A 288,358-nucleotide genomic window follows, 5' to 3' on the forward strand; every position below is an offset into this window, starting at 1 on the left:
TTTTGGGTGAACTTCCAGAAGGGAATGAAGGGAAGTGGATGATTGTAGACAACACACCCCCTTCAACATGCATACTATACACAGACCAAAATCATCTGGTCTCCTCTTATTATCTTTGGTCGATGCAAAAACTAAACATTCCGGCTCGCACAAACTACCCATTGTCGGATTACTTTCAATTTCTAGAAGGTGTATTACTCAATTATTTTGATCAACATTGAGCTCACCCGTGATATGATTAATTATAAATAGTAATTGCTATTAGCTAATTCATATTGTAGTTTCTGTCAGCCGAGAGTTATACAAAATATGACTGCTTGTGTTACTTCAATCTTTCCTCAGTTAGCGCTCGGACAAATGTAGCCTACATTTTCTGGTTTGGATGATTGCGTTGTGCTGTAGCAACTTGTCTGAACATTACATTAAAAAATAAACTGGTCACACTCTGGACATAAAACTGTGTTTGTGCAAAATGTTTCTGTGAAAAAAGATGCGGCCAGCTCAAATGCTGATTCTTGTGTCAATCGAAAATGGATGTTCTAAATAAGCTTTCTAATCACACCGGTTTGATCGCATGCAACAGGGACCACTATAGAACAATCACACCCGTTTGTTGGTACTTGTGAAAAGGCTAAGCTAAAGTGTACATCATGCTTTGAAAATTGCCAGTGTCAGTAAACCTCTGGAAAGAAGTGGTTATGAAATTGTTGCCAGCAGAGCTGGTTAGGCTGTTTCATGTTATCCATAGGTAAACAAATCATTGGCCAGAGCCTCAAGTGTCCGCTCTGAATGATCCGATTGCGAAACAAGAGGGGTGGGTCTAAAGCTTAAAAGGGTGTGAACAATGCTGAATGGGTGTAGACAAAGCAGAGCTCTTCACTAGATACAAAAGCAACAAAAAAGGCCATTATCTCAAAAGTGAGTTTACAAGTTTATCAAGCAAAATTACTTTCCCGTTGTTCCTCAACAATGCAGTTTAAAACCTCTTGCGACGATCCGGGAGCGTAATCATAGCCTCAAATGCATTAGCATAACGCAGCGGACATAAACTTTTCCTATTCATGAAAATGCAAATGAAATGAAATAAATATATTCAAACACAAGCTTAGCCTTTTGTTAACAACAAATCTCAGATTTTCAAAATATGCGTTACAGCCAACGCTAGACAAGCATTTGTGTAAGTTTATCATGGCATAATGCTATGCTAGGCTCTGCTGGCAGCAGGCAACATTTTCACGAAAATAAGAAGAGCAACCAAATTAAATAATTTACCTTTGAAGAACTTCAGATGCTTTCACTCAGGAGACTCCCAGTTAGATAGCAAATGTTCCTTTTTTCCCAAAATATTATTTTTGTACGCGAAATAGCTCCCGTTTGTTCATCATGCTTGGCTGAGAACCAATGTGTGGGATTATAGGCAAAGACACGAGCAAACCCATACTGGAAAACAGAAGCCATATGTTTGTGCAGAATGTGGGTTAGCTTTCGCTCAAAGAAAGCGCTTGACTGAACACCAATGCACTCACTCCTTGAATTAAATTCCTTGAATTAAAACGGTGCTGCAGGAATAATGACAAGCAAACCTGGGGAGCTTTGGGTTCACATTGTCCTAAAAAAGGGAACCGGACTAAAGAATTCAGGGGAACCAAACTCAGACCACCTCTCCAGATGGTCTCAGTTTGGTTTGCTTCAGGGGCTCTTTTGAGGGGTCTGAGTAAATTTGGAGTGTTCACACTGCACGAAAACATTATGCGAACTGCACTGAGTTCACAAAAATTGTCTGAAAGGGACTAAGTGTGAGAACAATGCTATATCGCCCTTAAAGCATTGAAATGAGATGGCATGGATGACATGCTCATTGTCACATGACACAGCACTTTTTAAATGTTACCTTCCCCCTTCTGTTTGATGACATGAGAAAAACAGCTCTTTCGAAGTCCAACCTCATTATTACGAGCCGCCTGCCAAGCTCTGCATTATGGCCATTAATTATTTTTCAGTTAATTTTGCGAGCAGCCCCAATTACTGGTCATTTCTACTTCCTGCTCAGCTAGTTGGTAAGACTGTATATGAGATTCCTGGGTGGCTCTTTGATCAGACTAAACAGAGCAGGGTTACGCTTGTCCTGCTGCCTGACATTAATGCTAATCACGCTTTAAATTTGGGTCCAGGAGATCCAAAACATACTGTAGTATAACAAGCATTACATGAACCAAAGAAGCTTCCTAAGCAGCCGTCACTATATAGAATCAAAGAACTAGGGTAGTTTTATTCAGCTCAAATGGCGGAGAAAAATATGTACTTGCAATATGCATTGCAAATATAATTTTTTACAGTTACAGTACGCAATGTATAGGCAGCATTAAATATTTGGGGATAATGGAAACATTTCATTTGGCAGATTATAGCGTGAGTTTGCGGACATGTACCTTGTTTTTGCTTCTGCATTTACCTCAGTCCAAGTGTGGAGGAAGATTACTGTAGAACACATGGAATAAATTGAAAACAGAAAATTACTTGGCGAAGGCAATTATTGTATGCTAAACTCAGTGCATCTATTATAATGGGAACAGCAAGCACCCTGTTTATATTTATCTTTTAAATTTTGCCTGTAAACTAATTCCATCTGTGACCTATGTTGAATGCTTCCTTGAAGAAAATGTTTTATTACAGCACTATCATGGGGAGAGGGTGACATTTCTCATTTCTCATCCATTCGTTTCAAAGCTCACCTTCCCCTGAATGAGGGGACTAATAATGCATGTTCTTCTTTTACATAATTTCAAGGCAGTAGCATCATTACAGGGGGATTGTGTGTGATAGCCAATAGATACTTTTTAAACTCTGATTAGAAAGATGTCTGAGGATTCTTCTGACCACTGAGAGAGTCCATTATGTCTTCGTGACATTTGGAAAGACCTGCGTAAAATGCTCACATCGGTACCATCTCTGTTCATTGGGATAAGGCTATGGAGGTGGGAATCTCACCATTATAGATTACCTTAAATCCCTAGATAGTATCACACCTGTTTTCCAGGTACCATGGACAGCTCCCATGCAGTTTTCAAGGTACATGTTAATAAAGAAATTAATCCTTTATGTTGGCTAGTGGACTTTGTGATAGGAAATAAAAAATATAATAAAGTTTGTAGGTCCACCATAAGCATTATTCCTAGTAGTTCCGTCCAAGTATAACTTTTCTCAGGGAGAGGTTATTTCAATCTGGAATATCTATAAAAACGTATGTCACTGTGGGCATAAACCAGTGGGATGCTGGAATGTATTTCTGCATCAATTAAGAGCAGAAACAATAAATAAAACAATCTTAAAATTATATTCTGCAGTGGGATGGGTTAGTGATTACAGCTTCAGAGTGTGAGGCTCCATGATGGAGAAACGTGTGGCTTTTTGTCCCCCTTCACATTGCCGCACACACATCACACACCATCTGTACAGTGGTTGCTCCACAAAAAGTTTTGTGATTATGCTGAGGTACTTGGAGGTAATTTGTGGTTTTATATGGTTCACTACTTCATTGCTCCAGACCAGCACAAGGGGGAGTTAGACCACTGATTATACTTTTGGGTTCCAGGGCACTACTGTGTTTCTAACTGACAATGAAGGGGAGACATAAACCTAAATTGTGCACAGCGTCAGTATTACTTACTAAAACTATTGTTACACCAAGGTTAATATTAGGATTATTTTGCTCTTACTACAGTACTGTAGCCCATTCCTGATCAGTCACAGCGGAGCAACGGTCACAGTGGAGCAACAGTCTAAGACACTGCATAACAGTGCAAGCTGTGTTGTTACATATGCTGTTTCAATGCCTGTCCCGCCCTTAACTGGGCGACCCATAAGATGACTGTAGGTTTTTACTTTCTCTCCCTGTAAAAACAGAAATAAATAATTCTAAATAACAGACTGCCTTTATTTACAAATCAGTAACAATGTCTCACCCCATGTTCAAGAATGGACTTTTTGTCACTCTTTACGTTATTTGAAAAGAAAATAATTTCCAAAATATTGTTATTTTTTAAACAAAGCGATTATTATTTTTATTAATAATTTAGAATGATATAAAAGCCCCTTGGATATTCTCACAGATATATTATTAACCATGTTATTAGCAGGACAAAATATATTGGTCATGGCTCTTGAGTGGCGCACAATTAGATTGCCTTGCAGTTCTACAGCTGTATCCATTGAAACAGAGGTGGGCACACAAGATTCAAAGCACGAGGGCAGGGGGCACGGGATGGGCCTCAGAGTCGTGCACAGAAGACCGACCTAGCCCATGGGAAGGGAGGAGGAGGGGGGGTGGACCCCGCCCGACTGGGTAGCACAGAGCAACACATTAAGGGGCATTGCACTAATAATGGCGTCACTCAAAAGTTATACTTAAATCCAAACTGGATTCAACAAAAACTTTTATGAAAAACTTGTATTTCAATTCCCAAATTCTAATAGTAATTGGAAAGGTAGATACAAATTATTTGTGAAATTGTGGTTACGATAAATAATGTTAACAAGATGGTGTGTTTTTGTTTACAGTAGTGATGGACAACTGGTGGCATTTTGAAAACAGGTTTTCAAACACTTGTAGCCAGATTAACAGAACAGTAGACTCTTTATTGCCCAGCTACTGTAGGTGTGAACATCCCCCCACCTGCAATGTATTAGATGCTTAAATTCAATTTCAGTTCAATCCACCAGAAAAGACTAAACAAATAATACACCAAAAAGTATTATTATTATTATGTATCACATCTGACTGTGATTGGTAGTCCCATCGGGTGGCGCACAAATGGTCCAGCGTTTCTCTCCCTGTAAAAACATAAATAAATATTTTGGTCTTCACAGAAATTATTTTGGCCTTTATTGAAATTACAATTGCTCAGTTTAATTTTTTTAAAAATGAAATCGCCTACAAAATATTGCTATATATTCTGAAGTTGATGCCACAGTCATATAGCCAGGCACCTACAGTACATAAAGCTGAGTGACTCACTCATTCATGGCTTTGGATCAAAATAAATAAGTACCAACATTCATTCTGATAGTCTTTAATGAATAAATGTTTTTATTATCCTGACCTGGACACCATGTACAGTATTATAATAGCCAATTATGGGCTATTGTTACGGTTTTCTAATGGTGAAGGAGAGTCGGACCAAACTGCAGCGTGTCGATTTCGATCCATGTTTATTTAAACAAACGTAAAACACGACTAAACACGAACACTACAACACTACAAAACAATAAACGAAACGACAAGGATATCAAGACACTCAGGACAATCACCCACAATACAACCAAAGAATATGGCTGCCTAAATATGGTTCCCAATCAGAGACAACGATAACCACCTGTCTCTGATTGAGAACCACTTCAGACAGCCATAGACTTTCCTAGAACACCCCACTAAGCTACAACCCCACTAAGCTACACACCACATACAAAAACCCATGTCACACCCTGGCCTGACCCAATACATGAAGAAAAACGCAAAATACTTCGACCAGGGCGAGACAGCTATTAGCAGGACAATATACCTTTATGAACACCTCTCTGTATGTTGATACTTTGTGGATGGGGGCTCCTGCAGTGCAAAATGCATTGCTACAGATGCAGCTTTGATACCCGTGCCAGCCGCCACCATGAGACGGCTTTTGGTTTTCATTTAGAATCCTCCAGTCCTCTATATGTAATTATTGGCTGAGAGTCATGTCATATTTTTCGATACACTGTAGGCCTACCATAGGCGAGATGAGTGTCAGTAGTGTTGAGTAATGTGCTGTTAAAAGTGTTGTAGGTCTTATTTATTTAAAAAGCATATTGAAGTTAGAAGCAATAGGATCTAAAGCAATAGCCTACAACTATTTTAGCACTGTTTCACACAAATCAAATCAAATCAAATCAAATCAAATCAAATCAAATCAAAATAGGAGAAAGCCCTGCCTCCAGCTGTTTGCTTAGAAATTCTAGGGACAATTAGGAGGCCTGAATCTTTGTTTGGGCATTGGACTACGATTATACAATGGGGTGTAGAAATGTTATGCTCTTAGTTGAACCTTTATTTAACTTGGCAAGTCAGTTAAGAATACATTCTCATCTACAAGCACAGCCTACTCCTTCCTCCCCATCGGGGAATTGAACCCCAGTCTCCCGAGTGCCTGCACGACACAGGGATTCTTGAGCTAAATTGTCAAGTACAGTAGCCTACTCCCAACCGTCATGTTGTACAGCGCCATATTTTCAGTTCCATCCTAATGGAAACCCAGAGGGTTTTTTATTTTTCTTGGAATAGAAACACCATAATATTAATCAAATTAATTCAGCAATGTCATGACTTCTGCCGAAGTCGGTTCCTCTCCGGTGTTCGGCGGTCGATGTCACAGGTCATCCATTTTCCATTTGTTTTGTCTTGTTTTTCCACAAACCTGGTTTTCATTCCCTCATTACGTGTTGTGTATTTAACCCTCTTTTTCCCCCCATGTCTTTGTGTGGTATTATTTGTTGGAAGTGCTTGTGCACATTGTTATCTGGTGCGCGACGGGTTTTGTACCCATTCTTTATTATTCTGTATGCCGGTGGTTATACAGTGGGGCAAAAAGTATTTAGTCAGCCACTAATTGTGCAAGTTCTCCCACTTAAAAAGATGAGAGAGGCCTGTAATTTCCATCATAAGTACACTTCAACTTTGACAGACAAAATGAGAAAAAAAATCCAGAACATCACATTGTAGGATTTTTAATGAATTGATTTGCAAATTATGGTGGAAAATGTACTATGTATTTCATAAGTAAGATACACTTCTTGTTAATCCCACCAAAGTGTCCGATTTTCAATAGGCTTTACGGCGAAAGCACCACAAACGGTTATATTAGGTCAGAGCAAAGTCACATAAAAACAGCCGTTTAATTAATCACTAACCTTTGATGATCTTCATAAGATGACACTCATAGGACTTTATGTTACACAATACATGTATATTTTGTTCGATAAAGTTCATATTTATTTCCAAAAATCTCAGTATACATTGGCGCGTTATGTACAATAGTTACAAAAATATCCGGTGATTTTGCTGAGAGCCACATCAATTTACAGAAATTCTCATCATAAATGTTGATGAAAATACAAGTGTTATGCATGGAACTTTAGATACACTTCTCCTTAATGCAACTGCTGTGTCAGATTTCAAAAAAAGCTTTACGGAAAAAGCAAACCATGCAATAATCAAAAAAGAGACCAAAAAAGCCAAAAAGATATCCGCCATATTGTGCAGTCAACAGAAGTCAGAAATAACATTATAAATATTCACTTACCTTTGATGATATTCATCATGATCCACTCCCAGGAATCCCAGTTCCACAATAAATGTTTGTTTTGTTCGATAATGTCCACCATTTATGTCCAAATAGCTACTTTTGTTAGCGCGTTTTGTAAACAAGTCCAAACTCACGAAGAGCGTTCACTTGGAGCAGACGAAATGTAAAAAAGTCCAAATACATTCCGTAGTAACATGTCAAACGATGTATAGAATCAATCTTTAGGGTGTTTTTAACATAAATCTTCAATAATGTTCCAACCGGAGAATTCCTTTGTCTGTAGAATTGCGATGGAACAGAGTTCGCTCTCACGTGAACGAGCGTCACAAGCTCGTGGCAATCTGCCAGATATCTGGCTCAAACCCCTCTCATTTGGCCCCACTTCACAGTAGAAGCATCGAACAAGGTTCTAAAGACTGCTGACATATAGTGGATGCCTTAGGAAGTGCAACATGACCAATATCCCACTGTACCGGTTTTCCCCATTAAGCAGCGGGTCGGTGTCAGAGGCCGAGTCTTCTCTGGTCTCTACTCCTCCCGTTACGGGGTCTGAGACGCCGAAGCTTCCCACCATTAGCTCTGACAAATTGAAAACTCTAGTCATTGGCGACTCCATTACCCGCAGTATTAGACTTAAAGCGAATCATCCAGCGATCATACACTGTTTACCCGGGGGCAGGGCTACCGACGTTAAGGCTAATCTGAAGATGGTGCTGGCTAAAGCTAAAACTGGCGAGTGTAGAGAGTATAGAGATATTGTTATCCACGTCGGCACCAACGATGTTAGGATGAAACAGTCAGAGATCACCAAGCGCAACATAGCTTCTGCGTGCATATCAGCTAGAAAGATGTGTCGGCATCGAGTAATTGTCTCTGGCCCCCTCCCAGTTAGGGGGAGTGATGAGCTCTACAGCAGAGTCTCACAACTCAATCGCTGGTTGAAAACTGTTTTCTGCCCCTCCCAAAAGATAGAATTTGTAGATAATTGGCCCTCTTTCTGGGACTCACCCACAAACAGGACCAAGCCTGACCTGCTGAGGAGTGACGGACTCCATCCTAGCTGGAGGGGTGCTCTCATCTTATCTGCCAACATAGACAGGGCTCTAACTCCTCTAGCTCCACAATGAAATAGGGTGCAGGCCAGGCAGCAGGCTATTAGCCAGCCTGCCAGCATAGTGGAGTCTGCCACTAGCATAGTTAGTGTAGTCAGCTCAGCTATCACCATTGAGACCGTGTCTGTGCCTCGACCTAGGTTGGGCAAAACTAAACATGGCGGTGTTCGCCTTAGCAATCTCACTAGGATAATGACCACCTCCATTCCTGTCATTACTGAAAGAGATCATGATATCTCACATCTCAAAATAGGGCTACTTAATGTTAGATCCCTTACTTCAAAGGCAATTATAGTCAATGAACTAATCACTGATCATAATCTTGATGTGATTGGCCTGACTGAAACATGGCTTAAGCCTGATGAATTTACTGTGTTAAATGAGGCCTCACCTCCTGGCTACACTAGTGACCATATCCCCCGTGCATCCCGCAAAGGCGGAGGTGTTGCTAACATTTACGATAGCAAATTTCAATTTACAAAAAAAAAAAAAAAAAAAAAAAAAATGACGTTTTCGTCTTTTGAGCTTCTAGTCATGAAATCTATGCAGCCTACTCAATCACTTTTTATAGCTACTGTTTACAGGCCTCCTGGGCCATATACAGCGTTTCTCACTGAGTTCCCTGAATTCCTATCAGACCTTGTAGTCATTGCAGATAATATTCTAATCTTTGGTGACTTTAATATTCACATGGAAAAGTCCACAGACCCACTCCAAAAGGCTTTTGGAGCCATCATCGACTCAGTGGGTTTTGTCCAACATGTCTCTGGACCCACTCACTCTCACAGTCATACGCTGGACCTAGTTTTGTCCCATGGAATAAATGTTGTGGATCTTAATGTTTTTCCTCATAATCCTGGACTATCGGACCACCATTTTATTACGTTTACAATTGCAACAAATAATCTGCTCAGACCCCAACCAAGGAACATCAAAAGTCGTGCTATAAATTCACAGACAACACAAAGATTCCTTGATGCCCTTCCAGACTCCCTCTGCCTACCCAAGGACGCCAGAGGACAAAAATCCGTTAACCACCTAACTGAGGATCTCAATTTAACCTTGCGCAATACCCTAGATGCAGTTGCACCCCTAAAAACTAAAAAAATGTCTCAAAAGAAACTAGCTCCCTGGTACACAGAAAATACCCGAGCTCTGAAGCAAGCTTCCAGAAAATTGGAACGGAAATGGCGCCACACCAAACTGGAAGTCTTCCGACTAGCTTGGAAGGACGGTACCGTGCAGTACCGAAGAGCCCTTACTGCTGCTCGATCGTCCTATTTTTCTAACTTAATTGAGGAAAAAAAGAACTATCCGAAATTCCTTTTTGATACTGTGGCAAAGCTAACTAAAAAGCAGCATTCCCCAAGAGAGGATGACTTGCACTTTAGCAGTGATAAATTCATGAACTTCTTTGAGGAAAAGATTATGATTATTAGAAAGCAAATTACGGACTCCTCTTTAAACCTGCGTATTCCTCCAAACCTCAGTTGTCCTGAGTCTGCACAACTCTGCCAGGACCTAGGATCAAGAGAGACGCTCAAGTGTTTTAGTACTATATCTCTTGACACAATGATGAAAATAATCATGGCCTCTAAACCTTCAAGCTGTATACTGGACCCTATTCCAACTAAACTACTGAAAGAGCTGCTTCCTGTGCTTGGCCCTCCTATGTTGAACATAATAAACGGCTCTCTATCCACTGGATGTGTACCAAACTCACTAAAAGTGGCAGTAATAAAGCCTCTCTTGAAAAAGCCAAACCTTGACCCAGAAAATATAAAAAACTATCGGCCTATATCGAATCTTCCATTCCTCTCAAAGATTTTAGAGAAGGCTGTTGCGCAGCAACTCACTGCCTTCCTGAAGACAAACAATGTATACGAAATGCTTCAGTCTGGTTTTAGACCCCATCATAGCACTGAGACGGCACTTGTGAAGGTGGTAAATGACATTTTGATGGCATCGGACCGAGGCTCTGCATCTGTCCTCGTGCTCCTAGACCTTAGTGCTGCTTTTGATACCATCGATCACCACATTCTTTTGGAGAGATTGGAAACCCAAATTGGTCTACACGGACATGTTCTGGCCGGGTTTAGGTCTTATCTGTCGGAAAGATATCAGTTTGTCTCTGTGAATGGTTTGTCCTCTGACAAATCAACTGTACATTTCGGCGTTCCTCAAGGTTCTGTTTTAGGACCACTATTGTTTTCACTATATATTTTACCTCTTGGGGATGTTATTCGAAAACATAATGTTAACTTTCACTGCTATGCGGATGACACACAGCTGTACATTTCAATGAAACATGGTGAAGCCCCAAAATTGCCCTCGCTAGAAGCATGTGTTTCAGACATAAGGAAGTGGATGGCTGCAAACTTTCTACTATTAAACTCGGACAAAACAGAGATGCTTGTTCTAGGTCCCAAGAAACAAAGAGATCTTCTGTTGAATCTGACAATTAATCTTAATGGTTGTACAGTCGTCTCAAATAAAACTGTGAAGGACCTCGGCGTTACTCTGGACCCTGATCTCTCTTTTGAAGAACATATCAAGACCATTTCGAGGACAGCTTTTTTCCATCTACGTAACATTGCAAAAATCAGAAACTTTCTGTCCAAAAATGATGCAGAAAAATTAATCCATGCTTTTGTCACTTCTAGGTTAGACTACTGCAATGCTCTATTTTCCGGCTACCCGGATAAAGCACTAAATAAACTTCAGTTAGTGCTAAATACGGCTGCTAGAATCCTGACTAGAACCAAAAAATTTGATCATATTACTCCAGTGCTAGCCTCTCTACACTGGCTTCCTGTCAAAGCAAGGGCTGATTTCAAGGTTTTACTGCTAACCTACAAAGCATTACATGGGCTTGCTCCTACCTACCTCTCTGATTTGGTCCTGCCGTACATACCTACACGTACGCTACGGTCATAAGACGCAGGCCTCCTAATTGTCCCTAGAATTTCTAAGCAAACAGCTGGAGGCAGGGCTTTCTCCTATAGAGCTCCATTTTTATGGAACGGTCTGCCTACCCATGTCAGAGACGCAAACTCGGTCTCAACCTTTAAGTCTTTACTGAAGACTCATCTCTTCAGTGGGTCATATGATTGAGTGTAGTCTGGCCCAGGAGTGGGAAGGTGAACGGAAAGGCTCTGGAGCAACGAACCGCCCTTGCTGTCTCTGCCTGGCCGGTTCCCCTCTTTTCACTGGGATTCTTTGCCTCTAACCCTGTTACGGGGCTGAGTCACTGGCTTGCTGGGGCTCTCTCGTGCCGTCCCTGGGGGGGTGCGCCACCTGGGTGGGTTGATTCACTGTTGTGGTCGGCCTGTCTGGGTCCCCCCTTGGGTTGTACCGTGTCGGAGATCTTTGTGGGCTATACTCGGCCTTGTCTCAGGATGGTAAGTTGGTGGTTGAAGTTTTCCCTCTAGTGGTGTGGGGGCTGTGCTTTGGCAAAGTGGGTGGGGTTATATCCTTCCTGTTTGGCCCTGTCCGGGGTGTCCTCGGATGGGGCCACAGTGTCTCCTGACCCCTCCTGTCTCAGCCTCCAGTATTTATGCTGCAGTAGTTTGTGTCGGGGGGCTAGGGTCAGTTTGTTTATCTGGAGTACTTCTCCTGTCCTATTCAGGTGTCCTGTGTGAATCTAAGTGTGCGTTCTCTAATTCTCTCCTTCTCTCTTTCTTTCTCTCTCTCGGAGGACCTGAGCCCTAGGACCATGCCCCAGGACTACCTGACATGATGACTCCTTGCTGTCCCCAGTCCACCTGGCCATGCTGCTGCTCCAGTTTCAACTGGCCTGGGCCCTAGGACCATGTCCCAGGACTACCTGACATGAGGACTCCTTGCTGTCCCCAGTCCACCTGGCCATGCTCCTGCTCCAGTTTCAACTGTTCTGCCTTACTATTATTCAACCATGCTGGTCATTTATGAACATTTGAACATCTTGGCCACGTTCTGTTATAATCTCCACCCGGCACAGCCAGAAGAGGACTGGCCACCCCACATATGCTCTCTCTAATTCTCTCTTTCTTTCTCTCTCTCGGAGGACCTGAGCCCTAGGACCGTGCCCCAGGACTACCTGACATGATGGCTCCTTGCTGTCCCCAGTCCACCTGACTGTGCTGCTGCTCCAGTTTCAACTGTTCTGCCTTATTGTTATTTGACCATGCTGGTCATTTATGAACATTTGAACATCTTGGTCATGTTCTGTTATAATCTCTACCCGGCACAGCCAGAAGAGGACTGGCCACCCCACATAGCCCGGTTCCTCTCTAGGTTTCTTCCTAGGTTTTGGCCTTTCTAGGGAGTTTTTCCTAGCCACCGTGCTTTTACACCTGCATTGTTTGCTGTTTGGGGTTTTAGGCTGGGTTTCTGTACAGCACTTTGAGATATCAGCTGATGTACGAAGGGCTATATAAATAAATTTGATTTGATTTGTATCTTCAATAGGGAATGAGTTGAAAAATGACCAACCTCAGATTTCACACTTCCTGGTTGGATTTTTTTCTCAGGTTTATGCCTGCCATATGAGTTATGTTATACTCACAGACATCATTCAAACAGTTTTAGAAACTTCAGAGTGCTTTATATCCAAATATACCACTAATATGCATATATTAGCAACTGGGACTGAGTAGCAGGCAGTTTACTCTGGGCACCTTATTCTTCCAAGCTACTCAATACTGCCCCCAGCCATAAGTTGTTAAATTCTAGTACAGCCACTGTTGAAGGCTATCAAATGCTTCTCAAAGATACCCTCTGGTGGTTAAACTAGCACTTAAATAACACGCCATAGAATTCTGCGAAGCAGTAAGCTGCAACTTTTAAAGGACGAACCACTGTTTGTGTATGTGACTGCTGCATGCAGTACAATCCCCAATGGTGGGCGTAGAAGAAATTCTGCTTAAAATTCATATGATGGTCTCTTTACGGCAAGACTTTCAGGAATCTCTTAAATATGTTTATTTATTTGTCCAAGAAAGGACATGTAAATGGACAGTTTTGCGCCACACATTTTAGCTCTACACTGTAAAAAAGAAAGAAAAAAGAACGAAGACAAGCTAAGTCTATTTTCCTGAACCGAGAGGTTGAGAGAGAGAGAGAGAGAGAGCTCCTGCAGCTCGCCCATCAGGTTGTGCTCAGAAATGACAAGGTATTGAGTTTGGGATTAGGGGAGCTTTTTGCAGGGTTAGAGCTGCTGACCCTACACAGCCCCTGCACGGATAGCTACAATGGCATTTGCAGCACCGGTGCCAAGGGTGCTGCCATTCAGTAATGAGATGTGGAGCCATCTGCTGTGCCATCTATGGGACACTGAAGACACCGTATGCTATCCTGGGTGATTAACACTCAAGGCACAACCTCAAAACGTGATTGCCAGTTTGTACCCGTATTCTACAATTTCGCCTCTTTCGGTTTAACTGTCATAGTAAATGTTTCTGTCTGTGTTCTATAACCAAACTGAAGAAAGTATTTTTTCCCAGGAGAATAGAATAACATTTTGTTTTTACAAATTAAGGCAATTTGTGTTAAGTTATTAGCATAATGACGCAGCAATATTCTCCATATGTATCTTTGCTTCTCTTGAATATAGATATGCACTGGAATAATTAGTGGACATTTCATTAAGCATGGCATATCTTATTAAGAGCAATCTTCAAATAGCATAGATGTAATGAGCAAGGAAAATGCCCTATATTCATAGAAACACAGGCAAAGATCCTCATACTTAAGCGTGACTCACCATTATGCAACATTTAATGAACTCAAATCAATAAATCACCCTTTTCCTGTGGGACTTTCCAAACATAGTGCAGCTGTCAACTTAAAACCAGGCTATAACTCACAGAATAAGTCCAATATAACCAGAGGCTCCTCTGCATTGCTAGGCGGATGCTCTTAGTACAGGCATGAGTTGGTGAAGGCAAATACCATAAACTAAATGGCTTACCGGGCAAATAGATTTTACACTTGTAAAGTTTTGATAGCCTTAGATACTGTATTGGCTGTTAGGTAGAGAACTGCTGAATCATAATTTGTGTTTAATAGACATTAATAGACACACGTTTGACAAATGCCAACCAAATTGAACACATAAGTAGCTGATTCACAGCATATACAGCATTCAGGAATTTATGGTCACACACACATACACAACAACATTGTAATATCCACATGAGTCTGTGTGTACAGTATATTCCACAGACTGCTAAATGAGAGCTAATTACAGTGGTTAATCCTCCCTGGCTGTATAGGTATGTGTATATATACAGTACCAGTTAAAAGATTGCAAACACCGACTCATTCAAGAGTTTTTGTACATTTTTACTATTTTCTACATCGTAGAACAATAGTGAAGACATCAAAACTATGACATAACACACATGGAATCATGTAGTAATCAAAAAAAAAAAGTGTTAAACAAATCAAAATGTATATTATATTTGAGATTCTTCAAAGTAGCTTCCCTTTGCCTTGATGATAGCTTTGCACACTCTTGGCATTCTCTCAACCAGCATCACCTGTAAGGTTTTTCCAACAGTCTTCCAAGGAGTTCCCACACATACTGAGCACTTAGTGGCTACTTTTCCTTCACTCTGGGGTCCAACTCATCCCAAACCATCTCAATTGGGTTAAAGTCAGGTGATTTTGGAGGCCAGGTCATCTGATGCAGCACTCCATTACTCTCCTTCTTCTTCAAATAGTCCTTACACAGCCTGGAGGTGTGTTGGGTCATTGTCCTGTTGAAAAACAAATGATAGTCCTACTAAGCGAGAACCAGATGGGATGGTGTATCGCTGCAGAACGCTGTGGTAGCCATGCTGGTTAAGTGTGCCTTGAATTCTAAATAAATCACAGACAGTGTCACCACCCCCACACCATCCCACCTCCTCTGTGTTTCACAGTGGGAACCACACATGCATAGATCATCCATTCACCTACTCCGCATCTCACAAAGACACTATGTTTGGAACCAAAAATACGAAATTGTCACGCCTTGGTCATTGTATCTTGTGTTTTTGTTACATGTTTGGGTAGGCCAGGGTGTGACATGGGTTTATATGTTGTGTTTCGTATTGGGGTTTGTATTAATTGGGATTGTGTATTACTAGGGGTGTGTCTAGTTAGGCTTGGCTGCCTGAGGCGATTCCCAATTGGAGTCAGCTGATTTTCGTTGTCTCGGATTGGGAACCGTATTTAGGTAGCCTGAGTGCGCGTTGTGTTTCGTGGGTGATTGTACTCTGTGTTAGTCACCAGATAGGCTGTAATTAGTTCACGTTCCGTTTATTGTTTTCTTCTTCAGTTATTTCATGTACCGCATTTATCTTCATTAAAAGTCATGAGTAACCTACACGCTGCATTTCGGTCTGACTCTCTTCAAACAACAGACGAACAACGTTACAGAATCACCCACCACCATTCACAGACCGAGCAGCGTGTGAACTGGCAGGATCTAAAGGAGGACGTTATGGACGGCAGAAGCAGGGATTATACGACGTGGGAAGAAATCGACAGGTGGGCGGCCGACCCAGAGCGAGTGCAGGAGCCCGCATGGGATTCCCTACAGCAGTGCGAAGAACAGTTGCAGTGGGAGAGACTGCATCATTTGGAGATTTGGACATGGGAGGAGGAATTAGACGGTAAAGGACCCTGGGCGCAGCCGGGAGAATATCGCCGCCCCAAGGAGGAAATATAGAAGCAGCTAAAGCGGAGAGGCGCAGGTATGAGGACGCAGCACGGCGACACGGTTGGAAACCGGAAAGTCACCCCAAAAAATGTATTGGGGGAGGCTAAAAGGGAGAGTAGTTATGCCAGGTAGGAGACCTGCGCATACTCCCTGTGCTCACCGTTGGGCTAGAGAGACCGGGCAGGCACCGTGTTATGCTATGGAGCGCACGGTGTTTCGAGTGCGGGTGCATAGCCAGCTGCGACACATACCAGCCCTTCCTATTGGCCGGGCTAGAGTGGGCATCGAGCCAGGTAAACTTGGGCAGGCTCGGTGCTCAAGAGCTCCAGTGCACCTGCACGGTCCGGTCTATCCAGAGCCACCTCTACACACCAGTCCTCCGGTAGCAGCTCCACGCACCAGGCTTCCTGTGCGTGTCCTCGCGCCAGTACCACCAGTTCCAGCACCACGCACCAGGCCTCCAGTGCGCGTCGCCTGTTCAGCGCAGCCAGTGCTTTTCTCCCCTCCTGCGCTGCCGGAGTCTCCCGCTTGTTTAGCGCAACCAGAGCTGTTCTTCTCTCCTGCGCTATCGGAGTCTCCCGCTTGTTTAGCGCAGCCAGAGCCTTTCTCCTCTCCTGCGCTGCCGGAGTCTCCTGTCTGTCCAGCGCCACCAGTGCTCCCAGTCGGCCCAGCGCGTCCAGTGCGCCTTGCCTGTTTAGCGCAGCCAGAGCTTTTCTCCTCTCCTGCGCTGTTGGAGTCTCCCGCCTGTTCAGCGCAGCCAGAGCCTTTCTCCTCTCCTGCGCTGCCGGAGTCTCCTGTCTGTCCAGCGCCGCCAGTGCTCCCAGTCTGCCCAGCGCCGCCAGTCGGCCCAGCGTCACCAGTCTGCCAGGATCCGCCAGAAGTGCCAGTCTGCCAGGATCTGCCAGAAGTGCCAGTCTGCCAAGATCTTCTAGATCGGCCAGACAACCTGAATCATCCAGTTCCACCAGCCAGCCAGGATTTACCGGAGCCTACTACCAGCCTGAGCTTCCTCTCAGTACTGAGCTTCCTCTTAGTACTAGGCTTCCTCTCTGTACTGGGCTGCCTCTCAGTACTAGGCTTCCTCTCTGTACTGGGCTGCCTCTCAGTACCAGGCTTCCCCTCAGTACCGTGCTGCTTCGGTCCCGGGCTGCCCCTCTGTCCCGAGCTGCCCCTCTGTCCCGAGCTGCCCCTCTGTCCCGAGCTGCCCCTCTGTCCTGAGATGCCCCTCTGTCCTGAGATGCCCCTCTGTCCCGAGCTGCCCCTCTGTCCCGAGCTGCCCCTCTGTCCCGAGCTGCCCCTCTGTCCCGAGCTGCCCCTCTGTCCCGAGCTGCCCCTCGGTCCCGAGCTGCCCCTCGGTCCCGAGCTGCCCCTCAGTTATGTGGGGATCAGGGTGAGGACAATTAGGCCATGGCGGCGGAGAAGGTGGATTATCCTAGGACGCGAAGGGGAGGAACTAGGACATTTATGGAGTGGGGTCCACGTCCCGAGCCAGAACCGCCACCATGGACAGACGCCCACCCGGACCCTCCCTATGCTCTTGAGGTGCGGCCCGGATTCCGCACCTTAAGGGGGGGTTCTGTCACACCTTGGTCATTGTATCTTGTGTTTTTGTTATATGTTTGGGTAGGCCAGGGTGTGACATGGGTTTATATGTTGTGTTTCGTATTGGGGTTTGTATTAATTGGGATTGTGTATTATTAGGGGTGTGTCTAGTTAGGCTTGGCTGCCTGAGGCGATTCCCAATTGGAGTCAGCTGATTCTCGTTGTCTCGGATTGGGAACCGTATTTAGGTAGCCTGAGTGCGCGTTGTATTTCGTGGGTGATTGTACCTGTCTCTGTGTTAGTCACCAGATAGGCTGTAATTAGTTCACGTTCCGTTTGTTGTTTTCTTCTTCAGTTATTTCATGTACCGCATTTATCTTCATTAAAAGTCATGAGTAACCTACACGCTGCATTTCGGTCTGACTCTCTTCAAACAACAGACGAACGACGTTACAGAAATTGGGACTCATCAGACCAAAGGACAGATTTCCATCAGTCTAATGCCCATTGCTCGTGTTTCTTCGCCCAAGCAAATATCTTCTTCTTATTGGTGTCCTTTAGTAATGGTTTCTTTGAAGCAATTCGACCATGAAGGCCTGATTCTAGCATTCTCCTCTGAACAGTTGATGTTGAGGTGTATCTGTTAATGGAACTCTATGAAGCATTTATTTGGACTGCAATTTCTGAGGCTGGTAACTCTAATGAACTTATCCTCTGCAGCAGAGGTAACTGTGGGTCTTCCTTTCCTGTGGTGATCCTCATGAGAGCCAGTTTCATCATAGTGCTTGATAGTTTTTTGCGACTGCACTTGAAGAAACTTTAAAAGTTCTTGACATTTTCTGGAATGACTGAACCTCATGTCTCCAAGTAATGATGGACTGTTGTTTCCCTTTGCTTGTTTGAGCTGTTCTTGCCGTAATATGGACTTGGTATATTACCAAGGGCTATCTTCTGTTTACCACCCCTACCTTGTCACAACACAACTGATTGGCTCAAACGCATTAAGGAAAGAAATTCCTCAAATTAACTTTTAACAAAGGCACACCTGTTAATTGAAATGCATTCCAGGTGACTTCCTCATGAAGCTGGTTGAGAGAATGCCAAGTGTGTGCATAGCTGTCATCAAGGCAAAGTGTGGCTATTTCGAGGAATCTGAAATAAAATATATTTTAATTTTAGGAAGCTCTTTGCCACCTTCTCCTCCCTCCTGAATCCTCCTCCCCCTCCCCCCCCCTCCTCCCTCTCTGCAGATGACTTCGTCAACCATTTTGAAAAGAAGGTCGACGACATCCGATCCTCGTTTGCTAAGTCAAACGACACCGCTGGTTCTGCTCACAGTGCCCTACCCTGTGCTCTGACCTCTTTCTCCCCTCTCTCTCCAGATGAAATCTCGCGTCTTGTGACGGCCGGCCGCCCAACAACCTGCCCGCTTGACCCTATCCCCTCCTCTCTTCTCCAGACCATTTCCGGAGACCTTCTCCCTTACCTCACCTCGCTCATCAACTTATCCCTGACCGCTGGCTACGTCCCTTCCGTCTTCAAGAGAGCGAGAGTTGCACCCCTTCTGAAAAAACCTACACTCGATCCCTCCGATGTCAACAACTACAGACCAGTATCCCTTCTTTCTTTTCTCTCCAAAACTCTTGAACGTGCCGTCCTTGGTCAGCTCTCCCGCGATCTCTCTCAGAATGACCTTCTTGATCCAAATCAGTCAGGTTTCAAGACTAGTCATTCAACTGAGACTGCTCTTCTCTGTATCACGGAGGCGCTCCGCACCGCTAAAGCTAACTCTCTCTCCTCTGCTCTCATCCTTCTAGACCTATCGGCTGCCTTCGATACTGTGAACCATCAGATACTCCTCTCCACCCTCTCCGAGTTGGGCATCTCCGGCGTGGCCCACGCTTGGATTGCGTCCTACCTGACAGGTCGCTCCTACCAGGTGGCGTGGCGCGAATCTGTCTCCTCACCATGCGCTCTCACCACTGGTGTCCCCCAGGGCTCTGTTCTAGGCCCTCTCCTATTCTCGCTATACACCAAGTCACTTGGCTCTGTCATAACCTCACATGGTCTCTCCTATCATTGCTATGCAGACGACACACAATTAATCTTCTCCTTTCCCCCTTCTGATGACCAGGTGGCGAATCGCATCTCTGTATGTCTGGCAGGCATATCAGTGTGGATGACGGATCACCACCTCAAGCTGAACTTCGGCAAGACGGAGCTGCTCTTCCTCCCGGGGAAGGACTGCCCGTTCCATGATCTCGCCATCACGGTTGACAACTCCATTGTGTCCTCCTCCCAGAGCGCTAAGAACCTTGGCGTGATCCTGGACAACACCCTGTCGTTCTCAACTAACATCAAGGCGGTGGCCCGTTCCTGTAGGTTCATGCTCTACAACATCCGCAGAGTACGACCCTGCCTCACACAGGAAGCGGCACAGGTCCTAATCCAGGCACTTGTCATCTCCCGTCTGGATTACTGCAACTCGCTGTTGGCTGGGCTCCCTGCCTGTGCCATTAAACCCCTACAACTCATCCAGAACGCCGCAGCCCGTCTGGTGTTCAACCTTCCCAAGTTCTCTCACGTCACCCCGCTCCTCCGCTCTCTCCACTGGCTTCCAGTTGAAGCTCGCATCCGCTACAAGACCATGGTGCTTGCCTACGGAGCTGTGAGGGGAACGGCACCTCAGTACCTCCAGGCTCTGATCAGGCCCTACACCCAAATAAGGGCACTGCGTTCATCCACCTCTGGCCTGCTCGCCTCCCTACCACTGAGGAAGTACAGTTCCCGCTCAGCCCAGTCAAAACTGTTCGCTGCTCTGGCTCCCCAATGGTGGAACAAACTCCCTCACGACGCCAGGACAGCGGAGTCAATCACCACCTTCCGGAGACACCTGAAACCCCACCTCTTTAAGGAATACCTAGGATAGGATAAAGTAATCCTTCTCACCCCCCTTAAAATATGTAGATGCACTATTGTAAAGTGGCTGTTCCACTGGATGTCATAAGGTGAATGCACCAATTTGTAAGTCGCTCTGGATAAGAGCGTCTGCTAAATGACTTAAATGTAAATGTTAAATGTAATTTCTTTAACACTTTTTTTGTTTACTACATGATTCCATATGTGTTATTTCATAGTTTTGATGTCTTCACTATTATTCTACAATGTAGAAAATGGTCAAAATAAAGAAAAACCCTTGAATGAGTAGGCGTGTCAACTTTTGACTGGTATTGTATGTTAATATAAAGTGTTATCATAATATGTGTACATACTGTACAAATAACATAATTACTTAGTAGCCCATTTATCACTGACCCCTGATCCTTTAATCAATTGGGAAATTGATGGCCGTGCCGATAAGACCTTTGCAATCTGAACCTGGATCAATACAAACAGGGAAATAGTTTTGCCCCAAGGTTCATGAACCTTAAAACACACCAACACTGCGATGTGCTTTTTCTAATTAAACCTAATGCAGCTGAAATAAATTCATCTGGGTACTCCGCTACCATGAGCCAAATTACACATTAATTGGTGATGAAGCATGAACATAAATAGCTGGATGGATGGTAAGCTATTTACATCAACCATGAATGCTTTGATATGCAAAGACATAAACTGAACATATATTGTGAGCTAAATCAAAGACTTCTAGCCCCATTTGTTTATGTGTTGCGGTGGTACCTTTTATCAGCTTAAGGTAGCCGTGTTAACAGCTCATTTGACAAAATATTGATATAAACCTGTTATTACAACCTGTGAGTAATCAAGTTAATATAAAAGCACGAGAGGAGTCTTTTGGTTGTCGTAATGGGTCCCCAGTGGAGTGCTCTTGCAGAGACTCACTGTGTATTGAGATATGTTGCTGCACTTAGGTGATTCCCTGTGAGTTAAAAACATTTTATTCAAGAAATTAGGAGCAGATTAGCGATTACAATCATACTTTATGCAAACTCAAACATTTACTTAAAACGCTCATTAATGAAATTCAGCATCTAGAAAATCATTAATGTAGAAAATCTTAAAGTAGCCTATAATTAGACACCTGCAAATACAAAAGTACATGAGGCTTCTGGCTATACAGTCATTAATTCCTCCCCCAGTTCCCTAGTGGCACTGGTGCACATTTTAAACTGATTAAAAACACCACGTTCCTTTCAGGGCTGCAGGCTTAGGATGAGCGTTTGTAAACAGTAAGAGTTCGTCGTAAGGAATCTGCTGTTAGAGGACAAAAATGTATACCAATGCACTAAGGAACTGGTATGTATTGGAATAAGGCAAAGACTAATCAAAAGATAAACATCAACAATTATAAACAATATACACAGTAACTTTGAGTCAGAAAAAGGAAAGAATGAAATTGTAGTTGTTTTCTCCCCCATGTTCGTTGGGTTGTGTAAGGTTATGCATTATAGCATTTGTCATAACAGAGAGGGGTCTCTTAATGTATGGAGGGGTTTTAATTTCAGTAACATGGTTCAAATCAAATCAACATTTATTTGTCACATGCGCCGAATATAACAAGTGTAGACCTTACTGTGAAATGCTTACTTACCAGCCCTTAAGCAAGAGTGCAGAAGAGTTAAGAAAATATTTACCAAATAAACTAAAGTAAAAAATTTAAAAAAATAACACAATAACGAGGCTATACAGGGGGTACCGGTACCGAATCAATATGTGGGGGTACAGGTTAGTCAAGGTAATTTGTACATATTAGGTAGGGGTGAAGTGACTATGCATATTTGCCACCGACATATCAGATGGCAAATATTCTTAGATACATATGGCCTGACCTGAACAGACCAAATATCTGAATATGGTACATGCAAAATTGTATAATTTTTCTGGTGAAATGGAAATCTAAAGCTGTAAGCCTCTTACCAGCCAGTATAGATAACATATTTACGACAGAGGATAATTCAATTGGAATTTTAATTGCAGGGACTGCTTGTACAAATGTGTTTTTTGCTTGTGTGACTGCATTTTTCTAATTACAACGTCAGATATTCAATACAAAGGCCAAGTCAAGCTGGAAAAAACAAGTGTTGCTCCTTAATAAACTTCTATTCTGTTACAACTGTGATTTCCCCTCCCCTCAGTACCTTGAAAAAACACAGAACATTGAGGCAGATAGTCACGCATTCTTAACAATGCAAAACACATCCAACATTTCTTTATTAATGTATTGCATTGTGTCTAAAGGAAAGTGAATAAATGAGAACCTTGCAGGGCTCCACAATTGGGCTACTTATTACGAATTCATTACAGAATGTTACAACTGTCTTTATATACCTATCTGTCTGACGTACTTACAACGTCCCCACTGGCAGAACGTTTCCATCGTTATTGTTCCATTGCAGATATGTTGTGTACAGTAAAAGCAAAGCATGCCCCTTTCTGCAAATACATCACACTCATGATAGGTGATAATACAGCAAGTGACTTCAATAAAGGTACATGTAGAATAGGCATAGCAATGATTCTTATATACAGTATGTGCAGTATAGTGCTGCGTGATTAGTGAGTTTTGAGGTTGGTTTGGTTTCAGTTCAATTATTAAAAAAAATATTAAAATTACGTTTTTCAACACTTAAGAAAAATGAATCATGCATAATGAAATAATGACATTAACATTATTTTAGAGCTATCCTCAGCCATCACCTGCCTTTTTCCTGACTCTGACATTGGGTTGAATGCTGTAATAAGAACCCCATGATGGTAGAGAATGCCCATTACTGCTTATCACCTATTAACCATAATTTACCTTATACACATTACTTACAAATATTTCAGTTGTGTATATTATTCGTTTTTATTTTATTACTTTATTATTTTTCATTCCTTAAAGTCATCATCTCATCTCTGCTCAGGTAGTAGCAGCCAGGCAGCCAGACAACCATCTAACGTTATCTCAGTGCTCCCCATTGAAAGCATTCACTCCAGCACACTGTGTGTATGCGCTTCTGTCAATGGCTGGAAAGAACAGGTCCAATGGATTATGGCAGTGGTATTCAAAGTCTGTGGGGGGGAGGTACAGATTATTGTTGGGACAATCTACACATGTTTTTGAGAAAGATAATAAAAAAATAAAAAAATGTATTGGTTTCTTTTCATTTTGATAATAGCTAAATATGTAATGAATTGAAAGTTATTTGTTCATGTAAAAATCAAAATGTAGAGGTTTTAAGGTTGTGCCATTATATTTGGGGTAAAGTGGGATCGCAATAAATTCTTGAGGAAAAAATGGGGTCCCAAAAATTCTGCTGAAAAAGTTAGAATACCACTGGTGTAACGTCGTTCTTCGTTTGTAGAAAGAGAGTCGGACCGAAATGCAGCGTGGTGGTTACCTAGGTCTTTAATGAAGAAAAACAAAAGCGATCCATGAAATAACTTATAGAAACAAAAACAACAAATGGAACGTGAAACCTAATTACAGCCTATCTGGTGAAACTACACAGAGACAGGAACAATCACCCAGGAAATACACAGTGAAACCCAGGCTACCTAAATACGGTTCCCCATCAGAGACAACAAGAATCACCTGACTCTGATTGAGAACCGCCCCAGGCAGCCAAGCCTATACTAGACACACCCCTAATCAACCACAATCCCAATGCCTACAAAAACCCCAATAAGACAATACAATAACCCCATGTCACACCCTGGCCTGAACAAATAATAAAGAAAACACAATACTAAGACCAAGGCGTGACAGAACCCCCCCTAAGGTGCGGACTCCCGGACGCACCTCAAAACCATAGGGAGGGTCCGGGTGGGCGTCTGTCCATGGTGGCGGTTCCGGCTCGGGACGTGGACCCCACTCCATTAATGTCCTAGTTCCTCCCCTTCGCGTCCTGGGATAATCCACCCTCGCCGCCGACCATGGCCTAATAGTCCTCACCCAGAACCCCACTGAACTGAGGGACAGCTCGGGACTGAGGGACAGCTCGGGACTGAGGGGCAGCTCGGGACTGAGGGGCAGCCCGGAACTGAGGGGAAGCCCAGTACTGAGAGAAAGCCCAGTACTGAGAGGAAGCCCAGTACTGAGATGAAGCTCAGGCAGGTAGTAGGCTCCGGTAGATCCTGGCTGGCTGGCGGATCTGGAAGATTCAGGTTGACTAGCAGATCTGGAAGATTCTGGTTGACTGGCAGATCTGGTAGAATCTGGTTGACTGGCAGATCTAGAAGATCATGGCTGACTGGCAGATCTAGCTGCTCTATGCAGACTGGCAGATCTGGAAGAGACTGGTTGACTGGCAGATCTGGAAGAATCTGGTTGACTGGCAGATCTAGAAGATCATGGCTGACTGGCGGATCTAGCTGCTCTATGCAGGCTGACAGCTCCTTGCAGACTGACAACTCTTTGCAGACTGGCAGCTCTGGCTGCTTTATGCAGACTGACAGCTCTGGCTGCTTCATACAGACTGACAGCTCTGACTGCTCCATGTAGGCTGACAGCACCCTGCAGACTGGCAGCTCCTTGCAGACTGACAGCTCCCTGCAGACTGGCAGATCAGGCTGCTCCAAACAGGCAGGAGGCTCCGGCAGCGCTGTATAGGAGGAAGGCTCTGATAGCGCTGAACAGGCGGGAGACTCCGACAGCACAGGAGGGAAGGAAGGCTCTGATAGCGCTGAACAGACAGGAGACTCCGACAGCGCAGGAGGGAGGAAGGCTCTGGCTGTGCTGAACAGGCGAGGCGCACTGACGGCCTGGTGCGTGGTGCTGGAACTGGTGCTACAGGATCGAGGACACGCACAGGAAGCCTGGTGCGGGGAGCTGCCCATGTCCATTCTCCGAATAATTCATCCTCCTTTTGCTGCTCCAGCTGTCGCTGCCTGTTTATACTAGCACCTCTCCGCTTTAGCCGCCGTGTCTTTCTTTTCGATTCCATTCGCCTATAGCCCTCTTCGCACTGCTCCAGCGAATCCCAGGCGGGCTCCGGCATTCTCTCTGGGTCGGTCGCCCACCTGTCTATTTCTTCCCACGTCGTATACTCCATGCCTCTGCTGTCCATAACGTCCTCCCTCCGCTGTTCCATCTGCCTGTTACCACGCCACTCGGTCCGTGTGTGGTGGGTGATTCTGTAACGTCGTTCTTCGTTTGTAGAAAGAGAGTCGGACCGAAATGCAGCGTGGTGGTTACTCATGTCTTTAATGAAGAAAAACAAAAGCGATACATGAAATAACTTATAGAAACAAAAACAACAAACGGAACGTGAAACCTAATTACAGGCTGTCTGGTGAAACTACACAGAGACAGGAACAATCACCCACGAAATACACAGGCTACCTAAATACGGTTCCCCATCAGAGACAACAAGAATCACCTGACTCTGATTGAGAACCGCCTCAGGCAGCCAAGCCTATACTAGACACACCCCTAATCAACCACAATCCCAATGCCTACAAAAACCCCAATAAGACAATACAATAACCCCATGTCACACCCTGGCCTGAACAAATAATAAAGAAAACACAAAATACTAAGACCAAGGCGTGACAACTGGATTATGGACATTGTAGTTAGTTACCACGTTTCTGAATATTTGCATAATGAAAACTAGAACTCCCAATCAGCCCAGCATCCCACATCGACTTCACTTCTCTCGTGAATGATTTGACTTCTTTAGAGAAACGGCACGTTGAGCTCACAAAAATATAAACTTAATGAAATTCACGTAATAACCAACATCAGTCAATTAGTTGTGTAATAACCCCAAAATATATACATCATTTCTGTTAAATGCTCAGGACTACACATGTAATACGAAACAGTGCCATTTTGTAACTTCCAAAACTTCTAACTTGGCATTTTGCATTTCTGTTTGGTAGATAACTGCTGAATCATAACTTAAACTTTTTTATCCCTGGGGACAGTTCTGATCTATGCTCCTGACCTTAAACGTGTTTTTATGACAATTGCAAATCCCTCTTATGAGATACATGTAACTCTACCCTCAGGATACATGGCCTTACACTAGTTAGCCAGGCTACTATTCTACAGGCAGTACCAGGCTCTATATTAGTAGCTGTCAGAGGTGGTAGCCCTTCCTTGACTTCCTCCTGTGCCGATAGCAAATGGTGTGTGCAAAAGCAATTTCAGATCTCATCTGAGCTTCTGTTTTGAATGTATAGCCATAATATTGCATTTACATTCCGTACAGAAAAACAAGGAACAGACACTATACTTTCTTGGAGAAAAGGATAGGCTGGATATGTACATGGTTGAATTAATGAAAACTAAATCAATCTTAAACTATTCTCAGCCTGGATGCTTTAGATGTGGCATAACTTGTCAGGTTTCTGTGGCATTTCCCCTTCATAATTTAATTTCACATTCCTTACATCATGTATTAATGATTAAAGGATATGAGATTGTTACACAATAATAATTTTGATGAAGAAGAATGGCAATACTGTAGGGAAAGCCTCTGCCCCCAATACTTTGGTAGCGGATGGTTCCACTCCGAGACAGTGGTGGAAAACGTATCTATTTATCAGAATTGATTAAAAGTAAAGATACCATAATAAACATTTTTTATTTTATTTTATTTCATCTATTTAACTAGGCAAGTCAGTTAACAACAATGAATATGTATGCCCATTTTATGTATATACATTTTCTTGTTTTTATTTTATTTACGATAGCCAGGGGCACACTTCAACATTCAGACATAATTTACAAATGAAGCACGTGTGTTTAGTGAGTCCGTCAGATCAGAGAGAGTACGGATGACCAGGGATGTTCTGTTGATAAGTGTGTGAATTGATCTTGCTCAGCATTCAAAATGTAATGAGTACTTTTGGGTGTCAAGGAAAATGTATGGAGTAAAAAGTACATTATTTTCTTAACGACTGTAGTGAAGTAAAAGTAAAAGTAGTTAAACATATCAATAGTAAAGTACACATACACCAAAGTACTTTACTCCACTGCTCCCAGATGACCTCTTTTTAACCTTCTCAGGCTAAGAATCTTGATGCCCTTTTCTATTCAGAATGAAGATGCTACCTCTCGCTCCAATCTCAAACATATATGCCCCAGTTAATTAAATACATTCACAGAGAAACTGAATTGGCAGAATAAGGATTTGTGATATTGGCAGGATTTGTGGTCTTATACATACAGTAAGAGTGCTATATGAACTCTGTGTTTTGGAAGGGCTCAATCACTCACTGCTCGGCCCAGCATGATACGTGGCACAATCGAATATTTTCAAGTGAAATCGACAAATACAATTTTGAATCCCTAAAGCACCAACTGTATCTGTTTAAAAAGAAGATCAAAGCCAATGTGTCAGGTTTACAGATGCAATTTGAAGATCGTCTTTCATCCAACACAGAACATTTTGTTTACTTTGCCTGAGGGGGTTAATTGGTAAGGAAACAATGGGATATATTTTTTCCCCACTTTATTCTCTCTCACTCAGATATTCTTACAAATGAACAATGGTAAACAATGTGTTTGCTGCCAGATCCAATTTAAAGCTCTTTTGCTTAATCGCTTGAATTTCTATAAAGGAACGTTTATTATGTGGTGGATATATGGATATGGATAAGCCATCTTCAGTAAAATGAGGTATCAATTAATATAATTAGCTAATAGTTTCTCAAACAGAAGAGTTCTAAGTTGATGGGTGATGAATGAAACAATAGAGAAGCCCCTATCTCATGTTTGTAAAATCTCATAGCAGAGTTCATCTTTGAATATACAAACAATTATATTGTTTTTTTAATCAAATGTTCTAAATACACATAAATTGTTTAGTATGAAGGGATCACCTACAATTTGTCATTATGCCTGTGGCATAACCACTGTTACTTTTTCTGTGCAACAGCCAATGATGGTGGGAGTCTATACACACATAATACTATTGTTCACCTATAATGCATCCAACACATACAGTGCATTCAGAAATTATTCAGACCCCTTGACTTTTTTCACATTGTTATTACGTTACAGCCATATTCTAAAATGTATTCAATCATTTTTTCCCTCATCAATTTACAGACAATACCCCATAATGAAAAAGTGAAAACAGTTTTTTTGAAAAAATTGAAATACCTTATTTACATAAGTATTCAGACCCTTTGCTATGGGACTCAAAATTGAGCTAAGGTGCATCCTGTTTCCATTGATCATCCTTGAGATGTTTCTACAACTTGATTGAAGTCCACCTGTGGTAAATTTAATTGATGGATATGATTTGGAAAGGCAAACACCTGTCTATATAAGGTCCTACAGTTGACAGTGCATGTCAGAGGAATATCCAAGACATGAGGTCGAAGGTATTGTCCGTAGAGCTCCGAGACAGGACTGTGTCAAGGGACAGATCTGGGGAAGGGTACAAAAATATTTCTACAACATTGAAGGCCCCCAAGAACACAGTGGCCTCCATCATTCTTAAATGGAAGAATTGTGGAACCACCAAGACTCTTCCTAGAGCTGGCCTCCCAGCCAAACTGTGCAATCGGGAGAAGGGCCATGGTCAGTGAGGTGACCAAGAAATCGAGCTTCACAGCTCCTCTGTGGAGATGGGAGGAACTTCCAGAAGGACAACCATCTCTGCAGCACCAATCAGGCCTTTATGTTAGAGTGGCCAGACAGAAGCCACTCCTCAGTAAAAGGCACATGACAGCCCACTTAGAGTATTCCAAAAGGCACCTAGAGGACTGTCAGACCATGAGAAACAAGATTCTCTGATCTGATGAAACCAACATTGAACTCTTTGGCCTGAATACCTAGTTCTAGTTCTAGTTTCTCTATCACAAATCAAATTGAAGTCAATCTTGTTTTATATGCCATACAGTCTCAATAGACCTAACAATTAAAATCCTGCGACCTGATGGGGATGCATAGGGTGTAAAATATAGTCTGGAAGGTGGTTTATAATTTTGAATTTTAGTATGAAAGTAAATTCACCTTGAGTGCACTTTACTGAAGAAATTCACAATGTGTATTGTTTTATGAAAGTCATTGATGCCATAAATAATATATCTCTGGTGTAAGTCATTATTGATGTATATTTTCCAAACATCACTGAACATGTCCGTAGAAGTCTAGCTTAAGAATCCTCAATAACCAGTTACCATTTTTCATGAAATATCATCTTAAAAACATTAAAATAAAATAAAAAGAATGCCAGGGCTACTAGAGCTTGATTTAATTTGTAGAATAGTTCTTAACATTATGCACAGTGTATCTGACATCATTAACACTAATTTTGTTATTATTTTACCTTTCATATATTATCTATACTTCAATATTATCCCCATTCCAATAATGTTTTTTTTCTTTTGAAAACACATTAGGTACAGATTGCAATCACATTTAAGTGATAATGCCCGAGAAGCTGGTGTTTGGAGGATATATTGGTTTGGGTGTTGTTAGCAAACCGTGCCAATATATCCTCCAAACACTGGCTTCGAGGGCATTATCACTTTTATACATCGGTTACCAACATATTCAAATAATTATTTAAATATTTTAATTAAAAACATTATTTGATGATTTTATTCATACTATTTCATGCTTACACAAGATATAGTCCCGTCCCAGGGACGCAACCCCGTCGCTCGTTTTAAATGTTCCATTGCCATACTGGCTTGCAACATTCTTATCCCTTGCCTGCTAGCTAGCCAACTATGGCAAACTTACAGTATCGTCAAACAGTGCAGCCAGAATAACAACAGTAGCTGCATTTGCATTTGTTTAAGCTGTTTTCTAGTGACATTTATTTGGAGACATACATAACAATGAGCTTTTGAGGCATGATTTTGCCTGGCATAGAAAATGTGATCTCTCATCAGGACACTGTTGTTCAGAGGAGCTAGACAACAACACAGCTAACACAATCATTTCAAACTGAAACTGAAAAGACTGCAAACTAGCTGCACTTCATTTAGTTGGATTTTATTTCAATACATTTCTTTGTATACATCCATACATATTATACTAGCTGATTCATGATTTTGACTGGCTGAGAAACGCTGCCTACCTGTCTATCTTTCTCATCCCGACACATTCATTATTATTTGAATATTGAATCAATGTTGCAAATGTTGGAGACCCAGACAGCAAGGTTTATACAAATCTCCGCTGTTGAAAACTACATGTTAGTCTAAAAGAAATGTGAGATAATGTCTGTTTAACCTTTATTTAACTAGGCAAGTCAGTTACGAACAAATTATTACTTTACAATGACGGCCTACCCCGGCCAAACCCGGACAACGCTGGCCCAATTGTGTGCCGCTCTATGGGACTCCTGATCACGGCCAGTTGTGATACAGCCCGGGATCGACCCAGGGTCTGTAGTGACACCTCTAGAATTGAGATGCAGTGCCTTAGACTGCTGCGCCAGTCAGGATCCCATGATGCTTTTTATAGATGCTTTTTAAATTAGAGTTTAAGTTTATAAATTGACTGGCTGGGCTGATGATACAGGAATTTTGTGGAACGTGGAATAGACTCCAGATGGAATGAGGTTTAAACCAATCAGCATTCAGGATTAGACCCACCCGTTGTATAAATGGTCATTATTTAACATATCAAATATGTTTAATAGCTTTTAAATTAATACTTTCAGAGCACAATAGTATGTCTGAATATCTGTTAATTTCTATATAACTTTATCTTGGGTCCATTCTCCATAATGGACTTTAAGACCACTTTCATTGTTCCATGGTTCCTTGAGATTTGTGTAGATGGATTGGTTGTTTAGCAACAAAAACCGACGCGTGCACAACTATGAGGCAAAACAGACGGGGAAACTATATTTCCTCCCGAAATGTCTATTGAAAACATAAATACATTTGCACAATGAGCACTTGTTGCCTCTCAAATACATCAGTTATTTTTTTAGCTAGCTAGCGAACTTTACACATATTAGCATTGACATGACATCAGTCAAAACACCTCAAAACAAAGACATAGTATCAATAACAAGATGCAACGATATGAAATGAGCCACTTACTATTTCCCACATGGCAGCTTCTTGTCATTGTTGTTAGCTATTTGACCGTTTAGAATCATAATAACAAACACCTTCTGGCCACATTAATACCCGTGCATCATTTTCGTGCCAACCCATCTATAGGCTGTGGGCTCCCTGTCACTCCCTAGCCACACCCATAGTCACTTCCTGGTTTGAGTAAAAGCGGAAGTGCGAGTATCAGGAAGGTGGAAGCATATATTTAGTTAGACGAATCATCATGGATATAACCCCTTTATGCATGGACATTGCCATTGAGGGCTTACACTATTTAAAAGTACCAACCTGGGTGGAGATTCCTATGAGCAATCGACCAATGATGAGACCATTTCCTTCTTCAAATATGGTTGCATGGTTTGTAAATGGCTTTAAGCTGTATCAATACCATCTACTTGTCACAATAAATGACACACAATATTTGGTTCAGTATTTCACCAATATTAGCTTTATGCTTTTTTCAAACACAAAAAAAATGGACTACTTCAAAATGGAGAAAGACTCAATGTCGCTGCATGTGCTCTCACACAGATACACAGATGGGACAGATATAAAGCTGAGTACTCAAACTAACTCCATGGGGGGGTCACAGCTGTTTGTGGTCAGAAATATTTGATAACTTTTAAAAAAGCCTATCTTTTTTCAATCACTCTGTGGACTTTTGCTTCTAAGGACCAATGTTTGGAAGGTTATATTTCCAATTTCTATGAATAAGTCCTATTTATTTGCAGTTCCAATAAAAAGTTTGTACACAGCTAATCATTCAAGGGTTTTTCTTTATTTTTACTATTTTCTACATTGTAAAATGTAGAAACAAATTGAAATATATTTTATATTCTTCAAAGTAGCCACCCTTTGCCTTGACGGCAGCTTTTCACACACTTGGCATTCTCTCAACCAGCTTCAATGGAATGATTTTCCAGCAGTTTTGAAGGAGTTCCCACATATGCTGAACACTTGTTGGCTGATTTTCCTTCACTCTGGGGTCCAACTCATCCCAAACCATCTCATGGTTTCAACTGACCTGAGCCCTAGGACCATGTCCCAGGACTACCTGACATGATGACTCCTTGCTGTCCCCAGTCCACCTGGCCATGCTGCTGCTCCAGTTTCAACTGTTCTGCCTTACTATTATTCGACCATGCTGGTCATTTATGAACATTTGAACATCTTGGCCATGTTCTGTTATAATCTCCACCCGGCACAGCCAGAAGAGGACTGGCCACCCGACATATGCTCTCTCTAATTCTAGGTTTCTTCCTAGGTTTTGGCCTTTCTAGGGAGTTTTTCCTAGCCACCGTGCTTCTACACCTGCATTGCTTGCTGTTTGGGGTTTTAGGCTGGGTTTCTGTACAGCACTTTGAGATATCAGCTGATGTACGAAGGGCTATATAAATACATTTGATTTGATTTGATTTGGATTTAAGGTCCGATGATTGTGGAGGCCATGTCATTTGATGCAGGACTCCATCACTCTCCTTCTTGGTCAAGTAGACCTTACACAGCCTGGAGGTGTGTTTGGTCATTGTCCTATTGAAAAACAAATGATAGTCCCACTAAGCACAAACAAGATGGGATGGTGTATCGCTGCAGAATTCTGTGGAAGCTATGCTGGTTAAGTGTGCCTTGAATTCTAAATAAATCACAGACAGTGTCAACAGCAAAGCACCCCCACACCATCACCCTTCCTTTATGCTTTACGGTGGGAACCACACATGCGTAGATCATCCGTTCACCTTCTCTGCGTCTCACAAAGACATGGTGCTTGGAGCCATACATCTCAAACCTGGACTCATCAGACCAAAGGACAGATTGCCACCGGTCTAATGTCCATTGCTTGTGTTTCTTGGCCCAAGCAAGTCTCTTCTTATTATTGGTGTCCTTTAGTAGTGGTTTCCTTGCAGCAATTCAACCATGAGGGCCTGATTCATGCAGTCTACCTGGACAGTTGATGTTGAGATGTCTCTGTTACCAGAACTCTTTGAAGCTTTTATTTGGGTCGCAATTTCTGAGGCTGGTAACTCCAATGAACTTATCCTCTGAAGCAGAGGTAACTGTGAGTCTCCTTTCCTGTGGTGATCCTCATGAGAGCCAGTGGTTTTTGTAACTGCACTTAAAGAAACTTTCAATGTTCTTTTTTATTTTCTGGATTGTCGGACCTTCATGTCTTAAAGTGATGATGGACTGTAATTTATTTTTGCTTATTTGAGCTGTTCTTGCCATAATATGGATTTACCAAATGTGGCTCTCTTTTTATATACCACACATACCTTGTCACAACACAACTGATTGGCTCAAATGCATTATGGCAAGGAGTACCCTAAAGGGAATACCCCCTCCCATTCAGCTGAAAAGGTGGCGCGGGAAATTCAAAAAATATTATTTAGAAATATTTAACTTTCACACATTAACAAGTCCAATACAGCAAATGAAAGATTAACATCTTGTTAATCTACCCATCATGCTGATTTTTTGTTTTACAGCAAAAACACAACATATATTTATGTTAGATCAACACCAAATTCAAAAACACACAGTCATTTTTCACAGCCAAGGATAGTCACAAAGGCAGAAATATAGATAAAATGAATCACTAACCTTTGATTATCTCCATCAGATGACACTCATGGGACAACATGTTATACATGTATTGTGTGTTTTGTTCGATAATGTGCACGTATATATATAAAAAATCTCAGTTTACATTGGCGGGTTGATTCCAAAACATCTGGTGATTTTGCAGAAATACTCACAATAAACATTGATAAAAGATGCAAGTGTTATTCACAGAATTAAATATGCAACCGCTGTCAGTCAGATTTTTAAAAAACTTTACGGAAAAATCATAATCTGAGAACGGCACGCAGAACCAAAAGAAATAGCCGCCATTTTGGCGTCAACAGAACCTACAAAAAAACTCTATAAATGTTCACTTACCCTTGAATATCTTCATCAGAAGGCAGTTCCAGGAATCCAAGTTTTACAATAAATGACTGATTTGTTCCATAAAGCCCATCATTTAGCCACTTGTTGATAGCTTGTTCAGCCCAGCATTCAAACCTCAAAACGCACAAGCAATTCCTCCAGACAAAAACTCAAAAGGTTCCATTACAGGTCGTAGAAACAAGTCAAATGATGTATGCAATCCATATTTAGGATGTTTTAAACATTAATCAGCAATAAGGTTCCAACCGGAGAATTGCTCTGATTTCAAAATCGAACTCTCACTTCCTGTTTGGATGTCTTCTCAGGTTTTTGTCTGCCATATGAGTTCTGTTACACTCACAGACATAGTTCAAACAGTTTTAGAAACTTCAGAGGGTTTTCTATCCACCAGTAATACTACTATGCATATATTCCCATCTGGGAAAGAGTAGGAGGCAGTTTACTCTGGGCACACCTTCCATCCAAAAGTGAAAATGCTGCCCCCTAGCCCCAACAGGTTTTAAGAAGGAAAGAAATTCCACAAATGACCTTTTAACAAGGCACCTGTTAATTGAAATTCATTCTGCATTCTAGGTGACTACCTCATGAAGCTGATTGAGAGAATGCCAAGAGTGTGCAAAGCTGTCATCAAAGCAAAGAGTGGCTACTTTGATGATTCTATGTGTTATTTCATAGTTGTGATGTCTTCACTATTATTCTGCAATGTATAAAATAGTAAAAATAAAGAAAAACTCTTGAATGAGTAGGTGTGTCCAAACTTTTGACTGGTACTGTATTTTGGAGTTTTCTTCTGGACACTACAATAGCAGGACTTTCCCGAAAGCATCGTACAAAGATGATCTTAGTTCAACAATGCTTTTGGAAAATCCAGCCCTGCTATTGCTGCATTACATTTAATTTATTATGTGGCTGGATTCTTTGGGATCTTATTTTGGGATTTCTTGCTGGATTTTTGACTGAAATAAATGTAACATTTAATTGTATTTGAGGACAAACACAGTGTTGCTAAACTAAAACAGAGACATGATTTGCATTTTAATATGTGATTCTGACACTGAGCCTAAACCGTTGAGTGTATTTTGGGGAGTGTTGGTTTAATTCTGTATGCCAGTCGATTCATTTGTGAATAAACGTTATTATGTTCATGGCATTCATGCCTTTCTTGAGCATTGGAGGTTGAGAATTGCTCATTGGATGTTACCATTGAGGTAATAGATGTGGAGGTCTTGATCTTACTGGATCTGTCGAGTTCCGTCATATTCTCCACAGCCAGAGACATACAGTATGTTGCAAGTAGAATTTATTTTAAAGTAATGTCAAGATGAAGTGAAGCACATTTGAAATTCATCCCAATGACCTCAAACTAGATCAGATATCTATTCTGTGCCACAAAGGCAAAGCGTAGTAACTACACTTTTGTGAGAAAGTGTCCTAGTTCAATTATCTTCAGTTTCAGAGAAAATGGAGTGTGAAGTTTGCAGTAACTACAAAATCCAAGTAAAAAGCAAACAGCAGTAATTTAAGTTAATTCACTTTGGCTTTGCTCCACCGTGTTTTGACTGCAGTTACTCGCTCTGCAATACATAGGCAAAGAGCAGTAACTATGTGAACAGTGTAAATGATAAAATTGCCTTAAATTTGATTTTCTGTCTAGCCAAATACTGTATGTTGTAAGTAGATAAGTGTTAATGCACTGATGTACACTGAGTGTACAAAACATTAAGGACACCTTCCTCATATTTAGTTGCACCCCTCCTCCCCCTTCGTTGGGACATTGATTCTACAAGGTGTCAAACTCGTTCCACAGGACCATATTGACTCCAATGTTTCCGGAGTTGCATCAAGTTGGCTGGATATCCTTTGGGTGGTGGACAATTCTTGATATACACAAACCCCAGCAGCGTTAGAGTTCTTGACATAAACCAGTGCGCCTAGCACCTACTACCATACCCTGTTCAAAGGCACTTAAATATTTTGTCTTTCCCATTCACCCTCTGAATGGCAAACATACACAATCCATGTTTCAATTGTCTCAAGGCTTAACAAATATTATTTAACCTGTCTCATCGCCTTCATCTACTCTGATTGAAGTGGATTTAACAAGTGACATCAATAAGGGATTACAGCTTTCAGATGGATTCACCTGTTGAGTCTATGTCATGAAAAGAGCAGGTGTCTTAAAATGTTGTACACACATTATATTTAGTATCTAATTATGAAGTAATTTCTTATGCATATCAACCATTAACACTTATTTGACATATGACCCCCTACGTCAAATAAATGAACATACACTGTTAAATACTGCAAAATTAGATACTGCAAAAAGTCAAACAAGTTTTTACGTTTAAACATTCTGCCTGATAAAATAGTCCTGACCTTAAATGAGGGTTACTACAATACAATATTCAAAACATGAAAACAAAACTACATAACCCCATTAAATAGAGTTGGAATGTAGTTAAAACATTCAAATTGTTTCCATCAAACAGAAAAAACAACAAGTTTGATGTAGATACTGCACTTTGCCTTTACATTACCCATTTAGTTGTTTATTATGGTCATACAAAGGCAGAGTGCAGTGTCTGCATTTTAGGGGTCATAGGTCAAATCAGGGGTTATGGTTGATATGCATAAACATTACTTGGCTGGATAACAAAAAACTTCAAGTCATTTTTCTCATTTCCACTATTGGCGTAGCTTCTGTGTGTTTCCATTGTGGTGCAGTATTGCTTCTGTGGGAATCTTGAATTGTGGTGGCATTTGTAAGTCGCTCTGGATAAGAGCGTCTGCTAAATGACTTAAATGTAATGTAAATGTAATTTGCCTCCCTGCCCTTTAAACCACGAAAAACACTTTAAAATGACAAATACATTGAACATAAATATAAAAGCAACATGTAAAGTGTTGGTCCCGTGTTTCACGGGGTGAAATAAATATCAGAGACATTTTCCACATGCACAAAAAGCTTATTTCTCTCAAATGTTGTGCACAAATGTGTTTACATCCCTTTAACTTCTCTAGGGTAGGGGGCAGCATTCGGAATTTTGGATGAAAAGCATGCCCAAATTAAACAGCCTGCTACTCGGGCCCAGAAGATATGATATGCATATAACTGGTAGATTTAGATAGAAAACACTCTAAAACTTCCCAAACTGTTGAAATAGTGTCTGTGAGTATAACATAACTGATCTGGCAGGCGAAAACCTGAGAAAAATCCATTCAGGAAGTATTTTTTGTTTGTTGGTTTTCTAGTTTTCTATTCAATGCCATTACAGTTTCCATTGACTTAGACCTCAATTTGCAGTTCCTATGCCTTACACTAGATGTCAACAGTCTTTAGAAATTGTTTCAGGCTTGTATTATTATAAATGAGGGAGTAAGACCAGTCTGAATGAGTGGACCCTACCATGTCGCAGAGCTTTTTCATGCGCAATCCCGGGAGGTTGCATTTCTTGTGTACCTTTTATATTGACGACGTTATTGTCCTGTTGAAATATTATAGATAATTTAGGCTAAAAACAACCTGAGGATTGAATATGAACATTGTTTGACATGTTGCTTTACGGATACAATTTCGATTTTTTTTGTCTGCCTGTTTTGATTGCGTTTGAGCCTGTGGATTACTGAAGTAAACGCGCCAACAAAACTGGGGTCTTTGGATATAAAGAGACTTTATCGAACAAAATGACCTGAATGGACGGGAGATTCCGGCAGCGCCGGACAGGCGGGAGCCTCCGGTGGCTCCTGGCTGACTGACAGCTCCTGGCTGACTGATGACTCCTAGCTGACTGACGGCTCTGGAGGCTCCTGGCTGGCTGACAGCTCTGGCGGCTCTTGGTTGACTGGCGGCTCTGGCGGCTCAGGACAGACGGGAGACTCTGACGGCGCTGGGCAGGAGGAAGACTCTGATAGCACTGGACAGGCGGGAGCACCTGTAGGAAGAAGATGGAGAGACAGTCTGGTGTGGGGGGATGCCACTGGAAGGCTGGTGCGTGGAGGTGCACCGGATAGACCGGACCTTGCAGGCGCACTGGAGCTCTTGAGCACCGAGCCTGCGCAACCTTACCTGGTTGATTGCTCCCCATAGCCAGGCCAGTGCGGCGAGGTGGAATAGCACGCACTGGGCTGTGCTGGCGAACCGGGGACACCATGCGTAAGGCTGGTGAAAGTACGCCGGACGGAGGAGACGCACTGGAGACCAGATGCGTAGAGCTGGCTTCATGGCACCTGGCTCGATGCCCACTCTAGCCCGGCCGATACGAGGAGATGAAATGTACTGCACCGGGCTTGGCACACACACCGGGGACACCGTGCGCTCCATCGCATAACACGGTGCCTGCCCGGTCCCTCTCGCTGCTGCTGCTGCCAGTTACCACGCTGCTTGGTCCTCTTGTGATGGGTGTTTCTGTAACGGATTTCCTCCTTTTCGTCTGAGGAGGAGTAAGGATCGGACCAAAGCGCAGCGTGATAAGTGTTCATGATGATTTTAATTAAAGAAAGCACTGAACACTGAATCAAAACAATAAATGATTACATGAATTTACAAAACCGAAACAGTACCGTGTGGCCCAAACACTCACGCGAAAACAAACACCCACAAACCAAAAGTGAAACCCAGGCTACCTAAGTATGATTTTCGATCAGAGACAACTAACGACACCTGCCTCTGATTGAGAACCATACTAGGCTGAACACAAAAACCAACATAGAAAAACAAACAGACTGCCCACCCCAACTCACGCCCTGACCACACTAAAACAAAGAATAAAATAACAGAACTAGGGTTAGAATGTGACAGTTTTCTGAATTTGTAAAATGAGCATTCCTGTATTTCAATTTGGCGCTCTGCAATCTCACTGGATGTTGGCCAGATGGGATGCTAGTGTCCCACATACCCTAGAGACATTAAATCCAGAGCTGCCTCTTGTTGACAACCATTAGTAACAATGAAGTGGCCGGCACTTCGGTCCTGTGCTGGTTTAATTCCCTTTGACTGACCATCAGGTATACAGGGAAAATAGAGAGTGGCATTTCTCAGGAGGGTTTAATCTTCCCTTTGACTACTCCGGCCTATGACCCAAAAGGCACCCTACTCCCTATATGGGGTACTACGTTTGACCAGGGCCCATATGGTTCTGGTCAAAAGTTGTCCACTATATAGGGAATAGGGTGCCATTTGGGATGCTGTGAGATTATAACTGGTTTGCCTTCATTTTTTAACACCTTCCTGACAATTGTATCCTTGCTGTCACGACTTCCGCCAAAATCGGTCCCTCTCCTTGTTCGTGCGGCGTATGGCGTCGCTGGCCTTCTAGCCATCGCCGATCTAACATTTCATTTTCCTTTTATTTTGTCGTCCGACACACCTGGCTTCTCTGCCGCCAGTACGCACTCATTACACTTGCGTCGGAATGCAATACAGTAAGACACACCACTGTGACCGTAGTCTTTGGCATCCCAAGACCCCCTCTCAAAAACATCACAGAAAAGTCGTATTTTATCAGTAACACCCGATTGAGCATCAACTTTTGATTCCAGTCTCAATCATTGGGAAATAATTTCCTTAATACTGTGCTTAAAAACATGGTACAGTATTTGCATGATAGCTACAATGTTTAGGTCAACAATGTGTGTAGATCTAAATGTTGTACGCAAACATTACACTTGCAGGTTCTGAATGGTAGGAGGTAGAATTTGGACTGCAGTGGAAAGTTACATTGATCCAAGATCCAATATGTTTGGTTGTGTGGGAACAGGTCACACATACTATGTGACCCGTTTCAGGAAACTAGGCATATGTCACAGCACAGTTAGTCACCAAAGCTCTGGATAACATGAGAACAGACTAACCAGCTCTGCTAGGGCGAGTAAAATGGTCAGAGTTTGGGTGGGGGCTAAAGCTTAAGAGGGTGTGAACGATGTTGAATAGGTGTAGACAAAGAAGAGCTCTCCAGTACTGTAGGTACCAAAACATTCATAGGCCATTTTCTCAAAAGTGAGGTTCCAAGTTTAGCAACTTTCAAAGCAGAATTAACTTCCTCATTGTTCCTCAAATGCAGTGTATGATATAACATTTTGTAGGGCTGTGTCTCAATTTCAAATGTTGCTACATAAGACCGAATCAAGGCAGGTCTGTCACATATTGCACCAGTAATTTCCACCATGATCATCATATTTACATAAGTATTACACTTTTATTGTATAATTCATATACTCAAATGGGATTTCTTTATTGTGGGGGAGAAGGAAATGTCATATTGCATAAGCTTAGGTATTCATATATGCGGGTAAAGCCTGGACATTATCATATCCCCTGAGGCAGGACAGAGCAGCGAGAAGAGTAAATATTGGCCAACATGTGTAGATTATTGATGAGAGTCAGGTATGATGTAGTCAACAGCAAAATCCCCCTCCAAACCCCTATGCCATATGTTGACGAAAGATAGTCTTAGCTGGGACTAGCATAACGACAGGGGTCCCATACACCATGAGAAGCCCAGCATCAAGGCATCACGACTCATGATTATGCACACACAGCCTCCAGGACTTAGTGAGCTGTGAATTCAGTTGATGTACCTACTGACAAGGCCCCTTAACCTCTTGCTCCTACCTGGCACGCAGGCGTCCCATCTAGAGCTCTGGAAATGCAAATGCGCTACGCTAAATGCTAATAGTATTAGTTAAAACTCAAACGTTCATTAAAATACACATGCAGGGTATTGAATTAAAGCTACACTAGTTGTGAATCCAGGCAACAAGTCAGATTTTTAAAATGCTTTTCGGCGAAATCATGAGAAGCTATTATCTGATAGCATGTAACACCCCAAAAGACCCGCAGGGGACGTAAACAAAATAATTAGCATAGTCGGCGCTACACAAACCGCACAAATAAAATATAAAACATTCATTACCTTTGACCATCTTCTTTGTTGGCACTCCTAGATGTCCCATAATCACTATTGGGTCTTTTTTTTCGATTAAATCGGTTCATATATAGCCTAGATATCGATCTATGAAGACTGTGTGATAAACGGAAAAAAATATATATAATATAAAAAAAATTGCGTTTCATAACGTAACGTCATTTGTTTAAATTCAAAAAGTCGACGATAAACTTTCACAAAACACTTCGAAATACTTTTGTAATGCAACTTTAGGTATTAGTAAACGTTAATAAGCGATCAAATTAATCACGAGACAAAGTGTTTTCTATAGGGGTCCGTCTTGAAATACTGTCCGTGTATTTCTCAACCAAAATATCCGGTCGGAGACCGGAAGAAATGGGCTGTCTCTTGTTCGTTTGACCAAGAAACAAATCCTAGGCAAATGACAAGACTGTTGACATCGTGTGGAAGCTGTAGGTACTGCAACCTCAGCCATATTTAATGCCTTTCGCCCATAACAATGGGTTGAAGCGGCGGATGGATATATTTTTCCACTTTCAGTGATCAGATTTTCCTGCACTTTTCAATGAAACTGTTCTGTTCTGTTAAAGCCACAGCCGTGATTTAACCAGTTTTATAAACGTCTGAGTGTTTTCTATCCACACATACTAATCATATGCATATACTATATTCCTGGCATGAGTAGCAGGGCGCTGAAATGTTGCGCGATTTTTAACAGAATGTTCGAAAAAGTAGAGGGTAGACTGAAGAGGTTTAATGTGAAGCAGAGTCACCAGGAGCCACCGGTGGCATACGTGTGACGAGGTGACAGAGAAGTTTTAGTAGTAAAGTACCCCATGTATAGTAAAGCGGCAGTGGTGTCACTAATTCCTCTTAGGTCTCTTGAGCTGTGTCTTTTGTTTGAAGAGGAGCTCCGCTAACTAACGAGGCTGAACAACATATATCCAACCTTTCGCATAACACCTATCCTGTCTCTATCATCTCACTCCTTCTTAGGTTTTTAATTGCAAGCCCCTTCATAGTCTGATTATGTGGTACGATTGGTTGCGGGAAAGATAAGGCAGGGCATAATTGAAATAAAACCAATATCCATCTTATCCTCTGCAGATTTTCAAGGTGACTGGTGAGTAGATCAACCTTGTTCTACTGATTACATAGTGAACTCCATAGCAATGATGCTATCCGCAGCAGGAGGTTATTTTCAAACTCATTCACTACACTCAATCTGTTCTGCAGATCCGTTTAGGAATTGATTGAGGCTCGGCCCCTTTTTATAAATGTTTGTCTAAAATGACCCAAATCTAACTGCCTGTAGCAAGGATATGCATTATCTTTGTACCATTAGAGAGGAAAAACAGCTACACTCATCGTCAATACGTCGATTGTGTGTGTATGCATCTTTCTGTCTGTCGGTTTCTGTGTGAGTGTTGTCATATGCCAGTTAAATTTATGGGGGCATTGCTGGATCTCTAGAATGGTGGAACAAGCTGTGTTGAAATTACACCAATTATTTTATTTAATTTAGCAAATTCCATATTTAAAATGGCTATAGTATTTTGCTTGAACTCGTGGAATATTGGGTATCTGAGTCTGAGAGTTCCTCACACCACCAGCACGTTCCTCATACATTAACGTTCAAACATGACTCATTTAATGTTTTCCAATTATACTTCTCGTTCTTACTCAGGTTTCATCAATTAGTCCTATTACTGAGATAAAAGGTAAATGGGCAGTTAACCCTATAATTATGGCATTCCCCATAATTAGTTTAAATGTTTTTGATTAAGAAACAAGCAATTCAAAGTGTATTATATAATCTTCATTTGCACCGACTGGCCCAAGGCTGGTATGATATATGGTGTAAGTGCTCCATCATTTTCATTTAAAAAATCAGCATTGTCTTGAAACTATTTTTTAGTATCAGTCTGAGCAAACCCCTGGACTGGGGAATTACTGTAGCTCCTTGTAAATGAAGCATGAAGGTCGGATCATCTCACTCCTTCTTAGGTTTTTAATTGCAAGCCCCTTCATAGTCTGATTATGTGGTACGATTGGTTGCAGGAAAGATAAGGCAGGGCATAATTGAAATAAAACCAATATCCATCTTATCCTCTGCAGATTTTCAAGGTGACTGGTGAGTAGATCAACCTTGTTCTACTGATTACATAGTGCTCTCCAAAGCAATGTTGCTATCCGCAGCAGGAGGTCATTTTCAAACTCATTCACTACACTCAATCTGTTCTGCAGATCCGTTTAGGAAATGATTGAGGCTTGGCCCCTTTTTATAAATTTTTGTCTAAAATGACCCAAATCTAACTGCCTGTAGCAAGGATATGCATTATCTTGGTACCATTAGAGAGGAAAAACAGTTTGTGGAAATGTGAGCGAATATTTTTATTTTTTATTTTACTAGGCAAGTCAGTTAAGAACAAATTCTTATTTTCAATGACGGCCTAGGAACAGTGGGTTAACTGCCTGTTCAGTGGCAGAACGACAGATTTGTACCTTGTCAGCTCAGGGCTTTGAACCTTACAACCTTTCGGTTACTAGTCCAATGCTCTAACCACTAGGCTACCCTGCCGCCCCATCTTACACTAATTAGCATAACGCAACGGACATAAATCTTCCTACAAAAATATTACTATTCATAAAAATCACAATTGAAATATATTGGAACACAGCTTAGCCTTTTGTTAATCACCTTGTCATCTCAGATTTTCAAAATATGCTTTACAGCCAACGCTAGACAAGCATTTGTGTAAGTTTATAATTGCCCATTAAACAGATAGCATTAAATAGCATTATGCCTTGCTAGCAGCAAGCAACCTTGTCACGGAAATCAGAAAAGCAATCAAATTAAATCGTTTACCTTTGACGAACTTCGGATGTTTTCACTCACGAGACTCCCTGGTAGATAGCCAAAGTTCATTTTTGTAGGTGAAACAGCTCCGTTTGTTCTTCACGTTTGGCCGAGAAATCGGTCACCCCAACGCCAAATTGTTTTCCAAATTAGCTCCATAATATCAACAGAAACATGGCAAACGTTGTTTAGAATCCATCCTCGAGGTGTTTTTCTAATATATATTCGATAATATATCCGTCGGGACAATTCCTTTCTATCTAGGACTGATTGGAGTAATGGCTACCTCTGCACTTTACGAGAGAATCTCTCTCGGAGCCACCATGTGACCACCGCTTTCAAAACCTAGGGCACTTCCGGATTGTATTCTTCTCAGGCTTTCGCCTGCAACATCAGTTCTGTTATACTCACAGACAATATCTTTACAGTTTTGAAAACGTTAGAGTGTTTTCTATCCAAAGCTGTCAATTATACGCATATTCTAGCATCTTTTCCTGACAAAATATCCCGTTTAAAACGGGAACGTTTTTTTCCAAAAATGAAAATACTGCCCCCTAACACCAACAGGTTAACAAGAATTTAAGCTTTCTGCCAATATCAGATATGTCTATGTCCTGGGAAATGTTCTTATTACTTACAACCTCATGCTAATCAAATTAGCCTACGTTATCTCAACCGTTCTGCAGGGGACCCACCAATCCTTAAGAAGTTTAAAAGATTCACCAAACTACTCAAACCTTATAACGCCCTCTCCTATTTGAGGTAAGCTCGGTCTGAAGTGGAAAAACCCAGGTGGGGGTTTTATTCGGAACATAGAAAAGGGCTGTCCCATGATGCCCGGTCCTGCCTGTGCTCAGGGGCTGGTCCTCTGATTTAGTTAAACTCCAAAGGGAATTGGAGTTTCCTTCATTAAACAGTCTAAAATCACATTACATAATTTCACAAATAGTTTCATCTTTACTCATTCATTTTAAACAATTAGATGTAAAGCCTCATAACTGAGACTGTTGTATAAATAGGATTATGGTAATGTGACTGTATTGTCTCTCATGAGTTTCACAAAATTGTACTAAACGGACCAGTTCGTAGTTCGTTACTTCACCAATCTTTATTACCTTCTCCAGAACATGAATGTCGTTTGGTTCTCCAGTTCTAGGCTGTGGAAGAAATTCCTTTGTTCTCTCCTGAAACTCACTCTCTCTATACTGTCTGGCCATGAGGCAGGATTCTCCTCCAGAATTTACGAACTGAGGTCGCAGCAGCCTGGGTGTAGGAGAGAAGGAGAGAAGGGGATGGTGCAGAGGGAGGGGGAATAGTGCTCACTGTACCCATAGAGGCCAACGTCATGACAGTGGTGTGGTAGTAGCATTTTTTACGTTATAAGTGTTGCACTGCCATCATTTCTAATGTCAAGTACCATTTGTTATTTCCAACAGAAGCATTTGTCATGATGCCACATTTACCAACCAAGATGAGGAATGCAGCCTCATACGGATGTGTTGAGAGCATGACACATTTTAATACATCACAATAAGTAGACTAAGATGAAACATGTTTGTACACCAAAGCTTTGTCTGTGTTTTGTGTTTTTTTTCAAGTAGAGAGAAGACTGGTTTTCCAGTGAACTGGCTATTATCAAAATGTAATTAGATCCCATGTCGTTATCTACTATTACACCTATCCTATATAACCAGGAGGGACAAGTCTGGATTTTAGCACCTAGATGAAACCTAGCTAATTGCATTAATGTGAGGCAGATTGTTCAACATGTTCCTACAGAGATCACAGAAGCCAGGACAGTGGGATGCTGTTTAACAAATGTTTTAACCACAGTGAACTTCTCCAATTATATAAAATATCATACTACCACTGTGCTCACCTTGTGGGGTCAATAAATTAAAAGCAATCGGATATTACGAGATCATTCATGAGGTATTGTCTGATTCTAATATGGATATTCTATATTAGCTACTTCCTGCACTTACGTAGGCATACTGTATGTGGCTCATTTCTTTGAACTTCACATTCGGTTCTGTACCTGGATGTATATTCCCAAGATAACCATGTGGTTAAACTCTTAGACTATCGATTCAGACAGAATAAAAGCAATTATTTGATACTAGTTTGCAGCTAGAAATTCGATATCATTGAACATGAAGACCGACAACCACCGAAACATCTATTCTATAACGACATCAATGAATTTTACTCTGAACTATCCATTCTAACGGCAGAGAGAGAGAGAGGGTGGACAAACTCTCCAACAGAAACAAACTTTTCAACAGAGATCCCGATGACACACTGAGCCTATATATATATTTACATTTAAGTCATTTAGCAGATGCTCTTATCCAGAGCGACTTACAAATTGGTGCATTCACCTTATGACATCCAGTGGAACAGCCACTTTACAATAGTGCATCTAAATATTTTAAGGGGGGGAGGGGGGGTGAGAAGGATTACTTTATCCTATCCTAGGTATTCCTTAAAGAGGTGGGGTTTCAGGTGTCTCCGGAAGGTGGTGATTGACTCCGCTGTCCTGGCGTCGTGAGGGAGTTTGTTCCACCATTGGGGAGCCAGAGTAGCAAACAGTTTTGACTGGGCTGAGCGGGAACTGTACTTCCTCAGTGGTAGGGAGGCGAGCAGGCCAGAGGTGGATGAACGCAGTGCCCTTATTTGGGTGTAGGGCCTGATCAGAGCCTGGAGGTACTGAGGTGCCGTTCCCCTCACAGCTCCGTAGGCAAGCACCATGGTCTTGTAGCGGATGCGAGCTTCAACTGGAAGCCAGTGGAGAGAGCGGAGGAGCGAGCGGGGTGACGTGAGAGAACTTGGGAAGGTTGAACACTAGACGGGCTGCGGCGTTCTGGATGAGTTGTAGGGGTTTAATGGCACAGGCAGGGAGCCCAGCCAACAGCGAGTTGCAGTAATCCAGACGGGAGATGACAAATGCCTGGAATAGGACCTGCGCCGCTTCCTATGTGAGGCAGGGTCGTACTCTGCGGATGTTGTAGAGCATGAACCTACAGGAACGGGCCACCGCCTTGATGTTAGTTGAGAACGACAGGGTGTTGTCCAGGATCACGCCAAGGTTCTTAGCGCTCTGGGAGGAGGACACAATGGAGTTGTCAACCGTGATGGTGAGATCATGGAACGGGCAGTCCTTCCCCGGGAGGAAGAGCAGCTCCGTCTTGCCGAGGTTCAGCTTGAGGTGGTGATCCGTCATCCACACTGATATGTCTGCCAGACATGCAGAGATGCGATTCGCCACCTGGTCATCAGAAGGGGGAAAGGAGAAGATTAATTGTGTGTCGTCTGCATAGCAATGATAGGAGAGACCATGTGAGGTTATGACAGAGCCAAGTGACTTGGTGTATAGCAAGAATAGGAGAGGGCCTAGAACAGAGCCCTGGGGGACACCAGTGGTGAGAGCGCGTGGTGAGGAGACAGATTCTCGCCACGCCACCTGGTAGGAGCGACCTGTCAGGTAGGACGCAATCCAAGCGTGGGCCGCGCCGGAGATGCCCAACTCGGAGAGGGTGGAGAGGAGGATCTGATGGTTCACAGTATCGAAGGCAGCCGATAGGTCTAGAAGGATGAGATCAGAGGAGAGAGAGTTAGCTTTAGCGGTGCGGAGCGCCTCCGTGATACAGAGAAGAGCAGTCTCAGTTGAATGACTAGTCTTGAAACCTGACTGATTTGGATCAAGAAGGTCATTCTGAGAGAGATAGCGGGAGAGCTGACCAAGGACGGCACGTTCAAGAGTTTTGGAGAGAAAAGAAAGAAGGGATACTGGTCTGTAGTTGTTGACATCGGAGGGATCAAGTGTAGGTTTTTTCAGAAGGGGTGCAACTCTCGCTCTCTTGAAGACGGAACAGACGTAGCCAGCGGTCAGGGATAAGTTGATGAGCGAGGTGAGGTAAGGGAGAAGGTCTCCGGAAATGGTCTGGAGAAGAGAGGAGGGGATAGGGTCGGGCGGGCAGGTTGTTGGGCGGCCGGCCGTCACAAGATGCGAGATTTCATCTGGAGAGAGAGGGGAGAAAGAGGTCAGAGCACAGGGTAGGGCAGTGTGAGCAGAACCAGCGGTGTTGTTTGACTTAGCAAACGAGGATCGGATGTCGTCGACCTTCTTTTCAAAATGGTTAACGAAGTCATCTGCAGAGAGGGAGGAGGAGGGGGGGGAGGAGGATTCAGGAGGGAGGAGAAGGTGGCAAAGAGCTTCCTAGGGTTAGAGGCAGATGCTTGGAATTTAGAGTGGTAGAAAGTGGCTTTAGCAGCAGAGACAGAGGAGGAAAATGTAGAGAGGAGGGATTGAAAGGATGCCAGGTCCGCAGGGAGGCGAGTTTTCCTCCATTTCCGCTCGGCTGCCCGGAGCCCTGTTCTGTGAGCTCGCAATGAGTCGTCAAGCCACGGAGCGGGAGGGGAGGACCGAGCCGGCCTGGAAGATAGGGGACATAGAGAGTCAAAGGATGCAGAAAGGGAGGAGAGAAGGGTTGAGGAGGCAGAATCAGAAGATAGGTTGGAGAAGGTTTGAGCAGAGGGAAGAGATGATAGGATGGAAGAGGAGAGAGTAGCGGGGGAGAGAGAGCGAAGGTTGGGACGGCGCGATACCATCTGAGTAGGGGCAGTGTGGGAATTGTTGGATGAGAGCGAGAGGGAAAAGGATACAAGGTAGTGGTCGGAGACTTGGAGGGGAGTTGCAATGAGGGGGGGTTAGTGGAGGGGGGGTTAGTGGAAGAACAGCATCTAGTAAAGATGAGGTCGAGCGTATTGCCTGCCTTGTGAGTAGGGGGGGAAGGTGAGAGGGTGAGGTCAAAAGAGGAGAGGAGTGGAAAGAAGGAGGCAGAGAGGAATGAGTCAAAGGTAGACGTGGGGAGGTTAAAGTCGCCCAGAACTGTGAGAGGTCAGCCGTCCTCAGGAAAGGAGCTTATCAAGGCATCAAGCTCATTGATGAACTCTCCGAGGGGACCTGGAGGGCGATAGATGATAAGGATGTTAAGCTTGAAAGGGCTGGTAACTGTGACAGCATGAAATTCAAAGGAGGCGATAGACAGATGGGTAAGGGGAGAAAGAGAGAATGACCACTTGGGAGAGATAAGGATCCCGATGCCACCACCCCGCTGACCAGAAGCTCTCGGGGTGTGCGAGAACACGTGGGCGGACGAAGAGAGAGCAGTAGGAGTAGCATTGTTATCTGTGGTGATCCATGTTTCTGTCAGTGCCAAGAAGTCGAGGGACTGGAGAGAGGCATAGGCTGAGATGAACTCTGCCTTGTTGGCTGCAGATCGGCAGTTCCAGAGGCTACCGGAGACCTGGAACTCCACGTGGGTCGTGCGCGCTGGGACCACCAGATTAGGGTGGCAGCGGCCACGCGGTGTGGAGCGTTTGTATGGTCTGTGCAGAGAGGAGAGAACAGGGATAGACAGACACATAGTTGACAGGCTACAGAAGAGGCTACGCTAATGCAAGGAGATTGGAATGACAAGTGGACTACACGTCTCGAATGTTCAGAAAGTTAAGCTTACGTAGCAAGAATCTTATTGACTAAAATTATTAAAATGATACAGTACTGCTGAAGTAGGCTAGCTGGCAGTGGCTGCGTTGTTGACTTTGTAGGCTAGCTGGCAGTGGCTGCGTTGTTGACACTACACTAATCAAGTCGTTCCGTTGAGTGTAATAGTTTCTACAGTGCTGCTATTCGGGGGCTAGCTGGCTAGCTAGCAGTGTTGATTACGTTACGTTGCGTTAAAAGAACGACAATAGCTGGCTAGCTAACCTAGAAAATCGCTCTAGACTACACAATTATCTTTGATACACAGACGGCTATGTAGCTAGCTATGTAGCTAGCTACGGTCAAACAAATCAAACCGTTATATATATAAGTATATATATATATATATATATATTGATTGCAATTATTCCTGAATGATTAAGCGTTCATGTGCAAAATATTAGCATTTCAATTGTTATAATCACCCTTTACACTGGCACTCTTGTCTAGTTTGGGATTATTTATTATAAACACAGTTAATGGTTGACTCTATTGTTGTTCTAGCTTCTCCTATTTTGTTGGAGAGTGGAAATTTGATTGGACTGTTACATTTATGGCCATCATTATTTATCTCTATTTTATCTTCTATCTTTAATTCATACTGAGAGAGACTTAGTAATTTCATTAATTAAAAAATCATATTTATTTCATATTGATTAATTATTACAATAATGAGACCAGTCAACACAACAGTCTTGACTGTTGCGCCGAGGAGCCTAACCTTTACACAAATGCAAAGTATTATATATAGCTGACACAAAAAATACTTAGTCATGGTTGGTTACACCCCTCCCATGCAGATTGGGGCATCATAAGTCACCATGGGTTCATCCGGTCGTTATCTGCCCATTGGTTGTTGTTTTAACCCCACCCTGGCTTAGTCTCCCAGATGCAAGGATGATTTTGAGACAATGAGTGATTGTTCTAAACTCTTCCAGGCTCTCTCTATCTCAGTTACACCCACCGCATCTTGTCTATGTAATGCAGTCTTTAACTTATTTGTCAGCTCAAGCCATCTCTAGTGACCATACGCCCAGATTAGCGGCAGGGAACTAGAGTGGAGACCATAAAAACACAGCATTAGTAGGACAGAAATGTCTTACTATTAGTTAAATGTTAGTTGCTAACTGTTAATATCAAATAAATCGGGGAAATACGTAATTTTTGGGAGCTACAGGAGCTACTTGTTTTCTAAATATTGTGCTGAAACAGGGTGCGTCGTACTGATGAGAGTTAGAATAGTAGAATACACAAGGTGCAAATTTCAAATTTGGTTATGCGTCAGCAGTTCCTCTTGTTATGTCTGTCAGTCACTGACAGTAACTCAATTAGACCATGTCAGCTAAAATGTTTTAGATTGGTAAGTTAGTTTAGCCAGCTATCTAAACTTATAGTAATCATGGCTGAATTACCGACCGGGCACACAGTGCACTTGCCCAGAGGCCCTGACCTCCAGAGGGCCCCCATTGATTTTGTTAGTCTTACTCAGATATCATATTAACATGGCATGAGTCAGGCAAAATGTGTAGAATTGCAGGAAATTCACTTCAAAACTGCAAACATTTCTCTCCACACTATGGCAAAATGTGTAGAATTGCTTCAAATTTGCTTTAAAAACGGCAACATCTTCTCTCTTCCCCACGACAAAATGTGTATAATTTCATGATGTAAAATGTTACTTAGGGCCCCCAAAAGGCTAGCCTCGCAAGCATATCACAGAATGTGATTACAGAAGTGAAGAAAATTGTGCAATCTGGCCTGGTTGATATCAAGATAGAAATGTGGTCACGTCGCACAATGTGATGTAATAATTATAAAAGACTGAATCTGACATACAATGCATTCAAAAAGTATTCAGAAAACACATTTTGTTACATTACACCCTTACTCTAAAATTTATTAAATTGTTGCTGTTTTTCCTCATTTGCTATACCCCATAATGACAAAGCAGAAACAGGTTTAGATTTTGTTTTTTTACATATGTATTCAGCCTCGAATCTGCTTGGGTATGATGCCACAAGCTTGGCACACCTGTATTTGGAGAGTTTCTTCCATTTCTCTCTGCGGATCCTCTCAAGCTTTGTCAGGTTGGATGGTGAGCGTTGCTGCACAGCTATTTTCAGGTCTCTCCAGAGATGTTAGATCGGGATGAAGTCTGGGCTCTGGCTGGGCCACTCAAGGACATTCAGAGACTTGTCCCGAAGCCACTCCTGCATTATCTTGGCTGTGTGCTTAGGGTTGTTGTCCTGTTGGAAGGTGAACCTTTACCTACCCCCAGTCTGAGGTCCTGAGTGATCTGGTGCAGGTTTTCATACTTTGCTCCGTTCATCTTTGCCTCGATCCTGACTAGTCTCCCAGTCCCTGCCACTGAAAAACATCCCCATAGCATGATTTTGCCACCACCATGCTTCACTGTAGGGATGGTGCCAGGTTTCCTCCAGACATGCCGCTTGGCATTCAGGCCAAAAAGTTAAATCTTGGTTTCATTAGAAAAGGGAATCTTGTTTCTCATGGTCTGAGAGTCTTTAGGTGCCTTTTGGGTAAACTCCCAGTGGCTATTCACTGAGGAGTGGCTTCCGTCGGCACTCTACCATAAAGGTCTTGGTGGTTCCAAACCTCTTTCATGTAAGGCCTCTGTGTTATTGCACCTTCAATGCTACAGAAATGTTTTGGTACCCTTCTGCCATCTGTAAATACGAATACAATTGTTGAATTACAAACCTAGTTAGTTTAGCCACTGAAACAGACCGCAACCTTCCTGCTAGCCATGATTGGCTGAGATAATGAATGGGCTGGACATGCCGAGAAATGAGTGTAGCATCGTGTAAAAGGAGCTGCTCGTAATGCATAGATAGTCCTTTCTACTGCAGTTTTTTAAAATATATAATGTTAGCCATGGAGAACTGTAAATATGTTGCTACTGCTCTCAATAACATTGCTGCCCTGAATTGTTCAGGCACTATCGACAAAGGTCAGCGGCAAAATGTTGTGATGGACTACTTTCTGGAGGACGATCGTGCCTTGCTGACTCTGACTCTGAAAATGAATCAGATGATGAGGAAATCCTGTTGTAGGTTAAAACATTGTCATTGAAGGAGAAATTGTAGAGTCTTCAGATGACAGTGATGGAGAAGAAACGGTGACAATCAACAGTATTGTTGTCACGGAAGAATGCATAGGCAGTCGAAAGAGAACAGAGGAAGGCTGTTGTAATCCGGAGACATGTGTTTTATACATCTTCAAACTAAGGGCAACCATGGCATGGCGGTGACAGAAAAGGAGAAAGATCTGATGATTCTTATGGTATTGCACACGGTCAGTATGAACCAGAGTGACTTGACACAATGGGATAAACAAGCTGTTTAAACTAAATGGAAACAGCAGACGACGTCTTGCAGTTTGCCGTGAAGTTTTCATCCATGTAACGTTAACTAATTTACTTTTGTACATCGCGCTGGTCCGTACAACTGATCTTATTTTAGTGCCCAAAAAACATAATACTTCCATATCAACTGTAATATCAATACCATTGTAAAGCACAATTTCTCCCCCATCAATGACGAGGCCTTCATGATGCCCATCTCTGCATGATTCAAGAAGGCAATGAGACCCGTCAAGTCATTTTTTAAAGTGGCGGGTGGGGAAGCGAAACCTATTGAGTGATAGGGAATAGGACAGATATATCTTGTGGGGAAACACCACCTTTTTTCTGTCCAACTTATTACCTCTAAAATGTAAATAAAACTTTATAAAGAGTTTATATATGTCACGCTCGTTGTATGAAGGAGACCACCGAATAAACTAACAGAATAACAAACTAAAAGTGAAGCTATACAATATAGTGCTGACAGGCAACTACACATAGACAAGATCCCACACCAGAAAGTGGGAAAAAGGCCTAAATCAGAGACAACGATAAACAGCTGTCTCTGATTGGGAACATAGATATACAAAATACTCCTAGACCTACATAAACCCTTGACATACAAAAACCATACATTTACCCACCCTAGTCACACCCTGACCTAACCAAAATGTATAGAAAACAGAGATATCTAAGGTCAGCGCGTGACAATATAATGTGTCATTACATACCAATTTGAAGGTTTGTGTCGAATTTGAATCTGTAACGATGGGTGAGGAGTCAAACGCAGAGAGCAAAGTAAATGGGAAAAAACGCTTTAATGTCTTTAACAAAGCGAAAACCCAAAACCGACGATACACCACAAACGTAACAAACACAACAAGCTCGCACAAACACCAGCAAACTTAAATAACACCCATCCCAAAACCCCAACAAGAAACAGGTGAAAACAATAACAAACGAAAAGGAAAAATGGATCGGTGGCAGCTAGTAGACCGGCGACGACCGCCGAGCGCCACCCGAGCAGGAAGGGGAGCCACCTTCGGTGGTATTCGTGACAGAATCAGGTTTTTAGGGCGGCGCTAACGTTAACTTCAGAAGTAAACAGCGGCTTTTGCGAGTTATGACGGCTTGCAGTGATGACGCAAAAAATGACTAGGTATCCCCCTTACCCTGTCCCTTTATTGTTTTTAATGTTGAGAGAAGCGCTACACCTGGTGGAGAGAGGCTGTAAGACAGAATTAGTTGCTTTATGCGTGCTGTATGTTACGTCATGACACGTCACAATTTAACATACAGTGTCAGAGGGGTCAGTTTTTCAACTTTTCTCCAATACTATTGAGCCATTACCATGTCAATGAACGCTTGAATAGAAAAGTAGTTCACACCTCAGATTTTGATGCCAACACAGTCGCTACAGTCCCATTAGTTTTCATTCATTTCATCATCCTCGCTTGAATGTCGCGGTTGCCCAAATTTGTACGGAATGGGGTTAGTCACTGTTATACGGGTAAGAATCTAACATTGAACATATTTTGGTTAACTTTAGCTAGCTATGACAATCGGTTTGTATTGCTAGTTAACTTCTTGGCGCACCCATCCCGTTAGCGGGATCATTTTCGTCAACAAGTGCAATATAGGAAAACACAGTTTAGCTTGTTGTTAATTCTTGTTTTTAATTCACCTGGCATGTCAGATTTTTTTTGAAATAAGTTTTTCGGCGAAAGCTATCCAAGCGTTTATGTAAGAACATCTCTCCCAGCAGACAAAACATTACAAACAGCAAAGTAGATTGGTCACGAAAGTCAGAAAAGCAATAAAATGAATCGCATACCTTTGATGATCTTCGGATGTTTGCACTAACGAGACTCCCAGTTACACAATAAATGTTCCTTTTGCTCCATAAAGATTATTTTTAAATCCAAAAACCTCCATTTGGTTGGCCCGTTATGTTCAGAAATCCACAGGCTCAAGCGGGCAGATGAAAATTCCAAATAGTATCCGTGAAGTTTGTAGAAACATGTAAAAAATTGTAATCAATTCTCAGGTTTTTTCTACAATAAATAATTGATAATATTTCATCCGGACCGTAGCTTTTTCAATGGGAGTGAGAGAAAAAATGTCTGCTCCAAGCTGCTCACTCATGCAAAACTCTGCTGGCACTCAGCCATCCAATAACACGATGTGATCTTTCTCGCTCATTTTTTCAAAATAAAAGCCTGAAACTATGTCTAAAGACTGTTCACACCATGTGGTAGCCATAGGAAAAGGAATCTGGTTGACATCCCTTTAAATGGAGGGAACGCATGCAATGGAACAGAGAGGTTTCAGGAAAAACAGCACTTCCTGGTTGGGTTACCTCAGGTTACCTCAGGTTTTCGCCTGCAATATCAGTTCTGTTAAACTCATAGACAATATTTTGACAGTTTTGGAAACTTTAGTGTTTTCTATCCTAATCTGACAATCATATGCTGATTCTGGGCCTGAGAAATAGGCAATTTAATTTGGGTACGTTTTTCTTCCAAACATCAAAATACTGCCCCCTACATTCAAGAGGTTAAATCTTGCTGTTAGCTAGCCAGCTGGAGTTCGATGGCTGGCTTGCTAACGTTACTCTATGCATTGTGATTTTAGTTCATTTTTTAGCTAGTTAACGTTACATGTCTAAACAAAATGCCCCAAGTTAAAGCATCTGTTAGCTATCTAATGTTAGCGGAGGCTAGATGGCTGGCTTGGTAGCTAACAAACATATTTAGGTTAACTTTAGCTAGCTATGACAATTGGTTTGCATTGCTAGTTAAAGCTTGCTGGCTGGCTTGTTAACATTACTCTATGGATTGGGATTTTAGTTCATTTTTTAACTAGCTAGCTTACGTTAATGTTACAAGTCTAAACAAAAGACCCCAAGTTAAAGCTTGCTGTTAGAAAGGAAGCTCTTTGCCACATTCTCCTCCCTCCTGAATCCTCCTCCCCCTCCCCCCCCCTCCTCCCTCTCTGCAGATGACTTCGTCAACCATTTTGAAAAGAAGATCGACGACATCCGATCCTCGTTTGCTAAGTCAAACAACACCGCTGGTTCTGCTCACACTGCCCTACCCTGTGCTCTGACCTCTTTCTCCCCTCTCTCTCCAGATGAAATCTCGCGTCTTGTGACGGCCGGCCGCCCAACAACCTGCCCGCTCGACCCTATCCCCTCCTCTCTTCTCCAGACCATTTCCGGAGACCTTCTCCCTTACCTCACCTCGCTCATCAACTTATCCCTGACCGCTGGCTACGTCCCTTCCGTCTTCAAGAGAGCGAGAGTTGCACCCCTTCTGAAAAAACCTACACTCGATCCCTCCGATGTCAACAACTACAGACCAGTATCCCTTCTTTCTTTTCTCTCCAAAACTCTTGAACGTGCCGTCCTTGGTCAGCTCTCCCGCTATCTCTCTCAGAATGACCTTCTTGATCCAAATCAGTCAGGTTTCAAGACTAGTCATTCAACTGAGACTGCTCTTCTCTGTATCACGGAGGCGCTCCGCACCGCTAAAGCTAACTCTCTCTCCTCTGCTCTCATCCTTCTAGACCTATCGGCTGCCTTCGATACTGTGAACCATCAGATCCTCCTCTCCACCCTCTCCGAGTTGGGCATCTCCGGCGCGGCCCACGCTTGGATTGCGTCCTACCTGACAGGTCGCTCCTACCAGGTGGCGTGGCGAGAATCTGTCTCCTCACCACGCGCTCTCACCACTGGTGTCCCCCAGGGCTCTGTTCTAGGCCCTGTCCTATTCTCACTATACACCAAGTCACTTGGCTCTGTCATAACCTCACATGGTCTCTCCTATCATTGCTATGCAGACGACACACAATTAATCTTCTCCTTTCCCCCTTCTGATGACCAGGTGGCGAATCGCATCTCTGCATGTCTGGCAGACATATCAGTGTGGATGACGGATCACCACCTCAAGCTGAACTTCGGCAAGACGGAGCTGCTCTTCCTCCCGGGGAAGGACTGCCCGTTCCATGATCTCGCCATCACGGTTGACAACTCCATTGTGTCCTCCTCCCAGAGCGCTAAGAACCTTGGCGTGATCCTGGACAACAAACTGTCGTTCTCAACTAACATCAAGGCGGTGGCCCGTTCCTGTAGGTTCATGCTCTACAACATCCGCAGAGTACGACCCTGCCTCACACAGGAAGCGGCGCAGGTCCTAATCCAGGCACTTGTCATCTCCCGTCTGGATTACTGCAACTCGCTGTTGGCTGGGCTCCCTGCCTGTGCCATTAAACCCCTACAACTCATCCAGAACGCCGCAGCCCGTCTAGTGTTCAACCTTCCCAAGTTCTCTCACGTCACCCCGCTCCTCCGCTCTCTCCACTGGCTTCCAGTTGAAGCTCGCATCCGCTACAAGACCATGGTGCTTGCCTACGGAGCTGTGAGGGGAACGGCACCTCAGTACCTCCAGGCTCTGATCAGGCCCTACACCCAAATAAGGGCACTGCGTTCATCCACCTCTGGCCTGCTCGCCTCCCTACCACTGAGGAAGTACAGTTCCCGCTCAGCTCAGTCAAAACTGTTCGCTGCTCTGGCTCCCCAATGGTGGAACAAACTCCCTCACAACGCCAGGACAGCGGAGTCAATCACCACCTTCCGGAGACACCTGAAACCCCACCTCTTTAAGGAATACCTAGGATAGGATAAAGTAATCCTTCTCACCCCCCCCCCCCTTAAAATATTTAGATGCACTATTGTAAAGTGGTTGTTCCACTGGATGTCATAAGGTGAATGCACCAATTTGTAAGTCGCTCTGGATAAGAGCGTCTGCTAAATGACTTAAATGTAAAATGTAAATGTTAGCTAGCTAATGTTAGCAGAGGTTAGATGCCTGACTTGCTAAATAACATGAACTTACATGTATGAAGTGTGTGTAACGTTAGTATCTGGAATTTGTCTTTCAGCATCAGTAGAACACACCTGACTCTCCTCCACCAGTCATACAAGGAGAATGGTCTAATGCCTAGCATTAAAAAGAGAGTGAGTCTAAACTAGCACAGGTTACACCTGAAGCATGAGGACAGTGAATGGTAAACTTCATCAAAAAATATGCAGAGAATTAGGTTATAGTATTACCAGGAAGCCACACAGGAAACAGACACTTTGGTGGAAAGCTGCTCGCATCGCATGTGACAAAAACAGCAGTGTGGCGTCTCTACAAGGAATCGATGACAACACTTGGTATGTAAAGCTTAAAGAGATTTTGATTATTTAATTGACCTCCAACATGATTGGCAAAACCTTTATTGATCTCACATTTTTTCTGTATTTTCCAGAGGTATGTGTATTTGGGCTGTCTTCCTTAAGGAATCTGTGGAGAAAATTGCTGCCCAACATCTCAAGCACCAAGCTGAGGACAGACCTGTGCTGTCAGTGCCAGAGGAACAAATATCAGGTTTTCAGATCTGCCAATCTGCCAGAAGCTGTTAAGTCAGCCAAGCTGAAGAAGCAAGAGCAGCATCTCCTGCTTGTTCAGAGTGTGCGGTCTGTCTACCTGAAGATGGTTGCTGACTGCAAGACCACCGGTCAAGACCTGTTGTTGTCTCTTGGGGCACCTACTGATCCAGCAGGCAAATACATCAATCAGGATGCATTACAGCTTTGATTTTGCTCAACAAGTAAGCAACATTTCTTCCTTTATACTGATTGAGGACATAGATGGATAGATAGATGGAAGCTAACCAGAAGCTAGCCAGAAGCTAGTTAGCTTCTTTACTAGCTAATAGTTAGTATTCAGCTAACCACGGTTTGTGGTCATCAGCCATCCTTTAGCTCAAAAATTTATCGGCAGTTGTGTACGGCGCGGCTTGGTCCGGAACATACCGGACCTATTTTTCTCTCCATGTCCCCAGATTTCAACCGCAAGCTCTGGACATTTATAACTGGACCTCGCAGCTAGCTAGCTGCTATATCCGTGTGACTATTGACTTACATCGATCCCGGAGCAAACATAAATTATTCTGGAGCTAGCGAGCTGAAGAGTTCCATCAGCCACTCCTGGGCTACAATCACCTATCCGGACCCGTTTTACTGCCAACGCAGAGCCCCACTGGGACTTCACAACTGGACTACCGACGTACGTACATACATACATACATACATACATACATACATACATACATACATACATACATACATACATACATACATACATACATACATACATACATACATACATACATACATACATACATACATACATACATACATACATACATACATACATACATACATACATACATACATACATACATACATACATACATACATACAGTTGAAGTCAGAAGTTTACATACACTTAGGTTGGAGTCATTAGAACTTGTTTTTCAACCACTCCAAAGATTTCTTGTTAACAAACCATAGTTTTGACAAGTCGGTTAGGACATCTACTTTGTGCATGACACAAGTAATTGTTCCAACAATTGTTTACAGACAGATTATTTCACTTATATTTCACTGTATCACAATTCCAGTTTACATTCACTAAATTGACATTGCCTTTAACCTGTTAATCTTACCCCCTACTTTTTCGAACATTCTGTTAAAAATCTCGCAACATTTCAGCACCCTGCTACTCATGCCAGGAATATAGTATATGCATGTGATTAGTATGTGTGGATAGAAAACACTCAGACGTTTATAAAACTGGTTAAATCACGGCTGTGGCTTTAACATAACGTGCGTTTCATTGAAAAGTGCAGGAAAATCTGATCACTGAAAGTGGAAAAATATATCCATCCGCCGCTTCAACCCATTGTTATGGGTGAAAGACATTAAATAGGGCTGAGGTTGCAGTACCTACAGCTTCCACACGATGTCAACAGTCTTGTCAGTTGCCTAGGATTTGTTTCTTGGTCAAACGAACAAGAGACAGCCCATTTCTTCCGGTCTCCGACCGGATATTTTGGTTGAGAGATAGACGGACAGTATTTCAAGATGGATCCCTATAGAAAACATTACATCTCGTGATTAATTTGATCGCTTATTAACGTTTACGAATACCTAAAGTTGCATTACAAAAGTATTTCAAAGTGTTTTGTGAAAGTTTATCGTCGACTTTTGGAATTAAAAAAAATGACGTTACGTTATGAAACGCTATTTTTTTCCATTCATTTATCACACAGTCTACATAGAACGATATCTAGGCTATATATGGACTGATTTAATCGAAAAAAAGACCCAATAGTGATTATGGGACATCTAGGAGTGCCAACAAAGAAGATGGTCAAAGGTAATGAATGTTTTATATTTTATTGTGCGGTTTGTGTAGCGCCGAATATGCTAATTATTTTGTTTACGTCCCCTGCGGGTCTTTTGTGGTGTTACATGCTATCAGATAATAGTTTCTCATGCTTTCGCCGAAAAGCATTTTAAAAATCTGACTTGTTGCCTGGATTCACAACGAGTGTAGCTTTAATTCAATACCCTGCATGTGTATTTTAATGAATGTTTGAGTTTTAACTAATACTATTAGCATTTAGCGTAGCACATTTGCATTTCCAGAGCTCTAGATGGGACGCCTGCGTGCCAGGTAGAAGCAAGAGGCTTGGAAAATTCAAGAAAATTATGCTTCTGATAGGCTAATCTGCCCGAGGGAGTTATCCAGCTGGCTCCTCCGTCGCGACGTTACCTGAACGCCCATCTGTGGTCCGCTAATCGTTAGCTGTCTTATCGGCTGCTATCTGAATAGAAATATCGGACAATTGTTTTCTTTTTTCTTGGGTCTCTATAACTATATATATTTTTTTTGCGAACTGGATTGATCCCCTCTACCACACCGAACCCCACTAATCCTACCGACAGAAACGCACAAGGTGGAACTGTTGACACACTCCAGCCATATGAGGTCTAGCATTGTCTTGCATTAGGAGGAACCCAGGGCCAACCGCACCAGCATATGGTCTCACAAGGAGTCTGAGGATCTCATCTCGGTACCTAATGGCAGTCAGGCTACCTCTGGCGAGCATATTGAGGGCTGTGCGGCCCCCCAAAGACATACCACCCCACACCATGACTGACCCACCGCCAAACCGGTCATGCTGGAGGATGTTGCAAGCAGCAAAATGTTCTCCACGGCGTCTCCAGACTCTGTCACATCTGTCACATGTGCTCAGTGTGAACCTGCTTTCATCTGTGAAGAGCACAGGGCGCCAGTGGAGAATTTGCCAATCTTGGTGTTCTCTGGCAAATGCCAAACATCCTGCACGATGTTGGGCTGTAAGCACAACCCCCAACTGTGGACGTCGGGTCCTCATACCACCCTCATGGAGTCTGTTTCTGACCATTTGAGCAGACACATGCACATTTGTGGACTGCTGGAGGTCATTTTGCAGGGCTCGGGCAGTGCTCCTCCTGCTCCTCCTTGCACAAAGGCGGAGGTAGCGGTCCTGCTGCTGGGTTGTTGCCCTCCTACGGCCTCCTCCACGTCTCCTGATGTACTGGCCTGTCTCCTGGTAGCGCTTCCATGCTCTGTACACTACGCTGACAGACACAGCAAACCTTCTTGCCACAGATCGCATTGATGTGCCATCCTGGATGAGCTGCACTACCTGACCCACTTGTGTGGGTTGTAGACTCCGTCTCATGCTACCACTAGAGTGAAAGCACCGCCAGCATTCAAAAGTGACCAACACATCAGCCAGGAAGCATAGGAACTGAGAAGTGGTCTGTGGTCACCACCTGCAGAACCACTCCTTTATTGGGGGTGTCTTGCTAATTCCCTATAATTTCCACCTGTTGTCTTTTCCAATTGCACAACAGCATGTGAAAATTGTCAATCAGTGTTTCTTCCTACGTGGACAGTTTGATTTCACAGATGTGTGATTCACTTGGAGTTACATTGTGTTGTTTAAGTGTTCCCTTTATTTTTTTGAGCAGTGTATATATATTTATATATTTATATGGGTGTCAGGCAAATACATTTCACTGAGAGGTGTCAAGACATATTGTCAGGGGTGAGAGAATGAATTGTAATTTATCTTAATGTTATTTTGATGTTTACAGGTGCACGATCCTGCTGACCCTATGCAGCCAGGTCCAATCTATTTTTTAAGTAAGTCTGGCTTGTTTGGTGTCTGCTTTGAAGGAATATCACAACAAGTAAACTATTTCATTGATGAAGGCATGTCATCCAGCAAAGGCAGTAGCGCAGTCATCAACTACATGCACCATTTCTTCACCAACCATGAAGTTGGGGTGTTGGAGTGTGCCCCAGGCTATCATCAATAAAAATAAAACCAAAAATTGGACTGTGTGGTTTAAGGAATTTAAAATTATTTAGAACTTTTACTTTCGATATTTAAGTACATTTTAGCAATGATATTTACTTTTGATACTTATGTATTTTTAAAACTAAATACTTTTAGACTTTTACTTCAGTCATTTTCGATGAAGGTATCTTTACTTCTGGACACTTTCTGTTTACCTGTTATTTTTCCTTATTGTAGATCACCACTTTTAGTCTTAATATTTACTACACTACTCGCTGTTTAGCATATGACTTCACATGTGAATCCTTAAAGAGATGGGTGGGGCTGGCTTAAGAGGGTGTGAACAATGCTGAATTGGTATAGACAAAGGAGAGCTCTCCAGTAGGTACCAAAACATTCAAAGGCCATTTTCTCAAAAGTGAGTTTACAAGTGTATACACTTACAAAGCAGCATTACTTTCCCATTGTTCCTCAAAAATGCAGTATGATATACCATTTTCTAGCTATCTCAAATTTTACTACTATTTTACCGAATCCAGGTGGTGAGTCACATATAGACAGGTTTGTGCCTTTCCAAATAATGTTGAACCAATCAAATTTACCGCAGGTCCATGTCAAAGTTGCAGAAACATCTCATGGATGATCAATGGAAACAGGATGCAGCTGAGATTATTTATTGCAGACAAAGTTTTAGGCAGCCTGAAAAATAAGCTTTTCCAGGAATACTATTAGTCTCAAAAACCTTTTTTACTAGGTTCTCAAATATAGATAAGAAAACATTTTCCTATTGAACATTGAATGCTGCTGCACTGTCAGTTCCCTTACAAGTCTTGTCTTGGTTAGAGAAGAAACCCAATAAACGTTACTTTGTAAGCCCCTCTGGAAGGAAGCAGATCCCAGATGTACATATGCGAATTTCACTCCTCTGAAAAACATGTTATATCAGCTTGTGGTCAATGAAAGCAGCATGCCTGAAAGAGATCCTCTGATATATTTCTTTATAATGGGAATCCCTTTGGTGTGTGCATTGGTGCAGTGAGACTTACATAGACCTATAACAATGAGTCACTACACCACATGCAATAGAACATTGTTTTTTATAAACAACTTTAATGGGAAGTACTGCTTTCATCTATGAACTTTGAAGAATGTAGAACAAGAGATTTGAGGATTGTTGAAGACTAGAATATTATGTTGTACATCAATGAAGCTGTGTATATTTGTATTGCACTGTATCTTCTTAATACAAGTCTTTTGTTGGTTAAGTAACTTTGGGGTAGAGAGAAACCTATGGTATCAAAAGTGAATGTCCTAATGCAATCGACATTCTGTGCTCTTTTACCCTCTGTGTAGATAGCAATGGATGTCATTGTTTTAGTATAGGAGAATCAACAAATAATAGATTAAAGTCCTAACCCCTTCTGTGAATAAGCAGTAAAGACTCAATACAGATCTTTAGCCTCTCCTCTTTCACATTGACATTTGACTGTTGTCAGGCCACTGAATAAGAGCAGAAGAGAACATGAGCAAAATTGGGGAAAAAAACAGACAATAGTATATGTGAAATACTTAACATAATAAAGAAATAAGACGGTGATGAGATTAATGCAAGGTTATGTTTCCTCTACAATAACCCTTTTAAAGGTTGTGTGTGTATTGAGCCTGGATACACTAGGCCTATGTAGTTCTGTCTCAACTCTTCATATTTGGTTTGTCTTACTATATTTGTATGGTAGCATCTGCAACAATGAGATCACACCAAGTTATAGCTTTAAACAAGGTGTCTTACGACTGTCACATAATATACTTATACCAACCTAATCTGTATATTTCAGAAGAATGTAACTTATTCAGGATTGCTTATGTCTTTGGCCAGCTTCTCCATGAACTCCTGGCAGAGGAGGTTGAAGTTTTGTCTTGTAACGATTCTCGTTGGTGGGAAGAAGGAGTAGACCAAAGGGCAGGGTGGTACGTGTTCATGATGCCTTTAATAAACTGAACATTGAATACAAACAAACAAAAAAATAAAGGAAAACAGAAACAGTCCTGTATGGTGAAAACACTGAAACAGAAAATAACCACCCACAAATCATACTAGGAACACAGGCTACCTAAGTATGGTTCTCAATCAGAGACAATGATTGACAGCTGCCTCTGATTGGGAACCATTCCAGGCCAAAAGCAGAAATACAAAACATAGAATGGCCACTCCAACTCACGCCCTGACCAAACTAAAATAGAGACATAAAAAAAGGAACTAAGGTCAGGACATGACAGTAACCCCCCCCCTCCAAAGGTGCGGACTCCGGACGCAAAACCTAAACCCATAGGGGGGGGTCTGGGTGGGCATCTGTCTGCGGTGGAGGCTCTGGTGGACCCCACTACACCATAGTCTTAGCCCACTTAAGTGGCACCTTTGGAGCGGCGACCCTCGCCGCCAACCTCGGACTGGGGACCTTTGCAGCGGGCCCTGAATAGACGGGAGACTCCGGCAGCGCCGGAGTGAAGGGCAACTCCACTCCTAACTGATGAGCGGATTTGACAGTTCCTGACTGACGGGCGGCTCCGGCAGCTCCTGACTGACGGGCGGCTCTGGCAGCTCCTGACTGACGGGCGGCTCTGGCAGCTCCTGACATGAGGGAGACTCTGGAAGCGCTGGACAGGCGGGAGCACCTGGATGGAGGAGACGGACAGACAGCCTGGTGTGTGGGGCTGTCCCAGGAGGCCTGGTGCGTGGAGGGGGCACCGGATGGACTGGAAGTCTCGAGCACCAAGCCTGCACAACCTGTCCTGGCTGGATACCCCCTGTAGCCCAAGTGTGGCGGGGTGGAACAGACCGCACTGGGCTGTGCTGGCGAACCGGGGACATATGGCTGGTGCCATATAACCCGGGCTGAGGAGACGCACTGGAGACCAGATGCGCTGAGCTGGCTTCATTCCTCCTGGCTCGTTGCCCACACTAGCCCGGCTGATACGAGGAGCTACGATGTAGCACACCGGGCTATGCCTGCGCACTGGGGACACAGTGCGCCTCACGGCATAACACGGTGCCTGCCAGGTCAACCTCTCTCCACGGTAAGCAGATGGAATTGGCTCAGGTCTCCTACCTGACTTAGCCATCCTCCCCATGTGCCTCTCGTCCCTGTTGCGCTCCTCATATCGCCTCACACTGAAAATAACTACCCACAAATCATAGTGGGAACACAGGCTACCTAAGTATGGTTCTCATAGACAACGATTGACAGCTGCCTCTGATTGGGAACATTACATTACATTTAAGTCATTTAGCAGACGCTCATACCAAGCCAAAAGCAGAAATACAAAACATAGAACAAAAACATAGAATGCCCACCCCAACTCACGCCCTGACCAAACTAAAACAGAGACATAAAAAAGGAACTAAGGTCAGGACATGACATGTCTTCACAATAAGCATGGCCTTGATGGTAGGAACAGTGAACCCTTATTCTTGCTGCTGTCCATAGATCATTCATTTGGGAGAACACTTTCTCGAATGGCACACTACTTCCAGGTAAGCACATGACGACGCTAATCTAGCCAGGTTATGTTTTCCCTTCTTCAAGCGATCCTCCCTTTATGAACTTTTGCTGGCCAGTAACCTCGTCAAACAATGCATCCTCATTGATGGTCACATAGGGGCATTTTTCCTGCAGTGTGGCTGCTGCCTTCTGGATCTCTTCATGCTAAGGTTGCCTTTTTAAAAAGGAGACGCTGTAAATCTTTTATATTATCTGTGTGCTTTCCCCATGCTTGCAAGTAGTTCTCAGCCATAGTGAAGAATGATTGGGATGTTTTGAGAAATTGCTCCTTTTTCTTCTAGCTCTCTCAGAAGTCCTCTGACCAAAACTGGAATGAAGTTGTCATCATGTCTTGCAGTCAATTTTGCTTCAATGTTTCTCAGAATTGCAGATGACTCCACAGCACAGCGGTCCTGGCCTTCAAGCATCTTGATTGTGTCACTGAATACGGTCAGGTTTCCATGGACAAAGGCCAGCCAAATTTCAGTCAGTCGATCTTTGAACATTGTTCGCAGGACAACAGGGCATTTGTCTTCAGAAAGAAAAAAGGATTTAAATGGCACATACATTTTCAGCACTCTTTCTAGAGCAGGGAACATGGACAGCCAGCGAACATTTCTGTGTCCTAAAAAAAGCTCTTTAGTCTTTATACTCCAACAGTGAAAATATCCAAATATCTTTGTGAGCAGGTACTCAACATCAAGGGGAATCATATCCAAAGCTGTTCTGGCCGTGTTATGAATAATGTGGGCAGGACAACCTAAGCTAATCACCTCCCACTGCAGAGCATTTTTAACTTTGGTATGGACATTGACCCTCCCTATTCAGTCCTCCAAAGTTGGTATTTGTGTTGTCGGCAGAGAATGCCACGACTTTGTTTTCCAGGTTACATTTTTGGATGACCACCAGGACAGCTGCAAGTTTCTCTGCTGTATCTCCTTTCAAATCAACAAAACCAAGCAGGTGTGTTTCCACAGATGTGTTACCATCATATATCTTACAATATCTGACTAGTTTTGGCAGCAGCTTTTACATGTCCATGATTTGGATGCATCAATGGACAGGGACACAAATTCAACCTGGTCTAGGTCCTGTGTTACCAAAGAAGGTACCCGTGGTGTAAATACGTTACTCACTATGGCTTCACATTTTGTCCTAGCACATGTAAACTTCGGCTCATAAAGTTTCCGTGTCAGTTGTGCTGTGCAGCCCAGAGATCTGTAACTATGATTGTGTTTTATAGTGTGGTATGCAAAGACATCCCTCATGCACAGCTAAATCATATTCTTCTTGGGAAGGCTCCACCTTGAAGAATGTGGTGACAGAGGGCATACCAACACGGGTAATCAGACAGGCTTTATGCTTTTTTGTCTATTGATGTTCTACCACTGCCGTTCTTCCCCCGCTGCCAATTGAAAAAGAGGAATGAAATACCCAAATCTAACTGCCTGAAGCAAGGATATGCATATTCTTGGTACCATTTGAAAGCAATCTAGGATAATATAACACATTAGATCTGGTAAAAAATAATAGAAAGAAAAAAACAATCGTTTTTTGTATCATCTTTGAAATGCAAGAGAAAGGCCTTAATGTATTATTCCAGCCCAGGTGGATTTTGGCCACTAGATAGGAGCAGTGTATGTGCAAAGTTTTAGACTGATCCAATAAACCATTGCATTTATGTTCAAAATATTGTATCAAGACTGCCCAAATGTGCCTAATTTGTTTATTGTAATAACTTCATGTTCAAAACTTTGCACTCTCCTCAAACAACAGCATGGTACTATTTCACTGTAATAGCTATTGTACATTGGACCGTTCAGTTAGATTAACAAGAGTCTATACCCTGGGAAATGTTCTTGTTACTTATAACCTCATACAAATCGCATTAGCCTACGTTAGCTCAACCGTGCCCCTAACCCACCGATCCTGAAGAAGTTTTAATGAATACCATTTCAGACTGCTATGTTAGGATAAACCATCTCAAGCATTTGCTAGCTACATTTAAAATGTACCTCCAGCTCAAGCAAGTTTACTCTGTGAACATTCTTTGGATTTTGGCAATGAAGCGCTTTACTTCAGATGAACTCATGGATACCATTTTTTATGTCACTGCAACCAGTATGAAGTATATTAGACATATGTACAAAAGTATGTTGACACCCATTCAAATGAGTGGATTTCGGCCACACCTGTTGCTGACAGGTGTATAAATTCGAGCACACAGCCATCTCCATAGACAAACATTGGCAGTAGAATGGCCTTACAGAAGAGCTCAGTGACATTCAGCATGGCACCGTTATAGGTTGACACCTTTCCAACATGTCAGTTCATAACATTTCGGCCGTGCTAGAGCTGCCCCAGTCAACTGTGCTGTTATTGTGGAGTGGAAATGTCAAGGTCCAACAATGTCTTCGCTGCTAAGTGGTAGGCCACACACGCTCACAGAATGGGACCGGAGTGTTGAAGCGCATACAAATCGTCTATCCGCGGTTGCAACACTCACTACCGAGTTCCAACTTGCCTCTGGAAGCAATGTCAGCACAATAACTGTTTTTCAGTAGCTTCATGAAATGGGTTTCCATGGCCAAACAACTGCACACAAGCCTAAGATCACCATGTGCAATGCCAAGCGTCGGCTGGAGTATTGTAAAGCTTGCTGCCATTGGACTCTGGAGCAGTGAAAACCCATTCTCTGGAGTGATGAATCACTCTTCACCATCTGGCAGTCTGATGGATGACTCTGGCTTTGGCGGATGCCAAGAGAACGCTACCTGCCCAAATGCATAGTGCCAATTGTAAAGTTTGGTAGAGGAGGAATAATTATCTGAGTTTATTTATCATGGTTCGGGCTAGGCCACTTAGTTCCAGTGAAGGGACATTTTACGCTACAATATACAATGACATTCTAGACGATTCCGTGCTTCCAACTTTATGGCAACAGTGTTGGGAAGGCACGTCGTTGTTTCAGCATAACAATGCCCCCGTGCACAAAGCGAGATCGGTGTGGAAGAACTTGACAAACCTGCACAGAGCCCTGGCCTCAACCCATTCGAAAACCTTTGGGATGAATTGGAACTCGGACTGCGGGCCAGGCTTAATTGCCCAATGTCAGTGGACAATTCTCATTTTGCTGAATAGAAGCAAGTCCCCACAGCAATGTTCTAACTTCTTGTGGAAAGCCTTCCCAGAAGAATGGAGGCTGTTGTCACAGCACAGGGGGGGGATCAACTCCATATTAATGTTCATAATTTTGGAAGGAGATGTTCGACGAAGAGTGGTCATGTAGTGTAGTTTTGCGAGCCAATGCTAACTAGGGTTAACGCAATGACTGCAAGTCTATGGTATCTACTAGCATGCTAGCAGTTACCATAGACTTTGTCATTGCATTAGCACTATTTAGCAATGGCGCTAATTGACGTTTGCAACTTCTTTCAAACTGCACACAGAGACATAAAAATGTTATCCACAAGTTCATTAAACCTCTGAATTAGTATTTATGTCTTAAGCCATCCACCCTTATCAGCAAGACAATAGACTCTTACCCAGTCCACCAAATGCATTGTTTTCTAACCTCATCTGGATGGATTCATAATAAATGTGAATTAATATAACTGAATGACAGAAATATTGGAATAAAGTAGGCTACTGAAGAAAACAAATGGTTGCTTACTGGAAGTAATCCAATTGTTATCATAGGGTTTGAAGCAATAGCCTACCTGCATGTGGTAAACTATTTCAGTACCGTTTCATGCTCCTCTGAGACAAGCAATGAGATTTTAATTTTCACCGAATCTCCGTTTGGTTTTTAGTTAGCCTACAATTAGGGGGTGGAAATGTTAGGATTATTTTGCTCTTCACTCGCAGTCACTTGGTAGCCAACTCCCAACCGGTCACGTTGTACAGCGCCATAATTTCCTAACAGAGACCCGGAGGGTTTTGTTTTTTGATTTTTTGGGAATTGAAACACCATAATATTAATCAAATCAATTAAGCTACTTTTCTTAACCTTTTGTGACTATGGGGCAGTATTTTCATTTTTTTTAAACGTTCCCATAGTAAACAGGATATTTTGTCAGGACAAGATGCTAGAATATGCATATAATTGACAGCCTAGGATAGAAAACACTCTAAAGTTTCCAAAACTGTAAAAATATTGTCTGTGAGTATGACAGAACTGATGTTGCAGGCTAAATCCTGAGAAAAATCCAACCCAGAAGTGCCTCATATTTTGAAAGTGCTGCGTTCCAATGTGTCCCTATTCAAATCAAATTTATTTATATAGCCCTTCGTACATCAGCTGATATCTCAAAGTGCTGTACAGAAACCCAGCCTAAAACCCCAAACAGCAAGCAATGCAGGTGTAGAAGCACGGTGGCTAGGAAAAACTCCCTAGAAAGGCCAAAACCTAGGAAGAAACCTAGAGAGGAACCAGTCTATGTGGGGTGGCCAGTCCTCTTCTGGCTGTGCCGGGTGGAGATTATAACAGAACATGGCCAAGATGTTCAAATGTTCATAAATGACCAGCATGGTCGAATAATAACAAGGCAGAACAGTTGAAACTGGAGCAACAGCACAGTCAGGTGGACCGGGGACAGCAAGGAGTCATCATGTCAGGCAGTCCTGGGGCACGGTCCTAGGGCTCAGGTCCTCCGAGAGAGAGAAAGAAAGAGAGAATTAGAGAGAGCATATGTGGGGTGGCCCGTCGTCTTCTGGCTGTGCCGGGTGGAGATTATAACAGAACATGGCCAAGATGTTCAAATGTTCATAAATGACCAGCATGGTCGAATAATAGTAAGGCAGAACAGTTGAAACTGGAGCAGCAGCATGGCCAGGTGGACTGGGGACAGCAAGGAGTCATCATGTCAGGTAGTCCTGGCGCATGGTCCTAGGGCTCAGGTCAGTTGAAACTGTAGCAGCAGCATGGCCAGGTGGACTGGGGACAGCAAGGAGTCATCATGTCAGGTAGTCCTGGGGCATGGTCCTAGGGCTCAGGTCCTCCGAGAGAGAGAAAGAAAGAAGGAGAGAATTAGAGAACGCACACTTAGATTCACACAGGACACCGAATAGGACAGGAGAAGTACTCCAGATATAACAAACTGACCCTAGCCCCCCGACACAAACTACTGCAGCATTAATACTGGAGGCTGAGACAGGAGGGGACAGGAGACACTGTGGCCCCATCCGTGGACACCCCCGGACAGGGCCAAACAGGAAGGATATAACCCCACCCACTTTGCCAAAGCACAGCCCCCACACCACTAGAGGGATATCTTCAACCACCAACTTACCATCCTGAGACAAGGCTGAGTATAGCCCACAAAGATCTCCGCCACGGCACAGCCCAAGTGGGGGGGGGGCGCCAACCCAGACAGGATGACCACAACAGTGAATCAACCCACTCAGGTGACGCACCCCCTGCAGGGACGGCATTAGAGAGCCCCAGTAAGCCAGTGACTCAGCCCCTGTAATAGGGTTAGAGGCAGAGAATCCCAGTGGAAAGAGGGGAACCGGCCAGGCAGAGACAGCAAGGGCGGTTCGTTGCTCCAGAGCCTTTCCATTCACCTTCCCACTCCTGGGCCAGACTACACTCAATCATATGACCCACTGAAGAGATGAGTCTTCAGTAAAGACTTAAAGGTTGAGACCGAGTTTGCTTCTCTGACATGGGTAGGCAGACCGTTCCATAAAAATGGAGCTCTATAGGAGAAAGCCCTGCCTCCAGCTGTTTGCTTACAAATTCTAGGGACAATTAGGAGGCCTGCGTCTTGTGACCGTAGCGTACGTGTAGGTATGTACGGCAGGACCAAATCAGAGAGATAGGTAGGAGCAAGCCCATGTAATGCTTTGTAGGTTAGCAGTAAAACCTTAAAATCAGCCCTTGCTTTGACAGGAAGCCAGTGTAGAGAGGCTAGCACTGGAGTAATATGATCAATTTTTTTGGTTCTAGTCAGGATTCTAGCAGCCGTATTTAGCACTAACTGAAGTTTATTTAGTGCTTTATCCGGGTAGCCGGAAAGTAGAGCATTGCAGTAGTCTAACCTAGAAGTGACAAAAGCATGGATTAAATTTTCTGCATCATTTTTGGACAGAAAGTTTCTGATTTTTGCAATATTACGTAGATGGAAAAAAGCTGTCCTCGAAATGGTCTTGATATGTCCTTCAAAAGAGAGATCAGGGTCCAGAGTAACGCCGAGGTCCTTCACAGTTTTATTTGAGACGACTGTACAACCATTAAGATTAATTGTCAGATTCAACAGAAGATCTCTTTGTTTCTTGGGACCTAGAACAAGCATCTCTGTTTTGTACGAGTTTAATAGTAGAAAGTTTGCAGCCATCCACTTCCTTATGTCTGAAACACATGCTTCTAGCGAGGGCAATTTTGGGGCTTCACCATGTTTCATTGAAATGTACAGCTGTGTGTCATCCGCATAGCAGTGAAAGTTAACATTATGTTTTCGAATAACATACCCAAGAGGTAAAATGTATAGTGAAAACAATAGTGGTCCTAAAACGGAACCTTGAGGAACACCGAAATTTACAGTTGATTTGTCAGAGGACAAACCATTCACAGAGACAAACTGATATCTTTCCGACAGATAAGATCTAAACCAGGCCAGAACATGTCCGTGTAGACCAATTTGGGTTTCCAATCTCTCCAAAAGAATGTGGTGATCGATGGTATCAAAAGCAGCACTAAGGTCTAGGAGCACGAGGACAGATGCAGAGCCTCGGTCCGATGCCATTAAAATGTCATTTACCACCATCACAAGTGCCGTCTCAGTGCTATGATGGGGTCTAAAACCAGACTGAAGCATTTCGTATACATTGTTTGTCTTCAGGAAAGCAGTGAGTTGCTGCGCAACAGCCTTCTCTAAAATTTTTGAGAGGAATGGAAGATTCGAGATAGGCCGATAGTTTTTTATATTTTCTGGGTCAAGGTTTGGCTTTTTCAAGAGAGGCTTTATTACTGCCACTTTTAGTGAGTTTGGTACACATCCGGTGGATAGAGAGCCATTTATTATGTTCAACATAGGAGGGCCAAGCACAGGAAGCAACTCTTTCAGTAGTTTAGTTGGAATAGGGTCCAGTATGCAGCTTGAAGGTTTAGAGGCCATGATTATTTTCATCATTGTGTCAAGAGATATAGTACTAAAACACTTGAGCGTCTCTCTTGATCCTAGGTCCTGGCAGAGTTGTGCAGACTCAGGACAACTGAGGTTTGGAGGAATACGCAGGTTTAAAGAGGAGTCCGTAATTTGCTTTCTAATAATCATCCTCAAAGAAGTTAATGAATTTATCACTGATAAAGTGAAAGTCATCCTCTCTTGGGGAATGCTGCTTTTTAGTTAGCTTTGCGACAGTATCAAAAAGGAATTTTGGATTGTTCTTATTTTCCTTAATTAAGTTAGAAAAATAGGATGATTGAGCAGCAGTAAGGGCTCTTCGGTACTGCACGGTACCGTCTTTTCCAGTTTGGTGTGGCACCATTTCCGTTCCAATTTTCTGGAAGCTTGCTTCAGAGCTCGGGTATTTTCTGTGTACCAGGGAGCTAGTTTCTTTTGAGAAATGTTTTTAGTTTTTAGGGGTGCAACTGCATCTAGGGTATTGCGCAAGATTAAATTGAGATCCTCAGTTAGGTGGTTAACTGATTTTTGTCCTCTGGCGTCCTTGGGTAGGCAGAGGGAGTCTGGAAGGGCATCAAGGAATCTTTGTGTTGTCTGTGAATTTATAGCACAACTTTTGATGGTCCTTGGTTGGGGTCTGAGCAGATTATTTGTTGCAATTGCAAACGTAATAAAATGGTGGTCCGATAGTCCAGGATTATGAGGAAAAACATTAAGATCCACAACATTTATTCCATGGGACAAAACTAGGTCCAGCGTATGACTGTGACAGTGAGTGGGTCCAGAGACATGTTGGACAAAACCCACTGAGTCGATGATGGCTCCGAAAGCATTTTGGAGTGGGTCTGTGGACTTTTCCATGTGAATATTAAAGTCACCGTGAATATTAAAGTCAGCAGTGAATGGGCTATCAACCAAATTACTCTTTCTCCGTATTCCCAAAGGTGTCTACAGCATTGTGACGTAGTTTTACACATTTATGTTGAAGAATACCCATAGGCGGCTACATAATACAAGTGGTCACCTGATGCTCCCAGAGAGATTCTTGCGTAAAATAAAATAAAATGAAATAAAGAGGTAGCCATTGCTCCAATCGGTCCTACTGAAAAACAAATTGTCCTTGAGGATTGATTATAAACAACGTTTGCCATGTTTCTGTCGATATTATGGAGCTAATTTGGAATCTTGTTCTTCATTTTCGTGAATGCAATTTCCGGGCGATTTCTCAGACAAACGTGAAGAACAAACGGAGCTATTTCGCCTACAAAAATAATATTTTTGGAAAAAAGGAACATTTGCTATCTAACTGAGAGTCTCGTGAGTGAAAACATCCGAAGCTCATCAAAGGTAAATGATTTAATTTGATTGCTTTTCTGATTTCCGTGATCAAGTTACCTGCTGCTAGCTAGACAAAATGCCATGCTAGGCTATCGATAAACTTACACAAATGCTTGTCTAGCTTTGGCTGTAAAGCATATTTGGAAAATCTGAGATGACAGGGTGATTAACAAAAGGCTAAGCTGTGTCTCAATATATTTCACTTGTGATTTTCATAAATAGGAATATTTTCTAGTAATATTTATGTCCGTTGCATTATGCTAATTAGTGTAAGATGATGACAACGGTCCCGCTCACGGGAGGTTAAAATCAATCCCATGTACTATGTTCTTACAAAAAAAAGGTTTTAAATTCTCTAGTATAGCCAATATTATAAACAGTCAAATGCTTCTCAAATATGCCTTCTGTTGGTCAAACTAGTACTAACCAGTATTAATGACAACAATGGCTGACACTTAAATAATGTGCCATAGAATTCTGTGGCAGCCCGCATGCTATGCTGCAGTACGATGCAACTTTTAAAAGAAGGACCACTGTACGTTCTTGTAGTTAGTCTAGTTTATTATCTAATTATTGGACGTTGGCTAACAGGACCAATGGTAAAGTCAAATTACCCACTTGCCACCAAATCCTTACAAGGCACCCCGACCTTCGTCCCTGATATCTCCGCCTCTTTCTCCGACGAATGACGGGGATGAGGGCCTTGTCGGCTGACTGGAGTAAATCCCTCTTATCCGACTTGTTAAAGAAAAATGTCTTTTAATATGAGGTGAGTGATCACTGTCCTGATTTCTAGAAGCTCTTTTCGGTCACAAGATGGTGGCAGAAGCATTATGCACAAAATAAGTTACAAATAACGTGAAAAAAGCCCACACACGTTTAGGAGACCGTAAAACGACAGCCATTATCTCTGACGGCATCATCGTTTGTGTTTACAATAATTTATCCTTTTTACTGTTCACCAATTTAAAAATTTAAAAATGTCATTTGTATCATTCTTTACTACTTATTTCATTACCATTACTGGAGATAGTTTAGCAGAATTTCTCTCTAACTTTTCAACTGTTCACCAAGATTTTGTATTTCTAAGGTAGCAGCTCAGGTTCAGAGGATCACTCCAGGTTCACTCTGTGTTATGGGATGTGTTTGGGGATTTTAGGATTACAACTGTAAGGGTATTTTCACTAGCACAGTGCATTATTCAATTAGCAAGATTTTCATTCATGATCTGTAACTTTAATGGTGGCGCATACCGTGTCTGTGTGCTTGCCTCCTATCCAATTACAATGGCATACTTTCTGACAGCCTATCTGGAGGAGATGAAGCCCTTAAACAAGCTTGGGTGGTCATCATCTACATATAGCAAAGTGAGCATTGTGCAAAGTGAGCAGTATTCATATCTAGTGATTCACAGGTCTGCTGAGAGCGAATACACATAATATTTCAAGACAGTCGCTAACTCCTCAAGGTATGTATGGTGCATTTCTTTCCATCTGTATTGGAATGACATTTGAAATAATCTGTTACATTCAGTTCTGAAGGTATTCCATGTATTTTTCTTCATTATATCCTCACATATTTCTCCTTTGGAGTGCCATAAACAATTAAAGTAACTGAATTAAATTAAAATGGGTTCCTGTCAATATGAAGTGAATTTATATTGGTCCTCTCAAATATTACTGGAAGTATTCTGCATCAGAACTTATAAATGCAGAGATGCTTTGCTGTTTTATTTGAGACATTTTCTTTCAAATTGTGGTAAGAAAATTGGAAGTTGGCCTTCCTGACCCCAGACACTGCTATTCCCGTTTTGCATGACGAGATACACAAAGTGGAGATCTAGAGCAGAGCAAAAACAGAAAAAACATAACTAGCTTATTTGTTCTCAGCTAGACAATAGAAAGTCTTGATATTTGAGGATATCAATGGTAAGATACTAATAAGCAGGGCTGGCATTATGGGCGTGCCTTAGAGGGCCTCACCATGCCCTACCATACCTTCTTGTATGCAAAAATAAAATATTGAGATAATTTATTAGTCTCCAGATAAAGCATCCATGCGAGTGCCCCTCTGTCTCATTATGTTTAGACCATGAAATGATGATAGTTAATGATGTTGAGAAAATAAAACATTATTGTTGAAATGAAACTGTTCCACTAAAAATACGCACATGAAAATCATAGCTGGCATGCAGATCGGTAGAAATGGTAGGATACATTGTACGTTTCCCCAAACTTGAATCTCACGGTCTTTACTTATTATAACACCCATTCAAAAATTGTGTGCCCCCATGGAAATCAAATGCCTGTCCAACTGATTTGTTCTGGCCGTGCTTATAAGATACTGGCATGGAAAAAATAAAGTAAAGGGAGAAAATAGTCAGAGAGGGCAGTGGGCTCTCTGAGGACCCTCTTCATGTAAAAGTGTTCTGTTCACACTGACTCAACAAGTGAACCATTGGCGACTCTAAGCTTGCACTAGATCTGTGTTGTCATGGTAACTCCTCTGTTGAAGCACAGCACGCTCAAATGATGATATACTGTTTAGAGTAGGGTGACCAGACGTCCCCATTTTTGGGGGCCTGTCCCCGGCTGGAGCTGTCCCCAGAAATGTCCCCGTTTTTAACTGTGCGTTAAAAACAGACTGCAAAGTGAAATAATATTTTACGTGGCAAGAAAGACCGGACAGCAGAATCTGCCAGTTGATGTCTCAATCGCGTTGTGCTTATTTTGTCCAACAAAGGGGGCTGCTCACTATATCATCTTCATTCACTCTTCTTCTACTAACTATTTGCTCGTGCTCATTTTAGAGAAAATTGCTGTGGAAAACTCAGCCAGAAGCTAGCAAGTGCCAAGTGAATCCACAACATCACACCAAACGTCTTTTCAACCCAGGTAAGTTACAATTATTTGAGATACTAGCTAATGATGTTATGATGTCACAATGCATTATATAGTTAGATGATCTGCTTTATAAGGTTTTAAATAGGTTATGCTAGCTAACATTAGCTATATCGACTAAGTTATCTAGTTAGGTTAGCTAGCTACTGTCATGGTAGCTTGGTTAAAAACCTTCACACAGTGGACAGGCTATTTTGAAAATATGATTGAGAATATTTATTTGTAGATTACAATTTTAATGGTTTGGCATTTTAATAAGTAGTGTGAACAAATATTTTGAAATTTTCATGGATAACATTAGCATAATATTTACTGGTAGAGAGTGGAGAAGAAGGAGAGGATGGAAAGGTAAAGTTATGATTACAGACTGACAATTTATTTTTCCAACCAATGTTTTTGAGATAAAACACAAAGATCAGGCAAGCAATTAGGAATCTGTTATTAAAACTTGTTAGGGCTGCAATCCCGTTAACAGGATCGATATGACAACCACCAGTGAAAGTGCTGGGCGCCAAATTCAAAACAACAGAAATCTCATAATTAAATTTCCTCAAACATACATGTATTTTATACCGTTTTAAAGGTAAACTTGTTGTTTATCCCACCACAGTGTCCAATTTCAAATAGGCTTTAGTGCGAAAGCACCACAAATGATTATGTTAGGTCACCACCAACTCAGAAAAATTCAGCAATTTTTTCCAGCCAAAGAGAGTTCTCACAAAAAGCACAAATACAGATAAAACTTAATCACTAACCTTTGATGATCTTCATCAGATGACACCTTATCAGATGATAGGACTTCATGTTACACAATACATGTATGTTTTGTTTGATAAAGTTCATATTTATATAAAAAAAATCTTAGTATACATTGGCGCATTACGTTCAATAGTTCCAAAAACATCCGGTGATATTGCAGAGAGCCACATCATTTTACAGAAATATTCATTATAAATGTTGATAAATACAATTGTTAGACATGGAAATATAGAAACATGGAAATATTTCCTCTCCTTAACCTTCTGAATTAATGGTTATATTGAAGATAGATGCAGCATCAATGAGTTCCGATCTGTTAAAACCTCTTAGAGCAAGGTGAGACGCTAGCGCACCTTGGAAATGCGCAACGCCAAATGCTAAAAGTACTGGCTAAAACTCAAACATTCATTAAAACACACATGCAGGTTACTCAATTAAAGCTACACTCGTTGTGAATATAGCCAACATGTCAGATTTTTAAAATGCTTTTCGGCGAAAGCATGAGAAGCTATTATTTGATAGCTTGCAACCCCCCGAAATACCTGAAGGGGACGTAAACAAAATAATTAGCATAGCCGGCGCTACACAAAACGCAGAAATAAAATATAAAACATTCATTACCTTTGATGAGCTTCTTCGTTGGCACTCCAATATGTCCCATAAACATCACAATTGGGTCTTTTTTTCGATTAAATCCATCCATGTATACGGAAAATGTCCATTTATGAAGCACGTCTGATCCAGGAAAAAACAGCTTTCCAAAATGCAACGTCATTTTTTTAATTAAAAAAGTTGCCTATAAACTTTGCCAAAACCCTTCAAACTACTTTTGTAATCCAACGTTAGGTATTAGTAAACGTTAATAATCGATCAAATAGATCTGTATTCAATAGCAGCAGGTCTTGAAGTCATGGTCGATATTCTCTCTTTCATAACTTCCCCCGGTGTACCCGATGACAGGAAGTGCCTATTATTCATTTCACCAAGGATTAACTTCAACCCAATTGCCAAGACTGGCGACATCGCGTGAAAGCTGTAGGAATTGTAAACTGGGCGCTATGTATTTCCCTTGCCATAGACAATACAGAGAACTGGCGGAGGGATATATATATTTTTTTTGGTGAACAGTTTTCCTTGGGGTTTTGCCTGCTACACACGTTCTGTTATAGTCACAGACATGATTTAACCAGTTTTAGAAACTTCAGAGTGTTTTCTATCCACACATACTAATCATATGCATATACTATATTCCTGGCATGAGTAGCAGGACGTTGAAATGTTGCACGATTTTTAACAAAAAGTTGAAAAAAATTCATCCGATCTTTAAGAGGATTATTATTATTATTAACCCTGCATTATAATTATATAAACGCCCCTTAGATATCTGATAACATGTTTTCAAACACTTGTTTTTCACAGGGGCTATTAGCAGGACAATAGACACAATGTGGTCCCAAAAACACCTCTCTGACATAGGGTCCAGTATATCTCTTGGTGATGCCATTGAATGTCTCGCCAGCTTTGATCCATGCCTGGGCCCATGCAAAGGCCTTTGTTTGTCAGATGAATATTTGGGTTGAAACTACAGAACAGTTCAAAACAAGAGAACACACATGGTTAATGTTCTGAATGAAATAAAACAAATATAGAGAGAAATAAAATGTCTTACAGAGCCTTTCCATGAGTCCATTCAAGTTTCTTCAACTGTCTTCTGACTGTGATTAGAGCGATGTTGATGTTGTGCTGTGATACCAGCAGATTCTAGATTGCCTTTGCTGATCGCTCATCAGCTTCAACCATCAGTGAGTCGATGGCTTGAATAGTCTCGCTTGAAATGGAATACAATGTAAAAATGTGTAGCATACAGTAAAGACCAGCAGTCGATTTGAGTAAGCATTATTTTTTGCATTATTAGGTCTACTTTACAGTATTGCAGCCTACTGTATCTGTTCATTTTCCTAGGCTTTCACGTTCAGCATAACACAGGCGAATAGCACTGTCCGTGACCATAATCCCCAGGTCTAACAGTATTTTACCAACATGTTTAATTATTCAAGGCTACTTTCTCTTCCCTGTGCTGGAGTTAATTTAAAAACTTTTTGGGATAGGGGGCAGCATTTTCACATTCGGATGAAAAGCGTGCCCAGAGTAAACAACCTGCTACTCAAGCCCAGAAGCTAATATATGCATATTATTAGTAGATATGGATAGAAACACTCTGAAGTATCTAAAACTGTTTGAATGATGTCTGTGAGTTTAACAGAACTCATATGGTAGTTGAAAACCTGAGAAAAATCCAACCAGGAAGTGGGAAATCTGAGGTTTGTAGTTTTTCAACTCATTGCCTATCCAATATACAGTGTCTATGGGGTTATATTGTTCTTCCTGAGGCTTCCACTAGATGCCAACAGTCTTTAGAACCTTGTTTCAGGCTTCTACTGTGAAGGGGGAGCTACTGAGAGCTGTTTCAATCAGGTGTCTCGCAGAAGGCCATGAGCTGGTCACGAGCGTGGCCGTGAGAGCGACCTGCATTCCATTGCATTTCTAAAGACAAAGGAATTGTCCGGTTGAAACATTATTGAAGATTTATAATTAAAACATCCTAAAGATTGATTCTATACATCGTTTATCATGTTTCTACGAACTGTACTATAACTTTTTGGACCTTTCACCTGAACTTTTGCCTGGACTTGCTCGCGCCTCGTGAGTTTGTATTTGTGAACTAAACGTGCTAACAAAAGGTATTTGGACATAAATTACAGACTTTATCAAAAAAACAACAACATTTATTGTGGAAATGGGATTCCTGGGAGTGCATTCTGATGAAGATCATCAAAGGTAAGTGTCACGAATATTACCGAAGGTGACTCCCCTTCTTGTTCGGGTGGCGCTCGGCGGTCGTCGTCGCCGGTCTACTAGCTATCGCCGATCCGTTGTTCTGTGTTTCTTTAGTTCTGTCTAATTGGTAGCACCTGTTTCTTGTTTGGTTGTTAGGGTAGGGTTTTATATAGTCTGTTCAGCCCGCTTCTGTTTCGTGCGGGCTTGTTCGTCTGTTTTGTTGGTTGAGTGTATTTTGTTTGCATTTGGGTTTCACGCTGTCCGTTTATATTTCTGTTAATTTTGTGTTTCCACTTTTGTTCATGTTATGTTTCCGGGACATTAAAGCGTGTTTTTTTCCCACATCTTTTGCTCTCTGCGCCTGACTCCACACCTCATCACTCATTTACCATTACAGTAAGTGAATATTTATAACGCTATTTCTGACTTTTACTGACTCCATAACATGGCGCATATCTGTATGGCTTGTTTTTGTGTTTGAGCGCTGTACTCAGATTATTGCATGGAGTGATTTTTCCGTAAAGCTTTTTTGAAATCCTGGGATTTTGCAGAAATACTCATAATAAACATTGATAAAAGATGTAAGTGTTATTCACGCAATTAAAGATAGACTTATCCTCTATGCAACTGCAGTGTCAGATTTCAAAAACACTTTACGGAAAAAGCATAATCTGATAAAGTTTCATAAAGTGTAACGGCGTTCGTCTGTTGAAGAAAGAGAGTCGGACCGAAATGCAGCGTGTAGGTTACTCATGACTTTAATGAAATACATCGCGGAACATGAAATAACTGAATACTAAATACAAAAACAACAGAACGGAACGTGAAACTAATTACAGCCTATCTGGTGACTACAACACAGAAACAGGAACAAACACCCACGAAATACAAAGCGAACTCAGGCTACCTAAATACGGTTCCCAATCAGAGACAACGAAAAGCACCTGACTCTAATTGAGAATCGCCTCAGGCAGCCAAGCCTATACCACACCCCTAATCAGCCGCGATCCCAAATAATACAAACCCCAATACGAAACACAACATATAAACCCATGTCACACCCTGGCCTACCCAAACATATAACAAAAACACAAAATACAATGACCAAGGCGTGACAGAACCCCCCTCTAAGGTGCGGACTCCCGGACGCACCTCAAGAGCATAGGGAGGGTCCGGGTGGGCGTCAGTCCATGGTGGCGGTTCTGGCTCGGGACGTGAACCCCACTCCATTAATGTCCTAGTTCCTCCCCTTCGCATCCTGGGATAATCCACCCTCTCCGCCGACCATGGCCTAATAGTCCTCACCCAGATCCCCACATAACTGAGGAGCAGCTCGTGACAGAGGGGCAGCTCGGGACAGAGGGGCAGCTCGGGACAGAGGGGCAGCTCGGGACAGAGGGGCATCTCAGGACAGAGGGGCATCTCAGGACAGAGGGGCAGCTCAGGACAGAAGCAGCCTGGGACTGAGGGGAAGCCCGGTACTGAGGGGAAGCCCGGTACTGAGAGGAAGCCCAGTACTGAGAGGAAGCTCAGTACTGAGATGAAGCTCAGGCAGGTAGTAGGCTCCGGTAAATCCTGGCTGGCTGGCGGAACTGGAAGATTCAGGTTGTCTGGCCGATCTAGAAGATCATGGCTGACTGGCACTTCTGAAGGATCTTGGCAGACTGGCACTTCTGGCGGATCCTGGCAGACTGGCGGCGCTGGGCAGACTGGCGGTGCTGGGCAGACTGGCGGCGCTGGGCAGACTGGCGGCGCTGGCGGCGCTGGGCAGACTGGCGGCACTGGCGGCGCTGGACAGACGGGAGACTCCGGCAGCGCAGGAGAGGAGAAAGGCTCTGGCTGCGCTAAACAGGCGGGAGACTCCGGCAGCGCAGGAGAGGAGAAAAGCGCTGGCTGCGCTGAACAGGCGAGGCGCACTGGAGGCCTGGTGCGTGGTGCTGGAACTGGTGGTACTGGATCGAGGACACGCACAGGAAGCCTGGTGCGGGGAGCTGCTACCGAAGGACTGGTGTGTGGAGGTGGCACAGGATAGACTGGACCGTGCAGGCGCACTGGAGCTCTTGAGCACCGAGCCTGCCCAAGCTTACCTGGCTCGATGCCCACTCTAGCCCGGCCAATAGGAAGGGCTGGTATGTGCCGCACCGGGCTATGTTCCCGCACTGAAAAGACTGTGCGCTCCATAGCATAACACAGTGCCTGCCCGGTCTCTCTAGCCCAACGGTGAGCACAGGGAGTTTGCGCAGGTCTCCTACCTGGCATAACTATTCTCGCTTCTAGCCCCCCCTAATAATTTTTTTTGGGGCTGCTTTTCAGGTTTCCTTGCCAACCGTGTTCCCTCGTATCATCGGCTCCTATCTCCGGCTGCCTCTGCTCTCCTTAGTGCCTCCACCTGTTCCCATGGGAGGCGATCTCTTCCGGCCAATATCTCCTCCCAAGTGTAACAACCTTTACCATCCAACACGTCTTCCCATGTCCATTCTCTGAATAATTCATCCTCCCTTTGCTGCTCCAGCTGTCGCTGCCTGTTTATACCAGCGCCTCTCCGTTTTAGTCGGCGTGTCTTTTTCTTTGACTCGATTCGCCTGTAGCCCTCTTCGCACTGCTGAAGTGAATCCCAGGCGGGCGCCTGCACTCTCTCTGGGTCGGCCGCCCACCTGTCGATTTCTTCCCACGTCGTATACTCCATGCCTTTACCTTCCATAACGTCCTCCTTTAGCTCCTGCCAGTTATCTACGTCGTTGCCAGTTACACGCTGGTCGGTCCGTGAGAGGTGGGTGTATCTGTAACGGAGATCGTCTGTTGAAGAAAGAGAGTCGGACCGAAATGCAGCGTGTAGGTTACTCATGACTTTAATGAAATAAATCGCGGTACATGAAATAACTGAATACTAAATACAAAACAACAGAACGGAACGTGAAACTAATTACAGCATATCTGGTGACTACAACACAGAGATTGGAACAAACACCCACGAAATACAAAGCGAACTCAGGCTACCTAAATACGGTTCCCAATCAGAGACAACGAAAAGCACCTGACTCTAATTGAGAACCGCCTCAGGCAGCCAAGCCTATACCACACCCCTAATCAGCCGCGATCCCAAATAATACAAACCCCAATACGAAACACAACATATAAACCCATGTCACACCCTGGCCTACCCAAACATATAACAAAAACACAAAATACAATGACTAAGGCGTGACATAAAGCCCATCATTTAGCCACTTGTTGTTAGCGTGTTCAGCCCAGTAATCCATCTTCATGAGGAGCGAGCATTTCCTCCAGACAAAAACTAAAAAGTTCCATTACAAGTCATAGAACCAAGTCAAATGATGTATGCAATCCCATCTTTAATATGTTTTTAACATTAATCATCAATAAGGTTCCAACCGGAGAATTTCAATGTCCGTCCCTGGGGGGGGGTGCGTCACCTGGGTGGGTTGATTCACTGTTGTGGTCGGCCTGTCTGGGTTTCCCCCCCCCCCCCCCTTGGGTTGTACCGTGTCGGAGATCTTTGTGGGCTATACTCGGCCTTGTCTCAGGATGGTAAGTTGGTGGTTGAAGATTTCCCTCTAGTGGTGTGGGGGCTGTGCTTTGGCAAAGTGGGTGGGGTTATATCCTTCCTGTTTGGCCCTGTCCGGGGGTGTCCTCGGATGGGGCCACAGTGTCTCCTGACCCCTCCTGTCTCAGCCTCCAGTATTTATGCTGCAGTAGTTTATGTGTCGGGGGGGCTAGGGTCAGTTTGTTTATCTGGAGTACTTCTCCTGTCCTATTCGGTGTCCTGTGTAAATCTAAGTGTGCGTTCTCTAATTCTCTCCTTCTCTCCTTCTTTCTCTCTCTCGGAGGACCTGAGCCCTAGAACCATGCCCCAGGACTACCTGACATGATGACTCCTTGCTGTCCCCAGTCCACCTGGCCATGCTGCTGCTCCAGTTTCAACTGGCCTGGGCCCTAGGACCATGTCCCAGGACTACCTGACATGAGGACTCCTTGCTGTCCCCAGTCCACCTGGCCATGCTCCTGCTCCAGTTTCAACTGTTCTGCCTTACTATTATTCAACCATGCTGGACCTGAGCCCTAGGACCGTGCCCCAGGACTACCTGACATGATGGCTCCTTGCTGTCCCCAGTCCACCTGACTGTGCTGCTGCTCCAGTTTCAACTGTTCTGCCTTATTATTATTTGACCATGCTGGTCATTTATGAACATTTGAACATCTTGGTCATTTTCTGTTATAATCTCTACCCGGCACAGCCAGAAGAGGACTGGCCACCCCACATAGCCCGGTTCCTCTCTAGGTTTCTTCCTAGGTTTTGGCCTTTCTAGGGAGTTTTTCCTAGCCACCGTGCTTTTACACCTGCATTGTTTGCTGTTTGGGGTTTTAGGCTGGGTTTCTGTACAGCACTTTGAGATATCAGCTGATGTACGAAGGGCTATATAAATAAATTTGATTTGATTTGATTTGAAGAAAAGCATTGGAACGAGAGCATACACTCTCGTGACCGCTCGTCATGAGCCTGAGGCTCTCTGCCAGTCCACTCACTAAAAGAGCTCCTATGAGCCCCTCCTTTAGAGTAGAATCCTAAAACTAGGATCTAAAGACGGTGACATCTAGTGGAAGCCCTAGCACGTGCAAGCACATCCATAACTATCAGTGATTTGAATAGGCAGTGTTTTGAAAATCGATTTATCACTTCCTGTTTGGATTTCTTCTCAGGTTTTCTAGAGTGTTTTCTATCCAATATTAATAATAATATGCATATATTGGCATCTGGGACAGAGTAGGAGGCAGTTCAGTTTGGGCACGATATTCATCCAAAAGTGAAAATGCTGCCCGCTATCCCAAAAAAATTAAGGCACATCCTCCTGAATACGTGACAAACAGCAGTCTGGAATAGGTCAACAGGTTATGATTTGTATGTGAGAAAGGAATATCCCCAGTTCAGATAGCATTTACTGTGAAGACTGTTCCAGTTGTATGGTAACCAGGGTTTGGCCCCTAAGACAAGGTTCCTCCCATCAGCCGTCTGCACCAAAGGCATCTCCTCCCTGGTACCTCACAGTATACAAACAACAATTCATTCTATTGAATGCAGGCTGTAGGTTTTATCAACAAGCCATCATACATAAACTGCTACAACCAAGCCCCAGAGGCCCAGATCAGTCCCACAGACACAGATGAGAGAGTACTCATCAAAGCTATTCAATGCATAAACAGTAGTATAACATAATGTTGTAATTTGTCTACCGTAGGAAGCAAGTAATTCGCTACCTATGAAGTGTAAAGCACCCTTTACTAGCTCAAATACCTGACAAATCAGCCTGTTACCAACTCTTAGTAAACTTGTGAAAAATGTGTGTTTGACCAGACAAAATGCTATTGTACAGTAAATAAATATAAGAAAAACTTTCAGAATGCTTATAGGGAAGGGCATTCAACATGCATGGCACTTACACAAAATACTGATGATTGGCTGAGAGAAATTGATAGTAAAAAGATTGTGGGAGCTGTTTTGTGTGACTTTGACGTTATTGATCATAGTCTGCTGCTGTAAAATCGAAAATGTTATGGTTTTACAGCCCCTGCCATATTGTGTATTGAGAACTACCTGTCTAACAGAACACAGAGGGTGTTCTTTAATGAAAGCTTTTCCAACATAATCCAAAAAGAATCAGGCATTCCCCAGGGCAGATTTTCTAATGACCTTCTAATGGCTCTAAGTAAAGCCTGTGTCTATGTATGCAGATGACTCAACACTATACATGTCAGCTACTACAGCGAGTGAAATCACTGCAAAACTAAACAAAGTGCTGCAGTCCGTTTTAGAATAGGTGGCAAGAAATGAGTTAGCCCTAAATATTATTAAAACTAAAAGTATTGTATTTGGGATAAATCATTCACTAATCCCTAAACCTCAACTAAATCTTGTGATCAATAACGTGGAAATTGAGCCAGTTGAGAATACTAAACTGCTTGGAGTATCCCTGGATTGTAAACTGTTATGTTCAAAACATATTGACGTAACAGTAGCTAAGATGGGGAAAGGTTTGTCCATAATAAAGCGCTGCTCTGCCTTGGTAACAACAATATCAACAATGCAGGTCCTACAGAGGCCCAAGTTTTGTCCCACCTGGATTACTGCGCAGTCATGTGGTCAGGTGCCACAAAGAGGGACTTTGGAATATTACAACTGCCCCAAAACAGGGCAGCATGGCTGGCCCTTAACTTCTTATGGGCAGGTGGGATGCTAGCGTCCCACCTGGCCAACATCCTGTGAAATTGCAGAGCGCCAAATTCAAAATACAGAAATAGTCAAATTAAGTATTCATAAAAATAGAAGTGTTATACATCAGTTTAAAGATTAACTTCTTGTTAATCCAGCCGCTTGTGTCAGATTTCAAAAAGGCTTTACGGCGAAAGCATACTTTATGATTATGTTAGGTCTGAGGACAGAGCCCCACTTACAAAAGCATACAAACATTTTACAACCGAGTAAAGGATTTACAAAAGTCAGAAATAGCGATAAAATTAATCACTTACCTTTGACCATCTTCATATGTTTGCACTCTCAAGAGTCCATGTTACACAATAAATGTTTGTTTTGTTCGATAAAGTCCCTCTTTATGTCCCAAAAACTATTTTGTTCACTCATCCACTGGCTCAAAGGCGGTCACGACATACAGATAAATACATCCTAATAGTACCGGTAAAGTTCGTCAAACAATGTTTATAAATAATCCTCAGGTTTGTCTATTGTCTTAATAATCGATAATATTTCAACCAGACAATAGCTTCTTCAATGGAAAGGAAAAACAACGAACGGCGAGCAATCGGTCATGCGCGAAAAACAGCTCTGGTTCATTCTGCATGCCAAGTAGAAAATGGTCTCATTCTTCCTCGTTTTTTAGAATACAAGCCTGAAATAATGTCTAAAGACTGTTGACATCTAGTGGAAGCCATAGGAACTGCAATCTGGATCCTATCCCAACAGATACTGTATAGGCAATCAATAGAAAAGTACCCACATCAAAAAAAATCCCACTTCCTGGATGGATTTTCCTCAGTTATGTTATACTCACATACATTATTTTAACAGTTTTCTTTCCAATACTACCATGGATATGCATATCCTAGCTTCTGGGCCTGAGTAACAGGCAGTTTACATTGGGCACCTCATTCATCCAAAATTCAGAATACTGCCCCCTACACAAAAGAGGTCAAATGTACACAGAGAACTAATATTAATATGTCAGTCTCTCATGGCTTAGAGTAGAGGAGAGATATACATTATCACAATTTGTTTTTTTGAGAAGTGTTGACATGTTGAATGCACCGAACAGAATGCATCAAGTAGCTTGGACATTCATGCATTCCCGACAAGACATGCCACCAGAGGTCTCTTCACAGTCTCCAAGTCCAGAACTGTATGGGAGGCACACATTTACCATGGAACTCTAATCCATACGGAAGAACTCACGCAAGCAGTAAAATCAGTTTTTTTTTAAATATATAAAATACACCTTATCGAACAGTGAGGACTGTGAAGAGTCACACACACCGGTACAAAGACACACATAACATAACTTTAAAAGGCTGGTCATGGCTCACATCAACACCCTCATCCCGGAAATCCAATACCCACTCCAATTCGCATACCGCCCCAACAGATCCAGAGATCACGAAATCTAAATCGCACTCCACACTGCCCTTTCCCACCTGGACAAATGGAAGACATATGTGAGAATGCTGTTCATTGACTACAGCTCAGTGTTCAACACCGTAGTGCCCACAAAGCTCATCACTAAGCTAAGGACCCGGGGACTAAACACCTCCCTCTGCAACTGGTTCCTGGAATTCCTGATGGGCTGCTCCCAGGTGGTAAGGGTAGAAAGCAATACATCTGAAATGCTGATCCTCAACATGAGGGTCCCCCAGGGGTGTGTGGTTAGTCCCCTCCTGTAATCACTGTTCACCCACAACTACATGGCCAAGTACGACACCAAAACCATCATTAATTGTGCCGACAACAATGGGGCAGCCTTTCAGGAGGAGGTCAGAGGCCTGGCAGTGTGGTGCCAGGACAACAACCTCTCCCTCAACGTAAGCAAGAAACATTTGATGATTGTAGACAACAGGAAAAGGAGGCCGAACACGCCCTCATTCACATTGATGGGGCTGTAGTGGAGCGGGTTGAGAGTTTCAAGTTCCTTGGTGTTCACACCACCAACAAACTATCATGGTCCAAACACACCAAGACAGTAGTGAAGAGGGCATGACAATGCCTTTTCCTCCTAAGGAGACTGAAAAGATTTGACATGGGTCCCCAGATCCTCAAAAAGTTCTACAGCTGCACCATCGAGAGCATCCTGACAGGTTGCATTACCGCCTGGTACGGTAACTGCTTTGAATCTGACTGTAAGGTGCTACAGAGGGTAGTGCATACGGCCCCAGTACATCACTGGGGCCAAGCCTCCTGCCATCCAGGACCTATACACTAGGCGGTGTCAGAGGAAGGCCTTGACCTACTGATTGCCTGCCCCTTGTACTGTAATAAACTCTGAGACTCGTACTATCTGCCTCCAGTGTCTGCATCTGGATCTTAGCCTGAGCCGTGATAGTACAAACTAGGCATGACTGACCCAGGAGACTCGGACCAATTCCGCAACAGTCTCCTTCCAAGGAGCCACCATTTGAAGACATGAGGAGTTACTGCAAAGCCTTGAGGAGGGACCCCATACCCTATCAGAACTCCATGACCATGCATTCAATACATTGCTGGAGCAATTCTCAACTACGCAGCAAGCCACAACATTTAACCCCCAGGCTCTCAGCAACCCAGTCACAAGCGACGCTTCTTCCCAGGTATCCCGAGAACCTCACTTATCTCCTCCAGAGCGCTAAGCTGGAGATTCTGGAACCTTCTGAGTGTTTCTCTCTCTGTGCTCCCTCACCTTCGATCTGCAATCTTCTTCGTTCCCCACAGAATGCTTGAAGATATCGAACCTGATACCGCTGATGTTCGGCAGCGCACTCATCTGCGCTTCTGCGGTGTGGGAGCAACAGTCCACTATTTGCCTCAGTCTGGAGGAGTTTGTGTCGGAGGTACAAAAAGTGTTCCATTCTCCGTTGTGCTGGAGAGAGGCTACTGGTAAGCTGCTCCAACTACGTCAAGACTCCCGTAGTGTGGCAGACTATGCAGTGGATTTTCACATGTTGGCGACTGAGAGTATCTGGAACCCGGAAGCACTGTTCATCACGTTCCTTCACGGATTATCGGCTGTGATTAAAGACAAGCTCGCAGCCCGGGAGCTGCCCATGCACCTCGAATCCCTCATAGCCTTGACCATCCACATTGATGGAACGTAGGACGGAGAGGGGGTCTGTTCCCTGGGCAGGGCTAGATTGTGTCCTGCTGAGCGCTTACGCAGACTGAACACCAATAGCTGTCTATATTGTGGAACTACTGGACATTTCTTATCTACCTGCCCATTAAAATACCAGACTCATCAGTAGGTACAAATACTCTGGTGAGCTGTATGGAGGGTTTCCAATCTCTTACTACTCATAATCGCCTCTATGCTACCCAGTTGTGGGGAGACCAGTCCAAATCCATTGGGGTACTCATTGACTCTGGGGCTGATGAGAGCTTTATGGACACTACCCTGCTATTGGAGCTGGGTATGTCCACAATGGGCGCTCTATTGACACAGTCACCCACAATACAGTTCCTATCAACCAGCAAGTGTCAGGCAACCACAGTGTGCCTATGCAGTTTCTTCTGTTGGAGTCTCCTCATGTACCTGATCGACTGGGCTATGGGTTCCATCATGGGTTGGAGTCTGTTTTGCCATGCACGTTGTCTGAAGTCAGCACAGCCTGCCCCGGGACATCTCCCTGCGGGCTTCAGTAAACCCTCGGATCTCTTTGCCATTCCCATGGAGTACCAGGATTTACGAAAGATTTTCAACGCTGCCCATGCCACATCTCTTCCTCCGCACTGGCCCTACGACTGTGCTATCGACCTTCTACCAGGCACAGCACCACTATTATGCTCATTTATTTTCTTAAAAACATTTTTTTGAACGTACCCACTGTTATTGTTATTTGAACATACACACTGTACAGACATATAAACCTGGATTGTGTGTTGTAGTAGAGTAGTTGTCACACCCTGACCATAGTTTGTATGCTTTGTATGTATCTATGTTTTGTTTGGTCAGGGTGTGATCTGAGTGGGCATTCTATGTTGTGTGTCTAGTTTGTCTGTTTCTGTGTTTTGCCTGATATGGTTCTCAATCAGAGGCAGTAGCCTGTTTGGTGTTGGGTTTTGTGGGTGATTGTCTCCTGTGTCAGTGTTAGTGCCACATGGGACTGTTTCGGGTTTACCCATTTGTTGTTTTTGTAGTTTATTCATGTATAGTTTTCTTATTAAAAAACAAACATGAGTTTCAACCACGCTGCATTTTGGTCCTCCTCTCCTTCAACAGAAGAATCCCGTTACAGTACTGGCCAGAGGGACACACTGAATGTATTGTTGTATAATGTATTTTAATGTTTATAATTTAATTATAATGTATATTACTGCCTTAATATTTTCTGGACACCAGGAAGAGTAGCTGCTTGGGATGCATAATGGGGATCCATAATATATACAAATCTAAATGCTTAGCAGCACAGGTAAATTTCCCAATTCACACACATCAAGACAACATCCCTTGTCATCCCTATTGCCTCTAATATGGCGGACTCACTAAACAAAATGCTTCATTTTTAAATAATGTTTGAATGTTGGAGTTTGCCCCTGGCGATCCATAAATAAATAAAACAACAAGGAAATGGTGCTGTCTAGTTTGCTTAACCATCAGAGTCTAAGTCCTGTCTAAGATGGGGGAAGGAAAGTGGGGTTCTACTAAGCTATATGGAACTGTTTTAAGAAGGTCATACCAAGGATCATTTTGCTATTTGATTTTGAATTGTAATACCCCTTGAAGTATAAAAACCAATATATGAAAAATTGCATTTGACTTTACTGCTTAACCTCTTCAGTCGACCCTCTACTTTTTCGAACATTCTGTTAAAAATCGCGCAACATTTCAGCGCCCTGCTACTCATGCCAGGAATATAGTATATGCATATGATTAGTATGTGTGGATAGAAAACACTCAGCCGTTTATAAAACTGGTTAAATCACGGCTGTGACTTTAACAGAACGTGCATTTCATTGAAAAGTGCAGGAAAATCTGATCACTGAAAGTGGAAAAATATATCCATCCGCCGCTTCAACCTATTGTTATGGGCGAAAGACATTAAATAGGGCTGAGGTTGCAGTACCTACAGCTTCCACACGATGTCAACAGTCTTGTTATTTGCCAATTCTTTGTTTCTTGGTCAAACGAACAAGAGACAGGCTTTTTCTTCAGGTCTCCGACCGGATATTTTGGTTGAGAAATACACGGACAGTATTTCAAGACGGACCCCTATAGAAAACACTTCGTCTTGTGATTAATTTGATCGCTTATTAACGTTTACTAATACCTAAAGTTGCATTACAAAAGTATTTCGAAGTGTTTTGTGAAAGTTTATCGTCGACTTTTTGAATTTTAAAAAATGATGTTACGTTATGAAACGCAATTTTTTTCCGTTTATCACACAGTCTTCATAGATTGATATCTAGGCTATATATGGACCGATTTAATCGGAAAAAAGACCCAATAGTGATTATGGGACATCTAGGAGTGCCAACAAAGAAGATGGTCAAAGGTAATGAATGTTTTATATTTTATTTGTGCGGTTTGTGTAGCGCCGACTATGCTAATTATTTTGTTTACGTCCCCTGCGGGTCTTTTGGGGTGTTACATGCTATCAGATAATAGCTTCTCATGCTTTCGCGGGAAAAGCATTTTAAAAATCTGACTTGTTGCCTGGATTCACAACGAGTGTAGCTTTAATTCAATACCCTGCATGTGTGTTTTAACTAATAATATTTGCATTTAGCGTAGCGCATTTGCATTTCCAGAGCTCTAGATGGGAGGCCTGCGTGCCAGGTAGGAGCAAGAGGTTAATAGGCCATAAAAACACATTAAAGCCGAAGAACACCACCCCAAAAAGGGGTGTGGCAGCATCATGTCCTGGGGGTTCTTTGCTGCAGGAGGTACTGGTGCACTTCACAAAATAGATGGCATCATGAGCTAGGACAATTATGTGGCTATATTGAAGCAACATCTAAAGACATCAGTCAGGAAATTAACCTCTCTAGGGTACGTGGAACGGTAATGTCCCACCTCTTCAACAGCCCTGCAGGTGCCAAATTCAAAACAACATAATTCCCACAATTAAAATTCCTGAAGCATACATGTAATTCACACCATTTTAAAAGATACACTTGTTGTCATAAGGTGAATGCACCAATTTGTAAGTCGCTCTGGATAAGAGCGTCTGCTAAATGACTTAAATGTAAATGTAAATGTAAATGTTGTAAATCCAAGCAGAGTGTCCGATTTCAGAAAGGCTTTACAAAGAAAGCAAACCAAAAGAGTGTTAGGTGAGTGGCTATTGACAGAATAACACAGCCATTTTTCCAGCCAAAGAGAGGATTCACAAAAAACAGAAATATAGATCAAATGAATCACTAACCTTTGACTTTCATCAGATGACACTCATAGGACTTCATGTTACACAATACATGTATGTTTTGTCCGGTAAAGTACATATTTATATCCAACAATCTGAGTTTACATTGGCACGTTACGTTCAGAAGTTCCAAAACATCCAGTGATTTAGCAGAGAGCCACCTCAATTTACAGAAATACTCAAAATAAACATTGCTAAAAGATATAACTGTTATGCATGGTTTTGGAAATGCACTTCTCCTTAACTTCTTAAGGTATAGGGGGCAGCATTTTCACTTTTGGATAAAAAGCATGCCCAAATTCAACTTCCTGCTACTCGTGCCAGGAATACAAGATATGCATATTATTTTTTTCCAAATCACATCAAATTTTATTTGTCACATACACATGGTTAGCAGATGTTAATGCGAGTGTAGCGAAATGCTTGTGCTTCTAGTTCCGACAATGCAGTGATAACCAACAAGTAATCTAACTAACAATTCCAAAACTACTGTCTTATACACAGTGTAAGGGGATAAGGAACATGTACATAAGGATATATGAATGAGTGATGGTACAGAGCAGCATACAGTAGATGGTATCGAGTACAGTATAAACATATGAGATGAGTGTGTAGACAAAGTAAACAAAGTGGCATAGTTAAAGTGGCTAGTGATACATGTGTTACATAAGGATGCAGTCGATGATGTAGAGTACAGTATATACATATGCATATGAGATGAATAATGTAGGGTAAGTAACATTATATAAGGTAGCATTGTTTAAAGTGGCTAGTGATATATTTACATCATTTCCCATCAATTCCCATTATTAAAATGGCTGGAGTTGGGTCAGTGTCAATGACAGTGTGTTGGCAGCAGCCACTCAATGTTAGTGGTGGCTGTTTAACAGTCTGATGGCCTTGAGATAGAAGCTGTTTTTCAGTCTCTCGGTCCCAGCTTTGATGCACCTGTACTGACCTCGCCTTCTGGATGATAGCGGGGTGAACAGGCAGTGGTTCGGGTGGTTGATGTCCTTGATGATCTTTATGGCCTTCCTGTAACAACGGGTGGTGTAGGTGTCCTGGAGGGCAGGTAGTTTGCCCCCGGTGATGCGTTGTGCAGTCCTCACTACCCTCTGGAGAGCCTTACGGTTAGTAGATTTGGATAGCAAACACTCTGAAGGTTCTACAACTGTTTGAATCATGTCTGTGATTATAACAGAACTTATGTAGCAGGCAAAACCCCGAGGACTAACCGTTCAGAATTATTGTTTTTGGTCTCTGTCTGTTCACTGAGTTCTCATTGGCAAATGATATTTCTTAGGAACCTGTTTTTAGTTCCTTCCGCTTCCACTGGATGTCACCAGTCTTTGGAATTTGGGTGAGGTTATTCATCTGTGCAATGAAGAAGTAGGTCATCTAGGAACTGGGTAACACTGTTGAGAGTTGCACAAGATGTGAAAAGTAGCGTTGGTTTGTTGTCTTCCTGTATTGAACACAGATAGACATGTGTACAATTTGATCGATTATTAACGTTTAAAAACACCTAAAGTTGTATTACAAAAGTAGTTTCAAATATTTTGGCAAAGTTTATAGGCAACTTTTGAAATATTTTGTAGTGACGTTGCGTTTTTTTTGGAAGCTGGATTTCTGGATCAAACGCGCCAAATAAATGGTCATTTGGATATATATGGACGGAATTAATCAAACAAAAGGACAAATTGTGATGTTTATGGGACATATTGGAGTGCCAACAAAAGAAGCTCGTCAAAGGTAATGCATGTTTAATATTTTATTTCTGGGTTATGTATAGCACCTGCAGGGTTGAAATATGCTACTCTCTTAGTTTACTAGTGTGCTATTATCAGATAATAGCTTCTTATGCTTTTGCCGAAAAGCCTTTTTAAAATCTGAAATGTTGGCTAGATTCACAATGAGTGTAGCTTTAATTGAGTATCTTACATGTGTGATTCCTCCCTACCACTGAGGAAGTACAGTTCCCGCTCAGCTCAGTCAAAACTGTTCGCTGCTCTGGCTCCCCAATGGTGGAACAAACTCCCTCACGACGCCAGGACAGCGGAGTCAATCACCACCTTCCGGAGACACCTGAAACCCCACCTCTTTAAGGAATACCTAGGATAGGATAAAGTAATCCTTCTCACCCCCCCCCCCCCCTTAAAATATTTAGATGCACTATTGTAAAGTGGTTGTTCCACTGGATGTCATAAGGTGAATGCACCAATTTGTAAGTCGCTCTGGATAAGAGCGTCTGCTAAATGACTTAAATGTAAATGTAAATGTAAATGATTTAATGAAATATAGATTTTTATATCATTTTTTTTATTTGCCGCGCTGCATTTTCCCCTGTTTTTTGCTCAAGTGGGACGCAACCGTCCCCTATACCATAAGAAGTTAATGCAACCGCTGTGTTAGATTTCAAAAAAGCTTTGTGGAAAAAGCAAACCATGCAATAATCTGAGGTCGGCGCTCAGAGCCCAATCAAGACAAAAATATATCCGCCATATTGTGCAGTCAATAGAAGTCAGAAATAACATCCACTGCACTCCCAGGAATCCCAGTTCCACAATAAATGTTTGTTTTGTTCGATAATGTCCATTATTTATGTCCAAATTCCTCCTTGATGTTCTAGTGTTCAGTACACTTTCTAAACTCATGACGCACGTTCAGCAGGAAGTACGGACGACAAGTTTTAAAAGTTATATTTACAGTCCATAAAAACATGACAAACAGAGTATTGAATCAATCTTTATGATGTTTGTAAAGCTTGGTCGCAAATGGGTCTTCCAAATGGACAATGACCCCAAGCATACTTACAATGTTGTGGCAAAATGGCTGAAGGACAACAAGTCAAGGTATTGGAGTGCCCATCACAAATCCCTGACCTTAATCATATAGAACATTTGTGGGCGAGCAAGGAGGCCTACAAACCTGACTCAGTTACACCAGCTCCGTCAGGAGGAATGGGCCAAAATTCACCCAACTTATTGTGGGAAGCTTTTGGAAGGCTACCTGAAATGTTTGACCCAATTTAAACAATTTAAAGGCAATGCTACCAAATACTAATTGTGTGTATGTAAACCTCTGACCCACTGGGAATGTGATGAATGACTAAAAGCAGAAATAAATCATTATCTCTACCCTTATTCTGATATTTCACATAAAATAAAGTGGTGATCCTACCTGACATAAAACAGGCCATTTTTACTAGGAATTGTGAAAAACTGGGTTTGAATGTGTTTGGCTAAGGTGTATGAAAACTTCCGACTTCAACTATATATATATATATATATATATACACACACATATATACATATATAAATATACACAAAGTGGGAGAACAAGTATTTGATACACTGCCTACTTACAAAGCATGTAGAGGTCTGTAATTCTTATCATCAAGTACACTTCAACGGTGAGAGATGGAATCTAAAACAAAAATCCAGAAAATCACATTGTATGATTTTTAAGTAATTAATTTGCATTTTATTGCATGCCATAAGTATTTTATCACCTACCAACCAGTAAGAATTCCGGCTCTCAGTCCTGTTAGTTTTTCTTTAAGAATCCCTCCTGTTCTCCACTCATTACCTGTATTAACTGCACTTGTTAGAACTCGTTACCTGTATAAAAGACACCTGTCCACACACTCAATCAAACAGACTCCAACCTCTCCACAATGGCCAAGACAAGAGAGATGTGTAAGGACATCAGCGATAAAATTGTAGACCCGCACAAGGCTGGGATGGGCAACAGGACAATAGGCAAGCAGCTTGGTGAGAAGGCAACAAATGTTGGAGCAATTATTAGAAAATGGAATAAGTTCAAGATGATGGTCAATCACCCTCGGTCTGGGGCTCCATGCAAGATCTCACCTCGTGGGGCATCAATGATCATGAGGAAGGTGAGGGATGAGCCCAGAACTACACGGCAGGACCTGGTCAATGACCTGAAGAGAGCTGGGACCACAGTCTCAAAGAAAACCATTAGTAACACACTACGCCGTCATGGATTAAAATCCTGCAGCGCATGCAAGGTCCCCCTGCTCAAGACAACGCATGTCCAGGCCCGTCTGAAGTTTGCCAATGACCATCTGGATGATCCAGAGGAGGAATGGGAGAAGGTTATGTGGTTTTATGAGATAAAAATTGAGCTTTTTGGTCTAAAATCCATTCGTCGTGTTTGGAGGAAGAAAAAGGATGAGTACAACCCCAAGAACACCATCCCAACTGTGAAGCATGGAGTTGGAAACATCATTCTTTGGGGATGATTTTCTGCAACGGGGACAGATCGACTGCACCATATTGAGGGGAGGATGGATGGGGCCATGTATCTTGAGGTCTTGGCCAACAACCTCCTTCCCTCAGTAAGAGCATTGAAGATAGGTCGTGGCTGGGTCTTCCAGCATGACAACGACCCAAAACACACAGCCAGTGCAACTAAGCAATGGGTCCGTAAGAAGCATCTCAAGGTCCTGGAGTGGCCTAGCCAGTCTCCAGACCTGAACGCAATAGAACATCTTTGGAGGGAGCTGAAAGTCCGCATTGCCCAGCAACAGCCCCGAAACCTGAAGGATTTCAACTGTTCTGCCTTATTATTATTCGACCATGCTGGTCATTTATGAACATTTGAACACCTTGGCCATGTTCTGTTATAATCTCTACCCGGCACAGCCAGAAGAGGACTGGCCACCCCACATAGCCTGGTTCCTCTCTAGGTTTCTTCCTTGGTTTTGGCCTTTCTAGGGAGTTTTTCCTAGCCACCCTGCTTCTACACCTGCATTGCTTGCTGTTTGGGGTTTTAGGCTGGGTTTCTGTACAGCACTTTGAGATATCAGCTGATGTACGAAGGGCTATATAAATACATTTGATTTGATTTGATTTGACGGATCTGGAGAAGGTCTGTATGGAGGAGTGGGCCAAAATCCCTGCGACAGTTTGTGCAAACCTGGTCAAGAACTACAGGAAATGTATGATCTCTGTAATTGCAAACAAAGGTTTCTGTACCAAATATTAAGTTCTGCTTTTCTGATGTATCAAATACTTATGTCATGCAATAAAATGCAAATGAATTACTTAAAAATGTGATTTTCTGGACTTTTGTTTTATATTCCGTCTTTCACAGTTGAAATGTACCTATGATAAAAATGAAAGACCTCTACATGCTTTGTAAGTAGGAAAACATGCAAAATCGGCAGTGTATCAAATACTTGTTCTCCCTACTGTATATATATATTTTTTTATTAGTGTTTAACTATCCATCTATGTCCTTCATCTGTTTAAAGGAGGACATGTTGCTTACTTGTTAAGCAAAATTAAAGCTGTAATGCATCCTGATGTCTTTGCTTGCTGGTTCAGTAGGGGCCCCCAGAGACAACTGCAGGTCTTGAGAGTTGGTCTTGCAGTCAGTAACCATCTTCTGGTAGACAGACTGCTCACTCTGAACAAGCAGGAGAGGCAGTTCTTGCTTCTTCAGCTTGGCTGACTTATCAGCTTCTGGAAAATACAGAAATAAAGTGAGATCAATAAAAGTAGTGCCTATCATTTTGGAGGTCAATTAAATATTCAAAACGTGTTTATGCTTCACATACTAAGTGTTGTCATTGATTCCTTGTAGAGGCGCCACACTATTGCTTTTGTCACATGGTATGAGAGCAGCTTTCCACCAAAGTGTTTGCGTCCTGGGTGGCATCCTGAAAATACTATTTATTGCATTATCCTCTGCGTAGTTGTTGTTGAAATTTACCGCTCGCTGCAAGTCCTCATTCTTCAGGTATAACCTGTGCTTGCTTGGGCCAGCTGTCTTTTGAAAGGGAGGCATTAGACTATTCTCTTTGTATGACTGGTGATGGAGAGTCAGGTGTGTTCTACTGATGCTGAAAGACAAAATTTCAGATACATAAATATTTGCATTATTATAGAATAGATGGGAAATTGTATTCTGAGAACATCAATACATGCAGTTAATCTTATGTCAGCTAACTAGCTAACAGAAAGCTTTAATTTGGGGTATTTAGTTTAGACATGTAGCTAGCTAGCTAGCCAGCTAGATAATTAACCATAATCCCAAACCATAGAGTAATAGCAATACAAACCGAAAGTTAATAAAATAGGTTAAATATTAGCTAGCTAACATTAAGCTATAACTACCAATAACAAATGGAATTCTGAGAAAACATCACTGTAGTAACATTACACACAGTCCATGCACGTATGTTAAAGTTCGCTAGCAAGCCATCTATCTATCCTCAACTAACGTTAGCTATCTAACAGCAAGCTTTAACTTTGGGTCTTTTGTTTAGACATGTAACGTTAGCTCGCTAAACAATGAACTATGATCCCAAACCATAGAGTAATAGCAATACAAACCGATTATCAAAGCTACCTAAAGTTAACCAAATATAGTTGGTTCGATGTTAGCCATCCATCAAACTTCAACTCATTAGCCAACAGCAAGCTTTAACTTGCAATGAACATAATGTTTTGACAAAATTAGAAACATATACACTGCTCAAAAAAATAAAGGGAACACTTAAACAACACAATGTAACTCCAAGTCAATCACACTTCTGTGAAATCAAACTGTCCACTTAGGAAGCAACACTGATTGACAATACATTTCACATGCTGTTGTGCAAATGGAATAGAAAATAGGTGGAAATTATAGGCAATTAACAAGACACCCCCAATAAAGGAGTGGTTCTGCAGGTGGTGACCACAGACAGCTTCTCGCTTCCTGGCTGATGCTTTCTTTGGTCACTTTTGAATGCTGGCGGTGCTTTCACTCTAGTGGTAGCATGAGACGGAGTATTCTAGACCTCACGTGGCTGGAGTGTGTCAGCAGTTCCTGCAAGAGGAAGGAATTGATGCTATGGACTGGCGCGCCCGTTCCCCAGACCTGAATCCAATTGAGCACATCTAGGACGTCATGTCTTGCTCCAACACAGACTTTTCAGGAGTTGGCGGATGCTTTAGTCCAAGTCTGGGAGGAGATCCCTCAGGAGACCATCCGCCACCTCATCAGGAGCACGCCCAGGCGTTGTAGGGAGGTCATACTCACTACTGAGCTTCATTTTGACTTGTTTTAAGGACATTTCATCAAAGTTGGATCAGCCTGTAGTGTGGTTTTCCACTTTAATTTTGAGTGTGACTCCAAATCCAGACCTCCATGGGTTGATAAATTTGATTTCCATTGATAATTTGTGTGATTTTGTTGTCAGCACATTCAAATATGTAAAGAAAAAAGTATTTAATAATAATACTTCATTCTTTCAGATCTAGGATGTGTTATTTTAGTGTTCCCTTTATTTTTTGAGCAGTGTAATAATATCCAACTGTAACTAGACTTACCCGTAAACATGGATGAAACTCGACGGCAGACTCCAACTCCTTTCATGTCCTTTCTGTCTTGTATGTTCAGCTTACTTGGCCCATTGTCACACTGACCATCTGCACTGCCATGAGAAACATGTTAAGCTTCAGCCCCCACCCAACCTCCGACCATTTTACTCGGCCTAACAGAGCTGGTTAGGCTGTGTTCATGTTATCCAGAGTGTTGGTGACTGTAACTGTGCTTCTGGCAACCATTTAATTACTATTTTTTTGCCGACATTTACTGACACAGGCCATATTAAACCAGTGCTGAAACTCATCTCTCTGCATGTCCAGCCGCTCATTATCTCAGCCAATCATGGCTAGCGGAAAGCATGCTACAAGAGCTCTGATAGGTTGGAGGACGTCCTCCGGAAGTTGTCATGATTACTGCGTATGTCTATGGAAGGGGGTGAGAACCATGAGCCTCCTAGGGTTTGTATTTAAGTCAATGTACCCAGAGTAGGACAAAAGCTAGCTGTCCCCCGGCTACACCATGGTGCTACCCTACAGAATGCTGCTGAGGCTACTGTGTACATTCATTATTTGGTGATGTGCATATATTTTGTATAGTTTTATCTAAAAAATATGAAATTCAATGAGGGGGGATGGTCCTCCCCTTTCTTTTCTGAGGAGCATCCACTGCCACTTACAGTGCATTCGGAAAGTATTCAGACCCCTTGATGTTTACCACATTTTGGATCAAATTCAACACAAATCTACACACAATAGCCCATCATGATAAAAACAGAAATATCACATTTACATAAGTATTTAGACCCTTTACTCAAAACATTGTTGAAGCAACTTTGGCAGCGATTTACAGCCTCGAGTCTTCTTGGGTATGATGCTACACAAGCTTGGCACACCTGTATTTGGGGAGTTTGTCATTCTTCTCTGCATATCCTCAAGCTCTGTCAGGTTGGTTGGGGAGCATCGATGCAGAGCTATTTTCAGGTCTCCCCAGAGATGTCCGATCGGGTTCAATTCTGGGCTCTGGCTGGGCCAATCAAGGACATTTAGAGACTTGTCCCGAAGCCACTCCTGCATTGTCTTGGCTGTGTACTTAGAGTTCTTGTCTTGTTGGAAGTGTAGTGGAAAATCAGTTCAAATATGACACAATGAAGAACTTTGAATTCAATTATAGACTTTTAATACAAGAGTATAACAAGCCGGAGCGCCCCGCGGGACTCACACTTTTTCAGAGCACTCGCTCTGAGTTATACACACACCACATAAGTCCCTCCCATATGCAAATTAAGTTACATCCCAATCTGTGCATCCTGCTTGTTCAGCCCAATAACGCCCACATCTGCTTTCGGCCAGATAATGATAACAAGACCCTTGTTTTGACCTAAAGATAATGTACATCCCTCTTCCTGTGGCCTGTGTTTTAGACCCTGTAATTAACTCCATTTGTCCCTCTGCATGTGTCTTTCATCTCCTCCAGCTTCAGTGTCCAGCTGCCATGTGATTGATGTCTGTAATCCATCAGTTGGTCATTTGGCTGACCCCCTCCTTTTTCTATCCCTTTAATCCTTGTATGCCCAGCTGGTCTAGGAGTGTTTCTCAGCTATCCCATACCCCCACGGCCTCCATCCGCTTCCTGCCCCACACAACAGACAATGCACTTTACCAGAACAGGAAATGAACCCATATGTGTATCTTTCTCTTGTGTTATCAAATCATGTATATAATCTCTCCCACAGAAGGTGAGCCTTCGCCCCAGCCTGAGGTCCTGAGCGCTCTGGATCAGTTTTTCATCTAGGATCTCTCCATTCATCATTGCCTTGATCTTGACTAGTCTCCCAGTCCCTGCCGCTGAAAAACATCACCACAGCATGCTGATGCCACCACCATGCTTCACCGTAGGGATGGTCCCAGGTTTCCTCCAGACGTGATGCTTGGCTTTCATGCCAAAGAGTTCAATGTTGGTTTCATCAGACCAGAGAATCTTGTTTCTCATGGTCTGAGAGTTCTTTAGGTGCCTTTTGGCAAACTCCAAGCAGGTGTCATGTGACTTTTACTGAGGAGTGGATTCCCGTCTGGCCGCTTTACCATAAAGGCCTGCTTGGTGGAGTGCTGCAGAAAAGGTTGTTTTTCTGGAAGGTTCTCCCATCTCCACAGAGAAGCTCTGGAGCTGTCAGAATGGTTATCGGGTTCTTGGTCACATCCCTGACCAAGGCCCTTCTCCTCCGATTTCTCAGTTTAGCCATGCAGCCAGCTCTAGGAAGAATCTTGGTGGTTCCAAACTTCTTCCATTTAAGAATGATGGAGGCCATTGTGTTCTTGGGGACCTTCAATCCTGCAGAAATGTTTTGATACCCTTACCCAGATCTGTGCCTCGACACGATACTGTCTCGGAGAGACAATTCCTTCGACTTCATGGCATGGTACGTTATAGACAGGAGTGTGCCTTTCCAAATCATGTCCAATCAATTGAATTTACCACAGGTGAACTCAAATCAAGTTGAAGAATGATTATCAATTGATACAGCTCAATTTCAAGTCTCATAGCAAAGGGTCAGAATACTTTTGTAAATAACATATTGTCTTGTAAAAAAAAATCAAAAAACCTATTTTCGCATTGTCATTATGGGCCATGGTGTGCAGATTAATGAGGGGGAAAACTAATTGAATACATTTTAGAATAAGACATAACAAAAAAAATTAAAGTCAAGGGGTCTGAATACTTTCCGACTGCACTGTATATGTACAATGCTGCATTAGTATGCAGAGCTGATCATGTTGCAGACCCGACTCTGCCTCATCTGTCTGTTAAGGTATACCTCATTAGTGCACCAAGTCATTTTTTAGAAAGCTGACATCATATGGAAAGAATCTGAAGGTGTTTTCCCATAACCTAATATTTAACCCATTTTCTTATTGGTATCCCCTGCTTCCATTTGACGGAATGTGAAATGGCTCTGCATAAATATGTAGCTATTAGACCCCTCACACTGATATTTAGTTAAAGGATTGTGTGACTATTTTCAACTGAAGGAAAAAGCAGTTTCAAAATGTGTTGGTGTATTACCCTGGCACTATGAAGATTTGTGGTACAGGGTTAGGAGGAAGGCAGCGGTTGCCAGTTGATTTGACTTTCAGATTTGTTTTAGCCAATTTGTTATGGTGATAAATGCTGATAGAGATGTATTCTTCCACACAGGCAATCCACTTACTGTATAAATTGTTAAATAATTCATAACAGTGTATTCATTGTCTACCTCCGGAATTAAATCATTGAAGTGGTGGGAGAAATGTAAGCTTTAAAGGACATTTCCTGAAATTCTACACATTTGCCATGTTATCTAACAAGATAAAAATTCGAACTTGCACCATGTTTTTTGGGTGGTGTCCCCTTGTGGCCTGGGTTCATAAGCGACCGCTTACAGTATGTCGCTTATGCCTGGAGCCAGCCCTGCCAACAACCTATCATATAACTTTCTCCAACACCGTTGTAACCATGCACATTATTTTTTTTATACTGCGGTTTTCTGTAAAACATCCCTCTTTCTATGACTTTCTGGCAATTATTATGCCTCTTACTTAATCGCTTGTATAACCTATCCATTGTTGTACCCTTGACATTTTGTTTTGAAATACCACCTGCACAGCTCACTGAACCTGAAATATCACAGCATAGTTAAGTAGCTTGCTCTCCTTCCGCTTGGCCAGCATTGCAAATGTAACAAATCCTTCTCAGTCACTGATTGCTTTGACTTGATATTCAGCATTGTTTACAAATTGCAGTTCAGGTGGAAGATGTTGCGTGATTATTTGGACAAGGTGTGAGGTAGAAACACTTTGAGGGGTAACAAGGGAGTCAGATACAAAGAGTTCTCATTTCCCAAGTATCTAATTGAACACAGGTCGACTTGGACTTAAGATAATATTTCTTCCCTGTTTAGAGTTGACTTTGTTGAAACTCTCTCTGCCAACTGTTGGATTTGGTTCACTTTTCCTCCTTTGTTTTCCAGGCTATCATAGATAAAACATACAATTTAGATTTTGGCTCGACCAAAGGGAATGTAATATCAAACTTCAAGTTTATAGTTTCTGTTTATTGCCTTTTGAGAATTGCCTCAACTCTGATACATTTGAAGCCAGTTTATAATACATCTGATAAGATACTTTTGGATAAAACAAAACAGTCAATTCAAAAAATTTCTCAGAACAATCTCTGGTGGCACTATACGCTGTTGTGAGTACAGCTTCCTAAAGTAGATGCGTCCCGATTGTAAGCCAAGGAAGGTGTGAATAAGACTACTTTCAAGTCTTAAGACATAGTTTCAGGCTTTTATTTTGAAAAATGAGCGTGAAAGATCACATTGCGTAAGTGGATAGGTGGTTGCTCGCAGAGTGAGTTTTGCTCTACAGAGTAAAGATGCCATTGTTTCTCCCGGTGTTATCGAAAAACCTACACACCCGGTTGATATATTATCGAATATATATTTTTAAAACAACCTGAGGATTGATTATAGAAAACGTTTGACATGTTTCTGTGGACATTATGGATATTATTTGGAATTTTCGTCTGCGTTGTGTTGACTGCTCTTTCCTGTGGATTTCTAAACATAACACGACAAACAAACTGAGGTATTTTGGGTATACAAATAATCTTTGTGGAACAAAAGGAACATTTGTTTTGAAACTGGGAGTCTCGTGAGTGAAAACATCCAAAGATCAACAAGGTAAATGGTTAATTTTATTGCTTTTCTGATTTTCGTGACCAAGCTTCTTGATGCTATCGATAAACTTACACAAACGCTTGGATTGCTTTCGCTGTAAATCATAATTTCAAAATCTGAGACAACAGGTGGATTAACAAAAGGCTAAATTGTGTTTTGCAATATTGCACTTGTGATTTCATGAATATTAATATTTTTTTGTAATATTATTTGACTGTGGCGGTATGCTATTCAGCGGTTGCTGACAAAAATGATCCCGCTAACAGGATGGGTAGCATCAAGATGTTAAACTAATCATGTACATTTTAATTAACTAGGAAATTGGGGCACTACGGGAAAATGTTTATTGAGTCTTTATTTCTCCTATCGATTAGTCTTCTATTAATGTATCTTTATTACCTCATCAGTTCTCATTACTGAACGTCGCAAACCCTTGGATATCTGCACGAACCCTAGTCTCCAAAATGAATTAGCGACACACAAATTGCATTAATTATTTATTTACCTACTAACTAAACAAATAACAGAAATACAAACAAAATAGTTATTGGTTACAAACACAATGCATTAACCTCTTCAGTCGACCCTCTACTTTTTCGAACATTCTGTTAAAAATCGCGCAACATTTCAGCGGCCTGCTACTCAGGCCAGGAATATAGTATATGCATATGATTAGTATGTGTGGATAGAAAACACTCAGACGTTTATAAAACTGGTTAATCACAGCTGTGACTATAACAGAACGTGCGTTTCATCGAAAAGTGCAAGAAAATCTGATCACTGAAAATAGAAATAAATATCCTTGCGCCACTTCCAGGAATTGTTCAAAGTGAACGGAATTACATGAGGCCGAGGTTTCAGTGCCTACAGCTCCCACACGATGTCTAGAGTCTTGTCATTTGATTCAGCTTTGATTCTTGGTCAAACCGAATCAAGGGAATCGATTCCCTCCGGTCTCCGACCGGATATTTTGGTTGAGAGTTACACGGACAATTTTTCCAGACGGACAGCTAAAGAGTATACTTCGCCTCGTGATCAATTTGATCGCTTATTAACGTTTAATTATACCTAAAGTTGCATTACAAAAGTATTTCGAAGTGTTTTGTAAAAGTTTATCGTCGACTTTTTGAATTTAAAAAAATGACGTTACGTTATGAAACGCTATTTTTTTCCGTTTATCACACAGTCTTCATAGATCGATATCTAGGCTATATATGGACCGATTTAATCGAAAAAAAGACCCAATAGTGATTATGGGACATCTAGGAGTGCCAACAAAGAAGATGGTCAAAGGTAATGACTGTTTTATATTTTTTTTGTGCGGTTTGTGTAGCGACGACTATGCTAATTATTTTGTTTACGTCCCCTGTGGGTCTTTTGGGGTGTTACATGCTATCAGATAATAGCTTCTCATGCTTTCGCCGAAAAACATTTTAAAAATCTGACTTGTTGCCTGGATTCACAACGAGTGTAGCTTTAATTCAATACCCTGTATGTGTATTTTAATGAACGTTTGAGTTTTAACTAATACTATTAGCATTTAGCGTAGCGCATTTGCATTTCCAGAGCTCTAGATGGGACGCCTGCATGCCAGGTAGGAGCAAGAGGTTAATAAGTCCCTAGTGGGCTAAACTGGTATGACGGCTTGGTAGACAATGGAAAGGGGTGGGGACAGATAAAAAGCGGGAAAGACAAAATGGATTCACTACACACAGTTGATAATTATTTTAATTGGAATACTACTTATTTGCACATGAACGGTCGCTCATCCGAAAATAATTGCAATGTATTTATTTACACCCGTATGTCGTTGTTGTCTTCTCTGTTGGAATCGCCGGTCTGTCTGCTGGAGTCAGTTCATCAGAGAGTCTTTGGTTAACTTCCCCAGAAGTCACAATGACTTTCGTAGTTGTCGCATTGTCAGCGGTTCTGGATAGTGTCTGTTGTAATGGATACCTCAGGCTTACATATGATCATTGCTTAGAATAGATGTTTCCACCGTTGTCGGTATTCTCGTACTAGACTTATGCAATTTCCATCTGCAGACCAGTAATTCTATGTCTAGGATTTGCTCTTATTCTGTAGTGATCAATAGTCTCAGAGTTTAACCATTTTCAACCGTGTAGCCAACACTACACGCTATCTCGTCTCCTGGGACTATAGAGTTGTAGTTCTTAACCATTTCAACATGCAGCATCGCTCCATGTTTTCTAGTCTAATGGTCTATAGAATTGTAGCTATTCCAATGTGGTGACTCCGTCCCGGCGTTCTCTTACTTAAAACCTCTTAAGCCTACCCCTTACTTTTTTGAACATTCTGTTAAAAATCGCGCATCATTTCAGCGTCCTGCTACTCATGCCAGGAATATAGTATATGCATATGATTAGTATGTGTGGATAGAAAACACTCTGACGTTTCTAAACCTGGTTAAATCACGGCTGTGACTATAACAGAACGTGTGTTTCGTTGAAAAGTGCAAGGAAAACTGATCACCAAAAACTGGAAAAAATATCAATGCGCCACTTGCATGTATTGTCTATGGGACAACAAATTAGATGGGGCCGAGATTGCAAATCCTACAGCTTCCACACGATGCCGCCAGTCTTGTCAATTGCCTGGTGGTTGTTTCTTGGTCAAACGAGTAAGAGAGACCCCATTCCTTCCGGTCTCCGACAGGATGTTTTGGAAGAGAGATTTCCGACCATGATTTGAAGACGTGGAGCTATTGAATACACATCGCCCGTGATCAATTTGATAGATGATTAACGTTTACTAATACCTAAAGTTGGATTACAAAAGTATTTCGAAGTGTTTTGTGAAAGTTTATCGTCAACTTTTTTAATTTAAAAAAATTATGTTGCGTTTTAAAACGCAGTTTTTTTCTGGATCACACACTTTTCATAGATCGATATTTTGGGTATATATGGACCGATTTAACCTCTTAGGCCGACCCACACCGCATGCGGTCGCGTAATCATAGCCTCAGGCCCATTACCATAACGCAACGTTAGCGATTTCCAAAAATCGCAAATGAAATGAAATAAATATGCCTGCTCTCAAGCTTATCCTTTTCTTAACAATCCTGTCGTCTCAGATTTTCAAAATATGCTTTAGAACCAGAGAAAATCAATAATTTGTGTAAGAGTGGTGATAGCTAGCTTAGCATTTAGCGTTAGCATTTAGCATGCAACATATTCACAAAAACCAGCAAAGGGATCAAATAATATAATTTACCTTTGAAGAACTTCAGATGTTTCAATGAGGAGACTCTCAGTTACATAGCAGATGTCCAGTTTTTCCTGAAAGATGCTTGTGTAGGACACAACGTTCCGTTTTGTTACTATTCATTTGGCTACCGAAACTAACCGAAAATTCAGTCACCTACACGTCAAACTTTTTTCCGAATTAACTCCATAATATCGACTGAAACATGGAAAACGTTGTTTGAATCAATCCTCAAGGTGTTTTGTCATATATCTCTTCATTGAAATGCCGTTCCTGGAAGCCTGCATTGTTCTCAGATTCGGATGGAAAAATACTGGTAGGTGACTTTTGCGCACCAATTTCCAGACAGACACCGTGCGGGACCCCTGGTAAATGTAGTCTCTTATGGTCAATCTTCCAATGATATGCCTACAAATACGTCACAATGCTGCAGACACGTTGGGGAAACGATAGAAAGTGTCCGTTCATTCCTGTCGCATTCACAGCCATATAAGGAGATCATGGAAAACGTGCCTCCAGAAATCCTGTTGATTTCCTGGTCACTCAAACATCTTGGTTTTGCGTGTAGATTCTGTTCTATGGCACTCACAGTGAAAATCTTTACAGTTCTGGAAACGTCAGAGTGTCTTCCTTCCAAAACTATCAATTCCAAGCATAGTCGAGCATCTTTTCGTGACAAAATATTGCGCTTAAAACGGGCATGTCTTTTTATCCAAAAATGAAATACTGCCCCTAGAGTCTTAACAGGTTAAACTTTAAATGAAAATCCATACTAATCCGTCCAGGCTAACATCATATTACATCTTTTCACAAATAGTATCATATTTACTCATTCATTCTATCCAGATCTAGATGTAAATCTGATAATTGAAAAGTGTACACAAACAGAGATGCAGTAATGTGGGTCTCCTGTCTTTCACGAGGTCATCAAATGATACATATTAGACAGCGTTGTTCTTTAAATACCCCTGGACCGTTCCCACATTCTCAAAAATATAAATATTGTTTAGTTATTCAAACTTTCGATTGTCCAAGTGTCTTTCTGTGCTCCACAGTTTACATTCTGATCTCGAACACTACAGAGCAACCTATTTTACAACTGCCATAAAACAGCCGACTTCCCGTTCTCCCCCTCTACGAGAGAGAGCACACTATAGAGCGGACCCACTGTAATCTGATCCTTCAGATTGTCACAGGAGAGTTATGACACTACACACATTATGAATTCATAAAAAATCCTACAATGTGATTTTCTAGATTTTGTTCTCATTTTGTCTGTCATAGTTAAAGCGTACCTATGATGAAAATTACAGGTCTCTCTCATCTTTTTAAGTGGGAGAACTTGCACAATTGGTGGCTGACTATATACTTTTTTGCTGTATATATATATATATATATATATATATATAATGGTGTGTTTTGAGTGTACATATAATTAAAGTGACCAGACTTCAATGGCTAGAATACAGTAGATAGTCTTCAGAAAGTATTCACACCCCTTGACTTTATCCCTGTGTTTGCTGTATTAATGATTAATTTAAATGTCTTCAATTGAGTATTGTTAACAGTGGCCTACACACATTACCCCATAATGTCAAAGTGGAATTATGGTTTAGACATTTTTACATATGTATAAAATAATGAAAAGCTGAAATGTATTCAGTCAATAAGTATTCAACCACATTGTTATTGAAGCATAAATAAGTTCAGGAAAAAAATGAATTGCTTGACAAGACACATAATAAGTTGCATGCACTCATTTTGTGTACAATAATCGTTTTTAACATGCTTTTTGAATGACTACCTCAGTCAACCACAAATACCAGGGTGTTTTTTCCAATGCCCAGCAAAGAAATGCACCTATTGGTAGATCGATAAAAAAACAGACATTGAATATTAAGTGGTTTAGTTCACTGGCACTCAGTTGAATTGGAGTCAGGTGTGCGTGATTACCAACGTTCCCAGAGAAAAGATTATGAAAGCAACTAATAGATCGATTAACAGACGACACAATCACCATTGCCCTGCATACTGTCCTATATCCAACTGAACAAGCCTTCAACACCATTCTGCCCTCCCTGCTGATCACTAAGATCAACTGGGCCCTGGATTTCCTGAAGAGCCGACCCAAAGTGGTAAAGGTAGGCAACAACACCTCCGCTATGTTGACCCTCAACATGGGGGGCCCCACAGGGCTATGTGCTCAGCCCCCTACTGTACTCCCTGTTCAGCCATGACTGTGGCCATGCACTTCTCCAACTCAATCATCAAGTTTTCTGACATCACAACAGCGGAGTGGTGCCTGGAAAATAACCTCTCCCTCAATATCAACAAATGAAGGAGCAGATCATGGACTACAGCAGATAGAGCACACCACGGCACACCACGTCTACATTGACTGGGAGAGGGTCAAAAGCTTCAAGTTCCATGGCGTTCACATAACTGACAATCTGAAATGGTCCCTTCACAAAGACAGCATGATGAAGAAGGCACAATAGTGCCTCAGGAGGCGGAAGAAATTTGGCTTGGCCCATAAGACCTTCACAAACATGAGATCATCCTGCCGGGCTCTATCACCGGTGGGTATGGCAACTGCATGGCTATACAGAGGCTGTTGCGGTCATCCCAACGCATCACTGGGGTCACACACTGCCTGCCCTCCAGGGCACCTCAGCCACCAGAGCCACAGCCTGTTCACTGCATACCAATCAAGTCTAAATATGGTTATTGGTGAGTCCATCACGCTAGTTTGATCTTTAGTTTTCACTTGTCGCATTTGTGCTTGTAGCGTTTTCCCAGTGTTTGTGTCACCGATTGTCACGCCCTGGTCGAAGTATATTGTGTTTGTCTTTATTTATTTGGTCAGGCCAGGGTGTGACATGGGTTGTTTTTGTATTGGGGTTTTAGTAGGTATTGGGATTGTGGCTGAGTAGGGTTGTCTAGGAAAGTCTATGGTTGCCTGATGCGGTTCTTAATCAGAGGCAGGTGATTTTCGTTGTCTCTGATTGGGAACCATATTTAGGCAGCCATATTCTTTGAGTGTTTTGTGGGTGATTGTTCCTGTCTCTGTGTTAGTGTTCACCAGATAGGCTGTATAGATTTTCACGGTCCGTTTGTTGTTTTTGTTTGTTCGTGTTTTCATAGTCCGCCCCGTTTTCATAGTCCGCCCCATCCCGCATGCGGTATCGTTACTACAGCCTCAAGCTCATTACCATAACGCAACGTTAGCAATTTCTAAAAATCGCAGATGTAATGAAATAAATATGCCTGCTCTCAAGCTTATCCTTTTCTTAACAATCCTCTCATCTCAGATTTTCAAAATATGCTTTAGAACCAGAGAAAATCAATCATTTGTGTAAGAGTGGTGATAGCTAGCTTAGCATTTAGCGTTAGCATTTAGCACGCAACATTCACAAAAACCAGCAAAGGGATCAAATAAAATAATTTACCTTTGAAGAACTTCAGATGTTTCAATGAGGAGACTCTCAGTTACATAGCAGATGTCCAGTTTTTCCTGAAAGATACTTGTGTAGGACACATCGTTCCGTTTTGTTACTATGCATTTGGCTACCGAAACTAACCGAAAATTCAGTCACCTACACGTCAAACTTTTTTTCCGAATTAACTCCATAATATCGACTGAAACATGGAAAACGGTGTTTTGTCATATCTCTTCATTGAAATGCCGTTCCTGGAAGCCTGCATTCTTCTCTGATTCGGATGGAAAAATACTGGTAGCTGACTTTTGCGCACCAATTTCCACGCAGACACCGTGCGGGACACTTGGCAATTGTAGTCTCTTATGGTCAATCTTCCAATGATATGCCTACAAATACGTCACAATGCTGCAGACACCTTGGGGAAACGATAGAAAGGGTCCGTTCATTCCTGTCGCATTCACAGCCATATAAGGCGATCATGGAAAACGTAGCTTCAGAAATCCTGTTCATTTCCTGGTCGCTCAAACATCTTGGTTTTGCCTGAAGCTTTTGTTCTAAGGCACTCACAGTGAAAATCTTAGCAGTTCTGGAAACGTCAGAGTGTCTTCTTTCCAAAACTATCAATTCCAAGCATAGTCGAGCATCTTTTTGTGACAAAATATTGCGCTTAAAACGGGCACGTCTTTTTATCCAAAAATGAAATAATGCCCCTAGAGGACTAACAGGTTAAAGATGTATTGAACGAACCACGCTGCATTTTGGTCCGACTCTCTTTCAACGCAAGAAAACCGTTACACCGATGCACTCCTGAGCTGGCTGTGCGCTGCTTGTTCAAAAATAAAACTTGGTAATCAAAATAGTGGCTGCATGTGCAGCAGTGGTGATTCTGGTTTTACATGCAAAATTGAAATAGGTGTATATATTTACAAAGAAAAAAAACGCTCATTTGAAAACTTGGGTGAATAATTCTGCCATGCCCCCCTCCTGCAGGATTATACTACGCTTGAGTATGTATTTAACGTACAGTTGAAGTAGGAATTGTACATACACCTTAGCAAAATACATTTAAAGTCAGTTTTCACAATTCCAGAAATGTAATCCTTGTAAGAATTCCCTGTCTTAGGTCAGTTAGGATCACCACTTTATTTAAAAAATGTGAAATGGCAGAATAATAGTAGAGATATTTATTTCAGATTTAATTTCATTTATCACAATCCCAGTGGGTCAGAAGTTTCCATACACTCAATTAGTATTTGGTAGCATTTCCTGTAAATTGTTTAACTTTGGTTAAACGTTTCAGGTAGCCTTCCACAAGCTTCCCACAATAAGTTGGGTGAATTTTGGCCCATTCCTACTGACAGACCTTGTGTAACTGAGTCAGGTTTGTAAACCTCCTTGCTCGCACACGCTTTTTCAGTTCTGCCCTCAAATTTTCTATACGATTGAGGTCAGGGCTTTGTGATGGCCACTCCAATATCTTGGCTTTGTTGTCCTTAAGACATTTTGCCACAACTTCGGAAGTATGCTTGGGGTCATTGTCCATTTGGAAGACCCATTTGCGACCAAGCTTTAACTTCCTGACTGATGTTTTGAGATGTTGCTTCAATATATCCACATCATCTTCCTTCATCATGATGCAATCTTTATTGTGAAGTGTACCAGTTCCTCTTGCAGCAAAGCAGCCCCAAAACATGATGTTGCCACCCCCATGCTTCACGGTTGGGATGGTGTACTTTGGCTTGCAAGCGCGCCCCTTTTTCCTCCAAATTTAACAATGGTCATTATGGCCAAGTAGTTATTTTTTTGTTTCATCATACCAGAGGACATTTCTCCAGAAAGTGCGATCTTTATCCCCATGTGCAGTTGCAAACCTTAGTCTGGCTTTTTAAAGGCGGTTTTGGAGCAGTGTCTTCTTCCTTGCTGAGCGGCCTTTCAGGTTATGTTGATATAGGAGGCAGGGAAGTCGGGCGCAGGAGAGTCAAACGGGGTGTAAAATGGACTCTTTTAATTAATGTCCACGTAACATGCTCCATAACACTAATAAGAAATTAATATAAACAGACGTGGGTACGAGGACCCGTCGCGCACCTATACATAAACACAACACTGACAATAAACAATCTCAGACAAAGACATGAGGGGAATCAAGGGTTAAATACACAACAGGTAATGAATGGGATTGAAAACAGGTGTGTGCGAAGACAATACAAAACCAATGAAAAATGGATCAATGATGGCTAGAAGACTGGTGACAGGAGAGGCAATGACTTTTGTAGAAGTCCTGACATGTATAAAACTAGTCTTTTATCAATGTTTATTAGTAGTATTTCTGTAATTTGATGTGACTCTGCACTTTCACCGGATGTTTTTTTGAGAAAATGCATTTCTGGTCATAACACACCAATTTCAAATTAGGTTTTTGGACATAAAGATTAACTTTATTGAACAAAACACGAAGTCTTGTGAGTGCCATCTGATGAAGATCATCAAAGGCTAGTGATTCATTTTATTTTTTTTGAAGAATCAACAACAAGTGGGACACAATCATGAAGTGGAACGACCTTTATTGGATATTTCAATTTTTTTTAACAAATCAAAAACTGAAAAATTGGGCATGCAAAATTATTCAGCCCCCTTCAGTTAATACTTTGTCGCGCCACCTTTTGCTGCAATTACAGCTGTAAGTCGCTTGGGGTATGTCTCTATCAGTTTTGCACATCGAAAGACTGACATTTTTCCCCATTCCTCCTTGCAAAACAGCTCGAGCTCAGTGAGGTTGGATGGAGAGCATTTGTGAACAGCAGTTTTCAGTTCTTTCCACAGATTCTCGATTGGATTCAGGTCTGGACTTTGACTTGGCCATTCTAACACCTGGATATGTTTTATTTTTGTACCATTCCATTGTAGATTTTGCTTTATGTTTTGGATCATTGTCTTGTTGGAAGACAAATCTCCGTCCCAGTCTCAGGTCTTTTGCAGACTCCATCAGGTTTTCTTCCAGAATGGTCCTGTATTTGGCTCCATCCATCTTCCCATCAATTTTAACCATCTTCCCTGTCCCTGCTGAAGAAAAGCAGGCCCAAACCATGATGCTGCCACCACCATGTTTGACAGTGGGAATGGTATGTTCAGGGTGATTAGCTGTGTTGCTTTTACGCCAAACATAACGTTTTGCATTGTTGCCAAAAAGTTCCATTTTTGTTTCATCTGACCAGAGCACCTTCTTCCACATGTTTGGTGTGTCTCCCAGGTGGATTGTGGCAAACTTTAAACAACACTTTTTATGGATATCTTTAAGAAATGGCTTTTTTCTTACCACTCTTCCATAAAGGCCAGATTTGTGCAATATACGACTGATTGTTGTCCTATGGACAGAGTCTCCCACCTCAGCTGTAGATCTCTGCAGTTCATCCAGGGTGATCATGGGCCTCTTGGCTGCATCTCTGATCAGTCTTCTCCTTGTATGAGCTGAAAGTTTAGAGGGACGGCCAGGTCTTGGTAGATTTGCCGTGGTCTGATACTCCTTCCATTTCAATATTATCGCTTGCACAGTGCTCCTTGGGATGTTTAAAGCTTGGGAAATCTTTTTGTATACAAATCCGGCTTTAAACTTCTTCACAACAGTATCTCGGATCTGCCTGGTGTGTTCCTTGTTCTTCATGATGCTCTCTGCGCTTTTAACGGACCTCTGAGACTATCACAGTGCAGGTGCATTTATACGGAGACTTGATTACACACAGGTGGATTGTATTTATCATCATTAGTCATTTAGGTCAATATTGGATCATTCAGAGATCCTCACTGAACTTCTGGAGAGAGTTTGCTGCACTGAAAGGAAGGGGGCTGAATAATTTTGCACGCCCAATTTTTCAGTTTTAGATTTGTTAAAAAAGTTTGAAATATCCAATAAATGGCGTTCCACTTCATGATTGTGTCCCACTTGTTGTTGATTCTTCACAAGAAAATACAGTTTTATATTTTTATGTTCGAAGCCTGAAATGTGGCAAAAGGTCGCAAAGTTCAAGGGGACCGAATACTTTCGCAAGGCACTGTCATTGTTTGGTGTGCTTTCGCCGAAAAGCCTATTTGAAATTGGACACTGTGGCTGGATTTACAAGAAGTTTATCTTTAAAATGGTGTGAAATACTTGTATGTTTGAGGAATTTTAATGATGGGATTTCTGTTATTCTGAATTTGACGCCCTGCAATTTCACTGGCTGTTGGCGAGGTGGGACGCTACCGTCCCACATATCCCAGAGATGTTAATGCTTTTTGACCTTTCACCAAATTAGTATAATTGTTTCAGAGTTTAAAAAAATATTGTAACCTGTGTGTCATGATCTTGTTTTTGTGTGGGGGGAAAATACATTTGCGCACGATGGAGCACGCGCGCAGCTGGTTTGGGTTCCATACTAGTCTGAACGTGCAGACTGGCACTAAGAACAGAGTAGCGGGAACGTTTCCCTAGTCAGCGCCATTATTAGTGCAATGACCCTTAAAGTGTTCCCAGTGTGGCGGGATGGGGGTCCAACCACCCTCCCCCCTTCTCCCTTCCCCAAGTGCTAGGTTGGTCTTCTGTGCGCGACTCTGTGGCCCATCCTGTGCCCCCTGCCGTCATGCCTTGAACCTCACGCGCTTTCAGTGGATACAGCTGGATAACTGAAAGGCAAACCCATTGTGCGCCACTCGGGAGCCATGAACAATATATATTGTCCTACTAATAACAGGTTTAATAATATCTGTGAGAATATCCAACGGGCTTTTATATAGAACTCTAAATTAATAATAATCGCTTAAAAAATATATATTTTAATGATTTTGTTTTCAAATAATGTAAAGTAAGTGAGAAAAAGGCCATTCTTGAACATGGGGTGCGATATTGTTACTAAATTGTAAATAAAGCAAGTTTGTTATTTAGAATTATATTTTCTTTTGAGAGAGAAACCAAAAACCTACAACCATCTCATGGGTCTCCCAGTTGAGGGGCGTCAGAGATATTGAAACAGCATCTGTAGCAACACAGCTTGCACTGCTATGCAGTGCCTTAGACCGTTGCACAACTCTGGTGCAGTATAAAGTGACCAGTCAGGAGTGGCCTACATTACTACAGTAAGACCAAAATAAAATCCTTAGTCTAACAAAATAAAATCCTTAGTGTCACAAAAGGTTTAGTAAGTAACACTGAAGATGTGCACAATTATACGTTTCTATTTAGGTTCATGGTGCCCATTCATTGTCAGTTAGACACAGTAGAACCCAAAAGCATAACCAGTGCTCTAACTCCCCCTTGCGCTGGTCTGGAGCAATGAAGTGGTGACGCAGGGAACTGTACTAAACCTTAAATGACCTCTATGACCCACAGCATAATTGCAAAACCTTTAGTGGAGCAACCACTGTAGTCACAGCCCTGCCTGTTACTAAATTCTTTGTGGGTGTGGAATGTATGTGTGAGATAGTACTGCAGTAGGAGAGACATTGTGGTGGGCTTCTCTGGCCCCCCTCCCAGAGGTTTCTTCTCACTTGATCAGTTGATTTCACTCGAGATGCATTCCTCACTCCTCCCTAGTTCTGCAGCTGGCCTGCCTTTGAGACTAACAATTGCCTTTAACCTCTCGCCTCAGAAACATGGAACAGAATGAAACTTCTGCTCTCCGTCAATTTCATATTCCTAGTTCCCATCTACCCTTCATTGACCCCAACATATACATTCCTTAGACATGTAAAGTAATTAATGCGTTATAGTATGGTAACATGAATCAGTATATTTCAAGTTAAATTCTAACAGGTAATAAAACTAGGTTTATCGGAAATATTAAAATGATCAATGAAATCACCAGATAGACAATTGTTCTGGAAATATTTGTCTGTAGCAGATTGCTAAATTACATTTGATATGGAGAAAATGAACGTACAGTAGGCTACTCTCTTTTTGCCAAGCAAAAATAGCTTTTCTGGTCACTAATCTGGATATGTCTACAATCCTTTGTGCGCCAGTGCTGATGACTGGTCATTGTTTGACAGCCTCGATGCGCACATTTTTGGTTCTAATCAAGGCACAAGGCGTGACCGAGCTGCAAACACAGGAGGCAGAAGGTTGGAGTCTTACAATGTTTAATAATCCAAAGGGATGGCAAGAGAATGGCCGTCGACAGGCAAAAAGGTCAAAACCAGATTAGAGGCCAGGAGGTACAGAGTGGCAGACAAGCTTGTGGTCAAGCTGGCACAGAGCCAGGAAACAGGGGTAAATACACTGGGGAAAATAATTGACACCTGGAGGGGGGTGGAGACAATCATAGGAACAGGTGAAACAGATCAGGGCATGACAGTACCATCGTAGCGACGCCACGTGGCATCCTACCTGGGTGCATAACTGGCTGACTGGGGTATCGGTGGTGGAAATCTGCAATGAGGGCCGGGTCCAAGATGTCTTTAGCTGGGGACCCAGGACATCTCCTCCGGGCCATAACCCTCCCATTCAACATTCAACATTCAGGAGGCGTCTCACCGTACACACTGGCTGGCCACTGATAACCCGGGGGGAGGGATGGGTCTGGAGACAGAAGACAAAAGGACAGTGAGACACGGGCTTAATCCTAGACACATGGAAGGCAGGGTGAAGACGGAGGGTACGGGGTAACACGACGGACAGCAGCGGAACTCAGGACTCAGGAGACAGGAAAAAGACCAATAAACCGGGGAGACAGCTTGCGGTACTCTACCCGAAGGGGCAGGTCCCGAGTGGAAAGCCATAAGCTCTGCCCAATGCTGTAGTGTGGAGCTGGGGCCCGGCGACGGTCCGCTTGTTGATGATACCTGGAGTTGGTCTTGAGAATAGCCGCCCCTGGCTCTTCTCCAGTTACATCGACAATGGCGGACAAACCAGGGTTGAGCACACACTGTGCATGCGGCGATGAAGGCAGAGACGTCAAGGACCATCGTGGGCCACCAGAAACTTTGCTGGAGGTAGGCTACTGTACGACGGGACCCTGGATGACAGGTCAGCCTGGAGGAATGAGCCCATTCCAGGACACACAGACGGTTATCCGGACCCCCTTCAGGTCCAGGCTGGGAGCGGAGGCTCCAGGCTGGGAGCCTAGAGTTGTGCTTGGTTGTACGGAGAATTTCCAGGTTTTAATGGTCAGTCCAGACAAGGAATGACCTGAGGTACTGACTTGCTGCACCCTCGACAACTACTGTGACTATTATTATTTGACCATGCTGGTCAATTATGAACATTTGAACATCTTGGCCATGTTCTGTTATAATCTCCACCCGGCACAGCCAGAAGAGGACTGGCCACCCCTCAGCCTGGGTCCTCTCTAGGTTTTTCCCTAGGTTTGGACCTTTGTAGGGAGTTTTCCTAGCCACCGTGCCTCTACACCTGCATTGCTTGCTGTTTGGGGTTTTAGGCTGGGTTTCTGTACAGCACTTTGAGATATCAGCTGATGTAAGAAGGGTTATATAAATGCATTTGATTTGATTTGTTCTGCTCCTTCCAGCCAGTGCCTCCACTCTTCCAACGTCATCTTCACCGCTAGGAGTTCTCGTTTGCTAACATCATAGTTCCTTTCATCAGGATTGAGACGATGGGACAGGAAGGCACAGGGATGAAGCTTCTGGCCCTGGGCAGATCTCTGCGACAGGATGGCCTCCACTCCAACATCCGAAGCATACACTTCCACCACAAATTGATGCGAGGGGTTCGGCTGTTTGAGGATGGGCGCTGTTGTGAACCGATGCTTCAGGTCCACAAAGGCTTTGTCGAGACCATTTGAATGGTACCTTGGGGAAGTAGTGCCGAGAGGGGGACCGCCAGGGTGCTGTTGTCGCGATTGAAATGCCGGTAGAAGTTTGCAAACCCAAGAAAGCATTGCAACTGCACCCTGGACGTTGGTTGAGGCCAATCCACCACTGCTTTCACCTTTCTAGGATCCATCTGAACATTGCCCTCAGCAATGACATATCCCAGAAAGGTGATTGTAGAGAGGTGGAACTCACTTCTCGGCTTTCACAAACAGTTGGTTCTCCAGGAAGCACTGAATGACCTGTCTAACATGTTCTTGTGCAGATCGGGAAAAAAACAGGATGTCGTCAAGGTACACGAACACAAACCGAACACAAACAAAACTGTTATGGCTGCTGTCCCCGTACAGGGACCAACATCAGGGGAAATTTCAGAGTGACAACTAAAAATACAATTTCGTAACATTAAACATTCTTGAAAATGCAAGTGTCTTACACCCTTCAAAGGATTAGGATCTTGGTAATCAAACTACATTTTCCAATTTAAAATAGTTATTACAGAGAACAAATCCCATGTTTTTGTTTGAGAAGAGCAATCAAGAACAGAAACATTTTCCGCCATGACAGTTTTTAGACTTTCACATCTGAAGGTACAATAATGACTTACATTCTGATATCTTACTCTTATTTCTCTTCCTGAGTATCCCATTGATCAAATGAAGTGCTGTTTTCTTTGATAAAATAAATTTTTATAGCCTAAATCTAAACAATTTGTAAATGATTTGTGCCGGGAATTCCATCTCTATCATTTTTTACGGAGCATTCGGCGTGATTCGCCCATGTAAACAATCGTTTATATAGTCATGGTGGGTTTCAGTGCATTCCTCTGGATGTTCGCAAACACAGTCAAACAACGTTGTTTTTTTGCGGGGAGAATTGACCAAAGTGAGCTGATTTGAAGACAACGATAAATGACTACCTGACGCACCAATAATTTTAGCGAAGCTTCATTGATTGACTATATTTCTGCCCAATGACCACTGATCTTCTTGAAATCTAGCTGGGTAGATAGATAGCCAATGAGCTGAGGTAAACGCCAGTATGTAATGGTTTGGGGTTGGACCACAATTCCTTGGTTGTAATCGCACACTGATCTTCTTGAAATCTAGCTGGGTAGATAGATAGCCAATGAGCTGAGGTAAACGCCAGTATGTAATGGTTTGGGGTTGGACCACAATTCCTTGGTTGTAATCGCCTTGACGATCAGAGGGGTTGCTGTAGGGCTTTTTACGCACAGCTGTATTTCGGAAAGTTGTAGTTTCATCGATTTCATTGAAGATAGTCTGGCGAATACTTCATGTAAAGCGAAGTCAAACTCTAAAGTAAAAGTGAAAGTGAGACAAGTTTTGTTTGACGAATCTTGGAATGTTATGATTCAAACGACGTACTTCTGGACGGGTAAGTGCTAATGATGTTTTATGAAATATAAATATATATATATATTATATATAAAAAATCTAAAAAAATTGCAATGAAGTGTGTAGTTTGTTTTTGTGTGTGTGTGTGTTGGTTTGTTTGGGTGTGTGTGCATATATATATATATATATATATATATATATATATACAACAATGGCCGGAGTTGAATGGAACACCTTAGTGACTGTTCCCTCTGCTCTATACAATCAATACATATCTGTTTATTTTATGTGATGATAAAAGGCTCATACAATACAAATAATGCACCACTTGTTCAGTTTACCTCTGCTTTACATCAGAAAGAGACTGCTATGGGACATGGCACAGGCAGCAAATTATTATGATGAGGACTTCCAAGGGGTGTGTACTGTTTCTTTTTTTATATTTATTTTCTCATTTAAAAATAAATAATTGTGTGTGTGTTAGAATTGCTTTTTGATATGTTGTATATAGTTATTTGCACTACTGTATATAGTTATAGGTCATTTCACCAATTTGGCCACTTGGGTACATTTGGGCAACTTGTGTGGGACACCTGGGTGACTCCATGCTAAATGTCATGTAGCTCACCCATTCCTGAAGTTTATCAGTCTCACACCTACAGATGCCTTCTTGTGTTATCCATCAAAATTATCTCCAGCATCCTATCTGACTGTGTGGCTATTCTAGTACATGTGAAAGATGATACTACAACAAAAAACTGAAAACGTATGCTCTTTCTTTCTCTTTTCTTCCACCAGATCTACTGTGTTATATTCTCCTACATTCAATTAACATTTCCAAACTTCAGAATGTTTCCATTCAAATGGTACCAAGAATATGCATATCCTTACCTCTGGGGCTGAGCTACAGGCAGTTAGATTTGGGTATGTCTTCAGGCGGAAATTGAGAACAAAGGGTTGCAGCCAAGTCCGAGAGCACATCATTGACCAAAGCCTGGAAAACAGCGGGGGCATTGGTGAGTACAAATGGCATGACTTGGTTCTCATAATGTCCACTGGCTGTGTTGAAGGCTGTCTTCCACTCATCCCCCTTACGTATCTGAACCATGTGGTAGGCATTTCGAAGGTCCAACTTGGAAAATGTGGTGGCCCGCTGGAGAGGTTCAAACCTCGAGGAGGGGTAGGTTGTAACGATTCGTGACAGTAATGTCATTAAGTCCCCGGTAGTCAATGCCCGGACGCAGGATCTTGTTCTTCCCCACAAAGAAAAACCCTGCACCTGCAGGTGATATGGACGGCCCTAGTGGCCAGAGACTGCGAGATGTACTCCTCCATAGCTTTGGTCTCTGGTCCAAACAGAGAATACAATCAAACACGAGGTGGTGTAGTGCCTGGGAGAAGATCAATGCACAATCATAAGGACAGTGCGGGGGAAGGGATGTAGCATGCGCCTTTATTGAATACTTCCAAGAGGTCATGGTATTCTGTGGGGATAGCAAAGACATCCACAGTCTTGCTTAACATCCAGAACAAGGTGACTTGAGGAAGGATATGCTGCTTGAAGGCAGTGGGAATGGCAAAATGGGCTCCAAACCCAGGATGGTCCAATCAATCATTAGATTGTGCTTTTGAAGCCAGGAAAATTCCCAAAACAACCTGAACATGGGGAAATGCATGGGGGAATGCAATGAGGAGGAACTGTTCAAACTCACCACAGATAGGGGACAAACTACTGGGTGATTGTTTTTTTTCCAGAGGTGGCAGGTAGCCTCTGCACTAACTCCCTGATTTGCTCCATAATAGCCTTTAACTCATGGTCGTGGCGTTCCATCAAGGACCTGAGCCCTTCCAAAAGGCCCTGTACCAACTCCTCATGTCTCCTAATGGTGGCTCCCTGCATGGAGACAGCATGGCAGAGATGGTCCAATTCTGTTGGGTCTATCATGGCCAGTTCATACTATCAAGGCACAAGGCGAGATACAGGAGGCAGATGGTTGGAGTCTTACAATGTTTAATAATCCAAAGGGGTAGGCAAGAGAATGGTCGTGGACAGGCAAAATGGTCAAAACCAGATTAGAGTCCAGAGTGGGAGTTCTCAGAGTACTAGGGCTGGGTGCTAACATACAAACACAGAGCAAAGAACAGAGGAAAACAAAGGGTTTAAATACAATCAGGGGAAACGAGGCACAGGTGCAAATAATAATGGGGATCAAGGGAAAACAAAAGGTCAAAAGGCACAATGGGGGCATCTAGTGACCAAAAACCGGAACAACCCTGGCCAAATCCTGACAAGGGAATAACAGTTCTGAAGCGCAGATTAGATTTTTTTTGAGACAAGAATTTGGTGCAATGCCATAAGGCCTATGTTAGTGACCAGATCAGATAAGCAAAGGTATACAGCTGGGTCTGCAACTACTGACATGATAATATGATGATAATAAAAATGTATTGCATAAACTAAAGAATTCAAATACTGAGCTATTTTGCCTGTAAGTCGTACCTTTTTTATATTTTTATTTTTTACATTGGTACAAACTACTAAGTAAATTTATTTGGGGAGGAAAAGCCTATGTGAAACTTAAAATAATGTAAACACGCAGGGGGAATAGTATTACCAAACCTAATTAATTAATACATAGCCCCTGTCATGTCTACTAACCACCGGTCCTGGGATCCATCTTTAAGCACACCTGGCATCCATCATTATGTGCAGATCATTATGATACTCACCTGGACTCCATTACCTTCCTGATTACCTCCACTTTATCTGTCACTTCCTCAGTCGGTATTGTTCCTGCGTTCATGCATTATTGCCACTTATGTTGTCTCACTTTGTTTGCTGTTTATTTAAACATGGTTGACTTTAGCTAGCTATGAGAATCGGTGTGTATCACTAGTACAGCATGGATTGAGATGATGTTTAGCTAGCTAGCTAAATGTCTAAACAAAAGACCCCAAGTTAACTAAAGGTTACTTTAAAACAGCTAGATGGCTGGCTCGCTAGCTAACATTACGTGTATGATCTGTGTAATAATGTTCTCAGAATTCCATTTGCATTTCTAGTTCGCCTAATGTTTGCTAGCTAACATTGGACCTATTTGGTTAACTTTAGCTAGCTATGACAGTCGGTGTGTATTGCTAGTACTCTATGGATTAGGATTATGGTTAATTGTTGAGCTAGCATGTCTAATCAAAAGACTTCACTTTGCCAGATGATTACATTTCCCATCAAATTCGCCAGGTGTGTGTGACGGTATTACGGCTATCTATTGTATAATAATGCCAAAATATTTGTATCTGGAATTTGTTTTACAGTATCAGTACAACACGCCGGACTCCTCCACCAGTCTTACAGGGAGAATGGTCTAATGCCTACCATCAAAAAGAGAGCTGGCCCAAGCAAGCACAGGTTACACCTGAAACATGAAGACTTGCATCGAGTGGTGAACTTCATGAACAACTACACAGAGGATTATGCAAAGATATTACCAGGACAGAAACACTTTTGTGGAAAGCTGCTGCTATCCCATGTGACAAAAGCAGCTGTGTGGCATCTCTACAAGGAATCGATGACAACACTTGGTATGTAAAGCATAAACTATGAGGATCGACGCTGGTAGACGAGAAGCAGGAACAGCGAGAACATTTAATGAACAACGGGCATGAAACAGAGCAGGAACAGTGTCTGGACAGGGGAAAAATAATGACATCAATGCTGACACGGGTAACCAACGGAGGAATAGACTGTAATAGATGGGGCAATCAGCAAAGGGAAGGAGTCCAGGTGATTCCAATGAGCGGTGCTGCAAGTAATGATGGTGACAGGTGTGTGTAATGAAGGGTAGCCTGGCGCCCTCAAACACCAGAGAGGGATTGCAGGAGAAGGTGTGATAGTACCCCCCCCCCCCTCTAGGGTTGACACCCGATGTCCCTTGGGCAAGCCTGACGGGCCGGCCGAGGTATGGGTGCTTGACAAGCAGGCTGGGGAGTAGAATCCTGCGCCACTGTTGTTGTCTCCAAGGAGCAGTCGGACTCAGTCGGGACTAGGTTTAAACTATTAAGGATCCACTTCTTTGATACATTTAAGGAATTAATTAATTGCCTGTAGCTCAGGCAGAAGCAAGGATATGCATTTTATTGATACCATTTGAAAGGAAACACTTTGAAGTTTGTGGAATGACTGAGAATATAACACAATAGATCTGGTTAAAAAAAATGCAAAGGAAAAAACAACCGTTTTGAAATGTTTTATACCATCATCTTTGAAATGCAAGAGAAAGGCCATAATTTAGTATTCCAGCCCAGGTGCAATTTAGACTGATCCAATAAACCATTGCATTTATTTTCAAATTTTTGTATCAAGACTACCCAAATGTGCCTAATTTGTTTATTAATAACTTTTCATGTACACAATTGTGCACTCTCCTCAAACAATAGCATAGTATTCTTTCACTGTAATAGCTACCGTAAATTGGACAGTGCAGTTTAACCTGTTGAGTGTAGGGGGAAGTTTGGATAAAAAACGTACCCAAATGAAACTGCCTATTTCTCAGGCCCAGAATCTAGAATATGCATATAATTGTCAGATCAGGATAGAAAACACACTAAAGATTCCAAAACTGTCAAAATATTGCTGGTGAGTATAACAGACCTGATGTTGCAGGCGCAAACCTGAGGAAAATCCAACCCGGAAGTCCTGTGTTTCCTGAAAGCTCTCTTTTCCATTGCCTGCCTTCACTACATTTAAAGGGATATCAACCAGATTCCTTTTTCTATGGCTTCAGCTTGGAGCAGACATTTTCTCTCTCTCCTATTGAAGACGCTACAGTCCCGGTTGAAATATTATCGATTATATATTGTAAAAACAACCTGAGGATTGATTATAAAAAACGTTTGACATGTTTCTACGAACTTTCCGGATACAATTTGGAATTTTAGTCTACGCTGTGGTGACTGCTCAAGCCTGTGGATTTCTGAACATAACGTGCCAACCAAATGGAGGTATTTTGGATATAAAATCATCTTTATGGAACAAAAGGAACATTTTATTGTGTAACTGGGAGTCTCGTGCGTGCAAACATCCGAAGATCATCAAAGGTAAGCGATTAATTTTATTGCTTTTCTGAGTTTCGTGACCAATCTTCCTGGCTGCTAGCTGTTTGTAATGTTTTGTCTACTGAGAGAGATGTCCTTACACAAATGCTTGGTATGCTTTCTCTGTAAAGCTTTTTTGACATCTTACATCCAGGTGGATTAACAACAAGCTACGCTGTGTTTTGCTATATTGTACTTGTGATTTCATGAAAATTAAATATTTTTAGTAATTTAATTTGAATTTGGCACTCTGCAATTCAGCAGATATTGACGAAAATGATCCCGCTAACGGGATGGGTGCATCAAGAAGTTAACAAGATTAACAAGAATGTAAGTTTGCTGCCAGTTATCAGATATGTCCTGAATCTCATGCTAATCGCATTAGCCTACGTTAGCTTAACTGTCCTGTGGATAGGATCCCGATCCCGAAAAAGTCGCTGTGCAACGCTGATATCCTTCCTCCGATAGATGATCTGCCTGTACAAGCACCACCTGGACTGGACACAGCTAGACAAACTTGTATTTTTGATAAGATCAGGGAGTTTTGCAACGAAGAGGCTATAGCCATCACATGCCCTGCACCAAAGTCAATGGCAGGACAGAATCAGGCTCTGCGGATATAGATTATCTTATTCATGCGTGGTTCGGACGCACCAGTTCCTCACTGGACACAAGTTCCCAGTCATCAGCACTATCTGCAGTGACTCTATTTTATTTATATTGGCACTATCTATTTCTGATATTGCTACTAGACAAGTAACCATTTGGCTGTACCCTTTTACACCTTATGTAGAGACTCATCCACTTGGCAACATGTGGCTGGGATTTTAGCATTTCTTTCACGTGACGCATCAATTTAGACAAGTGTGTCTGGGTATTCATCATCTAATATTATTATTACACTTTCTGTTTACTTGGAACTTTTCCTTATTGTAGACTACTATTTTTACCACTTTTTATGGCTGCAGGGGCAGTATTGAGTAGCTTGGATGAAAAGGTGCCCATTGAAAACGGCCAGCTCCTCAGTCTCAGTTGCTAATATATGCATATAATTATTATAATTGGATAGATAACACGCTGAAGTTTCTACAACTGTTTGAATTATGTATGTGAGTATAACAGAACTCATATTGCAGGCAAAAACCTGAGAAATTCCACTTTATGTTATTTTTTTCTGGGGGTGGCAGATCTTCAACCAAGCTCTCTTTGAAATTACAGTGATATATGGATGAGTTTTCAATTCCTACGCCTTCCACTAGATGTCAAGAGAACTTTGTCTGATGACTCTAATGTTCAACTCGTGGCAGACATAATGCTATGCTAGGCTATCGAAAAACATGCACAAGTGCTTGTATTGCTTTGGCTGTAAAGCGTCATTTCAAAATATGAGATGACAGGGTGATTTAACAAAAGGCTAAGCTGTGTTTCACTATATTTCACTTGTGATTTCATGAATATGAATATTTTCTAGTAATATTTGTTGTCCGTTGCGTTATGCTAATAAGTGTCAGTTGATGACAATTCTCCCGGATCCGGTAGGGGTAGTTCGAAGGGGTTCAATTAAGAGGCACTGTTACAGTCGAGGCAGGGGCTATGCTACCGAGAAGTGAGGGGAGGATCAGGGCCCAGTTCCCTGGTGAGTGAATTAGGTCTATGGCCCGGGTGGACCCCAGACATGTTCAGTGTGTAGAAGTCTGGAGGGCAATGTAAGCTACTTGGTGGAGAAACAGGAAAATATATCAGCAAGCTGTTAAAGTGCTGTATACCGTATCACTATGATATGTGTATTTTATATTGCAGTCCCTGTGCATCCAGGTGTGATGGTTTACTGAGTGTACAGGTCAAAAGTGTGCTGTGTGTAGGCTAGATTTAAAAAATACAGTTGGAAATGAGATGAGTGGTTGTGTAAGAGGAATAAGTGAATAATGTACTGTATGAAAGACTACCCCTGGGACAGAGTGATGGGAGTTGGAGCTGTGTTTTTCATATGGTGAAAAGGGGTTAGAGGTTTATTGGCCGATTGAAACATCACAAATGAAATGAGTTGCTGGGTTAACTTATGACTCCCCCTCTATACTGCCCCTGTTGGAGAAAGTGCGTACCCATAGTAAACTGAAAATATTTTTTCCCCAAAATTGCTAATATATGCATATAAAAATTATTATTGAATAGAAAACACTCTAAAGTTTCTAAAACCGTTTAAATTATGTCTCTATGTAAAGCAGAACTGCCAGGGCAGCCTTTCTCCCAAACTCTCTCTTGTGAAGAGAAAAGTTGGGTCAACTTTGACGTCATGGCCCCCACCCTCCCAGGGAGCTACAGATCCAGGAACAGTCTCTCTCTCTCCAGCGCGATATCAGCTTTCAAGTGACGCGTTCATTGTGAGAATCCCACGAGCCCTGCACGTTTGGCGGGCGAAATTGCTCGTGTCCCTCTGAAAATCACGCACTCTTTTGCGCGCGGCCGATTTGGAGAACGTCTTTTTCCATGATGCAGCATTTCAAGCCGGATTGTCTGTTAGCGTTGCTCTTTGTTCTACATGCTAAAAACATCATAAAGCTCGATTTTTGCACATCGTTTGACCAGTTTAATCGACATATAATATGTAAATTGGAAGTTTTGATGCGCAAGAGTGCTGGACCAGAAGTAATTTTTGACGCATTTCAACTGAAGCTGTTAGCATATGCTAATACAGGGACACACAACGTGAAACCAAACGATGTATTGGGTAAGTATGACTCCTTCTACGTCTTCAGATGGAAGAACATCAAAGATAAGGGAATATTTACGTGGTTATTTGGGGTTTCTGTGGACTCCAAACGTAGAGGAGACATAGTGCTAATATCTGAGCGCTGACTCATAGTATAGCCCAGTGAACGAAGTCTGTAACGTTAAAAATAAATGTAATACAGCGGTTGCATTAAGAAGTGTATCTTTGTAAATATGTGTAGAACATGTATATTTAGTCATGTTTATTGCTTGTTATCTGACGTTATCTGTCGGAGCTATCATCATTTCTCCGGACATTTGAGAAGCATTTTTTGAAATGTCATCATTGTAAACCGAGATTTATGGATATAAATGGCATATTATTGGAAAAAAATTAAATGTACTGTGTTACATGTAATATTACTGTCATCTGATGAAGATTTTCAAAAGGTTAGTGAATTATTTATTTTTTAATCCTACTTTTAAATATTATTTTTTTCTGGGACAAAATGGCCGCCGCTTGCCTTTTGTTTCGGTGGTTATCTAATATAAATATGTGCTATGTTTTCGCCGTAAAACATTTTAGAAATCTGACTTGCTGGGTAGATTAACAAGATGTAATATGTTTCAATGTGCATTTACCATATGAAATTTGACCTTGCTCAAAAATGCAAAATTGACTGGTCTGATGAACACAGGATGGCCGAGCAGTGAGAGTTGTACCTTTCCATCACTCGTTGTGTTGATTTCATCATGTCCATTTGTTTATGTTTTCTCACTTTTGCAAAGTCACTGTGCATTTGCAATATGGTTCAATGGGCAGGTACCATCACGAATTTGTCATGCTATAAAAATCCTGCAGGAATGTGAAAATGACTGGCCCTTTGAACTTGGGATGGCTGGGCAGTGATTCTGGTTCATCTCAATGGCTCGTTAGGGTTGATTTCAGAATGTCACTTTTGGTGATGGTACCTCACCGTTTAAACATATTGCTAATGTACAAAAGTCAACTAGCAAGTCAGTGTCCACCAGTCAATTAGATGTCATTCTGACACCAAACTGATACAAATTGACACTAAACCCACTTTTTCCAACCTGTTTAGTAGCCAACTATCACACACTTCAGAGCTGGCCCAAAATTCACAACGCCTTTTGGTTCAAACCATTAAAAAAAACATAAAACATGTAGTTACGTTCTAGCTGCGGGTCCATTTCTTATGTTACGTGTAGGCCTAGCTGAGGCGACCCCGAATCCTAAGTTTCGGCTCGATCGGTCATTTGGTGTCCGAGCAAAACCCTAATTGGTGCTGAAAATCCACTTTTTTCCATGACTTGCTACGGGGTCCTTGAATGAGCTATCGGACAGAAACGTTGGGGTCTGTCTATGTGGGCTGAGACGGTCGCAATGCACCTAGTCTTGTGTCTCTGAGACATTTCTAAATGTCACCATTTTCGTAATGGTCAAAATGAATTGAAGTCATTGCAAATGTACGAAGCTGTTTCTCGGTCCGAGAACCGTCTAGAGCCACGTAACTCACCACGCACTATCGACCTGAGGTCTAGAACAGGATTCTAAAGTTTCGGAACTCTAGGTCTGACGGTTCTTTTTTAGCTCGAACAAAGCTATCTATTGGAGGCACTGTCTGTCTCTACAAACCCCAATACGTCCCTCCTTCCAAGTTGTGTGTCTGTGATTTAGTTTTCCTTTGAAATTTTATGGGAAAAATGACTGATTTACAGTTCATGGGGGTTGCCTAATCACACATATGAAGTTTTGGACAGATCTGACTTTTTTAACCCCTCAACAGCCCCTGAGACACCAATTAAGGCACTTCCAGTTGGCACAGGAAGCTATAAGTCAAGACATATCCTCACTGGGGTATGCTTTTACAGAATCCTGAGTTTTAAGTCCTTACGTTAAGAATTGACTGATTTACACAGGGTTGAATGCACTATGTCTATCAAACTGCAGGCAGGTAATGGAAAAACACTTTTAGGGTGATTTTAACCACTTCCGGTTGGTCCAGGAAGCTTAGAATCAACACAGGTAGACCTCATACTGTCCTGATGGACTGTCATCAAAGACAGGTTCATACGGCATTCATAACCCATATAGACTTCAGGTTGAATTTAGGGGTGCAGGCAATGTATTCCTATGGGGAGAGAAGTCAATGCAAACTCTGAAGTAAACACCTTATTTTAACTATTAAGGGTTAATGCCACACGGTCAAGGTTAGGCTTGCACGGATCAGGAGGACCTTAGGAACGTACCAGAGGTCGAATTGTGCTTCTCACCCTAACGGTTCTCTCACTGTCACCCAAAAGCAAATGACGTTGTGGGGCAGGCTTCATTTTGGGCCTACTTTTCTAATGGTCGCTGCGCTCAGACCGAGCGAGCTACGGTCAAGCGGGATATCTCGTTGAACTCGGCACGGCCTAGACATTATGTTTATGCCATTGCCTGCTCTCTGTGTCTTTGAGAACCACACTTTTTCACTCCATCCTTGCTGTGTGTGCGTGAGAGCTTTTCTTTGACATCTTCTGGGAGAAATGACTGATTTACAGTTTAGGAGGGTTACCTGGTCACACATATGAAGTTTTGGAGAGATGTGACTTTTCTAACCCTTCAAAACAGACAGGGTGACCCAATTAAAGGCACTTCCGGTTGGCACAGGAAGCTATAAGTAAACACATGTCTTGATTGACATAAACACTTACAGAATCCTGAGTTTTAAGTCTTTAAGTTAAGAATTGACTGATCTATGATCTACACAGTGTTGAATGCAGTCATTTTCACCTTTGAAGGTTATGTACATCAAAACTCCTTTTGGGTCAATCTAACCACTTCCGGTTGCTCCAGGAAGCTTAGAATCGACACAGGTAGACCTCATAGTGGTCTGATGGACTGTCATAGAAGACAGGTTCATAAGGCATTCATAACCCACATAGGCTTCAGGTTGAATTTAGAGGTGCAGGCAATGTATTCCTATGGGGAGAGAAGTCAATGCAAACTCTTTGAAGTAAACACCTTCTTTTAACTATTAAGGGTTAATGCCACACGGTCAACGTTAGGCTTGCACGGATCGGAAGGACCTTAGGAACGTACCTGAGGTCGAATTGTGCTTCTCACCCTAACGGTTCTCTCACTGTCACCCAAAAGCAAATGACGTTGTGGGGCAGGCTTCATTTTGGGCCTAATTTTCTAATGGTCGCTGCGCTTAGACCGAGCGAGCTACGGTCAAGCGGGATATCTCGTTGAACTCGGCACGGCCTAGAGATTATTATGTTTATGCCATTGCCTGCTCTCTGTGTCTTTGAGAACCGCACTTTTCACTCCATCCTTGCACTCCATCCTTTCTTTGACATCTGTTGGGAGAAATGACTGATTTACAGTTCATGATGGTTACCTAGTCACACATATGAAGTTTCGAAAAGATCTGACCTTTTTAACCCATGGAAACTGCCACTGTGACACCATTAAAGGCACTTCCGGTTGGCACAGGAAGCTATAAATAAACTCATATCATGATTGGGGTATGCCTTTACAGAATCCTGAGTTTTAAGTCTTTACGTTAAGAACTGAGTTATTTACGGAGGGTTTAGTGAGTGTGTGTTATTTCAGAAAATCATAGAAAATCACAGAAATCTCGCAGAGCTCCGCAGCACACTTTAAAAATATTCGTAAGAACACCCTGCAACTGGATCTGTAACCGTTGAAAAAAAAAACACCTATCCGTGAACATCACCAAGGTGTCGTTGTACGATTTCTCTTAAATGACGATAGATAAATGGCTGGTTCTTTTTTTATTGACACCGGAGGCTCCTTGACTTTGACGTGAAGTGGAAAAAGAATTTCTCTATTTTCATTTTGGACCTTTAATCCCAGATAAATGGACAAACTGTCCATGATGGACCCAACAGTCTTGGACCAGCTCCACAACGCCATCTCCTCCCATGGTCAACATGAGGAGGTTCTAGGATGTGGCCAAATGTCATTACCTGGCATTGGATGCTTTGCCGGGAGCAATTCCGTGGATTGCCTACTAGGTAGCCTACCAAAACGGTAACCTCCCAGCCCCTCAGTAACCCGGATGGTGGCAGCGCCGTCACCACTGTTTCCCATAGAACCCCACATACCTCCCCCAGAGCGCTACGATGGAGATTCCAGAACCTGCCGGGCCTTTCTCTCTCACTCCCTTGCTTTCGAGCTGCAGCCTTCTTCGTTCCCCTCGGACCGCTCGAAGATAGCATACATTATTATGCTGATGTCTGGGAGGGCACTCGACTGGGCAACGGTGGTGTGGGAGTAACAATCCGCAGTCTGCCTCAGTCTGGAGGTATTCTTGTCGGAGGTGAGAAAGGCTTTTGAGGCTCCGGTGTCCGGGTGAAAGGCTACCCGGAAGTTGCTTCGCCAGGGCTCCCTCAGCTGGCAGACTATGCAATGGAGTTCTGCACGCTGGCAGTGGAGGGTACCTGGAACCAGGGAGCTCTGTTTGACATGTTCCTGCACATCTTGACTCACTCATCGCCTTAATCATCCGGATCGATGGACGGTTACGGGAACGTAGGAGGGATAAGAGGTCCCAATTACTCACTCAAGGATCCCACCTTGCATTTGATGAGCTCCGGAAGTCCCTGAGAACATCCTCTTATGCAGCTCGGCAGGGCTAGGCTGCCTTCAGTCGAACGCGTACTCTGGCAGAACACCTACAGTTGTCTGTATTGCGGTGCTGTCGGCCATAATGTGTCTACCTGTCCCTTTAAGAGACCCAGCTCATTCGTTGGAGTGAGTACTCTGGTGGGTTTTAATTATAATTGTTATTCTGCCCTTACTCGCCTCTCTCTCCATACCACCCTGCTGTGGGGCGACCAGTCCAAATCTCTGCAGGTACTCATCTACTCGGGGGCTGATGTGAGTCTCATGGACGATACCCTGGCATCTGAGCTGGGCATCCCCACTCAACCCCTCTACATTCCCATGGGTGTTAGAGCACTGGACGGGCGCTCTATAGGCTCTATATTCAGACCCTTTACTCAGTACTTTGTTGAAGCACCTTTGGCAACGATTACAGCCTTGAGTCTTCTTGGGAATGACCTTACAATCTTGGCACACCTGAATTTGGGGAGTTTCTCCCATTCTTCTCTGCAGATCCTCTCAAGCTCTGTCAGGTTGGATGGGGAGCATCACTGCACCACTTTTTTCAGGTCTCTCCAGAGATGTTTGATCGAGTTCAAGTCTGGTCTCTGGCTGGGCCACTCAAGGATATTCAGACACTTGTCCTGAAGCCAATCTTGGCTGTGTGCTTAGGGTCATTGTCCTGTTGGAAGGTGAACCTTCGGCCCCGTCTGAGGTCCTGGGTGCTCTGGAGAAGATTTTCATCATTGATCTCTCTCTGTACTTTTCTCCATCTTTTAAAGCCTTTTTCTAAATGGATTAAATCGTTTTTTAAAATCCTCATCAATATACACACAATACCTCATCACGACAAAGCAATAACAGGTTTTTAGAATTTTTGGAAATGTATAAAAAATGGAATAAATATACATACCTTATTTACATAAATATTCAGACCCTTTGCTATGAGATTCGAAATGACAAATATTTCACATTTACTGTGTGGTAGCAGCGCTATATATATTTTATTTAACTAGGCAAGTCAGTTAAGACCACATTCTTATTTTACAATAATAACATTCAGTGTGAGTTGCTCAGCAAAGAAGCCCACAAGTTCATTTATGTACTCTTAAACATTAATTAACTTCCTCATGTTATCTTCTCTTCACCAATTTGCAGTCCTTGTTTATCCATTTTAAGTGCTCTTTTTAGTTTTCATTATGTCAGGGTTTTTTTCAGCAACTTAGTATGTTTATTGGTTCATTATGGTTGTTGTCAGTTTTTTATGCTTCCAGTAATAGGGATAGATGCACAGACAGATCCATTCCTTAGATGAAAATTCATGCTCCGCTGCTCCACGTTGATGAGGTTATTAGCTCTCACTTCCGCAAAATACACAAAGTGCTCTCTCTCACAGAGAGAGAGAGAGAGTGATGACAACAAAGGAACATTCATTACCCAGCTTCTAAGACTCCCCTCAGCTACAATTTCTCATACACTCACACCCTGTCACCTTGTCTCTAAGATAATATTCTTAGCACTTCAGTTAGATGACAGCTCAATGTACACAATGTTTAATTTGAAGTCTTCCCATTGTATACTTAAGAATTCCAAAGCAAATCAGCATGTTGTATCACATTGACATTTATGGTCAATGGAGACGTGGTAATTACAGAGGATTGTCATCAATACTGTATACAAATAGCATTAAAAGGAAGTTGTAGGCAATCATGGGTCTTTCCACTTAAACAAAGTGCAGCGTATCTAATAACCTGGTGAACTTGATCTAAACTAGGGCGACAGAAAATCAATGGAGGCAAAATTAAATGGATCAGATGAGGCGGTGTTGGGTTCCATTTTAGCAAAGATTATACATTCAACCATTAGTGACACATCCAACTAATAAGAGGGGATGGGAAGGGTATCATAGCGTAAGTAAACAAACTGCCATCTGAAGGCACTTTTTCTGAAAGTTTCCTAAACTTCTGCTACTGTGATTTTGTATGGATAACCAAATAGCCACTGTAAACTATTCAAAAAGTTCATGATTGTGTGGACTGTCCTCCCTACAGGTAATATGCAGTGGAATGAAGTGGGCTCAGGCCAGGTAGCTAGATCACCTGGAATATAGATAGACAGGACAGCTCTAGTAAAATGACTGTGACCCTGTGGCCTTTATCCATTCCACTCTAGCCTCTCCTCGCCTTCCACTATCTCCCAGAGTGGTCCCAAACAGCACAATTACTGTCATTCAAGCACCCAGAGCACAAGATGCACTACACAGCTAGGTAATGTAACAGAGAGTGTTGCATTTCTTCAAGTATATTGTATAGCAGAGAGAACATAGTAATTTTAGCTTCAGTTGACATGCACTCGGAAAAGAGCTCATTATACTATATATGTGCACAATGTTTTTTCATTAGAATATCATTTTTGTATTGAAGCATATTAATAGGACTTAAACCGATCCCTGGGTAGGTATGGTACACACTTCACTGTTAATAGCTCACTATTAGGTGTATTTCAGGTAACTGCCAAAATAATGGAAACTTGAGTAAATTGGAGATAAAGTATATTGAAAGCAGGTGATTCCAAACAGGTGTGGTTCCTGATTTAATTAAACAATTAACATATGCTTAGGTTCATGTACAACATCACACCTGATCTTTTTCACCTGTGCTAGATGGATAAAAGGAAATAGCTTTTGACTGACGTTAATAATGTAGTGTCAGAGAGTTTGCACTGGAGATAACATGGCAGACCTTAGCATTTATTGGCTTTCCTCGTGGCAGAGCTAACCTCTTGCTGTGGCTCTGAGAGGGGTAGGCTGCAAAACAAAGGTTTATGTCTGTGTGACTGACAAATGTTAGGACGGATCAACTCTCCCTAGAGTTAGTTTGCGACTGAGGAATGTTGAAAATACATCAAGAGTACCAAACCCAGAGCTCCACATTGCTACTTGGTGAATAGAAGTTGGCGGGGAACTATGACAGGTGGGAGGGAGAAGATGGGTCTGGGTGTGACAACATTTCTGAGGACGAGAAGCCGTATTGAAAAACACATTAGGAAGTCCCCCAGGAATCTGGTATCCCCTCCATTCCCTCCTCACCGCTCACAACTGTGCGGACTTGTTATTGCCTCTGTGTAGTCAGCCAAGATTTTTCATCAGGATTCTCTAGCCACACAGCTTTTTAGGGCTTCAGTAACACTATCCCTTGTGGGGGTTTTGTTATTTCCTTCGTTTAGTCAATATATTTTTGGGTGTGAAAAAATCTGCACTGCCTGTAGTTATCATCACATAGACCCAGAATAAAGGGAATTCAAAGTGGTTTATCTATTAGTTTGACATTAAAGCTAGAATCCTTAGTTGCTTCATACATTTTTAGATTTAATGATGTATTGCAATTGCTTCTTGAAGAATCTAACTTCTAAATGCCTCATGAGCTTAGATCAACTGTCATACCATTTGAGAACCAAAATAATTAGCTTGTTTTACTCCAATGTTTGTAAAATATGTAAATGCAAAGAATCACTGGATACCCTCAACATATGGTTAAAACGATACTTTTAAAAATCATGAACGGTCAGTCCTTGCATCCATAGTTCTTTCTATGAATTTGAGCGTGGTTACATTTCTCCAGGCCCATCCCTTAGCTTTATACCAAAATAGAGGTGGGGTGACACTTGTTTCAATTACTGATTCTAACTTTAAACCACTTGAAAAGCCGAGATGACGCTGATTTGTTATATATACTGTAAGTTAGTCAATATAATGTTCTTTGGAAGAATGCTCGTGGGTCATTAATATGGGGGCTGATTTTACACCCCCTTGCTATGCAGCACTCTCCAGACGGAGACATATTTACCTCAATACTGTACTCACATTATGCAGTACAACCCTGGTGCATGCCTTCCTAATGTTCACTCCTACAGATGACATGCAGATTGTAACAGCAGGGGCCTATGAGGTGATTTTGCAGTTTAAAATGTGGTCAATGTGCATTTCTTATAGACATAAGATTAAGTAAAAGTTTATATCCTGTATGGAAGGTTTTGTTGTTTCTGTAACTTTTGTTAGTTGAGGGATAAAATTAGATAATTTTCTATGGCCATTCATGTCAGGCCATGCCAATGCTTCCATATTGTGTTATTCCGTAATAACAAATGTTGCCTACAATTAAACAAACACAAAAGATCCAAGATCACATTTCTTGTCTGGGTTTCAAGCAACCATTGGCAGCATCCATCAGAGACAGTCCAGTTTTCCAGTCGCAGCCACAATAAGCACCAAGCATACTCCCAACAACATCCAACAACACCCTGATCAATTGTTTGAAATGTGCCACACTAGCTGTCCCAGATTATGTGCCCAAAGATTGGTTGCAAACACGCTGATCCCTTGGTCGAGGCGGCATGAGATCATGAGCAGTGTGCCAGTGATATAGGAAGGCTGGGAACCATGTGGATGCAAAGATAACAGTGATGATTTATTGCAGTTGTCCCTGATGAAATCCCAGGCTATGTCAAAAAACTCCTCCATGCATGGGGGATGTGCTAATCTGTCCAAACAATTAGTGGACTTCCATGCATTGATTCCACTTGCTGACTCCTTGCTGTCCCCAGTCCACCTGGCCATGCTCCTGCTCCAGTTTCAACTGTTCTGCCTTACTATTATTCAACCATGCTGGTCATTTATGAACATTTGAACATCTTGGCCACGTTCTGTTATAATCTCCACCCGGCACAGCCGGAAGAGGACTGGCCACCCCACATATGCTCTCTCTAATTCTCTCTTTCTTTCTCTCTCTCGGAGGACCTGAGCCCTAGGACCGTGCCCCAGGACTACCTGACATGATGGCTCCTTGCTGTCCCCAGTCCACCTGACTGTGCTGCTGCTCCAGTTTCAACTGTTCTGCCTTATTATTATTTGACCATGCTGGTCATTTATGAACATTTGAACATCTTGGTCATGTTCTGTTATAATCTCTACCCGGCACAGCCAGAAGAGGACTGGCCACCCCACATAGCCCGGTTCCTCTCTAGGTTTCTTCCTAGGTTTTGGCCTTTCTAGGGAGTTTTTCCTAGCCACCGTGCTTTTACACCTGCATTGTTTGCTGTTTGGGGTTTTAGGCTGGGTTTCTGTACAGCACTTTGAGATATCAGCTGATGTACGAAGGGCTATATAAATAAATTTGATTTGATTTTATTTTGGCTAGAGTAGGACGGTATGGAAGAGCCATGCTACAGACTTAGCAATGCTCTTCCGTGCTCTTTAGCTGCTTTGGAACGTGCCTGAGGGTAGCATGCACAGCAAATTGGCCAGTGTTCCCAAATGTTGATTTTTCAGTGTAACATTTCTAGAGTTGATTCAGGAGTTAAATTAACACAGTGGTAGGGCCGGTTCCAGGCATAAGCATCATAAACCATCGCTTAGGGCTCCTTGGCCGCTATGGGCCTGCCCCCCCCATAATAATAATGTAGGACCTCATTCAGGGTCTCAACTCACTGTTAATAGTTCGGCTGAATCTCAAATTGGGACACTTGGCCCCTAATCCCTTTATCAAGTGGCCACTTGCTGTTAGGATATTAGGCAGCTCCATGGTAAGAAATGTGACCATTCCTGGTACAAAAACAACGTCCTATCCCAGAGCTCGAGTAAATGACATTACTAAACTGCTCCCAAACAAAAATTACATAATTAGTCATGCTATCCCATGTTTTACTGCTCAAAGAATAGTATCTTGTTCTATGCTAGTGTTTTTTATAATCTGATACAAACTTGTCTAAGTGTGACTTACTCATAAGACTGAGCTTACAGCAAAAAGCCGTTTGGGTGCAACCGCAGCATGTGACATCCCGTGGGTTTACCATGTACAGAAAGTCACATGTATGGAAACTTGCAGAAAGGAGTACATTATAAGGTTTGTCGTTGTGAATGCAGTTACCAGGGGTGGGCAATTCCAGTCCTCGGGGGCCTGATTGGTGTTACAGTTTTTCCCCAGCCCTAGCTAACACACCTGACTCCAATAATGACATAATCATGATCTTCAGTTTAGAATGCAATTTCATTAAATCAGCTGTGTTTGCTAGGGATGGAGAAAAAGTGTGACAAGAATCAGCCCCCCGAGGACTGGAGTTGCCCACCCCTGAGTTCGACGGTTGAGCTCTCGGGCTATCAACCCTGTGCTATCTTAAACTTCTTGTGGGCCGGTGGCAGTATTCGGTATTTCGGATGACTGACGTGCCCAAAGTAAACTGCCTGTTACTAAGGCCCAGAAGCTAGGATATGCATATAATTGCTATTGGACAGAAAAGTCTCTGAAGTTTCCAAAACTATTAAAATAATGTCTGTGAGTATAACAGAACTGATATAGCAGGCGAAAACCTGAGGAGAATCCATCCCGGAATTATTTTTTTTATTTAGCTCATCACTCATTATAATGGCTGTCTATGGGAATATCAAAGGAATACCTCCCAGATTGCAGTTCCTAGGGCTTCCACTAGATGTCAGTCTTTAGAAAGAGTTTCAGGCTTGTTTTTTGAAATGAGCTAGGATTTGTAGTTTTTCTAAGTGGCCCCCATTTTGTCTGTAGTGTTGCATTGGTGAAGGCGCTCACTTAATTATTTATCTCCTTTAATGAACATATGATACTCCGTCTTAAATTGTATTGTTTATTTACATATAAGAGTACCTGAGGATTGATAAGAAACATTGTTTGACTTGTTTGGACAAAGTTTATTGATAACTTTTTGGGATTAATTCGTATGCATTTAAGTCATTTAGCAGACGCTCTTGTCCAGAGCGACTTACAAATTGGTGCATTCACCTTATGACATCCAGTGGAACAGTCACTTTACAATATTGCATCTAAATCTTAAGGGGGGGGGGGGTGAGAAGGATTACTTATCCTATCCTAGGTATTCCTTAAAGAGGTGGGGTTTCAGGTGTCTCCGGAAGGTGGTGATTGACTCCGCTGTCCTGGCGTCGAGAGGGAGTTTGTTCCACCATTGGGGGGGCCAGAGCAGCGAACAGTTTTGACTGGGCTGAGCGGGAACTGTACTTCCTCAGTGGTAGGGAGGCGAGCAGGCCAGAGGTGGATGAACGCAGTGCCCTTGTTTGGGTGTAGGGCCTGATCAGAGCCTAGAGGTACTGAGGTGCCGTTCCCCTCACAGCTCCGTAGGCAAGCACCATGGTCTTGTAGCGGATGCGAGCTTCAACTGGAAGCCAGTGGAGAGAGCGGAGGAGCGGGGTGACGTGAGAGAACTTGGGAAGGTTGAACACCAGACGGGCTGCGGCGTTCTTGATGAGTTGTAGGGGTTTAATAGCACAGGCAGGGAGCCCAGCCAACAGCGAGTTGCAGTAATCCAGACGGGAGATGACAAGTGCCTGGATTAGGACCTGCGCCACTTCCTGTGTGAGGCAGGGTCGTACTCTGCGGATGTTGTAGAGCATGAACCTACAGGAACGGGCCACCACCTTGATGTTAGTTGAGAACGACAGGGTGTTGTCCAGGATCACGCCAAGGTTCTTAGCGCTCTGGGAGGAGGACACAATGGAGTTGTCAACCGTGATGGCGAGATCATGGAACGGGCAGCCTTTCACGGGAGGAAGAGCAGCTCCGTCTTGCCGAGGTTCAGCTTGAGGTGGTGATCCGTCATCCACACTGATGTCTGCCAGACATGCAGAGATGCGATTCGCCACCTGGTCATCAGAAGGGGGAAAGGAGAAGATTAATTGTGTGTCGTCTGCATAGCAATGATAGGAGAGACCATGTGAGGTTATGACAGAGCCAAGTGACTTGGTGTATAGCGAGAATAGGAGAGGGCCTAGAACAGAGCCCTGGGGGACACCAGTGGTGAGAGCGCGTGGTGAGGAGACAGATTCTCGCCACGCCACCTGGTAGGAGCGACCTGTCAGGTAGGACGCAATCCAAGCGTGGGCCGCGCCGGAGATGCCCAACTCGGAGAGGGTGGAGAGGAGGATCTGATGGTTCACAGTATCGAAGGCAGCCGATAGGTCTCGAAGGATGAGAGCAGAGGAGAGAGAGTTAGCTTTAGCGGTGCGGAGCGCCTCCGTGATACAGAGAAGAGCAGTCTCAGTTGAATGACTAGTCTTGAAACCTGACTGATTTGGATCAAGAAGGTCATTCTGAGAGAGATGGCGGGAGAGCTGGCCAAGGACGGCACGTTCAAGAGTTTTGGAGAGAAAAGAAAGAAGGGATACTGGTCTGTAGTTGTTGACATTTGAGGGATCGAGTGTAGGTTTTTTCAGAAGGGGTGCAACTCTCGCTCTCTTGAAGAAGGAAGGGACGTAGCCAGCGGTCAGGGATGAGTTGATGAGCGAGGTGAGGTAAGGGAGAAGGTCTCCGGAAACGGTCTGGAGAAGAGAGGAGGGGATAGGGTCAAGCGGGCAGGTTGTTGGGCGGCCGGCCGTCACAAGACGCGAGATTTCATCTGGAGAGAGAGGGGAGAAAGAGGTCAGAGCACAGGGTAGGGCAGTGTGAGCAGAACCAGCGGTGTCGTTTGACTTAGCAAACGAGGATCGGATGTCGTCGACCTTCTTTTCAAAATGGTTGACGAAGTCATCTGCAGAGAGGGAGGAGAGGGGTGGAGGGGGAGGAGGATTCAGGAGGGAGGAGAAGGTGGCAAAGAGCTTCCTAGGGTTAGAGGCAGAAGCTTGGAATTTAGAGTGGTAGAAAGTGGCTTTAGCAGCAGAGACAGAAGAGGAAAATGTAGAGAGGAGGGAGCGAAAGGATGCCAGGTCCGCAGGGAGGCGAGTTTTCCTCCATTTCCGCTCGGCTGCCCGGAGCCCTGTTCTGTGAGCTCGCAATGAGTCGTCGAGCCACGGAGCGGGAGGGGAGGACCGAGCCGGCCTGGAGGATAGGGGGCATAGAGAGTCAAAGGATGCAGAAAGGGAGGAGAGGAGGGTTGAGGAGGCAGAATCAGGAGATAGGTTGGAGAAGGTTTGAGCAGAGGGAAGAGATGATAGGATGGAAGAGGAGAGAGTAGCGGGGGAGAGAGAGCGAAGGTTGGGACGGCGCGATACCATCCGAGTAGGGGCAGTGTGGGAAGTGTTGGATGAGAGCGAGACGGAAAAGGATACAAGGTAGTGGTCGGAGACTTGGAGGGGAGTTGCAATGAGGTTAGTGGAAGAACAGCATCTAGTAAAGATGAGGTCGAGCGTATTTCCTGCCTTGTGAATAGGGGGGAAGGTGAGAGGGTGAGGTCAAAAGAGGAGAGGAGTGGAAAGAAGGAGGCAGAGAGGAATGAGTCAAAGGTAGACGTGGGGAGGTTAAAGTCGCCCAGAACTGTGAGAGGTGAGCCGTCCTCAGGAAAGGAGCATATCAAGGCATCAAGCTCATTGATGAACTCTCCGAGGGAACCTGGAGGGCGATAAATGATAAGGATGTTAAGCTTGAAAGGGCTGGTAACTGTGACAGCATGGAATTCAAAGGAGGCGATAGACAGATGGGTAAGGGGAGAAAGAGAGAATGACCACTTGGGAGAGATGAGGATCCCGGTGCCACCACCCCGCTGACCAGAAGCTCTCGGGGTGTGCGAGAACACGTGGGCGGACGAAGAGAGAGCAGTATGAGTGGCAGTGTTATCTGTGGTGATCCATGTTTCCGTCAGTGCCAAGAAGTCGAGGGACTGGAGGGAGGCATAGGCTGAGATGAACTCTGCCTTGTTGGCCGCAGATCGGCAGTTCCAGAGGCTGTGACCTGGGACCACCAGACTAGGGTGGCCGCGGCCACGCGGTGTGGAGCGTTTGTATGGTCTGTGCAGAGATGAGAGAACAGGGATAGACAGACACATAGTTGACAGGCTACAGAAGAGGCTACGCTAATGCAAAGGAGATTGGAATGACAAGTGGACTACACGTCTCGAATGTTCAGAAAGTTAAGCTTACGTAGCAAGAATCTTATTGACTAAAATGATTAAAATGATACAGTACTGCTGAAGTAGGCTAGCTGGCAGTGGCTGCGTTGACTTTGTAGGCTAGCTGGCAGTGGCTGCGTTGTTGACACTACACTAATCAAGTCGTTCCGTTGAGTGTAATAATTTCTACAGTGCTGCTATTCGGGGGCTAGCTGGCTAGCTACCAGTGTTGATTACGTTACGTTGCGTTAAAAGAATGACAATAGCTGGCTAGCTAACCTAGAAAGTCGCTCTAGACTACACAATTATCTTTGATACAAATCAAACTGTTGTACTGTAATGAAATTAAATGAAAATGTGATACTACCTGTGGAGCGAAGCGGAATGCGACCGGGTTGTTGAGTTCTATTCGGAAGACGTTTGCTAGCTGTTGGCTAGCTAGCAGTGTCTCCTACGTTAAGGACGACAAATAGCTGGCTAGCTAACCTCGGTAAATTAAGATAATCACTCTAAGACTACACACTCTAAACTACACAATTATCTTGGATACGAAGACAGCAAAGACAGCTATGTAGCTAGCTAACACTACACTAATCAAGTCGTTCAGTTGAGTGTAATAGTTTCTACAGTGCTGCTAATCGGTGGACGTTTGCTAGCTGGCTAGCTGCTGTATGCATTTTGAACGATGGATTACTGAATCAAGCGCGCCAACTAAACTGACTTTTTGGGGATATAAAGGACTTTATAGAACAAAATGAACATTTGTTATGTAGCTGGGACCCTTAGGATTGCAGAAATAGGAAGATCTTCAAAGGTAAGTGATTTATTGTATCGCTATTTCTGACTTTCGTGATGCCTCTGCTTGTTTGGAAAATGTTTGTAATGCTTTAGTACATGGGCGCTGTCCTCTGATAATCACATGATATCCTTTCGCTGTAAAGCCTTTTTGAAAACTGACAAAGCGGCTGGATTAACAAGAAGTTAAGCTTATAAACGATGTAAGAAACTTGTATTTTCATAAATGTTTAATATTACAAATTTGTATTTTGAATCTGGCGCTCTCTGATTTCACTGGATGTTGTCGAATTGATCCCGGTAATGGGATTTGCACTCTAAGAGGTTTTAAGGCTGCACAGACAACTAATGACTTTTTACACACTTATCTGCTGACTGCCACGTATACAGAAAGGGGTTGTATTTTCTCTATAAAAGCAGAGACTCAGCTATGTTGGTGAAGCATTCAACTCTGAGCCATTCTTGCTAATGTTTGATTGCTTCATTTTTGCAACATTTTATAAAATTGTTGTTTGAAAGAATCTCTCTTCCTATAGAATTGCTTCCACAATTTGGCGACGAGGAGGGACAGCTAACCTCTCTTGCTGATTGCTCCCGAGGAGAATGAGGTTACCTGTGTTCAGGGCTGTGTTAGACATGGCCCAGGGAGCCGACAATCCAACTAAAATGGAGAAGAAATGGACCTGCCTCAGACCGACAGGTTGCGCCAGTGAGTGGATACGCCATTCCGAACATGCAGAGTTAAGGATGAGACTGATTTTCTTAAATGCAAACCTCCAATTGGGAAAGTTAACTTTTAGAAAATCCTGTTCTGGGAATAGGTCATGCGTGTTAGAGATACCAGTCCTGATGAAAGTGATTCCAGAATAAGTACTATAGACACACCAGGACAATGTCCTGAAGCATTATGCCATGGGTTACGATCGTCAGATGTAAATGCATGAGCTATGTAATTCCAGGACAGGGTCCTGAGGTTCAAGTCCAAAATATTCCTGCAGGTGAAAAAAACATTGTAAAATGGCATTTATTAATCAGTGTACTTACAAAACAGTAAGTTATGATTGGTAAACAGGCTATAAATGCAAAACCTACATGGGAATTTGCATAGGAGGATGTACAACATTTAACATGACAGAATAATAAAAAAATAATTAAAAATACAACTTTTTGAATGATCCTTTCTTATAATACAAAAAGTTGTAAAGTACATTTCTTAACTTGTTGGGGATAGGGGGCAGTATTCACTTTGTATGAATTGCGTGCCCACAGTGAACTGCATCCTACTCTGTCCTAGATTGCTATTATATGCATATTATTATTACTATTGGATATAAAACACTGAAGTTTCTAAAACTGTTTGAATTATGTCTGTGAGTATAACAGAACTCATAGGGAAGGCAATCTTCCAAACAGGAAGTGAAATTCTGAATGCGGGTCTAATTTTAAGTTATCGACTCTTTACTTCCAAATAAGATATGGATCTGTTAGCACTTCCTACGCCTTCCACTAGATGTCCTCATTCAGTAGAATGTGGAATGGAGCCTCTGGTGTGAACTTTGACTGAATGGGAGGGGAATGAGTCACTGTCCTGACATAATGCCACTTCCTGGATGCGCATTTATCTGTAGACATCACCATCGTTCCATTTGGCTGCAGATGAAAAACGTATGCTCCGGTTGGAACGCTATTGGATATATATGAAAATAACATCCTGAAGGTTGATTCTCTACTTAGTTTGACCCGTTTATTCGACCTGGAATATATTTTTTTGAAGTTTTCATCCGAGTTCTCCTGGACCAGCGTCAGCTTTTGGGCACGTGAGCTGAAAGTGCTAGTAAATGAAGCTAATTGGACACTAGTATTGGACATTATTGAACAAAATAATGATTTATTGTGGAACTAGGACTCCTTGCACTGCATTCTGATGAAAGATCATCAAAGGTAAGGGAATATTTATGATGTAATTTCGTATTTCTGTTGACTCCAACATGGCGGAGAAATATATTTACGTCTGAGCGTCGCCTCAGAATATTGCATGGTAGGCTTTTTTCATAACGTAAAAAAAAATATGACACAGCGGTTGCATTAAGAACCAGTCTATCTTTAATTATATGTAGAACATGTATCTTTAGTCAAAGTTTATGATGAGTATTTCTGTTATCTGGCGTAGCTGTCTGTAATTCCTCCGGATATTTTGGAGGCATTTCTGAACATGGCGTCAATGTAAACCGAGATTTGTGGATATAAATATGCATATTATCGAACAAAACAAATGTATTGTGTAACATGTCATTTGAGTGTCATCTGATGAAGATTATCAAAAGGTTAGTGATGCATTGTATCTCTAATTCTGCTTTTCTGACTATCGTTGGCTGGGAAAAATGGCTGTTTTTTATTTTATTTGGTGGTCTAACGTAAATATTTGTTGTCTTTTCACTGTAAAACTTTTAAAAAATCTGACATGATGGGTAGATTAACAATATGTTTATCTTTCATTTGCTGCATTGGACTTGTTCATGTGTGAAAGTTAAATATTTCGAAAGAATATTTTTGAATTCCCCGCACCACCTTTTCAAACACTGTTGTTTGTGTGTTTGTGTTCGAGTGTATCGTGGAGTTTCACAATGGGAGCCAAGAGCAGCAAGGGAGAACCTTGCCTGCCCGATCTGCTGACTGGACCAGGGAAGGTAATGGCAGATAAACGGGGCAGGAACATTCTTGAACAGGTACCGCTCCGGCACAAAGTAGCAGATTTTCCCTTGAAAGGCACATTGAGTGAAATTGTATTAGCAGATTGTAGGAAGAACTTAGATAAGTTTGGGGAAACCAAGAAATGCCTAATACTTTGGGTAAGTTTAGAAAGTGGAAGAGGGAAGCCGAAAGACAATCAGACAGGGAAGTTGGTATAGGGGACGGTTGCGTCCCACTTGGTCAAAAAACAGGGAAAATGCAGCACGGCAAATAAATAAAAAATTGATATAAAAATCTAACTTTCATTAAATCACACATGTAAGATTCTCAATTAAAGCTACACTCGTTGCGAATCCAGCAGACATGTCAGATTTTAAAAAGACTTTTCGGCGAAAGCATAAGAAGCTATCATTTGATGATAGCACAATAGTAAACAAAGAGGGTAGCATATTTCAACCCTGCAGGCGCTACACAAAACGCAGAAATAAAATACAAAACACGCATTACCTTTGACGAGCTTCTTTTGTTGGCACTCCAATATGTCCCATAAACATCACAATTGGTCCTTTCGTTTGATTAATTCCGTCCATATAAATCCAAATGTCAATTTATTTGGCACGTTTGATCCAGAAAAAAACAGCTTCCAAAAAACGCAACATCACTACAAAATATTTCAAAAGATGCCTATAAACTTTGCCAAAATATTTCAAACTACTTTTGTATTTCATACAACTTTAGGTATTTTTAAACGTTAATAATCGATCAAATTGTAGACGGGTCTATCTGTGTTCAATGCAGGAAGACAACAAACCATGCTACTTTTCACATCTTGCGCACTCTCACATTGTTACCCAGTTACTAGATGGCCTACTTCTTCAGGCAGGGTGGCCTGGTGGTTAGAGCGTTGGACTAGTAACCGGAAGGTTGCAAGTTCAAATTCCTGAGCTGACAAGGTACAAATCTGTCCTTCTGCCCACTGTTCCTTGGCCGTCATTGAAAATAAGAATTTGTTCTTAACTGACTTGCCTAGTTAAATAAAGGTCAAATTAAAAATAATAACATTGCATAAATTGTGCACGTTATTTATCCAAAAGTGAAACTGCTGCTCCCCCCCTATCCCAAAGAGGTTTGATGGCACGGCTGTACGAGCCATCTGCAGGTGAGATCGAGCACATTTGCCGTATCATGCGGTGGGCGGACATGGAGGGAGGCTTTGATAAAAAATACCAATGGGAAGAGGATGAAGCCTATCAGACCCAACTTGCTACACTGTGTGATCACATAAAATAACATTACCCACCCATGACCGATTGGGCAGCTAACCATAGTTGCACACAGAAAGAAAAAGAGTCTTAGGAAGACTACAGACATGGGCTGGAGACCTGCTACCGTAAGCAGAGCAGACTCAAACCAATGACTGATGGCCACCCGAATGATGATTACGGCAGCCTCTTTAAAGCTGCCCTAATGAATGGACTTTTGCCAGGCCTTGGTAGGCAGGTTAAAACAGCCTGTATTGGCTGGGAAACTACCACTCTACAAGTGGTTATTGAACACTGTAAACATGCTGAGAGGCTGCAACTGTCTCAAGAAGACAAGACAAATCAGAGAATAGAAAAAGGAGTAAAGTTACAAGCTGCACAGCTAGATTTTTATCAAGGACAGGGCCAGCGGTGGCAGGCTCAGGGAAAACCTCAAGATGGACAGAGGGGAAGAGGAGGGGGAGCCAGTGCTGACGGGTGGGCCAAACAACAGGACAGGAACTTTGCTTGTTACAACTGCGGAAAGGGGAGACATTTCGGCAAAACATGTGGAACAGGGGGCAGCAGGGAGATTGGAAAACCAGACCTCCACTGGAAATAACCCATTTTACAACCCACATATCGACTGATGCGAGGTAGAGTCAGTTGACACCCTTAGACAGCATTTAAAGATTTTTCAAACTTTGTCAGTGGTGAGTCAAATCGAATTTCTAGTAGATACTGGCACTGCAATGTCTATGTCCAAACCTCCCATGTCAAATGAATCAGTCACCACTTTAGGAGCCTCGGGAGTAACTATGAAAGAGCTGCTCACGATGCTTCTACCTGTCATAGTTGATAACACATGCATTTTAATTCATGTTTTCTACATGTTGTCCTGTACATTTGGCAGGAAGAGATCTTCTCTGTGAATTCGGAATTAATATTCTTTGTAAAGGAAAAGGCCCCACCATTGTACAGTCAAAACTGTTCGCTGCTCTGGCTCCCCAATGGTGGAACAAACTCCCTCACGATGCCAGGACAGCGGAGTCAATCACCACCTTCCGGAGACACCTGAAACCCCACCTCTTTAAGGAATACCTAGGATAGGATAAAGTAATCCTTCTCACCCCCCCCCCCTTAAAATATTTAGATGCACTATTGTAAAGTGGCTGTTCCACTGGATGTCATAAGGTGAATGCACCAATTTGTAAGTCGCTCTGGATAAGAGCGTCTGCTAAATGACTTAAATGTAAATGTAATTGTATAGCCTTAACCTTTTGCTTGTAGGGGGCAGTATTTTTGTTTTTGGCTAAAAAACGTACCCATTTGAAACTGCCTATTTCTCAGCCCCAGAAACTGGAATATGCATATAATTGTCAGATTACGACAGAAAACACCAACGTTTCCAAAACTGTAAAGATCTTGTCTGTGAGTATTACAGAACTGATATTGCAGGCGAAAACCTGAGGAAAATCCAATCAGGAAGTGACTCTTATTTTGATACCCTTCTGTTCCTATGCATACATATCCTCCATTTAAAGAGATACCAACCAGATTCCTTTTTCAATTGCCTCACTAAGTTGTCAACAGTCTTTAGACATAGTTTCAGGCTTTTATTTTGAAAAATGAGCGTGAAAGATTGCGTAAGTGGATCGGTGGGGGCTCTCAGAGTGAGTTTTGCGCTACAGAGTAAAGCGGCTATTGGTACACCCGGTGTTATTGAAAAACCTACACACTCGGTTGATATATTATCAAATATATATTTTAAAAACAACCTGAGGAATGATTAATAAAAATCATTTGACATGTTTCTGTGGACATTATCGAGACTATTTGGAATTTCCGTCTGCGTTGTCGCTCTTTCCTGTGGATTTCTGAAAATAACGCGATAATCAAACGGAGATATTTTGGGTATAAAAATCATCTTTATGGAACAAAAGGAACATTTGTTGTGTAACTGGGAGTCTCTTGAGTGAAAACATCTGAAAATCATCAAAGGTAAATGGTTAATTTAATTGCTTTTCTGATTTTCGTGACCAAGCTTCCTGATGCTATCGATAAACTTACACAAACACTTGGATTGCTTTCGCTGTAAAGCATAATTTCAAAATCTGAGACGACAGGGGGATTAACAAAAGGCTAAACTGTGTTTTGCAATATTGCACTTGTGATTGAATATGAATATTTTTTAGTAATATTATTTGACTGTGGCGCTATGCTATTCAGCGGTTGCTGACAAAAATTATCGTGCGACAGGGATGGGTAGCGTCAAGAAGTTAAGAGACATGTGATGTTGTCCGACACTGTCTCAACATGTGATTGGTATGGAACGTCCAGGATATTGATGGGTCACATTATGACCCTACTGACAAAATGTTGTCAACTGCTAGCATTTGTTGGAAGCAGATATTTAGTTTTATGTCACAGACTGACTTACATTGCACTGTGCATTTCTCACCATTGACAAGAGATTTAGAATATGAACAAAGTTGGCTGACAGGGACCATACCTCAAGAGAGTTTACATTGCAGTGACATGTAGAGTGGGCCCCAAATTTGAGCTTTAAGTGTTAACTTGACTAAAGAACAGGCTTTGTTGTATGTATTTAGTGACAGGGTGCCACATGTATCGGTAGATAAAACAGATGGGAGGACACTGTTATTTCGTTGATGTCTGTCTTGCAGGTCACTGACTGGGAACATAGATAGAGCGGATGGGTCTAAATTCTCCACCAGCATACATACTTTGTGTGTTCCTTTTTTGGTCTGTACATGGTCAACGAGGTGTACATGGCCTTGATAGCACCAAACCAACTAAACAAATGATTTCTGTGGAGAATGAGTCACCCTTGTTTATTGGTCATCCGGACTCTCTATGGGCTAAAGAAAAATATGACATTGGGCAAATAAGGGGGGGGTTGAATCACTTACTGTCACACCTAAGGGCACACACAGAACAAGCAGAACTCAGTATCCCCTAAGTCAGGAAGCTGTTCTTGCTTCATTGGTAGAAAGAGGAGCTATTGTGCCTTTTCCAGACTCTCCCTGTAAGAAAAGCCTCAGGTGATTGGCGTTTTGTTCAAGATCTCAGCCGTGATAACGATGCAGTTTATGCAAGGGCTTCTGTTGTGCCAAACCCCATTAAGATCCTATCTTCGGCATCGGCTAAAAGGTTTTCAGTTGTTGATTTGGCTACTGCTTTTTTTAGCATTCCCGTCGCACCAGAATCACATTTGTGTTTTGCATTTATGTTTTTAAACAATTAAATATCTGGGACATGACATTACACCTAATGGTAGGAAATTGGGTTTGGAGCGTGTGGCTGCAATTCTCTCAATAACACAGCCATTTACAAAACAGCACATGATGACACTCACATGAATGGCAGGCTACTGCAGAGCCCGGCTACCTGATTATGCTGACGTCACTCAGCCACTTTCTGAACTCATTCAGGGCCACAAGATGGTGATGAATGTTAAGATAAAGTGGACACCTGAAGGACTGCAGGCACTTGACATATTGAAATAATTGCTAACCTCTTCTCCTTTTTTATGATTTCCAGATCACTCTACACCATTTAATCTGTTTGTTTGGGAGCAAAATGTTTTCATGTCATCTGTCCTCACTCAAGACCATGGTGGGAAGCAACGGCCTGTTGCTTACTATTCTAAAAGACTTGACAGTGTGATAAGGGGGTTGGTATGCTGTCACAGGGCTGTAGTGGCTGCTACAGAAGCAATGTTAGCTTGTGCTAGTATTGTTGCAATGCGCTTATTCAAGTTCCTCACACTGTCTATGCTCTTATCTCACAGTCACGGACCGCCCGTCTCACTCCAGCACGGCTCCTGCATTATCAGAATGTGTTGTTGACAATGTCTCTGAAACAACTCTGAAATGACTCTGAAATGTTATACTGTCCCTGCTACTCTTTTACCAACTGAAAGTGATCGTAATGATTGTGCTGTTATTGTGGACCAGGTCTGACCCTCACCTCTCTGATGTCATAACATGGCCCTTTCTGGGCATCCCCTGTCTCATTCTCTCTCGCTCTCTCCTACACTTAGGTTCTGTTAACTCATGTCGTCAATTCCTTGAGGAGACTCTTTGCCCTGGCCACGCAGAAAGAGAGACACAGAGAGAACAAAGGATTTCACATGGCGAACTCCTAAATCCCCAAAATGGGAATTTGAAACAAAATGTCCACTTGTGAGAAGTTTAGATTGGTCAGTAGACACTTGAGGGATGGGTATGACGAGTGTGTTTAATTTGGTGACCTCAGAGAGGACAGGAAACACACATAACTATACCTCTGAATGTGTACATTTCTCAATTATTGTATAAAATGAATGAGTAAAGATGAAACTATTTGTGAAGTGATCTTAAATCTTTAATGTGAGAGAATTTAATTCCCTTTAAAGTTTAACTAAGTCATTGGCCCGCCCCCTGAGCTCAGACATTGAACCGTCTTTTCTATTGTAACAAATAAAACCCCCTCCTGAGGAAATCTTCTTCAGACCACAAAAACCTCAGTGCAAGCTAAGGTTGCAATGGTTGTTGAATTCCTAACCTTACCACATGGAGCATTGGCTACACAATGGGAAATGGTTAAACTCAGACTTGACAGAATAAGAGCAAATCTTAAATACTAATTACTAGTCTGCAGCTAGAAATGATGTCAACCTCGGATGCGAAGACCGACATCTACCAAAACATCTATTCTATGAGAACATTTCTGAATGGTACTCTGAAGTACCCATTCTAACCATGAAATACTTTGATCTTCAGGGAAGCAGAGAGAGAGACGCTGATGAACTGACTCCGCAGATGAACCAGATTCTAACAGAAATCAATGACGACACACTGGGGGTGAATATATGTTGATTGCAATTATTCCCGAATGAGTGAGCATTCATGTGCAAAGGATTAGCATTTCAATTATTATAATTATAGTAGTACTGTGTGTAATGATCCCCCTGGTCTTTCCCGCCTGTTCTTAGTCCACGCCCACTTCCCTTTATCCACCAAGCCATCATATCAACTTAGCCCACTAGGGAATCTTCCATATCCTTTATTTGTATCTACTATGTTATTTGTTTATGCATTTCTGTGATTATTTAGTTAGTTAGTAAATACACGATGAAGCCAATTGGTATATGGATGATTTATAGTATATACATATAGTCTATGTATATATCAATTGTGCAAGCAGAATTGTGCTAACAGACTGTTTTATTTGAATAGAAAAAGACATGTGTTGCGTGTGTGTTTCCATTTGAACAAGCTATTTGGAAGCTAAGAGCAATGAGCTGTAAATTCCAGATAAAGTCCGTTAGGCCAAACGGTACTATTTCTGTTGGGCAATATTAACCCTTTCATGCGTGAGTTCCAAATATCTCTAATGGTCACCCCAGCGTGAGTTTTTTTTATGCATGTGATGTTAGAACATTCTCTTCATTCCAGAATGTGATTGTTACGCAACAGTACATTTAATCTGCACAGCCCTCAAACCAAGGCACGCAGCCTGTTTTTATTTATAGGCTTTATTTATAGGCTTCAAATTGTCAATTTCAAATTATTTTCTAACAAGTTTTTTGTTTTCTAAAAACAGTTTGAATTGAGGTGTATTCTGCCTCCTCATTCATTCACATAAAAGTTGTAATTTTTTGACATTTCCGACCCGAACATAAATCCCCAAGCACTTCCCAATTATTTGTGTTGAAATCTGCAGACATTTGCGCATCTCCCGTCCTGCACACACCTGTTTACGTTTTACGTCTGTTGCCTGGCATCACAGTCATAGTTGTTTTCTTTACCAATAATAACTTTGGAAATGTGTGTGTTTCTATCAAAGTAAGTGCCTTATTACGTGATAATAGTTTGTCGTGTTATCTCATTTCATAACCTTTATGGTGTCATATTCAATCGTGCTTATGTAGCTAGCTACATTCTTCTAGTAGCTCTGTAAAACAAAGCTAATTGCGTCAGAGAATTATTAGCTTGAATTGTATTTTGAAGCTGCCCTGCCCTTATGACTCCCAAGTGGCGCAGCAGTCTAAGTCACAGCATCTCAGTGCTAGAGGCATCATTACAGACACCCAGGTTCAAATCCAAGCTGTGTTTCTATCAAAGTAAGTGCCTCATTATGTTAGTTTCTGTATATGAACTGTATGTTACAAAAAATCCCTTGTTCAGTAATCCTCTCACCTGTTGGCGGTGAACTATGTGGCCATTGAGGGCTGTATTGATCAAATGGAAAAATATATTCTTATACCACTTCGTAGTTTTTCCGAGAGCATTCCTCAAAGCTGTTTGTCATGTCCGCCTTATCCAATGCCCCCATTTTGACGTTATAGTTCAAGCATGCAGTCTGGTTTGATTTCCTCTCTCCCGTTAGATTGTTCACCTTCCCTGTGGCCGACATGGTTGCTGTATGGACAGTGGAGAAGACATGGACGTCTCGTTTGTCATGCCACTTTACTGCAAGCTGTTGACCATTCTCCTTCAACTCCACCTCCCCTCTCTGTATCTTCTTACATCCGAATGCCGGCATCCCCTTCCTGTTCGACCTGACTGTGCCACAGGCATCTGTGCTGTTGGAGAGCAGATGCTGGAAGAGTTTGGGACTGCTGTAGAAATTGTCCACATACAAAGTGTGTCCCTCGCTGTGATGAGGAGCCAGCATGGTCATCACCACGGACCCGGACACCCCAAACCCCTCATACTCATCAAATGCATAGGTCCTTGGTAGGAACATTTCTTATTTTATATAAATGGGTCATTTAGGATGGCAGTAGCATTGTTGACTAAATGCAGTCATCGCAGCAGAACTATGAAGCATCTTGGGAAAAGAGGGTGGCAAAGAAGGGAGATGCAAACATAGGATCTGTGCTCCAGTAGTCTCTTAGGGAGTACTATCCCCATGAGAAGGACTGTCACCAGGGAGGTATACATTTCACTAGTTGTGGTTGTCCCCCCACTCCTGGCTCTCTCTTCTCCTGTAGCTCCAAAGCATAGCGATTGGTCTCTACTACGTCTCAGCTACCAGCTCCTCTGTCAGAAATAACTTGAAGCGCTCTGCCTCAGTTGGAAATGGCAAGGGGTGTGGCACTCCAGACGGGGACTCATCAAAGTAAACAACAAGGCCCGGAGGGGTCAAATGGCTCGCAGCCTTCCAGCTACCACAGAACTCCTGTACTTCATCCACTGTCGGTCTGCCTCCATCACCACCAGCATCTGCAAAGGGAACTGGGACTTCGTCAGTGGACAAGGGGTCCTCAGATGTAGGTTTCTCAATGGCCGGGGGCAGCTCCTCACTGTCAGAATCGGATTCCTGACTTTCATACTCAGACCCATTGTCAGGAATGTAAAAATCTCCAGAATTTCCACATTTGTGAGTTGTCTCCTTTTAAAAGACATTGTTAATGCTACAGCTTAGCTCACTAGCTACATACATAAACAACAGCACTGAATGGCTCAGAGTGGGAGTGAGAGGTTGCGTGATTGACTGGCGGCACGCGCCACCTGTATCAATAAATCATTGTCAGAAAATGTTTTGTGTGGAAATTATTGATATATTTATGGTTTTATTCACGTTTTCAAGTTCTGGTGATAAATCATGCATTCCGATTCTTGCATTGATTGTAATGGGCACATATTATTTGTGTAAAACACTTTTTTGAAGGTTGTACGGATTATGATGAGCTAAGCTAATTCCAGCTATGTATGGAACCATGTTTGTTGACATACAATGCAATCTGGGTTTCATGTAATCGTCTGTCAAACCAAAGATGCTATTACAAAATGAGGTGAGTAAGGTTCACTCATTTTTTGAGAACATCAGGAAGTGAATGAAGGGATCTGAACAATGGTAGATGACACCCCGCCTTGAACAAGCATACTATAAACAGATCAAACTCATCTTGTCTCTTATTATCTTTGGTCTATCTTTGGTATTATCTTTTATCTTCTGTGAGGAAAAAAAGCATGGCAGCGTGCAGAAACTACCCATTGTCGGATTACTTTAAATTTCTAGGGTGTTTTACTCAATTATTTCGATCAATGGTGAGCTCACCTGTGATGTGATTAATAAGAAATAGTAATTGCTATTAGCTAATTCATACTGTAGTTTCAAAAAATATTACCGCTTGTGTTGTGTCAATCTTTCCTCAGGCACAAGGACAAATGTAGCCTACATTCTTCCGGTTTTGATGATTGTGTTATGCTATAGATACCTCTGTGAATATCTGAACATTGCATCCAAAATAAACTGCTCACATTCTGGACATAACTTTGTAGGGACTGTGTTTGAAAAAATAGTGTGGCCAGCTAAAATGCTGATTGTTGCATCATTCAAAACTGGCCTTTCTAAATAAGCGTTCTAATCACACGGGTGTATGCATCAGGGACCACTGTGGAATGATCACACCCATGTGATAGTGCGTGTGAAAGGGTTCATTACTAGTAGAAGGGCATAGAGCCAGTAATGTTAGAAATTAGAGACATCTCTTCAGTGACCGAGCCAAAGTTATCTGTACGCCTACTGCGCTAAGCCAGTGTGGGTAGGCCACAGGCATATCTGTTTTTATGTGCAAGCTAATCCTCGTGCAAGCTAATCCTATTTTGTGCTTGGATTATCTTGCACGAGATGCTAAACTAACAAAGTGAAACAGCATTTTCAGTACTAATACAGTAAATATCTTTAAATAGATTAAAATCGTCTTTGCGGCTCCCAACGTATTCCAAAACCAAACTTTGGAAAATTAGGAAAAACATTTTTCCTTTCAAATGCTCTAATAATGTGCAAGCTATCAGAGGGGGTAGTCCCCACTCACCCGCTAATTAGTGAACCTCCACTCCTAAATGGATTGATCTCTGACCTCAGCAGCGATAACGACCCTAATTATGCCATTAGCGGAAAAATAGCAGACATGGCGAACAACGCCCTCCAAAATCAACCATTGGGCGCAGGCCTCTTAAAGGTTCTCTCTAGCCCTGATGTCTTGCCATCTGAGATTGGCATCGGTCCAATACCGCAGTGCACAGCTGAAGCATGAGCAGGTAACGATAGACATAAAGGGACAGGTGGAGAGAACCGGTAAACCAATGACCAATGTGGAAAAGAGAAATTCTGCTAGCAATCTAACTGCGTTTGAAAACTGAACATTTAAATGTAATTGCAAAAACTTATGATGATGAACAAGCACAAACTATTCAACAAAATCTTCTTCTACAGAAACTAAATCGTATGCTCCAGGAACAACTCAATTTAGCCAAAACTAAATACGATGATGTCCATGCCAAAATAGATCAATTTGAAGAGTTATCTACAAACAGGCACACTCAACTTGATAACATGCATGCAGTTTTGTTGAACGCTACTCAAAGTAACAATGTTCTCTTCAACATGCTGCAGACCAAAGACAACCAGTTAAGAGGACGTGAATGATGCTGAATGTGTGTAGACAAAGAAGAGCTCTTCACTAGATTTCAAAACATTCAAAGGCCATTTTCTCAAAAGTGAGTTCACAAGTTTATCAACTTACATTTTATCTAATGTTAAAAACACAATTTCAAATATTGCAACATAAGAAAGAATCCAGGTGGTGAGTCATATATTTAATTGAGATATGAAAAAGTATACTCTCAGGAAGCATTTTCCTCAGCAGTGCATGTTTCCTTATGTGGAATAAACAATCGTTATTATTGTCAACTTTCTCTGTACTTCTGAACAGGAATTCACCAAGTAATTAAACTCATTATTTGCAATGAAACTAAAGTGCCTTCTAAAAGTACTCACAAAATTGGTTTAAAATGGATTTAATTGTAATTTTTGATCAATCTATACAAAATACTCTGTCAAAGTGGAAAAAGATTGATATTAATTAAATAACTGAAATAAAGTCATTGCATAAATATTCAACTCCTTGAGAATATACATGTTAGAAACACCTTTGGCAGCGATTACAGCTGTGAGTCTTCTTGGTTAAGTCTCTTTACACACCTGTATTGTGTATTATTAACCCTTTATTATTTAAATTTTTCTTCAATCTCTGTCAAGATGTTAGTGCTCATGGCTTACACAGCCATTTTCAAGCAGAATTAGATCAAAACAGTAACTTGGCCACTCAGGCATATTCTTCTTGGTAAGCAAATTCATTGTAGATTTGACTTGTTGTAGGTTATTGTCCTGCTGACAATAAACTGGACAGTTTTATCTCAAACTCTTCATTCAAAGACTCAATTATGAACGTTCTTACGGACAATTGTGGCTGCTTTGCCATATGTATTGTTCTCTACCTTCTTTCTCTTTGTGCTGTTGTCTGTGCTCAATAATGTTTGTACCATGTTTTGTGCTCCTACCATGTTGTGTTGCTACCATGCTGTGTTGTCATGTTGCTGCTTTAGGTCTCTCTTTATGTAGTGTGTTCTCTCTTGTCATGATGTGTGTTTTGTCCTATATTTATATATTTAAAAAAATACATATAATAATAATCCCAAACTCCGTTCCCACAGGTCTTTTGCCTTTTGGTAGGCAGTCATTGTAAATAAGAATTTGTTCTTAATTGACCTGCCTAGTTACATAAAATATAAACATGAATTCCTCTCCCAGTGTCTGTTGTAAAACAGACTGAATCAGATTTTCCTCTAGGATTTTGCCTGTGCTTAGCTCTATCCATTTCTTTTTATCCAGGAAAACTCCCCAGTTTTTGCCGATGTCAAGCATACCCATACAATGATGCAGCCACCACCATGCTTGAAAATAAGGTGGCAGTAACTCAGTGATGTGTTGTGATGGATTTGCCCCAAACATAAGGCTTTGAATTTAGGCCCAAACATGTTTTTGCATTCGTGCTTTGTTGCATACAACATGGATGTTTCGGAAAATAATTGCTGTATATTTGTATTTTTCTTTTCAATTTCAACTATTAAGGATTAGCCCCTTTTTAAAATGTTCGCCTAAAATGCCATACCCAAATCTCCCTGCCTCTCGCGGGGAGGATATGCATATTATTGGTACCAGTTTATGGAAATGTGAAAGGAATGTAGTAGAATATAGCACAATACATCTGGTAAAGATAATACAAAGAAAAAACCAACCGTTCTTTTGTATTGTTTTGTACCATCATCTTTGAAATGCAAGACAAAGGCCATAATGTATTATTCCAGTCCAGGTGCAATTTAGATTTTGGCCACTAGATGGCATCAGTGTATGTGCAAAGTTTAAGACTGAGCCAAAGAATCATTGCATTTCTGTTCAAAATGTTGTATCAAGACTGCCCAAATGCACCTAATTTGTTTATTAATGTTTCCTGTTTAAAATTGTGCACTCCCCTCAAACAAAAGCATGGTATTATTTCACCATAAATTGGACAGTGCAGTTAGATTAAAAATAATTTAAGCATTTTGCCAATTTCAGATGTGTCTATGTCCTGGGAAATGTTATTGTTTACTTACCCCTCCTGTACTCCCTGCTCACTCATGACTGCACGGACAGACTTCAACACCATCATTAAATTTGCAGATGACACAACAGTGGTAGGCCTGATCATCGACAACAGCGAGACAGGAGCAGGTTGAGATCTTCAAGTTCCTTGACGTCCACATCACCAACAAAATTAACATGGGCTTCCAACAACATACAGGGCCTTGCGAAAGTATTCGGCCCCCTTGAACTTTGCGACATTTGCCACATTTCAGGCTTACATTTACATTACATTTACAGGCTTCAAACATAAAGATATAAAACTGTATTTTTATGTGAAGAATCAACAACAATTGGGACACAATCATGAAGTGGAACGACATTTATTGGATATTTCAAACTTTTTTAACAAATCAAAAACTGAAAAATTGGGCGTGCAAAATTATTCAGCCCCCTTAGGTTAATACTTTGTAGCGCCACCTTTTGCTGCGATTACAGCTGTAAGTCGCTTGAGGTATGTCTATCAGTTTTGCACATCGAGAGACTGACATTTTTTCCCATTCCTCCTTGCAAAACAGCTCGAGCTCAGTGAGGTTGGATGGAGAGCATTTGTGAACAGCAGTTTTCAGTTCTTTCCCCAGATTCTCGATTGGATTCAGGTCTGGACTTTGACTTGGCCATTCTAACACCTGGATATGTTTATTTTTGAACCATTCCATTGTAGATTTTGCTTTATGTTTTGGATCATTGTCTTGTTGGAAGACAAATCTCCGTCCCAGTCTCAGGTCTTTTGCAGACTCCATCAGGTTTTCTTTCAGAATGGTCCTGTATTTGGCTCCATCCATCTTCCCATCAATTTTAACCATCTTCCCTGTCCCTGCTGAGGAAAAGCAGGCCCAAACCATGATGCTGCCACCACCATGTTTGACAGTGGGGATGGGGTGTTCAGGGTGATGAGCTGTGTTGCTTTTACTCCAAACATAACGTTTTGCATTGTTGCCAAAAGTTCCATTTTGGTTTCATCTGACCAGAGCACCTTCTTCCACATGTTTGGTGTGTCTCCCAGGTGGCTTGTGGCAAACTTTAAACGGCAATTTTTATGGATATCTTTAAGAAATGGCTTTCTTCTTGCCACTCTTCCATAAAGGCCAGATTTGTGCAATATACAACTGATTGTTGTCCTATGGACAGAGTCTCCCACCTCAGCTGTAGATCTCTGCAGTTCATCCAGAGTGATCATGGGCCTCTTGGCTGCATCTCTGGTCAGTCTTCTCCTTGTATGAGCTGAAAGTTTAGAGGGACGGCCAGGTCTTGGTAGATTTGCAGTGGTCTGATACTCCTTCCATTTCAATATTATCGCTTGCACAGTGCTCCTTGGGATGTTTAAAGCTTGGGAAATATTTTTGTATCCAAATCCAGCTTTAAACTTCTTCACAACAGTATCTCGGACCTGCCTGGTGTGTTCCTTGTTCTTCATGATGCTCTCTGCGCTTTTAACGGACCTCTGAGACTATCACAGTGCAGGTGCATTCATACGGAGACTTGATTACACACAGGTGGATTGTATTTATCATCATTAGTCATTTAGGTCAACATTGGATCATTCAGAGATCCTCACTGAACTTCTGGAGAGAGTTTGCTGCACTGAAAGTAAAGGGGCTGAATAATTTTGCACGCCCAATGTTTCAGTTTTTGATTTGTTAAAAAAGTTTGAAATATCCAATAAATGTCTTTCCACTTCGTGATTGTGTCCCACTTGTTGTTGATTCGTCACACAAAAATACAGTTTTATATCTTTATATTTGAAGCCTGAAATGTGGCAAAAGGTCGCAAAGTTCAAGGGGGCCGAATACTTTCGCAAGGCACTGTAGTTGTGAAGAGAGCACGACAAAAGATATTCCCCCTCAGAAGACTGAAAGGATTTGGCATGGGTCCTCAGATCGTCAAAAGGTTCTACAGCTGCACTATCAAGAGCATGGTTGCATCACTGCCTGGTTTGGCAACTGCTCGGCCTCCGACCGGAAGGCACTATTATGGAGCGAATGGCCCAGTACAGTGCCTTGCAAAAGTATTCACCCCCTTGGCATTTTTCCTATTTTGTTGCATTACAACCTGTAATTTAAATGGATTTTTATTTGGATTTCATGTAATGGACAAACACAAAATAGTCCAAATTGGTGAAGTGAAATTAAAAAATAACTTGTTTTACTGAAAAATGGTGTTTGCATATGTATTCACCCCCTTATCTATGAAGCCTATAAATAAGATCTGGTGCAACCAATTTCATTCAGAAGTCACATAATCACTTATATTGCACACAGGTGGACTTTATTTAAGTGTCACAAGATCTGTCACATGATCTCAGTATTTATACACCTGTTCTGAAAGGCCTCTGCAAACCCACTAAACAAGAGTCACCACCAAGCAAGCGGCAACATGAAGACCAAGGAGCTCTCCAAACAGGTCAGGGGCAAAGTTATGGAAATCGGGGTTGGGTTATAAAAAAATATCAGAAACTTTGAACATCCCACAGAGCACCATTAAATCCATTATTTAAAAATTGAAAGAATATGGCATCACAGCAAACCTGCCAAGAGAGGGCATTAAGTGGTAGGCTCTATCAAACAGGAGACTGGCCATGTAAGGCATCACACTGTAAGCCTGGAGGGGCTGTAGTACGTATGATTCAGTCCAGCATGCTTGTTGGAACTGATCCATGACCAACACAGAGGCATTATCTAATGCCAGTAAAATACAGAGATGGAAAAATCCAACTAAGAAATGTTTTAAATTTCAGTCTTACATTTTTTTTATGATACAAACAATTCATGCTTCCAAGCTATATCTTGCTTTCATGTGAATGTGGTCCACATTCTCCCAACATATTCTGCAATTATGGCTGGTCTGTTGCCCTATCTGGATGTGTTCATATGAATGATCTACATGCCTTTGTTCAGTGACAATTTGCTGGTCTGTGGAGAATTGCCATGAATATAAAAAGCTCAGCCTTTCCCCAAACCATCTTGAATATGAAGAATTTGGCCTTCCAAATATTTTTGCACAAAAATGTGTAGTATGCAATAACGCAAACAGTTTGGATAAGAAGGAAGGAACACCTATGCATTAGGTAAAAGATCATTCCACTGAGTAATGGTGCACTCTGTGACTCACCAAGAGGAGGGCAGGGAAAAGTTATCAATGCTAACCTAAATAACAATTCCATGTAGCTAATTATATATTTATAGACAAAGATGCTGGGAGAGTCTGAAAAAACAAGAAAACCCTGGAAGGTACTTAGAATATAATGTCCATGTACCATGTCCAAATGATTAATTCAAGGAGTCAATAGGGAACCCAAAGGAAGCTGTGCGCTACATTGTGTCAGTGAGTTGAACTCAACTCCATATCTACAGTACACATGAGTACAAACACCTCCCACACTCAGGTGTACAGGTAACCCCTGCCAGGGGACATGCCACTGGACAAGATAATACAAGTGGAGCAGAAATCTTAGTTTTAAAAGATGCTATTTGGAGAAAAACTTTTTTTTTCATCTTTGAATTTTTTGTCATCTTTGAATTTTCCAAGACGAAATGAAAAACACAGGATTTGGTTTTGACTTGTCATTGTTTTCCATGTTTTCTATTTAAGACAAATAGATGTTTTTGGTCCCAGCACTTCCATAATATACCCATTCTGAGTATTGACGTATATTTCTATGTTGTTTTGTTCCAAATGATGATCCTGAAGCTTTGTGGGTCCTCTCATAAAACAACAAAATATAAATAATGCCCCATCTTCCAGAATCAGTGTTTTGTTGACCTTATTCTGTGTTGATGATGCTGCTAACAATAATTTATTTCCATGTCAGAATCTGATAAATATCTATTCTCTGTTGCACTTGGTATAAAAATACCTTTGCAAACTTGAAGATTACATTTATTTTAATTGATATTAGCAATTAGTGTAGGATAAAACATGACTAGGCAGTAATATCTGAAATCACACCCACACACCTTTTTATAATCACATCAGTAAATGAGAACAAGACACATTTGAACAGTTTAAACATACATTCCGAGTGGAGCAATGGTCTACGACACTGTATTGCAGTGCTAGCTGTGCCACTAGAGATCCTGGTTTGAGTCCAGGCTCTGTCGCAGCCAGCGGTGTACAATTGGCCCAGGGTGAGTGGAGGGTTTGCCCGGCCGGGATGTCATTGTCCCATTGCACACTAGTGACTCCTGTGGCGGGCCAGGCGAATGCACGCTAACACAGTCGCCAGGTGAACGATTTTTCCTCCAACACGTGTCCGAGCATTGTGTAAAGAAGCAGTGCAGCTTGGCTATGTCGTGTTTCGGAGGATGCACGGCTCTCAAACCTCACCTTTCTCAACTCTGTACGGGAGTTGCAGCGATGGGACAAGACTGTAACTAACAATGGGATACCATGAAAACGGGGTTAAAATAAATAATATACCAAACATTTAAAAAATAACAACCATGTACTGTATGAAGTGTTTTTTTATTGCTTCATTAAGTTTATCATCTCTCAGGGTAAACAGATTCATATAGATTCATCAGATTATTCACTCTCCCTGCCCAGCAGTGTGTGTATGTGTGTGCACATGTACAAGTGCTTGTGTGTGAGTGCATGTTTGTGAGTGTTCATGCGTGACAGGGTGTGTGTGTGATGTACATTTGTTAGCCACTTGGAGATTTATTGTTCAAAGGGACCTGCTCTGGAAGCACTCTTGCCTCCTCTACTACCACTGGTAAATTGGGGCTTGTACTGTACTGTACCTTGGTGGAAAATAAGATCAGACAGAAAGTTCTATATACGGTATGTGTGATCAGCTACAGAGGTGCTTGGAGCAGAGGTAGTTTGTTTGACTCTGTTACAAGGAGCCATTTTATTAATGTATTTTATCACTGTAAGTGTGGGATTCTAATTACACTGATTCACCTCTTACTTCAAAGGGGTCTTGTGCTGCCTCCCGAGTGGCGCAGTGGCCAAAGACAAGACATCGCATTGCTTGAGGTGCCACTATAGATTCGAGTTGATCCCGGGCTGTGTCGCAGCCGGCTGTGACCGGGAGACTCATGAGGTGACGCACAATTGGCCCAGCGTCGTCCGGGTTAGGGGAAGGTTTGGCCGGCCAGGATGTCCTTGTCCCATCGTGCTCTAGCAACTCCTGTGCTGATTAGAAAGAAATTGAACTGAGATTTAATTGGCATCACATCGCCCATAGTTTATTCTTTGGATTTGTTAAAGAATGAAGGGAAAACTTGTGAGCTGCATTTGCCCTTTCATTTAGCCTTGAAATATGTATTTTCTTACTAAAGGGTCAACAACACCCCAGGGATGGCAGCTGTAGTACTAGTAGTAGTTCTTTCAAGAATCTCAGTCAAGCCACAGCAGTTCATTATCATAGAATAGAAGTACACTATTATCAATGGTTTATTTTCCATTCATCGTTTTAAATGTGGGAATAGGCATTGGCAATCTACTGTTGGGGCTTGAATTCAGTCCAAATCAGATATTTGCCCTTCTCAGTCATTCTTAACTTTGGTAAGCTTTTAAAACCTCATCAACAAGGTTTCACCAGAGGTATGAGTACCATATACTCTAGGACTGATTTGAATTATTCTTTTGTACATGGGCTCTATGAATCATTGATTCGGCAGCGAGAGAGTTTGATTAATGAGTCCACAGTCCTCCATCACCTGTTGTGGGTGTTAAATGCTTGTCATTACACTGTAAGTACTGTAAGTACTATATAAAGCCTCTGTTATTACCACATTGATCTATATTCAACTATTAAAACATAGGAAATCTCCAAATGTCAATGCCATTTCACACACAGGTAAATGTCAATAACCTTGAGTGGGTTTGAATGCTTTGACAAGATAAATTGGGACAAGCTCCCACAGGAAATGTTTAGCTCTGTAATCTGGTAAACAGAACATAAAGAAGAGAAAGTGATCATTGGGATAGTACTGCATTCTGCTTTACTTTCTGAAAAGTTTTACAAGATTAATTGTTACTGGACCTGTACACATGAGGAATTTGAAAAGCAAAATATTGTAAAAGTATCACCAATTAGGGGCTGCTTGTGTACTTACTTTGATGTATAATACAGAAGTAAGAGTTTTTAATTGAGATAAATATGGACAATTTATGATTTAGATAAATCTACATTGATGAAAGATCTAAAGGTAATAATTGATTTAGAACTTAAGAAGAACTTCAATGAGTATTAAAAAAATGCATGTGTGTTCCGCTCAGTGAGGAGAAATGGTGAGGGTGTTACGGTTTTCTTTAGGTGAAGGAGAGTCAGACCAAAATGCGGCTTGTAGATTGCGATCCATGTTTATTAAACTGAAGCAACTAAATCTAAATACAAACCCTACAAAAAACGATAAACGTAACGAAAAACGAAACACAGAACAAGGACATCAGGACACTAAGGACAATCACCCACGAAACACTCAAAGAATATGGCTGCCTAAATATGGTTCCCAATCAGAGACAACGATAAACACCTGCCTCTGATTGAGAACCACTTCAGACAGCCATAGACTTAACTAGAACACCCCACTAAGCTACAATCCCAATACCAACACACCACATACAAAAACCCATGCCACACCCTGGCCTGACCAAATAAATGAAGATAAACACAAAATACTTCGACCAGGGCGTGACAGAGGGACCACTGATGCCAGATACTTTGTTTACAATGTGTTACTGTTGTGGATTTGTCATCTTCTAGTCTATCACCATATAACCTGCCTGCAGGGTCTCTATTAAACATGTTTAAATGCGTCAGACAGCCCCCCCCGACCCCTCTCTATTAAGTAATGGGTATATTGAAGAGCACCTCCCCTTCCCACATCTGCATTGGAACCACATGATTCCTAAAGAGAGGACAGGGAAGCCAGAGAGCACATTTGTATGTAACAGATTGGTTTGTAGTCGGAGATTCACAGGATAGATGATGGACTTTCTGCATGCTAGTTACCAAGAGCCAGATTGTTTAATTGGAAAAAATGAATCAAGTCAGAAACTGCTCTGCAGCATTCGCCCAGAATATTCCCATGGAAAATATTCTATGAACATGATATAACATAAATAATTGTGCACATCGCCTCATCAAGACACCAATATTTTGAGCAGGTAAATTCTAGTTGGCCCATCTTCCATGTATTATAAGTAAAATCCTGCATGACTATTGCCAAGGCAACAAATTACTCCTTATCAACTTAACATTGCCAGTATTGCCAAAGCTTAGCTCAGGGCACTCATACAGAGTTTACCCCATTTTTATTTGACAAGTAAAAAGGCTAAATACCACAATGATGGCTATGAGAACCCAGTTGCTGAAAAGGTCAGCATTTCCCAAGTGTATATCAGTGTTGTCGTGCTCCTCTGCTAGGTGCCATTTCAAAGGCTTTTCTTGCAAGATAAAACCCAAGAACCCCCCCACCCCCACGGAAACAGGCTGAGGACTGAAGTGGTCCAAAAATACCTTAGAGAGTCCATGTTCAACTACTTGTATTATTGCAATATGACCATTCTCTATGGGTCCTGCTCTCCCCTCGGTCTGGGAAGGCAGCTGTCATGACGTTTCCCTCTTCGGGTACAGCGAGCACCATCCCCCTCTCTCTCTTCCCCCTGCACCAGGCTCTGTTAGGCAGGTCATAAATTCCTTGAGGAGTTCTCTCCTCATCTTTCATTAAATCACACATGAAAGATAGCAAATTAAAGCTACACTTGTTGTGAATCCAGCCAACATGTCAGATTTCAAAAAGGCTTCTTGGCGAAAGCAAACGATGCTATTATCTGAGGATAGCACCATAGCACCCAAAGAGAGAAACCAAATTTCAACCCTGCAGGCGCAGCACATATAGGAGAAATAAAAATATAATTCATGCCTTACCTTTGACGAGCTTCTTTTGTTGGCACTCCAATATGTCCCATAAACATCACAAATGGTCCTTTTGTTCGATGAATTCCTTCGATATATATATATATCCAAAGTGTCCATTTATTTGGCGAGTTTGATCCAGAAATAAACTGGTTCCAACTTGCTCAACGTGACAACAACTACAAAATATCTCAAAAGTTACTTGTAAACTTTGCCAAAACATTTCAAACTACTTTTGTATTAGAACTTTAGGTATTTTTCATATAAATAATTGATAAATTGAAGACTGGATGATCTGTGTTCAATACATGAAGAAAACAAACTGACGCATGCTTTCTGGTCATGCGCCTCTATCTAACGGTACACTTCAAGTGACCCTTGTTCAAGATGTCCGTACTTCTTCATTACACAAAGGAATAACCTCAACCAATTTCTAAATTTCTAAAGACTGTTGACATACAGTGGAAGCGATATGAACTGAGAAAGGCTCTGGCTGCGCTGAACAGGCGGGAGACTCCAACAGCGCAGGAGAGGAGAAAAGCTCTGGCTGCGCTAAACAGGGGAGGCGCACTGGACGCGCTGGGCCGACTGGGGGCACTGGTGGCGCTGGACAGACAGGAGACTCCGGCAGCGCAGGAGAGGAGAAAGGCTCTGGCTGCGCTAAACAGGCTGGAGACTCCGATAGCACAGGAGGGGAGAAAAGCACTGGCTGTGCTGAACAGGCGAGGCGCATTGGAGGCCTGGTGCGTGGTGCTGGAACAGGTGGTACTGGCGCGAGGACACGCACAGGAAGCCTGGTGCGGGGAGCTGCTACCGGAGGACTGGTGTGTAGAGGTGGCTCTGGATAGACCGGACCGGGCAGGCGCACTGGAGCTCTTGAGCACCGAGCCTGCCCAAGCTTACCTGGCTCGATGCCCATTCTAGCCCGGCCAATAGGAAGGGCTGGTATGTGTCGCAGCTGGCTCTGCACCCGCACTGGAAACACCGTGCGCTCCATAGCATAACACGGTGCCTGCCCGGTCTCACTAGCCCAATGGTGAGCACAGGGAGTATGCGCAGGTCTCCTCCCTGGCATAACTATTCTCCCTTTTAGTCCCCCCCCCAATATTTTTTTGGGGGTGACTTTCCGGTTTCCAACCGCGTCGCCGTGCTGCCTCCTCATACTTGCGCCTCTCCGCTTTAGCTGCTTCTATTTCCTCCTTGGGACGGCGATATTCTCCCGGCTGCGCCCAGGGTCCTTTACCGTCTAATTCCTCCTCCCATGTCCAAATCTCCAAATGATGCAGTCTCTCCCATTGCAACTGCTCTTCACGATTAACAGGGAGAGTAGGCTCAGGTCTGATTCCTGACTCAGCCACTCTCTCTCTGCGCTTTCCCCCGTTACCTTCGGTTTTCGCTCTGTATAACCGTGCTTTCCTTTTCGATTCCATACGTGTATAGCCCTCTTCGCATTGCTGTAGGGAATCCCAGGCGGGCTCCTGCACTCGCTCTGGGTCGGCCGCCCACCTGTCCATTTCTTCCCACGTCGTATAATCCCTGCTTCTGCCGTCCATAACGTCCTCCTTTAGATCCTGCCAGTTCACACGCTGCTCGGTCTGTGAATGGTGGTGGGTGATTCTGTAACAAAGTTCGTCTGTTGTTTGAAGAGAGTCAGACCGAAATGCAGCGTGTAGGTTACTCATGACTTTTAATGAAGATAATGCGGTACATGAAATAACTGAAGAAGAAAACAACAAACGAGTGAAACTAATTACAGCCTATCTGGTGACTAACACAGAGACAGGTACAATCACCCACGAAATACAACGCGCACTCAGGCTACCTAAATACGGTTTCCAATCCGAGACAACGAGAATCAGCTGACTCCAATTAGGAATCGCCTCAGGCAGCCAAGCCTAACTAGACACAACCCTAATAATACACACTCCCAATTAATACAAACCCCAATACAAAACACAACATATAAACCCATGTCACACCCTGGCCTACCCAAACATATAACAAAAACACAAGATACAATGACCAAGGCGTGACAATTATTCCCGAATGAGTGAGCATTCATGTTTAAAGGATTAGCATTTCAATTGTTAGAATTATCAACTTTGTAGTGTCTCTCAGTCGACCCCCACTTCCCTTTTGTCCACCAAGCCGTGATACCGGTTTATCCCACTAGGGAAATGCCACTATCATTTCCTTGTAATTATATCTACTGTTTGTTTGTTTATGCATTTCTGTCATTAGTTAGTTATTAAATAAATAATTGAGACAATTGATGTATGGATGACTCATAGTGAAGACTGAGTTCGTGCAGATAATCAACAATTTCCGACTTTTGGAATGAGACTAACATGAGGTAAAGAATAATTAATTCATTAAAATACTAATTGATCAGATATTCAAATATCTGAAAGTCATATTAGGAAAATTATAAATTTGTAATCTGAATATTTTCCTTGGTGCCCCATCCTCCTAGTTAATTACATTTACATGTATAAGTTAGTTTAATCACATAATGCAAATTACAGAGAATGTATCAGTTTAATGATGCCAAAGACACGTCACAGCAAATGGCTTAATTCAATTCCAGATAAAGAAAAGCTGGCTGATGCTCAAGATTTGCATTTAGTTGTACTCCGTGCTCAGCTAAGCTCAGGCACTCTCAATGGAGGGAAACTTAAATTCTTTACAATGTCTAGTGGTAGGATCCCTGTCAGCCTGCTACAAATAGAATGCCTGAGTACCCTCAAAGTAACCGGTAATGATAGCCTCATTATTCATTTAGAAGTTGAGCATGATGTGTGTATGATATTGAAGGGTAACTGCAGTTTCCTTGAACATATTGCCTCAGTTGTGAACAAGCTCCCAGATATGGAACGCCGTTTGGGTCTTGCGTGTCAAAAAAGACACACGTCTAATAACACTATTTGACGCATGAAATAAGCTTTTTCACCATCAGGACCTGAATATGACTGCACGTTACATAATAATTTAACACATTCAGACATTTTTACATAGTTATTCCAAATTGTTTACACTATTACTCATATTTCATATGTCACAGCGATTGACCTATATGTATGCTATGATGTTGTTAAACTTTTTTCTTTAGCAACTGCCGCTCCCGCATGAGGAAGACACATACTTCCCCAAGCTCTGGGACAGTCCTGGTCAGGAACAAACGTTCGCTAGCTGATGGATACAAACAATTTTCTCCTTCAAAAACATAGCAAAATGACATCTGTTTCAGTAACTATAGTTCAATTCTTAAGGTATAGGGGGCAGCATTTTCACTTTTGGATAAATAGCGTGCCCAATGTCAACTTCTTGCTACTCATGCCAAGAATATAAGATATGCATTGTATTTGGTAGATTTGGATAGAAAACACTCTGAGGTCTCTGTCTATTCAGTGAATTCTCATTGGGAAATGATATTTCTTAGAAACTTGTTTTCAGTTCCTACCGCTTCCACTGGACGACACCAGTCTTTGGAATTTGGTTGAGGTTATTCCTTTGTGCAATGAAGAAGTATGGCCGTCTAGGAACTGCGTAACACTGTTGAGAGTTGCGCAAGATGTGAAAAGTAGCTTGGTTTGTTGTCTTCCTGTATTGAACACAGAATAGACCCGTCTTCAAGTTGATCAATTATTAACATTTGTAATAAAACTTTAGGTATTTTTAAAAGTAGTTTAAAATGTTTTGGCAAAGTTTACTACAGGCGACTTTTGAAATATTTTGTAGTGATGTTGTGCAATTTGGAAGCAGTTTTTTCTGGATCAGACGGGCCAAATAAATTGACATTTTGGATATATATGGACGCAATTAATCAAACAAAATGACCAATTGTGATGTTTATGGGACATATTGGAGTGCCAACAAAAGAAGCTCGTCAAAGGTAAGGCATGTTTTATATTTTATTTCAGCATTTTGTGTAGCGCCTACAGGGTTGAAATATGCTACCCTCTTTGTTTACTGTTGTGCTATCATCAGATATCATCTTATGCTTTCGCCGAAAAGCCTTTTAAAAATTTAACATGTTGGCTGGATTCACAATGAATGTAGCTTTAATTTAGTATCTTACATGTGTAATTTAATGAAAGTTTGATTTTTATATAATTTTATTTGAATTGCCGCGCTGCATTTTCCCTGGCTTTTGGCCAAGTGCGAAGCAAGCGTCCCCTATACCATACCTCTTGAAGCTAGGCGGCACTATTTTTATGTTTGGAAAAATAACTTTCCCAAGGTAAACGGCCTATTTCTCAGGACCAGATGCTAGAATATGCATATGATTGACAGCTTTGGATAGAAAACACTCTGACGTTTCCAAAACTGCAAAGATATTGTCTGTGAGTGCAACATAACTGATCTTACAGGTGAAACCCATCGGGAAGTGGCACATTTTTTGAAAGCGCTTCATGCCAATGACTCCTTATATGGCTGTGAATGGGCTAAGAATGAGCTTATGCTTTCTACGTATTCCCCAAGGTGTCTACAGCATTGTGACGTCTTTTATGCATTTATGTTGAAGAATAGCCGTAAGGGACCACATTGAGCAAGTGGTCACATGATGGCTCCTGCAGAGAATCTTGCGTAAAGTACTGAGGTAGCCATTATTCCATTCACTTCTAATGAGAAACCAATTGTCCCGACGGATATATTATCGAATAGATATGTGAAAAACACCTTGAGGATTGATTCTAAACAACATTTGCAATGTTTCTGTCGATTTTATGGAGCTAATTTGGAAAAAAAGTTTGGCGTTGTAGTGACCATTTTCCGGTCGATTTCTCAGCCAAATGTGAAGAACAAACGGGAGCTATTTCGCCTAGAGAAATAATATTTTTCGAAAAACGGAACATTTGCTATCTAACTGGGAGTCTCCTGAGTGAAAACATCCAAAATTCTTCAAAGGTAAATTATTTAATTTGATTGCTTTTCTTATTTTTGTGAAAATGTTGCCTGCTGCCGCAAGCAGAGCCTAGCATAGCATTATGCCATGATAAACTTCGACAAATGCTTGTCTAGCGTTGGCTGTAAAGCATATTTGAAAACCTGAGATGACAGTGTGATTAACAAAAGGCTAAGCTGTGTCTCAATATATTTCATTTGTGATTTTCATGAATAGAAAGATTTTCTCGAAGATTTATGTCCGCTGTGTTATGCTAATTAGTTTGAGGCGATGATTACGCTCCCGGATCCGGGTTTGAGAGTCACAAGAAGTTTTAATACCAGAAAAATTGCCATAATTGAAACCGTTGAGGTCTCAACGCCATCTTGTTTGGAGCCAACAGCCCATTATGCCAAACCTATGCGCACCAAGTTTCTGTTTAGGAGTCTTTTCCGTTTAGGAGAAAAGGCCACGTTGTGATTGGTGATGTTTTGCCCATTCCATTCGCCCTCTTGTGGGATTTACCGGGACAGCGGAAAAATGACCAACATTTGAAAATGTTATAAAACGGAAACCAAATGTCAGAGAGAGTTCATTTGATGACTTCCTGGAAGATCTGGCCCTGCTGCACGGCCTGACGCCATCCAAAATTTTTAGGAACGTTGTCGGACGTCTAGTAAGGGACCGTACTTTTGCAATGTGGACTTTCTTACTAACCATATATGGAATGTCAAAATGTTCCTTTACAATATGTTAAGGTTATGTAAATAGATGTAAGAGTGATTGAGGCCAGAGGAGATATAGAGGGATACATAACCAGATATCCATGAACCACCATGCAGAAATATTTTTTCTCTTGGACTTCCCTGGTCCCTATCCCCTTCGAAAAATAAGCTTTTGTGAGCCTCCACTCCATGGCTAGACTGAGTTCGCCCCAGTACAACTCTGTTTTCCTGCAATGAGTTTATTTGGTCCTTGAGCAGCGGTATGTTCTAACAATGTAATGCACATTTCAGTTTATTCATCGGATTTTCCTCACCTACTCAGCAGCCTTGAGGCCCCTATTGATATCTGTGATCTTATATGTTATTGACTTGTCTCCCTCCTTCTGTTCTCATGAATGCTCTAAGGTAGCATTTCAAAACAATGTCCATGTAAGGTAGCAAAGCATTATGTACTATGTTTTACCCTTATTTTGACATTGTCTTATTTTTATGATCAGACATCGATCACTGATGGAGGTGCACATGTGTCACTCCCTGACCTTAGAGAACCTTTTATTTCTCTATTTTGCTTAGGTCAGGGTGCGACTAGGGTGGGTAGTCTAGTTTTTTATTTTCTATTTTGGCCTGGTATGGTTCCCAATCAGATGCAGCTGTCTATAGTTGTCTCTGATTGGGGGATCATATTTAGGCAGTCTTTTCCTACCTGTTGTTTGTGGGGTCTTGTTTTTGTATTGTAGCCTTTTTGCACTACAAAGCTGCACGTTCATTTTGTTGCTGGTTCACATTAATAAATATGATTAACGCCTTCCACGCTGCACCTTGGCCCAATCCTTCCAACAATGATTGTTACTGAAGAGCCCACCAGCCCAGGACCAATCAGCGTGCGCAGGAGGAGCAGACATCCTGGATGTGGGAGGATATATTGGATGGGAAGGGATCCTGGACGTGGGAGGAAATCCGGGCCAGAAATGATCACCTTCGAAGGGAGCAGACGGAGGCAGCGAAGGAGCAACAATGACGACACCGGGGCTCGCGGCCACGACGCGGGGGGCACATGGGGTGGTTGGCGAAACCAAGGTGGGAACCAGAACCAACTCCCTGTACTCACCGTGTGGAGTTGGTTACCGTTCAGGTGTCATGTTTTCCGGTTCTATGCAACATGTCTCCAGTGCGCCTCCACAGCCCGGTGCGTTCTGTGCCAGCTCCCGTGTTGTACCAGCTCTACCCTCCAGACCTCCAGTGCGCCTCCACTGTCCAGTGCGTCCTGTGCCAGCGAAGGTTGTCATTTGTTCATGACAAACATACAGGCAGTTAGATTTGGGTATCTCAGGTCCTGTAGCAAGGATATGCATATTCTTGGTACGATTTGAAAGGAATCACATCAAAGTTTGTGGAAATGTGAACGGTATGTAGGAGTTAAAACCCATTAGATCTGGTAAAGATAATACAAAGAAAACAACAACTGTTTACCAGTTAGAGACAGGGGGCAGTATTTCCACTTTGGATGAATTGCGTGCCCATAGTGAACTGCATCAAAATCTGTCCTAAATTGCTAATAAATGCATATTATTATTACTATTGGATAGAAAACACTCTGAAGTTTCTAAAACCATTTGAATTATGTATGTGAGTATAACAGAACTCACAGGGCAGGCAATCTTCCAAACAAGTTCTGAAATCCTGAAAGTTGGGGCAACTTTGACGTCATCGCCCCCTCCCTTCCCAAAAAGTTATGGATTTGGAAACACTTCCTACGTCTTCCACTAGATGTCCTCATTCAGTAGAAAGTGTAATGGAGCATTTGCTGTGAACTTTGACCTAATGGGAAGGAAAGTAGTAGGTGTCGCAAAATAATGCCATTTTGTTGTGACTCGTTTGTCTTTGATTGCTTCGGCTGTTCCAATCAGACCCAGATGAAAACAAATAATCCAGTTGGAATGCTATTGGATATATATGATTATAACATCCAGAAGATTGATTCTGCACTAAGTTTGACCAGTTTCTTCGACCTGTAATATGTCTTTTGGAAGTTTTGGAAGTTTTCATGCAAAGTTATCCTGGACCAGAAGTAATTTTTTGGCCATGTGAGCTGTAAGGGAATACCCCTCTGAATTGGAGAAAAATTAATGGGAAGTCATTGGCATCGGACAAACCATATACACGATGTCCAATACCACCCAATTCGGCTTTGATTCATGCAAAGTGTATTGCAAATGCCAGATGGCAATTGCCAGTTTTAACACTTTAAAAATCCAACAGGTGGCGAGTGCGCTCCACCTTGGTTTTTCAATTGAATAAAAATGTTTTTTTTGTCAACTTATCAACCCTTAAAGTGCTTTCTGGACCGTTTTTCGAAATTGTTTCGAATTTTTTTGTTGTCAATTACACATGTGTAAGAACTGTATGAATAGACTTTTGTCGAATTTTATTATAATTATTATTATTTTTTTACTTGTGCATAAGGAAAATGATTTGTCCATTTGCAATATGATTTCATAGGAAGTCAAAAGTCAAAGTCAAGTCACTTTTTTGGGGGCCAAATGCCATAAGAAATTTGACATGCTCAAAAATCCTGCAGAAATGCAACATTGACTGGCCAGATGAACACGGGCATTAATAGTGGGTCTTCTCCATCGCTCGTTGTGTTGATTTCATTATGTACGTTTGTTTATGTTTTCTCACTTTTGCAAAGTCCCTGTGCATTTGCAATATGGTTCAATGGGCATGAACCATCACAAATCTTTCATGCTTTAAAATTCCTACAGGCCCGATTAACTCGGGATGGCTGGGCAGTGATTCTGGTTCATCTCAATCGCTCGTTAGGGTTGATTTCAGAATGTTTATTTATTTATTTTACCTTTATTTAACCAGGCAACTCAGTTACCTTTATTTAACCAGGCAACTCAGTTAAGAACATATTCTTATTTTCAATGACGGTTACTAGTCCAACGCTATAACCACTAGGCTACGCTGCCTCCCCAATTTCAGAATGTCACTTTGGTGATGGTACCTCACTGTTTAAACATATTGCAAATGGACAGGAGTCACTAGAGTGTCACCATCCATCAGTCAATTTGATATCATTCTGACACCAAACTGATACAAACTGACACCAAACCCACTTTTTCCAACTCGTTTAGTAGCCAACTATCACATACTTCAGAGCTGGCCCAAAATTCACAACGCCTTCGGTTCAAACCATAAAAAAACCATAAAACACGTAGTTACGTTCTAGCTGCGGGTCCATTTCTTATGTTATGTGTAGGCCTAGCTGAGGCGACCCCGAATCCCAAGTTTCGGCTTGATCGGTCATTTGGTGTCCAACCAAAACCCTAATTGGTGCTGAAAATCCACTTTTTTCCATGACTTGCTACGGGGTCCTTGAATGAGTTATCAGACAGAAATGTTGGGTTCCGTCTCTATGTGCTGAGACGGTCGCAATGCAACTAGTCTTGTGTCTCTGAGAGTTTTCTAAATGTCGTCATTTTCGTAATGGTCTAAATGAATTGAAGTCATTGCAAATGTACGAGGCTGTTTCTCAGTCCGAGAACCTTCTAGAGCCACGTAACTCACCACGCACTATTGACCAGAGGTCTAGAACAGGTTTCTAAAGTTTCAGAACTCTAGGTCTGACGGTTCTTTTTTAGCTCGAACAAACCTAACTATTGGAGGCACTATCTGTCTCTACGCACCCCAATACGTCCCTCCCAAGTTGTGTGTCTGTGTGATTTAGTTTTCCTTTGAAATTTTATGGGTAAAATGACTGATTCACAGTTCATGGGGGTTGCCTAATCACACATATGAAGTTTTAGACAGATCTGACGTTTTTAACCCTTCGAAACAGCCCCTGAGACACCAATTATGGAACTTCCGGTTGGCACAGGAAGCTATAAGTCAACACATATCCTCTTTGGGGTATGCTTTTACAGAATCCTGAGTTTTAAGTATTTACGTTAAGAACTGCCTGATTTACACAGGGTTTACACAGGGTTGGCAGGGTATGGATATAAACTTTTAGGGTGATTTTAACCACTTCTGGTTGGTCCAGGAAGCTTAGAATCAACACAGGTAGACCTCAGTGTCCTGATGGACTGTCATCGAAGACAGGTTCATAAGGCATTCATAACCCACATAGGCCTCAGATTGAATTTAGAGGAGCAGGCAATGTATTCCTATGGGGGAGATGTCATTGTATTCTGTGAGATCAAAAAACCCTGTTTTACTGTTAAGAGTTAATGCTACACGGTCAAGGTTAGGCTTGCACAGATCGGGAGGACCTTAGGAACGTACCTGAGGTCGAATTGTGCTTCTCACCCTAACGGTTCTCTCACTGTCACCCAAAAGCAAATTACGTTGTGGGGCAGGCTTCATTTTGGGCCTACTTTTCTAATGGTCGCTGCGCTTAGACCGAGCGAGCTACGGTCAAGCGGGATATCTCGTTGAACTCGGCACGGCCTAGGGATTATGGTAATGCCATTGCCTGCTCTCTGTGTCTTTAAGCACAGCACTTTGTCACTCCATCCTTGCTGTGTGTGTGTGTGTGTGTGTGTGAGAGAGCTTTTCTTTGACATCTGTTGGGAGAAATTACTGATTTACAGTTCAGGGGGGTTACCTTGTCACACATATGAAGTTTTGGAAAGATGTGACTTTTTTAACCCTTCAAAATTGACAGTGTGACCCAATTAAAGGCACTTCCGTTTGGCACAGGAAGCTATAAATAAACTCATTACCTGATTGAGGTATGCCTTTACAGAATCCTGAGTTGTAAGTCTTTACGTTAAGAACTGAGTTATTTACGGAGGGTTTAGTGAGTGTGTCATTTCAGAAAATCATAGAAAATCACAGAAATCTCGCAGAGCTCCGCAGCACACTTTAAAAAGATTCGTATGAACATTCTGCAACTGGATCTGTAACTGATGAAAAAAAAACGACCTGTCTTTGAACATCACCAATCTGTCATTGTGCGATTTCTCTTAAATGACGATAGATAAATGGCTGGTTCTTTTTTTATTGACACCGGAGGCTCCTTGACTTTGATGTGAAGTGGAAAAATAATTTCTCTATTTTCATTTTGGAACTTTAATCCCAGAGAAATGGCCATAACTCAAAAACCGTTGAGGCCTAGACGCCATATTGTTCGGGGCCAACTGCCCATCATGCCAAACCTACGCTCACCAAGTTTCGGCTTCGAAATATTTTCCGTTTTCGAGATAAGGCCCCGTCGTGATATGATTGCTTATGCCCTCTTGTGGGATTTTCCGGGACAGCGGAAAAATCCGTCCCTGCCGCTCGGCCCGACGCCGTCCACAAATTTTACAAACGTTTTCGGACGTCTAGTAAGGGACCGTACATCTGCAATATGGACTTTCTCACTAACCATACAGCAAATGTCAAAATGTTCCCTTAAGGTATGAAAGTGACAGCAAATGCTGCTACTTGGACACTAGAATTGAACATTATGAAACAAAACGATTTATTGTTGAACTAGGACTCCTTGCACTACATTCTGATGAAAGATCATCAAAGGTAAGGGAATATTTATATTTATGTTTATATTTATGTTGCGTTTGTATTTCTGTTGACTCCAACATAATAATATAAATAATATGCCATTTAGCAGATGCTTTTATACAAAGCGACTTACAGTCATGTGTGCATACATTCTATGTATGGGTGGTCCCGGGAATCGAACCGACTACCCTGGCGTTACAAGCGCCATGCTCTACCAACTGAGCTACAGAAGGACCACATGGCGGAGAAATATTGTTACGTCTGAGCGCCGTCTCAGATTATTGCAATGTTGGGCTTTTTCCGTAACGTAAAAAAAAGTGACACAGCAGTTGCATTAAGAACCAGTGTATCTTTAATTATATGTAGAACATGTATCTTTAGTCAAAGTATATAATGAGTATTTCTGTTATCTGGCGTAGCTTTCTATAATTCATCTGGATATTTTGGAGGATTTTCTGAACATGGCGTCAATGTAAACCGAGATTTATGTATATAAAATGCATATTATCGAATGCATATTATTATATTATGTACTGTGTAACATGTCATATGACTGTCATCTGATGAAGATTTTCAAGAGGTTAGTGATTGATTTTGTTTTTATCCTGCTTTTGTGATTTGATCTTTTGCTGGAAAAAAACGCTACGTTTTTTTCTTTGGTTTGGTGGTGGTCTAACATAAATACATGTTGTGTTTTCGCTGTAAAACATTTTAAAAATCTGACACGCTGGGTATATGAACAAGGTGTTTATCTTTCATTTGAGGTATTGGATTTGTTAATGTGTGGAGGTTAAATATTTCTAAAGAATATTTTTGCATTCCCTGCGCCACCTTTTCAGCTGAACGGGGGGGTGGAGTTCCTGTAGTGGAACCCCTCGCCTTAACAAGTTTTAAATGAGTTTTGTACCATCATCTTTGAAATGCAAGACAAAGACCTTAATGTATTATTCCAGCCCAGGTGCAACTTAGATTTTGGCCTCTGGATGGCAGTAGTGCAAAGTTTCAGACTGATCCAATTAACTATTGCATGTTGTATCAAGACTTCCCAAATGTGCCAAATTTGTTTATTCATAACTTTTCATGTTCAAAACTGTGCACTCTCCTCAAACACTAGCATGGTTTTCTTTCACTGTAATGGCTACTCTAAATTGGACAGTGCAGTTAGATTAACAAGAATTTAAGCTTTCTGCCAATATCAGGGAATTGGGATTTTTGTTTTTACTTACAACCTCATGCTAATCGCATTAGCCTACATTAGGTCTACCAATCCTGAAGAAGTTTTAATCTAACTGCACTGTGAAATTTACAGTAGCTATTACAGTGAAATAATACCATGCTATTGTTTGAGGAGAGTGCACAATTTTGAACATGAAACAGGAGGGAGGGCTGGCTGCAATGTTCACTTGCTTCCCAAAAACACTGTGCCTACCTGTCCGCTCCTTTTACACAGTCCTTGTGTCTGCAAAACCTGTCATGGCTCCTACCTCTGTCCCTTTTCCCCTTCTAAGGAGCTCACTCCCATCATATGGTGTCTTGGCTTTTTTTTCAGAAATTTTGGAAGATATTACCTCTCAAGAATATCCTCGATTTGCTTCTTATCACCATGGGGACTGTAATACTGGCGGTAATGATTGATATTTCAAAGGTACTCCAGCATGAGTGCTGAAAATGAGCACTGAAAATGATAAGAGGCCACGATAAGGAGGGATGGAGGAGATATAGGTGAAGATTATTTTTGAATCATTTAACACCATACATTCACTTTGTGACAAATTGACACAATAGTAGTTCATGATGATGAATCTGTTAGAGGGAATGAATGAGAGGATGTGATGGGTATATATGTAAAGAAAAGAGGCCTTATGATCAAATACGTTGATAATAGTAATTAGAATTATTACTAATTTCCCACTAGGCACACACTGGTTAAATCAAAGTTGTTTCAGCGTAATTTGTCACTATTGTGACATGGAATCAACATGGAAAATACATAAGATTTGAAAAAAAGTCATCAACCAGAACTGTTTTCATCTCATTTCAACAAGCGTTGTAAACATTTAATTTAGGGTAAAACTTCAACTTCAATACATTGACTTAATCTGATTAACAGTTTGTTAGATCAGTCCAATTTCAACATATTCATCAGAACTATGGGTCCCACTTTAAATGACCTGCATCTTATAAAGGCCTTATTAAAAAGCCTTCATAAATACTACACGTGTCACAAATCATCTGTAAATGTTTGTCATGCTCTATAAAGGGTTCATAAATGTGGGTTAACTGTGTGATATAACCACAAATGTCAAATGTGACATAACCCACTGTCAAACATGACATAAAACTGTTTTATAAAGGGTGGCATGAGCACTGGTTAATAAAGGCTTTATAAAACATATTAAATTGAGGCTTCACAAATCTTGTCATGCATCTTGGTAGAGCATTACAATGTCAGGAAAGTGATATGTAAAAATGTATGCATGCATGACAAATTCGCTTAGGATAAAATTGTCTGATAAATTGTAGATATTATATTACGCTAAAACATTTTTAGGATGGCCCAACCTCTTTGGCTCTTGCGTGCATAGCCAATGTATGACCTTACCTCAACTTTCTCAAAATGTCTGTGCTGCAGGATGATACACACTCTAAAGTGTAGTCATGCAAATTCTGTTTTCTCGTTTTATCTTTTGCATGTTTCTGTAGTGCAGTAAGTGCGCATGTGTTGAGCTCGCAAATCAAGTACCCACTTTTGGTGCAACTGGACAGTGAAAAACAAGTAAGTTAACCGTTATTTATTGTAATTAAAATGGAATTGCTTTGCTGGCCTTTTTGAAACTTAATACACAGTGGGGCAAAAAGGTATTTAGTCAGCCACCAATTGTGCAAGTTCTCCCACTTAAAAAGATGAGAGGCCTGTAATTGTCATCATAGGTACACTTCAACTATGACAGACAAAATGAGAAAATAAAATCCAGAAAATCACATTGTAGGATTTTTATGAATTTATTTGCAAATTATGGTGGAAAATAAGTATTTGGTCACCTACAAACAAGCAATATTTCTGGCTCTCACAGACCTGTAACGTATTTTTTTCTTATTTTTTTTCTTACACATTTCACAAATCAAGTCATGTGAATACATAATTTGTGGTATATAGATTGTCCGGACCAATATATACTGTATATGAAAACAATAATGAAAGACATCCCCAAATTCTCTTTCTCATACACACACCAAGCGGGAAAATGTATATTTAAATATATAGCAGTAAAATCATACTTTACCAACACATTTGAAGTATATTTAAAATAATCTAAATAGAAGAAGAATTGTTAATACATTTAATGCATATATTGTCAATATTGTTTGTATTTTATTAACATTTAAGTATATTAAATACACTTACAATTATCTAAATTGGGACATATGCATTCATAACATTCTGTTAAAATGTCCCCAAAGCACACACATCCCTGGGTTGCTCGTCTTTTCAGTTCGCTGCAGCTAACGACTGGAATGTGCTGCAAAAGCACTCAAACTGGACAGTTTTATCTCAATCTCTTCATTCAAAAAAATCAATCATGGACACTCAGTTGTGGCTGCTTTGAGTGATGTATTGTTGTCTCTACCTTCTTGCCCTTTGTGCTGTTGTCTGTGCCCAATAATGTTTGTACCCTGTTTTGTGCTGCTACCATGTGGTGTTGCTACCATGTTGTTGTCATGTTATGTTGCTATACCCGTCCCCGCAGGAAGCCTTTTGTATTTAGGTAGGCCGTCATTGTAAATAATAATTTGTTCTTAACTGACTTGCCTAGTAAAATAAAGGTTATTTTCTTTTATGAAATAGGCTGTCCCTAGCCAAACTGCTATACAGGCTTCACACGAAGAGTTGCCTGTATTGTGTGACTACTGGTCATTTCGTGGCCATCTGTCCACTAAAAGACCAGGCTCACTGGTACGAGTGAGTACTCTGGTCGGCCATATGGATAACCTTTCCTCTCCCCTTACTTGCACCCCTTTTCATGCCATCTTGCTGTGGGGTGAACCATCCAAAATCCTTCTGGGGCCAATGAGAGCCTTATGGACGCTACCTTAGCATCCGAGCTGGGCATCCCCACTCAGCCCCTCTCCATTCCCATGGATGTTAGAGCACTAGACCTACACTCTACAGGCCAGGTCACACACAATACCACCCCCATCAACCTACATTTGTCAGGAAACCACAGTGAGACGATCCAAATCCTGCTTATTAAGTCTCCTCAGGTTCCCATGGTATTGGCATTCTTGGGTCCAGCGACACAATCCCCTTATTGACTGTTCTGCTGGTGCCATCATGGGCTGGAGCCCGTTCTGCCGTGCTCATTGCCTGAAGTCAGCACAGCCTGACCCACGTCCTGGGGTCTCCGAAGTTGCCCCGGACCTCTCCGCCATTCCCGCGGAGTACCAGGACCTCCCACCTTGTGCCTGGCGACGGCACTTAGCTGGGGAATAGGGAAGCATTTCTCTGCGTTAGTCGCAACATGAACGAGTTATCAGACCCTGCTCTTCCCGGAGGAAGAGGTCGCCGTACCCTCGGCCCAGATGTTTGTCTGCCGCTGTCGACGTACCTGGAAGAGAGCCCGGTCGGATATTCTCAAGACCAACTCCAGGTATTGACGACAAGCGGACTGCCACCGGACCCCAGCTCCCCGTTATTGTCTCGGGCAGAGGGTATAGCTGTCCACCCAAAATCTGCCTCTCCGACCGAGTGGAGTCCTGCAAACTTTCCCCCAGTTTATTGGCCCTTTCCACATCTCCAGGATACTTATCCCCTCTGCTGTTCATATTTTATTGCCACTTACCCTCCGTATACATCCCACTTTTAATGTGTCTAGGATTAAACTGACGTCTCACAGCCCTTTGTCTCCTGTTTCCAGGTCCATCCCTCTCCGTCTCATTGATGGCCAACTGGCATACATGGTGAGGCGCCTCCTGAAGGTTCGACCATGGGGCAGAGAATTCCAGTACCTCGTTGACTAGGAGGACATCCTGGACCCAGGCCCCATCGCTGAGTTCCAACGACGGCATGCAGGTCAACCAGGTATGCGCCCAGGTAGAACGCCAGATGGCACCCCAAGAGGAGTGGGTACAGTCACACCCTGATCTGTTTCACCTGCCTTTGTGATTGTCTCCACCCCCCTCCAGGTGTCACCCATCTACCCCAGTGTATTTATACCTGTGTCTGTTGCCAGTTTGCTTGGTTCGTCAAGCCTGCCAGCGTTTTCCCTCTTGCTCTTGTTTTTCTAATTGTCCCGGTTTTGACCATTCTGCCTAAACTGACCCTGAGCCTGCCTGCCATTTCTGTACTTTGTTACACCACCCTGGATTATTGACGTCTGTCTTCCCTGACACCGAGACCGCCTGCTGTTCTGTACTTTTGGACTCTGATCTGGATTACCAACCTCTGCCTGCCCTTGCCCTGTCGTTTTGCCTGCCCCTGATTCTAGGAATACAATTTTGTTACCTCAACATTGTCTGCATCTGGGACTTACCTGAAACGTGATACTTTCACTTATTCCACATTTTGTTGTGTTACAGCCTGAATTTAAAAAACATGAACAGCTTGAATGAATCTAAAGACTATGCCCCATAATGACAAAGTTTTTTCAAATGTATTAAAATAAAATATACAGAAGTATTCACACTCCTGAGTCAATACTTTGTAGAAGCACCTTTGGGAGCGATTACAGCTGTCAGTCTTTATGGGTAAGTCTCTAAGTGCTTTACACACCAGGATTATGCCAAATTTGCCCAATATTATTTTCAAAAATATTTATAGCTCTGTCAATTTGTTTATCATTGCTAGACAACAATTTTCATGTCAGGAACACTTTTCAGCAACTTGCAACAATGAAAAACAGAAATAAACACCTTTCCATAAACAAGGTCTAAATCATGTTTGATGCACTGTGGATGGAATTGTTTTGCAGAACTGTTAAAACTTGATGATAGGAACAATGCGGACAATTTTCAGCAAGTTGCAACATTGAAAAACAGAAATAAACACTTTTCCATAAACAAGGTCTAAATAAGGTTTGATGCAGTCTGGATGTATTTTTTTTGCAGGACTGTTAAAACCTGTTTGTGATAGGGTGCAGCATTTTCACTTTTGGATGAATAGCGTTCCCAGAGTGAACTGCCTTCTACTCAGTCCCAGATGCTAATATATACATATTATTATGCATAGTGCTCACGGCTAATGAAGATGGATTACTGGGCTGAACACGCTAACAGAAAGTGGCTATTTTGACATAAATGATGGACTTTGTCAAACAGGGATTCCTGGGAGTGCATTCTGATGAGGATCATCAAAGGTAAGTGAATATTTATAATGTTATTTCTAACTTCTGTTAACTCCAACATGGCAGATATTTCTTTGGCTGGATTGGGCTCTGAGCGCCGTACTCAGATTATGCTTTTTCAAATCAAGTCAAATCAAAAAAATATATATATCTCAAAGTGCTGTACAGAAACCCAGCCTAAAACCCCAAAAAGCAAGCAATGCAGGTGTTGAAGCACGTTGGCTAGGAAAAACTCCCTAGAAAGGCCAAAACCTAGGAAGAAACCTAGAGGAACCAGGCTATAAGGGGTGGCCAGTCCTCTTCTGACTGTGCCAGTTTGAGATTGTAACAGAACATGGCCAAGAAGTTTAAATGTTCATAAATGACCAGCATGGTTAAATGATAGGTCTGGGACAGGTAGCACGTCCGGTGAACAGGTCAGGATTCCATAGCCGCAGGCACAACAGTTGAAACTGGAGCAGCAGCATGGCCAGGTGGACTGGGGACAGCAAGGAGTCATCATGTCAGGTAGTCCTGGGGCTCAGGTCCTCCAAGAGAGAGAAAGAAAGAGAATTGGAGAGAGCACACTTAAATTCACACAGGACACCGAATAGGACAGGAGAGGCACTCCAGATATAACAAACTGACCCTAGCCCTCCGACACAAACTACTGCAGCATAAATACTGGAGGCTGAGACAGGAGGGGTCAGGGGACACTGTGGCCCCATCCGAGGACACCCCCGGACAGGGCCAAACAGTAAGGATATAAACCCACCCACTTTGCCAAAGCACAACCCCCACACCACTAGAGGGATATCTTTAACCACCAACTTACCATCCTGAGACAAGGCCGAGTATAGATCTCCACCACGGCACAACCCAAGGAGGGGCGCCAACCCAGACATGAAGATGACATCAGTGACTTAACCCACTCAAGTGACGCACCCTTCCTAGGGATGGCATGAAAGAGCACCAGTAAGCCAGTGACTCAGCACCGGTTAGAGGCAGAGAATCCCTGTGGAAAGAGGAGAACCGGCCAGGCATAGACAGCAAGGGCGGTACGTTTCTCCAGAGCCTTTCCGTTCACCTTCACACTCCTGGGCCAGACTACACTCAATCATTTGACCCACTGAAGAGATGAGTCTTCAGGAAAGACTTAAAGGATGAGACCGAGTTTGCGTCTCTCCATTCCATAAAAATGGAGCTCTATAGGAGAAAGCCCTGCCTCTGGCTGTTTGCTTAGAAATTCTAGGGACAATTAGGAGGCCTGCGTCTTGTGACCATAGCGTACGTGTTGGTATGTATGGCAGTACCAAATCAGAGAGATGGGTAGGAGCATGCCCATGTCATGCTTTGTATGTTTAGCAGTAAAACCTTGAAATCAGCCCTTGCCTTGACAAGAAGCCAGTGTAGAGAGGCTAGCACTGGAGTAATATGATAAAAAAAATTGGTTCTAGTCAGGATTCTAGCAGCCGTATTTAGCATTAACTGAAGTTTATTTAGTGCTTTATCTGGGTAGCCGGAAAGTAGAGCATTGCAGTAGTCTAACCTAGAAGTAACAAAAGCATGGATACATATTGCTGCATCATTTTTTACAGAACGTTTCTGATTTTTGCAATGTTACGTAGATGGAAAAAAGCTGTCCTTGAAACAATCTTGATATGTTCGTCAAAAGAGATCAGGGTCCAGAGTAACGCCGAGGTCCTTCACAGTTTTATTTGAGACGACTGTACAACCATTAAGATTAATTGTCAGATTCAACAGAAGATGTCTTTGTTTCTTGGGACCTAGAACAAGCATCTCTGTTTTGTCCGAGTTTAAAAGTAGAGAGTTTGCAGCCATCCACTTACTTATGTCTGAAACACAGGCTTCTAGCGAGGGCAATTTTGGGGCTTCACCATGTTTCATTGAAATGTACAGCTGTGTGTCATCCGCAACATTATGTTTTCGAATGACATCCCCAAGAGGTAAAATATATAGTGAAAACAATAGTGGTCCTAAAACTAAAACGGAACCTTGAGGAACACCGACATTTACAGTTGATTTGTCAGAGGACAAGCCATTCACAGAGACAAACTGATATCTTTCCGACAGAAGATCTAAACCAGGCCAGAACTTGTCCGTGTAGACCGATTTGGGTTTCCAATCTCTCCAAAAGAATGTGGTGATCGATGCTATCAAAAGGAGACTGAAGCATTTTGTATACATTGTTTGTCTTCAGGAAGGCACTGAGTTGCTTCGCAACAAACAGCCTTTTCTAAACTTTTTGAGAGGAATGGAAGATTCGATATAGGCCGATAGTTTTTTATATTTTCTGCATCAAGGTTTGGCTTTCTGAAGAGAGGCTTTATTACTGCCACTTTTAGTGAGTTTGGTATACATTCGGTGGATAGAGAGACGTTTATTATGTTCAACATATGAGGGCCAAGAACAGGAAGCAGCTCTTTCAGTAGTTTAGTTCGAATAGGGTCCAGTTTGCAGCTTGAAGGTTTAGAGGCCATGATTATTTTCAGCATTGTGTCAAGTGATATAGTACTAAAACACTTGAGCATCTCTCTTGATCCTAGGTGCTGGCAGAGTTGTGCAGACTCAGGAGAACTGAGCTTTGAAGGAATACGCAGATTTAAAGAGGAGTCCGTAATTTGCTTTCTAATAATCATGATCTTTTCCTCGAAGTTCATGAATTTATTACTGCTGAAGTGAAAGCCATCCTAACTGCTTTTCAGTTAGCTTTGCGACAGCATCCGACAGTTTCAGATTGTTCTTATTTTCCTCAATTAATTTGGAAAAATAGGATGATCGAGCAGCAGTAAGGGCTCTTCAATACTGCACGGTACTGTCTTTCCAAGCTAGTCGGAAGACTTCCAGTTAGATGTGGCGCCATTTCCTGTCATGTTTCATTTATTATCATGTCTTGTCCCTGTGCTCCCCATTCTATTCGTTTCCCTCTGCTGGTCTTATTTGGTTCTTTCCCTCCTTCTATCCCTCTCTCTCCCCCTCCCTCTCTCACTCTCTCGCTCTCTCTTCTCTCTATCGTTCCGTTCCTGCTCCCAGCTGTTCCTATTCCCCTAATCATCATTTAGTCTTCCCACACCTGTTCCCGATCCTTTCCCCTGATTAGAGTCCCTATTTATTCCTTTGTGTTCCGTTCCTGTCCCGTCGGTTCCTTGTTTAGTATTCACCGTGCTGTGATTGTGTTTCGCCCTGTCCTGTCGTGTTTTTTGCCTTCATCAGATGCTGCGTGTGAGCAGGTGTCTCTGTCAACTACGGCCTGCGCCTACCCGGCGACCTGCAGTCTGTGGCCGCTTCTCTTGTTATTCCCCTCTACAGACTAGAGGATTTCTGTTATTCCCTGTTTGGACTTGAATAAACTCTGTTTCTGTTAAGTCGCTTTTGGGTCCTCTATCACCTTCATGACAGAAGGAACCGACCAAGGAATGGACCCAGCGACTTCAGACGCTCGTTACACTGCCGTCAAGATCCAAGGAGCCATGCTCGGCAGACACGAGCAGGAATTGTCTGCTGCTCGCCATGCCGTGGAGAACCTGGCCGCTCAGGTTTCCGACCTCTCTGGACAGTTCCAGAGTCTACGTCTCGTGCCACCTGTTACTTCCTGGCCTGCCGAGCCTCCAGAACCTAGGGTTAATAACCCACCTTGCTACTCCGGGCAGCCCACTGAGTGCCGCTCCTTTCTCACGCAGTGTGAGATTGTGTTCTCTCTCCAACCCAACACATACTCTAGAGAGAGAGCTCGGGTTGCTTACGTCATTTCACTCCTTACTGGCCGGGCTCGAGAATGGGGCACAGCTATCTGGGAGGCAAGGGCTGATTGCTCTAACAAGTTCCAGAACTTTAAAGAGGAGATGATTCGGGTTTTTGACCGTTCAGTTTTTGGTAGGGAGGCTTCTAGGGCCCTGGCTTCCTTATGCCAAGGTGAACGGTCCATAACGGATTATTCTATTGAGTTTCGCACTCTTGCTGCCTCTAGTGAGTGGAACGAGCCGGCGCTGCTCGCTCGTTTTCTGGAGGGACTCCACGCAGTGGTTAAGGATGAGATTCTCTCCCGGGAGGTTCCTTCAGATGTGGACTCTTTGATTGCTCTCGCCATCCGCATAGAACGACGGGTAGATCTTCGTCACCGGGCTCGTGGAAGAGAGCTCGCATCAACGGTGTTTCCCTGCTCCGCATCGCAACCATCTCCCTCCTCTGGCTCAGAGTCTGAGCCCATGCAGCTGGGAGGGATTCGCATCTCGACTAAGGAGAGGGAACGGAGGATCACCAACCGCCTGTGCCTCTATTGCGGAGTTGCTGGACATTTTGTTAATTCATGTCCAGTAAAAGCCAGAGCCCATCAGTAAGCGGAGGGCTACTGGTGAGCGCTACTACTCAGGTCTCTTCATCTAGATCTTGTACTACCTTGTCGGTCCATCTACGCTGGACCGGTTCGGGTGCTACATGCAGTGCCTTGATTGACTCTGGGGCTGAGGGTTGTTTCATGGACGAAGCATGGGTTCGGAAACATAACATTCCTTTCAGACCGTTAGACAAGCCTACGCCCATGTTTGCCTTAGATGGTAGTCATCTTCCCAGTATCAAATTTGAGACACTACCTTTAACTCTCACAGTATCTGGTAACCACAGTGAGACTATTTCTTTTTTGATTTTCCGTTCACCGTTTACACCTGTTGTTTTGGGTCATCCCTGGCTAGTATGTCATAATCCTTCTATTAATTGGTCTAGTAATTCTATCCTATCCTGGAACGTTTCTTGTCATGTGAAGTGTTTAATGTCTGCCATCTCTCCCGTTTCTTCTGTCCCTACTTCTCAGGAGGAACCTGGCGATTTGACAGGAGTGCCGGAGGAATATCATGATCTGCGCACGGTCTTCAGTCGGTCCCGAGCCAACTCCCTTCCTCCTCACCGGTCGTATGATTGTAGTATTGATCTCCTTCCGGGGACCACTCCTCCTCGAGGTAGACTATACTCTCTGTCGGCTCCCGAACGTAAGGCTCTCGAGGATTATTTGTCTGTGTCTCTTGACGCCGGTACCATAGTGCCTTCTTCTTCTCCGGCCGGGGCGGGGTTCTTTTTGTTAAGAAGAAGGACGGTACTCTGCGCCCCTGCGTGGATTATCGAGGGCTGAATGACATAACGGTTAAGAATCGTTATCCGCTTCCCCTTATGTCATCAGCCTTCGAGATTCTGCAGGGAGCCAGGTGCTTTACTAAGTTGGACCTACGTAACGCTTACCATCTCGTGCGCATCAGAGAGGGGGACGAGTGGAAAACGGCGTTTAACACTCCGTTAGGGCATTTTGAGTACCGGGTTCTGCCGTTCGGTCTCGCCAATGCGCCAGCTGTTTTTCAGGCATTAGTTAATGATGTTCTGAGAGACATGCTGAACATTTTTGTTTTTGTCTATCTTGACGATATCCTGATTTTTTCTCCGTCACTCGAGATTCATGTTCAGCACGTTCGACGTGTTCTACAGCGCCTTTTAGAGAATTGTCTCTACGTAAAGGCTGAGAAGTGCTCTTTTCATGTCTCCTCCGTTACTTTTCTCGGTTCCGTTATTTCCGCTGAAGGCATTCAGATGGATTCCGCTAAGGTCCAAGCTGTCAGTGATTGGCCCGTTCCAAGGTCACGTGTCGAGTTGCAGCGCTTTTTAGGTTTCGCTAATTTCTATCGGCGTTTCATTCGTAATTTCGGTCAAGTTGCTGCTCCTCTCACAGCTCTTACTTCTGTCAAGACGTGTTTTAAGTGGTCCGGTTCCGCCCAGGGAGCTTTTGATCTTCTAAAAGAACGTTTTACGTCCGCTCCTATCCTCGTTACTCCTGACGTCACTAGACAATTCATTGTCGAGGTTGACGCTTCAGAGGTAGGCGTGGGAGCCATTCTATCCCAGCGCTTCCAGTCTGACGATAAGGTTCATCCTTGCGCTTATTTTTCTCATCGCCTGTCGCCATCTGAGCGCAACTATGATGTGGGTAACCGTGAACTGCTCGCCATCCGCTTAGCCCTAGGCGAATGGCGACAGTGGTTGGAGGGGCGACCGTTCCTTTTGTCGTTTGGACAGACCATAAGAACCTTGAGTACATCCGTTCTGCCAAACGACTTAATGCCCGTCAAGCTCGTTGGGCGTTGTTTTTCGCTCGTTTCGAGTTTGTGATTTCTTACCGTCCGGGTAGCAAGAACACCAAGCCTGATGCCTTATCCCGTCTGTTTAGTTCTTCTGTGGCTTCTACTGATCCCGAGGGATTCTTCCTTATGGGCGTGTTGTCGGGTTAACAGTCTGGGGAATTGAAAGACAGGTTAAGCAAGCACTCACGCACACTGCGTCGCCGCGCGCTTGTCCTAGTAACCTCCTTTTCGTTCCTGTTTCCACTCGTCTGGCTGTTCTTCAGTGGGCTCACTCTGCCAAGTTAGCTGGTCATCCCGGTGTTCGAGGCACTCTTGCGTCTATTCGCCAGCGCTTTTGGTGGCCGACTCAGGAGCGTGACACGCGCCGTTTCGTGGCTGCTTGTTCGGACTGCGCGCAGACTAAGTCGGGTAACTCTCCTCCTGCCGGTCGTCTCAGACCGCTCCCCATTCCTTCTCGACCATGGTCTCACATCACCTTAGGCTTCACTACCGGTCTGCCTTTGTCTGCGGGGAAGACTGTGAGAGCCGCCAATAAACGCAGGATTAAGAGTCCAAGGTATTGTTGCGGCCAGAGAGTGTGGCTTTCCACTCGCAACCTTCCTCTTACGACAGCTTCTCGTAAGTTGACTCCGCGGTTCATTGGTCCGTTCCGTGTCTCCCAGGTCGTCAATCCTGTCGCGGTGCGACTGCTTCTTCCGCGACATCTTCGTCGCGTCCATCCTGTCTTCCATGTCTCCTGTGTTAAGCCCTTTCTTCGCACCCCGTTCGTCTTCCCTCCCCCTCCCGTCCTTGTCGAGAGCGCACCTATTTACAAGGTACATAAGATCATGGACATGCGTTCTCGGGGACGGGGTCACCAATACTTAGTGGATTGGGAGGGTTACGGTCCTGAGGAGAGGAGTTGGGTTCCGTCTCGGGACGTGCTGGACCGTTCACTCATCGATGATTTCCTCCGTTGCCGCCAGGATTCCTCCTCGAGTGCGCCAGGAGGCGCTCGGTGAGTGGGGGGTACTGTCATGTTTCATTTATTATCATGTCTTGTCCCTGTGCTCCCCATTCTATTCGTTTCCCTCTGCTGGTCTTATTTGGTTCTTTCCCTCCTTCTATCCCTCTCTCCCCCTCCCTCTCTCACTCTCTCGCTCTCTCTTCTCTCTATCGTTCCGTTCCTGCTCCCAGCTGTTCCTATTCCCCTAATCATCATTTAGTCTTCCCACACCTGTTCCCGATCCTTTCCCCTGATTAGAGTCCCTATTTATTCCTTTGTGTTCCGTTCCTGTCCCGTCGGTTCCTTGTTTAGTATTCACCGTGCTGTGATTGTGTTTCGCCCTGTCCTGTCGTGTTTTTGCCTTCATCAGATGCTGCGTGTGAGCAGGTGTCTCTGTCAACTACGGCCTGCGCCTACCCGAAGCGACCTGCAGTCTGTGGCCGCTTCTCTTGTTATTCCCCTCTACAGACTAGAGGATTTCTGTTATTCCCTGTTTGGACTTGAATAAACTCTGTTTCTGTTAAGTCGCTTTTGGGTCCTCTATCACCTTCATGACATTTCCACTCCAATTTTCTGGAAGCTTGCTTCAGAGCTGGGGTATTTTCTGTATACCAGGGAGCTAGTTTCTTATGAGAAATGTTTTTAGTTTTTAGGGGTACAACTGCATCTAGGGTATTACGCAAGGGTAAATTGAGTTCCTCAGTGAGGTTAACTGATTGTTGTCCTCTGACATCCTTGGGTAGACAGAGGGAGTCTGGAAGGGCATCAAGGAATCTTTGTGTTGTCTGAATTTCTAGCAAGACTTTTGATGCTCCTTGGTTGGGGTCTGAGCAGATTATTTGTTGTAATTGCAAACGTATCAAAATGGTGGTCCGATAGTCCAGGATTATGAGGAAAAACATTAAGATCCACAATATTTCTTCCATGGGACAAAACTAGGTCCAGAATATTACTGTGACAGTGAGTAGGTCCAGAGTCGATGATGGCTCCGAAAGCTTTTTGGAGTGTGTCTGTGGACTTTTCCATGTGAATATTAAAGTCACCCCCCCAAGAAAAAAATAATCCTTAAAGATTTTTAAAATCTGAAACAGCGGTTGCATTAAACAAGAAGTTTCTTTCATTTGCTGTTTTGGACTTGTTAAAACCTCTTCAGTCTACCCTCTACTTTTTCGAACATTGTTAAAAACCGCGCAATATTTCAGCGCCCTGCTACTCATGCCAGGAATATAGTATATGCATATGATTAGTATGTGTGGATAGAAAACACTCAGACGTTTATAAAACTGGTTAAATCACGGCTGTGGCTTTAACAGAACAGAACAGTTTCATTGAAAAGTGCAGGAAAATCTGATCACTGAAAGTGGAAAAATATATCCATCCGCCGCTTCAACCCATTGTTATGGGCGAAAGACATTAAATATGGCTGAGGTAGCAGTACCTACAGCTTCCACACGATGTCAACAGTCTTGTCATTTGCCTAGGATTTGTTTCTTGGTCAAACGAACAAGAGACAGGCTTTTTCTTCAGGTCTCCGACCGGATATTTTGGTTGAGAAATACACGGACAGTATTTCAAGACGGACCCCTATAGAAAACACTTCGTCTCGTGATTAATTTGATTGCTTATTAACGTTTACTAATACCTAAAGTTGCATTACAAAAGTATCTCGTGTTTTGTGAAAGTTTTTTGTGAAAGTTTATCGTCGACTTTTTGAATTTTAAAAAATGATGTTACGTTATGAAACGCTATTTTTTTCCGTTTATCACAGTCTTCATAGATCGATATCTAGGCTATATATGGACCGATTTAATCGGAAAAAAAAGACCCAATAGTGATTATGGGACATCTAGAAGTGCCAACAAAGAAGATGGTCAAAGGTAATGAATGTTTTATATTTTATTTGTGCGGTTTGTGTAGCGCCGACTATGCTAATTATTTTGTATACGTCCCCTGCGGGTCTTTTGGGGTGTTACATGCTATCAGATAATAGCTTCTCATGCTTTCGCCGAAAAGCATTTTAAAAATCTGACTTGTTGCCTGGATTCACAACGAGTGTAGCTTTAATTCAATACCCTGCATGTGTATTTTAATGAACGTTTGAGTTTTAACTAATACTATTAGCATTTAGCGTAGCGCATTTGCATTTCCAGAGCTCTAGATGGGATGCCTGCGTGCCAGGTAGGAGCAAGAGGTTAATGTGTGAAAGTTCCATGTTTAAAAAATATATGCCTTTTCAGCGGAATGTTGAAGAGTGGTTCCGCTAGCGGAACCCCTGCGCTAGAAAGGTAAAAAAATAAAATATTAGATACCAATTAGCCTCTTAGGGATAGTGAGATGCTAGTGTCTCATGTGGCCAATAGCCTCGGGAAATGCATAGCGCCAAATTCCAATAAAACGTGATAAAACTCAAACTTTCATTAAATCACACATGCAGGGTACCCAATTAAAGCTAGACTCGTTGTGAATCCAGCCGAATTGTCAGATTTTAAAAATGCTTTTCGGCAGAAGCATGAGAAGCACCCCCGCCTGAATAAGTTGTAAACAAAATAATTAGCGTAGCCGGCGCTACACAAAACGCTGATATAAAACATGCATTACCTTTGACGAGCTTCTTTGTTGGCACTCCAATATGTCCCATAAACATCACAATTGGTCCTTTTTTTTCGATTAATTCCGTCCATGTATACCCAAAATGTCCATTTATAAAGCAGGTTTGATCCGGAAAAAAACAGCTTTCCAAAACACAACGTCACTACAAAACATTTCAAAAGTTGCCTATAAACTTTGCTAAAATATTTCAAACTACTTTTGTAATACAACTTTAGGTATTTTTAAACGTTAATAATCGATCAAATTGTAGACGGGGCAAACTGTATTCGATAAAGTAAACAAAACATGCGCTATTTTCCCTCTTGCGTAACTATCAACAGTTTAACGTTGTTCCAAGATGTGCCTCGTCTTCGTTTCACCAATGATTAACTTCAACCTAATTCCAAAGACTGGGGACATCCTGTGTAAGTCGTAGGAACTGTAAAATGGGCGCTATTTAATTTCCCTTGGCAAAGACAACTGAGGGAGGAACTGTCAGAGGAAAAAATAAATAATATTCTGAACAGTTTTTCCTTGGGGTTTTGCCTTCTACATAAGTTCTGTTATAGTCACAGACATGATTGAACCAGTTTTAGAAACATCAGTGTTTTCTATCCACACCTACTAATCATATGCATATAATATATTCCTGGCATGAGCAGCAGGAAGTTGAAATTGCAGGCTGTTTATCCAAAAGTGGAAATGCTGCCCCCGATCTCTAAGAAGTTAAACTGTTGTGACACCCCATCCTGTGAACGGGACCGTTGCCATCATCTGACCCTAATTAGCATAATGCAATGGACATAAATCTTCCTAGAAAATATTCCTATTCATGAAAATCGCAAGTGAAATATATTGGAACACCTCTTAGCCTTTTGTTAATCACCCTGTCATCTCATATTTTCAAAATATGCTTTACAGCCAAAGCTAGACAAGCATTTGTGTAAATGTATCATAGCCTAGCATAGCATTATGCCTTGCTAGCAGCAGGGAACCTTGTCACGGAAATCAGAAAAGCAATCAAATTAAATCGTTTACCTTTGAAGAACTTCGGATGTTTTCACTCAGGAGACTCCCAGTTAGATAGCAAATGTTCCTTTTTAACCAAAATATTATTTTTGTATGCGAAATAGCTCAGTTTGTTCTTCACGTTTGGCTGAGAAATCGCCCGGAAATTGCGGTCACCACAACGCCAAGAAATATTCCAAATTAGCTCCATAATATCGACAGAAACATGGCAAACGTTGTTTAGAATCTATCCTCAAGGTGTTTTTCTAATATCTATTCGATAATATATCCGTCGGGACAATTAGTCTTTCACTAGTACCGATTGGAGTAATGGCTACCTCTGTATTTTACGCGAGAATCTCTCTCGGAGCCACCATGTGACCACTTACGCAATGTGGCCGCCTACAGCTATTCTTCCACAGAAATGCATAAAACTACGTAACAATGCTGTAGACACCTTGGGGAATATGTAGAAAGCGTAAGCTCATTGATGGTACAATCACTGCTGAATAGGGAGTCAATGGAACGCAGCGCTTTCAAAACCTGGGGAACTTCCGGATTGGATTTTTCTCAGGGTTTCGCCTGCAACATAAGTTCTGTTATACTCAGACAATATCTTTACAGTTTTGGAAACGTTAGAGTGTTTTCTATCCAAAGCTGTCAATTATATGCATATTCTATTATCTTTTCCTGACAAAATATCCCGTTTAAAACGGGAACGTTTTTTTCCAAAAATTAAAATACTGCCCCCTAACGCCAAGAGGTTAACAAGTCCAATACAGCAAATGAAATATAAAAATCTTGTTAATCTACCCATCATGTCCGATTAAAAAAAATAATAAGTTTTACAGCGAAAACACAACATATGTTAGACCACCAAATTTAGAAAAAAACTGCCATTTTTCCCAGCCAAAGAGTCACAAAAGCAGAATTAGAGATAAAATGAATCACTAACTTTTGATAATCTTCATCAGATGACACTCATATGACATGTTACACAATACATTTATGTTTTTTTTTATAACATGCATATTTATATCCACAAATCTCGGTTTACATTGATGCCATGTTCAGAAATGCCTCCAAAATATCCGGAGTAATTACAGAGAGCTACGCCAGATAACAGAAATACTCATCATAAACTTTGACGAAAGATGCATGTTCTACATATAATTAAAGATACACTGCAACCGCTGTGTCAGATTTTTTTTAAACGTTACGAAAAAAGCCTACCATGCAATATTCTGAGACGGGGCTCAGACGTAAATATATTTCTCCGCCATGTTGGAGTCATCATAAATATTCCCTTTGATCTTTCGTCATAATGCAGTGCAAGGAGTCCTAGTTCCACCATAAATCGTTGTTTTGTTCCATAATGTCCAATACTAGTGTCCAATTAGCTGCATTTGCTAGCACTTTCAGCTCACGTGCCCAAAAGCTGACGAAATCTTCAAAAAGATATATTCCAGGTCGAATAAACTGGTCAAACTAAGTAGAGAATCAACCTTCAGGATGTTATTTTCATATATATCCAATAACGTTCCAACCGGAGCATACGTTTTCATCTGCAGCCAAATGGAATGATGGTGATATCAACAGACAAATGAGCAACAGGGAAATTGCATTCTGCCAGGACAGGGACTCATTCCCCTTCCATTTGGTCAATTCGGTCAAGTTCACACCAGAGGCTCCATTCCATGTTCAACTGAATGAGGACATCTAGTGGAAGGCGTAGGAAGTGCTAACAGATCCATATCTTATTTGGCGATGACTTAGAATTAGACCCGCATTCAGAATTTCACTTCCTGTTTGGAAGATTGCCTGCGCCTGCGTTCTGTTATACTCACAGACATAATTCAAACAGTTTTATAAACTTCAGAGTGTTTTCTGTCCAATAGTAATAATAATATGCATATATTAGCAATCTAGGGCAGAGTAGGATGCAGTTCACTATGGGCACGCAATTCATCCAAAGTGAAAATACTGCCCCCTATCCCCAACAAGTTAATCCAGCCACTGTGTCACATTTCAAAAAGGCTTTATGGTGAAAGCATACCATGCGATTATCTGAGGACAGCGCCCCGCATACAAAACCACTTTCGTGGTGGTATAAATGCCTTACCTTTGAAGGTCTTCTTCTGTTGGCACTTCAAAAGGTCCCAATTACATCACAAATGGTCCTTTTGTTTGATAAAGTCCTTCTTTATATCCATAAAAACTCAGTTTAGCTGGCGCACTTCAATCAATAATCCACCGGTTTCCCTCCATCAAAATGCATACAAAATTAATCCTAAACGTTACTAATAAACTTTTCCAAACAAGTCAAAACAACATTTATAATCAGACCTAAGGGACCCTAATATGTAAATAAACGATTACATTTAAGACGGAGAATCGTTATTGTCTTTACTGGAGAAAAATACCAAAGCTCTCATCGACACGCTTGGAAACACTACAGCCAAAATGGGAGCCACCTAGAAAAACTACAATTTCTGGGTAATTTTTCCAAAAACCAGCATGAAACTCTAAAGAATGACATGGAACTGCAATCCTGGAGGATTTTGTCTTATAATAAAAGTGACAGCCACTGAAATCTTTTTTTTTTGGATGGTTTATCCTCGGGGTTTCGCCAGCCCTATAAGTTATGTTATAGTCACATACAGTGGGGCAAAAAAAGTATTCAGTCAGCCACCAATTGTGCAAGTTCTCCCACTTAAAAAGATGAGCAGGAGAGAGGCCTGTAATTTTCATCATAGGTACACTTCAACAAAAAAGAGATTTTTTTCCAGAAAATCACATTGTAGGATTTTAAATGAATTTATTTGCAAATTATGGTGGAAAATAAGTATTTGGTCACCTACAAACATTTATCTCAATACTTTGTTATAAACCCTTTGTTGGCAATGACAAAGGTCAAACGTTTTCTGTAAGTCTTCACAAGGTTTTCACACACTGTTGCTGGTATTTTGGCCCATTCCTCCATGCAGATCTCCTCTAGAGCAATGATGTTTTGGGGCTGTTGCTGGGCAACACAGACTTTCAACTCCCTCCAAAGATTTTCTATGGGGTTGAGATCTGGAGACTGGCTAGGCCACTCCAGGACCTTGAAATGCTTCTTACGAAGCCACTTCTTCATTGCCCGGGCGGTGTGTTTGGGATCATTGTCATGCTTTGTCATGCTGAAAGACCCAGACACGTCCTGGTCCCTTTACAGAAAAACAGCCCCAAAGCATGATGTTTCCACACCCATGCTTCACAGTAGGGATGATGTTCTTTGGATACAACTCAGCATTCTTTGTCCCCCAAACACGACGAGTTGAGTTTTTACCAAAAAGTTATATTTTGGTTTCATCTGACCATATGACATTCTCCCAATCTTCTTCTGGATTATCCAAATGCTCTCTAGCTTCAGATGGGTCTGGACCTGTATTGGCTTAAGCAGGGGGATACGTCTGGCACTGCAGGATTTGAGTCCCTGGCGGCGTAGTGTGTTATTGATGGTAGGCTTTGTTACTTTGGTCCCAGCTCTCTGCAGGTCATTCACTAGGTCCCCCTTTGTGGTTCTGGGATTTTCCCTCACCGTTCTTGTGATCATTTTGACCCCACGGGGTGAGATCTTGCGTGGAGCCCCAGATCGAGGGAGCTTATCAGTGGTCTTGTATGTCTTCCATTTCCTAATAATTGCTCCCACAGTTTATTTTTTTCAAACCAAGCTGCTTACCTATTGCAGGTTCAGTCTTCCCAGCCTGGTGCAGGTCTACAATTTTGTTTCTGGTGTCCTTTGACAGCTCTTTGGTCTTGGCCGTAGTGGAGTTTGGAGTGTGACTGTTTGAGTTGTGGACAGGTGTCTTTTATACTGATAAAAAGTTCAAACAGGTGCCATTAATGCAGGTAACGAGTGGAGGACAGAGGAGCCTCCTCTTAAGACTCTAGGGGCAGTATTTAATTTTTGGATAAAAAGACGTGCCCGTTTTAAGCGCAATATTTTGACACGAAAAGATGCTCGACTATGCATGGAATTGATAGCTTTGGAAAGAAAACACTGACGTTTCCAGAACTGCAAAGATTTTCTGTGAGTGCCCTAGAACAAAAGCTTCAGGCAAAACCAAGATGTTTCTCTAACCAGGAAATGAACAGGATTTCTAAGGCTACGTTTTGCATTATCTCCTTATATGGCTGTGAATGCGACAGGAATGAGCCTACCCTTTCTGTCGTTTCCCCAAGGGGTCTGGAGCATTGTGACGTATCTGCAGGCATATCATTGGAAGATTGACCATAAGAGAGTACATTTGCCAAGTGTCCGCACGGTGTCCTGCGTGGAAATTGGTGCGCAAAACTCAGCTGCTGGTATTTTTCCATGGGATTCTGAGAAAATCCATACTTCCACGAACGGCATATCAATGAAGAGATATTTGACAAAACACCTTTAGGATGATTCACACAACGTTTGCCATGTTTCGGTCGATATTATGGAGTTAATTCGGAAAAAAGTTTGACGTTTAGGTGACTGAATTTTCGGTTAGTTTCTGTAGCCAAATGCGTAGTAACAAAACGGAGCGATTTGTCCTACACAAAGAATCTTTCAGGAAAAACTGGACATCTGCTATGTAACTGAGTCTCCTCATTGAAACATCTGAAGTTCTTCAAAGGTAAATTATTTTATTTGATTCCTTTGCTGGTTTTTGTGAATATGTTGCCTGCTAAATGCTACGCTAAATGCTAAGCTAGCCATCAACACTCTTACACAAATGATTGATTTTCTATGGTTCAAAAGCATATTTTGAAAATCTGAGATGACAGTGTTAAGAAAAGGCTAAGCTTGAGAGCAGGCTTATTTATTTCATTTCATTTGCGATTTTTAGAAATCGTTAACGTTGCGTTATGGTAATGAGCTTGAGGCTGTAGTCACGATACCGGATCCGGGATGGCTCGGCGCAAGAGGTTAATTAAAGAAGAACTTACAGGTCTGTGAGAGCCAGACATCGTGCTTGTTTGTATGTGACCAAATACTTATTTTCCACCATAATTTGCAAATAAATTCATTAAAAATCCTACAATGGTGTTTTTTTTTCAAATTTAGTCATAGTTCAAGAGTTCCTATGATGAAAATTACAGGCCTCTGATCTTTTTAAGTGGGAGAACTTGCACAATTGGTGACTGACTAAATACATTTTTGCCCCACTGTACATTATTTTAACAGTTTTAGAAATTTAAGAGCGTTTTATATCCAACTCTACCAATTATATGCATATCCTAGCTTCTGGGCCTGAGTAACAGGCAGTTTACTTTGGGCCAGCTTTTCATCCAGACGTAAAAACACTGCCTCCAAGCCCAAAGAGGTTGTAAGAACAAATTATTTTCAATGACGTCCTACCCCGGCAACACTGGGCCAATTGTGCACCACCCTATGGGACTCCAAATCACATCCAGATGTGATGCAGCCTGGATTCAAACCAGGGACTTTAGTGACGCCTCTTGCACTGAGATGCAATGCCTTAGACCGCTGGCCACTTGGGAGCCCCTAAAATATGAAATAAATCCTCACATTTACATGGAAACTCTTTCTAAAGGGGTCTTCATATTGAATTCACAATTGGGTTACATTATCAGAAAAATCATTTATTTGGTTTGGGAGAACCCAATGTGTAAGCCTATATCTAATGACTTTAAGTGCTCCAAAAGGTGTATGGCATTTTATCTGAAAAGAGCATAATGCAATTGTCACAGAGCCAGCCAATAAGAATTTCATATCAACAGTGACACTCTACCTTGAAACGTTCTATTTTATTTAATAAAAAATAACTTGTCCATTGATATATTATTACGCCAGGCACACACTGCAATGCTATAGACAGCAGGACATCTTGGTTGCAATGCAGCTCAATTAATCAATTCTGTGAAGAGGGAGACAACCACACTTTATGCGATTTCTGTATCGAGGATGTTACAATATTAAACAGGGTGATCTGGTATGATCATAATGTATGTTGTTTTGTGCTGAGTTTGCCTCTCAACCTGGTGTGTTTATCCAAGCCCTTTTAGCAGCACTCGAGCCTGAAGACATTGGAGTAAAACTCCACATGATTTATTATCTATTCTTTTTCTACATCACCATGGCAGGCATCAAGGCATACATCCTCTTTGTGAAGTTCTGAAGTATGAATAATTATGAATCCTGTCCACCACATTGATTTTCAAATACCTTAAAATGCCTGCTGTGGCATCCAACTCCGAAAAGGCTCATGGGGTTTTCGATCAATTCGTGGTCATAATATATTTTTCCTGTCATTTCAGGGTAGAGAATTCAAATATTATCAGCTTTAATCTCTGGGCACATCAGGGTTGGGCTCAACTCAGAATTGAATTATGTCTCGCCAGCTTTGATCTATGCCTGGGCCTGCAGTAGGCAAAAAATTTTGTTTGTCAGATGAATCATTGGGTCAAAACAATAGAACAGTACCAAATAAGAGAACACACATGTGTAATGTTCTGAAAAAACATAATAATTGTGTATATATGTATATATGTAGACCCGATGTAGACGGGATCACTTGACCAGGAACCTCTGGTCCTGGTTCAGGTTTTCGCTCTTTTTCCTGGAGATGAATAACTTCATGTATGCTTTTAACTCCATTTCTAATCGCTCTAATGAGGGACCTTTACAGGGCCCTCTTAGAACTGGCACTTGTCGACGCGTAAGCATTTCATGCGGGGTTACTGTATATGTGCATGTAGGTGTGTATATACAGTGGGGCAAAAAAGTATTTACTCAGCCACCAATTGTGCAAGTTCTTCCACTTAAAGATGAGAGGCCTGTAATTTTCATCATAGGTACAATTCAACTGTGGCAGACAAAATGAGAAACAAAATCAAGAAAATCACATTGTAGGATTTTAATGAATTTATTTGCAAATTATGGTGGAAAATAAGTATTTGGTCAATAACAAAAGTTTATCTCAATACTTTGTTATATACCCTTTGTTGGCAATGACAGAGGTCAAACGTTTTCTGTAAGTCTTCACAAGGTTTTCACACACTGTTGCTGGTATTTTGTGTGGAAATGTTTGGATTATTTTGCTATTAGTAACCTACTCCAGACTGGTCACATTGTACTGCTTCATAACGGAAACCCTGAGGGTTTGTTTTTTTGTTTTTCTTGGAATAGAAACACCATAATATGAATCAAATGAATAGCATATACTATGTTCTTACAAAAAAGGTTTTAAATTCTCTTGTACGGCCAATATTAAAAACAGTCAAATGCTTCTCAAAGATGCCCTCTGGTGGTCAAACTAGCTCTAGCATTAATGGTAACAATGGCTGACACTTAAATAATGTGCCATAGAATTACGCGGCAGCCCGCAAGGTGTGCTGCAGTATGACGCAACTTTTAAAGGAAGAACCACTCTATGCCGGTCAACTGCTAGAATAATCTCCATATTGACACATAGAAGTGAAATCTTATTAGCTTTCTTCAGATTATCCACATGGAGGAGCATGTTCCATGTTAAGACATATTCAAAGTAGAATTATTCAGCAACTGAAGAAAAAGCTTTTTCATCTGACTCATTTAAAAATAAGTATTTTATCAGCGCATCTGACACGATAATCTGTGATACAATGTTGACTTTGACAGAATAAAGCAGCATTGGCTTTATAAGAGCTGCTGAATCCATTTAATGTCTGTAGACAGTAAGAAAATTCTCACACAATTCTATGCTGCTTGTTTGTTGGCCACTAAAGGTTATATTGTAAAATGGCACCGGAGAAGGCTGACGTTCTACGTGTCCCCAACCGATTGTGTTTTTTTTGTTTATTTATTTATATTCCCGCTTTCTGACTGAAAATAACTTCTGGATATTAGGACTGTAATTACTCACCGCAGACTTTCAGAATCCTGTTTTTCCGTTAACAAGTCTGACGAGCCCAGCGCAAATGACAAACTGCTTTCCCGGGGATTGGCATCATGTGCGTGAAGAGGAGGGAGTGAAAAAGGGGCCAGAGGGCGGGCTGCATTCTGAGAATTCGTAGGTGATTGATCAAACCCCCACTTCCCTCCATTCTGTTAGCAAATATGCAATCAATGAGAATAAAATCGATTAACTTGTTATGGCTGCAATCCCAATACCGGGATCGATATGACAACTACCAGTGAAAATAGAGGGCGCCAAAATCAAACCACAGAAATCTCATAATTACAATTCCTAAAACATACATGTGTCTCATATAATTTTAAAGGTGACCTTGTTAATCCCACCAAAGTGTCCGATTTCAAATAGTATTTTCAGCGAAAGCACTACAAACGATTATGTAAGGGAATACCCCCCTGTATTGGACAAAAATGAATGGCAAGTCATTGGCATCGGACAAACCATATACACATTGGCCAATACCACCCAATTCGGCGTTGATTCATGCAAAGTGTATTGCAAATGCCATATGGCAATTGCCAGTTGTAACACTTTAAAAATTCAACAGGGGTGAATCCGCTCCACCGGGGTTTTTCATATTGGAAATGTAACCCAAGTCAACGTCCAAAAGCATAATTTTGAAAAAAATGCATTTTTTGTCAAAAACTTATCACCCCTTAAAAAAGTGCTTTCTTTTTGTCAATTACACATGTGTAAGAACTGTATGAATATACTTTTGTCCAATTTTATTATCATATTTTTTTTTACATGCGCATAAGGAATATGTTTTGTCCAATTTCAATATGATTTCATAGGAAGTCAAAAGTCAAAAGTGAAAAATGTCAAAATTTTGTAAAAAACTTCACACACCCTTAAAAAAGTGCTTTCTGGACCGTTTTTCGAAATTCTTTCGATTTTTTTGTCAATTACACATGTCTAAGAACTGTATGAATATAATTTTGTCCAATTTTATGATCATATTTTTTTTTACATGCGCATAAGGAATATGTTTTGTCCAATTTCAATATGATTTCATAGGAAGTCAAAAGTCAGAAGTCAGAAATGTCAAAATTTTGTAAAAAACTTCACACACCCTTAAAAAGTGCTTTCTTTTGTCAATTACACATGGGTAAGAACTGTATGAATATACTTTTGTCCAATTTTATTATCATTTTATTATCATCTTTTTTTAAATTGAGCATAAGGATTTTTTTTGTGGGCCAAATACCATAAGAAATTTGACATGCTCAAAAATCCTGCAGAAATGCAAAATTGACTGGCCAGATGAACTCGGGATGGCCTGACAGTGATAGTTGCTCCTTTCCATCGCTTGTTATATTGACTTCATCATGTCCATTAGGTGATGTTTTTTCACTATAGATTCATATTGTAAGTGCACGTGCATTTGCAATATGTTTCAATGTGCATTTACCATATGAAATTTGACATGCTCAAAAATGCAAAATTGACTGATTCTGATGAACACAGGATGGCCGAGCAGTGATAGTTGTAATTTCCATCACTCGTTGTGTTGATTTCATCATGTCCATTAGGTGATGTTTTTTCACTATAGAATCATATTGTAAGTGCACGTGCATTTGCAATATGTTTCAATGTGCATTTACCATATGAAATTTGACATGCTCAAAAAATGCTAAATTGACTGGCCTGATGAACACAGGATGGCCGAGCAGTGAGCGTTGTACCTTTCCATCACTCGTTGTGTTGATTTCATCATTTCCATTTGTTTATGTTTTCTCACTTTTGCAAAGTCACTGTGCATTTGCAATATGGTTCAATGGGCAGGTACCATCACAAATTTGTCATGCTATAAAAATCCTGCAGGAATGTGAAATTGACTGGCCCGATGAACTCGGGATGGCTGGGCAGTGATTCTGGTTCATCTCAATGGCTCATTAGGGTTGATTTCAGAATGTCACTTTTGGTGATGGTACCTCACTGTTTAAACATATTGCAAATGGACAAGAGTCACCAGCAAGTCACCGTCCATCAGTCAATTAGATATCATTCTGACACCAAACTGATACAAACTGACACTAAACCCACTTTTTCCAACCTGTTTAGTAGCCAACTATCACACACTTCAGAGCTGGCCCAAAATTCACAACGCCTTTGGTTCAAACCATTAAAAAAACAAAAAACACGTATTTACGTTCTAGCTGCGGGTCAATTTCTTCTGTTACGTGTAGGCCTAGCTGAGGCGACCCCGAATCCCAAGTTTCGGCTCGATCGGTCATTTGGTGTCCGAGCAAAACCCTAATTGGTGCTGAAAATCCACTTTTTTCCATGACTTGCTACGGGGTCCTTGAATGAGCTATCGGACAGAAATGTTGGGGTCTGTCTATATGGGCCAAGACGGTCGCAATGCACCTAGTCTTGTGTCGCCATGACATGTCGCCATTTTCGTAATGGTCAAAATGAATTGAAGTCATTGCAAATGTACGAAGCTGTTTCTCGGTCCGAGAACCGTCTAGAGCCACGTACCTCACCACGCACTATCGACCTGAGGTCTAGAACAGGATTCTAAAGTTTCGGAACTCTAGGTCTGACGGTTCTTTTTTAGCTCGAACAAAGCTAACTATTGGAGGCACTGTCTGTCTCTACAAACCCCAATACGTCCCTCCTTCCAAGTTGTGTGTCTGTAATTTAGTTTTCCTTTGAAATTTTATGGGAAAAATGACTGATTTACAGTTCATGGGGGTTGCCTAATCACACATATGAAGTTTTGGACAGATCTGACTTTTTTAACCCCTCGAAACAGCCCCTGAGACACCAATTAAGGCACTTCCGGTTGGCACAGGAAGCTATAAGTCAACACATATCCTCACTGGGCTATGCTTTTACAGAATCCTAAGTCCTTACGTTAAGAATTGACTGATTTACACAGGGTTGAATGCACTATGTCTATCAAACTGCAGGCAGGTAATGGAAAAACACTTTTAGGGTGATTTTAACCACTTCCGGTTGGTCCAGGAAGCTTAGAATCAACACAGGTAGACCTCATACTGGCCATAAGTTAAGAATTGACTGATCTATGATCTACACTGTGTTGAATGCAGTCATTTTCACCTTTGAAGGTTATGTACATCAAAACTCCTTTTGGGTCAATCTAACCACTTCCGGTTGCTCCAGGAAGCTTAGAATCGACACAGGTAGACCGCATAGTGGTCTGATGGACTGTCATAGAAGACAGGTTCATAAGGCATTCATAACCCACATAGGCTTCAGGTTGAATTTAGGGGTAAAGGCAATGTATTCCTATGGGGAGAGAAGTCAATGCAAACTCTTTGAAGTAAACACCTTATTTTAACTATTAAGGGTTAATGCCACACGGTCAAGGTTAGGCTTGCACGGATCAGGAGGACCGTAGGAACGTACCTGAGGTCGAAATGTGCTTCTCACCCTAACGGTTCTCTCACTGTCACCCAAAAGCAAATGACGTTGTGGGGCAGGCTTAATTTTGGGCCTACTTTTCTAATGGTCGCTGCGCTCAGACCGAGCGAGCTACGGGATATCTCGTTGAACTCGGCACGGCCTAGAGAATATTTTTTTGCCATTGCCTGCTCTCTGTGTCTTTGAGAACCTCACTTTTTCACTCCATCCTTGCTGTGTGTGCGTGTGAGAGCTTTTCTTTGACATCTGTTGGGAGAAATGACTGATTTACAGTTCATGAGGGTTACCTAGTCACACATATGAAGTTTTGAAAAGATCTGACCTTTTTAACCCTTGGAAACTGCCACTGTGACATCATTAAAGGCACTTCCGGTTGGCACAGGAAGCTATAAGTAAACCCATGTCTTGATTGACATAGAAACTTACAGAATCCTGAGTTTTAAGTCTTTAAGTTAAGAATTGACTGATCTACGATCTACACAGGGTTGAATGTAGTCATTTTCACCTTTGAAGGTTATGTACATCAAAACACCTTTTGGGTCAATTTAACCACTTCCGGTTGCTTCAGGAAGCTTAGAATCGGCACAGGTAGACCTCATAGTGATCTGATGGACTGTCATAGAAGACAGGTTCATAAGGCATTCATAACCCAAATAGGCCTCAGGTTGAATTTAGAGGTGCAGGCAATGTATTCCTATGGGGAGAGAAGTCAATGCAAACTGTTTGAAGTAAACACCTTCTTTTAACTGTTAAGGGTTAATGCCACACGGTCAAGGTTAGGCTTGCACGGATCGGGAGGACCTCAGGAACGTACCTGAGGTCGAATTGTGCTTCTCACCCTAACGGTTCTCTCACTGTCACCCAAAAGCAAATGACATTGAGGGCCAGCCTTCCTTTTGCGCCTTCTTTTTTTTCAAGGTCGCTGCACTCAGAGTGAGCTACGGTCAAGCGGGGCGTCTCGTTGAACTCTGCACAGCCTGGAGACTATGGTGATGCCATTTTTTGTGTTGATTTCAGAATGCCATTTTGGTGATGGTCCCTCTCCGTTTAAACATATTGCTAATGTACAAAAGTCAACTAGCAAGTCAGTGTCCACCAGTCAATTAGATGTCATTCTGACACCAAACTGATACCAATTGACACCAAACCCACTTTTTCCAACTCATTTAGAAGCCAAATATCACATATGTCAGAGCAGGCCCATAATTCACAGCGCCATTAGTTTAAAACATAATAAAAACGTAAAACACATAGTTACGTTCTAGCTGCGGGTCCAGGTCAGACATTATGTGAAGGCCTATGTGAGGCGACCCCGAATCCCGAGTTTCGGCTCGATAGGTCCTTCGGTGCCCGAGTAAAACCCTAATTGGTGCTGAAAATCCAATTTCTTCAATGCCTTGCTATGGGGTCCTTGAATGAGCTATCGGACCGAAACGTTGGGGTCCGTCTCTATGGGCCGAGCCGGTTTCAATGCACCTAGTCTTGTGTCTCTGAGACTTTTCTAAATGTCGCCATTTTTGTAATGGTCAAAATGAATTGAAGTCATTGCAAATGTACGAGGCTATTTCTCGGTCCGAGAACCTTCTAGAGCCACCTAACTCACCACACACTATCGACCCGAGGTCTAGAACAGGTTTCTAAAGTTTCGGAACTCTAGGTCTGACGGTTCTTTTTTAGCTCGAACAAAGCTAACTATTGGAGGCACTGTCTGTCTCTACGCACCCCAATACGTCCCTCCCAAGTTGTGTGTCTGTGTGATTTAGTTTTCCTTTGAAATTTTATGGGAAAAATGACTGATTTAAAGTTCATGGGGGTTGCCTAATCACACATATGAAGTTTTGGACAGATCTGACTTTTTTAACCCCTCGAAACAGCCCCTGAGACACCAATTAAGGCACTTCCGGTTGGCACAGGAAGCTATAAGTCAACACATATCCTCACTGGGCTATGCGTTTACAGAATCCTGAGTTTTAAGTCCTTACGTTAAGAATTGACTGATTTACACAGGGTTGAATGCACTGTCTATCAAACTGCAGGCAGGTAATGGAAAAACACTTTTAGGGTGATTTTAACCACTTCCGGTTGGTCCAGGAAGCTTAGAATCAACACAGGTAGACCTCATACTGGCCTGATGGACTGTTACCAAAGACGGGTTCATACGGCATTCATAACCCATATAGACTTCAGGTTGAATTTAGGGGTAAAGGCAATGTATTCCTATGGGGAGAGAAGTCAATGCAAACTCTTTGAAGTAAACACCTTCTTTTAACTATTAAGGATTAATGCCACACGGTCAACGTTAGGCTTGCACGGATCGGAAGGACCTTAGGAACATACCTGAGGTCGAATTGTGCTTCTCACCCTAACGGTTCTCTCACTGTCACCCAAAAGCAAATGACGTTGTGGGGCAGGCTTCATTTTGGGCCTACTTTTCTAATGGTCGCTGCGCTTAGACCGAGCGAGCTACGGTCAAGCGGGATATCTCGTTGAACTCGGCACGGCCTAGACATTATGTTTATGCCATTGCCTGCTCTCTGTGTCTTTGACAACCGCACTTTTTCACTCCATCCTTGCTGTGTGTGCGTGTGAGAGCTTTTCTTTGACATCTGCTGGGAGAAATGACTGATTTACAGTTTAGGAGGGTTACCCGGTCACACATATGAAGTTTTGGAGAGATGTGACTTTTCTAACCCTTCAAAACAGACAGTGTGACCCAATTAAAGGCACTTCCGGTTGGCACAGGAAGCTATAAGTAAACACATGTCTTGAATGACATAAACACTTACAGAATCCTGAGTTTTAAGTCTTTAAGTTAAGAATTGACTGATCTATGATATACACTGTGTTGAATGCAGTCATTTTCACCTTTGAAGGTTATGTACATCAAAACTCCTTTTGGGTCAATCTAACCACTTCCGGTTGCTCCAGGAAGCTTATTATCGACGCAGGTAGACCGCATAGTGGTCTGATGGACTGTCATAGAAGACAGGTTCATAAGGCATTCATAACCCACATAGACTTCAGGTTGAATTTAGGGGTAAAGGCAATGTATTCCTATGGGGAGAGAAGTCAATGCAAACTCTTTGAAGTAAACACCTTCTTTTAACTGTTAAGGGTTAATGCCACACGGTCAAGGTTAGGCTTGCACGGATCGGGAGGACCTCAGGAACATACCTGAGGTCGAATTGTGCTTCTCACCCTAACGGTTCTCTCACTGTCACCCAAAAGCAAATGACATTGAGGGCCAGCCTTCCTTTTGGGCCTAATTTTCTAATGGTCGCTGCGCTTAGACCGAGCGAGCTACGGTCAAGCGGGATATCTCGTTGAACTCGGCACGGTCTAGAGATTATGTTTATGCCATTGCCTGCTCTCTGTGTCCTTGAGAACCGCACTTTTCACTCCATCCTTGCTGTGTGTGCGTGTGAGAGATTTTCTTTGACATCTGTTGGGAGAAATGACTGATTTACAGTTCATGAGGGTTACCTAGTCACACATATGAAGTTTTGAAAAGATCTAACCTTTTTAACCCATGGAAACTGCCACTGTGACACAATTAAAGGCACTTCCGGTTGGCACAGGAAGCTATAAATAAACTAATATCATGATTGGGGTATGCCTTTACAGAATCCTGAGTTTTAAGTCTTTACGTTAAGAACTGAGTTATTTACGGAGGGTTTAGTGAGTGTGTTATTTCAGAAAATCATAGAAAATCACAGAAATCTCGCAGAGCTCCGCAGCACACTTTAAAAAGATTCGTAAGAACACCCTGCAACTGGATCTGTAACCGTTGAAAAAAAAAACACCTATCCGTGAACATCACCAAGGTGTAGTTGTACGATTTCTCTTAAATGACGATAGATAAATGGCTGGTTCTTTTTTTATTGACACCGGAGGCTCCTTGACTTTGACGTGAAGTGGAGAAATAATTTCTCTATTTTCATTTTGGACCTTTAATCCCAGATAAATGGCCATAACTCAAAAAACGTTGAGGCCTAGACGCCATCTTGTTCGGGGCCAACTGCCCATTATGCCGCCCCTACGCTCACCGAGTTTCGGCTTCTAAATATTTTCAGTTTTCGAGATAAGGCCCCGTCGTGAATCGTGATGTTTTGTCCAATAGCAATATGATTGCTTATGCCCTCTTGTGGGAATTTCCGGGACAGCGGAAAAATGACCTAAATCTTATTATTTTTGTAAAACGGAAACCGAATGTCCGACAAAGTTCATTTGATGACTTCCTGGTAGGTCCGGCCCTGCCGCTCGGCCCGACGCCGTCCGCGAATTTTACAAACGATTTCGGACGTCTAGTAAGGGACCGTACATTTGCAATATCGACTTTCTCACTAACCATACAGGTACTGCCGAAATCTTCCCTTAAGGTATGTTAGGTCTCCACCAAAGCACAGCCAAAAAAAAAAAAACAAAAAAAAGCAGAAATAAAGATAAAATGAATCACTAAACTTGAATTATCTTCATCAGATGACACTCAATGGACTTCATGTTACTCAATACATTTATGTTTTGTTTGATAAAGTTCATATTTATTATAGAAAAATCTGAGTTTACTTTGGCTATTTAGATTCACTAGTTCCAAAAACATCAAGTGATTTTGCATAGCCACATCGTTTCAACAGAAATACTCATCATACATGTAGATGATAATACAAGTTATACACATGGAATTATAGATATACCTCTCCTTAATGCAACCGCTGTGTCAGATTTCAAAAAAGGTATAAGGAAAAAGCAACACATGCAATAATCTGAGACGGCACTCAGAACAGAAGCCAAATTAGCCACCATGTTGGAGTCAACAGAAACCAGAAAATACATGATAAATGTTTCCTTACATTCGATGAGCTTCATCAGAATGCAGTCCTAGGAATCCCAGGTCTACAATAAATGCTTGATTTGTTCGAAAATGTCCGTTATTTATGTCCAATTAGCTACTTTGGTTAGCGCGTTTGGTAAACAATTCCAAAGTCACAAAGCGCGTATACTATAATGTGACGAAATGTCCAAAAGTTACGCAACAGTCCGTAGAAACATGTCAAACAATGTACTGAATCAATCTTTAGAATGTTGTTTACATATTTCTTGAATAAGGTTCCAACCGGAGAATTAGAATAACTTCAAATGAGCGGTGGAAAGCAGGTGTTTCCCCTGTGAATGCATGGTCAACTCATGGCAGTGGTGACTATTTCCTGTGTCATTCGACCCCCCCTTCACATTAGAGTCATCAGACAAAGTTATATTGACTGTTGACATCTAGTGGAAGGCGTAGGAAGTGAAAACTCATCCATATCTCACTGTAATTTCAATGAGGGCTGGGTTGAAGATATGCCCCCCCCCAAAAGAAAATATTAGGTTTTTGCCTGCCCAATGCCAAGCTTCGGCTGGAGTGCTGCAAGGCTTGCCACCATTGGAATCTGGAGCAGTGGAAATGCATTCACTGGAGTGATGAAACACATCACCAACTGGCAGTTCGACGGACAAATCTGGGTTTGACAGGTGCCAGGAGAACGCTACCTGCCCGAATACATAATGCCAACTAAAGTTTGATGGAGAAAAAATAATGGTCTGGGGCTGTTTCTCATGGTTCTTGCTAGGCCCCTTAGTTCTAGTGAAGAGAAATCTTAACACTGCAACATGCAATTACATTCTAGACAATTATGTGCTTCCAACTTTGTGGCAACAGTTTTGGGGAATGACCTTTCTGTTTTGGCATGTCAATGCCCCTGTGCACAAAGCGAGGTCCATACAGAAATGGTTTGTCAAGATCAATGGGGAAGAACTTGACTAGCCTGCACAGAGTCCTGACCTCAACCCCATCAAACACCCTTTGGGATGAATTTGAATGCCAACTGCAAGCCAGACCTAATCATCCAACATCAGTGCACGACCTCACTAACGCTCTTGTGGCTGAGTGGAAGCTGTTGTAGCAGCAAAGGGGGGACCAACTCCATATTAATGTCCATGATTTTGGAATGAGCTGTTCAATGAGCAGCTATCCACATACATTTGGTCACGTAATGTATGTGTTGTGATAATTGCGTTGTTTGCTCTATAACCTGTTAGTTCATATGCCTTGACACCATGCTATATAGGCCTAAGGCCGAGCCAATAAGAAGAGTGGCATAATAGATTTAACCACACCATTTGTTTCATCACAAAACAGAGCAACATCTGTCTGCTGAAGACCACAAAATATTTTGCATGTAACCAGTGGCGACACATAATTGAGGGCAGGTGGGGGCTTGCCTGTTTTGCATGTGATGTTGGCATTAATACGTGTAACATATCTGTTTGCAAACAACGTAAAAAACAATTTTAGCATTGGGTTATTGAAGCTGCATACAAACTTGGTCTTTTTTTGTTTTCTTGAGTAAGGCAGCTCCAACATGCAGGTGTTTCATTCTAGCTCAGTGCTTTCTGTGGTGGTGGAGCAAGCCAGCAGAAAATACTGAGCTTTGCGTTGTGATTGGCTCAGTGTTCTGTCACACATAGGGACACTACGTCACCGCCAAGTCTAAGGGTAGACTTTGAAAAAATTTGCCCTTCGAGTGCTGCCATAGAGTTACATTAGAAGTGCCCATCCAAGAAGGCTCAAAGTCATTGGCCACAGATAGAATTACGTCAAATCATGTTATATGTTAGTAGCTTTGATTGGACTGACCATGTCAACATCATTCTTAAAAAAATCTTAGCTAGCAGTCATCATCATGAATCAAGTCGAGAATCTACTGACAAATCCTTTTTAATTCTTGTCATATGAAGAGAAATTATAGATAAAACGTATCGGTGCTCATCGGCCATTGGACAAATTCAACAATGAGTGGTTTGGAAGGAATCAGTGACAGTGGCTGTGTGGTCCCAAATCTGGGATTAAGGGGTTCTTTTCCAAGTAACATTCAACACATTGGCCATGCTGTCAAAGAAACATGATTTGTGCCACGCTCATGACAAATATTACCTCGGAACTGCAAAAACTTGACTTCAGTGAGTTCAAGCCTACCTTTTCATGGTTGTTTGATGGTTGTGTTTGCATTTTGCAGAAATCCATTCAGGTGTATTTTGTAGCTAATGGTGAATGTGTTCTAATGATCTAATGTCATGATGTTGCAATGACAGTCCAGTTCAAAGTGAATGATGGCAGGCCTGTGTGGCAAAACACTTGTTTGTATAAAGGCCTAATGTAGCTCTGATTGGCTATAGCGCACAGGTCTGTATAAACTCCGGTCTTGGATAAGACAGATGTTTTTATTCAGTTTTATTTCCCGCAGTCTATTTAATTGTCCAAATGCACAGCCACTTTCCCACTCTATATTGCTATAGAATTTTAAAAATTACTTAGAATGTTTGGGAATTACGAATACTAAGAATTTATGAAAATGTGAAAATGACCATATCTAAGTGGTCAATTGTCAATTTAAAAAAAAATTAAGTGTCATATTCTTCCTGGGGTGTGTACTGTAAATGAACAGATTTGAATCAGATTTCATGTTACCAAAATGCTGTCAGTTCCACTTTAAATGCAACAAGTTATTTTCAAAGAAATGGCTAACAAGAGCAAGCACAGGGCAATAAAAAAACACAGTTCCACTCACCAGATGATGATAATTTGAAACTTAACTTATTGTTGAAAGTTATTATTGAAAAGGGAGAAGCTAACAAATGAGCATCAACATCCTCTTTGATAACACCTGCTGCAAACTGGCCGACGAAGCTAGCAAGCCCGACCATCTGCTCGCTATTACGCAGTGGCCTGCTGGCATTCAAGAAGGCAGAAAAAAACGGTCCCACCCATTATGTTTAACTGTGATTGGTTGATTCCACTGTCACTCCAAAATATTGCCTTAATACAGTTGAATGGCATGTGCCTTTATCTAGCTTCTAATGGCCCAGCCTATTGCTGACTTAGCTAGCTAGATTTATCTAAGAAAATTCCTGATTGGATCTTTTTTTCACTTCAGTGTTAACCTCTTCCTTTCCAACAATAACAGTGGTAGGCCTGATTTCCGACAGCAACAAGACAGCCTATAGGGAGGAGGTCAGAGACGTGGTCATGTGGTGCTAGGACAACAACCTCTCCCTCAACGTGATCAAGACAAAAGGAGATTGTACACTACAGGAAAAAGATGACCGAGCACGCCCCCATTCTCATCGAGGGGGCTGCAGTGGAACAGGATGAGACCTTCAAGTTCCTTGGTGTCCACATCACCAACAAACTAACATGGTGCAAGCACACCAAGACAGTCATGAAGCGGGCACGACACAACCTATTCCCCCTCAGGAGACTGAAAAGATTTGTCATGTGTCCTCTGATCCTCAAAAGGTTCTACAGCTGCACCATCGAGAGCATCCTGACTGGTTGCATCACTGCCTGGTATAGCAACTGCTCGGCCTCCGACCGCAAGGCACTACAGAGGGTTGTGCGCAAGGCACTACAGAGGGTAGGGCCTAGCTTTCTGCCATCCAGGCGGTGTCAGAGGAAGGCCCTAAAAATTGTCAAAGACTCCAGCCACACTAGTCATAGAATGTTCTCTCCTCTACCACACGGCAAGCGGTAGCGGAGTGCCAAGGTAGGCCCAAGAGGCTTCTAACCTCTCTGGGGTAGGGGGCAGTATTTTGACATCCAGATGAAAAGCGTGCCCGTTGCAGTGCTCGTTGCAGTTCCTATGGCTTCCACTAGATGTCAACAGTCTTTAGAAATTGTTCAATATAATTATTTCGTGAAATTAAAAAGTAGTGCTATTCATTGTAAGTGTCACTCCAGGTGGACTCTACTGTTTTGGTGCTCGTGAACTGGAACGCGCTTCACATTTTTTAAATCCGGTATTAGAAACAGTTTATTTTGTCTTAAATTTTATCGATTAATTACATTTATGGTACATGAGGTTGGACTAGGAACGTTTAAAATGTTTGGACCAAGTTTACAGGTAACTTATTAGATACTTCGTAGGCATGTTGGGCGAGTTGAAACCGGTGTATTTCTGAATCAAACACGCCAAATAAATTTGACATTTTTTGGGACATAAAGAAGGACATTATCATACAATAGGACCCTTTGTGACATTTCTGAGACATTTTGGAGTGCCAACAGAAGAAGATATTCAAAGGCATTAATTATATCTGTAACGGCATTCCTCCTCCTCTTCTGAGGACGAGTAGCAAGAAGGATCGGAGGACCAATGCGCAGCGTGGTAGGTGTCCATAACGTTTAACTTATGAAATATGAAACAATAAACGTGAACATGAACAAAAACCGAAACAGTACCATGTGGCAACAAACACTCACACGGAAACAAACACCCACAAATCAAAAGTGAAACCCAGGCTATGATTCTCAAAGACAACTAACGACACCTGCCTCTGATTGAGAACCATACTAGGCTGAAAAAGAAACCAAACATAGATAAACAAACAGACTGCCCACCCCAACTCACGCCCTGACCACATACTAAATAAAGACAAAACAAAGGAAATAAAGGTCAGAACGTGACAGTACACCCCCCCCCCCAAAGGTGCGGACTCCGGCCGCAAAACCTGACCCTATAGGGAAGGGTCTGGGTGGGCGTCCGTCCGCAGTGGCGGCTCTGGCGCTGGATGTGGAGCCCACTTCACCACAGTTTTTCTCCGCCTCGTTGTCCGCCTCTATGGCCTCTTAAACACGGCGACCCTCGCCGCCGATCTCAGACTGGGGACCCTAGAAATGGGTCCCGAATGGACGGGAGATTCCAGCAGCACCGGACAGGCGGCAGACCCAGGCAGCTCCGGAGTGAAGGGCGATTCTGGCATCGCATGGCTGACTGACGGCTCTGGCAGCTCCTGGTTGGCTGACGGCTCATTCAGCTCCTGTCTGGCTGACGGCTCTGGAAGCTCCTGGCTGGCTGACGGCTCTGACAGCTCTTGGCTGACTGGCAGCTCTGGTAGCTCCTGGCTGGCTGACGGCTCTGGAAGCTCCTGGCTGGCTGACGGCTCTGGAGGCCCCTGGCTGGCTGGCGGCTCCTGGCTGACTGGCGGCTCAGGACAGACGGGAGACTCTGGCGGCTCAGGACAGATGGGAGACTCTGACAGTACTGGGCAGGAGGAAGGCTCTGACAGCACTTGACAGGCGGGAGCACCTGTAGGAAGAACACGGAGAGAAAGCCTGGGGCCGGTGACTGCCACCGGAGGGCTGGTGCGTGGAGGTGGCACTGGATAGACCAGACCGTGAAGGCGCACTGGTGGTCTGGAGAGCAGGGCTGGCACCATCCGCCCTTGCTGGCTCCTTACCCTAGCCCGGCAGATGCGGGGAGCTGGGATGTAGCGCACCAGGCTAAGCATGCGTACTGGGGACACTGTGCGCTCCACCGCATGACACGGTGCCTGACCAGTACAACGCCCGCCACGGTAAGCATGGCTAGCAGAGCTGTAGTCCCGAGATGGCACAGGACATGCAGGACTAGGGAGGCGCACAGGAGTCCTGGTGCGTGGGGCTGGCACTGTCTTCACCAGACGGCTAGCACGCACCTCAGGACAAGTATGGAGAGCTGACCCAGGTGACATCAAATCCCCGACATGCTCCGTCGGGCGGATGTCGTGCCTCATGCACCAACACAGCACCTCCCTCATAAATCTAAATATAAAAACAATAAACATGTTAACCGAAACAGTACCGTGTGGAAACAAATACTCATACGGAAATAAACAACCATAACTCAAAAGTGAAACCCACGCTACCTAAGTATGATTCTCAATCAGAGACAACTAACGACACCTGCCTCTGATTGAGAACCATACAGGGCTGAAACAGAAACCAAACATAGAAAAATGAACATAGACTGCCCACCCCAACTCACACCCTGACCATAATAAATAAAGACAAAACAAAGGAAATAAAGGTCAGAACGTGACAATATCGCTATTTCTGACTTTTGTGGCGCACCTGCCTGGTTGAAAAATGATGTGTTTTGAATTTATTTATTTATTTGACCTTTTATTTAACTAGGCAAGTCAGTTAAGAACAAATTCTTATTTTCAATGACGGCCTAGGAGCAGTGGGTTAACTGCCTGTTCAGGGGAACACTATACAACGACAGAATTGTACCTTGTCAGCTCGGGGGATTGAACTTGCAACCTTCCAGTTACTAGTCCAATGCTCTAACCACTAGGCTACCCTGCCGCCCCGGGGCGCTGTCCTCATATAATCACATGTTTTGCTTTCGCCATAAAGCCTTTTTGAAATCTGACACGGAGGCTGGATTTAAGGAGAGGCTGACACGGAGGCTGGATAAAGTTAAGCTTTATTTTGATGTATAACACATATATTTTCAAGAATGTTAAATACTTGAATCTAGTATTTTGGAATTTCGCCCTCTTCAATTTCACCGGATGTAGGCCAGGTGGGATGCTAGCTTCTACCCCCTAGCCATAAGACTCCTGCACATCTAGTCAAATGGCTACCCAGACTATTTGCATTGCATCCCCCCCTCCACACCACTGCCACTCTCTGTTGTCATAGTCCCTTTAATAACTCTACCTACATGTACTTACTACCTCAACTAACCGGTGCCCCCGCACATTGACTCTGTACCGGCACCCCCCTATATATATTATTTTTTACTGCTGCTCTTTAACCTCTTAGTCCGCCCCATCCCGGATCCGGGATCGTGACTACAGCCTCAAGCTCATTACCATAACGCAAAATTAGCGATTTCTGAAAATTGCAAATTAAATGAAATAAATATGCCTGTCCTCAAGCTTATCCTTTTCTTAACAATCCTGTCGTCTCAGATTTTCAAAATATGCTTTAGAACCAGAGAAAATCAATAATTTGTGTAAGAGTGGTGATAGCTAGCTTAGCATTTAGCGTTAGCATTTAGCACGCAACATTCACAAAAACCAGCAAAGGGATCAAATAAAATAATTTACCTTTGAAGAACTTCAGATGTTTCAATGAGGAGACTCTCAGTTACATAGCAGATGTCCAGTTTTTCCTGAAAGATGCTTGTGTAGGACACAACGTTCCGTTTTGTTACTATGCATTTGGCTACCGAAACTAACCGAAAATTCAGTCACCTAAACGTCAAACTTTTTTCCGAATTAACTCCATAATATCGACTGAAACATGGAAAACGTTGTTTGAATCAATCCTCAAGGTGTTTTGTCATATATCTCTTCATTGAAATCCCTTCCCTGGAAGCGTGCATTCTTCTCTGATTCGGATGGAAAAATACTGGTACCTGACTTTTGCGCACCAATTTCCACGCAGACACCGTGCGGGACACTTGGTAATTGTAGGCTCTTATGGTCAATCTTCCAATGATATGCCTACAAATACGTCACAATGCTGCAGACACCTGGGGGAAACGATAGGAAGTGTCCGTTCATTCCTGTCGCATTCACAGCCATATAAGGAGATCATGGAAAACGTGCCTCCAGAAATCCTGTTCATTTCCTGGTCACTCAAACATCTTGGTTTTGCCTGTAGATTTTGTTCTATGGCACTCACAGTGAAAATCTTTGCAGTTCTGGAAACGTCAGTGTCTTCTTTCCAAAACTATCAATTCCAGGTTAATTACTTGTTACTTTTATCTCTTATTCTTATCCATATTTTTTTAAATTGCACTGTTGGTTAGGGGCTCGTAAGTAAGCATTTCACTGTAAGGTTGTATTTGGCTGTTGTATTTGGCGCATGTGACTAATAAAATTTGATTTGATTTGAGGAGAGTAGAGCATTATTTTTGATTTTTTTATGAAAACACTTATAGAAATTGGAAACAATAAATCAGATTAATGTGCAAGTGTCAGTTATGGAGTAGTGCCAAAACCTCAATTTTGCAGCGTTGAAAGAAATCCTTCCAGTAAGTGTCCTCCACTCTGCTGAAGCATTCGGAGGGTACATTGTTGCATCACTGGCCTATTTTCCTTTCACATTGCCAATGTTAAAGTGCTACTCTCTGTGTGTGTGTGTGTGTGTATGTTGGTGTGTGCGTGCGTGCTTCTGAACTAAACAAAAAGCATTTCAAAAACATTGCAGTCAATGTCATGACCCTTTCAGAGCACCGAGCTGAACAATTTCTTTTCAAAGTATAGAGCAGAGCACTGCTGTTTCTCTGTGTAGCAAGTGTATTTAATTGATAATACCTGAGAAGCCGGTGTTTGGAGGATATACTGGCATCGGTGTTGTTACCATGCCAATATATCCTCCAAACTCCGGCTTCAAGGGCATTATCACTTTTATACAACGGGTTACCAACATATTCAAATAATGATTGACATATTTACATTAAAACTATTATTTTGATGAATTTATTCATACTATTTCATCCTTCCATAATATATAGTACCGACACAAATTAGTTAGTTGTATCGGTTCGGTCCAGAGACACGCCCAGTCGTTCAGTATTTTTGTTGCTGTTTCGTCATGGGTTATTTCTGATGTGTATTCATTACGCAGTGTGCTTGCAGCAAATACCTGTCTACTTGTACTGTCAAAGCTATGAATTCCTTAGTCAACATAGAAAAAAATTATAAAACCTTGGGCTGAATGCAGGAACACTATTTCTCCTCACAGAGAAAATATTGAAATACAATGCATGAGAGCAGAGAACACCTACGGCTGTGATGCTGAAAATTTAGACAGAAAGCTTACCACTGTCAAAGTAATATCTCATTAGGTAGTAATGCATGGCAACTACTGTCTGCTGAAAGTGGGAAAAAAATAAGGAGGGGAAGATTGTCAAATGTTGTGAGAGTCTGCCACAAAGCTCAGGGACAGAAATTATTGATGGGGTTTGGAGAGAGGGAAATTCTCAATTCCCAGTGGCACAACTTACAGAAAGAAGCACATGCCTTTGATTGTATGAAATTATATACAGTCCCACCCTGCACTTGGTCTTAAACTATGGCTGGGAAGAGTGAACTCAGAGGAAGCAGAGGCTTCAACTCAAAATGACCCCAAAAAGAGGCATCCAAATATGGTGCTGCTGATACATGACATGCTCCCAATTAGTCCATATCTACAGAGCATTGCATCCCTCTCAGGGGTAAAGATCATGATAAGTAAATGAGAACATACAACACTAATGCTAGTGATAATAGTTGCTATGGTTCCAATCAAATTCAAGACGTACAAATGAATGATACTTTCATAAGAGCTTTAATGAGACCCAAAATGTCTAGGTTTGAAGAGGATTTACTAGAAATCTCAAAATGACTATTGAGTATGCAGGGAAAAACAACTGTTAGTTAATAAAGTCCACTCTATCTTCAGTGCCACAGTAATCTTTCCCCAACACAATAAAAGATAATAAGGAATGGGTACAAATTCATTATCAGAGCTCTTTTAGAACTTATACTATGTCAATACTCAAAAGCAACATATGAGTATGCTTAATAAGAAAAATCCTTTCACAACTCAAAACATGTCCATTTGTTTTTTAAATTTGTAATATGAACATAGGGCTGTTAAATAGTCTGTAAAACTTTACAATGCAGAACCAATCAAAATGTAGGTGTTGTCTTTAGGTTACACAATTCATGTTGTGTTGTCTAGGTTACACAATGTTCATGTTATTTCAAATACCAATTTCTGACATAATGTGTGGCTTTGCCCCATTTGAATTTAGGCATGGATAATTTCAGATTGTAAAGTTGCCTGAGGGAAATTGTCTGAGGACAAAATGGAAAACAAAAACCTTGATAATAAGTACAATTAAGAATGCCCAGGGAACGTTGAGAAGGGAAGATCTTTCTCCCTGTCTACGGACCTCAAAACCCAACTATGTTTTAATACATCTCGAAGATGCTCTGGACCAGGGGTGGCCAACCCTCCTCCTGGAGAGCAACTGATTAATCTGTGGGTTGAATCAGATTGTGTTACCTTCAAAGGTTTTTGGTCATAAACGTTCCATTCCCCACTCACAAGATAGACTACTGCCAACACCCCAAGCCAATAGCATACAGTAGGCCCAAGATGGCACCATCTCATTAACCACCTTGATCCTTGTTTCTTTCGTCAGTCTGTGGAATCTATGTAATGCTGACACCATTAGCTTCAACCCATCATCTCCTAGTTTTTGTGTTATTCCCAAAGCAGAGCTCTGGCATGGGCATTAGGGCCAGATGGCCTAGACTGCCCCTATTGGTTTGCATACTCACTGGAACATGCTGTCATGTATTCAAAACATTCCTCTGCATGTTTGGCAATGACACAGGATTATTACTGTATAATGTGTCTTAGTTATGCAGTACAGTGTCAAAGCATCGGGACGAATCTTTCCTCCGTAGTTTGGGTTTGCTCAGTATTCATTGTTAAAGTTTAACTGCCTGGTCTCAGGGGACATATATAATTAAGATACTCACTTGGCTGAGGAAATGCTGTTGTTTTATGCAGTTCGGTCGAATCGGCATTATGAAGCACAGAAGATGCCTTTTTCTTTTTTTGGTTAAATCCCCAAGTCTTAAAGTCTTAAGACGTTTTTATACTGTAAGACTCAGGTAACCTTGAAAAACTCATAAATATATATACATGTTTTTCTTCTCCCAAAATGTAAGTTATAAAATAATGTTAAGACTTTAATTATTTGTCTGCTTGGTAACTTGGTGCAAAAATACACAGGCAAGTATCTATACTGAAATGATTGCATGTTGCATTTACATTTGTTTTCAAAGATTTGACTGAGTTACAGTTCATATAAGGAAATCAGAAAATTGATAAAAATGAATTTGAGCCTAATCCATCGATTTCACAGACTGGGAATACAGATATGCATGTGTTTTTAGAGGTCATAGATACCTTTAAAAAATAAGGTAGGGGCGTGAATCAGAAAACCAGTCAGTATCTGGTGTGACACATCTCCTTCGCAGAGTTGATCAGGCTGTTAATTGTGGAAGGTTGTCCCACTCCTCTTCAATAGATGTGAAAAGTTGCTGGATATTGGCAAGAACTGTAAAGAATTGTCGTACACATCGATACAGAGCATCCGAAACGTGCTCAATGGGTGACTTCTGTTGAGTATGCAGGCCATGGAAGAACTGGGACATTTACAGCTTACAGGAATTGTGTCCTTGTGACATGGGGCTGTACACTATCATGCTGAAACATGAGGCAATGGCGGGGGATGACTGGCACGGCAATGGGCCTCCGGATCTCGTCACTGTATCGCTGTGCCTTCAAATTGCCAGTGATAAAATGCAAATGTGTTCGTTGTCCGTAACATGCCATTCCATAACCCCACCGCCACCATGGGGCATTCTGTTCACAACGTTGACAACAGCAAACCTCTTGCCGAAACGACACCATACATGTGGTTTGCGGTTGTGAGACCAGTTGGACATATTATGTTGGAGAAATAAACTTGACATTTTCTGATAACAGCTCTGGTGGACATTTTAGCAGTCAGCATGCCAATTGCACGCTTCGTTAAAACTTGAGACATCTGTGGCATTGTGTGACAGAACTGCACATTTTAGTGTGACCTTTTATTGTCCCTAGCACAAGGTTCACCTGTGTAATGATCATGCTGTTTAATCAGCTTCTTGATATGCCACACCTTCCAGGTGGATTTATTATCTTGGCAAAGGAGAAATGCTCACTGACAGGGATTTAAACAAGTTTGTTCACAAAATTTGAGAGAAATAAGCTTTTTGTGCGTATGGAAAATGTCTGGGACCTTTTATTTCAGATCATGAAACATTTGACCAACACTTTACATGTTGCGTTCTGGAGCTCTTGAGCACCGAGCCTGCCCAAGCTTACCTGGCTCGATGCCCACTCTAGCCCGGCCAATAGGAAGGGCTGGTATGAGTCGCAGCTGGCTCTGCACCCGCACTGGAAACACTGTGTGCTCCATAGCATAACACGGTGCCTGCCCGGTCTCTCTAGCCCAACGGTGAGCACAGGGAGTATGCGCAGGTTTCCTACCTGGCATAACTATTCTCCCTTTTAGCTCCCCCCAATATTTTTTTGGGGGTGACTTTCCGGTTTCCAACCGCGTCGCAGTGCTGCCTCCTCATACTCGCGCCTCTCCGCTTTAGCTACTTCAATTTCCTCCTTGGAATGGCGATATTCTCCCGGCTGCGCCCAGGGTCCTTTTCCGTCTAATATCATCTCCCAAGACCAGAAGTCCTCATATTGCTGCTCCTCACAATTAACAGGGAGAGTAGGCTCAGGTCTGACTCCTGACTCTGCCACTCTCTCTCTGCGCTTTCCCCTGTTACCTACGGTTTTCGCTCTGTATAGCCGTGCTTTCCTTTTCGATTCCATCCGTGTATAGCCCTCTTCGCATTGCTGTAGGGAATCCCAGGCGGGCTCCTGCACTCGCTCTGGGTCGGCCGCCCACCTGTCGATTTCTTCCCATGTAGTATACTCCTTGCTTCTGTTGTCCATAACGTCCACCTTCAGATCCTGCCAGTTCACACGCTGCTCGGTCTGTGAATGGTGGTGGGCGATTCTGTAATGTAGTTCGTCTGTTGTTTGTAGAGAGTCAGACCGAAATGCAGCGTGTAGGTTACTCATGACTTTTAATGAAGAAAATAGCGGTACATGAAATAACTGAAAATACGAAAACAACAAATGAGTGACACTAATACAGCCTATCTGGTGACTAACACAGAGACAGGTAAAATCGCCCACGAAATACAACGCGCACTCAAGCTACCTAAATACGGTTCCCAATCCGAGACAACTAGAATCAGCTGACTCCAATTAGGAATCGCCTCAGGCAGCCAAGCCTAACTAGACACACCCCTACTAATACACACTCCCAATTAATACAAACCCCAATACGAAATACAACATATAAACCCATGTCACACCCTGGCCTACCCAAACATATAACAAAAACACAAGATACAATGACCAAGGCGTGACAGAACCCCCCCCCCCTAAGGTGCGGACTCCGGGACGCACCTCAAGAGCATAGGGAGGGTCCGGGTGGGCGTCTGTCCATGGTGGCGGTTCTGGCTCGGGACGTGGACCCCACTCCATAAATGTCCTATTTCCTCCCCTTCGCATCCTGGGATAATCCACCTCCTCCGCCGACCATGGCCTAATAGTCCTCACCCAGATCCCCACATAACTGAGGAGCAGCTCGTGACAGAGGGGCAGCTCAGGGCAGAGGGGCAGCTCGGGACAGAGGGGCAGCTCAGGACAGAGGGGCATCTCAGGACAGAGGGGCATCTCAGGACAGAGGGGCAGCTCGGGACAGAGGGGCAGCTCGGGACAGAGGGGCAGCTCGGGACAGAGGGGCAGCTCGGGACTGAGGGGCAGCTCGGGACTGAGGGGAAGCCCAGTACTGAGAGGAAGCCCAGTACTGAGAGGAAGCCCAGTACTGAGAGGAAGCTCAGGCAGGTAGTAGGCTCCGGTAAATCCTGGCTGGCTGGCGGAACTGGAAGATTCAGGTTGACAAGCAGATCTGGAAGAGACTGGTTGTCTGGAAGATCTGGAAGAGACTGGTTGTCTGGAAGATCTGGAAGAGACTGGTTGTCTGGCAGATCTGGAAGAGACTGGTTGTCTGGCAGATCTGGAAGAGACTGGTTGCATGGCGGCGCTGGGCTGACTGGCGGCACTGGCGGCACTGGGCAGACTGGGAGCACTGGCTGTGCTGGGCAGACTGAGAGCACTGGTGGTGCTGGGCAGACTGGGAGCACTGGCGGCGCTGGGCAGACTGGGAGCACTGGCGGCGCTGGGCAGACTGGGAGCACTGGCGGAGCTGGGCAGACTGGCGGCACTGGCTGAGCTGGGCAGACTGGCGGCACTGGCGGCGCTGAGCAGACGGGAGACTCCGGCAGTGCAGGAGAGAAGAAAGGCTCTGGCTGCGCTAAACAGGCGGGAGACTCCGACAGCGCAGGAGAGGAGAAAAGCGCTGGCTGCGCTGAACAGGCGAGGCGCACTGGAGGCCTGGTGCGTGGTGCTGGAACTGGTGGTACTGGATCGAGGACACGCACAGGAAGCCTGGTGCGGGGAGCTGCTACCGGAGGACTGGTGTGTAGAGGTGGCTCTGGATAGACCGGACCGTGCAGGCGCACTGAAGCTCTTGAGCACCGAGCCTGCCCAAGCTTACCTGGCTCGATGCCCACTCTAGCCCGGCCAATAGGAAGGGCTGGTATGTGCCGCACCTGGCTCTGCACCCGCACTGGAAACACCGTGCGCTCCATAGCATAACACGGTGCCTGCCCGGTCTCTCTAGCCCAACGGTAAGCACAGGGAGTTTGCGCAGGTCTCCTACCTGGCATAACTATTCTCCCTTCCAACCCCCCCCCCCAATAATTTTTGGGGGCTGCTTTTCAGGTTTGCTTGCCAACCGTGTTCCCTCGTATCGTCGGCTCCTATCTCCGGCTGCCTCTGCTCTCCTTAGTGCCTCCACCTGTTCCCATGGGAGGCGATCTCTTCCGGCCAATATCTCCTCCCAAGTGTAACAACCTTTACCATCCAACACGTCTTCCCATGTCCATTCTCCGAATAGTTCGTCCTCCTTTTGCTGCTCCAGCTGTCTACGTCGTTGCCAGTTTACAAGCTGCTCGGTCCGTGAGAGGTGGGTGTTTCTGTAACGCCGTTCGTCTGTTGAAGAAAGAGAGTCGGACCGAAATGCAGCGTGTAGGTTACTCATGACTTTAATGAAAGAATCGCGGTACATGAAATAACTGAAACTAAATACAAAAACAACAGAACGGAACGTGAAACTAATTACAACCTATCTGGTGACTACAACACAGAGACAGGAACAAACACCCACGAAATACAAAGCGAAACTCAGGCTGCCTAAATACGGTTCCCAATCAGAGACAACGATAAGCACCTGACTCTAATTGAGAATCGCCTCAGGCAGCCAAGCCTATACCACACCCCTAATCAGCCGCGATCCCAAATAATACAAACCCCAATACGAAACACAACATATAAACCCATGTCACACCCTGGCCTACCCAAACATATAACAAAAACACAAAATACAATGACCAAGGCGTGACAAACTCTATTCTATGACAAAAACACAATAAGAAGAGGACACGACAAAACCTTTTCCCCCTCAGGAGGCTGAAAAATTTGGCATGGGCCCTCAGATCCTTAAAAAGTTATAGAGCTGCACCAATGAGAGCATCTTGACTGGCTGCATCACCACTTGGTACGGCAACTGCAGAGAGTGGTGAGTACGGCCCAGTACATTGCTGGGGCCGAACTCTTGCCATCCCGGACCTTTATATCAGGCAGTGTCAGAAGAAGGCAAAACAATTGTCAAAGACTCCAGCAACCCAAGCCATAGCCTGCTATCTCTGCTAACGCACGGCAAGCGGTACCAGTGCACCATGCCTGTAACCAACAGGGCCCTGAACAGCTTCCTCTACCAAGCCATAAGAATGGTAAACAAGACTGCTAATTGTCAATGACTACCTGAATTATTAACCTTTTTTAGCACTAACTCTCTTGTACTGACTATGAACCCACATTGAACTCTACCCACACACTCACACATAGTTACAGTTCGTAAAATAAAATCAGGCTATTCAAATAAATAAATTAGGCCATAATCTATGGATTTCATATGACTGGGAATACAGATATGCATCTATTGGTCAAAGAGACCTTAAAAAAATGTAGGGCCGTGGATCAGAAAACCAGTCAGTATCTTGTGTGACTACCATTTGCCTCATATAGTGTGACACATATCCTTTGCATAGAGTTGATCAGGTTGTTGATTGTGGTCTGTGGAATGTTGTCCCACTCCTCTTCAATGGCTGTTGCTGGATATTGGTGTGAACTGGAACATGTCGACCCAGAGCATCCCAAACATGCTCAATGGGTAACATGTCTTGTAAGTGTACAGACACTGGGACATTTTCAGCTTCAGGGTATTGTGTACAGATCCTTGCAACATGAATCTGTGCATTATCTTGCTGAAGCATGAGGTGATGGCGATCTCATCACGGTATCGCTGTGCCTTCAAATTACCAATTTGTGTTTTTTTATTCAGGAGCTTGTGTCTGCCCATACCATAACCCCACCGCCACAATGGAGCACTCTGTTCACAACGTTAACACAAGCAAACCGCTTGCCCACGTGACGCCATACACATGGTCTGCGGTTGTGAGGTCAGTTGGACATACTGCCAAACTCTCTAAAACAACATTGGAGGTGTCTTATGGTAGAGAAATTAACATTAAATTATCTGTCAATATTTCTGTTGGACTTTTCTGCAGTCAGCGTGCCAATTGCATGCTACCTGAAAACTTGAGACATCGGTGGCATTGTGTTGTGACAAAACTGCACATTTTGTCAGGTGAATGGATTATTTTAGAAAATGATAAATGCTCTCAAACAGTAAACAAATGTGGGTAAAGAATCTGAGAGATCAAAGCTTTTTGTGCGTCTGGAAAATTTCTAGGATCTTTTTATTTCAGCTAATGAAACATAGGAACAACATTTTACTTGATTTGTACATACACCTTAGCAAGAGACTCAGTTTTTCACAATTCCTGACATTTTATCTTAGTAAAATTCCCTGTCTTAGGTCAGTTGGGATCACCACTTTTTTTTAATATTGTGAAATATCAGAATAATAGTAGAGAGAATGATTTTTCAGCTTTTATTTCTTTCATCACATTCCCAGTGGGTCAGAAGTTTACATACACTCAATTAGTATTTGGTAGCATTGCCTTTAAATTTTAACGTGGGTCAAATGTTTCGTGTAGCCTTCCACAAGCTTCCCACAATAAGTTGGGTTAATTTTGGCCCATTCCTCCTGACAGAACTGGTGTAACTGAGTCAGGTTTTTAGGCCTCCTTGCTCGCACACACTTCTTCAGTTCTACCCTCAAATTTCTATAGGATGAGGTCAGGGCATTGTGATGGCCACTCCATACCTTGACTTTGTTGTCCTTAAGCCATTTTGCCACAACTTCGGAAGTATGCTTGGGGTCATTGTCCATTTGTAAGACCCATTTGCGACCAAGCTTTAACTTCCTGACTGATGTCTTGAGTTGTTGCTTCAATATATCAACTTAATTTTCTTTCCTCATGATGCCATGTATTTTGTGAAGTGCAATGGGTCTTCCAAATGGACAATGACCCCAAGCATACTTCCAAAGTTGTTGCAAAATGGCTTAAGTAAAGCCTTGGCTGAGATTGGGAGAAGAGCAGGAGTTTGAGAGAGGGAAAGGAATAACTGGACAACAAATAAAATAACCAGAAGTTGAAATTTCAGGAGTACTGAGATAAGTAGAGTAGATAACAAATAAATTATTAACAATACTAGAAACACAGACTGTTAATAGATTAATATTAAGGAAAATATTGGTAACGATAAAACCAAACATAGAAAATGTGGAAAAACTGAGGCTGGCCAAAGGGAGACCAAGAAAACAAGTGGTATAAATGAATAGAACGACAGTAGAAATCTTGAGCGCCCGGTATCCCCTATGCAGGGAAGAATTTACAAAAATATCTCAGAAATGGGAACAACGCACCAAGAAAATAGGCACGATATGGACAGAAAGAGGAACGTTTCATGTCTCGGTGTGTGAGGAAATGGATGCACTGATAAAAAATTATAAGACAAGTGACACAGGGAAGAAGAGAGGGGACAAGAAAGAAAGAGAAAAAGAGGTACTGAGGATGTTTAAAAAAGATTGGATTGTTGAAAAGTATAAAGACAGCGAGAGGAATGTTGAAGAAAGATAATGAAATGTCAGACAGGAAGAAGGTGGAATGGTTTACAAAACTACCATACACCAGTGGGCAATACCCCCTGGTGTTGGGAGTGGTGGAAATAAAGGGAGAAATAGAGATGGAAGAGTAGAAGAAGACTCCCTAGGTGCCCTCTCAGGTAAAAGAAAAGGACCTGGAAATAACAGGGGAGACTGAGCAAGGTGCAGGAAGGAACCCAGAAAAGTTGAACTGTTATGAAGGATTAAGTGAGGCCTTGGCAAAAATGCAAGTGAAAAAAAGATGAAGAATCACTGGAAGAGGACATAATCGCTGAAATGGAAGCAAAAAGCAAAAGAGTGGACAGCGAAATAAGAAGGCTAGAAAAACACTTACTTGAAAAGAGGGAGAGAGCAAAAGACAAAGAGTGACAAGTACATGCGTATAGGGAACGAGATGCGGAGAGTGGAGAAGATATAGTCAGGAGAAAAAGAGGGCTGTGGAGTAGGATGAAGATGAAAGAATTTGAAAGATATAGTGCACAATGTCCAATTTTGATAGAAGGACCTAAAGGGCACTATATCCCATGGGGCTCGCAGGACCTGGAAGGGCTGGTTGCCCGCCTACCTGATCTCCATGATGAAGCAGGTAAATGGATAAGGACCAGATGCATATCTACATGGACAGCTGAAACGATGGAGGCTGGAAACAGAATGGAATCCAGAGGGGGACTCACTGATGACAACTCTGTTCCAAAACTCAGTAATAGAAGCCATGCCTCAGCCAGTGAGAAGCAGGCTGGAGGACGTAGTGGGACTGACTTCAAAATCACATAAAGAATATTCTGTGACCATGTAATCCATGCAGTGGAACTATACAGAAAGGGTGAACAAATAACCCAAGTAACAAGGAAAAGACATTCAGAGGAAGCTAACACAGCTCCAGCTGGAAGAACTAACGAACAAAGGAAAAAAGAAAGTCCAAGCTCCAGTGATAGGCCCTGTGCCTGAAGCAGGAACAATGGCTGCAGTCTCCTCTGGAGGGCTACAAACTGCCTCCTGTCCAGCAGGCCCAAGTACAACCCACACCACGAGTCGTGAATGTGTATGCACAACAACCCCAACAATGGAATAATGGTAATAGGCAACAAAGACCTCCGCAAAACAATCACAGAGGACGAAACAGGGGCCCGCAGGGACCACCGGCGATCTTTTGGGGATGCCAACAGCCAGGACACACTAGAAGAAATTGTCCTATTAACCCCTGGCAACAACAGGGAAACAGGAACCAAAATAATTGGAAACAGCCCAGAGGAGGCGGGAAACAAAATCCGAACCAACCACAGGGCCCTGTGAACCCATGGCCAGGGCCTAATCAGGGATACTAGGGGTGCCCAGAGAATCCTACAGGGGAGGGCCAGGATTAAATCAACATGCTAATGACAGGAGAGACAGCAAATGTGTATTGGTTAGGGGTTATTAAGACAGAAATCGATAAAACTGTAAAGAAATGGGGAAGGTTTACCCAGGCTTAGATATCTGAAGCTGATAGAACAAAACCAGAGTTTTACTGCACAATGCAGTATGACCTCTACCAAGATCATTTATTGGAACAACTTTGGATTATAATTGCAAAATCAGTACCAATTATGTCCCAGTACATAATTATAGGGAAAGTGGGCAGCAATGGATGTAATGGACAGGGATGGTTCAGACTTTGTGGAACAATTGTATAATATTTCTGATTCCGTTCCACACATTACATTGACAATAAATAAGGGAGCTATAGCAAATAAGGGATCTATAGCAAAGGATTTAGGTCTCATGATGAAACAAGCAAAAATAAGAACTAAACAGAGAATCCACTGATGTATCACTCTAAAGATGAGGCCTTAATTTTTGAACCTTTATTTTACTAGGCAAGTCAGTTAAGAACATATTTTTATATACAAAGATGGCATAGTGGGATAACTGCCTGTTCAGGGGCAGAACAACAGATTTGTACCTTGTCAGCTCGGGGGTTTGAACTTGCAACGTTCCGGTTACTAGTCCAACGCTCTAACCACTAGGCTACCCTGCCTCCACAACAGTAATGAATGGGACCCAAAGGAGGTAGAAGTTACGGCTAACCAACAAGTACAATTAGGAAAAGGGATAGCACCAGATAACCAGCAAAGGCAGGAAATGGAAGAAAGTGTACCGAATGGCGTGTGGTCACAACATGATACAGATGTTGGATTGGTAAAATCAGCAAGTCCTGTGTGCATTTAAGTAAAACCAGACGCATTCCCCTGGAATGCCCAAAACTATATGAAACCAGAATCGGAAGAAGGTTTAAGCATGACTATTGAAAGGTTAATAGAAGCAGGGGTATTAATAAAAACACAAAGCTGCTGTCATATACCTCTATTGCTCATCCTTAAAGCAGATGGAAAGAAATGGAGACTGGTACATGACTTAAGAGCAATAAATGACATAGCACAGAACTGGCTTGTGGAAGTTCCAAACCCTCACACGCTGCTGACTAATGTTCCCCCAGATGCCAAGTACCTTATAGTGATTGATTTATGTGGAGCATTTTTTGGTGTGCCCCTGGCGGAGGAGTGCAGACATCTGTTTGCGTTTACGTACAAAGAAAAACGGTAAACATATATACTGACTCGGCATATGCACACGGAGTATGCCACTTATTTGGCGCTGTGTGGAAACAAAGATTTAGAAAATTGATGGAACACCCACACAGCATCACAAACAAACTGTAAAATGAATGATGGCATTGATGTAACCTAAAAGCCTAGCGATAATAAAATGCCAAGCACATAAAAAAGGAAATTACTTCATTGTTAAAGGAAATAACGCAGCAGATGAGGCAGCGAGAAAGGCATCTAAGTGCACCATTCCAATATTAACAGCCCCAATGGTTATCATTGAATCTACACCTCAGCCAGATGAAATAATTAGAATACAGAAACAAGCTGGGCCCTATGAGCAATCCATGTGGCACCAGAGAGGGGCAACCAAAGATATGAAGGAAGGGACTATGGAGATCCCATGAAGGGACCATAGTGGCACCTACTATGTTGCTTAATTTACTAATTACTGAGCATTGCGCAAGGGGGGAAGTGGTAAGACAAATTTAAAAGGCAAGGATTCTGGTCACCCTAACTACAGGCAATGGTGGATTGTTATGCAGGTGAATGAGGACCCAAAAGCGACTTAACAGAAACAGAGTTTATTCCAGTCTTAACAAAAAACGATTAATCCTGAATTCTTTCACTGGTAATGTCCAAACAGGAATAACTGAAATCCTCTAGTCAGTAGAGGGGAACAACAGGAGATGCGACCACAGACTGCAGGTCGCTTCGGGTTGGCGCAGGCCGTAGCTGATAGAGACACCTGCTCGCACGCAGCATCTGAAGAAGGCAAAAACACGACAGGACGGAACAAGGACACAGTACAGCAAACAAGGATCCGACAAGGACAGAAGCGGAAACAGAGGGAGAAATAGGGACTCTAATCAGAGGGCAAAATAGGGGACAGGTGTGAAAGAGTAAACGAGGTAGTTAGGAGAATGAGGAACAGCTGGGATCAGGAACGGAACGATAGAGAGAGAGAGAGAGAGAGAGAGGGAGAGAGATAGAGAGAGGGAAAGAACCTAATAAGACCAGCAGGGGGAAACGAATAGAAGAGAAAGCACAGGGACAAGACATGACAATCTATGACAAAACATGACAGTGGATGATGCATTAGCAAAATGTGAGGTGTGTGCACAAAACAAATATTTGAAATGGAATAACCACACCCATAGGTCATATACCAGTCCCAGAAGGGCCATTTTGACATTTACTAATAGACTACGTGGAAATTATAAAGAAGGTAAATGGTAAAAGATACATGTTGGTTATAATAGTTAGGTTTAGCAGATGGGTACCATCAGCAGATGTGGGATCAGGAACAGTGATACAAATTTTAACCAGATAAGTAATATATGGAACCCTCAAGGCTATACTGAATAAAATGTGTGCTAGCGCAAAGCTTAATTGGGTGGATGCACGAACACTTGCTCTAATGAGTTACCGCATGCAAACTAACAGAAATATGCATCTACTGTAACCCCACATGAAGTGCTTACCCATGCCAGTGTCAGTTCTAAGAGGGCCCTATAAAGGTCCCTCATTAGAGCGATTCGAAATGGAGTTAAAAGCATATGTGAGACAACTAACTGCTATACATGAAGTTATTTATCTCCAGGAAAAAGAGTGAGATCCTGAACCAGGACCAGAGGTTCCTGGTCCAGTGATCCCAGGAGATCGGGTCTACATCCGAGCGTTCTGGAGGAAGTGGAATGAGCAAAGGCGAGAGGGTTCCTATCGAGAAGCTGAAAAACAGCTTCTATCTCAAGGCCATCAGACTGTTAATTAAACAGCCATCACTAACATAGAGAGGCTGCTGCCAACATACCGACTCAAATCTCTGGCCACTTAAATAAACAGACTTAATAAAAGGTATATAAATAAAAGGTCACTTTAAATAACGTTTACATATCCTACATTACCCATATCATATGTATATACTGTATTCTACACCATCTTCTGCATCTTGCCAATGCCACACACTATCATCCATATATGTATATGTACATATTCTTGTACATCCCTTTACATTTGTGTGTATAAGGTAGTTGTTGTGAATTTCTTAGATTTACTTGTTAGATTTTACTGCATAGTCGGAACTACAAGCATAAGCATTTCGCTACACTCACATTAACATCTGCTAACCATGTGTATGTGACCAATAACACATTTGACAAGGTGGATTTGACAAGGTGGTCCTAGCGACACGAACAGCCATCCAGGTGAAAGGAAGCACTATGTGGTACCATCTAAACCACTGCACCCGAGTTCTAGAGGGTATCGGTGAGTGACCATCGAGCACGAGGAAGCAGAGGATATTGATACACCAGGCAGGAGCCAGGAAGAAGCAGAGGGAGAAGAGGACCAAAATGCAATTACCGAGAGTCAACAGGCACTCCTTCCTGAACACCCAGAGAATCAGAGGTGGGGAGAGAGTGACATGTGCACTGTTATTGATGGGATATCTACTGCATATACCCCAAACGCAGGCAATGATGCAGGAGAAGGAGAAACAACAGGAAATGGATGGGACATCCCTGCCATCGACTTCTCTGCCCTCTCATGTCCCTGTAACAGAGATCTGGTAAAAGAACAACTACGGAGGGAAGCAGAAGAAAATGACTTGTATGAATGGGCTCAATAAACCGTGTCTAAATTAAGACAGACAAATTGCTTATTGTGTGCGTCTTCTCCACTGAAATAATTAGTGGTGGTACCTAAATTCACTGGCTTCCAGTTGAAGCTCGCATCCGCTACAAGACCATGGTGCTTGCCTACGGAGCTGTGAGGGGAACGGCACCTCAGTACCTCCAGGCTCTGATCAGGCCCTACACCCAAATAAGGGCACTGCGTTCATCCACCTCTGGCCTGCTCGCCTCCCTACCACTGAGGATGTACAGTTCCCGCTCAGCTCAGTCAAAACTGTTCGCTGCTCTGGCTCCCCAATGGTGGAACAAACTCCCTCACGACGCCAGGACAGCGGAGTCAATCACCACCTTCCGGAGACACCTGAAACCCCACCTCTTTAAGGAATACCTAGGATAGGATAAAGTAATCCTTCTCACCCCCCTTAAAATATTTAGATGCACTATTGTAAAGTGGTTGTTCCACTGGATGTCATAAGGTGAATGCACCAATTTGTAAGTCGCTCTGGATAAGAGCGTCTGCTAAATGACTTAAATGTAAATGTAAATGTAAACCTAATCCTTATGATTATAGGGACTGTGCTGACTTTAATCAAAACTTTTGCTTTTGCTTTGAGATCAGAAAGGCCTTATTGTCCAGCTGAAATGTTTGTTATATTTGGGTAATCGACACTATCAAAGATACTACAACCAAACAGGCTGAGGAAAATTGTCTCAAGAATTGGATGTACGGGTGGAAGCACAGAAGTTCGAGACCCCATATAAATATTGAATATATTATAAACATCAATATGAATGTTTTAACAGCCCAGAAGGAGAACACGAGATGGGGAAGTTCAGAGGCACATGTGAGACCACATGGCACTTAACTAATAACACCAATTGGAATGCAGACGCACCAAAAGGGGCTACGTATCAAGCAGCCGGAAGTTGGGTGGGAAAAGTAATTGCTCACGATAGATGTCAAAATCACACTCTAGCACTTCCATTAATTGCACCACATGAAGAACATACTGTGGTAGTGGCAGATTTCATCTGGATATATGGAGGGAAAAGATCAAGGGCAACATTACCAAAATGATGGACAGGCCTTTGTGCAAGGGTTGGGTGGATTCAACAGATAACTGTCACTGAATGGAATCCTAGTGATACTAAGCAACAAACTACAGCATATAGAGTAAGGAGAGAATATAGGTCTGACCCCAAGGTCTATTTAGATGCAATAGGACAACCTAGAGGAATCCCCAAGGAATACAAAGCAAGAGATGAGGTTAAGTCAGGTTTGAATCAATATTTCTCTGGACAGCGGCAAACAAAAATCTATAATGGATTAATTATATTTACTATAACCAACAAAGATGAATTAATTATACAGACGCTGCATTGACAGCTTTGGGAGAACAAGTACAGGCCGCAAGCAGAGTGACATGGCAGAACAGGCAGGCCTTGAATTGGCTCTTAGCAGAAAAAGGTGGCGCTTGTTATGTTTGGAGATGAATGCTACACCTTCATCTCCAATAACACTGCCCCAGATGGTTCATTTACGAAGGCAATGAGCAAATTAAAAGGACTATGACAGGAAGTACAGAACAATGCTGGACATGATTCCCATGCCTGGGACTGGTTGGACTTAATCCTGGGAAAATGGGGAGCAATGTTGTGATGGGAGTGGTATTCTGTTGTGTTTGACCTTTTCTGAAATCTATCCTCATCCAAACCAGCGTAAAACAGATGACTGTACAGACAGTCATTACCCTGCACCTGGAGCTCCAGGACAATATACCAACAAAGATGGAAAACCGTGTAATGCTAAAGGAGGATCATTGGACTGGAAATCCTCAATGCCTGTGGGAAGTAGCTCTAGAGGGAGAAAGGGCTTCTCGTACCTATCAAGAACAACAACAATTGTTAGAGACTGAAATAGATGGTGAACTTCCTGACGTATATCCAGATCCGGACTATATGATTAATACTAATCACAGGTTTCAACCAAATGTAGGAGCACATTGGCCCCAACAGTGCCCTAACAGAGGGTATTGTAAGTGGTGTTCAAAGGGATGAAAAATAAAATATGGAAATGATCATCATTTTGAACCCTTGGATTGGGCAATGTGTCAAAGGGGGGATTTCCCATTGTATTCTGATGAAAAGTGTGTTCAGTTAATATACAGTTGAAGTCGGAAGTTGACATACACTTGGGTTGGAGTCATTAAAACAAATTTTTAAACCACTTCAAACATTTCTTGTTAACAAACTACAGTTTTGACATCTACTTTGTGCATGACACAAGTAATATTTCCAACAACAGATTATTTCACTTACAATTCACTCTATCACAAGTCCAGTGGGTCAGAAGTGTACATACACTAAGTTGACTGTGCCTCTAAACAGCTTGGAAAATTCCAGAAAATGATATCATGACTTAAGAAGCTTCTGCTAATTGTCATAACTTGAGTCAATTGGAGGTGTACCTGTGGATGTATTTCAAGGCCGACCTTCCAACTCAGTGCCTCTTTGCTTGACATCATGGAAAATCAAAAGAAATCAGCCAAGACCTGAGAAAAATTATTGTAGATGTCTACAAGTCTGGTTCATCCTTGGGAGCATTTTCCAAATGCCTGAAAATACCACGTTAATCTGTACAAACAATAGTACGCAAGTATAAATACCATGGGACCAAGCAGCCATCATACCGCTCAGGAAGGAGACGCGTTCTGTCTCTTAGAGATGAACATACTTTGGTGAGAAAAGTGCAAATAAATCCCAGAACAGCAGCAAAGGACCTTTTGAAAATGCTGGATGAAACTGTTACAAAAGCATCTATATCCACAGTAAAACGAGTCCTATACGAAAATAACCTGAAAGGCCACTGGGCAAGGAAGAAGCCGCTGCTCCAAAACCACCATTAACAAAGCCAGACTACATTTTACAACTGCACATGGGAACAAAGATCGTACTTTTTGGAGAAGTGTCCTCTGGTCTAATGAAACAAAAATAGAACTGTTTGGCCATAATGACCATCATTATGATTGGAGGAAAAGGGGGGAGGCATGCAAACCAAAGAACACCATCCCAGCCGTGAAGCACGGTGGTGGCAGCATCATGTTGTGGGGGTGCTTTGCTGCAGAAGAGACTGGTGCACTTCAAAAAATATATGGCTTCATGAGGAAGGAAATTATGTAGATATATTGAAGCAACATCTCAAGACATCAGTCAGGAATTTAAAGCTTGGTCACAAATGGGTCTTCCAAATCCACAATGACCCCACGCATACTTCCAAAGTTGTGGCCAAATGGCTTAAGGACAACAAAGTCAAGGTATTGGGCTGTCCATCACAAAGCCCTGACCTCAATTCTATAGAACATTTGTGGGGAGAACTGAAAAAGTTTGTGCGAGCAAGGAGGCCTACAAACTTAACTCCGTTGCAACAGCTCTATCAGGAGGAATGGGGCATAATTCACACAAATTATTGTGGGAAGCTTGTGGACGGCTAACCGAGACGTTTGACCCAAATTAAACAATTTAAAGGCAATGCTATCAAATACTAATTGAATGTATTTAAACTTCTGAACCACTGGGAATGTGATGAAAGAAATAAAAGCTGAATAAATAATTCTCTACTATTATTCTGACTTGTCACATTCTTAAAATAAAGTGGTGATCCCAACTGACCTAAGATCTTAGCTGACCTAAGACAACAAATTTTTACAAGGATCAAATGTCAGGAATTGTGAACATTTACATTTAAGTCATTTAGCAGACGCTCTTATCCAGAGCGACTTACAAATTGGTGCATTCACCTTATGACATCCAGTGGAACAGTCACTTTACAATAGTGCATCTAAATCTTAGGGGGGGGGTGAGAAGGATTACTTATCCTATCCTAGGTATTCCTTAAAGAGGTGGGGTTTCAGGTGTCTCCGGAAGGTGGTGATTGACTCCGCTGTCCTGGCGTCGTGAGGGAGTTTGTTCCACCATTGGGGGGCCAGAGCAGCGAACAGTTTAGACTGGGCTGAGCGGGAACTGTACTTCCTCAGTGGTAGGGAGGCGAGCAGGCCAGAGGTGGATGAACGCAGTGCCCTTGTTTGGGTGTAGGGCCTGATCAGAGCCTGGAGGTACTGAGGTGCCGTTCCCCTCACAGCTCCGTAGGCAAGCACCATGGTCTTGTAGCGGATGCGAGCTTCAACTGGAAGCCAGTGGAGAGAGCGGAGGAGCGGGGTGACGTGATAGAACTTGGGAAGGTTGAACACCAGACGGGCTGCGGCGTTCTGGATGAGTTGTAGGGGTTTAATGGCACAGGCAGGGAGCCCAGCCAACAGCGAGTTGCAGTAATCCAGACGGGAGATGACAAGTGCCTGGATTAGGACCTGCGCCGCTTCCTGTGTGAGGCAGGGTCGTACTCTGCGGATGTTGTAGAGCATTAACCTACAGGAACGGGCCACCGCCTTGATGTTAGTTGAGAACGACAGGGTGTTGTCCAGGATCACGCCAAGGTTCTTAGCGCTCTGGGAGGAGGACACAATGGAGTTGTCAACCGTGATGGCGAGATCATGGAACGGGCAGTCCTTCCCCGGGAGGAAGAGCAGCTCCGTCTTGCCGAGGTTCAGCTTGAGGTGGTGATCCGTCATCCACACTGATATGTCTGCCAGACATGCAGAGATGCGATTCGCCACCTGGTCATCAGAAGGGGGAAAGGAGATTAATTGTGTGTCGTCTGCATAGCAATGATAGGAGAGACCATGTGAGGTTATGACAGAGCCAAGTGACTTGGTGTATAGCGAGAATAGGAGAGGGCCTAGAACAGAGCCCTGGGGGAAACCAGTGGTGAGAGCGCGTGGTGAGGAGACAGATTCTCGCCACGCCACTTGGTAGGAGCGACCTGTCAGGTAGGACGCAATCCAAGCGTGGGCCGCGCCGGAGATGCCCAACTCGGAGAGGGTGGAGAGGAGGATCTGATGGTTCACAGTATCGAAGGCAGCCGATAGGTCTAGAAGGATGATAGCAGAGGAGAGAGAGTTAGCTTTAGCGGTGCGGAGCGCCTCCGTGATACAGAGAAGAGCAGTCTCAGTTGAATGACTAGTCTTGAAACCTGACTGATTTGGATCAAGAAGGTCATTCTGAGAGAGATAGCGGGAGAGCTGGCCAAGGACGGCACGTTCAAGAGTTTTGGAGAGAAAAGAAAGAAGGGATACTGGTCTGTAGTTGTTGACATTTGAGGGATCGAGTGTAGGTTTTTTCAGTAGGGGTGCAACTCTCGCTCTCTTGAAGATGGAAGGGACGTAGCCAGCGGTCAGGGATGAGTTGATGAGCGAGGTGAGGTAAGGGAGAAGGTCTCCGGAAATGGTCTGGAGAAGAGAGGAGGGGATAGGGTCAAGCGGGCAGGTTGTTGGGCGGCCGGCCGTCACAAGACGCGAGATTTCATCTGGAGAGAGAGGGGAGAAAGAGGTCAGAGCACAGGGTAGGGCAGTGTGAGCAGAACCAGCGGTGTCGTTTGACTTAGGAAACGAGGATCGGATGTCGTCGACCTTCTTTTCAAAATGGTTGACGAAGTCATCTGCAGAGAGGGAGGAGGGGGGTGGAGGGGGAGGAGGATTCAGGAGGGAGGAGAAGGTGGCAAAGAGCTTCCTAGGGTTAGAGGCAGAAGCTTGGAATTTAGAGTGGTAGAAAGTGGCTTTAGCAGCAGAGACAGAAGAGGAAAATGTAGAGAGGAGGGAGCGAAAGGATGCCAGGTCCGCAGGGAGGCGAGTTTTCCTCCATTTCCGCTCGGCTGCCCGGAGCCCTGTTCTGTGAGCTCGCAATGAGTCGTCGAGCCATGGAGCGGGAGAGGAGAACCGAGCCGGCCTGGAGGATAGGGGCCATAGAGAGTCAAAGGATGCAGAAAGGGAGGAGAGGAGGGTTGAAGAGGCAGAATCAGGAGATAGGTTGGAGAAGGTTTGAGCAGAGGGAAGAGATGATAGGATGGAAGAGGAGAGAGTAGCGGGGGAGAGAGAGCGAAGGTTGGGACGGCGCGATACCATCCGAGTAGGGGCAGTGTGGGAAGTGTTGGATGAGAGCGAGAGGGAAAAGGATACAAGGTAGTGGTCGGAGACTTGGAGGGGAGTTGCAATGAGGTTAGTGGAAGAACAGCATCTAGTAAAGATGAGGTAGAGCGTATTGCCTGCCTTGTGAGTAGGGGGGGAGGTGAGAGGGTGAGGTCAAAAGAGGAGAGGAGTGGAAAGAAGGAGGCAGAGAGGAATGAGTCAAATGTAGACGTGGGGAGGTTAAAGTCGCCCAGAACTGTGAGAGGTGAGCCGTCCTCAGGAAAGGAGCTTATCAAGGCATCAAGCTCATTGATGAACTCTCCGAGGGAACCTGGAGGGCGATAAATGATAAGGATGTTAAGCTTGAAAGGGCTGGTAACTGTGACAGCATGGAATTCAAAGGAGGCGATAGACAGATGGGTACGGGGAGAAAGAGAGAATGACCACTTGGGAGAGATGAGGATCCCGGTGCCACCACCCCGCTGACCAGAAGCTCTCGGGGTGTGCGAGAACACGTGGGCGGACGAAGAGAGAGCAGTAGGAGTGGCAGTGTTATCTGTGGTGATCCATGTTTCCGTCAGTGCCAAGAAGTTGAGGGACTGGAGGGAGGCATAGGCTGAGATGAACTCTGCCTTGTTGGCCACAGATCGGCAGTTCCAGAGGCTACCGGAGACCTGGAACTCCACGTGGGTCGTGCGCGCTGGGACCACCAGATTAGGGTGGCCGCGGCCACGCGGTGTGGAGCGTTTGTATGGTCTGTGCAGAGAGGAGAGAACAGGGATAGACAGACACATAGTTGACAGGCTACAGAAGAGGCTACGCTAATGCAAAGGAGATTGGAATGACAAGTGGACTACACGTCTCGAATGTTCAGAAAGTTAAGCTTACGTAGCAAGAATCTTATTGACTAAAATGATTAAAATGATACAGTACTGCTGAAGTAGGCTAGCTGGCAGTGGCTGCGTTGTTGACACTACACTAATCAAGTCGTTCCGTTGAGTGTAATAGTTTCTACAGTGCTGCTATTCGGGGGATAGCTGGCTAGCTAGCAGTGTTGTTTACGTTACGTTGCGTTAAAAGAACGACAATAGCTGGCTAGCTAACCTAGAAAGTCGCTCTAGACTACACAATTATCTTTGATACAAAGACGGCTATGTAGCTAGCTATGTAGCTAGCTACGATCAAACAAATCAAACCATTGTACTGTAATGAAATGAAGTGAAAATGTGATACTACCTGTGGAGCGAAGCAGAATGCGACCGGGTTGTTGAGTTCTGTTCGGAAGACGTTGGCTAGCTGTTGGCTAGCTAGCAGTGTCTCCTATGTTAAGGACGACAAATAGCTGGCTAGCTAACCTCGGTAAATTAAGATAATCACTCTAAGACTACACACTCTAAGCTACGCAATTATCTTTGATACAAAGACGGCTATGTAGCTAGCTAAGAAGAAATTGCTAAGATTAGACAAATCAAACCGTTGTACTATAATGAAATGTAATGAAAAAGTTATACTACCTGCGGAGCGAAATGCGGATGCGACCGCTCGCTCCAACCCGGAAGTACAAAAAACTGAGTTTAAATGTAGTTGGCTAAGGTGTATGTAAACTTCCGATTTCAACTGTACATACATTCAGTATATCAATTGTTGAATGATATTATAAATTATGTTAGACACGCTGAGTATTTGTTTCGTCTAAACGTATATGCAACATATTGTTTTTCCGGTTACAAGAGTCCATGGACCATGCCCTGAATCTTCCGACAGGTTTAACACTTACACTAAAATGATTTTTGGAGAGGTGTCTGTGAGGGAGGGCCACATGTTTAGGTGTCATATTGAGAACAATGTTATAAGGAATTATGAGGTTGAGTTTATTGTTTTTATTATATTCTACATAACTGAGAAAATATTGGGCAAGGCAGAGCAATGCATGCACATGCTTATACACGATATGTTCAAGGACAACTGGCTGGCGGATGGATCTTTTACTTCTCTCTAGCTATATGTGAAAGGAGATGTTTGGTCCTGATTCCCCAGTACGGATGAGAAGAGGAGCAACGGTTGATAAGGAAAATGAGAGGCAGATTGTCTCCATAGCATTACATACAGAAGGTACTTCTCCTTCTCACTTGTACTGGATCAAATTTAAGGGCTGGGACTTAGTAAATCCCAAAGGGGGGAATATATGGGTGTTTTCTGTTAAGATAATGTGTTTTTTGCTATAAGGCTGAATAGCACTAAAGGAAGTAAGCAAAGGCACTATGTGTAATCCTGTTATTGAGTGTACTTATTGGTATAATTCTATATTTGCCTAAAGTTATCTGTATGTAATCCTTTAATGGCCATTAGTAATATTATAGTCCGATAATTGCATGTAGAAATCTTATAATTGTCTATAGTAATCTGTAATTGTTATATTCTGGAAATAATGTACAGGCCCGCCACCAATATAATTGATCCAAGGAACTAGAGGGGAGGGGAAACCCCACCTAGAGGAAAGAAATTAGATTTGGAAACAATGGTGGAGTAAAGCCGAGGGGACATGGTTATTAGCATAAAGTGGAGGGACTGTGAAACCTGTATAATTATGAAACTGTATAAAAGGATTGGAATGAGACTGAGTCCGGCAGTTGCTCCATGGACCAACTCGGCTTGTTACATTGTAATAAAGTCTATTTGAGAGATATTATTGAACCAATATTTCCACAACACTAGTCACAAGCTAGAATTGGGATCATTTGCTTAAATATATTGACCTGAGAACTGCAGCAAAAACAGTAGCTAAATGGAATGGATGTCAGTAATCTTATGATTAAAATCATAGTGGGAAATTCGAGTTGAATCAAAAGGCATTCAGCCATGGCATTGTAAACATTCTCATTTGGTGAGCTAACTTTAGCATAACTAGCTAGCTACTGAGTATGTGCAAATGCTATCGAAAGAAAAGGCTGGGGATGTGTTTATGGTTGAACATTCTTTATGTTTTCCTTCAAAATAGTTGCTCAAACTGTGTGCATTATGGATGTTTAAAACATCTTCGGGACAGGGGGCAGCATTTTCACTTTTGGATAAATAGTGTGCCCAATTTCAACTTCCTGTTACTCATCCCCGGAATATAAGATATGCATATCATTAGTAGATTTGGATAGAAAACACTCTGAGGTTTCTAAAACTGTTTGAATCATGTCTGTGAGTATAACAGAACTTATGTAGCAGGCAATATCCCGAGGACAAATCATTCAGATTTTTTGTTTTTGAGGTCACTGTCTATTAAATTAAATTCATTGGGAAACTAGATTTCTAATGGACTTGTTTGGAGTTCCTACCGCTTCCACTGGATGTCACCAGTCTTTAGAAATTGGTTGAGGTTATTCCTTTGTGTAATGAAGAAGTACGGCCATCTTGAATGACTGTCACGTTGTGTACTGTTTGAGAGTTGCGCAAGACCAGAAAGGTAGCGTTAGTTTGTTGTCTTCCTGTATTGAACACAGATAGTCCCGTATACAATTTGATCGATTATTAACGTTTAAAAATACCTAAAGTTGTATTACAAAAGTAGCTTAAAATGTTTTGGCAAAGTTTATAGGTAACTTTTTAGATATTTTGTAGTGACGTTGCGCTAGTTGGAAGCTATGTTTTTCTGGATCAAACACGCCAAATAAATTGACATTTTGGATATATATCGACATAATTAACGAAAATAGGACCATTTGTGATGTTTATGGGACATATTGGAGTGCCAACAAAAGAAGCTCGTCTAAGGTAAGGCACGATTTATATTTTATTTCTGTGGTTTGTGTAGCGCCTGCAGGGTTAAAATATGCTTTCTCTTTGTTTACTGTTTACGGCAAAAAGCCTTTTTGAAATCTGACGTGTTGGCTGGATACACAACGAGTGCAGCTTTAATTTGGCATTTTACATGTGTGATTTAATGAAAGTTTGATTTTTTATCGTATTTTATTTGAATTTGGCGCTCTACATTTTCCCTGGCAATTGGCCAAGTGGGATGCAAGCGTCCCCCCTATCCCAGAGAGGTTGTTAAGCACCTCAGCACAAGAGACAAACAGCTCTGCAGCAGCTAGATGCCAAGACCAGGGGGACAGGGTTCTAGTCTGGAAGCATACTTTCCACTGTGCTTAGAGGGCACTTTCTGGACAGCAGTTTAGCTGAAGTCGAAACCCAAAAGGACAATTCCCAGAGACGGACCCATAGAGGAGTCCAAAAAAATAATAATTAAAAGGCCATTTTTTTCCCATTGCTCACAGCCAAAAATTTTAACACTTAATATTTATCCAAAGTCTCCTTGCACTTGCACCAGTGGGCACTGAGTGCTAGTGCACTGGCGTTATAAACTGAGTGAAAGTGCGCTCTGTAAAGCAGATTGCAGGGCCCACGAAACGGCTAATGTGAACATGAGCAGGTTTCGTTGAAAACAACGAGCGTCCATCTTGGAAGCTGTCTCCAGTTCTTTTATACCTCAATATCCGAGACCTAGAGCACACAGAACAACAAAGCACATTGTGCATTGCCCTTAAAAGGGTCTGGATGAAAAAAATGTAGATTTGATTAACTGTGTAATTTTTTTTACAGCGTTCCAAAATTCTAACGTTAACTGTAAATCACACGTCAAAGTTAACAGCCCTAATTTTATTGCAATCTAGAGTGCTATCCCAGGCTCACAGTGTAGTCTGGGTGAAAGCAGAACCTGTGGTGTTATCAACAAAAGACAGCCAGACAGAGTGGGTGTGACTGGTCAGGGGTATGGCACGTCTACTGACAAGAGTGGGCGTAACCAGCTCTAAACTGGGGGAGTGGGTGTGATTATCAGGAGAATGAGTAATTGTAAAACAATGACATTACTGACCACAGAAAGGCTCTTCCATAGTACTGTGCAGGTTAAAAATATGTTAATTAAACATTATACGACGTGAAGCAGCACCTTAACACCTTAGCACCTTAATAATAGTCTTCCCCTAATTCAGACAGAGAAAAAGAGACAGGGAGAGAGAGAAAGATAGTAGAAGTGAGAGATACATAGAAAGAGAGCGAGCTAGTCAAACAGTCAGTCTGACCTAATACACACAGCCATTATCCAAGGGTAAAGAAAATAAGCTTCATGCAGAAAGGCTTCAGTCTGATGTAGCTACTGTAGAGACTCCTCTCATCTCTGTCCTGATGCTTTAAGCCAGCAACACACCCAGCGCTACAGTACTCACCTCCGCTTCCCAGGAGTGGCCCAGCCAAGCTCACAGCAGCATGACTCACACTGCTTTGACTGGGTGAGTCAGTGAGGTGCCCACTAGGGATTTGGTGTGTAAGAGTGGAAAAGTGCTTTGCTGCTTTAAAAACGAAATACAGGAGGGCTATGAGCCACCCAGCTCTCTATATCAGTTTACACCCAAGCAATATGACGCTCAGTGGGGGACCTCTAACAACCCACTCCTTGACCTGAATTTAGAATCAACCCCCAGCTACCATTCATCATTGTCTTATGCCACTGAAACCATGTAAAAATGCACCATGGTAAATCGTCAGCAACATAACAAAATAGCTTTGGATTCCTAATGCAAATTGGACAAATAGGAAAATAAGCAAAGCACCCAGTTATTTGTTGTTGATAGCACCCAATGTTAGGCCACAATTTCAAAACTTTATTTTGTGAAGAAAATAATTTCCCAGTTTGTCAATATTAATCTTCATAAAAAAGGTACACTGAGTGTTTTCTCAACTGAAATTAATGGTTGCTTTTTCTAATAATATAGTGCAAATGGCTCAGCTTGTCCGAAACACCCTAACAATGGCGGGAGGCACAAAATGAGCAGACCAGAGGCAGTGGTTGGGATTCCTTTTCTTGTGATTGATTACTAAACAGGTCTTCTTTCGGCCAACAAAGTAACTCCAGTACAGGGTAACGTCCATCGCTGAAACACCAGCGTAACAAAACAAATAAACTAAGCCGTTGACCAAATGGCCGTTGCCACAAACGGAACGCAAAACAACAAACCTCTACTCCTGTCTTCAGACTATCGTCTTCACAATAGTTACAGGAGGAACGATTCTCTATACCTATAGCCTGCCTTGGTTAACAGAGAGCCAATGTTCCCCAGTAAAAGTCATGGATACAAATGGGTGTAATACACTGTGAAGGCTGACTTTATGAGAACATTAGGTTCAACAAAATATCCAGAATGAGAATAGTTTGTGTATTAAAAAAAAGCCTGAAATTGTTTTTGAAAACAGCATTTTAATTTAATTTAAAAGGAATTTAATAATCAAACACATTTGCAAGGCTCAGACACTTGGTCAATACATAGTCACAGACCAGTTGTTAGAAAAATATAACTGTTTGTGTTCTATTCATCATAGCCATCTTTAGACAGTAACACTGTATCCGCATAACACATGGGGTACTGGCACAGAGATCCATTCCCTGCAAGACCTCTTGATGTTCTCTAAGGGATATAACATCACTGCAATAATGACTGGGATTCCCTGCAGGGTGTCCACTACAGACTATACTTTTACAAAGAAGGTGGTTGCATTGTTTTTGAAGGGCCCAACTCTCAGGACTCCTCATAAGTTTAAAAGCCCTCTAAACAAATAGGCAACTGCAGATACTTGGAAAGGAAACTTTATTTTAAGTGTATTGATTTCTAATGGCATGTGGCATATAATGTCTAGCACATAGTCTTGTTGAAAATACTCTCTCTCTAGGAACTCTATGTCAAACAAACTATCTGTGTTGCCTTTTGTGCACAGATTGTGAAATTAATCAGTGACCAATGTAACCATAGCAACATACAGTAGTGTTTCATTATCAGCAGAAGTATTAAGCCGGTACATACTGTATCACAGCAATGACATCTGGGTAAAATATACCCTTTTTTTGATACAAAATCAAAAATTTAATCTATTGACCAATGAGTAGTTTTTTTTTTTGGATTAATGTGACCTGTAGTCAGTTGATCTCTGGAAGTTATGTTTCCCTCTCCAGTGGATGAACAATAGCTCAGCTATCATAATGTATTTGGGAAAAAAATAACAATTTATAAGTCGCTCTGGATAAGAGCGTCTGCTAAATGACTTAAATGTAAATGTAAATAATAGGCTTCTCACCAATGTGTTGAGTGCCACCCTGGGATAAACTTAGTCTTGTTCTAACATTGTATACTGCATTATTGTTATCCTGTAAGCTCAATACACATCACTTTCTATCAGTGAGAATGGTCGCACATATTTTCCTACCTTGCTGAGCAGAAAAGGGTCGTAATAATAGCACTACCTTTCTTTCTGCCTTTTATTGCTGAGCAAGAGAATAGCTGCAGCCTGTTGCTGATCCCAAAGAAGCTGATTTCACTGTGGATCGAGTGATGCTCAATTATTAATCCATAGGCTTTGTTTCCCCCAATACACAGATTGCAATGCTTTAGGAGTGCTGTAATCACATATCTCCTGACCATCCCATAATAACGGTGCCATGTCTAGAATGACAACCTGGTGATGCCTCGAAGTCATGTTACTCCCTTCAATGGAGCTTCATTTGCTTCAGAGCTAGAGTTCCTTTATCACACAGTATTTACAGAGTGAAAAGGAAGGGACATTCAAGATAGTCCAATGGAAGCTTAATGATATTGGAATCCCAGGTAGTGGAGGGTACAGGCCAAGAGGGTAGACTTGGTTACCCAATGTACTGTACTCTAACCATTTAAACCCCCTGCACAGACAAATCAATTAATGAAAGGGAAGCATGTGATGCTCTCTGTCTCATTGTGGATCCAATTAAGATATAGGCCATCTCTCTGACTGGTTCAGAGTGTAAAGGGAAAGGTTTGAGAATGGAAGTTAGAGAAAGCCAGAATTTTGGCAGAATAAAATCTCATGCATCCCTGTGGTAGTGACCATTTTGCCCACCTCCCTCCTCTATCTCCAAAAAAATATTTTAATGATTCACACATTATATGCATACTGTTGTTACTGGTACAAGGAGGTAACAGATGTCTGAGGACCTGAGACAACTTTGTTGAAATAATATTTCAGACCAATGTGTGCTGCTGTCTTAGGCATACTGTAAGTATTGTAGATAGTTCTATAGCCTGCATAATTGTAATACCTCCGTTATTATAAGAACTGTATGTGAAAGTCAAAAGATCCTTCAGTCCCCACAACACACAAGATCAGTAAAAAATATATATCCATTCTTTGCTACTACACATTCCATGAGACTTTTAGAAAAAAGCATTCAGGGCTTGACATTAACCTGTTTATCCATTTGTCCTTCAAACAAGGGGAGGACTGAAAATGTGTTTGATGCAAGAAACCACTTTCCAAAATGAAATGTGTTATTATTACCATAACATTACTACAAAGAATCAGACAAATGATGCTACGCTCTGCCTATTGGCTACTAAGCTTTTTCAAGACTGTCTAAAAATACAACACTTTCCCTATTAGACGTAAAAATGGTCTTTAGCTTGACTCGCTTTTCAAAGATGGCTAGAATCCAAGCGTTTGTGTAAGTTTATCGATCACTAGACAAAACATTATGAACACCTACCATCAAAGTAGCTTGGTCACAAAAATAAGAAAAGCGGCAGCGTAGCCTAGTGGTTAGAGCGTTGGACTAGTAACCGGAAGGTTGCGAGTTCGAACCCCCAATCTGACAAGGTACAAATCTGTCGTTGTCCCCCTGAACAGGCAGCTAACCCACTGTTCCCAGGCCGTCATTGAAAATAAGAATGTGTTCTTAACTGACTTGCCTGGTTAAAACCTCTTAAGTCTAGGCCTCAATACTGCCCCCTTTGGAGGAAGTGTGTGCCCATAGTAAACTGTAAATATTTTTTCCCAAAATTGCTAATATATGCATATAATAATTATTATTGAATAGAAAACACTCTAAAGTTTCTAAAAACCGTTTAAATTATGTCTGTATTATGTCTCTCTTGTCAAGAGAAAAGTTGGGTCAGCTTTGACGTCATCGCCCCCACCCTTCCCAGGCAGCTACCGATCTGGGAACAGTATGTATGTGTTCAGCGCGATGCCTGCTTTCAAATGACGCGTTCATTGTGAGAATCTCGCGTGCCCTCGTCGATTGGCGGGCGAAAATGTTAGGGTCACTCTCAAATACATGCACTCTATTGCGCGCGGCCGATTTGGGGCACACTCTTTTCCAAGAAACAGCAATTGAAGGCGGTTTGTCTGTTCGCGCTGATCATTGTTTTACATGTTAAAAACACCATAAAGCTCGATTCTGCACATAGTTTGACCAGTTTAGCCAGCATCCCAAAGTCGCCTCTTCACTGTTGACGTTGAGACTGGTGTTTTGCGGGTACTATTTAATGAAGCTGCCAGTTGAGGACTTGTGAGTTGTCTGTTTCTCAGACTAGACACTCCTAAGGTAGTTGTCCTCTTGCTCAGTTGTGCAACAGGGCCTCCCACTCCTCTTTCTATTCTGGTTAGAGCCAGTTTGTGCTGTTCTGTGAAGGGAGTAGTACACTGCATTGCATGAGATCTTCAGTTTCTTGTCAGTTTCTTGCATGGAGTAGCCTTCATTTCTAAGAACAAGAATAGACTGACAAGTTTCAAAATAAAGGACTTTGTTTCTTGCCATTTTGAGGCTGTAATCGAACCCACAAAGGCTAATGCTCCATATACTCAACTAGTCTAAAGAAGGACAGATGTATTGCTTCATTAATCAGCACAACAGTTTTCAGCTGTGCTAAGATAATTGCAAAAGGGTATTCTAATGATCAATTAGCCTTTTAAAATGATAAACTTGGATTAGCTAACAACGTTCCATTGGAACACAGGAGTGTTGGTTGCTGATAATGGGCCTCTGTAAACCTATTTTTTCATTTTATTTTTTATTTCACCTTTATTTAACCAGGTAGGCTAGTTGAGAACAAGTTCTCATTTGCAACTGCGACCTGGCCAAGATAAAGCATAGCAGTGTGAACAGACAACACAGAGTTACACATGGAGTAAACAATTAACAAGTCAATAACACAGTAGAAAAAAAGGGGAGTCTATATACAATGTGTGCAAAAGGCATGAGGAGGTAGGCGAATAATTACAATTTTGCAGATTAACACTGGAGTGATAAATGATCAGATGGTCATGTACAGGTAGAGATATTGGTGTGCAAAAGAGCAGAAAAGTAAATAAATAAAAACAGTGTGGGGATGAGGTAGGTGAAAATGGGTGGGCTATTTACCAATAGACTATGTACAGCTGCAGCGATCGGTTAGCTGCTCAGATAGCTGATGTTTGAAGTTGGTGAGGGAGATGAAAGTCTCCAACTTCAGCGATTTTTGCAATTCGTTCCAGTCACAGGCAGCAGAGTACTGGAACGAAAGGCGGCCAAATGAGGTGTTGGCTTTAGGGATGATCAGTGAGATACATGTATGTAGATATTTCATTAAACATCTGCCATTTCCAGCTACAATAGTCATTTACAACATCATTGAGTCAATTGGAGGTGTACCTGTGGATGTATTTCAAGGCCTACCTTCCAACTCAGTGCCTCTTTGATTGACATCATGGGAAAATCAAAATAAATTAGCCAAGACCTCAGAAAAATAATTGTAGACCTCCACAAGTCTGGTTCATCCTTGGAAGCAATTTCCAAACGCCTGAAGGTACCACGTTCATCTGTACAAACAATAGTATGCAAATATAAACACCATTGGGCCATGCAGCCGTCGTACCGCTCAGGAAGGAGACGCGTTCTGTGTCTCCTAGAGCTGAACCTACTTTGGTGCGAAAAGTGCAAATCAATCTCAGAACAACAGCAAAGGACCTTGTGAAGATGCTGGAGGAAACACGTACGAAAGTATCTATGTCCACAGTAAAACGAGTCCTATATCGACATATCCTGAAAGGCCTCTCCGCAATGAAGAATCCACTGCTCCAAAACAGCCATAGGAAAACTAGACAACAGTTTGCAACTGCACATTGGGAGAAAGATCATACTTTTCGGAGAAATGTCCTCTTGTCTGATGAAACAAAAATAGAACTGTGACTATAATGACCATCGTTATGTTTGGAGAGAAAACCGGGGAGGCTTGCATGCCAAAGAACACCATCCCAACCATGGAGCACGGGGGTGGCAGCATCATGTTGTGGGGGTGCTTTGCTGCAGGAGGGACTGGTGCACTTCACAAAATAGATGGCATCATGAGGGAGGAAATGGAGGAATGGGCTAAATTTCACCCAACGTATTGTGGGAAGCTTGTGGAAGGCTACCCTAAACATTTGACCCAAGTTAAACAATTTAAAGGCAATGCTACCAAAGAGTAAATGAGTGTATGTAAACTTCTGACCCATTGTGAATGTCATGAAATAAATCAAAGCTGAAATAAATAATTATCTTTACTATTATTCTGACATTTCAAATTCTTAAAATAAAGTGGTGGTCCTAACTGACCTAAGATAGGGAATTCTTACTAGGATTTAATGTCAGGAATTGTGAAACTTAGTTTAAATTTATTTGCCTAGCATGTATGGGGTAGTCTAGTGGTTAGAGTGTTGGACTAGTAACCGAAAGTTTGCAAGATCAAGGTAAAAATATTTTGTTCTGCCCCTGAATAAGGGACTTTACCCACTGTTCCTCGGCTGTCATTGAAAATAAGAAATTGTTCTTAACTGACTTGCCTAGTTAAATTATAATAAAATTAATGTGAACTTCCAACTTCAACTGTACTTGTTAAATATTATCTATTTTTGCAAACTTTCTAAGTGAATTTTTGAGATGTGAATACCAAGTTTGTCTACTTCACCGTTCACCCATTTTATTGATAAAGTACAAGGTAGTGTAAACACTATTTTTTAATGATCCAATAAGTAATATGGCACACTTGTTATAATTAGGTTTTAATCCAGAGAGGCTGGAAAAGTGATCAAGATCGTCAATGAGACTATGCAGGGATCCAGAAGAAAAAACTAGAGTCAAACTAAGTATTACAGGACACTACATGAAGTCAAAATTAATAAGTTATCAAAGTTCTACTGATTTATAAAGGTTCTCTCATGATCCACAGGCTACTATAGGGTGTGAGAGGTATTTAAATAGTTGATGGACCTGCAAAGCTTGCGTTAGTGTGTGTGTGTGTGTCAGAACCAAGATGACTTGGCGTAGACCAACCAGAGACATCCGCACCCGATATTCCTCTTCTGTTCCCATGCTAGAGACAAGGGCTTGATTACAACCTGTTTAAGATGGTGCCAACATTTTGTGGCTGGTCTTTTAGCGGGGGAGTGCGTAAATGTGTCAAAGACTGGGCCCAGCACTGCATGGTATGACTAGTTTTGGTTGTGTTTGTGTACTGAGGAACATGTAACTTGGTTCCAGGAGAAAGACACTTTCATCTTCTTTAGTTTGGGAGTTTTCCAGGCTATTGCGCACACAGCACATATAAGCCTGGGATATCAACCATTCAACGTTTCCCTTAGTGGGACTGACCATAGAATTCTATAGGAGTGACCTCACCGAGTAAAGTACTTTATTTGTCATTGTCAATACTTGACACAGTCAAAATGTCATATTATTGCTAAACCCTGTCCATTTCCACAATATATCTTCTTAAAATTGTATTTTAAACCTAACCCTAACTAATGAAGGCCAAGTTTTATGCATTGCTCCACCAGACCTTGAGTGCATTTGGGTGGAATTGTCTGGGAACAAGATTAGATGCAATGTGACTAAGATGACATCACTTTAGAATGCCATACTTCAGCACAACATGTTGCCTTTTATAAAGCACATGTTAAAATCATATTTGACATAGTGGGTTATGTCACACAGTTATGCTACATTTATGAACCCTTCGTTAAGCATATGGTTAAAGATTTTTAGCTTTAACACATTTATGTAGTGCTTATGAAGGCATTATGAATGCTTTATGAAGCTTTTATAAGCTGAATGTAATTTAAAGCGGGGCCAAACATCTTAAATGTTTCCCTTAAGGGTTGGATTGTGCACCTTCCATTGTTTAGCAAAGTAGCTATCTAGCTAGCTGGTGGATGCTTTCCTTTTGAAACCAGGGCAGAGGAAGCAACATTCACCTGCACAAATGCTGTTTATATTGATATCCATACTGAATGAAGCAGATAAGGGACCATGAACTTTTTCACTTAAATTTAAGGAGGAAATTCATCTTTAAAAGTTTTGTGCAACTGACTTAAATGTAAGATTTTTTTTCAGGAAAATATACTGTACTTAATGTGTTTCATGCAACTGGGCACAGAGCCTTAGATGTGCAGTTTTAGAAACTGTTGTTCGTCCTGTAAGCATTACATGGCAATGCAGGAATTTTATAGCGCACAGAGCTGTGGCCTGATGGTTGCGGGTTCACAGCCACCGGGGTGGAAATAATTTCTTTATATTAAAAGCATTGCATGAATCAGTCATCGTATTTGCAGATCCGAGAAAAAATTGCCTTTTAAAAACCTTTCATGCAATTCTATATAATTTTACATAAACATTTAATGCAATTCTACGTCATTTTACATATTAACATAAATTATTTTTAGTAACACACAAATTGCACACTAAGAATGGACAGAGAGAGAGGCGTGTGTTCAACTTATCATTTTTCTCCAATGCCAAATCAGTTTGTGTTGTTCCCAGTCAGCACGCACACCTTTGGCCGACGTATCAAAATGCACAAGGAATATGTAGTTTAGAGAGCGTTTGCACATGACGAGACATCAGAATAGAATCTTGATGCCTGGCCAACGTATATATACAATGTAGAACTGTAGACTTTAGAATGTAGGCATTCTAAATACATCCAAAATATGTCTTGCCAATGTGCAAACACTCTCCATACTACGTCTTCCCGATGTATACTGTATACATTGTGCCAACGTTGGGCAGACGTAGGTGTGCTATCTGGGTTTACAACTAAACTGTCCCACAAAACTGCTACTGTTGCATCTGCCAGACTCTCTCCGTGACGAGGTTCACAGGCACAGAAAATCATTCTTCGATTTGCTATGTCTGTGAACCTCACATATGCTCTTGTAATACCACATATGAATCGAGACAACCAATCAAAACATATTTTATATTTGAGATTTTTCTAAGTAGCCACCCTTTGCCTTGATGACAGCTTTGCACACTCTTGGCATTCTCTCAACCAGCTTCACCTGGAAGGCTTTCCCAACAGTCTTGAAGGAGCTCCCACATATGTTGAGCACTTGTTGGCTGCTTTTCCTTCATTCTGCATTCCAACTCATCCCAAACCATCTCAATTGGGTTGAGGTTGGGCGATTGTGGAGGCCAGGTCATCTGATGCAGCACTCCATCACTCTCCTTCTTGGTCAAATAGCCCTTACACAGCCTGGAGGTGTGTTGGGTAATTGCTCTGTTGAAAAACAAATGATAGTCCCACATAGCGCATACCAGATGGGATGGCAATTCACTGCAGAATGCTGTGGTAGCCATGCTGTTTAAAACTGTGCCTTTAATACAATCAAAAACAGTGTCACCAGCAAAGCACCCCCACACCATCACACCTCCTCCTCCATGCTTGATGGTGGGAACCACACATGCGGAGATCATCCGTTCACCTACTGTGCGTCTCAGAAAGACATGGCGGTTGGAACCAAAAATTTGGGCTCATCAAACCAAAGGACAGATTTCCACTCGTCTAATGTCCATTGCTCGTGTATCTTGGCCCAAGCAAGTCTCTTCTTATTATTGGTGTTCTTTAGTAGTGGTTTCTTTGCAGCAATTCAACCATGAAAGCGTGATTCATGCAGTCTCCTCTGAACAGTTGATGTGTCTGTTTCTTGAACTCTGAAGCATTTATTTGGGCTGTAATCTGAGGTGCAATTAATTGTCAATTCCTGAGGCTGATAACTCTAATGAACTTGACCTCTGCAGCAGAGGTAACTCTGGGTCTTCCTTTCCTGTGGCGGTCCTATTGAGAGCCAGTTTCATCATAGCGCTTGATGGTTTTTGCGACTGCACTTGAAGAAATGTTCAATTTTTCGGATTGACTGACCTTCATGTCTTAAAGTAATGAGCTGTTCTTGCCATAATATGGACTTGGTCTTTTACCAAAAAGGACTATCTTCTGTATGCCACCACTACCTTTTCCTAACACAACTGATTGGCTAAAACACATTAGGAAGGAAATAAATTCAACCAATATACTTTTAACAAGGCACACCTGTTAATTGAAATACATTACAGGTGACTACATCATGAAGCCGGTTGAGAGAATGCCAAGAGTGTGCAAAACTGTCATCAAGGCCACTTTGAAGAATCTCAAATATAAACACCTTTTCGGTTACTACATGATTCCATGTGTGATGATGTCTTCACTATTATTCTACAATGTAGAAAAGAGTAAAATAAGGAAAAAACCTTGAATGAGTAGTTATGTCCAAACTTTTGACTGGTTCCTTTACATTTAGACAGACATTCTGTCATTTTAAGCCCTATTGCCTAACTTTTGTTGAGTAAAAATATATATTTTTCAGATTTACTTAATATTTGTACTATGTATGTCACGCCTTGGTCTTAGTATTTTGTGTTTTCTTTAATTATTTGTTCAGGCCAGGGTGTGACATGGGGTTATTGCATTGTCGTATTGGGGTTTTTGTAGGCATTGGGATTGAGGTTGATTAGGGGTGTGTCTAGTATAGGCTTGGCTGCCTGAGGCGGTTCTCAATCAGAGTCAGGTGATTCTTGTTGTCTCTGATGGGGAACCGTATTTAGGTAGCCTGGGTTTCACTTTGTATTTCGTGGGTGATTGTTCCTGTCTCTGTGTAGTTGTTCACCAGATAGGCTGTATTAGGTTTTCACGTTCCGTTTGTTGTTTTTGTATTTGTATAGTTATTTCATGTATAGCGATCATTCATTAAAGACATGAGTAACCACCACGCTGCATTTCGGTCCGACTCACGAAGAACGCCGTTACAATGTTTTTGAACTTGTGTCCTCAAGTCAGTAAATCGCAGGAATGTATAATTATTCATACAACAAAGTTGAGTTCCAGACCTTTCTAAAACTATGCAGCATTACCAGTTTTGTTTATATGCTATCTAATGAAAAATAATAAATTTTGGGTAGGTCTATTTTGGCGGACATTTACATGTTGCACTATTAAGGCTCTCAAGGGTGTCGACTTCTAGAGTACTATTCCCCTGCACGCACCATACGATGGTCAGACCCAAACAGCCTGGTCATACCAGCGACAACGCTGCACAGCATGGGTGACAGGGCCTTCTCACATGTGGTCCCTCAGCTCTGGAACACTCTACCTGTACATGTTACAAGGCAGCTTCACTTCCTAATTTGAAAATCAACTTAAGACATGCCTATTCAAGCTAACTTTTGATGGTTGAATGCTTATTAGCTTAAAGTCTATATTTTGCAACTAAACTGTCACAAAACTGATGTATTGTGATTGTTTCCACTTATTGATGTATTTATGCTGTTTTTTTGTTTTGTTTTATACCTTATGCTCATTGAGCATGGGAAATGTGCTGGATAAATTAAATAAAAATAATGTATTATTACTCACTTGTCCTAGAAAAAGTTCCCTGCCTTGTGTTGTTACACAGTTCCAGATTTAGAGTCTCACGTGAAGACAACAGTGTAATTGCACATATATTACTTTTAAAAGATCAGCTCCTACTGCACTAATAACGTCTGCATTGGCAGGTACCATCCATACTGCTATTCAATGACAGACAGAGAAGATTTGTGCCAGGGTGTTTCCACACATTATTTGCAGTGGCAAGGACGGAATCTAATAAGATTAGCGATTGAGAAAGTCAGATTTGTGGAGGTTGGCCATTACACCCAGGATTAAAGGCCAGGTCTCTCGCTCTCTCTCTGTGTTACTGTGGGATGTAGCATCCATGGGAAACAGGATTCCCTATTTTGCTTCCCTAGTCAATGGTAGAAAGTAGCTAAAAAGGGGTAGAAACCTGGTGTAAATCATTGATGACCCACAACACATCAAACCAATCAAATGCCCTGCTTGGGCGAAGTTCCAAAGCAAGGAAAATCAACCCCGACATCTGATTGAAATTTTGCCCATTCACATGTTGCCCGACTATAAAATTGATACTTTAACAAATTCACACTGTTCATTTCGGCATTTTAACTGCCTAGTATATCCGCTGTACTGTGCGTAGACCACAGGCTAACTGACAAATAATTAGTAGCTAGATTGCTACTCACTAAATAGAAAGTCCTAAGCAGCACTAACACCCAGTGACACACGTCATAACACGCAGCACCCAATCTGCATGCATGTGGGGGGAGAGTTCTTGAAATGTAGCATAGCATCCAATATAATCTAGCCGGTTCGGCTAATAGGAACTTCTTCAGTCTTCCAAAGCAGCTGTATGGTAACCCTAGACTACTGTGGATATGATGTCACAATATCAATTATGGACCACAGTAGGTCGGTACAGTAAGGAATGGAGGTTAATCATAATTGTTCATGTTTCTTTCAAAAGTAGTTCTGTAACTGTTTCCTCCTTCTGGCTTCTCTGATGTCCATACCGTTTCCAATTATAAACAGGTTGTCCGATAACGTTTTCCCATTCAAGGACCGATGACCTAAATCATTTGGATTATGATAGGGTTACACTTTTTTTAACTGACTTACCTAGTTTAAATAAAGGTAAGAAAAAAATATTATTTTCAATGACAGACTAGGAACTGTGGGTTAACTGCCTGTTCAGGGGTAGAACAACAGATTTGTACCTTGTCAGCTCTGGGGTTTGAACTTGCAACCTTTCGGTTACTAGTCCAATGCTCTAACCACTAGGCTACCCTACAGACCACTTAGCTTGAACAAATTAATCCACACATGAATATAGTATTATTGTAAGTGCTTGATGTACTGTGAGAGGTGAACAGAAAATATCAATATCAAAAAGCAAAAGAACAAAGCAGAGGAGGCCATTTTAGCTAAGACTCAGCACTTAGATCCACAATGGTGGAAGGCTTTGCATTGTGTAGAATATAATATATTTAAAGCGACTGACATCAAGCAACCCTGTAATCTGTCATCAGCCCTCATTCTGTCACCTCCACTGGAGCACTGAAACAAAACTCCCACATTCTGAACACAATCAACCACATCAGAGTGATTTTAGAGGCAGGCAGACAATTCTCTAAATATAGCAAACTATGATACTACAAAAATACACCTGAATCACAACAACCATTTAAACATCTTTGTTTTTCAATGTGCAGTGGAAACAATACCAACAACACAGGCTATATCAGTGCTCTGTTCTCAAAGATGAGAGCTATAGATACTTATATGGCCACTTCAGTAACCTGCCATCTTTCTTTCAGGGAAATTGTTTTGATGATTTGAAGCTGCTTCTCTCCCTGTCTAAATGAGCCAGAATGTAATAACAATATCCTGATGGATTGGGCCAAGGCCCATACAGCGCCTAACATAAATCAAATATGCAGATTGAACTCCGCCTGCTCTCCCATTGAATCAGCCTAATGTGGGTGAGGGTGATTGAGAAACATGGAGAGGAGTGTGTCCCTGGCAGGCATAGCTCAGTGCTTGGACAAACTGCATGTTTGGACATGTCTGGCAGACTGTAACACCATGGTGATGGATACCATAACTTTAGCTTCTGTACTATGGCCATCGATTCCTGCTAGACACAACAGTCCATGCATTCAAACTTTGCGGTTAATATAAAAAGAAATGTAGTATTGTAGTTTGGTTTATTTCTTAAATTGTGAAGTGGGCACAAGTATCCAACATACTATGACTTAAACATGCCTTATACATGTGTAGTGGAAATGTCCTGTATTTACCAAATCATGAGAGCAAACCACACACAAGTCAGAGTTATCATAAAGTCACAACCCTGGGACTCTCAGATCAATTCAGTGTCTATAAATGAATTCTTCGAGAGTCCGTACAAAACAGTTCTTAGTATCATTTATAGCCAAGACACAAACATCTCAACTCACATGACGAATAACAGATCTTAGGAAGACACAGGAAGACAAAGGAAGACTTTACTTGAGAGAGGAGTATCCCATAGCCAGACAGCATTAGCTATAAATTATCGTTCAGTTTGCTCTCCTAAAACGAGGTTCTACTTCTCGTTCTTGGTACAACATAGTACCAAGACATTAGGATGTATATCAATTGTCATTTTAGACACTCCCATTCTGGACAAGCTCATGAGACACAGTGACTGGCACACAGACATTGTGGAGCCAAGAGATAATTGGTTCGCCCTCAATCACCCCTTCACATGGTTTAAAATATATGTTTACATATGAAGACAAGCTTGACCTCTCCCCTCTCTGCGGCTCAAGTTACTGAACCCTGACAGAGAACAGATAACTGCAACCGGCCAACAGTATTATCCAAAAATAGACATTCTAATGACAAATCTCACATAAGCATGCAATACAATAAATACAACATTTTAATTATAAATGTTACCTAAATAATTCTGGTTCTGCCATGACATTCCCCTCTCAGGGACATTGTCCCTTCTAAAGAATCAGAATATTAATTACATAATCAATATTTAAAAGAAAAAGAAAAATCCCCTCAGCTTATATGTAAATACCTTAGCTTATATGTAAGCTTTCTCACATCTTAAACTAAGTTTGCAACCTTTATTCTGCAGGACAAACTTGCACATGTTTAATAACACAGAATAATCAGTTTGAGGAAAATAAAAACATAATAGAAATGCTCCCTAAGTTACATGAGAACCGGTATCTAAACACAGGCCTCCTCACAATATATAGGACAGACACCCCTCTAAGTCCTCATGCTCAGAAATATACTCAGGAATATAGAATAGGTCAGGGAAATCATTCATATTCCAAATCATAATTAACAACCCAACTATTTATCCAACCAATATTTAGAATGACATTCCTCAGTGATTCAAATTTGTCTTATCACTCAAAGTAAAAACCTCAATTTAAAAATCGTGCAAAATTTCCAAGTCCTGCTACTCATGCCAGGAATATAGTATATGCATATGATTAGTATCTGTGGATAGAAAACACTCTGAAGTTTCTAAAACTGGTTGACCCATGTCTGTGACTATAACAAGATGTGTTTAACATGCGAAACCCCATGGAAAACTGTTCACACCCCCCAAAAAAGAAGATCAATCCGCCAGTTGGCTGTATTGTCTATGGCCTGGGAAAATATATACCTCCCAGTTTACAAGTCCTACAGCTTCCACAGGATGTGGCCAGTCTTGGCAATTTCCTTGAAGTTGTTCCTTGGTCAAACGAAGAAGAGACACTTGATTTCATCCGGTACAGGACAGGATGTTTTGGAAGAGATAATTATCGACCATCATTTCAAGACGTGGAGCTATTGAATACACATCGCCCCGCGATCAATTTGATCGATTATTAAAGTTTACTAATACCTAAAGTTGGATTACAAAAGTCACTTCCGGATTGGGTTTCTCTCAGGCTTTCGCCTGCAATATCAGTTCTGTTATACTCACAGACAATATTTTTACAGTTTTGGAAACTTTAGTGTTTTCTATCCTAACCTGTCAATTATATGCATATTCTAGCATATTGTCCTTGCAAAATAGCCCGTTTACTTTGGGAACGTTATTTTTAGACTACAAAAATACTTTTTTTAGGAAAAAAGGAACATTGGCTATCTAACTGGGAGTCTCGTGAGTGAAAACATCCGAAGCTCATCAAAGGTAAACTATTTAATTTGATTGCTTTTCTGATTTCCGTGACAAAGTTACCTGCTGCTAGCTGGACAAAATACTATGCTAGGCTATCGATAAACTTACACAAATGCTTGTCTAGCTTTGGACGGAAACGCATATTTTGAAAATCCGTCGAAGACAAGGTGATTAACATAAGGCTAAGCTGTGTCTCAATACATTTCACTTGTGATTTTCATGAATAGGAATATTTTTTAGGAATATTTATGTCCGTTGTGTTATGCTAATTAGTGTCAGTCGATGATTACACTCCCTCATGCAGGATGGGGAGTCATTAGAGGTTAATGCTAGTTAGTGCTAGTGTGACCACCAGAGGGCATCTTGGGAGAAACGTTTGATATGGCTGTACTAGATAATTGAACACCACTTTTTGTAAAAACAGAGTATATGGGACTGATTAAGAAATGTTGTTTTCTTAATTTGATTAATTAATATTATGGTGTTTCTCCAAGGAATACCCTCTGGGTGTCCGTTAGGATGGAACTGTCATGTTTTGTCATTGATTATCATGTCTTGTCCCTGTGCTTCCCTTCTATTCGTTTCCCTCTGCTGGTCTTATTAGGTTCTTTCCCTCTTTCTATCCCTCTCTCTCCCCCTCCCTCTCTCCCTCTCTCGCTCTCTCTCTCTATCGTTCCGTTCCTGCTCCCAGCTGTTCCTCATTCTCCTAACTACCTCATTTACTCTTTCACACCTGTCCCCTATTTTGCCCTCTGATTTAGAGTCCCTATTTCTCCCTCTGTTTTCCGCTTCTGTCCTTGTCGGATCCTTGTTTGATGTTTGCTGTTCTGTGTCCTTGTTCCGCCCTGTCGTGTTTTTGCCTTCTTCAGATGCTGCGTGTGAGCAGGTGTCTATGTCAGCTACGGCCTGTGCCTTCCCGAAGCGACCTGCAGTCTGTGGTCGCGTCTCCAGTCGTTCCTCTCTACTGACGAGTGGATTTCAGTTTTCCTGTTTTGTATTTACCTAAGATAATATCCAGGATTATCGTTTTTGTTTAAGACTGGAATAAAGACTCTGTTTCTGTTAAGTCGCTTTTGGGTCCTCATTCACCAGCATAACAGAAGGATCCGACCAAGAATGGACCCAGCGACTACGGATTCTCGCAACACTGCCGTCGAGATCCAGGGAGCAATGCTCGGCAGACACGAGCAGGAATTGTCTGCTGCTCGTCATGCCGTTGAGACCCTGGCCGCTCAGGTCTCCGATCTCTCAGGACAGTTTCAGAGTCTTCGTCTCGTGCCACCAGCTACTTCCTGGTCTTCCGAGTCTCCGGAACCTAGGGTTAATAACCCACCATGTTACTCTGGGCAGCCCACTGAGTGCCGCTCCTTTCTCACCCAGTGTGATATTGTGTTCTCTCTCCAGCCCAACACATACTCAAGAGAGAGAGCTCGGATCGCTTACGTCATATCACTCCTTACTGGTCGGGCTCGGGAGTGGGGCACAGCTATCTGGGAGGCAAGGGCTGAGTGTTCTAACGATTATCAGAACTTTAAAGAGGAGATGATACGGGTTTTTGATCGTTCAGTTTTTGGGAAGGAGGCTTCCAGGGCCCTGGCTTCCCTATGTCAAGGTGATCGATCCATAACGGATTACTCTATAGAGTTTCGCACTCTTGCTGCCTCCAGTGACTGGAACGAGCCGGCGTTGCTCGCTCGTTTTCTGGAGGGACTCCACGCTGAGGTTAAAGATGAGATTCTCTCCCGGGAGGTTCCTTCCAGCGTGGACTCTTTGATTGCACTCGCCATCCGCATAGAACGACGGGTAGATCTTCGTCACCGAGCTCGTGGAAGAGAGCTCGCGTTAACGGTGTTCCCCCTCTCCGCATCTCAACCATCTCCTCCCACCGGCTCAGAGACTGAGCCCATGCAGCTGGGAGGTATTCGCATCTCGACTAAGGAGAGGGAACGGAGAATCACCAACCGCCTTTGCCTCTATTGCGGTTCTGCTGGACATTTTGTCATTTCATGTCCAGTAAAAGCCAGAGCTCATCAGTAAGCGGAGGGCTACTGGTGAGCGCTACTACTCAGGTCTCTCCATCAAGATCCTGTACTACCTTGTCGGTCCATCTACGCTGGACCGGTTCGGCTGCTTCCTGCAGTGCCTTGATAGACTCTGGAGGTGAGGGTTGTTTTATGGACGAAGCATGGGCTCGGAAACATGACAATCCTCTCAGACAGTTAGGGAAGCCCACGCCCATGTTCGCCTTAGATGGTAGTCTTCTCCCCAGTATCAGATGTGAGACACTACCTTTAACCCTCACAGTATCTGGTAACCACAGTGAGACCATTTCCTTTTTGATTTTTCGTTCACCTTTTACACCTGTTGTTTTGGGTCATCCCTGGCTAGTATGTCATAATCCTTCTATTAATTGGTCTAGTAATTCTATCCTATCCTGGAACGTTTCTTGTCATGTGAAGTGTTTAATGTCTATCCCTCCTGTTTCTTCTGTCCCCTCTTCTCAGGAGGAACCTGGTGATTTGACAGGAGTGCCGGAGGAATATCATGATCTGCGCACGGTCTTCATTCGGTCCAGAGCCAACTCCCTTCCTCCTCACCGGTCGTATGATTGTTGTATTGATCTCCTTCCGGGGACCACTCCCCCTCGGGGTAGACTATACTCTCTGTCGGCTCCCGAACGTAAGGCTCTCGAGGATTATCTGTCTGTTTCTCTCGACGCCGGTACCGTGGTGCCTTCTTCCTCTCCCGCCGGAGCGGGGAATTTTTTTGTTAAGAAGAAGGACGGTACCCTGCGCCCCTGCGTGGATTATCGAGGGCTGAATGACATAACGGTTAAGAATCGTTATCCGCTTCCCCTTATGTCGTCAGCCTTCGAGATTCTGCAGGGAGCCAGGTTCTTTACTAAGTTGGACCTTCGTAACGCTTACCATCTCGTGCGCATCAGAGAGGGGGACGAGTGGAAAACGGCGTTTAACACTCCGTTAGGGCATTTTGAATACCGGGTTCTGCCGTTCGGTCTCGCTAATGCTCCAGCTGTCTTTTAGGCATTAGTTAATGATGTACTGAGAGACATGCTGAACATCTTTGTTTTCGTTTACCTTGACGATATCCTGATTTTTTCAGCGTCACTCGAGATTCATGTTCAGCACGATCGACGTGTACTCCAGCGCCTTTTAGAGAATTGTCTCTACGTGAAGGCTGAGAAGTTCGCCTTTCATGTCTCCTCTGTCACATTTCTCGGTTCTGTTATTTCTGCTGAAGGCATTCAGATGGATCCCGCTAAGGTCCAGGCTGTCAGCGATTGGCCCGTTCCTAAGTCACGTGTCGAGTTGCAGCGCTTTCTCGGTTTCGCTAATTTCTATCGGCGTTTCATTCGTAATTTCGGTCAAGTGGCTGCCCCTCTCACAGCTCTTACTTATGTCAAGACGTGCTTTAAGTGGTCCGGTTCCGCCCAGGGAGCTTTTGATCTCCTCAAGAAGCGTTTTACATCCGCTCCTATCCTTGTTACTCCTGACGTCACTAAACAATTCATTGTCGAGGTTGACGCTTCAGAGGTGGGCGTGGGAGCCATTCTGTCCCAGTGCTTCCACTCTGACGATAAGGTCCATCCTTGCGCTTATTTTTCTCATCGCCTGTCGCCATCGGAACGCAACTATGATGTGGGTAACCGCGAACTGCTCGCCATCCGCTTAGCCCTAGGCGAATGGCGACAGTGGTTGGAGGGGGCGACCGTCCCTTTTGTCGTTTGGACTGACCATAAGAACCTTGAGTACATCCGTTCTGCCAAACGACTTAATGCACGTCAAGCTCGTTGGGTGTTGTTTTTCGCTCGTTTCGAGTTCGTGATTTCTTATCGCCCGGGAAATAAGAACACCAAGCCTGATGCCTTATCCCGTCTCTTTAGTTCTTCTGTGGCTTCTACCGACCCCGAGAGGATTCTCCCTGAAGGGCGTGTTGTCGGGTTGACTGTCTGGGGAATTGAGAGACAGGTAAAGCAAGCACTCACTCACACTGCGTCGCCGCGCGCTTGTCCTAGTAACCTTCTTTTCGTTCCTGTCTCTACTCGTCTGGCTGTTCTTCAGTGGGCTCACTCTGCCAAGTTAGCTGGCCACCCCGGCGTTCGGGGTACGCTTGCTTCTATTCGCCAGCGGTTTTGGTGGCCTACTCAGGAGCGTGACACGCGCCGTTTCGTGGCTGCTTGTTCGGACTGCGCGCAGACTAAGTCAGGTAACTCTCCTCCTGCCGGTCGTCTCAGACCGCTTCCCATTCCTTCTCGACCATGGTCTCACATCGCCTTAGACTTTATTACCGGTCTGCCTTCGTCTGCGGGGAAGACTGTGATTCTTACGGTTGTCGATAGGTTCTCTAAGGCGGCACATTTCATTCCCCTCGCTAAGCTTCCTTCCGCTAAGGAGACGGCACAAATCATCATTGAGAATATGTTCAGAATTCATGGCCTCCCATTAGACGCCGTTTCAGACAGAGGCCCGCAATTCACGTCACAGTTTTGGAGGGAGTTCTGTCGTTTGATTGGTGCTTCCGTCAGTCTCTCTTCCGGTTTTCATCCCCAGTCTAACGGTCAAGCAGAAAGGGCCAATCAGACGATTGGTCGCATATTACGCAGCCTTTCTTTTCGAAACCCTGCGTCTTGGGCAGAACAGCTCCCCTGGGCAGAATACGCTCACAACTCGCTTCCTTCGTCTGCTACCGGGCTATCTCCGTTTCAGAGTAGTCTTGGGTACCAGCCTCCTCTGTTCTCGTCCCAGCTCGCCGAGTCCAGCGTTCCCTCCGCTCAGGCTTTTGTCCAACGTTGTGAGCGCACCTGGAGGAGGGTCAGTTCTGCACTTTGCCGTTACAGGGCGCAGACTGTGAGAGCCGCCAATAAACGTAGGATTAAGAGTCCTAGGTATTGTCGCGGTCAGAGAGTGTGGCTTTCCACTCGTAACCTTCCCCTTACGACAGCTTCTCGCAAGTTGACTCCGCAGTTCATTGGTCCGTTCCGTGTCTCTCAGGTCGTCAATCCTGTCGCTGTGCGACTGCTTCTTCCGCGACATCTTCGTCGCGTCCACCCTGTCTTCCATGTCTCCTGTTTCAAGCCTTTTCTTCGCGCCCCGTTCGTCTCCCCCCCCCCGTCCTTGTCGAGGGCGCACCTATTTACAAGGTACGGAAGATCATGGACATGCGTTCTCGGGGACGTGGTCACCAGTACTTAGTGGATTGGGATGGTTACGGTCCTGAGGAGAGGAGTTGGGTTCCATCTCGGGACGTGCTGGACCGTTCGTTGATTGATGATTTCCTCCGTTGCCGCCAGGGTTCCTCCTCGAGTGCGCCAGGAGGCGCTCGGTGAGTGGGGGGGTACTGTCATGTTTTGTCATTGATTATCATGTCTTGTCCCTGTGCTTCCCTTCTATTCGTTTCCCTCTGCTGGTCTTATTAGGTTCTTTCCCTCTTTCTATCCCTCTCTCTCCCCCTCCCTCTCTCCCTCTCTCGCTCTCTCTCTCTATCGTTCCGTTCCTGCTCCCAGCTGTTCCTCATTCTCCTAACTACCTCATTTACTCTTTCACACCTGTCCCCTATTTTGCCCTCTGATTAGAGTCCCTATTTCTCCCTCTGTTTTCCGCTTCTGTCCTTGTCGGATCCTTGTTTGATGTTTGTTGTTCTGTGTCCTTGTTCCGCCCTGTCGTGTTTTTGCCTTCTTCAGATGCTGCGTGTGAGCAGGTGTCTATGTCAGCTACGGCCTGTGCCTTCCCGAAGCGACCTGCAGTCTGTGGTCGCGTCTCCAGTCGTTCCTCTCTACTGACGAGTGGATTTCAGTTTTCCTGTTTTGTATTTACCTAAGATAATATCCAGGATTATCGTTTTTGTTTAAGACTGGAATAAAGACTCTGTTTCTGTTAAGTCGCTTTTGGGTCCTCATTCACCAGCATAACAGGAACGGAACAATTTGGCGCTGTACAGCGTGATGGTCGGGAGTAGGCTATCCCTGTGTTGTGGGGGCACGCGGAAGACCGGGGGTTCAATTGCCCAATGGGGAGGAAGGAGTAGGCTGTCCTTGTAAATAAGAATGTGTTCCCCTTTTTCTCCACTTCCTGCTTGAATGACGTGCACAAATTAAACTGCTCAGGCCCTGAAGCCAGGATATGCAAATAATCGGTACCATTGGAAGGAAAACACTTTGAAATTTGTAGAAATAATGTAGGAGATAATCCAAAGAAAAACAAACCAGAATGTGTTTTTGTTGAGAGAGAGACCATCCTCCTAAAAAGGCAAGAAAAAGGTCATTTTGAAGATTAGCTCCCCGTGTGAAATTCCTATGGCTTCCACAGGGCGTCAGCAGTCTATGGTCAAGGTTTCAGGCTTGTAAGTTCCAAAACAAATAAGAAATATCAGTTTTAGTACAGGGACACAGTCTGGGAAATGCGTGTTTGCGCGCGCCATGAAGACATTACGCACCTGCTAAAATCGGCTTCCTATTGAACATACTTTTTTTCTGAAAGACATATTACAGTTTGATTACATTTTAGGGTATCTGAGGAGTGAATAGAAACATATTTTGACTTGTTGAAAAAGTTTAAGGGTAGATTTCCGGATTCCTTTCCCTGTAAATTGAACGAGTGGATTACTCAAATCGATGGCGCTAACTAAACTGACTTTTTGGGATATAAAAAGGATTTTATCTAACAAAATGACTACAATTTAGAGCTGGGACCCTTTGGATGACAAATCAGAGGCAGATTTTTACAAAGTAAGTGAATATTTTATCGTATGGAATGTATGAAACCTGTGCTAGTGGAAAAATATTTTGATATCGCGCGCCGTCCTCAAACAATGCATGGCATGTTTTCGCTGTTAATAGCTACTGTAAATTGGGCAGTGCAGTTAGATTAACAAGAACTTAAGCTTTCAGCTGATATAAAACACTTAAATGTATATAAATGTTTCAAATCCATGAGAGTTATGATTATCTATTTGAATTGCGTGCTCTCCAGTTTCACCGGAAGTTGTCCCGCTAGCGGGACCCATAGCCCTGAGTATTAACTGACTTGTCTAGTTAAATAATGGTTACACCAAGAACATTTCTACGCCCTAATTGTGTAGTTGTAGTCTAACCAATCCCCAAACGGAGATAGAAATCTCATTGATTTATCAAGGCCAATCCCCATGCTTGACTCAGAGCAGCGCGAAATGTTGCTAAAATAGTTGTAGGCTTTTGCTTCAAATCCTATTGCTTCTCACTTCAATATGCTGTTTAAATAAATAGACCTACACCACTTTTAACAGCACATTACTCAACACTAGTGAGACTCATGTTTCCTATGGTAGGCCTAGAGTATATAAAAAAAATATGACTTGACTCTCCGCCAATAATTACATATAGAGGATTGGAGGATTCTAAATTAAAACGAAAAGCAGCCTCATGAGTCTCCCAGTGGCATTTTGCATTGCAAAGTGGTGACTTAGACAGCTGCGCCACTCGGGTGGCCCCATCCACAAAGTATCAATATACAGAGAGGTGTTAGTAAAGGTATATTGTCCTGCTAATAGCCCATTATGGGCTATTATAATACTGTACATGGTTTCCAGGTCAGGATAACCAAAACATGAATTTATTATAGACTATCAGAAAGAATGTTGGCATTTAATTTGATCCAAAGCCATGAATGAGTGAGTCAATTAGCTTTATGTAGGTACCACTATATGACTGTGCCATCAACTTGATAATAAATAAAGATATTTTGGAGGTAATTTCATTTTCAAAAAACAAAAGTGAGCGATTATGATCTGAATAAAGGCAAAAATAATATTTTTAAAGCCAAAACAATTATTTCTATTTTTAGAGGGAGAGAAACAATGGGCCAATTGTGTGCCGCCCTATGGGACTCCCAATCATGGTCAGATGTGAAACATAAACGTAATCATACTTTTATATTTGTATTATTTGTTTTGTATTTGCTGATGGATTAAACTGAAATTGCAACCAATCACAGCCGGTTGTGATAGAGCCTAATTAGCTAAGAGATACATTTGAGGATAGAATTCTCCCCCCTACACTCCTTCTAGGCAAGTCTATTGTGTGTTTGAAAGAGCATTTTCCAGTAAGCAACAATTTGTTGACATTAATTAGACAACTTTGTTCCAATATTTCTGTAATTCAGAGATATGTATTCCCATAGTAATTCATTATGGATCCATAACTAAATAAACATTGCATTTTGAAAGAGTATTTTTATCATTATTTTCTGAACTAAAGCATAAAGATGTCATTTTTAGTTACATTTGATATTAGTTTGAATGTGCAGCCTGGGACTAAGAACAGCAGGGAACATTTCCGTAGTCAGCTAGTTATTAGTGCAATGCCCCTTAATAGTGTTGCTCTGTGCTACCCAGTGTGGCAGGGTGGAGTTTACCCCCCATGGGTTAGGTCCGCCTTCTGTGCGCGGCTCTGTGGGCCATCCTTTCCCCCTGGCCTCATGCCTTGAACCTTGCACACTTTCAATGGATACAGTTTGAGAACTGCAAGGCAATCCCATTGTGCGCCACTCGGGAGCCATGACCAATATGACTAATATATATTGTCCTGCTAATAACAGGGTTAATAATATATCTGTGAGAATATCCAAGTTTTTTAAATAGAATTCTTATTATTTAAATAATTTGTTTAACCTCTTGATGCTAGGGGGCACTATTTTTACGTTTGGAAAAATAACGTTCCCAAAGTAAACGGCCTATTTCTCAGGACCAGATGCTAGAATATGCATATAAATGACAGATTATGATAGAAAATGGTTGATATCCCTTTAAATGGAGCAAAGGGAGGCTATAGAACATGGAGTTTTCAAAATAGAAGCCATTTCCTGTTTAGTTTTTCCTCTGGTTTTCGCCTGCAATATCCGTTCTGTTGTACTCACAGAAAATATTTTGACAGTTTTGGAAACTTTAGAGTGTTCTCTATCCAATACTAATAATACTATGCATATATTAGCAACTGAGACTGAGGAGCTGGCCGTTTACAATGGGAACCTTTTCATCCAAGCTACTCAATACTGCCCCTTCAGCCATAAAAAGTTAAAGATTCCAATTGATAAAGTGTTTTTATCCACACTCGACCCCACCCCCAATTAATACATTTGGGCACAGTTGATAGCATGCTGGACTTTGGACTAGAATGTTGTGGGTTTTGAAACCTGCTCCCTGCTTGTTTCATTACAGTGTTTCTAGTCATTTTCATAGTTACAATGTGTAATCATTGATGTCCCAGGAGCAGGAATGGTAAACACTTTTTAAGTGTTAAATGAATGAGTTTGATACACATGGTATTAGCGATTTTCCTAAATTAACTTTATAACAAAAACATATGCACAATCGTTTGTCTCCACATTAACTAACGTATTCCTCTCAATTGTACATTATTTGCTTGACTCGTTATGACTTTTTTTTGCATCATGTAATGTTTTGTCAGCCATCTTTGCTGAAGTCACCAGGGACGGGTGGCCCAAGTCAAATTTGTCATTGTAACCACTCTGTCATATAAAAACCTTGGGACCCAAATGCATAATGAGTGCTCTAACTCCCCCTTGTGGTGGTCTGGAGCAATGAAGCCATGACGCTGGGTACCTCTAAGTCCCGCCATGTAAACTCGCAACTTTTAAAGGAGGAACCACTGTACCTCACTCAGGTTTCAACTCAGGTTGCATGGCCTTGACTTATGTATGGAATACTATATGATAAGTGCATGTGTAACAGTATGAAAGTATGCTAATGTACTGGTGTGAAGGCATTTGGGCAGTGATGTAAAATACTTTAAAGTACTACTGAAGTAGTTCTTTTGTGGTATCTGTACATTACTTTACTATTTATATTTTTGGTAACTTTTACTTCACTACAATCGTAAAGAAAATAATATACTTTTTACTCCATACATTTTTCTTGACACCCAAAAGTTATTGTTACATTTTGACAGGAAAATTGTCCAATTCAAACACTTATCAAGAAAACATCACTGGTCATCCATACTTCCTTTGATCTGGCAGACTCACTAAACTCTAATGCTTCATTTGTAAATTATGTCTGAGTGTTGGAGCGTACCGCTGGCTATCCATCAATAAAAAAATGGAAAATTGTGCCTTCTGGTTTGCTTAATATGGGTGGTCCTTCTGTAGCTCAGTTGGTAGAGCATGGCGCTTGTAACGCCAGGTTAGTGGGTTCAATCCCCGGGACCACCCATACGTAGAATGTATGCACACATGACTGTAAGTCGCTTTGGATAAAAGCGTCTGCTAAATGGCATATATTATTAATATAAGGAAATTGAAATAGTTTATATTTGCACATTTACTTTTGATACTTGTACACTTGGCTATTTAAACAATAAAAACAATTGTGCTGTCTGGTTTAATATAAGGAATTTGAAATAATTTACACTTTTACTTTAAACCAACTAGGCTCATGATTGAACAAATGTTTTCATATTTATGGATGGAATACAAGTTTGTTATTAAGGCTCTTGAAAGTAATTCCAGAAGGAATTACGCCAAAAAATGCATTTTAATAAAAAATGTTGGTTTTACTTTCAAAAGCTGTTCCTGTGAAGTAGTGATGTTCGACATACGCCTAGTCACAATTTTGATTGCTCAAACTTTTTAAAATGTACAAATTTATGTTTTGAAATATGTTCATGTTATTGACAAATTGTTTCTCATCTGTATAGCATTTACATGTTATACATTGCATCATTGTATAATTCACCACCTGTATGTGTAAATATTAAATACTGACCTTCGATTTTTCTGATGTATTCCAAACAGAAATTAACCATTTTAATTTTTTGTCCTCTGTGGATGATGCATCAAATGTTATAGCTGGCTTTCTATAAAAAAACAAAGCACCGTTACTATTCCTCATACATGTTTCTATATTCTAGGCCTTATGTTTCTTCCTTCAACAGAATGTCAACCATTTTATAATGTCTGGACATCATTTTGACGGAACTGAACAGAGGAACAATTCTCCTCAGACCCACATGAGATTGAATAGAAAGAATACTGGGCATGAACATCTCATAAGGATGCAATCCTGTCTGCAGTATTACGGTTTACATTTTTCATTGTATATCAAATACGCCTTTGACTAACATCTCGCAATCAGGGTAGTCATTAGTTACAATCAGGGTAGTCATTACATACTCTTTCTCTGTCTGTCTCCCTTTCTACTTAGCCTCTCTCGCTCTCTCCCTCTCCTCTCCCTCTCTTCCTCCCAGTGGTTGGTTGAGTGCCATAAGATAGGAAGGAAGGGTAGAGGCTATTGGTCGACATCTTACGTGCTACAACCCAACTTTGCTATTTTGTGACTTTCTTTGTAAAGAAAGTTCACACCATTATCCCTTATGACCACCAAGAACATTTAAGATATGAATTGACAGTTACTAACTTCGACTTTTACGTCAACTCAGACTTAATTGTTCCCTTGTTTACACCAGACCCTGCTCCATTGTTCTGGCTACCCAAGCACTGCAGGCGAAAATAGCTCTCTGTTTTATTGTCAACTGTCCAGTCACTTGAGAACAAGATGAATGAGCTCTGTTCAAGAGTTTCCTACCAACGGGATGTGAAAAGCTGTAATATTTGACGCTATTCAGAAACTTGGCTGATGGGTGATTTGAACCCACAACTCTACGGTTTCACCATGCTTCGCCACAACCAGTCAGTGGACTCGGGCAAAACCAAAGGAGGAGGGATGTGCCTCTTTGTAAACAACAAATGCCCTCCTTCAAGTGTGAAGGAAGTCTCAAGCTTTTGCTCAACTGAACTACAATATCTCATGGTAAATTGCAGACCTTTTAATCTACCAAGAGACTTTTAATGTAAAACCATCACTGCTGTCTACAGCCCACCACAAAACAAGAATGTCACCAATCAGGCACTCAATGAGCTGTACAAGGCCATAGACAAACAAGAAAATATACACACAGAGGCAGCATTTCTAGTGTGGGGAGACTAAAATGTGTTTTACCCCTTTTACCAACACGTCTCCTGCGTCACAAGAGGCGTTAACACTCTGATCACTTTTACTCTACTCACAGAAAGGCTCTGCCTTCATCAAATCAGACCATGACTCCATCCTCCTGCTTCCTGTTTACATGCAAAAACTCAAACAGGAAGTACCAGTGACGAACTCAGTACGGAAGTGGTCCGACTAAGTGGACACTAAGCTATAAGACTGCTTCGCTAGCACAGACTGGGATATGTTCAGGAATTAATTTGATAATATTGAGGAGTTTACCACATCAGTCATAGGTTTCACCGATAAGTGCATTGACAACATAATCCCCAAAGTGGCCATACATAAGTACCCTAACCAAAAGCCATGGATTAGACGCATTATCCGCACCGGGTTAAAGGCTAGCACTACCGCTATCAAGGACACTTACAATTTAGCCTATGACCTCCGACATGGAAAAGGTCAATATAAAACTAAGAGAGAATCCTACTACACCGGCTCCGACGTGCGTCGGAAGTGGCAGGGTTTGCAGACAATTGTGGATTACAATGGGAAACACAGCCATGAGTTGCCCAGTTACCTAAATCTCCCAAACAAGCTGAATGCCGCCTTTGCAGCAAACAACCCTGAACCAGGCATGAGAGCCCCTCCTGTCCCAGACTATTTGATCTCACTTTAAAATGCTTTAAAAGGCTTGTCATGGCACACATCAACACCATCATCCCATACTGCCCCAACAGATCCACAGATGACGCAATCTCTATTGCACTCCACACTGCTCTCTCCACCTGGACAAGAGGAATATATCTGTGAGAATGCTGTTCACTGACTACAGTTCAACGTTCAACTCCATAGTCCCCTCCAAGCTCATTACCAAGCTCGGGACCCAAGGACCAACCACCTCCCTCTGCAACTGGATCCTGGACTTTCTGACTGGCTGCCACCAGGTGGTGAGGGTAGGTAACAACACATCTGCCACTCTGATCCTCAACACAGGGGCCATCAGGGGAGTATGCTTTGTCCCCTCCTGTATTCCATTTTCACCCACATCTGTGTGGCCACGCACAACTCTAACACCATCAAGTTTACTGATGACCAATGTTCCCCTCAGCCCGCCACTCAGAAGAAATATGAGCCAGCGCAGATAAGCATGAGATCGAACTTCACTCAACCTTCTACAATTTCCCCTTCATTTAACCAATCAGAGCTGGAGTAGGCATACATGCAAATAGCCACTTCCATATATGGATCTGTGCCATTCACTTTGAACAGGACTGTGTTTATGCTACAGTATGAGCCGTCGTGAATAGATGCACTTGTTTTGATATCAAAGTGAGAGCTGGATGTAGGCACCTGTGCATATTTTTTTCAGATTATTTGCTAGTTAGTGAGTTATTAGCCAAATTAAAGCTAATTTCTTGTCAACAATAGGGAGTGAATATGTCCTACAAAAGCAAAAGATGCATGCATTTCTAGCCATCTTTGAAAAGCGATTCAGGTAAAGAGCTTATTGATGTTTTAAAGAGGAAGTGTTCGATTTTGAGATGGTCTAAGCTAATAGGCAGAGCAGAGCATAATGTGTCTTATTTTCTGTAATAATAGTATGGGGATAATATTGAATTTTATTTTGTAAAGTGGTATCTTATGTCAAGCACCACATTTTCAGTCACCTTGTCTGAAGGGCAAGTGGATAAACAGGTTAATGTCAAGCCCTATATGTTTTTTTAAAGTCCAATGGAATGTAGGTATTGAACACCACACATTGGCTGGATGTAGGCTGGATGATAGAATAGTTATTTCCATCTTAAGATGTTTTGGGATGCATTTTGTCCAATGTTTTTGATAATAGGTCAATCTGGTAGGCCTACATTAGGATCAAATAGCCACAGTACCCTACTTGGCCAATGTTAAAACTGTAACTTAAAGTGGGTATAGCCTCAGTGTTACCAGTAAACACGCACTGGAAGTTGCACATAATTTTTTAGTTTTACGTTCTGCAGACCTGAAATTTGCTCAGTGCTCCAAAACATTTTGATGGAACATTGCTGACGACAAGACAATGAATATGGCCTACAGAGAGGTCAGAGACCTGGCAGTGTGGTGCCAGGACAACAACCTCTCCCTCAACGTCAGCAAGACAAAGGAGTTGATCGGGACGACAGGAACCGGAGGGGCGACCACGGTCCCATCCACATCAAGTACTTAACATGGTCCTCTCACACCAGCACAGTCATGAATTTATACAGTTCCACCATTGAGAGCATCTCGACTGGCTGCATAAACTTATGTATGTATGGCAACTTCACAGCGCTATGGAAGGTGGTGCAGATGGCCCAGTAAATCACTGGGGCTGAGCTCCCTGCCATCTAAGCCATAGACTGCTCACTATGATACCGCAAGGCAAGTGGTACCGGAGCACCAAGTCTGGGACCAAAAGGCACCCGAACAGCTTCTACTCCAAACCATAAGACTGCTGAACAGTTCATTTTTTATCAAATGGCTACCCGGACTATTGCATTGACCCTTTCACTCACTCTATGGACACTCACTGGACTCTACCAATACACTCAGACGTACTTACACTCCAACACACGACATAAGCTTTCACACAAACACATGCATATTGATCACACACAAAAACTTTCACACTCACAACATGCGCTGCTACTACTATGTTTATCATATATATTGATTGCCTAGTCACTTTTACCCCTATCTATCCATGCACATTGACTCCTTGTATAAAGAACATTTTATTAGTTGTGCATTTCTAATAACCAATTTATGTGTTCTATTTATGTGCTTTTCTAATATCCAATTTCTGTGACTGATTGAACAAATCCTCACTTTCAGTATCTCCGTTTTGGCAGTATGCCCAGAACCTTGTTTTGAGAAAGGGATATTTCAAGCTCTCAGCTTAGAAAGTAGAAGCCTTGTGAGGTATTGGTCTGTCACATGCATGACCCAGTATTGGTTGGTCATATGAAGGAAGCAAACGCTAATGATGAAAAAATGTTGCATGATGAATAAGCTAAATCATGCAAATATAACTGTATGTAAGTGTATTAATGGGACTGCCCCGGTTAGAGCTCCTGATCGACATGTGTACTTGGTGCATTGGGTTGCTTGGACCCTCTCCAGCGTACTGATAATAAATAGTAATTAATTTAAGATTGACTTTTAGTGTCCCTGTGTAGAATTTCTATGACAATTTGTCCTCAATGAACAGTTTGATTGATTCTTGCCTGGGAGGTTTCCAGTGGCGGTCTGCGAGGGAAACCGGTAAAGCATTTTATGAAGTGTGAAGGAAATTCCGGTCTGACCAAAAGACGACAAGACCAACCCAGACCAGACTCTTACTGTGGGCTGCCCAGGATGAGACGCATCATTCGCAAACAATTTAGGGACGGCAACTGATTTCACTCCAGTTTTATGAGGAGACTGGAGAAAGTGCTATAGCAGTACCATGGAAAGCCCTGCTGACAGCTGTCTGTAGGCATTTATTGAAGAAGTGTCTACCTGGTCTGCAGCCACTAGAATAACACAAGTTTTTTTTAACACAGGGTGTGATTTATATGTTTTGGAAGTAGCGGCAAGAGAACAATCGAATATACATAAGATGCATAGCAGGTAAAGACAAGATAATTGTTGAAGATGCATATGGGGTAATAAAGGAGATTACAGAGTGTGTTTGGCAATAGTAGTAAGTGAAATTCGATGTGAAAGTTGTGTGATATGACATAAAGGCTTTTTGGACATTTGGATAATAAAGTGGATGTGAAAGTTGTGTGAGCGTGGAAAGGACATGATTAAAATTTGGATATTAAAGCTGATTGATTGAAATGTGGAAATTAAGCATTTTATTTGGATAATAAACTGATTGATTGAAATGTGGATAAGAGGATTTAAGCTATTAAGTACTGAGTGAATGAGAGCTGTTAGGGGACTGGCTCCGGTGTGAAAAAGGTGATATGGGAGATTACTGAGTGCTTGTCTGAATGAATATCCCAACCAGTTCCGTGAGCAGAGTATTTTTTTATCTATATTGTTATATCTACAGTTATTTTCAGTTGAAGTCAGAAGTTTACATACACTTAGTTCATTAAAACTTATTTTTCAACCACTCCACAAAAAAATCTATAGTTTTGGTGAGTCGGTTAGGACATATATTTTGATCATGACCAAAGTAATTTTTCCAATAATTGTTTACATAATAATAATTGTTTATTTGACTTATAACTCACAATTCCATTAAGTCAGAAGTTTACTTATACTAAGTGGAATGTGCCTTTAAACAGCTTGGAAAATTCCCGGAGCAATTTCCAAACGGCTGAAGGCACCACGTTCATCTGTACAAACAATAGTATGCAATTTAAGATTGACTTTGAGTGTCCCTGTGTAGAATTTCTATGACAATTTGTCGTCAATGAACAGGTTGATTGATTCTTACCTGGGAGGTTTCCAGTGGCGGTCTGCGAGGGAAACCGGTGAAGCATTTTATGAAATGTGGAGGAAATTCCAACCCAGACCAGACCCTTACTGTGAGCTGCCCAGGAGGAGACTCATCATCCCTAGCACCTGCTAGGGGGCAGTATTTTCATTTTTGGAGCAACATTGTTTTGTCAGGAAAAGATGCTAGAATATGCATATAATTGACAGCTTTGGATAGAAAACACTCTAAAGTTTCCAAAACTATAAATGTATTGTCTGTGAGTATAGCAGAACTGTTGTAGGTGAAAGCCTAAGAAAAATCCAATCGGGATCTGCCCCAGGTTTTGAAAGCGCTGCGTTCCAATGACTCCCTATTCAGCTGTGAATGTACCATCAACGAGCATACGCTTTCTACTTATTCCCCAAGGTGTCTACAGCATTGTGACGTAGTTTTACGCATTTCTGTTGAAGAATAGCCGTAGGCAGCCACATTGCGTAAGTGGTCACATGGTGGCTCCGAGAGAGATTCTCGCATAAAATACAGAGGTAGCCATTACTCCAAACAGTCCACCTAAAAAACGAATTGTCCCGACAGATATATTATCGAATTGATATCAGAAAAACACCTGGACGATTGATTCTAAACAACGTTTGCCATGTTTCTGTCGATATTATGGAGCTAATTTGGAAAAAAGTTTGGCGTTGTAGTGACCGCATTTTCCGGTCGTTTTTTCAGCCAAACGTGAAGAACAAACGGGAGCTATTTCGCCTACAAAAATAATATTTTGGGAAAAAAGGAACATTTGCTATCTAACTGGGAGTCTCCTGAGTGAAAACATCCGAAGTTCTTCAAAGGTAAATGATTTAATTTGATTGCTTTTCTGATTTTCGCGAAAATGTTGCCTGCTGCCAGCAGAGCCTAGCATAGCATTGTGCCATGATAAACTTATACAAATGCTTGTCTAGCGTTGGCTGTAAAGCATATTTTGAAAATCTGAGATGACAGTGTGATTAACAAAAGGCTAAGCTGTGTCTCAATATATTTCATTTGTGATTTTCATGAATAGGAAGATTTATGTCTGCTGCATTATGCTAATTATTTTGAGGCGATGATTACGCTCCTGGATCCGGGTTTGAGAGAAGCAAGAAGTTAAGATGATTTAAGGATCGGACCCTTTTTTCAATTTTCACCTAAAATGACATAGATTTGGAATCTAACTGCATGTACTCAGGACCTGAAGTAAGGATATGCATATTCTTGATACCATTTGAAAGTTTGTGGAAATGTGAAATTAATGTAGGAGAATATAACACATTAGATCTGGTAAAATATAAAATATTTTTGATCCATCATCTTTGAAATGCAAGAGAAAGGCCAATATATGACTTAGGAATCTAGGTGTAATGTAGATATAGGCCAATAGAGGGCAGCAGTATGGGCAGACTTATTCAATGGACCATTGCTTTTCTGTTCAAAATGTTGTATCAAGACTGCCCAAATGTACCTAATTGGTTTATTAAAATAATATACATTTAATAAGTGTGAAGCTTAAAGTGAATATCCAACAGAGATTGGTAATAAAAATATAGAGTAACATTGTTAGGATAGACTAAAATGAAAACAACGCCTTCCAATAATCGGAGAAAGTTAGAATGTTTATTTTGTTTTTAACCTTGCAATATGGGGAAAGAACATTGTTTGAGTGTGACATTTTTGCAATCTATTACTCAATTCTATAGTTTGGGTAGCACCAGTGATTTAAGTAAGAAGGTAATTTCATCTAAAACAATAATCTGTTTCCATTATGTGGAACTGTGTCCAGTGATTTATGATTCACATGTACACTACCGTTCAAAAGTTTGGGGTCACTTAGAAATGTCCTTGTTTTTTAAAGAAACACATTTTTTGTGTCGATTTTGCCCATCTTTTCTTTTTATTGGCCAGTCTGAGATATGGCTTTTTCATTACAACTCTGCCTAGAAGGCCAGCATCCTGCATCTTCATTGTTGACGTTGAGACTGGTGTTTTGCGAGTGCTATTTAATGAAGCTGCCAGTTGAGGGTAGCTGAGGACCAAGTAGACACTTTTCTTATAAATGCCTACAGACAATTGTCTCTGGGGCCTCTCTGCCCTCACTCCAGCCTTCTACTATGACCAGCCAGTGGTTCTCAGACCATGAAGACACTTTTCTTATATATGCCTACAGGCAATTGTCAGTGGGGCCTCTAGCCTTCTTATAAAACTAGCTTGCCGCTACTTCCAATACATTGTGTTGAAATCGGAAGTTTACATGCACCTTAGACAAATACATTTAAACTCAGTTTTTCACAATTCCTGACATTTAATCCAAGTAAAAATTCCATATCAGGTCAGGGATCACCACTTTTAAGAATGTGAAATGTCAGAATAAAAGTAGACAGTGATTTATTTCAGCTTTTATTTCTTTCATCACATTCCCAGTGGGTCAGAAGTTTACATACACTCAATTTGTATTTGATAGCATTGCCTTTAAATTGTTTAACTTGGGTCAATTTTGGCCCATTCCTCCTGACAGAGCTGCTTTAACTGAGTCAGATTTGTAGGCCTGCTTGCTCGCACACACTTTTTTAGTTCTGCCCACAAATTTTCTATAGAATTGAGGTCAGGGCTTTGTGATGGCCACTCCAATACTTTGTTGTCATTACTCTTTTGGGATAGGGGGAAGCATTTTCACTTTTGGATGAATAGCGTGCCCAGAGTGAACTGCCTCCTACTCTGTCCCAGATGCTAATATATGCATATTATTATTAGTATTGGATAGGAAACACGCGGAAGTTTCTAAAACTGTTTGAATGATGTCTGTGAGTATAACAGAACTCAAATGGGAGGCGAAAACCTGAGAAAAATCCAACCAGGAAGTGGGACATCTGAGGTTTGTAGTTTTTCAAAGCTTGGCCGATCGAATACACATTGAGATATGGATAAAGTTGCACTTCCTATGGCTTCCACTAGATGTCAACCGTCTTTAGAATCTTGAATGAGGATTCTACTATAGAGGGGCTCATGAGACCTCTTTGAGTCAGTGGTCTGGCAGAGTGCCTTGGTGTCATGACGCGCGCTCCTCGACAGAGTTACCTCTCGTTCCAGTGCTTTTCTTTAGACAAAGGAATTCTCAGGTTGGAACATTATTGATGTTTTATGTTAAAAACATCGTTTGACATGTTTCTATAGGACTGTAACAGAACTTTTCAAGTTTTTGTCTGGACGAAGTACCTGCGCCTCATGAAGATGGATTACTGGTCTGAACACGCTAACAACAAGTGGCTATTTGGACATAAATGATTGAACTTTATGGAACAAATCAGTCATTTATTGTCGAACTGGAATTCCTGTGAGTGCCTTCTGTTGAAGATCATCAAATGTAAGTGAATATTTATGGTGTAATTTCTAACTTCTGTTGACTCCAAAATGGCGGATATCCTCTGGCTGTTTTGGGTTCCGAGAACTGTTCTCAGATTATGCTTTTTCCATAAAGTTTTTTTGAAATCTGACACAGCGGTTGATAAATGAATCACGATATGAGTCATGTGTCCAAAGGGGAATTACCAGTCCCCTAGAGCGATTAGGTAAATATGCAAATGTATTTTCTTCACATGTCTGCCTGTAAAAATAAAATATATATGTTGGTAGTGGTTGACAACTGACTTGCCTAGTTAAATAAGGTTAAGCCTTGTTAAATAAAGATTCAATTCAAAATGTTAAAATAAGCCAATTTGAGAAGAAAAAAATGTTTTGGTTTTTCACGTTTCTTGTTTTGTTAGTTTGTTCATGTGTAGTTGCTTTATTAAAGAACCATGAATAGTAACCACGCTGCGTATTGGTCCGCCTCTCCTTCAACTCAAGAAAACCATTACATAACTACAGATGTTGTATAGCATCGAAGCAATAATTTGACAATAATAAAGAATGATACATTTAAGATTGACTTCCATTGTTCCTGTGTAGAACAACCTCGTTACTATTTAAAAAATAATAATAATAAAAATATTAGCAAATTGGGGGATTTTCATACTCTTCCTTATTGGGAAAGGGCATGTAAGGATGTGACAAATACAATTTGATTTGATTTATTGTCTTCGCTAAGATAAAGTGCATGTCCTCCAGTTCCACCAGTAGACTCAATGCATGAGAGAGCTTACCTGTAGACCATCTATTTGTGGAATTGATGTAGTCAGAGAGCTCTTGTTAAGCAGCCCATTATTTCAGCGTCTTTGCCATTGTTACAGATAAGCATCGCTGAGTTTTTCTCCTTCCATTGTTCTTTTGCAGAGATGAAAAGACAGGAGAGACACGCCTATGTAGAGTAGACAAAACCAACCAACCGGTTCAGGTTTATTTTCCTTTTGGGGATGGGAGGAGAGGTAGGAATCAAAGTGAGGTCAGGATCTTGTTCATTTATATTCACTGGTCTGTTATCTATTTTTCTACTGCATTACTCTTTGCCAAAACCAATCTAGCATACCTGGGGTGACGAGACAGGCCTGTGCCTTGAAACAGAGTCTCTTTCTCTGTAGATGCATTTTCTACAGTGAACTAATTTCAGCAGCAGAGTACCTGCATATGCAGAGAAGCACAAATGCCACATTCCCTTGTGAGCCAAGATATACAATTCACATGCAGATAGGAACCAAAGGATAGGACCAATGAAAAAGAGTTTCCTAAAATCACCATTTTAAGTGATGACGATTCCTTTATATTTATCAGGGCTCTATGTGCCCTTATTTAAAAAAAGGCATTAATAATACACAGTATAATGTGAAAGGCTCTATTCTATTTCTAAAACATTAATAATAACCAAACACAGTGCCCACATAGTTTCACTGACATAGCTATTGACAACTATTACATTTGTATTGATTAATGCTGAACAGGCAGGAAAGAGTAAACACTAAATGTATGTATTAAACTGAAGCAGGCTGCAGTCAGTCTTTGGGAGGCAAAATACATTTATTTGTTTACCTTGATGCAATCACTCCCTCCAGGAATTCCCATCCTTCCCAGGAATGACTCCCAATTTATTCTGAAATCTATTTGTTCTAGAATGCAAAAAATACCGATTATTCTGAGGGAACATTTGAATTCCATAGTGCTGATAAAGGCCCTAGCTAGTTCTGATTCTGGTTAAACAGAATATCTCCCACAGAGGGGAAAAAACACTCAAGGTCAGTGGGAGCTCTCAGTACCCAGAAGTCCTCACGTTCTGAGAAACAGGAACAAGCCAAAGCATCAACATCCTGTCAGCAACAGAGGTGATATGGTCGAGCTATCTGCTACAATAATCCCTTCAGGATTATTGGCAGGTTAAGAATATGTGGGGTTTATGGGATCTGTAATTATGCAGCAGCATTTCCTGATTGTCTGACTAATGACGATAGAATTAGCACTGCTTGCCAATTAGCCGGCCTGCTCTCTGAGCCATAGCATATTGAGCAGGAGGGAATGGCTCCATTTGTCATGTGAAGGTTCTGCTTACCAAACAGCCCTGAAGCATTTTCGGATCCATCCACTCAAAGTTCAGCAATTAGCTCCGGCAACAATAATTGATTTGAGCAAGTTTACCTCCCCTAATTTAGTTGTCAGCATGATTAAGGGAAATCCTAAAACCAATCGAGAAGGGCATTGAGATGGTTCGTTGCAATGGCATCCTCTTAATGTAAAATTTAAGTGAGTCTTAAATATTTAAGAGGGACTTAGTTTGGTTAAATATATGTTATATGCTGTTTCTCTCTTCAACAAATATCCAGCTATATTGATGTTTGTGTGTAAAGAAAGGCTACTGTAAAAGTTCCACTGTGGCCCTCAGTAACTTAACCTTTACCTTTAACATAATTTTGAAAGGAATGGGAAAGCATTCATTTAAACTCTCAGTGAGAAAATGGCAGCATAAAAAAACACTGGATGTGGCGTAGTGCAGGCTATTTTTTTCACCACTTCATATCGAAATGCTATAAGAGTGCAACAATGCTGAACACTGCACATTTTACTGTTCTCTGTCCGTGTAGGTTCAAAAGGCCATGCAGTATAACCTAAGCACTCATACAACAGATCATCAACTCATGAGTGCATTGATTTTTATGAGGGGCCAGGAATGCAATAGTTCATGACATATGAAGTGGATGCCCCCACCCCCATCAATACGGGTCAGTGTATTAATGAAAAAATATGACAATTGATGCCACCCCCTAGTTTAAAATTGAGCAGTAACACGTTGTCAGTGACTTTACACACCTGTAGTGATGCAGCTTTTTGAGGTGAATCTTTATGATGGACACTCAGTGGATCATAGCATGCAGTGGACAGGAATAACTGAATCCTAATAGTGATCGACTGCAGATATGTGATTAATGAGTCCCCATCATCTATATATAACGTGTGTGTGATATTAAGGGGCATCCTGGTAAGAAGTCACCCCATCTCCTTCATCCGGCATACCCGTCTATTTTAGGTACAGAGATGACCGGTAATTGGTTTTCATTTTCATGATGAAATCCTTTGAATTTTTAATTCCTCAGGGCCTCTTGCTCCTGACCAGTTTAATTACTACCTCTGTGCCTGTCGTGGCTGTGGCTGGGCCTGCAGGTCCACTGTGCTGCAGTGAAAAGACCCTCTCAAAACAGGGAGTGGTAGCGGGGGAGCCACAGGGGTGGGGGGATTCTTACTGTTCTCAGCGAAGGATGACTTATTGATTATATTCATACACTTGCAAGTATTTGTATTAAACAATACAAAATATGTATTCTAATTTAACTTTTACAATATAGGCTACATGAATTGTAGATCAGGCCAGTTAAATACAAACTACAAAACAGTTATTGAAAATATTGAAAAACCTATATCAAATACATGTAACAGAAAAACTGCCCGTCGTTGGCACTAGCTACCTGCACTGTAAATCTGCAACACTGTACTAACTGCTGTGCTTCCAGGAATGCACGGTAAATTCTAACAATATAGCATGTTACCGTAGTCGTGTTCCAGTAATTATGCTTTAAATTTGTGTGACAGTAAAGGTCCTGTACATTTACAGTAATGTACTGGCTACTTTGCTGCCAGTAATTTACTGTAAAATTACAGGATATGTTTTACATGGCACTTATGAAGAGGATAGATTTTGTGACATTGTTTTGGATAAAAACCCAAAAGGTAATATTTTAATAAAAAAACTCAGTCTTCATGAATTACAGCCAAATAGACATTGATTGCCAATAATTGAAACAGCAACATATGGATTTTTGTCTTGGTCCAGAAAGGGCAGCTGCTATCTTATTTCAGTCACAGCTAAAGAAAAAGAGAGCTGCCGATATCTTGGTGAGGCAGGGCTGAATGAAAGAAGATGGAAGATGTAAATTAAATGTGAAATAAGCTACGCTTCCTGTTATTGTGTGTGCCTCTGCACTTCTTCTGAAATAACCTGCAGGTGTTTTGACAAAGCATGCATACAAATGCAAACTACACTGCACAAAAATGATATTCCTCTGTCTGCTTGTAAACACAAGGGGAGGATTTCTCTAGTTTTCCCTGGTGAGCATGAACACATTAATATTTTAGTTAACTTGCATCCACATAAACACACACCCACTTGGGAAGTTAAACCTAGTGTTTTAAACATGGTGTTTCACCTAACATAACAGACCCCGAGTGGAAATGGAGGACAGATTTACCCAAACCTTTAAATCTGAATTAAGTGGTATTTTGTTCATTGGCTAGCAGCATTACACCCACTACTGATGGCAGCTACTGATTATCCATGTCACACTAAAATGAAATGTTGAGAGATAAACAAACATGTTGACATTTTCAGCTTTAAAACGGAATTATTCCGATTTATTTCTGGCTGAGAAATAGTATCATAATAGTATCTGAATATATTTTTATGCTGCCGAATTTTACAATGTGCCATCCTATCTTCATATACCCTACATGCAACAACTGGTTATTACACATCTCCTCTAGCAAAATGTGCTTACCAGACATCTTGCAATTATAGAACGGCATTGTTTACAAGTCAAAACAACCCAATTCCCTGTCACGTTCACTGTCTTCAAACTCCCTGTCATAGATGAGCCAAGGCGCAGCGTGCATATAATTCCACATCTTTAATAAAGTGAAACCTTCACACGAAACCAGAAACCGAATGTGACGCACACAAACACATATGGAAAATAAACAATTACCACAACATAGGTGGGGAAAAAAGGCTGCCTAAGTATGAATCCCAATCAGAAACAAAGATAGACAGCTGCCTCTGATTGGGAACCACACTCGGCCAAAAACAAAGAAATAGAAAACATAGAATACCCACCAAATCACACCCACATGCACATTTTGCAGACACATTTATTTGCATAGTTGGATACAAATACATACATTTTTACAGCTAATGGAACAAAGCTTTAATCTTATATTAATGATGGTAAAACCATCATTGGGAAGTGATAAATGATTGTTCCAATCGAATAGTGGTTGTTTGTTTAGAAGAAACAATTTGCTTTTCACTTTACCTGTCTGACTAAAGATAGGCTATACTTCAGTAAGAGCATGGGAATACCTTTTATGTGTGATGTTGCAGAGATAGCCCATTCCCACTTGTGTTTATGTTGTTTAGCCAATCTCCAGGCAGAGTGCTCCTTGTGATTTATTACTCGACTGCAGCAAACATTTCAATGAGAGAGATATGCCCTTGCCTGGGCTATGGGGCCAATGTTGGTTAATGCCCTTTGTCAGTCTCCAATAAAGATACACTGAGGAATCCTGGGAAGAAAATGCTCACTGTGCCTCAGATACAGTAACATTGCTCCTCACGCTCTACACATTCATATTGTACACAGCAACAGTGATTTTTTATGTCACAACTCAAGTATAACAAAAACAAGGCAAAACACTTTCAAAAGTTAAGGTATTGATGACTTCTAAGAAATCAAAAAATATAACTTTTTTTATTTGATGTTCCTCAAGTAATGCTATTTTGTAATTAACTAGCCCTCACATGGATATAACCATTCTATTTGTAGGGAGCAGTTGCCTCAATTTATAATGCTCACCATGTTTCCTTCAAAGAGAAAGTCATCTAATTTATCCACACAAAGGAAATTATATGCTATTGTCTACAATGCACAAATAGAATAGCAGTGAAAAATAGGTTTAATAGGTTTAAACATGTAAATGAATCATCATACTCTTCGCTAATCCAGACTGATCTATTTCAAACCTGTGGGCAAATGTTACCTGTGCGACACCATCACACAAGAGACATCACTCCAAACAGGATCAAAACGATCCTTATCAATAAACCACTTAACTTCACGGTTAATCATTTATCATCGCCTTTACAGTTATTCATCTATAATCTCCTGTACAGTCAGATTCAGAGATTTTCTCCAAAATAAATGTTTGATCTGAAACCTCCAATGAGTACTTGACCTTACAGCATCCAAATACATGGGATTATGCGATATGCAGAACTCTTCAACCTTACACCTTCACACTTGTGAGAATTGTCTTATATGGATAGGGCTAAATTGAAATGTTTCTTACACAAGAAATACTGTATGAAAAGAATATTCATAAGCATAATAGAAATTGAAAGGGAACAGTTTGGAGATGATGGGAAATGTATTAGACCAAAGTTGAGAACACAACAGTTCACCTGACACAAGACTGAATCCAAATATTACACTGTTGACTTTATGTGGGTATTACATTTAGTATACTTTTCACTGCATTTGTTGATAATGAATATTCAGTAACATGATAGGAATATGATAGGAACATGATAGGAATATGAATATTCCTGAAAAATGTTGGGTAGGTACAACATAAGACAAAATAATGACAAGAATTTGAGTGAGAGGACGAACTGGTCT

The sequence above is a fragment of the Oncorhynchus gorbuscha genome, linkage group LG13 (assembly GCF_021184085.1).
Source record: "Oncorhynchus gorbuscha isolate QuinsamMale2020 ecotype Even-year linkage group LG13, OgorEven_v1.0, whole genome shotgun sequence".
Taxonomy (NCBI): Eukaryota; Metazoa; Chordata; class Actinopteri; order Salmoniformes; family Salmonidae; genus Oncorhynchus; species Oncorhynchus gorbuscha.